This window comes from Mus musculus, chromosome 8 (assembly GCF_000001635.26).
Source record: "Mus musculus strain C57BL/6J chromosome 8, GRCm38.p6 C57BL/6J".
NCBI lineage: Eukaryota > Metazoa > Chordata > Mammalia > Rodentia > Muridae > Mus > Mus musculus.
This window is the reverse complement of record NC_000074.6, coordinates 83870573-84125582: the sequence shown is the minus strand read 5'-3', so window position 1 is coordinate 84125582 and position 255010 is coordinate 83870573. Positions and strand designations below refer to the sequence as shown.

The following is a 255010-nucleotide window of genomic DNA, read 5'->3' as shown; positions in this document are numbered from 1 at the left end:
ATTAATGTAAGGGAGGCAGAGGCTGGTGGGTGTCCGTGAGAGCTGGGTGCTGGCCTGCCTGTCTGACCCTGGGCTATTTGCCTCAGCTTCCTTTTCCGCAACTGGTCATGGTTGTCTCACCTTCCAGGAACCTTGTAGAGTTCAGTAAGCTAATGCAACTGAGAGGACAGCATGTTGTAGGCACAGACCTGCAATCTCAGGGCTTAGGGAGACTGAGGCAGGAAGATACCGACGAAGCCAGTACTAGCTGCGTAAGAGCCTGTCTAAAAAACAAGCGACGTGTCAAATGTACATGAAAGAGGCCTCTTCCTCAAGGTCTGTCAACTCAAACACCTAGGGTGGGAGAGGTGGTTCAGTGGTTCAGAGCACTGGCTGCTCTCCCAAAGGACATGAGTTCAGTTCCCAGCGCTTATGGAATTGGGGATCCTGGGATTCAGGCAGGTAGCCCTGGCCTACAGGAAAGACAGCCAAGCTGGAGCGGAAGCCAGTCAGACAACAGGCACCAGTCAGACAGCAGGCATCAGTCAGACAGCAGGCACCAGTCAGACAGCAGGCACCAGTCAGACAGCAGGCACCAGTCAGACAGCAGGCACCAGTCAGACAGCAGGCACCAGTCAGACAGCAGGCACCAGTCAGACAGCAGGCACCAGTCAGACAGCAGGCACCAGTCAGACAGCAGGCACCAGTCAGACAGCAGGCACCAGTCAGACAGACAGCAGGCACCAGTCAGTCAGACAGCAGGCACCAGTCAGACAGCAGGCACCAGTCAGACAGCAGGCACCAGTCAGACAGCAGGCACCAGCAGACAGCAGGCACCAGTCAGACAGCAGGCACCAGTCAGACAGCAGGCACCAGTCAGACAGCAGGCACCAGTCAGACAGCAGGCACCAGTCAGACAGACAGCAGGCACCAGTCAGTCAGACAGCAGGCACCAGTCAGACAGCAGGCACCAGTCAGACAGCAGGCACCAGTCAGACAGCAGGCACCAGTCAGACAGCAGGCACCAGTCAGACAGCAGGCACCAGTCAGACAGCAGGCACCAGTCAGACAGACAGCAGGCACCAGTCAGTCAGACAGCAGGCACCAGTCAGACAGCAGGCACCAGTCAGACAGCAGGCACCAGTCAGACAGCAGGCACCAGCAGACAGCAGGCACCAGTCAGACAGCAGGCACCAGTCAGACAGCAGGCACCAGTCAGACAGCAGGCACCAGTCAGACAGCAGGCACCAGTCAGACAGCAGGCACCAGCAGACAGCAGGCACCAGTCAGACAGCAGGCACCAGTCAGACAGCAGGCACCAGTCAGACAGCAGGCACCAGTCAGACAGCAGGCACCAGTCAGACAGACAGCAGGCACCAGTCAGTCAGACAGCAGGCACCAGTCAGACAGCAGGCACCAGTCAGACAGCAGGCACCAGTCAGACAGCAGGCACCAGTCAGACAGCAGGCACCAGTCAGACAGCAGGCACCAGTCAGACAGACAGCAGGCACCAGTCAGACAGACAGCAGGCACCAGTCAGTCAGACAGCAGGCACCAGTCAGACAGCAGGCACCAGTCAGACAGCAGGCACCAGTCAGACAGCAGGCACCAGCAGACAGCAGGCACCAGTCAGACAGCAGGCACCAGTCAGACAGCAGGCACCAGTCAGACAGCAGGCACCAGTCAGACAGCAGGCACCAGTCAGACAGCAGGCACCAGTCAGACAGACAGCAGGCACCAGTCAGTCAGACAGCAGGCACCAGTCAGACAGCAGGCACCAGTCAGACAGCAGGCACCAGTCAGACAGCAGGCACCAGTCAGACAGCAGGCACCAGTCAGTCAGACAGCAGGCACCAGTCAGACAGCAGGCACCAGTCAGACAGCAGGTACCAGTCAGACAGCAGGTACCAGTCAGACAGCAGGCACCAGTCAGACAGCAGGTATCAGTCAGACAGCAGGCACCAGTCAGACAGCAGGCACTAGTCAGACAGCAGGCACCAGTCAGACAGCAGGACAGCGGGCAGCCTTCCTCGCCAGCTCCCGAGAAAGCCTCTGCTTGAGCTCCTGCCCCAACTTCCCTCAGCAGCAAATTATGAGCAGCCATGAAATGAACCTTATTCTACCTTCAGTTGCTTTGGTCAGCGTTTTCACCAAGACAGAAAAGAAACTAGAACTCCCAAGAAGTTCTAAAGGAGACTCAGACCTTGGAGGGGCCGGAGAGATGGCTCAGCGGTTAATAACAACCCTGAAGACCTGGGTTCGCTTTTAGCACCCATGTGACAGCTCACACCTGTCTGTAACTCCAATTCCAGTGGATCTGACACCTTCAGACATAACTGCAGTCAAAACACCAAAGAACATAAAATAAAAATAAATTATGAAAAAAAAAACCCTTAGAAGTTGAATCAGGTAGGGTGGGACAGACGCTTAATGTTAGCAGTCAGGAAGCAAAGGTAGTGGCCATCCTGGTCTACAGACAAGGTCCAAGCTAACCATGGATATACAGTGAGACTCTGTGACATCTCCACTCCCACCTCTTCTTGGTTTCTTAAGACAAGGTTTCTCTGTGTATCCTTGGCTGTCCTGGGACTCCCTTCATTGGTCAGGCTGTCACAGAAATCCATCTGCTTTTGCCTCCCAAGTGCTGGGATTAAAGGAGTCCACCATCACCACCTGACTTGAGGCTCTGTCTTAAGAAGAATATAATAAATAGCAGGGCAGTGGTGGCACACACCTTTAATCCCAGCACTTGGGAGGCAGATTTTTGAGTTTGAGGCCAGCCTGGTCTACAAAGTGAGTTCCAAGACAGCCAGGGCTATACAGAGAAACCCTGTCTCCAAAAACCAAAAACCAAAAAAAAAAAGGCACTGGCTGCTCCTCCAGAGGACTGGGGTTCAATTCCCAGCACCCATATGTTAGCTCACAAGTAGCCATAACTCCATTACTCCAGTTCTCGAGGCTCCTACACCCTCGCATAGACATAGGTGCAGGCAAAATACCAATGCACATGAAAACAAACAAAACTCATGGTCCCCTGCCTCCACCATTTTGTGCTGGTCTCAGTGGGGTCCCCCTGTTTCCACTATCTTGTGTTGGGCTAGGCGGGATCCCCCTGCCTCCACCTTCTTGTGCTGGGTTCATAGGTGTCTTTATGATAGAAGGCTCCCCACATTTCTGATCACAAGACACATTCCAGAGGACAGTTGTCAGCATGGCCCAAATACATATGGATCCAGTCAGAGATTACAGTACTGTACAGTGCGGCAGCCACACTTTCTGTCCTCTGAATCACTAACCAGACACGGAAAACAGGCCCAGGGCACAGGCAAAAGGAACATGGAATTAGAAATTATAATTCCTCTCCACACCCAGTTTGCATACCACTGGCTTCTTTATTGTTTGGCTTTTTTTTTTTTTTTTTGAGATAGGGTCTAGGGTAGTCCAATGTCTTAGTTAAGGTTCCTATTGCAGTGACAAAACACCAGGATCAAAAGCAACCCGGGGAGGAAAGGGTTTCCTTAGCTTCACAACTCTCAGATTGGCAAGGGGTATAGTAGGCAAAGACATTTATTGTCAAGCTTGACAATTTGAGTTCAATCCCTGGGCCCCACATGGTAAAGAAGACAGGCAATTCCTGCAAGTTAGCCCTGGGTCTCTACATGAGCACATGGAACATACACACCCATACGTATATACAAACAACAACAGCAAGCCTGTGCTCTATGGGTTTTTGTTTTGATTTTTTGTTGTTTTTGTATTTTTTTGTTTTGGTTTTCTTTTGGTGTTTTTTGTTTGTTTGATTGTTTGTTTGTTTGTTTTTTGGTTTTTGTTTTTTTGGTTTTTCAAGAGACAGGGTTTCTCTGTATAGCCCTGGCTGTCCTGGAACTCACTCTGTAGCCCAGGCTGGCCTCGAACTCAGAAATCCGCCTGCCTCTGCCTCCCGAGTGCTGGGATTAAAGGTGTGCGCCACCACTGCCCAGCTTCTATGGGGTTTTTGAGGTTTACTTTTTATTGCTTTTAATTATATTAATAATGTGCATGTGTTCAAGTGCTCACAGGGGCACTGGCCTGGAATCTGGAGTTACAGGCAGTTCTGAGCCATCTGACATGGTTGCTGGGGATCAAAATGCCGTCTTTTGGAGGAGCAATGCATGATGGTAACCACTGAGCCACCTCTCCAGCTCCCAGTGCTTTGTGGTTTGCAGGAGAAAGCGGGGAGAAGGTTCCGGGGAAGAGTGGTGAACACTGGCGAAGAGAGGGTCATCTGGCTGCAGAAGGCAGATGTGAGGAAGGTGGCTACAGGGGTGGGTGCAACCCCACCTCTGGCGTCTCGGAGGACAGTCAAACTCCTGGGAAATCAGGAGGGAAATGTTCCAGAGCACACAGACGTTAAATAGAACATATTCTGGATTGGCAAGATGACTCAAGACCACGACCCAAAGCCTGAGGACCGGAGTTCAGTCCTTGTGGGTGCACATGATGGAAGGAGAGAAGTGATTTACAAATTTCCCTCTGACCACACACATGCCTGGCACATGTACACTTATACAAACACCAAAAAAAGTGTAATAAGATATTTTTCTTGAATGTGTTCTAGGGGGCAGGAGAGATGGCCCAGCAGTTTAGAGCACTTGCCACTCTTCCAGAGGTCCCATGCAGTAGCTCACAGCTATCTAAAATTCCAGCTCCCCAGGGTCTAACATCTTCTGACCTCCACAGGCATGAGGCACATACATGTGCACACAAAACACTCATACACAAAAATAAATGAATCTTGGTGGTGGTGGTGGTGGTGGTGGCAGTGGTTATTTTTCAAGACAAGATTTCTCTGTATGGCCCTGGCTGTCCTAAAACTTGCTCTGTAGACCAAGCTGGCCTCAAACTCAGAGACGCCTCTGCCTCTGCCTCTGCCTCTGCCTCTGCCTCTGCCTCTGCCTCTGCCTCTGCCTCTGCCTCTGCCTCTGCCTCTGCCTCTGCCTCTGCCTCTGCCTCTGCCTCTGCCTCTGCCTCTGCCTCTGCCTCTGCCTCTGCCTCTGCCTCTGCCTCTGCCTCTGCCTCTGCCTCTGCCTCTGCCTCTGCCTCTGCCTCTGCCTCTGCCTCCTGAGTACTAGAACTTAAGGTGTGTGCCATTACATTTGACTCGAAATAAATAAATCCTAAAAAGTTCATAAAAGTTTGTTCTATCATAGGTCTGGGTAGGGTTCAGCAAAGAACACATTCAGCATGCGTGCTGGTGTGATCCATCCCTTGAACCACAAAATAAAGTATACTTTTTTCAATAATTTATTTATTTTTATTCACTTCACATCCTGATGGCAGCCCTCCTCTCTCCCCTCCTCCTAGCCCCACCCTTATAAAGTATACTCTCTATGATGTGCCATAGCACTGACCACACCTAACACTGGGCTTGGGGTTTGTTGATCAATTAATGGATTGATGCCTGGTTGATTGAGACAGGGTCTCACTATGTAGCTAGCCCATTCTGGCATGGAACTCCTGATTCTCCTGCCCCAGCCTACCGAGAATGGATGAAACAGGAATGAGCCACCATAACAGAGTCTTGCTGATTTTTAGATGCTGATTTTCAGTGAGGACCTGGGAGAACTGGACTCCAGGCAGATTTGGCATAGGGAGGATCCACCTCCAGGCTCACAGATGGTAACATCCTATTGTGCCAGAAAGGTTAAATGAATTCCTCAGGGTCCCATCTATACAGGAACTGTCTTAAATCCATTTCATTGGGTAGCAATGAATTTTAGCTAACCGCTTTGGTTTCACAACAGGTTGCAATCTGGATTTGAGAATGAAAGACACACACACACACACACACACACACCCCAGTTAATTTTAATATGCTTTGGGCTGGAGAGATGGCTCAACAGTTAAGAGCACCATACCGCTCTTCCAGAGGTCCAGAGTTCAATTCCCAGCAACCACATTGTGGCTCACAACCATCTGTAATGAGATCTGATGCCCTCTTCTGATATGTCTGAAGATAGCTACAGTGTACTCATATAAAAAAATAAATGAATCTTTTTTAAAAAATGTAATATGCCTTGACTAGCTCAAGGACTGGGCAGTTCTAATCCTCCACCTGACTAGCACACGTCCCTCCAGTACTCCTGGCTCAACACCTTCTAAATCTGCTTTATCTTTGCTGCCCAGTTACCTTCTGGGCAGCCCCTCTCATAAGGCCACTTTCCATTTCCACCTACATTTTGGATAAATTTTCTTTTGCAGTTCTAAATCTGATCTGTCTCCCTCTAAGACATGGTGATCTCTCTCTCTCTCTCTCTCTCTCTCTCTCTCTCTCTCTCTCTCTCTCTCTCTCTCTCTCTCTCTCTCCTTCCTTTCTCTCCATCCCCAACCCGCAGAAATCTAAAGGATCCCCCCTCAGTCTACCTGCCCGGCCATTGGCCGTTGGCTCTTTATTGATCAATCAAAAACCAATTGGGGACAGGATCTTCGGTATTTAGACACACAGATTTCTGATTTGGGGGCCAGATTAATTCAAAGCATCAGAACCCATCCCCAATACCATTGCTATCACAGAACACCAGAGGCTGGCTAATTTCTAGAGATTAGAGGTTCTGGACACCAAAATTCTAAGATCAGGTAGTTCATCTGGTAAGCTTTGAGTGAGGGCCATGTGCCACACTGAGTTCTAGTGGCTGGCAGAAGAGCAACAAGACAAAGAGAGGCTGGATACCTACTGCGGCTCATCAGTTCTTGTGAGTAAAACACTCATGGCAATCGGGGAAAATAACCCTATAGAAGCTTAAATGTTTCAATGCCTACTTTTTTTTTTAAGATTTATTTTATTTTTACAAGTACACTGTAGCTGTCTTCAGTCACAACAGAGGATCTCATTACAGATGGTTGTGAGCCACCATTTGGTTGCTGGGAATTGAACTCAAGACCTTTGGAAGAGCAGTCAGTGCTCTTAACCGCTGAGCCATCTCTCCAGTCCTCAATGCCTACTTTTAATGAAGATTCTTAAATGCTTTAGCCTCCCTTCTAGCCCACTGCCCACCAGAGGTAGTGGAAAAGAAAGGTTATCATAAGGGGGAAGTGGACCTGTTTAGAAATGGTTCTTAAGAGCAAATCCCATCTGAATTGTCAGGAAATCAGCACTTCAGTTCACAGGTCACTAGCAGCAGCTCGATCCACTTGCAAATTCTTTATGGATACTACAGCAGTCCAGTTCTGTAGTGTCAGGATAGCAGCAGTGGTGGCAGGACCTAGCAGGAACAGCCAGGCCTCAACCAAATTGTCACGAGTTAGCAGAACCAACAGGAATGCCAGAAGTTCTCAGATGTGCCTCTCTCAATGAAGCAAAGATCAGCAAAGACATGAGACCAAGAAGCGTTGCTATAAGCAAGCCCTCTCACAGTCTGTTGAGTCCTATCTGTACTCCCTCCAAACATCACTTGTTCTTCATGGGTCTTGTCTCATCATGTGTCTTGCCTCAGCATGTGACTCCGTCTTAGTAAAATGTCACTTGAGTCTGTATCAGCTAACAACACTCTGCCAATCAGCTGGAGTCCTTGGAAGCAGCGAGAAACTGCAGCACACCACCAGAAGATTTTTGGGTGCATTTCTTTCTATTGAATCATGACAAATGGAGCTCAACTATGCAGTGTAAGGCAGACCAATACCTGTGTGCTGTTAGTGAAGAATTCTTCATCACTGGTCCTTCGTGTGCTTTCTTTAACAAAATATCTCTTGTGTCCACTTCAGGAAAACACTCTTTCATGTGTTAACCCCAGAAAAAACACCATCCAACACAGCTGACTTTCCAAAGAACCCTTAAGTTTCCACTTCAACCCTATCTCCTAAAGGCCTCTTAATGTTCCCGACAACTCTCAATGCTGCTCCTGGAGACCAAATATGCATGTGTGCACACATGTGTGTATACATGAGTGTGGGTATGTTTGTAGTTTGAATGAGAATGGTCCCCACAGGCTCACAGTTTTGAAGTTTGGTCCTCAGTTGGTGGAACTGTTTGAGAAAGATTAGGAGGTGTGGCTTTGTTGGAGGAGGTGTGTCACTGGGGTGGGCTTTGATGTTAAAATACTCAGTGCTCTCTGCCTCCTGTTGGTGTATCAAGATGTAAACTCTCAGCTGCTGCTCCGGTGCCTGCCACCATGTCTTTGCACTGCCATCATAGACTCTAACACACTGACACCATAAGCACAAATAAGCTGTTTTCTGAGTTGCCTTGGTCATAGTGTGTGTCTTTTTTTTTTTTTTTTTTTTTTTTTTTTTTTGGTTTTTCGAGACAGGGTTTCTCTATAGCCCTGGCTGTCCTGGAACTCACTTTGTAGACCAGGCTGGCCTCGAACTGCCTCTGCCTCCCAAGTGCTGGGATTAAAGGCGTGCGCCACCACGCCCGGCTGGTCATAGTGTCTTTATTGTTTTTGTTTTTGTTTTTCGAGATAGGGTTTTTCTCTGTGTAGCCCTGGCTGTCCTGGAACTCACTCTGTAGACCAGGCTGGCCTCGAACTCAGAATTCCACCTGCCTCTGCCTCCCAAGTGCTGGGATTAAAGGTGTGCGCCACCACTGCCTGGCTGGTCATAGTGTCTTATCACAGCAATAGAAAAGAAACTGAGATAATATGCATGTGTGTAGGAATGCACATGTGTGTGTGTGTAGGAGTATGTAAGAATGGGGGGTAGGAATCCAGTGAAGCAGTGAGTGAATATGTATTGTTTGGTAAGGGGTACAGCCATGTCAAACACCCAAGCACCCCATTGACTCAGAGCCATGGGAATGGCAAAGCCTTTCCCAGGCAAAAATGAGAGAGATGGTAAAGCCTTCCTCCAGTCTGAGTGCCAGTGTTGACAGTGTGCACAGAAAATGCCTGCTGTGGTTTTCTGCCCCAGTGTCCCCCTGAAGACTGCTCTCCTCCAGAGCCTGCTCCTACCGAGATTAGCTAAACCAGCCTCCTTGTTCAGCCGTATATAAGAACGCCATCTCTTTGTTTATCTGTATGCAATAAACATGCTGAGCTTCCAAGGTATTACAGCTTCTCCATCTGAGAGCCACACAAGACACGATCTCTCTCTGTCTCTCTCTGTGTGTGTGCGTGTGTGTGTGTGTGTGTGTGTGTGTGTGTGTGTGTGTGTGTGTGTAGGCTAAATGCCAACCTCAGATGTCATTTCCCAGGAGACAGGGTCTTATCATTGGCCTGGAGCTTATTGATTGAGCTAGGCTAGCCAACCAGTGAGCACTAGGGATCCATCTGCCTCTGCTCCCCTTGTGCTAGGCTGGTAGATTTGAACCCGCACACCAGGCTCCTTCCATGCTTTGAAGCCTGAACTCAGGTCTTTATGTTTGTGTTGCATGGGCTTTGACTATTGAGTCACTCCCAGTCACTGGGCCACAAGTTCAAAGACCCACAAAAAACAAAACCGGAGGGTTTGGGGGTCATGTGTGAAGAAGTCAGAACACATTGGCTACACCCCCAATATACCAATACTACACACATTTAATGAGGCACGGAGGGTGCATCTTTTGGGAATTAGGATACGTTTTTAATTAGATATTCTCAGGCAAATGCTACTGTGCTTCTGAGTGGCAAGGAACACACCTGAGGGAAGGCTGATCAAGTGAAGCATCAGTGAGGAGTTGGTACATCGGGAGAATTAAGCAATGCTGTTACAGGCGTGCAGCCCCTGCAGCACACAGCAGGGCTCCATTCCAGGGCACTGTACGGATGGATCACTCATGACCTGATACCCGATGCATGAGATGTGCTCAATACACTGTCAACTCAATTAGCTTCAATTTATGATAGATTTGTCTGGACACAATCCTAAAGTAAGGCAAACCACTGGGGTGACTGTGTTTGCAAGTGCATGCATGTTGCAGGCATCCGAGTGTTCGTGTGTGTGTGTGTGTGTGTGTGTGTGTGTGTGTGTGTGTGTGTGTTGATGGTTCTGCAGAGCCCTCCAGTATGATGCACTCCAGGCAAGTGTTCTACCACTAAGATACATGTAATTTAAATTTTTTTAAAAATCTATTTTTAATGATGGCTTTTAAATGCTTTAAACTTTCTTTCAGTCCACCACCCACCAGAGGTAGTGGAAAAGAAAGGATATGGAAATTGATCTGTTTAGAAATTGTTTTTTGGAGTAAATCCTATTTTCATAATCAGGTAATCAGTACTTTAAACAGGTCAGTAGGTCAACAGTGACAGCTTGACCCATTGGTAAACACTTTACAAATATACTCGCAGTCTAGTTTGGTAGAGTCAGGATAGTAACATGAATTAGAAGTGGTGGAATGACCTCGTAGGAACGGCCAGGCCTCAGCCACATCATCACGGGTCAGCAGGAGTGAGCCAGACCGTCAGGGACGCCAGGAGAAGTCTCCTGTTCTGCCTCTATCAGCCTTGTACAGTTAGCTCTACAAGCAAGCCCTTGTAGTCTGTTGAGTCTTTTGATACTTTTTCTAAACATCACATGTCTTCTATGGGTCTTGTCTTACCACAGGTCTTGCCTCAGTACATGAGTCTGTCTCAGCTGACATCACTCTGCCGATTGGTTGGAGTCTTTGGGTGCAGCAAGAAGCCGCTAGTCCACCACCAGACGTTTTTTGGTGGGCCTTTCTCTATGGAGTCCTGATAGAAGGAGTTCAACTACGCAGTGTAAGGTGGACCAATACATGAGTACCGCCAGCGAAGACTCTTCCATTACGTGTCGTTTCATGTGCTTGCTTTAGTAGAACATCCTTTCAGCTGTGTCTGCTTCAGCTAAACGTTCCTTCACATGTCTGCTTTAGCAAAACATCATCTAGCATAGCTTCATGGCTTACTTTCAAAAGAAAAAAAAAACCCTTAAGTTTCCACCTCAGCCACACCTTAGCCCAGTGTGGCTGTTTTACACCATATTCATATTTAGGTTATTATGTCTCCATGGTCCTGGGGTACATAACAAAGCAGGCTGAGCCAGCCAGGGAACAGCTTCCCTGCCAGATCCTCCCTCCCTGCCTTAAATTCCTGCCTTAACTTCCCTCAGTGTGTGAGTTGAGAGTTGTAAGATGAAATAAACCCCTGGCTCCCCAAGTTGCCTTTGGTCCTGGTGTTTATCACAGCAATAGAAACCCGAAGATGGCGACTGGTCAGGAATACACATAGCAGTGTGTACTTGCAGCATTGAGCACTGTGGCATTGAGCACTGTGGCAGTCTTGTGAGACTAAGCCCTGGCAGGATCTGGTGTAGACTCCAGGCAGGCTGGGTTATAAGTAGGTAGCAGAGATGAACTTGGATCATAAGGGACCTAATAGCTTAATGTGTGCTCTGCATGGGATACAGCTAGAATTGGCACTTTAAGATCTGATGTGCCGGGCTGGAGAGATGGCTCAGCAGTTAAGAACACTGACTGCTCTTTTGACAGGTCCTGAGTTCAAATCCCAGGAACCACATGGTGACTCACAACCATCTGTAATGTGGTCTGAGACCTTCTTCTGTGTGTCTGAAGACAGCTACAGTCTACTTACTACTACTACTACTAATTTTTGGGCCGGAGCAAGTGGGGTTGACTGGAGTGAGCAGGCCAACCAGAGAGAGTAGAGAGGTCGTAAATTCAATTCCCAGCAACTGCATGAAGGCTCACAACCATCTGTACAGCTACAGTGTACTCATATACATAAAATAAAAGATCTCGTGCTAAATTTTCCTTTTTTTAAATGTTAGTCCAAGCCGGGCATGGTGGCTCACGCCTTTAATCCCAGCACTCAGGAGGCAGAGACAGGCGGATTTCTGAGTTTGAGGCCAGCCTGGTCTACAGAGTGAGTTCCAGGACAGCCAGGGCTATAAAGAGAAACCCTGTCTCCAAATAAAGAAAGAAAGAAAGGAAGAAAGGAAGAAAGAAGAAGCAAAGCCAGCTTCTCTGGCACTGCAGCTGCAATGTGTGTTATACTGGTAAGCTGGTATGTGCTGTTTCAGTGTGTGTTATACTGGTAAGCTGGTATGTGCTGTTTCAGTGTGTGTTATACTGGTAAGCTGGTATGTGCTGTTTCAGTGTGTGTTATACTGGTAAGCTGGTGTGTGCTGTTTCAGTGTGTGTTATACTGGTAAGCTGGTGTGTGCTGTTTCAGTGTGTGTTATACTGGTAAGCTGGTATGTGCTGTTTCAGTGTGTGTTATACTGGTAAGCTGGTGTGTGCTGTTTCAGTGTGTGTTATACTGGTAAGCTGGTGTGTGCTGTTTCAGTGTGTGTTATACTGGTAAGCTGGTATGTGCTGTTTCAGTGTGTGTTATACTGGTAAGCTGGTGTGTGCAGTTTCAGTGTGTGTCATATATACTGTTATACTGGTAAGCTGGTGTGCTGTTTGAGCTTGCAGAGACAGTACCTCTGTTCTCCAGGCTGTCACTCCTAACTCAGACCCAAACATTTCTATGTTAAGCACCCTCAAAGGCCTCTTGTCTGGAGATGGGCTGCCCTCTCCTCCAACTCTTCGCCTGCAGGGAGAGAACACCAAGACAGTTCAAGAGTGGAAACACCGTGTCCTTGAGATAGGTGGGAAGGTGAGCCATTTCCAGCAGTGGCACTCTATAAAAGTGTCCCGGGGGAAAAGGTACTGCAAGCTCAGCCGTGGAGAGAAAGCTCGAGGGGAAACCCCATCCACCCCTCTGAATTAGCGTAAGGTCAAATGTGCCATTCAATTTCTGTAGAGCCCTGTTCGAACCCCTCACTCCCTTCCCAGCAGGATGTAACTGCTATCTAAACCAGAATGACCAGAGAGACAGCTGGGATGATGGGCCCCCATCCTTAGCCACCTGCCTCCAAAGTTCACATTTTAAAAGCTTGTATAAAAGCATAAAACAAATGCTCCCAAAACAAAAAGACAAAAAGCTGACTGCCATGTACAAGTCTGTAAAGTCTTGCTTGCTTGCTTGCTTGCTTGCTCCAACTTGTGGTTTTAGAGAATAAATTGAGATTGCCAATTGGACCCAGGATGAGGCCTTTCAGAGATGATCCTGACTTTGGTCCACCAGTGGCATCTTTTCTCTTCCAATCTCACTTGTGTCACATGCTTGTTCCAGAAAGATTCCCACACCACATCCATCCATCCCTCCACCCACCAAACCATCCATGCATCCCTTCATCCATCCATCCATCCATCCATCCATCCATCCCTCCATCCATCCATCCATCCACTTACCTATCATCTGTGTATCTATTATCAGACTAACACCATTTATTTATTATTTCACAATAACTTAGTAAACTTGTTTATACAAAAGCCATAGCCAGAAACCTTTGGATGCCAGAACTGCCAGCTAAGCCAATTTCTGGATTGTTTTTCTTTTATTACATATATATCTGTGTGCAATATAGTGTGTGTGTACATGTGTGTGCCACAGTGGCTTGTGAAGCTTGGAGGGAAACTTGTAGGAGTTAGTTCTTTCTTTCTTTTTCTTTATTTCCTTTCCTTTTTTCTTTTCTTCTTTCTTCCTTCTTCCTTCTTTCTCTCCCCTTCTCTCTCTCTCTCTCTCTCTCTCTCTCTCTCTCTCTCTCTCTCTCTCTCTCTTTCTTTCTTTCCTTCTTTCTTCCTTTCTCTCTTTCTTTCTTTGAGACAGGGTTTCTCTATGTAGTCCTGGCTGTCCTTGAACTCACTATGTACACCAGGCTAGCCTCAAACTCACAGAGCTCTTCCTGTCTCTACCTCCTGAATGCTAGGATTAAAGACAAGCACCACCATGCCCAACAATCCTCAAGTATTTATTTGGAAACCAGTTTACTTTTTTTTTTTTTTTTAAAGATTTATTTATTTATTATATGTAAGTACACTGTAGCTGTCTTCAGACACTCCAGAAGAGGGAGTCAGATCTCGTTACGGATGGTTGTGAGCCACCATGTGGTTGCTGGGACTTGAACTCGGGACCTTCGGAAGAGCAGTTGGGTGCTCTTACCCACTGAGCCATCTCACCAGCCCTTTTTTTTTTTTTAAAGATTTATTTATTTATTATATGTAAGTACACTGTAGCTGTCTTCAGACACTCCAGAAGAGGGAGTCAGATCTCGTTACAGATGGTTGTGAGCCACCATGTGGTTGCTGGGATTTGAACTTCGGACCTTCGGAAGAGCAGTCGGGTGCTCTTACCCACTGAGCCATCTCACCAGCCCACCAGTTTACTTTTATCTAAAATTTGCAAAGATGTAGAGGGGCATTCTTGGGCTGAATGTAGTGGGGGGTATCAGCTGTAGTCCCAGAACTTGGAAGGCTGATCACTGTGAGTTCAAGTCTCAAGAAAGAGAGGTAGATCTCTCTCTCTGTCTGTCTGTCTCTGTGTATCTGTGTATGTGTGTCTGTGTTTGTGTCTGTGCTGTGTGTGTGTTATATGGATGTGTTCACAAGTGGATGATGTAGAGAGAATATCTTGTGTATTGTATGGATTCATGACCTGCCAATTAAAAAGTCTATGGCCTATGGCCTATGACCTAGGCAGGAAATAGAAGGTGAAACATCTAGGAGACAGAGAGAATTCTGGGATAGATCTAAGTGTGGGAAGATCTGCCCAGGGAAGATGTGAAGAGACTGCCACATGGTACCTGAGCACAGGTAACCAGCCATGTGGAAGAATGTAGGTGAAAACAATTGGGTTATCTAAACTATGATCTAGTCAGAGAAGAGCCTAGCTACATGTTCAAGGTATTTGCAAATATATTTTGAGTTTGAGTCTTATTTCTGAGAGCATGGGGCTGAGAGCATGGGAAGAAACAGGCCTAACATATACAGGAGGATGCTGGGTGTCATTCTCCATTGTGCACTTCCTTATTATCTGAGACACAGTCTTTCACTGAACCAAAAACTAGACAGTCCAGTGCACTCCCAGGATCTGCATGTCATTGACCACCAATACTGATGTTACAGGCATGCACAGCCATTCCTAGCTTTTACATGGGTGCTGAGGAATCAAGCCAGGTACCCATGCCTTTGCAACAAGCTCTCTTATCCACTGGGCCACTGGAAAGAGTTGTTATAAACCTGTCACTGTTCCTGGCAGCTCACTGTTAGCGTGCAAAGACCAAGGGCCCAGAGATCAATGTGAGTCAGACTATTGAGCACCTCAGTTTGTGGGGAGCCTTGCCTGACATGTTGGTTCTGGCGGCAGCAAGATCAGTTGGAAGCTGGGTGTGGTTGCAGTCTAGACACTTTGGAATTGGAGACAGGAGGATCAGAAGTTCAAGGCCAGCCTTGGTTTCACAGTGAGTTGGAGGTCAGCTTGAGATATATAAGACTGTCTCAAAACAAAGAAACAAAAACAAAAAAGATATCAAGCAGTTCACAGAGGCCAATGCCTATAATCCCAGCACTTGGAAGTAGAAACAAAGAATCAGAAATTCACTCTCAAAAGCCCCAAACCAAAACAACTAAACCTACAGGGACTAACTGGACCCAGCACCATTTGGTGAAAACTATTCTTGTGGTAATTAACTTAACCACTAATGTACAACAAAGTAAATATCTTTGAGGAACAAAGTAAACTGAATACAGATCAGTCATCACTACATCAAAATTCCTTGTAAAACTTCCATAAGATAGGTTCTATAGGTTGACTGAACAAAATATGTGTTTACAAGAAGGGTCTGGAAGAGGGTCCAGCACTGGAGGGTCTCTGGCCATAGAGAGTGTGCACAGGTCACCAGGCTAGAAAGCACATCTCCAGCCTTCTGGGTAGGAAACAGGTTTTCCATTCCTTTCATTGAAGAAATAGCCCTGTGCACTTAACCTTATAGGTTCTTCTAGTGCATGCCTGTGACACAGAGACATCTTTGTCTCCTGTAGACCCCTACCATTTGGGTTAGAAAGATGGATGTATAAATGGATCAGGGTTAAAGTGACTTCCTCCCAGATGGAATGCAGGTGGTAATTTTAAGCTAAAATAAAAGACCTAGGCTCATCCCTGAAGCTAGGACTCACACATTGCTAATAGCTGTATAATGTGGTTTGCTAGGGAGCTATGTAGAAAAGACCTTCCAGCAGATACGGTGGTTATAACTCAAGCTGGGTGCCATTATGCCATGCCAGGTCTGCACAGTCACCCAGCTTCCACAAGGTGCACCTTGTACAACCATTGAGCTTTACCGCTTCTAGGAAATCATGCGACCCATGGGACTACAATTCACCAAGTCAGAGGCTGTGGATTGTGCTTCATTTTCACCAGTTTTCTCTCTGATGTCCTTTCTCTGGCCTAGGATCCCATCCAGAACAGGGTCCTGTTTGCTTGGTGACAGTCTACATAGGTTTTTTTTTTTTTTTTTCCCGAGACAGGGTTTCTCTGTGTAGCCCTGGCTGTCCTGGATCTCACTTTGTAAACCAGTCTGGCCTCGAACTCAGAAATCTGCCTGCCTCTGCCTCCCCAGTGCTGGGATTAAAGGCATGCGCCACCACTGCCCGGCCATAGTTTTATTCAGTTTCATATCCTTGACACCCTAGAAGTTTGATGTTCATATTTTTAATTAGGTTTAAAATTTTTATTATATATATAATATACATATGTGTAGCGGTAATGGGCTAAAACCGCTTTGTGCTCCCTGTGGGTCATACATCCAGTCACCCACCAGAGCCCTCTGGCCTTTGGGAGCTGAATTGAATTGAGACAGCTTTAGAACCAATCCCTAATACATATGTGTATGGGCACACGTTCCCTAAGATGGAGCATGTACGGAGCTCATACAGAGACCAGAAGACAACTTCTCGGAATCAGTTCATTCATTCTACTGAGTGTGATCTGGAGAGTAAACTCAGGTCGTCATGACTGACAGCAGGCACCTTCACTCATTGAGCCTACCTCTACTTGAGATGGGGTTTGGGTATGTTGAACAGGTTGGCCTTTGCCTATCCAGTGTTGGGAGTGTAAACCACTCCAGCCTTCTCTGAGCATGGGTTCTGAGGATGCAATCTCAGGTTTCATTTTCCCAAAGTAAGCACTCTCCTGATTGAGCTATCACCCCAGACATGGTTTGGGTTTTTTTATTTTGTTTTTTTGAGACAGGGTTTCTCTGTGTAGTCCTGGCTGTCCTGGAACTCACTTTGTAGACCAGGCTGGCCTCGAACTCAGAAATCCGCCTGCCTCTGTCTCCCAAGTGCTGGGATTAAAGGCGTGCACCACCACCCAGCATGGTTTGGGTTTTTAATGTTGTTTGTTTGTTTGTTTGTTTGTTTTTCCTCCTCCTCCTCTTCCTTCTCCTCCTCCTCCTCCTCCTCCTCCTCCTCCTCCTCCTCCTCCTCCTCCTCCTCCTCCTCCTCCTCTTCTTCTTCTTCTTCTTCTTCTTCTTCTTCTTCTTCTTCTTCTTCTTCTTCTTCTTCTTCTTCTTCTTCTTCTTCTTCTTCTTCTTCTTCTTCTTCTTCTTCTTCTTCTTTTGAGACAGAGTCTATCTCTGTAGCCCTGGCTGTTCTGGAACTCCATCTGCAGACCATCTGGCCTCACCTGCCTCTGCCTCCTAAGTGCTAGGATTAAGTTGTACTACCGTTGTCCCACTTGGTTTCTTTTTTAAAATAAAAACACTGAGTTATTTTTAATTACCTCTCTCTCTCTCTCTCTGTGTGTGTGTGTGTATGTGCTTGTGAGTGCAGGTGCCCACACAGGCCAGAAGAGGGCACTAGATTCCCCCCAATCCCTTTGACCTCCAGCTGAAGTTATGGGCAGTGGATACTGGGAATTGAACTTAGGACCTTCACAGAAACAGTAAATACTCTGAAGCACTGAGACCTCTCCTCAGTTCCTCTTAAATGCTGGGATTCCAGGCCTGTGCCACCATATCTAGCCTCTGCTCATTTTTCATCTATTGTCTTATATAGAATGTCCTTGAATAAGGGACAAATATTTGGTGTGTTCTCAGGGTTAGATTATAAAATTTAGGGATGATATCAGAGGGTACATTATTCTTAGAAACCATGTGTAGTAGCTTGTTTCTGTCATTCTAGCATTGGAGTGGCCAAGGCAGGAAGATCCAGAGTTGAAGGCCAGCCTTACACAGCAAGACCCTTTCTAAGGAAAATTAGATTAAGTTAAAGAAGGGGCCTGTATATGATGGTGGTTAGCTTTAATCCTAGCACTTGGGAGACAGGGGCCAGTGGATCTCTGTAAGTTCAAGTCAACCTGGTCTACATAGAAATTTCCAGAGCAGTAAGGCTACATAGTAAGATCTTCAAAATAAATAAATAAATAAATAAATAAATAAACAAACAAACAAATAAATAAAAGCAAGCAAGCTAAGGAGCACTTGTCATACAAGCCTAACAAGAGAACATAATTCTAGGAGTTGGCTGGGCGCGGTTGGCTGGGCGTGGTGGTGAGCATCTTTACTCCTAGCACTCAGGAGGCAGAGGCAGGCAGATCTTTGAGTTCGAGGCCAGCCTGGTCTACATGGTGAATTCCAGGACAGCCGGAGCTATGTAGAGAGAACCTGTTTCGAAAATAAAAGTAAAATAAAATAAATAAACAAAATAAAAGACCTAGGAATCCAAGACAGGAGAGACTCAATCATAAATGCTGCTTTCTGACTTCCAGAAGCATGCCATAATGTCCTTGCACGCACGCACACGCATGCACGCACGCACACGCATGCACACACACACACACACACACACACACACACACACACACACACACACACACACCAACAGTAACAGAAACTAAAAAGAAAGAAAAAAAACCAAAAAGGTGTTTTTCCTCAGACCTATTATGTGTCATGAGAGCAACATGGCCCACAGCTGACAGTCATACTTTGCTTTTTGGTTAAGGAGCTATCTGCCAGATCACTTCTACTGCCCTCCGTTTACTTTCTGTTTTGTTTGCTATTGATCGACTGATTGACACAGTCTCACTACATAACCCTGGTAGGCCTGGGACTCTCTATATAGACCAGGCTGGCCTAGAACTCACAGACCTTCTGCCCCTCCCTAGTACTGGAATTAAAGGTAGGCAGCACCACGCATGCCCAGCTCCCCTCATTCTATAAAGACACTAATTTAAGTGCCCATACCAGGGAGCAAGTAAGCCCCTCCTCCTAGAGGAAGGAGTGTCTGTAGTAGAAGTTCTGAAGATGAGGAGGGGCAGTAAAACAGGTTTCTCCTTAAAGTTTCCTTCCCCACTACAGCAGCCTTGGGTGGATCTTGCTTCTTAACAGAAATCACAAACTCCAGGCTCAGTGAAAGACTCAGGAGGCAGTGGTTTCCTCTGAGTTTGAGGCCAGCCTGGTCTACATAGCAAGCTCCAGGTCAGCCAAGGCTATACAGTGAGGCCCTAAGAAACCAAAACCAAAACCAAAACCAAAACCAAAACCAACCAACCAACCAAACAAACAACTCATCCCTAAATTAAGGTGGAGAGTGAGAAGACCATTTTTGACCTCTTGTCTTTTCATACACTTTCATGGGCAAAATCTCATCTGTACACTGTGCGCGCGCACACACATACACACAAACACACACACACACACACACACACACACACACACACACACACACACACACACTGCCTCCTTGCTCTTCCTTTCCCTCCTGCTCTGGGTCCACTAGTCTATGATTCAGCTGAGGCTGGGTCTGCACATGCATGGTCATATTTTCTCCTCATGCTGGGGGGAGGGGGGCTGCTAGTGAGCCCTCCAGTCTTTGCATAAAGAAGAGATCACCTAGTAAGTCTCTCAGCAGTGTCCCCATCACTAATCCATACATCATGGCAGGTTAGTCTTGAACCTCTCCAGAAACCTTTGTCTTTGCTGGAATATTCCTCCTCCCCCGCTTCACAAAGCTACTTTGCATCCAACTGCCTTTCTACCCATACCTGGAATTCAAGGACAGGTACTCATTTCCTTGTTTATGACCTGTCCTGTTAGCTGGGTTCTCAATAAACCGAATGTGGCTGTAAAAAGAGCAGCCAGCAGTCTGGGTACACAAGTGCCATGTCTTCAGGGGAGTTCACTTTATGCCTGTTCCACGTGTAAAATAAAGGACCATTGCAGAGATTGAGTGAATGTAGGCAAAACTGGTGCATGAAGCTGTCATGTCCCGTAATATTTATTACCATTATTAATTAGTATGATAGGCTTAACAGGCCTTCCACAGGAGGTGCAAACTCAGAACCACGCCTGACCCATGGAAATTAATTTTTTTAAAAACAGCATGATATCTGTCTGATGCTATCATCGTCATCGTCGTCCGGAAGATGCTTTGTTTTGTTTCTTTGTTTGTTTTTCTGAGACAAGAGTCTCTCTGTGTAGCCCTGGCTATCCTAGAACTCACTCAGGCTGGCCTCAAACTCAAAGAGATCCACTTGCCTCTGCCTCGTAAGTGCTGGAAAGGCGTGAACCATCACGCCCGGCCTGGAAGATGTTTTAAAACGAGCCATTTTTTTCCCCACCGCCTTTTCCTGGTCTCCTCCCTAGCTGCCCAGGGATGCTCCTCAGGCCTCGGCCCTCCCAGCCTGAGCCAGAGCCAGGGCTGGAGATTCTGGCCCTTATGGACCACAGGTTCCCATAGCCCCGCCCACAGGCCGCTGGACGGCCAGTGGTTTCCACGGAAACCCACTCAGGGGCGTGACAATGTCAAGCCTGACAGAAATCTTCGCCTATTCAGTTGAAGTTTTTTGGCCGAGGAGCGCCAAAGTGGTTTCTGAGTGGTTTATCTTTAATGAAGGGCGGGAATAAGGCGGGAGCTGTTACCATCTTTACCAACCAAAAACCAAGATAGCTTTGATGGACAAGCGTAGCGGGAAGCGACAAGGAATGCCGGCTGTCACCCAACCGGCCGGCCGCAGTAAGGAGAAAAGGCCAATCAGAAAGTGCCAGGGGCGGGGCTAAGGGACCGGTTGCTCCGGAAGTGGAGGGAGGGGGTGAAAATGGCGCCCAGCTCGAAATCGGAGCGGAACAGCGGGGCCGGGAGCGCCGGCGGAGGCCCTGGGGGGACCGGGGGGAAGCGGGCGGTGGGGCGGCGGCGGGAACACGTTCTCAAGCAGCTGGAGCGAGTCAAGGTGAGGCCTGGCGTCTGAGGCGAGCGCGCCCGGTTGTGAGGAGGAGGGGACGCGGGAGGCGGCGGAGGGAGGGCGGCGCGGCGAGGTGGGGGGCGGGGCCGGGAGGGGGCTGGGCGGGCCGGGCGGTGGGGATGGGGATGGGTTTGGCGGTGTGGAGGCTGGTGCTGAGGCGCGGGCTGGGCTGGCGAAGGTTGGTGACTTGTGTGCAGCCAGTGAGGCGGGTCACCTGCAGGGGGCCTTGAATGAAGGCTGCTAGGCGAGATCAGTGAAGAAGGAAGGGGCTTGGGTGGCGGAGGCCGGGGAGAATCATGGAGGAAAGACCGGGGATGGAGGCTGATGGGCGGGTTACTGTAGAAGCTGTCCGAGGAATCTGGAGGAAGGGGAGACCTTGGTTTAGACCGATTTTTCAAAGCACTGCCCCTTGTTGGAGCTACCCCCCCAAACCCCTGAAGAGCCCCTGCTACCGACAATGGGCAGCCTCTGTTGGATGCTCCCTGTCTGTCCAAGCTCTGACCATCTCTATATCTAGTGCTTGTACCTAGGTCTGCCTCACTCATTGAATGGAGGAATGTTTCCAGAGTAGGGCCAGGTCTTCTCAAAGTGGAAGCCACTTAGGGCTCTGTCTCCCTTGTCAGAGGACACCTGAAAGGACAGGGATGTGAATAATGTTAGGTGGGCAGCTGTGGAGCAAGATTGTCTATGTGCACAGGAAGTTGGGAACTGGGTAAGGGCGAACTGTGCTTTTTCCTGGTGCTCCCTAAGCAAGGCTGTGGCTCTGCCCTTAGCCTAGACACTCCCTGGGCAAGGGTTATATCCTCTCAGGAAGGCTTGTCTGACAAAGCCATTCCCTTCATGGGTCGAGATGAACTAGGGGCAAGGTGCCAGGCCTTCTTTCCCACTAGATGGCTATCTTTTGAAGGCGGGCCAGAATAGCTCCCCAGTGGTCAGCTTTATGCCTGTTTCCTCAGATCCTTCCTTGGTGATGTTTTAGGGTGTGACAGTTGATTGGCAGTTAATTAAGAAAGGGGTTTTCTTAATAATGGATTGGAGCATTGGGAATACTGGGAGCTTTTGGTTCGGAGGCTCTATAGGTATAGGCTCTTGCCACCAAACCTAATAATGTGTGAGATCCCCAGGAGCCACGCAGTGAGAGGACATAGAGACTCCTGCAAGCTGTCCTCGCCTCTACTGTGAGTTGTAGTCTGCACAGTAACTACATTATCAAGAGAGAGATGGGTCCCCTTGTGGGCTAATTGGGAGCAGGCAGATAAATGCATGGCCCCACATCCTAGTCTCATGCGTCAGTTTTCAGGAAGGAGTCAGTTGTCCCAGTGAGGGATCCTTCCACAGGGAGACGTAGGGCTAGGGCTGGGAGGACTCTGGATCCAAACGGGGCTACGGCTGGGATGTAACCTGGGTCCTTGGTGGGGGTGGGGTGCTTTGTAAGGTCACTTGGCTTTGGTGTCTCCATCTGCCCCAGCAGTGGGCCTGGGGAAGCCTCGGCCTCTGGGAAGGAGGCTGGGAGGCTGCTTGGCTAAAGAGCCCTGGCTGTCTCTTCCCCAGATCAGTGGGCAGCTCTCACCTCGTCTTTTCCGGAAGCTGCCCCCCAGGGTCTGCGTGTCCCTCAAGAACATCGTAGATGAGGATTTTCTCTATGCAGGGTGAGGCTGAAGCTAGGCTGGGTGGTGGCAGGTCGGGCTGTGGGCGTGTCCTCATCTGCCCATTCTGCCCACAGCCATATCTTCCTGGGATTTTCCAAGTGTGGCCGCTATGTCCTCTCCTACACCAGCAGCAGTGGGGATGACGACTTCTCCTTCTACATATATCACCTCTACTGGTGGGAGTTCAACGTCCACAGCAAGCTCAAGCTGGTAGGACTAGGCCCTGCACTGGGCTGACCCTTCAGACAGCAGGCCTCAGCTGCTCCTGTATCAGTCAGCCTGTGTCCTGTGTGTAAATGGCAGTGCTGTACCAGTGGGGCGACCCTTGGAGAGTTGCTGAATTTTTAGGTCAAACTGGTGATTTCGTTTGGCTTAGGTATCACATATAGCCCATCTGATAGCCTTGGCCTGGGCCAGGATGCAGGCAGATTTCTTAGATTCACACAGGTTGTCACAGTGGCTTTAGCATTCCTCCTGGAGCCCTGCCTCTTGGTAGGGCGACTTCAGTTTCTGTTCCCATGGGCATAGAGGTAATGTATTCAGTCAGGGTCCCTCCAGCTTGCAGGGCTCTCTCTGGCTCAGGCCAGAGAGTGTCTGGACCACTTGCAATGGGAGCTCTTTTCTAGCTAGTGTGCTTCTGGTGTAGCCCTTCCTTAGGCTCGCACTGATGGAGCATGCCGCTTAGGTCCGGCAGGTGCGGCTCTTCCAGGACGAGGAGATCTACAGTGACCTGTACCTGACTGTGTGTGAGTGGCCTAGCGACGCTTCCAAGGTCATCGTGTTTGGTTTCAAGTGAGACTAGGGGCAGGCAGGGTGGCGTGGGGCCGGCAGGGTGGGCTCGCAGCCCCTTCATGGGCCCGAGGCTGAGGGTGTGCTACCCCTAGCACCCGCTCGGCCAACGGGATGCTCATGAACATGATGATGATGAGCGATGAGAACCATCGTGACATCTACATCAGCACTGTGGCTGTGCCACCTCGGGGCCGTTGTGCTGCCTGCCAGGATGCCAGTCGTGCCCACCCAGGTGAGGCACCAGGGGCCCTAGAGGGAGACGTGGCTGCTGGCCCACTGCCAGGACATGAAGTGAGCTGTAATGTGTCTTGCTGCAGGGGACCCAAGCGCACAGTGCCTGCGGCATGGCTTCATGCTGCACACCAAATACCAGGTGGTGTACCCCTTCCCCACCTTCCAACCCGCCTTCCAACTCAAGAAGGATCAGGTGGTGCTGCTCAACACCAGCTACTCCCTGGTGGCCTGCGCTGTCTCTGTCCACTCAGCAGGTAGGCCCTGGCTCAGAGGTCACATCTCTTGTGGTTATGTAACTGGGAGGTGGAAAGGCTGAGCTCGAATGTTCAGTGAATGCCTTATAGCTACTTGAAGTCAACCCAGAGCTGCTTTAACAATAGTGGGTCTTGGGGTTCTTACCCCGTGCAGGAAGAGCTGCTGGGGCTGCTCCACATAGTGTCCAGTTACTGAGCACGTGGAAGACCGTTTTCCTGCCCAGCATGACAAAAAAGAGGGCGATGTGATGAAGTACAGTTAATATGCTCCGAGGACAGGGACTTGTCTTAAGCAGTGCATCTGTGGTGTGTGAAGATGAAAGACCTTGTCTATATACTGTTGATAGTGTGACAATGGGCAGTGCTGGGATCCCTCCATTGATGGTGTGACAATGGGCAGTGCTGGGATCCCTCCATTGATGGTGTGACAGTGGGCAGTGCCAGGATCCCTCCATTGATGGTGTGACAGAGGGCAGTGCTGGGATCCCTCCATTGATGGTGTGACAGTGGGCAGTGCCAGGATCCCTCCATTGATGGTGTGACAGTGGGCAGTGCCGGGATCCCTCCATTGATGGTGTAACAGAGGGCAGTGCCGGGATCCCTCCATTGATGGTGTAACAGAGGGCAGTGCCGGGATCCCTCCATTGATGGTGTGACAGAGGGCAGTGCCAGGATCCCTCCATTGATGGTGTAACAGAGGGCAGTGCCAGGATCCCTCCATTGATGGTGTGACAATGGGCAGTGCTGGGATCCCTCCATTGATGGTGTGACAATGGGCAGTGCTGGGATCCCTCCATTGATGGTATGACATGGGCAGTGCCAGGATCCCTCTATTGATGGTGTGACATGGGCAGTGCCAGGATCCCTCTATTGATGGTGTGACGTGGGCAGGGCCAGGATCCCTCTATTGATGGTGTGACGTGGGCAGGGCTGAGATCCCTCCATCAGTGTCACCCAGACAACGTTAGAGCATAGTCAGTACATACTGTCTTGTATCCTTGGTGTCAGGGAATACTAGTAACAAATTTCCTGGAATCGCCTTTGTTAGACAATGTCTATGAAGCCCTAGCTAGTCTAGAACTCACAGGCCTCTGCCTCCTGAGTGCTAGAATTAAAGGTGTATATCACCATACCTGGCTTTCATGGTGTATTTTTTGTTTTACTTTTTAATTACATTTTATTTTACTTAAACATTTGTATATTTGTCCATGCATGCATGTATTCATATGCATTTCAGGAATTCATTCTCTTCTATCATGTGGATTTCAGGAATTTTGAAGTCAGGTCCAAATACCCAGTGGCAGGCACATTTACCTGCTGAGCCATTTCTCTTGGTCTTGCTAGAGTGACATGTTAGGAAGTAGATGATGCCAGTGTCTGCAGGACGAGAGTGAGTCTGACCATAGCTCTGCCCCGCTGCTCCCTCCTTGTAGAAGCCTGGAGTGCACAGCTGGGTTCAGGTCCAGAGCACAGTCAGGTGCTTCCTGGTGCTCTTCCTGAGGTAGAGGAGGACTAGGTCAGTGTCCTGTGGAACAGCAGAGAAAGGCTATGACATATATGTTACAGCTGGACACAGACACAGAAAAGAGAGCTATAGCTGTGTACTACTTTTAGGATAACTAATAACACGTTTTGATTTTGGGAGAACTCAAGACTATTCCCGTTAAAGTGGCTGCCCTGAAGCCCGGGAAGGAAGAGGCAGGGTCAAGTGCATGTGAGCAAGCTGACCAGCAAAGGACAGGAACTCAGCTTGAGTTCTCCCCAGCCCTCCCTGGACACCTGTGTCACTATGGAAGAGATATCTAAGCGTTACTAAGGCTGTGCCACCTGCTGACCATGAGCCTCACATACGAGGCCCCATAGAGGACTGAGGGACCTGCATTGGCTTTATCCCTACCCTAGTGTTCAGCTTATCCCAGAAGTTTATGCCAAGCAGTTTAAACTTACTTCTTTCATGAGTGTCCCATCATGGTCCCTTGGACAAAAGCCTGAGAGGCATAATGCTGCTTATAGGGAGGGGTATGGCACTCCTTGGTGGCTTGTTAGGTTCCTCCGCTGATTCCTACTTCCTCCAGTAAATGTGGCCTGACTGCTTGTGCTGGTCTGGTCTGGTTAGGAGCTTACAGTTAGCTCTTACCTGTTCTCACTGCAGACTGCACTCGAAGGGCAAAGCTTTGTGCATCTCATTTGCTGTGTCCTTTCTGAGTAGCATGAAAAATGTTCAAAGATGAGGTTTGAGTACCAGCCTAGCATGAGAAAGGCCCTGGGTTCTACTGCCAGCATACTTTTTAAAAGTCTTGAATGAATGCATGTCTGCATAGGTCTCGTCTTTGTTCAGACTATATGTGCTTTCTGAACTCATGCCCTTCCAAGGGCTCAGCCTGACTTGAACACGAATGGCTCTCGGGGGCTCCTTCAGGTGGGTTTCTAATCCAGGCTTTGAACTGTGGTGACAAAGCCCACTTGTCATGCTTTTTTTTCAGGTGACAGCAGTTTCTGCCAAATCCTGTATGACCACACAGCTTTGCCCCCAGCCCCACCCAGTTCTCCAGGACCTTGGAGCCCTGAGGCAGCCCCAGCCTTCCCCAGTCTTGGTGTTGAGGTGGTCCCAGCCCAGCCCTCTGGAGCCCCTGAGCCCTCACCAGCCATTGCCAAGGCCAAGGAGTTTGTAGCTGACATCTTCCGCAGGGCTAAAGAGGCCAAGGGTAGTCCCTTGGAGGAAACTCGGCTGCCCTCTAGCTTGGGGCCCTCAAGCAGCCGCTGCCGCCCATCTTTAGAGCCGCAAGCCCCAAGTGGGGAAGTGGTACCCAGGGACAGCCCTCCTGCTGCAGAGACCACTGCCCCTGAGCCTGGCTACATCAATTACACCAAGTTGCACTATGTGTTGCAGTCTGGGGAAGGGACAGAGCCTGAGGATGGTGAGCTGCCTTCCTGGGACAGGATCTGGGATGGGGCAGTCCCAAGAGGACTGCTGGCCTGCTCCTACCTTCTGCCTGCCTCCCCAGAGTTTGAGGATGACAAGATCTCCCTGCCTTTTGTGGTGACTGATCTCCGTGGCCGCAACTTACGGCCCATGCGAGAGCGGACAGACATGCAGGTGGGTAGCCATGATGCAAGCCATGGGTGGTGACCCAGGATCTGGGGGTGGTTGGTGCTACCCCTAGCTCTCTGCCATCTATCCCCAGGGCCAGTACCTGACAGTGGAGCAGCTTACCCTGGACTTCGAGTATGTCATCAATGAGGTCATCCGCCATGATGCCACTTGGGGTCACCAGTTCTGCTCTTTCAGTGACTATGACATAGTCATCTTGGAGGTGAGGCTGGGGCACAGCAGGAGGCATGAGTGTTCCCACTCTAGGATCTCTGTCTAACTGTCACTGCCTGCTCCCAGGTCTGCCCAGAAACCAACCAGGTCCTGATCAACATTGGCCTGCTGCTCTTGGCCTTTCCAGCTCCCACTGAAGAGGGCCAGCTTCGGTGAGTGGTAGGGTCCTTTGGCGAACCTTATGTGGGGCCAGACTCTTCTGTGCAGGGTGAACAGATAGAACCTGAAGAGCCCGTGCTGTCACTGGGGCAGTGAGAGCCAGTGCAAGGGACTTACCAGCCCACCACCCTCTTGTCCTCCACCACCACAGACCCAAGACCTATCACACCAGTCTCAAGGTGGCCTGGGACCTCAACACAGGCATCTTTGAGACAGTCAGCGTGGGTGATCTAACTGAGGTCAAAGGACAGACCAGGTGAGGCAAGGCAAGGGTGACTTGCCAGGGAACCCTGGTGGTTGTCAGGACAGTTCCTCGTCACTCATTTACCTGGTCTCCAGTGGCAGTGTCTGGAGCTCCTACCGAAAGAGCTGTGTGGACATGGTCATGAAATGGCTGGTGCCAGAGAGCAGTGGCCGCTATGTGAACAGGATGACAAACGAGGCACTGCACAAAGGTAGGAAGTGCCCTAGCTGGGCAGGACACCTGATCTTACCCTGGATCCCGGGCATGCTGGACGTAAGGAGTGTCCTGGGATCTGAGTGGCATCCAGCTATGGCTGGAGAAGCGGGTGAGGAATCTCTGGGGAGCTGTCTGTCTCTGGGACTTTCTGGGTCTAGTTAGGCCACGAGTTGGCTACAAGACTGGACAAGGTGGCTCATGGTTCTGCGTATCCTTTCTGCAGGGTGCTCACTGAAGGTTCTGGCAGACAGTGAGCGGTACACTTGGATTGTGCTGTGAGGGCTGGACTGCCCTGGACCCTGACTCCAACTACCTCCACGGGCCCGGAGAGGACCGCCTTCCTGGGCTGGCCCTACAAGGGCCACAACCGGCACTAGTGTTAGGTTGCAGGATGGATGGGACTGGCACAGCAGCCTCTGGTGGCCCGAGAGTCTGGATGTGTCTTTATTTATGCCTATTTAAGTTGGGAAAGGCAGAGAGAGGAGCCCTGGCCTGCCCCAGCGAAGCCCAGTCCTGCTTCCTGCGCTCTGGCCCTTGTCCTTGGCTGCAAGTGTAGCCCTCTAGGGCTGCCAGTGGTTCCAGCCTCCCTCACTTGGGGGGTGGGGGGAGCCCCGTGGTGGCCTCGCCTTGTTCCATGTACTAAATGCTTTATTTCTGACCTGCCTGGTGTCCTGTTCTGTCCTCAGTACACCACTACACACACACACCCCACCTAACCCTGCTCTCGTCATCAGTAGACAAAGATCACAGCAGTATTTATTGTTTTAAGAAAGACTACAAAAGGTAGAAAACAGCACACTAAACTACCACGCGCGTGGATACTTTGAGCACTGGGAAGGGAGGCCCATGGGGAGTGTGCAGGACCACCCCAAAAGCTGGAGCACGCGGAGCACACAAAATAGGGATTTCTATACAATAGGCCAGATTTGCTTTTTCTCCATAAACATCTATCACAGATTGAAGACACTGAGAAATCGGGGACGGATAAGGCCATGATGGTTGGAAAAAAACCCAACAAGTTACTGACTCCGCTCAAGCGGCACTCACTAATCACAATAGTTACGGGGGTCAGGGGCACTGCACAGAGGAGAAGCATCTCTGGGAGCAGGTTTCGGTCACAAGCTGATGGGGTGGAAGGCGCAGGGCGAGGCCTCGGGTCTGGAGCACCTGGCCCTGCAGCCAGCCAGATGCTCCTCTTTGGAAGCTGGAGGCCGGGGCCCTTCACAATATGCCCCTCTCTGGGCTGCGGGGCCAAGAGAACCCAGCTCTGGAGAAGGTGCAACACCCACAGCTTTAATTGCACTTAATACCAAGAAAGGGGAGCAGTGGGGTACTGCTGCTGACGGTGGGGGTCCCAAGGTGCTACCCACCTGCGCCTGCCCAAGCAGGCTGTGCAAAGCCAGAGAGCAGAATAAGTTAACAGTTCCGCAGGGGAGGAGCTGGCTTGCTGCCCTCTGGGGTGGTGGTGGTGGGGGGATAGAGCTGTGAGCTGCGGCAGGAAAGAGGGACACCTAGGCAGGTTCCTTAAGGCACGTCTTTTGTGTCAGGGTTTGCAGCTTCGTTTCTGCCCAGCCCCGCCCATGATTGTACCAGCCCCGTATGAAGGGAGACTCTCCTAGCCTTCCCTGTCAAGGGGAGGGACCTTCTCCAGCTCTGGCATGTGCTGGGAGGGTAACAGTGAAGCACAAAAACTGAAGGACCGGCCCCTGGCCTGGAGGGGCAGCAGCAGGCTGGGCAGGTGGAGGGGTGCAGGGAGGTGGCAGGCTTAGCTGGAGGGCAGGGCCTGCACAAAGAGGCCACGAGTGTCAGTCCGCGCCAGTTTCGCTGGTGGCTCCAGAGCTTCAGGGCCTAGTGCGGGAGACTCGCTGCCAGCCGCCAGCGAGATGTCTTGTGGCAGCTCATCCTCACTCTCCTCTTCCTCCTCTTCTTCTTCATCTGGGGCACAGGGACCAGGCCCAGCTCAGCGACAGACTGAAATTTCCAGGGACACTTGGCCTCCCCCCATCATCTGCCCCTACCCCTGGAACCCAGATCCTAGGTGAGGACATGCATGGCTACCTTTGTCAGGGTCCAAGGGATTCAGTGAGGTGGCCAGGTTTGCAAACTGGAAGAAGAAAAAAGAAAAAGTCAGGGTTCTACCACCTGGTGCCTGCCCACGTCCCTAGTCCCTCACCATACACACCTCTCCCATGACTGCGATTGGGGTCTCGCCCTTGGCCTGGGCCACTCTGTGCTCGATCAGGTAGTACATGTACTCGTCATAGAGCAGCCGGATGAGGTGGAAGGAGCCGAAGCTGGCAGCACTGCGCAGGGTCAGGTCCCGGATTACCATGGAGCTGAGGGCAGTGACCAAGAGACTGTCAGGATGTTGGGGCTGTTCACCCTACTCTGCTGCTGACAGGCGTGCTGGGTCCTTGCTGTTTTCCCCAGTGTCTCTTGCAAGCTAACAGGCTTTCCCTAGCCCTACCCACCACTTATAGCAGGCGCACCTTTGAAGGAAGGTCTTCTCTAACACACTGGGTTGCCCCTGGTCTCATCCCTCCCAGCCAGGACCCGGCTGCACAGGCGCGCACCTGTAGAAGGACCACTTGAGGAGGAAGAGCTTGGCCGCCTTGGGGAAGCCGGAACTGCCCTGGTAGGGCTTGAGCACCTGGCTCACAACGCCGTCCAGCCAGGCTGCCCATTGCTCCAGTGAGTTCTGCTGCTGCAGCGTCACCTTGAAGTCCTGCTCCAAACGCTGCACCACACGGTCCTCACAGCGACACACCCACGAGGCCTGCTCCTGGGGCGCAGCAGGCAGCCGCTCAGCCGTCTCTCCCATCGCTCCCTCCTGTCCCAGCCCCAATGGTGCTCACCTGGACGTTTGCGAAGTCCACCCGATTGAGGTCGCTTAGCATCTGGTTGATCTGTGCAGTGTTCTGCAGCACTGCCCGCGCCGCCTGCGCCAAGTGGTTGAGCGATGTGTAGCGCCGCAGTGTCTGTGCGAAGGCGCCAGCTGCTGCCACCTGCATGGGAGACAGCAGGCTAGAGGCTTCCACACAAACCCCACCAGGCCCATCCTCACTTGAAGGGTGTGTGTACCTCCAGTACTGGTGTGGATCAAACATTCAACTTAACTGTTTTGGCATGCTGACCAGCAATCCATCCATCCATCCATCCATCCATCCATCCATCCATCCATCCATCCATCCATCCATCCATCCATCCATCCATCTACCCACCCACCCACCCATTTTGGTTTTTCGAGACAGGGTTTTTCTGTGTAACCCTGGCTGCTGGGCTAACCTCAAACTCTACTTGCCTTTGCCTCCAGAGTGCTAGGATTAAAGGTGTGGGCCACCACTACCAGCTATTTTTCTACTTATTTTGTGTATTTAGGGTTTTTGTTTTTGCTTTTTGAGACAATGTTTCTCTCTGTAATAGCCTTGGTCTACTCATTCTGTAGAGACTGATCTTAAACTAACAAGAATAAGCCTGCCTCTGCCTCCTGAGTGCTGGGATTAAGGCACGCAGCACCACACCCTGCTTATTTTGTGCATTTGTGTGATGGCCCACTCTCAAAATTTGATAGTGAGTTCTCTCCATTCATCATGTGGATCCCAGGACCAAACTCAGCTTACTTTCATGGAAGGCAAGTACTTCCGTGTACTGAGCCATCTCCCTGGCTCTGACTTGCACTTTTCTTTAACTCTGTGTGTGATGGTGATCAAACTCACCTCCACATTTGCACTAAGGCAGTGTGAATCCACTGAGCACAATCCCTGGCCCACCCCCAATCACTGGCGTGGTTTGGTTTCCTCCTTTGAGGTGGGGTCTTGCTATGTAGCCCAGGCTAGGCTCAGCCCTTGGTGGTCCTCGTCCTTTGTGCTAGGTTACAGGAATGCATCTTCATGCTCAACTCACGCCATTTCAATAAAAGACACAACAACAAAGTGCTGAGGCTGCAACCCAAGGCCTGCACAAACTAGATTAAGAATGCACCACTGAGCAAGCTCTAACATACAACTGTAGTTGTAAATCAATTTCGACCAGCAGCCCCAAACACAGGCTTGCCAGGCATGGTGGGCCACATCTTTAATCCCAACACCACTCTGGAGGCAGAGGCAGGTGACTCTGGTGTTCTAGGCCAACCAGGGCTACATAGTAAGGCTGTGTCTTAATAAATAGGCAAATAGATGATAGATTGATGGATGGATAGATAGATAGATAGATAGATAGATAGATAGATAGATAGATAGATAGATAGATAGATAGGATGTCTTAAGTACTAAATCCCTGGGAGGCTTTCAGATATGGGTCCAGGGTATATACAGCATAAGAATGCCTGGAGCCAGCCTTGAGGCCCTTTAAGGGAAGTCTTCACAGGCCCACAGCAGATATGCAGACAAACCTTCCACCCAATGCTGCAGCCTTGTTGCCCTGTCCACTCACCTTCACCCGCAGCATCTCCTCAGGGATGTTCACCATGGCATGGGTGAGCCAGCTCTCCAGGCTCTTGGCAAAGTTCCGGATTGCTTGGGTCAAGGCACCTGTAGAAGATGGGAGTGCTGGTCAGGGTAAGTGGGGGAGGGGTGGCTCCCAGGGAGGGGCTGTCACCGGCACTCACTGGGGATGGGCCGCAGAACATCAGGGATGAGGATCTCCACCAGGCCCTGGTACAGCACATTGTCACAGTGCTTGGTCCACTGAAGCACAGGCTGGAACTTGGAGAGGAGCACCAGACTGGCCCTGGGCAGCCGCTTCTCGGCCTCGTCATGCCTGTAGGAACCCGCCCAATCCCAGTCAAGGGAATGTGTGATCCCACATGCAGAGGTCACCTCTGTCCGAACCCTGGGGACTCACACGGCCAGTGGTGGAGCCTCACTGGGCTGGCTAAGGTTGTATCTCCAGAAGGTCTTCCACAGCGTTTCTACCAGTGTGAACTGCAGGTTTACCATGACGTCCACGATGGCCTGCAGGGTTGGGAATTCGCAATGGGGAATGGCAAAGGGCCATCATGGGACTTCCTGTCCAGGGCAGAAGGCTAGTCTGCATTCAAGGCTAGCCCATGCGGTCTCTCACTCATCTGAAAGCCGTACCTCACAGTGCTCCCGGTACAGGACCTGGAAGGCCTTGATGTCCCCAGGACCGACACCCTCAGGCAGCACTTTGCCCTGGAGGTCCAACTCAGCAAAATCAGGCAAGCTCCTGGAGGCATCTAGGAGTGAAGGCACCATGAGGACCTGTGTCCACCTGCCTACCTCTCTTGCTTCCTTTGGAGTTCTGGTCACCTTTCCAACATGTGTCAATCCCACGTATATGGTGAATAGCTAGGCTCAAGCAGGATCAACTATTGGCCTGGGGTCCCATAGCCCCCTGCACAGAGCACACGTAGTGCTTTTGCCAGCCCTGGATGGCTGATGATTGCTGGTTCTCGCTGATCCTTAGTCGCTTGGTACAGGCAGCCTCCCTGCAGAGAGTGTAGGTTCCTAAAGGCCCTACTTGTAGGCCACCAGGGCCACACAACTCTGTGGCATCATCTCCCCAGCCACAGTGTCGCTGTCCACCCATCAGGCTGTTCTTAGCAGCTGTCAGTGTCACCATCAGGCCTTGGTTTCCCTTTTTTGCATCTTAGTGTATGTAAAAACTGAGCACATACCGTGGGTACACACTTGCCCTCTCAGTTACTAATCCTACTCATAGAGACATGGTTGCATGCCAGCAAGGGTGGCATCACCTTCACGGTAATGAACCACTGTTTGATCATCCAAAGCATCACCAGGCTTCACTGAGGGCACATAAACAAGAAACACCGACTACTGAAAAGAATGGGGTGGTGCATGACCTGAGATCTCAGCACTGTGGAGGCTGAGGCAGAAGGGTCATTAATTCCAAGTCAGCTCTGAATATACTGTGAGACCAGGTCTCCAAAGTACCATAGGCCAGCATGGTAGCACACGCCTTTAATCCCAGCTCTTAGGGCACAGAGGCAGGTGGATCTCTGTGAGTTGGAGGCCAGCCTGGTCTACACAGTGATTTCCAGATTAGCCTGGGCTATATGAGAACCCTGTCTGAAAAAAAAAACAAAAAACAAAAAAAACAACCCCCCAAAATGGGGTTGGGAGATCTTGGGAGAAGGTTTCTACGGCTAGAACAATCCCATAAAGACAGAAACAAGCAAGCCTGAATATCCACCAGACGCCCCCTATGGTCCCTCCTGAGTCCCCTGGGGCAGGCTGCACTGCCCTGCCCTGCCCTGCCCGTCGGCTCTCACCCAGGAACTGCTGGTACTGCTGCACCTGGGCGCTGATGTCTGACAGCCCTGTGCTCTGCTGCCCCACGGCAACACCGTTGGCCACGCCCTCCATCTTCTGGATGGGCTTCAGCCTGGAGGGGAAGGGGTAGTGGGGTGCTGGTGGGGAAATGGGCCAGCTGGGGGAGGGGGAGTCAAGCCACCTGGTTGGGGTGGGGGGGGAATAACCCAGCTGTGTGGGGATGGGCTGGGGTGGGGGGTGGGTAGCAGGTGAGGACTGATGGAGGGGTGGCTGGGGAGGAGGTGATGAACGGATGAGCCATCAGGTCAGGGTTGGGCAGATTGATGAACGTTGTCTAGGGCATGGTCAAGTGGTATGATACAGCCAACTTCGCAGCCCCTGCTCAGTTCCAGAGCAGGAGGCCCCTACCTCTGTTTCTGGGAGAAGGGCTGGCCCCGCATGGCCATGTGCTGCTGGTCCTCCATCAGCCGCAGCAGGGGTGAGCTGGCTTTGATCCGCAGGCCGTAATAGTGGTACTTAGAGTTGCCCCTGGGAAGAAGGTGGGGTGAAGTGCTTTACCGGCTGGGCAGGAAGAACACTGGGGTTCTCATGCATCCCTCTCATTTAGGGGCCTGGACAGAGAAAGCTTGCCAGCTGAGCTGAAGAACATGGCATTGTATGCCAGGAGTGATCACGGACATGGTAGTATGAGTCACTGCCTGCTGCCAACTCTGATACCAGGCACACACTTGGCAGACACGAGGCTGTTGGTCATAGGGCATGTGAGGTGCTTATACTACTAAGCAAGTAGCCCCACTTTGCTTTGTCTCTATCCCATGAAGGGTGCTCCTGACAGCCTAGACAGACAGGAGAAAACTGAGACGCGAGGATGAAGTGCATGGCCGATGGGTAACATGAATGAACAAATGAACACATGCATGAAATGATGCCTGAAAAACTTCTCTAGAAGAGATGAGCAAGAACCAAGAGATCAGTGAGTAAGGAGATGGGGTAAAGTACAGGAAAGGGAAGATGGCCCAAGGGATGTCCCCAGGGTAGGCACAAGCAGAGCTGAGCAAGGGAGTTAACAAGGGGCAAGAGGGTCTTTGCCCTGTGGTTCAAGACCCCTTGGAGTTGAGGTGGGTCACGTGGGCAGAGTGTACACCCCCCTGGCCAAGGGCAGATGAGGGTGGAGGGGGGGCAAACCTGGTGCCCAGACGGCGCGTGCGCAGACCCATGAATACCGAGCGGATGAGCTTGCCGAAAGAGGCGGCATTAACTGGCTCCAGCTTCTGCTCTTGGCAGTGCAGCAGGTAGTGGCAGTAGAGGGTGCTCCGTGGCAGGCTCACGCCCTCAGCGGTCTCGTAATTATCCAGGAGCCACTGGACCTGGAGCACACGAGAAGACTGGGTAGTGCTGACAGTCTGCGTGGCTGAGTTTTCTGCAACTGCTTTCCACAATGGTTCTGAAAGCCACCCTTGCCAGCTGTAAGTCACATATCCTGTTACAGTATTCCTGGGGATTACAGTCTTAGAACTTTCTAGAACAGCACTGACTGATACACTTGCTACTAGCCACCTGCAGCTAAAGACAAAGTTGTTAATATATGTGGGATGAAAATTCAGTCTCCCACAGTCACAGAATAAGAGTTACTGCAGAACATCCTAGGAGTGAGGTAATAAAGATGGAAAGCATTATAGATTGAAAACAAATTCATGTTCCTAAAGGGGTTCAATATGTTGAAAGTGAGGTAGAAGAGGGTGAAAATATACCTAAACTCCCAACACTGGGGAAACTGAGGCAGAAGAACCACGAGTTCAAGAATTGACTACAGAGGGAGATTCTGTCTCAAAACAATCGACAGAAGCCATCCCTGGTCCCAAACTGAGATTTCTGGACTGGATGTTTTCTGTTAGGGAAGTGGGACGGGACGAATGAGTAAGGAGTCCAGTGACGGGTGCATGGGCGTTTGTCAGACCTCGTTATTAACAGTGCTTTTGTTTATTGTTTAAGTGTTCACCGGTACAGGCGTGGGGGCCAAAGGTTAGCAGCTGATGTTTTCCTCGGTTGCTCAGTTCCTGGTGTTGCTTAACTCAGTTGCTTGTTTTTGTTGTTCATTTTCATTTTATGTGTGTGTGTTCTGCCTACATGTATGTATGTACCCCATACATGCCCTATCCCCAAAGGGGCCAGAAGGAGGTGTCAGATCTCCTAGGACTGGAGTTATAGACAATGTGAGGTCCATGTGGGCACTGGAACTTGAACCTGGGTCCTCTGGAAGAACAGCCGCTCCCACTCACGGGCCATCTCTCTTGCCCCACCTTAGATTTTTTTAAGACAACATCTCAAACTGAAGCTGGAGTTTATGTCTGGCTGGCTGTAGGTGAGCCCCAGGTGCCTCTCCATCCCTGCTCCTCCTAGTGTTGGGCTGATAGGCTGTGACTTGCTGGGGACTCCAAACTCAGAACCTCTTGTTCTCACAGCAGGCATGCTTCTCCTGGGCCATTCTTAGCCCCTTTCTGTTCATTGTTCTACGACATTTATTTACTTACTTATGTACAGAGGGTCTGTGTGAAAGTCAGAGGAGCTGGGTCTTGGCCAGCACGAGGCTTTCAGGGATTGAACTCAGGTAATCAAGCTTAGTAGCCAGGGCCTCTACCTACTGAGTCATGAAAGAAGGCTACGCTGGGTACCCCTCACCAGCTCGGAACTCTGGAGCCTCACACCCACTCATGCTTCTGCCTCCCCAGTGCCGGGGTCACACAAGCACGTGCCACCCAACCAGGGTTTGGTACCATATTTATAGCTTCCTGTGAGCCTATAAGTCTTTCAAATAAAACTGAAAAAGGAAAAGCCCACAACACAGATCCTCAGGGACCTTAGCCACCTGGGTGCAACAGTAACCGAGGTGAGAGGCGTCTAGTCCAGGCACAAACAACGTGCACCTTCTCAGCAGACCTGCTCGCTGCACCAGAGGACCCACAGGGTTGAGAAATCAGAAGGTTTGCAGCAGTGGTTTATTAAATAGACTAAACTAGTGAAGACCAGCAGCCAGGGTGTGCTGCCATGTGGAGGGTGCAGTGTTCTGACCTGATCCATGGTCCTGACTGATAATGGGCCCAACTTGGGCTGACTTCAGCTCTGCCACTGTGATTGTAGGAGCTCCCATCTCTCATTTCCTATCAAGCCACCACCAGTTCTGACTAAGGGCATTTCTGCAACTGTCCTCAGAGCTTCACATAGCAGCTGAGGTACAGAGTGGCTGAGCAACACCTAAGGCAACACCACAGATGAGACCAGGCCCTAGGTCATATGAGCACTATCACTGAGCTATGCCTTGGGCCAAACTTCTGCTCTCTGAGTACTGCCAGGTTTTTTTCTCGAGTGTTCCCCCCACCCTCACCTCTGAATAAGGCGAACACTTACTGTGGCTGGTGAGGCACGGGTGGTGTGGGAGTAAGACTGGCTGGCATTGCCTAGCATGTAGCCGCCTTGGATCACGTAGGTGCCTGCTCCGCTGCCGCTGCTGCCGCCACTGCCACCACCACTGCTGCCGCCTCCCCCATTGCCCCCTGCACCCACACTGCTGTTGCTGGCCCCAGCCTCGCTGCTGGATGAGCTGGCGACAATTGGGCTGCCGGACACATACATGGGCACTGAGCCGCTGCTGGCCACCGTCTGGGAAGTAGCCGGCGTGCTGACCTGGGCAGCCGTGCCCGAAGCCTCATAGTAGCTGGTGCCTGCCGTCTGCGTGTAGATAGGCGTCTCCGGGTACTGGTAGGTGCTAGAGCGGCTGCCAAGAAGCAGACAGGAAGCAATGGTCACCACCTTGTACAAGGAGGCAGGGGTTCCAGGAGAGGACCAGAGAAGCCACAGAAACACCAGTGTGGCACCTTCACATATAAGGGACTGGGGACAGCCTGAGCACTGGATGGGCAACCACTTTCTTGTTTTCTAAAACATGTCTTTATATTAACTTATTACTTGGAGAGGGGCACATGTGTTCCGTGGCATACACACAAAGGTCAGAGACAACTTGTGGGAGGCGGGGCTCTCCTTCCACTGTGGGTCCTGGAGACTGAACTCAGACTGTAAAGCCCGGCAGCAAGCACTGCTGAGCCATTGAACCAGCCCTCGCTGGGCACTGAGCCACAGCACTCCAGCACAGGAATCACTCTCCTCACTGGTACTGAGCCACAGCACTCACTGGTACTGAACCACTGCACTCCAGCACAGGAATCAATTTCCTTACTGCAGAAGAGGAGAAAACAAGACAGGGTCCAGAATGCAGAACGTACTTCCTCGGCAACAACGACAAACAGTTCTCAGTCCAGGGAAGGGAGATACAGGAGGGAAGGCAAAGTACAAAGGACTGCAGGGTAGGCAGAGGGGCCGCCTTGGCTACCTCTTCCTGGCAGGGAGCTGCCCCTCCAACTCAGAATATGTCCTGAGTGCCGCATAGGGTAATAAGCCGCAGATCTAAGAGGGGCAACTGTAGCAAGCAAGCCACCCTAACATTTGGGCCCATCTCTGCAGGCTGCAGACTAGAGGGGGTGAGGCAGGAAGAGGAGACGCAACATGATTGCCTTGAGTCCTCCACTGGGTACCGATGGACAGCCAGAAACGAGAGGTTGGGATGAGGAAAAGACCACCCTGTGTGTAGGCAGAAGGCTCTCTGTGGGGAGGGGACAGGCAGGGCCACCTCTCACTTTTGCTCTTTGAGCCCTCCCAATGTGACAGTGATTAAAGCAGGAAAACTTGAGCCTTGCAGGTGGCTCAGTGGGTGGGGATGTTTGCCATCAAGACCGAAGACCTGGGGTTGATCCCCAAAGCCACACAGCAAACAGACTCCAGTGTTAGCATTGGCACTACGCTCAATACATGGTGCATACAACCCCCCCCCATCATCCCATGCACACACTCGAACACATGTGTATACACACACACACACACACACACACACACACACACACACACACACACACACACACACACACACACGAGGGCCAGCAAGGTGGCTCTGGGGTCAGAGACTCACCACATGAACCTCTTACCTAGTACTTGAGTTCTGACCTCAGGTCATGACCTTGCTTCTCAGGTCTGATAAGCAAGAAGCAAGCCATTTACTGATTTATCTCCCTAACCCCCAAGAAAAATTGTAAGACAGAATATGCAAGCCCGAGGAACTGGATTTGCCCCTGCAACCTGTGTAAAGGAGAGAGAAAACGGACTCCTCTAGGTTGTTCTCTGATCTCCACCTGCACCACAGCACATGCACTCTCCCCACACATAAGTCAATATAACAAAAGACAATCCTCCTGCCTCTGCCTCCCCAGTGCTGCTCAAACAGGACAGTTCTATGCTCAGAGCACTTCTGAGTAGAAGCAGAGAAACGGGACACACTAATTACTCTGTGGGACACTGAGGGTCAGATTGAGAACCTGTGGTTCCAGCACGAGAGAGGAAGTGTCAGGCAAATCTCTGAGTTCAAGGCTACCCTGGTCTACAGATCAAGTTCCAGGGCAGTGAGGGCTATACAGAGAGACATTGTCTCAAAAAAAGTTTATGTTGTAAAAATGTATGTATAAATACATATATGTATGCTTTTTCTTTCCCCTTTTCCTGCCTAAAATCCAGATCCATCTAACTGCACAGCTCCTAATTTGTGGAGGTGCCTTCCCAATGGGCCAGTGTCTCTTCTGCTACCAGCTGCCTATATTCCTGGCACCCCACAGGTGTGGGGCTATCACCTGAGCCTTGGGGGCCAGCTGGGAGTTAGAATTGTGGCCCTAACCACATCTGAGCCCTCCTTCCACCCTCTGCCCACTTACATGGCGCTGGCTGTGTAGCTGGCATCGCCACCTTCCACGTACTGCACCTGGCTGGAATACACGTGTGGGACAGGCACCTGAGGGAGTTGCTGTACCTGAAGCAGGAGGAAAAGCAGGGTCATGGGTCAGGGCTGACCACCACCCACGGGTTCACTGATGCCCACATACATCCCCATCTAGAAGGTTGCACATCATGGTTTTCTGAACAACATGGGCCAGAGGTGGGAGGCTTAGGTAGGAGGCTTAGGTGGGGCCAGGTCTCAGTTGTGGCTGGAAAACAGGAGGTGCTGGGATTCTCTGCTTTGGCAAAGAGGTTTCTAAGGCTTATGAGCAAAGGAGGGGATACCAGACAGAATTCTGCAATGGGCTTGAGAGGTGGGTTTGCAATCTAAAAACCGGGCCTGGGGGTTTTCTGGAAACCAAAAAGGTTTCCCAAGCAGATTAGGGGTGGAGCCTGAAGAGGGATCAGTTGATAGAACAACTAGAAACAACTGACAACACCTTAGGGGCAGGTACTGGATAGCCTACCTCCACCCCCAACCCTGGTTTGCAGGAGCCGTGTCTGGGACCCAGTCCCTGAGGCAGAACAAGAATGACTGGCAGCACTTTGGGGGACAGGGTAAAGACATCTCACCCCACCCGCCTTGGGTTGCAGGGGCGAAGCCTGGGAGCCTGGACTTGAAGGCGAGGCAAAGCGGCTTGCTGGGCTGAATGCCCTTCCCCTGCCCGCCCTCCGCCCCCTGCCGTGCCTCCGCTGTCCGCCGCCACCTACTTTGAGGGCGGTGCCGAACACTAGCACCTGGGGCATTCTGTGGATCCTGACCCTCAGGTCGGGGCTGGCTCGGGCCGAGAGCCCCCGCTGTGGCTCGAAGACCACCCTCTGCTGCGGCAGGAGCAGGTGTGGGGGCAGCATGCCCACCAGCTCCACCCACTGCTCCACACCCGGCTCGTAATGGAGCGGCTGCTGCTCGCTGCCTAGCTGCAAGACCTCGCCGCAGCACACTGGCCCAGGCCCGGGAGGCCGGGGCGGCGGCTCCGGCGGCGGCGTGGGCCGGGTTTCTTGCTGCTCTGCCTTCCTAGCGGGAAACTGACTGCCTGAGCTCTGGAGGACAAACAGAGACACTGGGGTATCACCCGGCTGTGAACTCATGGCCACCCGAATGAAGATTCCCCACTTGGGATCTCCTTAGAGAAGAGAGGAACGAACTGGGCACTATCAGAAAGAAGCGGAATTCGAATCCAGCCCTCTTTCAACAAGACCTGTGTCCTGAGTGGTCAGGTGCTGGGATGGGGACGGATTCAGGATGAAGTCTGAAGCCGAGGGCTAGAGTGAAACCTCACTTCTGCAGGGCTTCAAACCTCAATTGCCCCCACTGTCTGCCCTTTAGGGTCCCCAGCTGGCTCCATTCCTCCCTCTGGATTAGGTGCCTGTACCTCCAGCCACAGCCCAGGACTAGTCTGATTGCCCCGACATAGACAGATAGGACACGCACCTCTTGAGCAACGTGAACTGGCTGCAGTCCCTGCACAGTCAGCTGCTGCACCGGGCCAGCTTTGGTCTGTGGAGTGGCCTGGACTACTGACCTCTGGCAAAGAAGGGCAAGGAGAGGCAAGTTCGAGTATGGTAACCATGGCAACTAGGGCAGCCTGTCCCATGCATGCTCAGAACAGCCGTCTTGGGAAAGGCTGTCATTCTTCAGACAGAGAGCAGCCTTTCCGTGTGGGGTCCAGTTAATACAGGCCTTCCAGGTCTCTTACTGCCTGCCTCTGCCATCTGGAGGTTCAGAGTGGTTCTTGCACGGGAAGGGAATACCTGTGGATCCTTTGAATTAGAAGGTTCCCATTTCCTCTAGGGAAGAGCCTACAGCTCGGGCCTATTTGAGGTTTTCAGCCTGGTACTGGGGAACCTGGGGTCTTATGCATGCTAGGCCAGCTCTCTACCACTAATCTACACCCCAGCACTGTTTTTCAATTTTTATTCTGAATCAGGGTTTCACTACATTGTCCAGACTGGCCTTGAAGTGGGGATCTGGCCTGAGTCTCTTGTAGTTGAGGCTATGAGGACACACAAACCATGTCTTGTTTTCTTGAAAAGCCAAGAATCCCAAGAGTTAAGCAGTTAACAAGGAGATACAAGACCATCCTTGCATCTTGGCCTGCTCAGGCCACTGTGATGGTATTAGGAAACTCAGTCTCCTTTGGAAGGTTGAGCACATCGTGAGAATGGCAGGCTTAAGAGATGGATCTGTGGTTAAGGAAACTGGTTGTCCTTCCAGAGGACCCAGGTTCAATTCCTAGCACCGACACAGCTTTAACTCCACGTCTAGGCACAAACATGGTGCATAGACCCACATGCAAGCAGAACACCCATGCTCACTAAAAAAAAATTAAAACAAATGTAAAATCTGAAGAAAAATTAAAACAGATGTAAAATCTGAAGGCCTTGGTGCTTCTTCTCCCCAGAAAGCTGGCTTTTTGGTTTTGCAGAAAAGAGATGACACCCAGGGCCTGTGTATGATGGGCAAATGCTCACCCTGCAGGCTTTGCTTTTCTTTTCTGTCTGTCTGTCTCTGTGTGTGTGTGTGTGTGTGTGTGTGTTTGTGTGTGTAGAAGTCAGAACTCAGTTATCAGGATTGGTGGCAAGTGTGCTTTACCCACTGAGCAATCTCTCTGGCCTACCAGTGTGTGTTTTCAAAGCCATAATGTGCCCTGTGAGGCACCTCTACAACTGTCACAACTAGGGACGCTGAATCTAGATAGAGGCAGAGAGAGGCTCTCGTCAAATGCTCACATGGTAGGCTGGAGCTGGGTCCATCTGCTTAGCTCCCACAGGCCAGGGACCCAGACATAGGTGGCTACTTGGCCTATACCCATGGCCCTAGCTACTGCCCGCCCTGGTCAGGCACCTCTTGGGTGACAGGGACACTCTGCTGGACGCTGTGGACCTGTAGTTGCTGCACAGTGGCCGCAGGAGTCCCAGCTGTCTTGCTGGTGGAGTTGTTGGCCTGCACTGGTGACCTCTGTAAGAGAACAAACAGAGACAATGTCAGGGCCAGCTGTGCTTGTGTCTGGGGCACCCAGGCTCTAACAACCTGCCTCAGAAGGACTCTGGAGAGGGTGGGATAGCCCACAGCAGCCACAAATACTGCTCTGCAGGACTCTACCTAGATGGGGCTCCAGGTGTCTCAGCCTCCATGAGGGCCAGAGGCCACTTGTAGCTTCTATATCAGAAGAGCTGCAGCAAAGGTGAGAAAGAGTAGGCTGGGAGCTAGTCTGGTCCCGTGACCCAGCTCCTCCTGATCCTGCCAGGCTTCCCAATGGGACAGTAGTAACAACACTGAATCTACTTTCACCTCTTGCTGCCCCCACTGCTTGCTGCAATGGATGCTTCAAGACCCCCATTTCCCAGAGAGAGATGCCCAGGGCCACACAGTGAGCCTGTGCTTGCTCTAGGGCATGCTGCACTAGTGTGGACTGCAATTCTGATGTGAGCAAGTGGATGAATCATGGGTTTTACTAGTTCTTCCTGAGACAGGGTCTCTCTATAAAATGCAATTTAGCACCACACTTGAAACCTTCCTGCTTCAGCCTCTGTATGCAGATGTGTGGCAACCCAGTGCCATTAGCTCTGTTATACACAGGAAATACTGGGCTATAATGCTGGAGACCTGCCCAAAGACTCAGCTAAGCCTGGCATCTGGCCCTGTATTATTTTTCCTTCCTTCTTTCCTTCTTATTTATTTATTTATTTATTTATTTATTTATTTATTTATTTATTTATTTATTTATTTATTTAGAGAAAGTGTCTCACTATGTAATAGCCCTGACTGTCCTGGAACTCAATATGGAATCTCATGGAGATTCCAGTCTCTGCTTCCCAAATGCTGGGATTAAAGGGCCCTGTCTGGCCCTGCACTCTTAATCTAAGCTCAAGACCATCTGCAGCCCACTGCCTCCAGGCTCTCCTCATTCGTGTGTGTGTGTGTGTGTGTGTGTGTGTGTGTGTGTGTGTGTGTGTGTGTGTGTGTTCCAAGCTCTCATGATGGGACTCTATTCACTCTGAAGCTGGAAGAGAAAACTCTTTTACTTCCGGACTACAGCTCTCTCAACATCGGCTGGGATGGCAGGGCCAGGCAGACATTAGCTGGGAAACCCACCCAGAGTCACTGGAGCAGGGTGTAGGACTCAGGAGCTGCAAGTGAACTCAGGGCAAAAGAGCTCCAGCTGAAGCCAGGCACAGCGGTACACACCTGCCACCCAGCACTCGGGACTAACACGGGAGGAGCTCACGGTAGAGACCAGCCTGCTCCACATAGGAGGTTGGTGCTAGCCTGCATAGCACTGTAACACCCTGCCTCAAAAAAAGGTCATGGGGGACAAATATGCTGCTGGGGCCCATGGCTAGAACAGAGAAAGATGGGACGACGTCAGTGAGGCACACTTACCTCAGGAGCAGAGTGCACCTGCTGGGCACTGTGCACCGTCAGGGAGACCTGGCCACTCTTAGTGCCCGGTGCTGGGCTCTGCACCACCAGGTGCTGTGTGGGGATAGCCTGGGGTCAAAAGAAAAAGGAGCATGGTCAGTAGCAGCACCAGCCACAGCCAAGTCCCGAGTTTTGTTTTTCCATGCTATGGATGGAACCAGGCCCTAATACATATCATCCCACTAACGAGCCCCTCCAGTCTTCTGCATTTCAGTAAGCACCTATGCACCAGGAACATTCTAGGCTCACCCATGCCTGTCAGCCCAGGAACTGCCCTGCACCCAACACAGCACAGTTATGGCTCTACTCCATAGCAGGCGACACACAAGCTCAAAGCTGATGTGGAGCTTGTTGAGCCCTGAAGCCAAGAAGCAGCAAAGCCAGAGCTGGCTCCTGGCTCAGAAGGCAGGGAATGTATGCTAGAGCCCACTGTCAGTGCATGCTTGCACTCCTCAGATCGGGAGTTCAAGGCCATACTCCATTATATCTGGAGTTTCAGGCCATAGAAAACCCTATCTCAAAACATCCCCTGTTACAGGAGAGGAACGTTCTTATCCTTACAGTCTGTTAGCACTGGGCTGGAATGGAGCTTGGTGACAGAGCACATGTTAATTATGCCCCATTGCTGGGTCCCAGCATTCTAGCACAGTCCAAATATGAGCTGAGAGACTAGAGCAGTCAAGGGCACCAGCACCAGACCTTGGCCTTCTTGGACTCCACTATAAGATGCTGGGTCTGGACCCACAGGCTTCCTGCTGTTGATCCTCCCCAGTCTTCAGTACAGTGACTCCTGAGGCTGCTTGGCCATTGGCCCCTAGGGTATTTAATCTTGCCTCTAGAGGCCACTGCCCAGAGTCAGGAGCTGAGGCAGCCTGAGGATGATACCCTTGCCTGGGACTCTGGCAAGAACAGACACAAGCAAGCAGTGGGGAAGTAGTTCTCTGCCCCACAGGAGGCTGGAGCCAGGAGCCTTACCTGCTGTGGCACCTGAATGTTGGTAAGCTGCAGGGGGGACACATGGCCTGGCTTGGCCTGCACACTTGCCTGGACCAGCAGCCGCTGTGGAGGCAAGAAGAAAGGAGTTGAATGAGGGTTGCTTACCAGGATGGGCGGGTGGAGGTGGCTGATGCCATATCTTGATAAGACAGGTAAACAGATGTTCATGGTAAGGTGGAGGAGAGCCTCTTCCCCCAGTGAAGGCCATGTCCTACCTGCTGGGTGCCCTGCACCTGCTGGACCACTTGGGTGGGAACACCGGTCTGGCTTGCCGTGGAACTGGGGCTGGCTTCTGACACAGTCTCACTAGCCCGCATGGCACCTTCTGTGGGAAGAGGTTGGCAGGTCAGCTCTGCCTACCGTCTCTGTCTCTATTCCAAGAGTTAGCCCGTCAGCAGAGGGCAATGCAGCCTACAGTCCACCCTCGAGACCTGGCTTCTCCAAGTCCTGCCTGGCCTTCTCTAGCATCTGTCGGAGGTACATGGCAAGATGGAGTGAGCATGCAGAGGACCTGGGACCCTTGGCATATGGAATTAGCCCCTGATCTCTCTGTTCTGAAATATGTCTGAGGAGCCTCTTTCCCACGAAAGCAGAACCATGGACATGGACAGACAGTAGACTGGATCCTCACTTTCTTGCTCAAGTCTTGGCAGCTCAAGAAGGACCAAGTGCTGAGCTTCTCCTGGCTCCTTAGGAAACACAGTGGTCAGAAGTGCTCTCGAGCCTTCTTCCCATGCCCGAGTAGAGTGGAGGCAGCAAGGGCTTCAGAGCCCCAAGTGCAGGTACTTATGCTGGCAGGCAGCCAAGAGACAATCTTAGAACATGGTGCCCATGCCTGCTCCTAATCCATCGCAGGAGCCAGCCTAGCACTACAGCAGAGTGTACAGGAGGCTTTACACCCAACACCTTGGACAACTAATCCCTACCATGGCTCAGAACTCCTTCAAGCCCTCTTAGATAAACAATCTGCTTCATTCGGGCTGCTGAGGGGCCTGGGGCCAGGACAAGAGGACGGCTAATACCCAGAGATGCTATCATCAGAGGCAGGTCTCATTTTTATACACATACTGCTACGTGATTCATGGGACAGCAGAGAAGTGTGCAGGGACAGTGCCCCCAAGACAAATGGCCAGGAGATTCTTGCTCAAGCTGGGAAGTTATCTGGCCTACCCCTACATATAGCCTAACTAGTTCCTCAGTAGCTCAGGGGCCAAGGTCAGGAGGGGTAGCCATGAGCCTGTTCTCATTCTCCAGTACTGCCTAAAGGAACCAAGGCCCCAGGCCCATCTTTCTGGGATCTGGCAGGGGGTAAAGGTAGAGGTCCAGAGAGGTCACCTGATCTCCTAAAGGGCTACATGGCAACGAGGGTAATCAAAGGGACGGCAGTGAACACTGATTCTGTTTCTGGTGTGCCATGTGACACTCTAGGGGGACCTGGGCCCCTTGAGCTGGTACTTGCCTTTCTCATTCATTTTCAGGTGACAAAGCCCTCGTATCACCCAGCTGAGGGGGGGGGCTAGCCTGGGTCCAGGGGTTCCCTGTATGCCCACATCACCCAACTCCATACACCATTTCTTCCCCCCCCCCCTTTGGTTTTTCGAGACAGGGTTTCTCTGTGTAGCCCTGGCTGTCCTGGAACTCACTCTGTAGACCAGGCTGGCCTCAAACTCAGAAATCCACCTGCCTCTGCCTCCCAAGTACTGGGATTAAAGGCATATGCCATCATGCCCAGCCATACACCATCTCTAAGTTGCTGATCTTATTAGGCAGAGTCAAACAGACTGGCACAGGGAACTGGGGCGCTCAAAGACACATATCGTTGAGGTTTCCATAATAGGGCTCAGCTTCCAGGAGGGACACAGAAAAAGGGGCTGGCTAGGGCAGGAGGCTGGCTCAGTCGCCTGAGAGGATCTGAATATGCCCCAGAAATGGCCAGGCATGGGAGAGCTGTCAGGGGAGAGAGACTGACTTCCTGTGGCCTTCCCAGGCCTGCTTGGTCCTACACCAATTCTAAGCAGTGATAATCAATTAGGTTTTGCTGGGATCTTCCCTCAAAACTGCTTTAGTCTTCTCAGGTTCCCAGAGAAGGCCCTCTCCCTCAGCCCCTCTGAGGGAAAATCAAGCTGGCCTAGAGTCACAGGTCTCATCCTCTCTCCTTCCCCCCAGTAACTGGGCTACCTGGAATACAGGGAGCCAGGCCCAGCTCGAGGATGGGCACTGGACTGAGGAGACCCACGGGGAACTGCTATGGCTCCGGGTGGGAAGCTACACAGACATTGGCCCTGGCCACCTGCAATGTCCAAGGGGCTGGCCCTTGAGCCAGACCCGGGCAGCTGGACACTTGGGCATCTGCTCTAATCAGGCATCTATCCTAGAAGCAATCCTGCTATCATCTGCCTTGGGGTGGCCCTTAATGCTGGGCTCTTCCCTACCCACCAACCCTAGGTAGGAGAGGGAATGCTAGCTATGTTTTGAAAGGTGACCTGGGAGGAAAGGAGGGGAAAGTAGAGTCTAGGGACAGCTGTATCTGTTGGCCAATTCTCTTCTGGGTGTGTGCATAAGCAGGGGGACCCGAAAGCTGGAGTTAGGAACAGAGCTAATGTCCTGTTTGCATCAGACAGCCTATCTCCATGTGGCCACCCCTTCCTTCAAGTGCCTGGCTTCTCCACCTCCACCTGTTCACCCCTCAGCTTAAAGAGAGCAAGCCAGCTCTCCAGGAGGCATTCTCGCCAGCCAGGACCTCTTTTTGCTCCTGGGTATGGACATCAGGACAAGGATTCTGGGCCCCTACTAAGCCCAGGACTCATGGATTCTTGGACCTTACTTCCCCTTCTTCCCTGGAGACGCTGACCAGCAGCTCCCATTTTCCTCTTGTGAGCACAGTGCTCCTGCAGAGGCACAAGTCCTTTGGGGGACCACAAGCTAAAGCAAAGCAGAGAAGCCTTGGTGGCCCTAGTGTCTCCTGCAGGCTCCTTGGTCCCTCTGGCAGGTCTGGCTTCACCTCCCCAGCCTATGGAGTAGGTTCTAGAGGCCTCAGGGGAGCTCAGGATTATGGCTCTGTGTCATCTGACCAGGGAAACCTGATCTCCCTGCCATCATCTCTAGTCACCTTAGGGCAGAGCGTGGCCGGACCAGGCTAGAGGTCTCAGTTTACTCCTGCTGCCTCCTCTAGGGGTACGGGCAGTCCTTCCCCTGCAGCCTTCTTGGTGAGCTCAGATTGTTCCTGGCTCTGGAGCTGGCCTAGGTACCTCCCTGTTCATCCTCTCCAGTGTCAGCCTCCCCTTTCTCAGAGGACTGGCTCACAAGGGCAGCCTGGGAGAGGGAGTAGGAAGACACCAACACGGAAGCTGGGTGGGTAGCAGCCTCCCTCCTCTTCCTTAGCACTCATGGGGGTAACAGTGACACCTGCAGGGCTGGGCTCACTCCTGCCAGAACTCAGTGGGATGGCATTCCCAGAACCATGGTAAAAAGCAAGCAACAAGCCACTGCCCAACCAGAGGTGTGAGCCTGGCAGAGTGACACTGCAGACAAGAGCTGCAGCCAACCCAGACCTGTGCTTTGTCCCCTGATAGCATGCCATATCTCCACCCCACAGCTAGTGAGACTGACCTAGGCCTGACTGACTGAAATGCCACTCTGGCCCGGGACTTTGAATACCAGGTCTTCACTTGGTGTGTCATGAAGAGCTAGGAGAAGCTGAGGCAGGGCCTAGAACAGTGTGCCTATTCCAGATTCTACTCTGAGGACACCAAATGCTTGCAGGAGGAACTTGTGGTGGGTCACTCAAGTGCAATGGGATGCTAGGCTAGATGGCCTCAGCTAGTTGTGCTGGGCCAGGCCTATATCCACCACTCATTGCACAGAACCTAGAGACAGAACCCTGTCTTTAAAAACATCACTACCATATGCTAAGAAAAGGATGGATGGTGGGATCAGAGGGCAGGGAAGTGGCTTCTGAGGAGAGACTGGAGATGAAGGTAGCAGAAAGATTAGCCTGGGTATGCTTGAGGTGGTAGGTGCCAAGGTAAAAGGAGAAGTAGCTAAGCTGGTGAGCTGGCATGGCAGGAGGCTGGGGAGGCTCAGTCATGTTAGGCACAGGGCTAGGAGCTGCTGGGCAAAACACAGGCACTTGGAGCTTATTCAGAAAATGATGACAGAAAAATTTTTTTTTGAGATGGGATCTTGATTTATAGCTCAGATTAGCCTGGAATTCGACTCCTCCAGCCACAACCCCCTCCCCCAGTGTGATTACAGGTGTTAAGGGGTGCTTTTCTGGGAGGGATAGGGGCCAGCATTCTAATACTGCAAACTCCTATGCCCTAGAGCCCTGCTCTGGAATCGTGGCAGACGGGATGTGAAGAGGCCTAAGTAGCAGCTAGGGACAGGCTCCTTGTGGCTACTGTGAGAATAAGGCATCGGAGCTAACCAGAGATGGCATGGACGTGGTAGAGGTAGAGGGTCTGGGTAGGTTTAGGAAGGAGGGAGTGGGGCGAAATAGCAACATCTGGAGAAGCAGGACAGAAGCAGAGGCTAAGCTGGGCCTGGGTGGAAGGGGACATCTCATAGAGCCTGTAGGGAGAGGGCGTAAGATGACCTTCAGTAGCCACACCTGGGTGGGCTAGTCACAAGATCCTGAGGTCACAAGATCCTGGGGCTCAGGGCAGAGGCTAGGGTGGAGACCCCAACAGGCACATGGCAAGTTTGACAGTTAGGTCTGGTGTCACCAGCTTCTGAAGAGGCTGAAGGAAAAGGCTGACAAGGTGAAGGAGGCAAGGCTGCGCAGAGTGAGCTCGGTGAGAGTGGGCAGCTGATGAGACCCTGTCTCAAATAAGAGTAAAGAGAGAGTTAGGGATGGAGCTCGCTGAAGAGCAGCGGGCTAGAGTGCGTGAGGCTCTGAGTTCAAACCCCAGTACTGGGAGAAAGGAAGGAGTGAGAGCCATGACACTGCAGGAGGCCATCAGGAGGACGGTGACTGGAGCAGGGCAGGGCCTGAGCCCTTTGCTGCTATGGATCAGAGGCAGAAGACAGTGGAGGCAACAAAAAAGGCAGATGTGATGGCAGCTGGGCAGGCGTGTAGGACAGGTCTGAGGTAGGAGGAAGCCGGCCAGGCACCGCCTCGAGGCCAAGAGTAACAAAGGCCCAGGATGACCCATGATTCTGAAAGGATGGGAACCCTGGTGGGAGCTGTCAGGAGCAAGGTCACAGGTGGCTGCCAACTGGGTGGACATGAGAGATCAGTAATCACAGAGCTAGTAGTCTATGGACATATGACAAAGAAAAACAAAAACAAAAACAAAACAAAGAAGAGTATTCCGGGCAGGAGTTGCAGGCCCCTGCAGAAGAGCTGGGGCAGGTGGGATCACTCCACCTCTGAGGAGTCGTAGGCACAGTCTGGCCAGGACCTGATCCCACTAAGGTCAGAGAGGCTCAGGTGGGGCAGAGAGAGAGTGCAGGTGTCACACTGGCTGTTCCGGTGAGTGCAGCTTCTGCCCCCTTCCTCTGCTTCCCAGGAAGGGAAGAGGAAGAGGGGCAGAGGCTGGAGACCTGTGGTGACACCCCAGAGGGACCTTCAGCTGTGGCTGACCTTCCCTTGTCCACATCCTCAGGCTATGACATTAGACTCAGCTCTATTAAATCAGACCTTTTCCATGCTACACTGTTAGCCATGGGCTCAGGAGTGTGCTTGGCCACCAGGTCCTGCTCCTCCAGGGAGTAGAGAGAATACATCTCAGCCATCTAGACAGCATCTCTCAAGGACCTCTTCCGGGTCGACCTGCTCTAAGCACGTCTCACATGTCCTCATTTAGAGAAGCTGCAATGGTAAGACCTAGGCAGAGAGGCGCAGGGTCAGTGGGCAGCCTGACACTTGCAGGTGTGTGCAAACTGAATTTCACCATCCCATCCTCTTTTCTGAGGACATTTTACTTGGGGACAGATAAACACAGAAGCATTCCGGTAGGATGAGAAGCTCCTCTGCTTGGCCCGAGTCCCTTTACCCAGAGATGCCTTGATTCGCTTGCACAGGTAGCCCTGGAGCGGATCCCTGGATGCTGAGCTCCCCACGCTCCTCCCAGAGATGTTCCAAGCACTCTGGCCACAAGTACAGATGTGAACTTACCCGATACGGTGACCACGATATACTGCTGAGCCACAGGGGATGGGGCAGGTGTGGCAGGCTGTGAGGGTGCAGGGGCAGCAGGGAGCTCTGCCACATACTGCTTCTGGCTGCCCGGAGGTTGCGTCTGGGGCTGGGGGCTTTGCAGCTCGGTGACATACTGGGGCTGGGGGGTTGCTGCAGCAGGAGGCTGGGGTGCTGCTGGGGGTGGTGGCTGGGGCAGGGCCTGGGGCGGGGCCTGTGGCGGCTGGGATGCTTGTGGGGCTGCCTGTAGCTCAGTAACATAGGACTGTGTTGCCATGCCAACAGTGAATGATAATAAATAAGGCGGTTTTCCTCTTCCTTGAGTAGAAAAGCGGGGGAGAGAGAAACAGAAAAACAAAGAAGAAGAAAAAAAAGAATTAATCTACCAGCAGAAGAAAACAGCCAGCTCCCAGCTCCCTGGAGATGTCTTTGGGCTCATCACTAACTCGATTAAATCCCTGGCTACATATGCATACAATGGAGCCATCCCTGTGGGGTATCTGGGAATAGATACAGGCAGGATTCCTCACCCTCATCCTGAGCCTGTTGCTCTTGCCCTCCACCCCCTGGCACCTGAACATGCCCACAGTGCCTCAGGCTATGCCTGAGTCAACTCTCCAGACTGTCAGTGGCCTCTAGAGCACCTATGTCATCCCGCTCACCAATGAGCCCAGAGAACACCTCCCCGCTTTGAGACAGAGTCTCACTATATAGTCCTGGCTAGCATGGAACTGCTGTGTAGACCAGGCTAGACTGGAACTCAGAGATCTGCCTGCCTCTACCTCCTGAGTGCTGGGATCTCTTTTCTTTTGGTGTTCTGGGGGTGGGACTCAGGGCCTAGCACACACTGGGCAAGGATCCTGCTAGTAAGCTGCATCCGTAGCACTTGGTCTTTCACAATAGGATCTCCCTAAATAGTCCAAGCTAATTGAAATTGTAATCCTTCTGCCCCAGTCTCTGGAATGGCATGTGCCACTATACTGCCTTCAAGTGGGCATCTCCTAGGCCTCTTGCTGCAGAACAAACCTGTTCCATATCCAGCCAAGCTGAGAGCCAAGACCAACCATGACACACTACTCTATTTGAGAATTTACAACTACCACAGTGGATCTAGACAGTTTTCCAGATGAGGAGGTGAGGCTCAGAGAAGGTGAGGTGCTGGTCCCAGGCCACAAAGCAGGGAAGTGACAGGCCTGTCTAACCCTGGGCATTCTGAGCCCTTTGCAGTCTGAAGGTGGAAAGGCAAGTCACAGAGAAAGGTGTACTCTCAGAATTCCATGCCAAGGGTCATCTGAGTGCCCTCACAGCAGGGTGCCATTCACAGGCCCTGAGGCAGCAATGGGTCTGCAAGCTTGGGGTGTGGAGTGCTCCCGAGGGTGAGAGTGGCCGGTCTTACCGAGGTGCAGAAGCTTGTCTGCCTAGTACGCAGCCTATCGTAGCATGAGACAGCAATGGCTTTGAAGGGTGCCCATTTCTAGCACCTCAAGCTTGTGTCTTTGTCCTGGCTGTCACCCTAGGCCACACGGCACCCAGGCTAAGAGCCTGCCAACTGGAACCACTGCCACCCATGTGAGCAGGTTGACCTCTAGTGTAGGGGAAGGCTGGGAACCTAACAACGGCTACTGCTCCGCAGACACTGTGGCACCCACCTGGCACCCCAGCCTCGGTACCCACCGAGAACTTAGCTCTTCACCCTGGTGTCCTATCCATCACTAACTTTACTCAGCCCCAAGACTCGTGGCTGACCCTGAGTTCTCACCACACCAGTGAGGCCTAGACCTAATTGCTTCTCACAGTAGACAGAACCTTCCCTGCCCTTCCCACCAGAGCCAGGGAGTTGGCACAAGAACCCAAGAGGGACTCGCTGACAGCAAGGCCTCAACACACCCCCTGCCTCCCAGTGCCTGCCTCTCCAGGAACCTAGGCTCCACCCTTAGATGGTAGACTTGGGAGGCAATTGAGAAACAAGCCCTGCACAGGGCCAATGCACAGCCTGAACTTGACCGGCCCAGCTGAGTGGCTTTGGGGGAGCTCCTCCACTCCCTCCCTGTGGGATGGCTGATGGCAGCCTCCCATGCAGATCTGTGGAGCTGCTGGCCCAGCATGCACCAGGCCTGGGATACTCCCTTAACAGCACTCCCACTCCCCCCACCCCCCCAAAAAAGGAAGGGAGAGAAAGAGGAAGGAAAGGCTGGGCACTGAGGAATGTCTGTAACATAGACCCTAGAGACAAAAGTGCTCCCATGGAAGTAAGTGTGTGTGTGTGTGTGTGTGTGTGTGTGTGTGTGTGTGTAAGACAGACAGACAGACAGACAGACACTGAGACTACAGAGCCCAAGTAGCACACAGAGTAGCAGCCAGCCTCAATGCCACCCCATCCAACCCTGCCAAGAACTTGAGCATCAAGGGAAGTTTACCCATCAGAGAAGGAAGAGGCCATAGGCCACCTCACAGAGGGCAGCACATCTTCCACTGACCCCAGCTTCTGGCAATGTTAAGGGGTTGCATCCGAGCCAATGTGGCTCAGGGTTTGTAGCCATCACTATGTGCCCCACGTGAACCTTTGTGTAAACATTATGCATTGACTGACTTCTGTGCCTCAGTTTACCCATCTGTGACCTGGGCTAACAGGGCCACTGTAAAAATCCACTATGATCACCGTAGCAGTCAGTGAGTAGCTTGGACATTGAGAGGTGTTATTACCATCCATTCACAACTACACATGCCCTGCATAGGCAGCCCCTGGGGAGATGTCTTAACAGAGCTCAGCATTTGTAGTGTCCCCAAATATATTTTAGCTAGTCCCTCACAGTACCCTCCCAGAAGTCCAAGACTACCTAACCTAGCCCAGGCTACCTCAGGGCTAGATGGCTCTCAGGCAGGAAAGGGTTCCTGGGTACCTTCTCAGCCATCCCTCCTACACGAGCCAGGTTAAGCTGAGGCTCTCGGGGTGGGGGTGGGGGGATGAATCATACATGTAGATGGGGCATGAATGCTTCCATGCACTTGAGCATAAGACCCTTGGTTCATGGAAGGCAGTACAAGAAAATTGGAACCTGCCTGGGTGCTCTGTCAAGGAGCTGCTGAACCAACCGCTAACACACCAAGGTCTGTGAAGCCAACTGCTAGTTTCCCATGAATGCTTGAACCTATTCCCAGAGCTGAGTGTAACTATGTTTGCTTCTGTGGACAGACTGTATCTGTTGGCTCCCAGCTGACTCTGCCAACGCAGTGACAGAGCAACAGTTGAGCAGGTGTTGCAGACTTGGGGCAAGAAAACCAACTCCATACAGATTTCAATGCTATGACTGTTCACAGGACATGGCATTTATAAAATATTCATGTTATAAAATGTTCTTTTGATCTTTTCCAATCATCCCAACTGTCAAAGTCATGCCTAGCTCCCTTTCATACACAGACAGCATGGCTGGAAGTGCAGGGCAGTACAGACCAGCCCGGCCTAGTCAGGTGAGGTTGTATCCTATCACAAGACATAGGCAGCAGGCTGCAGCTGGCAGACATGCCACAGATGTGAGATTCAGGTGTTACAGGAGAGGGAGAGAAAAGGTACCCAGGGCATCTGTAGGACAGTTTTGGTAATGGGTCTGAAGGGAAGTGGGGAGTCCAGTGGACTAGTGCGCCCTGCCCTTGGCCTCTACTGACTCATTTCTCAGTCGTTCTCATGCCTATTCTGGGCTGGCTACTTCTCCTTTAGGCATCCTTGCTTCTCCATCTTCCCATGGCCTCTGTCCTCAGGGATACGTCCAGAGCCTGCAGGATCTCTTGAGCACCTGGACTGTGTCACGTCTCATCAGAGAACATACAACACTCACAATCCTTCTCATGACTGTGGGGCCTTCAGGACTGTCCCTCCAGACCCCATGGGTCTCTGGCTCTCAATGTTTTAGCCACTCTGGCTCTCAGTCTAATAAGACTCTATTCCCTCCTGTCTTGGGGCCTGTGCACCTTCTTTTCCCTACTGCCTAGCATTTTCTTCTAACCCTGTGCCCAGCCTAGCTCCTTAACATTCAGGCCACTTCCCCTGGTCACCATGTGCCCCTCCCCCATGCATTCTGAAGCCACTCTTTAATGTTCTTGCCACTGTGTAGCCCTGCCTTTATTCCTTAACAGTTTCTCTTCCCTGCTGAACTAGAAAGGCAAGCTCCAGAGAGGCACCCTTTATTCCCAGCTCCTAGGATGACGGCTCCTAGGATGAAGGGCATACACTGAAAGTTCACCACCACCCCTTCCTTTTTGGCAGTGGTAGGAATGGCACGCTGGGTCTTACACACACTAGACAAGTGTTCTCCATTGAACCCAAGCCCCCGGGCACTCAGCTCTCTCTGTGCACTGGGCATAGGTATGCAGCTGAATGAAGACAGTACTAGCGACTATGGAAGGAAGCCCAGTGGGAATGCTCTGACGACTGAGACTCCAGAGGAGGCTGCAGCCAGGTGCTGGCTGACCCTGGGGCACTGTCATCCCTGCACAACAGGACCCACACATAAGAGACCCTCTCTAGTTCAGGGCTGTCAAGGAAGAAGGTGAGTCCTGGTTCCAGAATTCCCCTTCCCACCTTCTCCATAGCTCTGCCTCAGACCTACAGAGCTGGCAGCTGAGTCAAGACCTCTTCCCAGACAGCACTTTTCTTTCTGGCTACTCCCAGGAACAAAGGTCACTCAGGGGCAAGCAGATCGGGCAACACTTCTCCACAGAAAGTACAACTCTATGTCTGGCTTGGTGACACAGACCTGTCATCCTAGCTACTTAGGAATCCAAAGAAGCTCACAAGTTTAAGGCCTCCCTGGACAACTTAGCAGGGCCATGTCTCAAAATAAAAAGTAAAGGGGCCACTAAGGTAACTTAGCATGGAAAAGGTACCTGCTACTAAGTAAACACGTTCAGACCCATGGACTGAATGCTGGAAGGACAGAGCCGACCCCCACTAGCTGTCCCCCGCTCCACAAGAATGCTGTGCGACCCACGTGTGCTCATGTAGACACAGACACATGAAATAAGGAAATAAATGTAGATGCTTTACATGTAAAAGGTATACTGAGGGCTGGGTGAATAGCTCAGAGCAGAGCCTGTGCTTAGTCTGGGGGCGTCTTAGGTTCAATTCCCGGAAAACAAGAGAGCTGAACTCCTTACTAGAGCTTCCTCCTGTCAGCTCACAGCAACAGGCGTCTCTCTCTGACAAAATGATAAAACAACACCAACAGCTAATTCCGACGACTGGACAGGAAGTGACCGTCATCTTAACGGCAGCTGACATCACTTGAACACCACTGTGTATTTGATGTTTAGTATGTGACATATTTTGGGAGATACACACAGTAACGTGAAGTTAAAACGATTTGTGTCTCTAGATGAGAGCATATGGACACCCCCCCTCCCCCAGTGACTGGATTCACTCAAGAACACACAGGTAGAATTATAAAAAGCTCAGGCAGTGCCAATCTTCCCCAGCCAAATGACCCTTCTGAGCCCTTCAACTGTGACAATTACTGGAAAGGACGAGGCCAAAGCAGTCACAGAATCAATGCCATCACTTTCTGCTCCAAGGTCGGCCTTCCCTGATAGGAGGTGAAGGCTTTTTTTAAAAAGCAACCTAGCTAACTCCAGCCAGCATCTTCCTCAAAGTTAATCCTCATAGCCTTGAACTTGAAGACCCTTTGACGGGTGTAGGAAAAGTCCCTACAACTGGGAGTCCTTGTTTCCTTGCTTAATTTCCAATGGAAAAGTCGACCCCCTTAAGAGGGCTGCAGTGTATGCCAGTGCCAAGTGCAACGACCTGGCTGCCCATGCAGCCAATAAGAACTGCCATGGCTGATGGAGTTCTGGGACACCCCCTACACACCCCCTACACACACACACACACACACACACACACACACACACACACACAACACACGAAGGTCCTGCACTAACAAATGTCTCTCCTTGCCTCTGATGCTATACCGGCTCCTGGCGCGTGGGACCTGTACCACCTTATGACATGTGACCCTCTTGATACTGGCCTGACTGACTGACTGGCCAAGAGATGTGGCTTGAGGAATCTAAGACAGCTCCACTGGCTTGCTGTTTCCACAGGTGACCACCTTAATAGCTACGGAGAAACCCCCAATCACCAGAAACAAGTGCCCGATACCGGCACCAACCTAGGGATGAGACAGCACACCAGAGAACAATTTGGGATCCTCTACATCTCTGGCCAAAGATCACATCTCTCCAGGAGGAGATTCAACTTCTGACAACTAAATCCCCCAAATTAAAGCCAATCTTATTGAAACTTGGCCATCTCTTCACATCCTCTGGGGTTTAAGAGTGAGGGTCACTTTGCAATCAACACAAACAAGTTATCAAGTCTCATTGATAAACAGTAGACCGGTGTGGTGTAAGATTCAAGGGTGAACCCTAGGGAAATTCTTTGGAGGAATTTTAGAGTTAACTATACAGAAGGAGATGGCCACAATTCTTCCCATTTTATAGAAAGAAAAACAAAGGTCCGAGATGGAATAGTTGCACATCCGGGTTCTAATTCTCAGGCAGGTATGCACCCCAAGCTGCTGCTCCTCATCCGGAACACCCGGACAGTCCCAGTGTCGGCGGCCGCACCCGACTCTGAGGGCGGAGAAACGCCAGGCCCCGCCCACCTCCCAGTCTCGCCCCGCCTCCGCGCGCTGTCATTGGTCCAGCCTCCGCAGACCCGCCTCCCCGCACCTCCCGACACATAAAAGCGCCCCCCGCCCCAGCCGCCCGACCTCCACTCGCCCGCGGCCTGCGAGCACCCGCCCCTCGCGGGGGCCGGGCTGCGGGTCCGGGGGCGGGTGGTGTCGCCCCGGCCGAACCCCGGCCCCCTCCCCCACAGTCCCGACACTCGCCGCCGCCATTTTGACCGCCCGCCCCTTCCCTCAGGACTGTACTCAAGCGACAGGCGCTGCGCGGGCCCGGCCGCCCGCCCCGGCGCGCCCAGCTTGCCGGGCGCTGCCCCGGTTACCTCGGCTTCTCCGCACTTGTGTCCGCGGAAGGCTTTGAGGAGGTGCGTGGGCGCTGTGCAGAGGGGACCGAGCGCGCCGGGGTCCCCAGGCCGGGCCGGGGGCGTGGGGGTGGGGGGCGGCCGCAGTTGTTGTTGTTGACTGGCGTTGCTGGGTTGCTTGGTCGCCACGACTACCGTGGCTATGGCGCCTCCGTTTCCCTCACCGGGGCAACTGTTGCTACCCACCCTACTACGTCACACGCCAGGGCGGACCTCCAGGGCAGCGATTGGACGGCGCTGGGCGCTTCCAGCATGCTATTGGCTACCATCCACGCTTTTCAGTACCCTCTCGACTTCACCGAGCTCCGATTCCTCAGTTCGGACGTCCGTCAGAGAAAGCTAAACCCTAAAAGGCAAGCGAAGCCCGTCACTCGCGCGAGGAAGCAGCCCTGAGAATTACAAGGGGGTGGGATGCCGCTCCAAAGTCGGCTCTCTGGTTGGACTAACGAGAGATCAATCTCGTCCAAAAGTTTGTCGCGCTCTCTTGCACAGGTCCACGGGGCGTCGGGAGTTGTAGTTCGGTCCTACGTACCGATGAAAACCTCAAGACTTCCTCCTTGCTGGGCCACTCTCTTGCCTCTGGCGCTCATGTCCCCCAAGGAACGCAGCGACTCTGTGCTGCCCTTCTGTGACGTCAGCGGCGGAGGCCGAACTCGGAATTCGTTGACTTCACAGGCGCGTTCTCTTGGTCCAAGAGGGTTGAGAGAAATCGGCTGGTACGATTCTAGTCGGAGCCCCGGAAAGGTCACAGCCTGGCCGCGCCGCTATCTCGGCCACTCAGGCAGTGAAAAGGTCTCTGGCCAGCAGACATTTAATGAGAAGACGATAAGCAAAGGTCAGCGGCGTTTATCCCCAGTGCTCCCCGCCGCTCCGGGCCTCAGTTTCCCCAAGAGATAGGTCAGTTGCAGCCGGAGAAGGTGAAACAGAAATAGCTCCGAAGGGAGTGAGTGCTTCGAGCTCAGAAATTAATCATCAAGATAATATTCTAAAGCAGTTTTTTAAAATATCAATTAATGGGAAAAAGAAGACGCACGGAGAACCAAATGTCAAACAAATGCAGTCATTCTGCTGGCACCTAGGTTAGGGGAAAGTGGCTCTGTGTTCAAATATTTTTGTTTATTGAGTCAGGATTCTTTTCTAAATGAGATTCTAACTGCTTTTTCCACTAGGGAATATAAATAACTGTGAGAGAGATGATGAATATGTTAATTAGTTCCTTTATAGTAACCACTTTCGCTTTACCAATTGATTAATAGCCTATTGTCTACTTAAAAAATGTACAAAAATGTCCAAGATGGGTAGAGTGGCCATGTAGACACAGCTGCTTTGCAGGCTGAGGCAGATAGATTGCTTAGAACTGAGCTATAGAGCAAGTCCCAGCTCAAAACGATGTTTTTTGTTTTTTGGGTTTTTTTTTTTTTTGGTTTTGTTTTTTGGGTTTTTTTGAGACAAAGTTTTAGAGGCAGGGCTGGCTCCAAACCACCTCTGAAGTTGATGGTGACCACCTCCTAGCACTAGAGATTACAGGGGTGTACCACCACACCTTAAGTTTTGCCACCCCAAAACCTATAGAGTTGGGGATGGAGAAAGGCTCAAAGCTTGGAGCCTTCATTCCAGCTCTGCTGTGTTATATGGACAAAGTGACTCCACCTTTCTGAGCCCAATCCCCATACTTCTCATATGCAAAGTCCAGAATTATACATGTAGAAACAGACAAGTGTCTACCTTTGTCTTACCTATAATGTCAGAACCTCAATAAACAGAGTCATGCTTTAGACAGGCCCTGTAGTTGCTCTAACTGGAAAAGAGAGAAGGGAGAAAGAGGCTTCTGTGACCATTATTTTCTGAGGAGAGCCCCTCAAAATGTGGGGCGTGGGGCATGCACCACAAAACCTAGTAGAAGGAAGGCCTGGACCACTCTGCAGTCCAAGGCAGGAAGATGGAACATTTGAGGCCAGCCTATGTGAGAGCTGTTGTTAACATAAAAGTAAGAGGAAGGGGTCGAGAATAATCTCAAATAGTTAAGATCACTAGTTTCCAGAATCTACAAGGCAATTTGGGCTCACAACCACCTGTAACTCCAGTTTCAGGGAATCTGACACCCTCTTCTGGCTTCTGAGGACACCAGACACAGACATGTTGCACAGATATACATGCAGGCAAAATACCAGTACACGTAAAAAAAAATGTAATTGTTCTTAACATGCTTTTAAAAGTTTAAAAAAAAAGTGAGAACATATGTAGCTCACCAACAGAACACCTGCCTGAAGTCTACCATACAGGCTCTATCTGTGGCCCAGCTGTAGGATAGTCTCAGAATACCCCACTGAGGGGTTGGACATGTAGAAGGCATAATTGAGACCAGAAGTTCCATCTCCATACCACAAAACAAGATGAGACAGGGAATTGCAAAAATAAAAGAGGATGCCCACATCTGGTGGATGCACCTGGTTACCGGGCAATTCTACAGAGATGCAACATCCCAAGCAACTAAAGCATTCTCCCTGGTGACAGGTGAACACATACATGGTGGCTCCAAGGAATAGGGTTGCCCCACCTGCACCTGGAGATGCAGCACCCAGCTGTGTCCCTGGTCAGGCTTCCCATGTCACAAGTGTGAGCTTCAGCAGAAGGAAACACAGCTGTTCCCAGTCCCAAGAACCCACAAGCACTGAAAGACATCCAGGCCAGAGGGCACAGAAGCACACCTCAGCTGGCAGGGGAGCTTCACTCGTACCCCACTGCCACTTCTGTGAAGACTTGAGTTTCCAGATTACAGGAAGAATGCTTGTGCGAAGGGACCTAGAAGACTTGGTTGTACTTCCCATCATTCCCCAGCTCCCAGAAGACCCTGAACTCTGAAACAGGCAGAATCGAGGCCAGAAAGAATTTCTTCAACTGAAAAAGGAAGTTCATAGTGGTTTTCTGGTGACACACCCGGCCAGAACATGGGCCTGGTTCGAGCCTCTCGCCCACACAGCTGGTGCACCAGTTCACAGGAAGTGGAGGGGGTGGGGACACAAATTAGAGAGTGACAAGAAGGCATTGGTCTGGAGCTTGACTCGGTGGTAGAGAGCTTGCCTGGCATGCTCAAGGCCTGGATTTATCTCCAACATGAAAAAAAGGGATGTGAGGGAAGTCTCAGTGGATAAATCCCTTGCCTTGTGAATAAGCGGATCTGAATGTGATGTCAGTCCCGGAAAAGTGAAGAGCGGAGGGTTCTTAAGGCTTGATGGCCAGCTCACCGAGTCATTGAGCTCCATGCCACTGAGAAGCATGCGTGGGGACTGACAGCCAGTGGTGCCCTCTGCCCTCCATTTGAACACACACATACTCCTGCGCCTGAACGCTGTTGGGTAGCAGATTACAACCTTGCATCTTGGAAGAAAGTTTTTTTAAAGCACAGGATGGATGTTAAAAGAGAGATTAATCAATAAAGTGTTCTAGCCTGACATGGTGGTACATACCTTTAATCCCAGCACTCAAGAAGCAGAGAGACAGGCAGATCTCTTATATTTTCAATTCAAGGCCAGCCTGATCTACATGAGGAGTTCCAGGATAGTGAGACCCTGTCTATATTTGGGTTATCTAGAGAATATATATATATATAATGGGATTTCTTAGAATGCCTTACAGGCTGTGGTCCAACTAGACCAACAATGTTTGTCAGCCAATGAAAGGTCTAAGAGGCCAGGTATGGTGGCACACACCTTTTTTAATCCCAGCACTCGGGAGGCAGAGGCAGGCAGATTTCTGAGTTCGAGGACAGCCTGGTCTACAAAGTGAGTTCCAGGACAGCCAGGGCTATACAGAGAAACACTCTCAAAAAACAAGACAAAACAAAACAAAACAAAAAAGGTCTAAGAATCCAGTAGTTGTTGGTCTCAGTTGGTCTTCAGTAAACATTAGATTCCTGAAGAAGTAGGCTCTAATGCCAGTGAAGGAATGGATTTGACAGTGAACAAGAGCAAGCAGGTGAAGAATGAGAGCTTCCTTCTTCTACATCCTTTATATAAGCAGCCATCAGAAGCTGTGTGCAGTGGTGAATTAGTTAAACCACTTTGGCTCCTAGTGGGTTGCTCTTCCAGCCACCAGTCAGGGCCCTCTGGATTAGAGAATGAAAGTCATAGACACACAGGCTAATTTTGATATATGCCTTGACTGGCCAATGGCTGGGCATTTCTAATCCTCCCCATAGCTAACAAAACAACCCCCCTCCAGTATTCCTGAGTTAATATCTTTTAAAGTCTATATTTCATCTCTGCTAGTCCAGACCCAACTGGGAAGTGGCCTCTAGGGCCACTTTCCTGGATTCTTACATGCTGTCAACCTTTAAGTTTTATCTTTTCTGCTATTCTCTGCTCTCTCTCCTGGCCCCTCTAAAAGTCATGCCTCCATCTTTCTGCCCAGCCATTGGCTGTATGACAATTCTTTATTATCATTAGAAGCCAGCTGGGGGCAGAGACCCTCAGGCCTGGAAGCTCAGCTTTTTGGGAGCCGAAATAAGAACTAAAGCAAAGCAATAGAACCAAACCCCAACAGCTGTGGCCCAGATGAAAGGTCGATCTTTTGACCTCAAAAAATCTGGATTTATATTTATACCTCAGAGTATTGGATTAAAAGTGATCTTCCCAGCCAGGTGTGATGCTGCACACCTTTAATGAGCACTCGAAGCCAGAGATAGGCCTAGTCTATAAAAAGAGTTCTGGGAAAGCCAGAGCAAATAGAGACACCTTGGGGTTTGTTTGTCTGTTTTGTTTTTGTTTTTTAAAGTGGGAAGTCACTTAAAGTGATTTAATTAGGAAAAAAAAAAGTTCCTCACAGGTGTACTCAGTCACTTGGGTTTTAGTCGATTAAAGATGTAGCCAAGTTGGCAACCAAGAGTAACCATCAGGCTGACTCTAAAAATGTGTAACAATGAAAGGTTTTTTTAAATGAAAGAAAAGAAACTGTTTTAAGAGAAAGTAAAACATTTATTTCATCTTTGTGAAAGTAAGCAACTCAAGGGCTTCAGGAAGTCCCTGAAACTGATCAGATTCTCTAGGTTCTTCCTTCCCCAAACTTATATAAGTAGTAAGGACAGCTAAGAGATAATCTCAGACTAAAGGAGGGGCTAGGAAGATGCTCAGCAGTTAAGAGCATTTTCTGCTCTTACAAAAGACATGGTTTTGGTACCTAGCACCTACATGGCAGCTTACCGAACACCTGTAACTCCAGTTCCAGGGCTTCTCATGGCCTCTTCTGAATTCCAGGAGCTCCTGCAACCCACACAGTGCATATACATGCACCCAGGCACACACAAAACTAGGAAATTAAAGACCATGAGCTAGGCATGGTGACGCATACCTTTAATCCCTGCACTTGGGATTCAGAGGCAAGAGGATCTCTGGGTTCCAGGCCAGCCTAGTCTACATAGTGAGCTCCAGGACAGCCAGGGCTATATAGAGAAGCCCTGTCTTTTTTTTTTTTGGGGGGGGGGGGGGAGGGTTGGGTTTTTGGAGACAGGGTTTCTCTGTGTAGCCCTGGATGTCCTGGAACTCAGTCTGTAGACCAGGCTGGACTTGAACTCAGAATTCTGTCTGCCTCTGCCTCCCAAGTGCTGGGATTAAAGGTGTGCGCCACCACTGCCCTGCAGAGAAGCCCTGTCTTAAGAAAAACAAACAACAACAAAAAAAAAACTAAGCCACCTGAAAGAAGCAGAGAGAAGCCCAGGTGCCTGGAAACGATGCTCTCCCACCTGCTGCACTTCCTACAGACTACAGAATGCTTCAAGTTCCCAGTGTTGTGATCTGTAATTCATGCTGGGGTGGACATTTCTTTTCTTTTCTTTTCTTTTCTTTTCTTTTCTTTTCTTTTCTTTTCTTTTCTTTTCTTTTCTTTTCTTTTCTTTTCTTTTCTTTTTTTTTTTTTTTTTTTTTTGAGACAGGGTTACTCTGTAGCCCTGGCTGTCATGGAACTCACTCTGTAGACTAGGCTGGCCTCAAACTCAGAAATCTGCCTGCCTCTGCCTCCCAAGTACTGAGATTAAAGGCGTGTGCCACCACTGCTCGGCTGGGGTGGGCATTTCATGATGCAACTGTCTCTTGAGTTATTTCTGCTTCTGTGAGTAACCTTACTCCTTTGAGTAACCCCAATAAAACTCGATTTACAAAGTTGGATGTTGGTGGCATCCTTATTTTGGTCTGTCACCTGTTCCTTATCTGGAGGGAGTATATATTTCTTGTTATCCCCAAAGAAATGGTGTCACACAATACACACATGCATGAACTCACACATGGAAACATAAAGAAGAAAAGAGGAGAAACGGCAGCAACAAATAAACCCAGAGTGTTGGGTGATATAGTAGACAAAATTTTAATCTTCACTCAAGTGGGAACTCCTCGAACAGCTAACAGCATTGCTGATGTTTCATGGGAAACCCTTTTTCAAGGCGGGGTGCTATCCTGATACACATATGTGGAGCCCTGCCTACCTCCAGCCCACCTCAGTTGTGACAGGCAAAGATTCCCATAGACATCTTTGCTCAATACCTGAGATGGGAAGATTATAACCAGTGTAAAGCCACTGCCCAAAGAAGATAGAACAACTGGAAGGTTGAGCTTGGGTGCCCTGGCCAAGACAGATAAGCTCCTCTCTCCTCTGGCCTTGGCTTTCTTTGTAGCTTTGCTAAAGTGACACTCTCAGTCCAATAGCCTCAGCCTCTCAAGTGCTGCATTCACATGCTTGCTAGGGATAGAACCAAAGCCTGGTGCAGGGCACCTTCACTCTATGCTTTTACTGTGTAAGCTAGAACTTTCTTCTTGGGAGAATTAGGACAAGGATAGTCCTACTCCAGTGTTTACACACACGAAGTTTTGTGCCAATTAAAGATGCTTTGAATTTTTAAAAAAGATTTGTTTTTATATATATATTTTTAGATTTATTTATTTATTTATTTATTTATTTATTTATTTATTTATTTATTTATTTATTTATTTATTGTATGTAAGTACACTGTAGCTGTCCAGATATTCCAGAAGAGGGCATCAGATCTCATTATGGATGGTTGTGAGCCACCATGTGGTTGCTGGGATTTGAACTCAGGACCTTCAGAAGAGCAGTCGGTGCTCTTAACCACTGAGCCATCTTGCCAGACCAAGATTGAGTTTTTTGTATGTATGTCTACGTATCATGTTTATGCTTCCTGCCTGTAGAGGCCAAGAGAGACTAACAGATCTCCTAGAAATGGAGTTATAGACAACTGTGAGCCACTAAGTGCTCTTAACTGCTAAGCCATCTCTCCAGTCATCAGAAAGGGTGTTTCATAAGGCAGGAGGCTGGGAACAATTTAGGTTCGCCCATTCTAGTCACCCATTCCTGAGAGACTAGAAAGATGAAATAATGGTTGGAAGTACAGCTGAGTGGTATGCACTTACCTAGCGTATATAGCATCCTAGGTTCAGCACAGAAAGAAAATAATCCAAACAGGAATAGAGAGATAGCTCATCGGTAAAGAGCATGTCTTGCTCCTCTGGAAGGCCAGGGTTTAGTTCCCAGGACCTACACACACCACCTGTGAAGCCAGCTCTAGGGATCAGATGCCCTCTCCTGGACTCTGTGGGCACCTGCACTCATGAGCACACAACCATATGCATGATTAACAATAATAGAAGTAAGTCTTTAAAAACAAACAGCAACAAAACCCACAGACAGCTGGCAGTATAATCATTGGGTAGGAGAGAAATGGCTTAGTAGTTAAGAGCACTTACTTGCTCTAGCAAAAAGACCCATGGTGACCTGTGACTCCAGCTCCAGAGGATCCAGCACCCTCTTCAGGCCTTCTATTATATGCACATGGTAGTCACTCGCACCCACACATACATAAACACTACACACAACATTTAAGAGTGAGCTCACTTTTGGGCTGGTGAGATGGCTCAGTGGGTAAGAGCACCCGACTGCTCTTCTGAAGGTCCGAAGTTCAAATCCCAGCAACCACATGGTGGCTCACAACCATCCGTAATGAGATCTGACTCCCTCTTCTGGAGGGTCTGAAGACAGCTACAGTGTACTTACATGTAATAAATAAATAAATAAATCTTTAAAAAAAAAAAAAGAGTGAGCTCACTTTTAGAGTAAGATGTTCTTGGGTCAATAAATAAAAAGACACAGAACAAAAGGCTGGCTGTGGGGCACATGTTAATCTTAACACTCAGGAGGATGAGTCGGGCAGATCTCTCTGAATTTGTAGCCTTGGCTGTCCTGGAAAACTATTTCTGTAGACCAGGCTGGCCTTGAACTCAGAAATCCAGCTGCCTTTGCCTCCTAGGACTAAAGGCATGTACTGGTTCTAAATAGACTCTTTCAGAAAGAAAGAAAGAAAGAAAGAAAGAAAGAAAGAAAGAAAGAAAGAAAGAAAGAAAGAAGAAAGAAAGAAAGAAAGAAAGAAAGAAAGAAAGAAAGAGAGAGAAGAAGAGGAGGAAGAGGAGGAGGAGGGGGAGGAGGAGGAGGAAGAGAGAGAGAAGCCACCAGGATGATACAATGGAAGCCTGTCCACTGCCTTGTGTACCACCTGAAGCGGGAGCCACTGTGATATGCAAATATGTGGTGGAGAGATGGGAAAGAGCAAAATGGTTTAAGCACTGTGAAGAGGGGCAAAACTGGAGAGGAACAGCCTGATGTGAGTAGCCTGCACTGCCACTTGAGGCCATGGTGAAGTCTAGGCTTGGGCTGCCACTGAAGGCCATGTCTGGGTCTATAGCTATGTGGTGGTAGGAGTCTGTGCTGATGTCAATGGCCTATGTCACCACTAATGGCCATGCAGATATCCCTGATCTGGATTTCCAAATGGGACTTTGTTAATATCCAAGGGTTGTGCAGAGCTGGCTCTGCCTCTCACTGGCCGGGGCACTCAGGAGAGCTGGCCCTGCACTGTGCCTGGGCAGCACAGTAAAACTGACCCTCATGGTGAGGTCACAAGAGCCAGAAAGCCAGCCCACACCTTGCTGGCTAAGACAGTGGGTGAGGCACAGTGCTGAGGAGCTCATCCTATTGGTATTGGTGTGGAAGAGCTGGTGGGCTGACCAACTCAGCTACCTCCCAGGCCCAGATCCAGGGTTTTGAGTTGGCCCACCCCAACATCTACCTCATCCATGAACTACTAGAGCATGTGAAAGGGCCAGTCCTGAAGATCCAAAGCTGCAGGATCTCCAAGACACAGGGCAGCAACAACACCCAAGAGAGTCAGGCTAAACATCCAGACCAGTGACTCATCACAATGAACATTTTCAAAATGTGTGGACAGAGGAGGACACTGTGGGACGCACTGGGATACTACAGCTTCCATGACAAGATTTTTGTTTTGTTTTATATCTTAAAATTTATTTTTGTAATTTTTGTTTTCTTCTGGGGAATTGCAAGAGAAGAGGGCAGTTATGAAAGGGTGGGGAGTTGAGTGGGTTTGGGGTATATGATGTGAAATTCACAAATAGTAAAAAGTAAAACAGGAGAAGAAGAGGGAGAAGAAGAGGAGGAGGAGGAGGAGGAGGAGGAGGAGGAGGAGGAGGAGAAAGAGGAGGCGGTGGCAGCAGCAGGAGCGGAAGCAATGGGTTAAAGTTGCTGCCAAGCTTGTCACCCTAAATTCAATCCCTGTGGCAGGTGTGTGCCCATAAATACACATACACAAATAATAAATGTAACAAACATTCCTTTATCTTGGAGAGTGGGTTCAAACATGCTTCAGCACATGTGTGGAGATCAGAGATCAATTTGTAGGAATCAGTTTTCTTCTTCCACCATATGGGTCCAGGGAATTGAATTCAGGGAGTCAGGCTTGGCAGAGAGCCCCCTCACCCACTGAGCCAACTCCTCAGCCCCATGTGAATGTTTTTAAAGAGGAAACATGAAGACCACTAGGCAGAATCCCGAGCTCCTGGTGCAAGCTACAAAGTAGCATGTGACTGAGCCTCCTGGACAGGAAAAGCCTGTAGACCTTAACAAGATGCAACTGTGTTCCCTGCGGTTTATAAAGAGGCAGCTGGACGCCACTGAAATTGAGACAAAGAAACCGATTGACATTGATGTTCCCTGTTATACAGCCCTAGGCCAGGCTGGAACTCACAATTTTGCCTTAGGCTTCTAGACTACTCTGTGACAGACATGTGTGCTTTTACACTTGGTCTAGAAAGGAAATCAAAACCCATCTCCCCATGTGCAGATGAGTCAGGAAGTTGGCTGGCTCTTGGTACACTGGGGTTCACAAAGACTGGGCTAGAGGTGTGGCTAAGGTGTATGGTGCTGGTCTTACACGACGCCAAATGTTCTAGTGCCAGCATCTCAAAAATCAGGTCTAATGAAGAGTCCTGAATTCCAGCACTGTCGAGGTGGAGAAAGGAAGATTCGGAGTTTAAGACCATCTTTGGCTGTATAATGAATCTGAGGCCAGCCTGGGCTACGTGAGGCCGAAGTAGGGGATGTAAACCAGACAGTCTTTCTGGGTGATAATTCATCACAGAAGGCAGAGCATTTTTGTTAATTATATAATGAGGCGCAAGACTGAGATACAGGCTGGTTCCTAAAACGAACATCACAGACTTCAGGATCAAACAATAATTGGGGCTGGGGATGAGTTGGCTCACTGGTAGAGCTCCTGGGATCATGGCTAAGAGGTAGAGCCCTGCATAGCACTCATGAGAGCCTGGGTTGCATCCAGTCACTGTGAATGTGTCTGCATATAGACATAAGATATTCCAGGGATAAGATCTGGCCATAAAAACTTAATGACTAGGTTGGAGAGATGGCTCAGCTGTTAAAAGCACTGACTGCTCTTCCAGAGGTCCTGAGTTCAATTCCCAGCAACGACATAGTGGCTCAGAACCATCTGTAATGGGATCTGATGCCCTCTTCTAAAGACAGTGACAGAGTATTCATATAAATAAATAAATAAATAAAATACTTCTTTAAAAAAAAGCAAAATTTAATGACTGAGATTCGGGCTGGTATGGCTGTCACTGTAGTTGTCACACAACTACATGGAGCTGAGGGAGGAGCTGAGGAGTTTGGAATAGGCATGGACGGTATAGTGAGACTCTGTCTCCAGAGTAGGTAATTTCTGAAAGCACTGCACTGCTATCAGCACCTTAGAGGAGGGTTTACGAAGAAAAGGACTAGTTAGAGTAAAACCCAACAGAAGACTAGGGAGGGGCTTTGATGGGTAAAGGGCTTGCTATGCAAGCATGAGACTTGGTCCCCAGAACCTATGGAAACACCAGTAGGCATGGCAGCCATCTGGAATGCCAGTACTCAGGGACTGGAGACCAGGTCACCAGAGCAAGCTGCCTAACAAGACTAGCAGCAATACTGGTGAGCTCTGGATTCAATGAGAGATCCTAAGTCAATAAGTAAGGTAAAGAACAATTGTGGAAGACCCCTGAGGTCAACCTGGAGACTTAAATGCATGCACACACACATGTTTATCACATGCATGATGCCTCCACGTGTGCATACAAACCGCATACAAACTTCACACATGTAGTAGAAATGCACACATATGTATAGTTCCATAACTCCTGCACTGTTAGGTCTTGTGCGCGTCCGACTCGCCAGCAAGAACGACGCTGCAACAGGATCCTTCTGCACACGTTTATTGGGAGAGCGTGATTTCAGAGGCGAAGAGACCCCAAGCCCAGAATGGGTGCTGCTTATATAGGCCTAGGAGAGGCGTGTCTCACACCCGGATTGGTTGTGCTTGGGTTATGCTTACCACCTCATTTGCATGCCTACATCTGATTGGTTAACTTGTCTCTCATCTGATTGGTTAATTCTCAAAACCTCATCTTGGCAAAAAAAACTTTACTGCCTATGTATGCGTGGTGGCCAGCGCCACCCTGCAACGGCATATGTGGCTTCCCACAGTTAGGGACACTAAAGGATCACTGCCTAGCTCCAGGTTCAGTGAGAGATCCTATCTCAGAGGAGTAAGGAGCACCTGGTATCTTCCTCTCACCTCTTAGAGTGTGCTAGCCCTGAACTTTTAGCAGTTGGAAGGCTGAGGCAGAGGGATCAAAAATTTAAGGCTAATTAAAATTATCATTGTGTATGCATATTAATATAACCTTTTGTACAGTTAACAGGTTATATATTACATATTATATATGACAATTATAGAATATGCTAACAATAAAATTATCATAGTGCATGTATATTGATTATTATAATTGCTATCATAATTACTTCTACTTGTCTATGGTGTTCTATGTGTTGCTCTTTATTTTCACAGAGCTATTAAACTTGAGAGCAGAGAAAAAAAATTAAGGCTAGCCTGAGCTAATACGGGGATACTTTTTGTTGAAAATCTAAAAAATAAATAATAAAGCAACCATTAAAACTCCAAACAAACAAAGGGAAAGCTAGGTGTGGACTCTGGGAGATGCGTAGGTTCTGACATGGCTGCATGTGCCAGCTATGTCTGCTTTGGCTGCAGAAAGGCCGAGCTTGGCTGGCAGGGAGCTAAGGAAGTGAGTTGGTGCTGCTCGCTCTAAAACACAAAATGAGGCAGCATAGCACAAACCTAAAAGGGTACAGACAGGATTTAATCACACAACGCATGACCCAAGTTACAACTGCATCTACAGACTTAGGGACAGACAAAGCCGTGCGTCTGGACTGGTGCTGGGTAGAGTGGAGCATTTGCTACTGAGAACAAAGCTCTAGATTCTAACCCTAGTGCTGGGGAGAAAGGCTGGGACAGCCTGGAGACCAAGCAGGACCTGAAGCATGGGGACAGCATTGATGAGGGGGTCTGTGGGTCAGAAAAGAAGATTCTAGCTGGGAGGAGTAGAGAGCACATGAATCAGTCAAAGGACCAGGAATTTCAGCTCATTCTCAGCTACATAACAGGTTCTGGGCTAGCCTGGGCCACAGAGGACTTTGGGTGCCAGGGAAAGGCATTTCTGAAGCTGTGCTGTGTGGTTTAGTAGGGTTGGCTGTACATGGCTGATAGAAGCAAGAAAGAGCAGCGGGCTGGCTCAGGGCTGGCTCTAAGATTCCACCCCAACACAACAAAGAGAAATAAAGGGAAGTCAAGCCAGTTGGACTCTGTGGCAGCATGCCTCAAGGCTACTATGGGTTGCTGGGTGAGAATCTATCACAAAATGAATAAAGGAGCTGAGAATTCAGTTCTCAGCACCCACATCATGTGAGTCACAACCACCCAGAACTCCAGCTTCAGGGAATCTATCACTCTTTCAGTTTCCAAGGGCATCTGCACTCACTTGTACAAACTCATGCAGACACACACGTACACATAATTGAAAATAAAATCTTTTTAAAAAAAAAAGTCTCGGGGCTGGAGAGATGGATCAGCAGTTAAGAGGTCCTGATGCATGCCTTTAATCCCAGTACCTAGGAGAGGGAGTCAGGCAAAACTCTGTGAGTTCAAGGACCAGCCAGGGTTACCTAGTGAGACTTTATCTCAAAATAAATACTTATGGAGTTGAGGAAATGGCTCAGTGATTAAGAGCACTTGCTGCTTTTTCAGAGGACTTGGGTTTAGCTCTCAGACCCACATGGTAACTAAGGGTTATCTGTAATTTCCAGGGAACCTGATGCCATCTTCCGGCCTTTTCAGGTACTGCACACACATGATGCACATACATACAGGCTAGGGCCAGAAAAATGGCCTCCGCTGTAAAAAGATAACTCACAACCAAAAATACATACAGGCAGATACACCCATGCATAGAAAAATAAATCATGAAAAAGATAGCGTGCACACGGCTTGCACGTATAATCCCAGAACAATGGAGGGTAGGCAGGAGGATCGTGAGTTCTAGGGCACTTTGGAGTACATTGCAATAGCAGAACAAAAAATGATAGGAAGTTTAGAGAAACAACAAACTGAGAAGGAAATATCCATCATTCATTTCCTCAGCAACTGATAAACCACCTTAATATGAATAAGAGATCAATGAAGGGGTGGTGGCTACAGAGGAGGAACCGGTGACCGTGCTGAGCCCTGGAGCTGTGCTGCCTAGCTGTGGCACAGGGAGGACATACAAGCTTTCTCCTCAGGGCCTATGGGAGGTCAGGCTGGCCAACAGCCAACACTTGCTATGCTCTCTGCTGATAAGGCTATAAGCAAACAGTTTTAATTCATTGTGTGAGTGTGTGTTGATTTAGCCCTGAAAGGGGAGATCTGACAGCATCCCAACTATGAATGCCAGGAACCCTGGGGAAACTCACGCTTAGACATGCTTGTGTTTGTGTGAAGTGGTGTTGCTCTGGGTGGTGTAGCATGGTGCTTCCAGTGACATTTTATGAGAGAAATTGCGTGGACTCATCTCTCCCTGGGACTGGCTTAACCAAAGCACCTGGAAACACTCTGCAGCCCTGAACAACAACAAGTAAAGAAAGGGAGTAAGTTCCGAGGCACATACCGCTCCAGGCACACCCCCTGGTTCTGCACAGAGGCCAGAACTGTATTACACCAGGCTGCTGCTCTGCCACCTGATGGTGACCATGGCCATTTGTACTGTAATAATTTTCTTGCAAAAGATTTATTCTTTAATTATGTATATGTGTGTGCATCTGTGTGTGTGCATCTGTGTGTGTGCAAGTTTCTGTGTCTGTGTATGTATCTGCCTGTGAATTTGTGTCTCTGTGTGTGTCTATGTTTTTGTGTCTCTCTGTGTGTGGTTTGTGTGTGTGTGTGTGTGTGTGTCTATGTCAGGGTATGTATGGCTATTTGTTTCTGTGTGTCTGTGTCTGTATCTGTATGTGTCTGTGTCAGGACATCTATGGGTATCTGTGTGTGTGTGTATCTGTGAGCCTGTATGTGTCTCTCTGTGTGTCTGTGTTTGGTGTGTCTGTGTATGTATAACCATATGTCTATGTGGCTACGTGTCTGTCTGTGTGTGTGTGACTGACTGCATGTCTGTGTGTGTGTATCCATATGTCTGTGTGACTGCATGTCTCTGTGCACCTATAGCTGTTGGAAACCAGGCTTGGGTGTGATTCTCCCTCTTCCTGTTCGTTGAGGGATGGTTTCTTACTCCCCATTTGCAGGCTAGCTTCTCAAGATTCCAGGACTCTTCCTGTCTCTACCTTCCATCTCGCTGTGAGATTGCTGGGGTTACAATCACACTCTGCTCCCAGCTTTTACAGAGGTCCTGAAGACCTGAGTTCAGATGTTCATGCTTGTATGACAACCTCTTTATCCACTAGCTCCAGCCCTTGGGGCCAGACACTCTAGCTGGACATGTATGTAGCCCCTGGATTGGCTAGACTGGGTTTCCTGTGAGCCCCCGTGGGTTCTGGAGTCTCTGCTTCCTTAGTGCTGGGATCACAGATGAGCACCACTGTTTTTATCCGACTGTGGGGAGAGACTTGGGGCTTCATGCTTGCAAGGCAAGGGCTTTACCAAACATCTTCACAGCCCTTTTGGGTTTTCTTTTGGAGTTTTGAGACAAAGTCTCATGCAGCCCAGGCCGGCCTTAAATTCGCTGTGTATCTGAGGATGACCTTGGCCCCTGATCTTGCGCCATATCCCAAGAGTCGAGGTTACAGGCATTGTGACCTGACTCCCCTCTCTGTCTTTTATTAAGGCTCTGTCACTGGACTGGGGTTCTAGGAAGACAACATAGCATGATCTCTCTTCAAGATCCTTACCACATCTGCAAAGTGTCTATTTCCAAATAAGATCTCATCCCTAGTCCCAGGGACCGAGCATATCTCTTCCTGGATGCTAGGCACTTCATAGCACAACCCCGTCCCAAGCTCCACTGGCCCCGAAGCAAACACACACATTGCCAACATCTTTGTTTCAGAGAAGCTGCAATCCAGGCATACAACAACTAGGATTATATCTCAGCTGGGTGGGCTCAGATTTCAAATTCTCTGTAAAGCACAAAAGAGACGCCTGGATGGGTCAGCCAGCCAGTCAGACCCCAAGGGACCTGGTCCTGTCTGTCAACAGGCTCCTGATGTCTGATGACCAAACATCAGGATGTGGAGGGGAAAATGGCAAAAGGTTGCACCCCATGAGCTGCACTGGCAAAGGGGCAGCTAGCAGATTAGTCATCAGTCCTTTCCAGACAGTACAGTGTGACTCCTGAGATAGCCACGGGAGAGGGAGCGACATGGGCCGTGAGACCTTGCTGAGGAAAGGACAAAGGGGCACAGCTGACCAAAGGGCAGGTGACAATGATGTGCTCTTCCAAGCCTCCCTGTTATGGAGATGAGAAATTGGGCACAGAGGTCAAGTGACTCCCTTACATTCACACAACATGAAAGCAGGCAGAGCTGAGATGCAAATCCAGGTCCACCCATCAGCAAAGTCTTGGTTGTTTTTTGATGTAGAGTCTCACTATGTAGTCCAGGCTGGCTGGGAACTTACTACAGAGCCTAGGCTGATTGCAACTTGGGGCAATCCTCCTGTCTCAGCTTCCTGAGTACTGGAATTAGGTGGAGAACACTGCTTGCGTGTGTGTGTGTGTGTGTGTGTGTGTGTGTGTGTGTGTGTGTGTGTGTGTGTGTGCGCGCGCCTGTGTTTACTTAGTTTTAATCTTATTGCCATTTCCTTTTGTTCACATGTATGTGCACGAGTGATGTGTATGCATACACGTGTGCATGGCTTCCTCCATCTTACCTTTTGAGAATGGAACCTCTCACTGAACCTGGATGGCATTCATTCAGCTGGCTTGTGAGCTCCAGGATTCTGCTCCTTCCTCCCTCACACACACCCCCACCCCCACCCCACAGCACCAATGCTAGGGGTCAGGCAATCCCACTAAACCTGGCTCTTAAGTGGCTTCCAGGGTGGAACTCGGGTCCTTGTGCCTGCACACAAGCACTTTACCAACTGAATCACCTCCTAGCAACTTTGTTCTTAGTTTTTAGATTAAGAAGAAAATGACATAAAACTTTCTCTGTAGCCCTAGATTCCACCTGACCAGTTGTGATTAGCACTGAGCTACATACACTCTTAGTCCACACTGACCAGTGTAAAGAATTCCATTCAGGGACCAGGGCATGGCTCATCAGTAGAGTGTCACCTGGCAGTAGGAAGCATGAGTTAGATCCTCTCCACTACTTATGTAGGGTAGGGCCAGGGAGCTAGCTTAGTGGGTAAGGGTATTTGCTAGCAAGCCTGAAACCCTGAGTTTGACCCACGTAATAAAAGGAGAGAATTGAATCCTGCAGGTTGTTCTCTGATCCCCATATGTACACAAACATAATAAATGAATGTGGTGATGATGATGGTGATGGTGGTGATGATGGTGGTGGTGGTGGTGATGATGGTGGTGATAATGACGACGATGACCACAAAAGGTTTTGATGGTGCATGCCTAGGTGAAAGAATGATGATCAGGAGTTCAGTCAGTCTCAGCTGCATAGTGAATTTGAGGGACACATGAGACCCTGAGATGAACATATATACACATATGCCTACATATATGCTGGCAGGTAATGGTGTTTGCTGCCAAGCTTGAAGACTCAAGTTTGATCCTAAGACCCCCATGATGGAAGGGGAGAACTGAGTCCTAAGTCTCAGGTGTTCTCTGACCTCACACTCATGCCACAGGACCAACACAAGAACACATTTAAAAAAACAAAAAACAAAAAACAATGTTAAGCCTGGAGTGTAGCTCAGAGGTTAAAGAACCCAGGCTGCTCTTCCCAAGTTCAGCAGCAGCGTGGCAGCTCACAACTGTCTGTAACTCCATTCTGAGGGATCCACACCGTATACAGACATACATACAGGCAAAACACCAATGCACATAAAATAAAAATGGATCATTAAAAAAAAATTTAAACCACTCTATTAAACCACAATCCACTGAACAAGACCAGCCGTTCACAAACCCGTGTCTGCAGACTGTGCTGTGGCTCTGTGCCCTTTCCAACGTGCCTGGGGCCCTGGGTTCATCTCCAGGGCTTCAAAACACTAGAAATCTATTCATGGAAAACAGACATGATGAGAAAGTGAAGAGGTCGGCCATCTCTGGAGGAGGGGAGAATGTTGACCAGAAGGACTTGGCGAGAACCCCGGCACTCATCCTGTGTCCGGCCTGAGGAGCAGTGACTGGGTAACCTATTTACACACAAGCTTTACTCACAGAGGATAAGGTCAGTGGGTAAGAGTGTTTGCTGCAAAAATAGGAGGACCTGAGTTCAAATCCCAGAGCCCACATTAAAAAGCCAGGTGTGACCCCACTGCTGTGGAGTTGAAAACAACCAGACCAATTTGCTTGCCACTTGTGGGCCGTCTGCCTAGCTCCAGGTTTGCTGAGAGACCCCCCCATCTCAAGAGTACAAGGTAGAGCGTTATAGCACAGGATGGCCCATATCCTCTGACCTCTGTGCACACCCGTGCTACCCCGATCCCCACACCACACATGCATCCGTTACGTAGGTGTCACACTCACCCACAGCACACACATGCTTTATGAACACAGACACATTTTTTATATGACCATACTTGTGTCCATGGGCTTTCCTTTTCCACGTTGCCTTGCGGTGCAATGTGAAAACAGTTAATGTTTCAGGAATCTGACAGCTGGAGAGGTGGCTCAGCAGTTAAGAGCACTGCTTGTTCTTCCAGAGGACTTGGGTTTGATTTCCAGCAACCACATGACGGTTAAGAACTGTCTGCAACTCCTGTCTCAGGGGACCTGACACTCTTTCTGCCTCCTCCCCCTACAGCACTGCATGTACAGATATGTGTGCTAACCAGACATTCATGCACATAAATCAAATGAAATACAAAGATGGGGCTGGCTGGAGAGGTGGCTCAGCGGTTGAGAGCAGGTGTTGCTCTTCCAGAGGACTTGGGTTCTCAGTGCCCACATGGGACTCACGATTCCTATAACTCCAGTTCTGACCTCTTCAGATACCAGGCACTTGGTGGAACACAGACAGACTCATGCACATAAACTAAATCTAAAAGAATTTTTTAAGTGAAGGAAATTTTAAAAAAAAGAATTTGAGGATATCAAGTTGACATCTCATTGGAAGGTTGAACTCAGGCGGTGGCGGTGGCGGCGGCAGCGGCAGCAGCAGCAGCAGCAGCAGCACACTCCTTTATTCCTAGCACTGGAGAAGTGGAGGCAGGTAGGACTCTGAGTTCATGACCAGCCTGGTTTACAGAGTGAATTCCAGGGCTATACAGAGAAACTCTGTCTGGAAAAAACAAAACAAACAAGCAAGCAAGAAAGTTTGAAATCAGCTGTTGCAGACAAGCACTTCAGAGCAGCACCTGGAAGCTGTTGGCTGAACTTCCCAGCTGGCTGCTGGAGGAAGCACCGTAGTTTCAACTACCAGGGAGGCTGAAGCAGGAGGAGAGCAAAATTAAGGCCAACTTAGGCTACAGAATAAGCTCAAGGTCAAACGGGCAACTCAGTGAGACACTGTCTTGAGTAAGACAGCGGTGGCAGGGAGGGCTGGCAAGATGTCAGGGTAGATAAAGGTGCCTGCCACCAAGCCTGGGTTCAAGTCCCAGGATTCATGTGGTGGAATAAGAAAGCTGATCTCAAGCCGGGCGTGGTGGCACACGCCTTTAATCCCAGCACTCAGGAGGCAGAGGCAGGCAGATTTCTGAGTTTGAGGCCAGCCTGGTCTACAAAGTGAGTTCCAGGACAGCCAGGGCTACACAGAGAAACCCTATCTCACACACACACACACACACACACACACACACACACACACACACACACACACACACACACACACAAAACAAAAAAAACCAAAAAACAAAAAAACAAAAACCAAAAAAGAACAAAAACCAAAACAAAACAAAAAACCAAAAGAGAGCTGATCTCTACAAGTTGTCCTCCAACCTTTACATGCACACCATGGCACACATCCTCATTAGATGGATGGATGGACAGATGGATAGATAGATAGATAGATAGATTGATTGATTGATAGTAGATAAAATGAAATTATAAGTCTCAATTTTTAAAAGAAATTTAAGTTCTTGGGATGCAGCTGTGTAAGCCCTTTCATAGCAGGTGCAGGGCCTTGAGCCTAATAATCAGTGTATATAAAATACACCCCCCTCCCTTCTCTCTCTCTCTCTCTCTCTCTCTCTCTTTCTCTTTCTCTTTCTCTCTCTCTCTCTCTCTCTCCCCGTCTCTTCTCCCATCTCTGCCCTCTTGCTGCCATAGAAAGAAAGCTAAGAAAAATAAGTGGTAGGGGTGGGAGAATTCACCACAGGTTCAGGGCTTTTACTTTAAAATAATTTTGATATGTGCATAGGTGTTTTGCCTGCATGCTTGTCTGTATAACATTTGCATGTCTGGTACCTGCAGAGGCCAGAAGAGGGCGTCAGATTCCCTGGACGTAGAATTACTACTGATGGTTGTGAGCTGCCATGTGGGTGCTGGGAACTAAACCTAGGTCTTCTGGAAGAGCATCCAGTACACATAAACTCTGAGCCATCTCTGTCTCTCCAGCCCTAAGGTCATTCCAGGCCACCCCAGAACTGCAGAGGGGCTGAGAGGCAGCACAGTGATAAGAGCATTTTCTTCTTGTGTGGGGACCCAAGTTCTGTTCCCAGCAGCCATGTCAGCAGCACAGCCTGTAATTCGAATTCCAAGAGTTTGATGCCCACTTTTGGCCTCTACAAAAACCCACATAAATGTGGTGCACACAGACACACTCACACAGAGACACACATACACATGCACACACAAAGACACATAAATAAATATACTTACATAATTCTAAAACAATAAACAAAATTGGACTTTTTTTTTTTCAAGACAGGGTTTCTCTGTGTAGCCCTGACTGTCCTGGAACTCACTCTGTAGACCAGGCTGGCCTCGAACTCAGAAATCCGCCTGTCTCTGCCTCCCAAGTGCTGGGATTAAAGGCGTGTGCCATCACCGCCCGGCTAAAATTGGACTTTTAAAGACAGGGTCTCTGCAGGGCGGTGGTGGCACACACCTATAAGCCCAGCACTTGGGAGGCAGAGGCAGGAGGACTTCTGAGTTCAAGACCAGCCTGGTCTACAAAGTGAATTCCAGGACAGCCAGGGCTATACAGAGAAACCCTGTCTCGAAAAAACAACAAAACAAAACAAAACAAAACAACAACAAAAAAACCCTGTCTCAAAAATACAACAACAAAAAAATAAATAAAAGAAAGGAAGGAAGAAAGAAAGAAAGAAAGAAAGAAAGGAAGGAAGGGAGAGAGAGAGAGAGAGAGAGAAAGAAAGAAAGAAAGAAAGAAAGAAAGAAAGAAAGAAAGGAAGGAAGGAAGGAAGGAAGGAAGGAAGGAAGGAAGGAAGGAAGGAAGGAAGGAAGGAAGAAAGTAAGTGTAACCCTGGCTGGCCTGGAACTCACTATGTAAACTAGACTGGCCGCAAACTCAGAGATCCACCTGTCTCTGCTCCTGAGTGCTGGGTGTATGCCATCATGCCTAGCAAGAATAAGATTTTTAAAAGCAAAATGTGATGTTTCACACCTGAAACCTCAACACTGGGAGGGGGAACTGTGATTAGGATGTAAAATAAACAAATACATTTATTTATTTATTTAAAAAAATTTTTTAAAATTGTTATTTATGTCTGTATATGTGCACATATGTATATGCATGTGCATGCGGGCTCCTGATGGGGGCATAGAATCCCCTGGAGCTGGAGTTACAGGCAATTGTGAGTTGCCTGCTTTGGGTAGTGGGCACCAAACTCAGGCCATCTGGAAGAGCAGAAATCCTTATCTACTGTGCCATCTCTCCAGATCAGAGGAGAGTTTGAGGATAGCCAGGTTAGGAGATTCTGTCTAAGAAGAAAGGAGAGGTGGTGGCTTTCTCCTATAATCCCAAAACTTAGTAGTAGACTGAAGCAGGAAACTTGCTCGGTGTGGAAGATGACAGAGAGCTGAGCCATGTCACCCTGTCTGCGTGAAAGGTTATCTCTTAGCAAGGAGATGGTAAAGGTCAGGTTGCCAACTGCCTCCCCTCTGCTCAGAAGATAACCCAGGTCAGCGGGCGGCGCTGGGAGCCAGCCTGTATAAATAGGGGATCGGAGGTGGTGCAGATAGAGCACCTGGGTCGCAGGCATCTCAGCTGATCATGGCAATGCTCGGGCTGCTGCTGCTGGCTTCCTGGGCTCTCCTCGGGGCTCTGGGGCTGCAGGCCGAGGCGAGGCCGGCGCCCTACGGGGTGAAGCTCTGCGGTCGGGAGTTCATCCGCGCGGTCATCTTCACTTGCGGAGGCTCACGATGGCGCCGGGCGGACATCTTGGCCCACGAATCTCTGGGTGAGTGCTAGGCAATCAACCTGGAACAGGTGTCCTGGTAAGCGCAAAGCCAAACAGGCTGCATGGGCCAGGCATGGTTAGTTCCAAACTCTTGGGAGGTGGTAACAGAAAAAACTCACATTTAAAGGCAGCCTGGGCTACAGGGTAGAATCCCTGCCTAGCCATGTGCAGTGAAACACCTCTGCCTGCCTTTAAGCTTCCTCGGGACCAGGATGGTACAATTGAGGTAGCTGGAAGCCAGGCATCTTGGGGTTAAAGGCAGGGGTGTGGAAATCAGAAAGCCATTAGGCTACCTTTTCCTGGCTGTGTGTAGCATGACACCACACAGAGGTGCCGCTGCCCCTAAGGTGCCTCCCTTTGGGTGAGGGCACATCAGGTTTTTTTATCCCAGTCTGCCGAGAGGGAGCGGGATGCTAGGCACAGGGCTTGATTTCGCCACCTTCTGGCCTCTCTAGCCCTTGCTACCTCCTGCAGAGACCATTCCTGGTGAAATGGTAGACCCAGTGGGTGAGACCTTGCAGAATTCTTTAACGGGGCAGACTGTTTAGTGTGGCTGGAGCAGCAGGAGGCCAATCAGGAGAGTGCAGCTCCTTAGAGGCGAGACAAAAGAGGCGACACAGTGGGCTTGGGAGACTGTGATTAGAATCCCAACACTCTGGGAAGCTGAGGCAGGATGGTCATGAACTCAAGGACAGCCTAAGACCCTGTCTCAAAAAAAAAAAAATCGCAAAACCAAAAAACGGAGTGGAGGAGGAGGAAGAAGATGATGATGAAAGAGAGATGTGTGGGTGGTGAATGATGGACAGACAGATGGATGCATGCGCAGGTTAGGAGTGTGCCTGCCTCAAAACAGTAGCTCTATGGCTAAATGGCTGTGTCCTCACACAAGCCTGATGAGGAGCCAGGGTCCCAATTAGTGAATAGTAAGTAGGTGGCAACAGCAGCAAACTCAGTAGCTGTCACTGAGAGGCTGGAAGAAGTGAATTCGGTAAAGCAAACAAGACGGTCAATAAATGATCAGTGTTCACTTGAGTGCTCCTCATGTATCCCATAGTATTGTGCTTTTGCGGGCATCCAGTCTGATACTCCTGACAAAGCCAAAAAAAAAAAAAGTAGAAGTTATTATTATCTCCCCTCCCCCTCCCCTGCTTTGTGGAAAAGAAAACTGAGCCTAGGAGGGAGACGGAAGTAATGTCATTTACTATTCTGATTTAGGGAGCCTAGCTCCCAAATGCATATTTTCATCTACGCCGTCCACATTAAATAAAGAATCGCATGAACTCAGTGACAGGAAAGTCCAGCTTAGCACTGAAACTGACAACAGAGCCAGCATTTGAACCCTCGAGGGGATGAAATCAAACTCAGAACCGCAACCTTGATCCTCCAGACTGGAGATGTAAGTGGGCTAAGCCCTGATTCTTCCTCTTTGCTTTTGCAGGGGACTTCTTCGCTGATGGAGAAGCCAATACAGACCACCTGGCCAGCGAGCTGGATGAAGCGGTGGGCTCCAGCGAGTGGCTGGCCCTAACCAAATCCCCCCAGGCTTTCTACGGTGGTCGAGCCAGCTGGCAAGGGTCACCTGGAGTGGTTCGGGGCAGCAGAGATGTGTTGGCTGGCCTTTCCAGCAGTTGCTGCGAGTGGGGCTGTAGCAAGAGCCAAATTAGCAGCTTGTGCTAGGATCAGGGTTGAGCAATGGAGAAGCGGGCCGTGCCTGCAAGCTGCTGTCAGCTGTGCGATGTTCAAGAGCATTCCTACAGGCGAGGCACCAAGGGGTCCACTGTCTCCTTACAGACCCTCTGCCAAGATGCATACACTACTTGCCAACCTTTCCCCACCTTGCTGCCGGCCCCTCCTCTATCCAGCCAAACAGAAACTTGTTTTTCATGGCTGAGTTCTTCCGTGCCACAACCTCACCCCCAGCAGCCCAGCAGCAACCAGATGCCCATCTTCTTAAACTGGCTACACTAGAGTCTGCCCCACCTCCACCCTCAGTCCGGCCCTAATTGTCGCCACTGTCCCTGGCTAACCTCCCCCCCACCCCAAAACAGAGCCCCTGGTCCTCAGTACTCAGACTTCCTCACCACATAAAATAAAGGTTCAGTTCTGAGCATTTGCACGCGTGCGTATCATTGCTGGGGGTGGGCGGATTTGGGGACTTCCCGCCAGGGGCGGGGTGGCTTCCTTCCCGCAGGCTGTAAGCCCCAAGCCTGGTGGTGTCACTTGTCCCTGGGAGCCATGAACCGGCTCCGGGTTGCACGCCTCACGCCGTTGGAGCTTCTGCTGTCGCTGATGTCGCTGCTGCTCGGGACGCGGCCCCACGGTGAGCAGCTTCGTGAGTGGCTGGCTCGGGGTCACAGTTGTAGGGCATCGGGAACTGGGCGACAACAGGATGTAGCAGGTCGGAAAGGGGCCCGGGACTCCCTCTGCGCCATCCCAGCACGTGCCAGGCCCTGCGCTCCGGTACTGCACTACCACTGTACCAGAGGATGGACGCATCCACAGTCCAGCAAGTTCAGGCCCCGGGGAACTTGACCACGGTCCTCTCGGCTCTCTGCGCCCCTGCAGGCAGTCCAGGTCCACTGCAGTGCTACAGCGTCGGTCCCCTGGGAATCCTGAACTGCTCCTGGGAACCTTTGGGCGACCTGGAGACTCCACCTGTGCTGTATCACCAGAGTCAGAAATAGTGAGTACCCTGGAGTGGTCTAGGGGAAACTGAGGACGGAAAGTGGTCACTCAGATTTCAAGCGAATTTTGTTAAGAGGATCACCGCCCGCCCCTCAGTCCGGCTACTGAGAATTCGGTCCACACTCTCACAACCCTCAGGCTAGCCCACTCATTCCCTTATGGCATAACTCAGGTCTGACCACTTTCCCTCTCTCAACCCCCACCCCCACCCCCACAGTAATGACGGCACAGGCCTGCCATGATTGATTCTGCCCATCAGCACGGTAGGCACATGGCAAAGAAAAACTGCTGAGCACTAGAAAGCAGGTTAATATCGTTGTTGTACGACATCGGGCAGGTAACTTGAATTTCTGAGTTCACTCTAAGCAGCATGGTGACACACACCTGCAAACACAGCTCTTGGAAGATGGAGGCAAGAAAATCAGGAGTTCAAGAGCGACCTCAGCTTCACAACAAGTTTGAGATCAGCGTGGGCTGTAAGAAACTGTCTCAAAAAAAAAAAAAAGTCAGTGTAGCGCTTGTAATCACAACAACAATAGCTGGTTCTGGTATGGTTTGGGGTTCAGGGTCCAGGGGAGAGTGTATCTGGAAACTTCATTTCAATTGCGCTAAGTAAAGGACAAAGAAAAAGCACCTTGGGAGGAGCCCCGGGGAACAGCATGTTTTCTGAGACAGGGTCTTACCCTGTGAAGCTGGCCTCTAACAATCCTGCTTTCGTCTCCTGTGTGCTGGGATGACAGCTGTGAACTGTCGGGTGTAAACTGTCAGTCACCCGGCCCACTGTTGAGTTCTTTCAGAAAGTAGGTGTACTGCATACATTTTAAAGAAGAACAGAGAGGTTAAGTCACTCTCCTCAGGTCACGGTGTTGACTTAAGAGCAAGGGATTCAGACCCCAAGCAGAGCAGGGTGAGGCATGAAGTTGGTGCAGGGCTGGAAGCTTAGCCTGGGGCTTAGGCTGTGCCAACGAGCATCTCTTCCCAATCTCTCCTCACAGCCATCCCAATAGAGTCTGGGAGGTGAAGGTGCCTTCCAAACAGAGTTGGGTGACCATTCCCCGGGAACAGTTCACCATGGCTGACAAACTCCTCATCTGGGGGACACAAAAGGGACGGCCTCTGTGGTCCTCTGTCTCTGTGAACCTGGAGACCCAAAGTAATGAAGCGTGGGCGGGGGTGGGGGGGGGCATAGTGCAGGGAGCGTGGGAGGGTGGCTGAAGGCCTGAGCTCAGTGCACTCTGGCCTCCCATTTGCAGTGAAGCCAGACACACCCCAGATCTTCTCTCAAGTGGATATTTCTGAGGAAGCAACCCTGGAGGCCACTGTGCAGTGGGCGCCGCCCGTGTGGCCACCGCAGAAAGTTCTCATCTGTCAGTTCCGGTACAAGGAATGCCAGGCTGAAACATGGACCCGGGTGAGTGTCTGGGCTTCCTTCCTACTCTCTCTGCAGAGGATGGGACAGCATCCCGAATCCTACAGAGCACAGTCTCATTTGGTGCCTATCACGGAGTCACCCCAAGTCCTTCATAGATGGCCTCACAGGCAACTTGGTTCATTTGTTGCTTATTTTTTGAGATAGAGTCTGGCTATGTAGCCAGGCTGGCCCAAAGCCATGGTCCTCCAGCTTTGTCTTCCTGAGCGCCAGGATGACGGGGTTTCGCTGCCATCCCTAAATTCTGCCCAAGTAGCTTTGGGGGATGGGTACTGTATGATCCCGGCTAGCCTGAAACTCACAGAGATCCACCTGACTCTGCCTCCCATGTTGGGATTAAAGGTGTGCAGCACCACACCTGGCCTGCATGGGTTTCCTAATCAGTTAAAATTTTGTCTCAAAAAAAGGAAATAAATAAAAGGACCAACGCGCAGGCGGGGGCTGGGAGATGGCTCGGTAAACAGTACCTGACACACAAGCGTGTGGCCCCGCAGCCAGTGAAAGAGGCGGGCACGGTGGCACCATGTAACCTCAGCAGAGGCAGTCAGGCAGACCTCAGGACTGACCCACCTTCCAGTCTAACAAATGAGTGAACTCCAGAGTCCGGGAGACATTTGGCTGAGAAAATGAAGTGGAGGAAGAGGGAGATGACTCAGTGGGGAAAGGCAGTGGTCATGAATACTTTATGACCTCAATTAGATTTCAGGGACCCACACAAAGGTAGCTGGAGAGAACTTACTCTATACTTGTCCTCTGACCCCCTCCCCACGTATACAATATACACAATAATACACAATAGTAAATAAAGTTTAAAAATAATAAGATGTTGAGCAACAGAAGACACAACATCAACATCTGTACACACATACATCTGTACACACACACACACACACACCCCAAAGGTTTCATGTAACTCAATGATAGAGGTCCTGCCTAGCCTTGTGTCAGAGCCAGGACCATAGCATTGGAAAAAGAAGAAAAAAGTCTTCTCAACAGAGGGTGGCCCCATCTGTTTCCCCAGCTGGAGCCCCAGCTGAAGACAGATGGGCTGACTCCTGTTGAGATGCAGAACCTGGAACCTGGCACCTGCTACCAGGTGTCTGGCCGCTGCCAGGTGGAGAACGGATATCCATGGGGCGAGTGGAGTTCGCCCCTGTCCTTCCAGACGCCATTCTTAGGTGAGGACAGCTCCACTTGTCTTGCACTTTTGGGCCTCAGCCCACCACCACCACAGGCCAGGCAGTCTTGTTCATCTAACTTCACCTGTCTTTTCTCATCCTCATCAGATCCTGAAGATGTGTGGGTATCGGGGACCGTCTGTGAAACTTCTGGCAAACGGGCAGCCCTGCTTGTCTGGAAGGTGAGCCTCATGACCAAAGGGGCTTGGGAACTTATCAGCAGCAATGGCTTCCTCTGCTGCCCCCTGGAGGTTTTTTCTAGGATTGCAGAGCTCTCTTGAAGCGCTAGTTGTGCGAGCAGGAGTTGGTGGGGTCTGCCTGTAGGGGTTCTGAGGTGTGTTGGTTGGGACAGGCAGGAGAAAGAAGATATGAAGGTCTGGATTCAGGACATGATATCAGTGCAGCTTGGCAAGATGTAACACATGTACTAGACTCAGTGTCTATGTCCATAGCACGCTGCCGGGCTGCCCCTGCGCTGCTGTCAACAGGTAGAAGAGCCTATCCTAGTCTCCTGATTCAAGGTGGCCCACACCTATGATCCCACCTGCTCAAGAGATTGAGGCAGGAAGAAAGCATGTTCAAGACCAGCCAGAGTGAGTTCAGGGCAACTTAGTCTGAACAAAAAGTTTTAAAGGGGGACTCAGTGACAGAATACTTAGCAAGAGTGTATGAGATTCCAGGCTCCCCACTCAGCACTGAAAAAATTCTGTTGAACATCTAATATCTGCTGGGCATGGCTGAACTCTACAAGGAATAAAACATACCATGACTCTTGAGCCACACAGCTAAATGTCATCCATTTAGTTCGACATGTGTTTATTGTGCATGTGAACATGCAGATGTGTGTGGGTGCCTGCACGTGAATGTATGTATACACATATGCATGCACACATGTAGGTAAGTGTATTCACACATGCGTGCAAAGGCATATATGTTTGTATATGGTGTAAATGCATGTGTGTATACCATTTATACTTTCTAACTCACAGAGATCCACCTGCCTCTGTCTCTTAAGTGGTAGTATTGAAGGTGTTAAATATTGTGCCCTGCTAGAGTTTTCTGGAATCACTTAAATTATTACACATTCTCATCCTTGTACATTTCCACTGGGGAGGAAGTTACAAAGCCACAGGGGAGGGAGCCGGAGGTGTGCAGCAGGGCAGGAGCCCTTAATCAATGTTCCAAAGCTCTTAGGTCCTGCTGGAGTGCAGCCCAGAAATAGAGCTTCCCTGGAGTGTCCGAGGTCATGGACTCTAGCCACAGCACTGCATGAGCCAGATGTGATGGGGTGCAGCTGGAATCCCAATGGGAACCAAGGGGGCCAGGGACGGTTCAAGGCCATCCTTGCTTAGATATAAAATTTGAGACCAGCCTTCTGTATGTGAGATGTGTGCATGCGTGTGCACTCGTGGAGGTCAGAGGACAAGGGACAAGGGGGTGAAGCAAGCTTGAATGAAAGAATTCAGTCTCAGGAACCACGTAAAAAGCTGGATGTGGATCTGGAGAGATGGCTCAGCACTGGCTGCTCTTGAAGATGACCCAGACTCTGTTTCCAGAACCCACATCTCAGCTCCACAGCTGTCTGTAGCTCCAGTTCCAGGGATCCAATGCCTTCTTTTGGTCTCTGAGGAATTTTTTTTTTTTTTTTGAGACTGGGTTGTTTGTTTTGAGACAGGGTTTCTCTGTATAGCTCTGGCTGTCTTGGAACTCAATCTGTAGACCAAAGTGGCCTTGAACTTGAATTCACCTGCTGGGATTAAAGGTGTGTGTCACCATGCCTGGCTAATGAATCTTGAAGTCGTCGTCATCATCATCATCATCTGGGTGTTGTGGTGTACTCACACACACACACACACACACACACACACACACACACACACACACACACTAAGATAAATGTATGTGGGGCTGGAAAGATGGCTCTGTGATTAGGAGAGAGTACATTAAGAGAATGTGAGTTTAATCCAAGCATCCACATCAGCTTCCTACTGCTTGTAACTCTACTTCCAGGGAATCCTCTGGCTTCTTGGAAAATGAAGTCATGTTCTCAGGCACACACACGTGCACGCACACACACACACACACACACACACACACACACACACGTAAAATCTTGAAAAAGATCAATGTTTGTGTATGTGCATGTGTGTATTCACATATGTTTAGGTGTGTGTACATGAGGAAGCCAGAGGCCCTGACCACATGTTTCTTGAGACATGCTTTCTCACTTTCCCTGGAGCTTTCCTACCAAGGTAGGCTTGCTGGCCAGTGAGTCACAGAGATCCACCTATCTCCACTTCTACTGCACTGAGGTTCCAAGTATGCCATCGTGTCTGGCATTTAACACGTGTGCCGTGGATTGAACGCAGGTCCTTAGGCTTGCTTACACAGCAAACATTTCCAATCGAGCCACCTCCCCAGCTCTAGAATCAAGCCTGCAAACTCAAGTGCCAAGACCAGGTTGTTTGGTTTGGTTTGGTTTGGTTGTTATTTAAATCTGGTCTGACTACCACTCAAGCCAGGAACAGGGCAAAACAAGACACGGCCAATAGGTGCAGGATCAAAGCTGCCTTTTATGTAAAGTTGGTATCTTGCTTGCTATAGATCTACTTTTGTTCCTTAAGACAGGGTTACACGTAGCCCAGGCTAGTTTCAAATTTGTGTCAACTTATCCTGCCTCTGCCTGCTGGATACTGAGATTATAGATATGGGCTAGCACACCAGGCTTCTCCTTAAACTTCACACCCACTGGGCCACCTCCTTTCCCTTCCCAGCCCTACTTTATAAAGCCCGGTAAACTTCTCCAAGACTCAGTGTCTACATCCATAGCATGCTGCCGGGCTGCCTGACTTAACAGGTGTCTTGCCATCATTAATAGTAGGCAATCCACAAAATGGGGGTTCACTAACCACAACTTCTCCTCCCCTTCAGGACCCAAGACCTTGTGTGCAGGTGACTTACACAGTCTGGTTTGGGGCTGGAGATATTACTACAACTCAAGAAGAGGTCCCGTGCTGCAAGTCCCCTGTCCCTGCATGGATGGAGTGGGCTGTGGTCTCTCCTGGCAACAGCACCAGCTGGGTGCCTCCCACCAACCTGTCTCTGGTGTGCTTGGGTAAAGCCACATGGAGTTCTTCTGTCCAATATCTTGGGGGACAGGAGCTTCTCTGAATGAACATACAAGGTATTTCCTCCCACTTCCAGCTCCAGAATCTGCCCCCTGTGACGTGGGAGTGAGCAGTGCTGATGGGAGCCCAGGGATAAAGGTGACCTGGAAACAAGGGACCAGGAAACCGTTGGAGTATGTGGTGGACTGGGCTCAAGATGGTGACAGCCTGGACAAGCTCAACTGGACCCGTCTCCCCCCTGGAAACCTCAGCACATTGTTACCAGGTTAGACCCTGAGACACCTGGGATCCCATGTGCTGTTGCTATAACAAAATACCCGGGCTGGACACCTATAAAGAGATTTGTGTAGCTTATAGTTTTAGAGGACCAAGAACACAAGGTGTTGCATCTGCTGACTTTGGTGGTCACTTTCTGTCTATGGTGTTGAAGTGTGAATCTGTGCCAGAGGAGATCACCTGCTGACACAGGAAGCCAGATAAGGCTCAAATCCCAAATCTTGGGATTCAAGGTGTGTGCCACCATACCTGACTCCTTATTCTCTTTCTTTCTTTCTTTCTTTCTTTCTTTCTTTCTTTCTTTCTTTCTTTCTTTCTTTCTTTCTTTCTTTCTTTCTTTCTTTCTTTCTTTCTTTCTTTCTTCCTTCCTTCCTTCCTTCCTTCCTTCCTTCCTTCCTTCCTCCCTCCCTCCCTCCCTCCCTCCCTCTCTCCCTCCTCTCTCTCTCTCTCTCTCTCTCTCTCTCTCTCTCTCTCTTTTTCAAGACAGGGTTTTTCTGTGTAGCCCTGGCTGTCCCGGAACTCACTCTGTAGACCAGGCTGGCCTCGAACTCAGAAATCCACCTGCCTCTGCCTCCCAAGTGCTGGGATTAAAGGGGTGTGCCACCACTGCCTGGCTCTATGTTATTTTTGAGACAGGGTCTCACTATGTATTTTTGTCTGTCCTAGAACTCACCCTATAAACTAGGCTGGCCTTGAATTAATAGATTCTGCTTCTGCTTCTTGAGGGCTGGTATTAAAGACATACTTTTTTTTTTTTTTTTTTTGGTTTTTCGAGACAGGGTTAAAGACATACTTCTTATTCGTGTGTATGTGTGTGTGTGTGCGCATGCTTGCGAATTTTGCCTGAATGTGTGTACTAACTGTGTACATTACCTTGTTACCAGGGACACCTGGAATCTCATCTACATGGGATAGCATGTAGCATGTAGAACCCAAAGAGGGCTCTAGATCCCCTGGACTGGAACTACACACAGTTTTAAAATGCTGTGTGGGTGCTGGGAACTGAATCTGTGTCCTGGAAGAGCAGCCAATGCTCTTAACCTCAGAGCCATCTCTCCAGCTCCTTAATCCTTTTACATTTTGAAAAAGTACAGCTTACCTGGCTGGATTAAATGTGTGCAGTACTACACCCACAGAGCCCTGGCATTATTTTATTTCCTGTTATTTTATTATTCTATCCTTTTCCCTTCCAGATGGAAGGGATATCATGTATCCCAGGCTGGCCTTGAATTCACTAACCAAGGCTAGCCTTGAAGTTCTGATTCTCCTGCCTCCATCCTTCAAGTGATTGGATTCCAAGATTGTACCACTATGCGCTTTTAATTAACACTCAGGTGGCTGAGGTAGACATATCTCTGTGAGTTCAAGGCCAGCCAGGACCATATAGTATGATCTTGTATCAAAAATAAAATAAAGGTCTAGAAAGATGGCTCAGTGATCAGAGAACATATTGCTTTTCCTGAGGACCCAACTAGGGCTTCCTGCATGCTAGTCTGGAACTCTACCAGCTGAGCCACAACCTCGGGCCTGGTGTTTAGTTCTTGGAGGCAGGGCCTCTGTGTAGCCCAGCCTCAGCCTCGCCTCTATAGGCACAAATCACTGCATACAACGGGAGTTGTCTTTTCCGGTGCTGTTTACAGCTGCTTATCTGTCCATCCATTCTCACTGACTCTTTGTGGAGTAGCCTCCCTCAGGGGCCCAAATGACAAGTAGGCACTGCCCAGGGGTGGGTGGTGGGGAGAACCAGCTGTAAGTGTCCTCTTCGTCCTATTCCTCCCAGGGGAGTTCAAAGGAGGGGTCCCCTATCGAATTACAGTGACTGCAGTATATTCTGGAGGATTAGCTGCTGCACCCTCAGTTTGGGGATTCAGAGAGGAGTTAGGTAAGATGGTGCAGGAGGATGGGGGTGTGTGGGGGGGCTCATGGAGCTGAAATAGATACTGACACTCTGGATTTCTTCACAGTACCCCTTGCTGGGCCAGCAGTTTGGCGACTTCCAGATGACCCCCCAGGGACACCTGTTGTAGCCTGGGGAGAAGTACCAAGACACCAGCTCAGAGGCCAGGCTACTCACTACACCTTCTGCATACAGAGCAGAGGCCTCTCCACTGTCTGCAGGAACGGTGAGCTACACGCCTCCTCCTCCTCCCTCTGTCCCCGAAGAGCCACCTCTCATCCACCCTGCCCCTACATTCCCAGCTTCTGGGAACTCTATGTCACTGAGTTCCCAGAGGACAGTAACAATCTTGACAACCACTGAAATGGGCTTACAGATACAGTAAAGATGAAGGCTCCAGTCTGTACTCATCGACAGTGATGGACACCTGTCATATTTCACACCACTGAAAGACAAAGAGGATTACAGATGCTTAGATGGCTTTGTTTTTTGATAAAAAAGAAAGGAAGGGAGAAAGTGAGGGAGGGAAGGAGGGAGGGAGAGAGAGAGGGAAAGAAGGAGGGAGAGAGGCAGTTCAGTTTCGAGCAAAGCCAAGGCTCAAATATACAAAGAATGTTCCCTGACTGTCAACAGGGGTTATAGGATTGCATGTGATTTTCCTTCTGAACCCCTTGAGACAGATTCCCGGAGCTAGGGAGAGGCTCAGCAGTTAAGAGCACTGACTGCTCTTACTGGGGTTTGGTTTCCAGCATCCACATAGCAGCTCACGGCCATCTGTATCTCCAGTCCCAGTAACTGAGAATGTCTTCTGTCCTCCATAGGCACTGAATGCATGTGGTACACAGGCAGACATTCAGGCAAAACACCCACACACATAAGAAACAATCTAAAAGAATGTGGTTGGTTTGTTTGTTTGTCTTTAAGTACTGTTATTGGATGGTACCTCAGCATTGAGTTCCTGTCTAGAGTCCCCTGGCGTGGGGCTAGGGCATGGCAGGGTTGCCGTGTGGCTCCCCAGTAGAGCAAGTGTTCATTGTGTACAAGGTTTTGGGTTCCATCTCCATCAGTGAAGAAACAAAATCATTATTTCTTGTCCTCCCAACCATAAAAGTTCTCTGACCTTGTTACAAAATTCGACTCACAGCCTGTGAAATGACTCACCAGATTAATACTCCTGATGTTGAGTCAGAGGGCCTGAGTTCAGTCCCTGAACCCCACATGGTGGAGGAGAGAACCAACTACCACAAGCTGTCCTCGGACCTCCACACAATGCCATCATCACACATAGAGTAACAAAGTAAGGAAAACTGGCTCACCCTGGGGACATTCCAGCAACTTCAGCATCTCCCCTTGCAGCTTACCAAATTCTGCTCACACAGCGGGTTTGCTACACTTTACTGTTTTGTTTGTTTGTTGAGACAGGGTCTCAACCTGACCTGGAAATTGCATTCTGAGGAGCCAGAAGGATAGGCACAGGCTTCTATGCCCTTGCCTGCTTTCTTCCCGTGCTTTCTATCCGCCCTCTTCAGGGCTGGGGGTCAAACTCAGGGCCTTGTGCACTGGAGGCAAGCACTCAAGGCAGCTCAGAGGCAGACTTTCCAAGGTTCAGAGACATAGACAAATGAGATAACGTCCAATCAGAATGCTGAGTGGTAATTAGAGCTGTGTACAATATGGGGTTCCATTTAAATTGAGGGTGGGGGTTCAGAAGATTTATTAAGGAAGTGACAACTGAATAACATTTACAGTAGATGGGGTGGGAGGGGTATGGAATGGCTCACCAAGTGAAGCCCCTCCCACAAAGCACAAGACCCCTATGGTGGAATGAGTGGTGAGAACGGGTGCCCTCTGACCTCGGCGTGTGTCATGGCATGCCTATGAGGCAGCCCCCTGAAAAACATTAAATGCCACATAAGTAAATAAAGATGACCAGGACAGAACTGTGTGGAAAGTTGCAGAGAGGAAAGAGCATGTGCAAAGGCCCTGGGGCATGATTTCACTGCTTGCCCCAACTTCTTTGGTTTTATCTTTCAGTGAGCAGTCAAACCCAGACTGCCACTCTGCCCAACCTTCACTTGGGTTCCTTCAAGCTGTGGGTGACGGTGTCCACCGTTGCAGGACAGGGCCCACCTGGTCCCAACCTTTCACTTCACCTACCAGGTATGAGCTGGAGAAGGGGAGATGCCTGCCCATTTCCTGCTAGGGGTGCCTTGAAGTCTTTTATCATGGGCTTCAGTGGTGAATAAGCTCCTGATGGAGAGGATTAGGATGGAACGCAGGACCACACCCCAGGTCTGCTTCTGCTAAATGCCATTGCAGTATCCAACACTGTATGTCTAAAACAGCTGCACTCCCAACCTTGGCTTTGCCTGTCAGCACACTCCTGTGCCCTAAGTCTCACCCCTTCTTCATGATGGTTGGACCCTCTGCCCCACCCACTGAAAAGCCCAGTCTTTCTTGAGGATAGCCATATCTTCAACCCCATCCACTCAAAAGCCTCTCCCATTCACAGACCCCTTGTTCAAGATGGCTGTCTACTTAGTGCCAACTATTCTCCTTACCCACAGATAATAGGATCAGGTGGAAAGCTCTGCCCTGGTTTCTGTCCCTGTGGGGTTTGCTTCTGATGGGCTGTGGCCTGAGCCTGGCCAGTACCAGGTAAGGCTTCCAGACATGGGCTTTGGCAGCTAGGCCTTGGCTGGGTGGCCTCAGGGCTCAGAAAGTTCATGGATTCTAGCAATATGTTTGCCACCAGGTGCCTACAGGCCAGGTGCTTACACTGGCGGCACAAGTTGCTTCCCCAGTGGATCTGGGAGAGGGTTCCTGATCCTGCCAACAGCAATTCTGGGCAACCTTACATCAAGGTGAGAAAACGGCACCCCTGGGAGCACCACTCTCTAACTGGGAGCACCACTCTCCAACTGGAGGATGCTGGGGCAAGTGGGAGGGGAGGAGCACTGAGTTTCAAGCTTCCATCTCCCCAGGAGGTGAGCCTGCCCCAACCGCCCAAGGACGGACCCATCCTGGAGGTGGAGGAAGTGGAGCTACAGCCTGTTGTGGAGTCCCCTAAAGCCTCTGCCCCAATTTACTCTGGGTATGAGAAACACTTCCTGCCCACACCAGAGGAGCTGGGCCTTCTAGTCTGATCTGCTTACGGCTAGGGGCTGTACCCCTATCTTGGGCTAGACGTTTTTGTATTTTTAGATTTTTGAGACAGGATCTCACTATGGCTGGCCTGGAACTTGATATAACAACCAGGCTGGCCTGGAACTCACCAAGACTCACCTGGTTTTGCCTTCCAAGGACTGAGAAGAAATGAGTGTGCCGCCTCCCGCCCAACCAGCTTTTGCTTTCCTTGCCTCTGGGTCTTGGGCATCTGTTTGTTACTGCAGAAGAATCAGTGAGCTCACAGCCTCAACCCCATCGTTGTTATTTCCTCCTTGTGTCACAGGCTTGCTAGGTAGCCAAGGCTGGCCTCGAACTTGTGATCCTCCCTGCTGCAGCATCCCCAGAGCTGGGATTACAGGTGTGCGTCACTTCATCGAGTCATAACTTTTGATTCTAGTAAGAATAACTACCAGGCAGGCTATGAGGTGGTGACTCGAAAGACACATTCAAGGGCCTGAAGTGGTTAAGAGCCTGTGTTTTCTTGCAGTAGACCAAAGTTTGGTTCCCTGCCCTTGCAAAGGACACACGTTCAGTTTCCAGCACCCACAGGGCAGCTCAGAATCACCTGTAACTCCAGGTCCAAGGAATCCAATGCCCTCTTCTGGCTTCTGTGAGCCCTGCACACACATGGTTACTTATGCACCGAAAAACACACGCATAAAATAAAAATAAATAAATAAATAAAAATAAATTAATAAATAAATCTTTTTTTTCTTAAAGCCAGAGTGCCTTAACATTTAATTTTCAAGTATAAAGGCTTCATTGCAGAAGGGAGTCAGGGCCACAGGCAGTGGGCAGGGAATCTAAAAGCACAGGGCCCTCCGGCTCCTGGGTGCCACTACCAGTCCTGTGGTACCCTGTCTATGCCTGGGACCTTCTGCTGGGTGCCAGGCAGCGAGGTAGCTGTGAGAGGAGGAGTGGGGTGCTGGCGGCAGGCGTAGGCTCACATGACCACACAACACTGGCACGTCTTCTGCTTGGGACCACTAGCTTCTTTGGCCTCAGCCAGCTCAAGCTGCTGGGCAGGGGCATACGTAGGTGCAGGGTGGTCACCAGGGTTAGTGCTGGACGCTTCCTGATGGAGCAGTGGCTGGCTTTCCACAGGCTGCTCCGGGGCTGGGGTCTCAGCTAGGAGCAGGGTAGCATCCCCTGGGGGACCCTCTCGCTCAGTACAGGGCTCAGGCTTACTGGCTGCCCCTTCTACCAGGCCTTCTTGCTTCTCTGGTTCTTGCTGTCCTTGCTCCTCTGACCTGGGCTCGTCCTGGACACAAACAGTGGCTCCTGGTGGGCTGGCATCCTCCGCCTGGAACTCTGCTCCTTCGTTGGCTTTGCCTTGCTCTTCTGGACTCACATCATCCTTGGCGCCTGAGGTCTTGTCCACCTCAGAGAATGGCTCGATGCCATCTGCCTCCCTGTCCAATAGTTTCTTACTTCCTTCAGCTTCTTCATCCAATGAGCCCTCACCTCCTGTCTTCTCATCTAATAGTTTCTTGCTTCCTTTAGTTTCATCCAATGAGCTCTTATCTCCTATCTCTCCATCCAATAGTATCTCAGTTGTTTTTGATTCTCTGTCCAATGAGCCCTCACCATCTTTCTCCTGGTCCAATGGCATCTCACTTCCTTTTCTCTCTGTCTCCAGTGAGCCCTCTGGCTTTTTTTCTGTCACCAATGGCTTCTCAGTGGTGACCGGCTCTGCCTCACCTCCCTTTTCTACTTCCAACGACTCTTCACCTTCCGTCGTTTTCACCTCCCACTTTTCCTCATCTGTTGCTATCTCTGCTGGAAAGGGGCCCTCACTGTCTTTTCTCTCTACCTTTTCTGCCTCGTTTTCCTCTCTTCCCTGGGTCTCATCTGGCAGCACAGCTACACCATCCTCCCTCTCTGCCCCGAGCTTTTCTGCCCTTCCCTTCTCTTCTATGCCCTCAACTTTCTCTACTTCTCTCTTCTCTACCTCCCAGGACGCTTCACCTCCTCTGGGCTGTGCTCCAATCAAAGCCTCAGGTTCTCCTGCAGACCCTGCCCCCTGCGGTGCTTCCAAACCCTCCATCAAAATCTCCTCCCAGTCTTCGCTGAGGGCCACTCTCTCCACCCAAATGAAGGATCCCTCCTCTACTCCAGGACCTCCCTGCCCAACACCCTCAAGACTATCTCTGGAAGCACCTTCTTCTTTTCTGCAAGTTTCAGCCTCAAATTGCTCCTGGAGTCTCCTGGAACTGGTGTGTGTGGCCTCTGCATCCCTGCCTGACTCCCCTGTGACATCAAGATCCCTGCCTCCCAGCCCCTCCCAGACCACTTCCACTACACCCCTGCCCTCCTTCACCCAAGTGGGGAGCTCAGGGCTGCTGGTGCCCTGCCTGGCCCCAATGGCCTCCAGAACCACTTCTTCCACCTTAGCCTCCAGCTCCACATCTGTGGGGCCTGTGGCACTGTTCTCAGTGGCTCTAAGCCCAGCCCAAACCACCTCCACTGCACCATCTCCTTTGGCCTTAGTGACACTCGACACCCCTAGACTCAGCTGCTCTGGGAGAGGGCTGTGCCCAGGGCAGGGGCCATTGGCTTCTGAAGATGTCCCTATAGCTTCAGTGGATGGCCTCGAGGCTGGTAGAACCGCAATCGACTCCTCCCTGGGATCAGAAGGAGACTCAGGGGACATGCCCACTGGAGCATCTGGCAGGGAAGTTCGCTTGTCCACATCAGTCGGGGCTGGGGGAATCAAGGGAGGACGGGACAGGGAGGTCAGGATGATGGGGGAATAACAGGACCCTTACCCCAGATTCTTTTGAGTCACATGATCTGGTGGTGACGGTACCCCAGGTCTTGGGGACTCCAATGCTTACCGGTAGGAGCTGCTTCCATGGCAGACTGAGAGAGAGGACGGGGACCCTGCAAGGAGAATAGAGACAAGGTCAAAATTGGTCCCAGGTTGTACTTCCCAGGTATGTTTGTGCCCCACCCGCTTAAACAGTATATCATGTTAGTGCTTGCATGGACAGCTTCTGAGGTGACTATAAAGTATATCATGTTAACAGTATATCATGTTAGTGCTTGCGTGGACAGCTTCTGAGGTGAGTATAAAGTATTTGGGGGAAGGAATACTTGGGATGGAACCCAAGCCCTGGGCCACACTAGGTTATTGCAATATTGCTGTTGAACCACATCCTCAACCTGTAAAGACCTGATGCAATCAGACTTTAAGTTCCAATGGGAGGAGGTAAGTAATAGACATAACAACAAATAAATAAGCCGCGTTTGCAAATAGTTAAGGGGAGAGAACAAAGCGGTGAAAAGGAAGAGAGGTCTAGGGTGAGGAGGTTTCCCCTAGAGACTGAGCTGGGCGTGGCTTCAAGAGGCTTGCCGAGAAGGGTGTGCCCTGTCCAGAGTGCTGAGTTGGAGACCATTGTTCGAGGCTAAGGCTACAGTACTGCCCGGGTGAGCCAGACGTTAAAGGGAATAATAGAAGAGAGACAATGTGGCCAGCGTGGAGTGAAGGAAAGATGTGAAGAAAGACGATGGGGCAGCTGCACACACCTGTATTCACACACCTGCATGCACACTAAGTCCCTTTGTGATCAAGGCTTGGTGGTAGGAACCGGTAATCCTACCACAAGGAAAGCTGAAGCAGGGAGATCACGAGTTCAAGGTCGCGGGCTTCGAGATTGGGCTAATTGCTTTCAATTATAATCTCACTGGCCCTTCCAAAGGCACTTCTGAGTTGGTATTCCTACTTTAGGGATGAGCAAACTAAGATCTAGCCAAGACAACCAACTTGCACAGAACACAGAACAAAGTAACAGTGAGTGGGTTTGCCTACCATTCTCTACCAAGGCAGAGGCTGCGTTTTGAGAGAGCACATTTCCGCTGTGTCCTGTTCTAACCCTGCTGACCACAGCCCCCTCCTCTCCACCTCTTTCAGGCCCTGCTCACCTCTCTGCGCCAGGCGGGCCTACCAGCAGGTCTGTGTTGAGCACCTGTGGACGCACTTTGCAACAGCTGTAGCTGTGACTGGAGTCTGAGGGAGAAAGGAGGCTGCTGGAAGCCGGAATGGACCAAACCTGCTCCATTTCTTAGAGCTGCTAAAGGCTGGGGCATGGCTCAAAATCAGGGATTCTCAACTCACGAAAACAAACTGTCTTCCAGGTTGCGAATTCGAGCCTGGGCCTGTCCCTCAGGCGACTGTGGGTCCTTGGAGGCGGGTTCCTCCGGCCGTTCTGGCCCTTCAGCTGCCCCGTCCATGAGCCAACGTTCTCGGAGAGATTTCCTCTGGGTATGGAACGAGAGTCCGGGACTAGCCACAGGAAGCCTACCTCCCCACCCATTGCTTGCAACCACCCAGAGGGCGCATCCATCAGGATGGGAGACATGTCCATATCTCGTACCCCAACACCATGCCAGCATACAGCCTTCCCAAGCAGAGGCATGCAACCATTATCCTTCCAGCCTGCCCAGTCGACTGGCTCTGCTAGGCTCGGAAAGACCTCTCAATGTGCCCCTCTCCACCCCAACGTTGGCCTCAGGTTCCTCTCATCACCACCAAACTGGGATGAAGCTCACCACCATCCTCCACCCCCGCCCCCCATACTCTTCCAGAGTGGGACAGCTGTCTCCATGGCTACCTTTCGCCTGCCTCCTCTCCATCTCCCCCTTCCCAAATTAGTCAGAGGTTCCTATTGTCTTTCAGCCGGACTCACACAGACACCCCACTTCACTTCCCCGGACTGGATAGGAGCCCCCAACCTTGAGCCGCTCCACGCGGAGTTTCTCCTCCTCCAGCTCGCGACGCGCGGCGCCGATCTCCTCCTGCAGCCGCCGCTTCTCCTGCGCACACACGACCCAGAGCTGCGGGCTAGTCCAGGGCCGCCCTCCGCCCGCCTCCTCGGGGCTCCCGGGACTCCCGGGGCGTCCTCCCGCGGGCGGGGGCTGCAGAGCGCTGACTCAGCAGCGAGAGGGGCGGGGCGGGGCAGGACCAGGCGGCCGCGCCCTCATGCTGCGGAAGCCAGGCCCACGCCCAATGGTGGTCCGCAAATGGGGGCGTGGAGGCGGGGCCTAGAGATGGGGACTAGGGTTTTGCACTTCTAAGATAGGAAGGAGAATGGCCAGGCGAGGCGAACGCGCTTGGTAACCCCAAGACTCAGTAGGACGATCTCCATGAGTTCCAGGCCAGCTTGGACTAGAAAGGGAGTAGCCAATTAGAGGCTACTTTGGGCTACAGAAACCCTGCTGGGAAAAAAAAAATCGTTAAAAAGGGGGGGGGGGGTCAGGGATGTGTTGATCTAGATAAAGAGAAGGTGCTAGCGAGATGGAGTCCAAAATGGGGGTGCAGAGGTAGACATCCAGAGAGATTCAGGCATATATAGAGGTAACGCAGAGATAGGGTACAAAGATATGCAGTAAATCAGGGCGCAGGTTGTGTTGAAAGACATGACCTTCCAAGGTGATTGTGCAGGGTACCCAAGAGCACTGCTTAACGTTGAGGTGCTGAAGAGAGACCAGAAAAAATGGGAATGGGGAGGTGGAGAAGTTAGAAAGGTGGGCTACAAAAGAAAGGGTTAGAAAAAGGAGGTTACAACAGGTGATCCGAGACTTAGGGAACAGGGGCAATTCAGGGTCGAGGTACAGAAGTGGCTACAGAAAGGTGGGTTGCTAAGAGTGCCAAAAGAGGAGGTACAGACCATGGAAGCCAGAGAAACGGAGCACAAAGGCGGGGGAGAATAAGAGGGGCAGGTGCAGAGTGGTGGAGTCAGGGTTCAGAGGTGAGGTCTAGAAATGGGTTCTAGAAAGGGTTCTGGAGTGTGGGGGTGTAGAAATATAGAATGCAAAGCATGTTTGGAGAATAGAGATGCATTAGTGGTAGTCAGAAATATGGAGTTCAAAGATGAAGGTGCCAAGAGCTGAGGTCTTCCGGAAGTAGGCTAGTGAGGAAAGGGGTGCAGAGAGGGCAGTCAGAGAAACGGGAGCAGAGGTAAGAGGCACACAGGTAAACAAGAGTAATGGAGGAGAGAGGGGGCCAGAAGGACAGTCTCACAAGGGTTCCCTCAGGGAGGACTCCAAGGGTGGGGTACAAGAAACAGAGATCTGAGCTGGGCGTGGTGGCGCACGCCTTTAATCCCAGCACTCACTCGGGAGGCAGAGGCAGGCGGATTTCTGAGTTCGAGGCCAGCCTGGTCTACAAAGTGAGCTCCAGGACAGCCAGGGCTATACAGAGAAACCCTGTCTCGAAACAACAACAACAACAACAACAACAACAACAACAACAAAGAAAGAAAGGAAGGAAGAAAGAAAGAAAGAAAGAAAGAAAGAAAGAAAGAAAGAAAGAAAGAAAAAAGAAAGAAAAAAAAAGAAACAGAGATCTGAGAAGTAGGGAGCTTGGGTTGCACTGGTCTCCCACCAGTGTTTCTGGGTGTGCCAAATGACACCTTCTGTTCAGCCAGTGACAGAGACCAACACGGGAGCTGCCTGAGGGGTGCCCTGGACAAGATGGAACTCGGTTCTTCACAGAGCCACACTCACGTCCTATGGGGTAAAAACATTCTCTACCCAGATGGGGCAGGCCACAAAGAAGCCTGAAGAACATCTGAGGATTCTCAGGGCTCTGGGAGTGTAACACTTACAGCGATGACCTCCAGCCGCTGCCGATAGAGGGCGCTCTCCGCCATGACCCTGGAAGGAGAGCACATGGGCTCAGAGTGTTTTCCCGGGACCCCATCCCTCAGCAGGCAGGCTCCTAAGTGTCTCTTTTCTAACTCAGAACACTGGGCTGCCAAGAGAGAACCGAGTGCTTTGCCTGTTTTCCCCTCTCCATCAGGGAAGAACCTAGAGTCTGGAGAGAGAAAAAGGAGAGTCCATGACGCTAAAGCTCCATCTTACGTCTTTCTTAGCCTCGGTCTCATCTGTGAAATGGGCAGGGATAGCTTGACCCCAATTGTGCAAGAGAACAATTTGAGTAATTCCTGCACTTAGTACACCTTATACTTAATTACAAGAACTATCTCTACAGACTCCCACAAACATTCACAAATCCTGCCAGGCTCCAAATATGGTGTATGGGTAGTCCATATTCTCTCTGAACCTTATCTTCTACTCTGTAGCCCTTAGCCCTAGGGTGTGGGGTATGAAGGAATGTGGGGGAGAGAAGTAACCATTAAGCCATCACCATGGTAACTCCAGGGCTGTCTCTTTTTTACTTGTCTACCCCCTTCCTGCTGGGGACAAAGGTCAGTGGGGCATCCTGCCTAGTTGTGGACTTAGAGCTTCAAGAAGGGTGATTTGAGGTTTAAGGTTTAACCTGATATTTCTCCACCATTGTCTTAACTGAATTCTGTCAGCATCCCTGCTTCCCAGCTTCCAGGGAGGGGGAACGGGGGACTCTGGATCTTCAGTTAGGGGACAGGTATTATCAAAATAACATGATGAGCACTGAGCAACAGTTGTGGGGCTGTGCAAACCCCATATCTGCCAATGGTTCTAAAGGGATATCTACCTGCCTGTCATTCTCCACGCCAGACATGGTGGGCACTGAGATCTTTAAGTGTTTATTAATTTAAATCCTAACATGGGGGAAAGAATCCCAGTAACATTGTCCAAGTTCCAGCTGTCTCCTTTCAGATCCTCCCGACACACCCTGAAGGCATAACAGTGCTATTTATAGGGCTTTAAGTGCCCTGCAAGGCTTCCGCTGGGCCACAAGCCACCTCTGCTCAGGCCCCACCCCTCACCATTTGCTGGCTGCAGTCCACTCTTGCATCTGACATTCCTGCTCAGAACAGACCTGGCCAAAGTAGCCACAAGGCACGTGCCGGTCAGGCTTAGACATGCCCTATCTGTAGAAACATTTTATCTTCCTTGTGATCCTAGAAGGCAAACAGTACTAATGTTCCTGTTTTCCTGAGGGGAAACTGAGGTTCTGAGGAATAGCAAATAGACTCGTCTGAGGGACTGGAGAGGTGGCTCCATGAGCAGATGCCCAGAACAAACTGAAAGATGGCTCTATCCTCCCAGCTCTGCAGCAGCAAACAAGAGCCTGTCTCAAACAAGTTGAGAGTCAGAAACCACACAGGGTTGTCCTCTGTCCACACTAACACATACACACACACTTGTACTCTCACACCCTTGCACACACTCTAGCATGCACATACACTCTTAACACTCATACATCCACACACACACAAACATGTGCACACATACTTATACCTTCACACCTTTGCAAACACTCTCAGATGACACACACACTCACAGAGGACACACACAACACATGTACTCACACACTTTCATACACACACACATACACTCATACACATACACATGCATGCACCCACACCTCTCATATGTACACACACACATTCACAGAAGACATACAAACATGCAACCACACACTCTTATATACACACAGTTACATCCACAGAACACACACATCTACCCACACACATTCACACTCACAGTTATCACTCTTCTACACATTCACTCACACACACACAAATGCATTCACACACACACACACACACACACACACACACAGCATGAGATTGTCTGAAGTCAGGAGGGTGAATGAGGACACGAAGGACTTCTCCCTCAGTGTTGGCAACACACAGTGCAGGGTTCAGGGGCTCTAAGGACCTTCATTTGGATACACATAGGAGGCCAGAGACCCTCCTAGAGGAGGGGATTTCGACTAGGGCAAGGGCTGAAGGTTGCCTGACAGATGTCCCTAGGGAAGTCTAGACTCCTGTTCATCACTCTGTCCTTGGGGGAGGGCTGAAGTCCCCCTCAGCTGTCCCACTCCTAAGATGCTATCTCCCTAACTCTTCCTTGGGGGGGGGGAGGATCGGGTTCCCATTGCTAAGCAACCAGGTTTGTACTTGGTGAATAATGCAATGGAGGGCACAGAGAGTAAAGGACAGAATTGGGGTCCATACTGGAGGGAAGCCCTCTTTCTAGAAGTTTCTATAATCTCTTGGAACCCCTCTACCCATCATTCCCTAACTAAGGGTGGATAATCCCATACTAGGCAAAAGCTGGCGACTGAACCAAACCTCTCTCACTTTGAAAGAGCCTCAGCTAAGGTGAACTCCCCACACGTCGCTCATCTCTTAACTCCAAGGTCGTGCCTCAGCCATAATCGAGTTGCTGCTGACAAGGAGCGGAGGGGTGGCCATTGTTGCCTAAGACTTTGCCAATCTTTGGAGGTTGGGGCGCGCCTTTCTCCCTGGAATCTCTAGCATTTCCTCGCTGCATTCTTGAGAGGGTTGGTGACCAGGATTACACTTGGATGCACATTCTTGGATCCTGACACCCTTTGTCCCCTAACTCTGCAGTAGGCCTAGCTCTCTAGAGGCTTGGCTCTGAATGGGTCCCAGGTTTGGCCACCACGTCCCCTCGTGCTCCCCTCGGCTCCTTAGAAAGGCCAACTGGGGCTCTTAGGCCAGGCCGGTGCCCCCTACCCCAGCCTTTCCACCCCGCCCTCCCGCCCCCACCCCAGACACTTACGTGGGTGTGGCCGGAGACAACACCGGGGTCTGCAGAGCCATCACTGCCCAGCAGAGGTGTGAGCCAAAGGCCCCAGACTGGGCCTTGGTTGATGGGAGGGGGCTGTGGGGCGGAGCAGGAGAGCAGGTCCAGCTGGTTTGGGCGGGAGGCGCGGCCCGGTTGGGGCTGGGGCAGTGCTGGGGAGCGCTATCAACTTCTCAGGATGAATTATTTACCAGCCTCCGGCCTCCACGCTGCGCTAGGCTGCCTCCCAGTTCATATACACGCAGCCACGCCGGTGCTCCAGCAGGTGGGGGACAGCAGCCAAGCACTGACCCGCGGCCGCTGGGGAACACGCGCCTGCGTTGGGCACTCACACAGGAAAGTTTTACTAAAAGCCCAGAGTCATTGGCTCTCCCTTCTAGGACCTTGGAGCATGCTGTAGGGAGAGCTCTCTGACCCGGCTTTCGGAGACCATGGCAACCAAGAAGCCCAGGATGTGGGTCACTGTGGACAATTTGCCTCAGGTTTCAAGGCTTCAGTTTGCCCCGCTGGGAAATGGGAGAATAACTTCAATTGGCCTGCAGGTCAGAAGACCCTGTTGTGCTATTTAATGTTTAAGGGTGGGGGTAGAAATAAACGATAGGGAAATGGCCTCCAATTCACTACCGAGGATGTCTTTCCTTTGAACTCTGTCATTACAGACCTCCACAACCAGACCAGGTTTGATCTTTGTCTTGAAAGAGATCAGCCCTTGTCTGTCTCAGCTAGGTGCTTCAGAGGACCTTGCTCTGAGCAAGGACCCCTTCCCCCACCACACCGAGTGGTAAACTTACCCACATCTAGGCCTCTCCTCTCCTGACCGCTTCAGGGCTCCATGGGCCACTTTTGGCACGTAAAGTTGAGTGTCTCTCCTGGAAGCACAGGCTCCACCATACTGGATTGGGGCTGTCCTCAAGGGCTGGAATGGCCTATGTTCCACAGTCTAGTACAGACTCTTAAGAATCTAAAGATTTGCCTGGCGGTGGTGGCGCATGCCTTTGATCCCAGCACTTAGGAGGCAGAGGTAGGTGGATTTCTGAGTTCCAGGCCAGCCTGGAATACAGAGTGAGTTCCAGGACAGTTAAGGCTATACAGAAAAACCCTGTCTCAACAAAAACAGAGCCAAATATATATACATATATATATGAAGGTTTGATTGAACCTGAATCAAGTAGGTCACCTGACTTGGAATCCCACTTCCAGGAAGGTTCAGGTAGGAGAATGGCAAGGTTAAGCCTCCCTTGGGTTACAAAGTGAGTTAAAAACCAGTCTAGGAAACTTAGTAATAAATTGTCTAGAACTAAGTGGGTGGGGAATGGGGTGTTGGACATGTGGTTTTGTGGTAGAGAGCTTGCTTGGCATACATAAGGCCCTAGATTCAATCCCTAGAACGGGGGCGGGGGAAGTTGAATTTAAGCTTCTAGATTATTCTGAAAACATATTTCTACGACAAGAGGACATATATGTGTGCATATATGAATACATATTTGTATGTGTGCTGGAGTTGAACCTGGTAGGCAGGTCCTCAGCACTGAGCCACACCCCTGCCCTGTTTAATGTCTATACCCACGTGTCCTAGTCCTGTGCACACGGACGCAATTGCTGGTGTCAGTCACCACCGTATTTGCTGAGATAGGGCCTCTCATTGAATCAGAGGCTTCCTCACTTGGCTAGCTCACTGGCCACTAAGGCTTGGGAACACACCTGCCTCTGTCTTCACAGTGCTGGGCTGAGGGACAGGAGCTCCCACGGACTTTTTTTCCGTAGGTGCTGAGAGCCAAACCCAGGCCCTCATGCTTATATAGCAGGAACTCTGGACTGAGGTATCGTTCCAGAGGCTTTGCATGCTTTTTTTTTTTAACAGCATTTTCCATTTGTGGCAATTAGCATATGCACAGTGACAGGCAGCCCTTGCTCCTATCTAGATCAAGAGCATATTCAACACTCCAGAAGGAAGCTGGGGTCCCATGGCAGTCACGCCCCTGGCAAACACCCTCCTGTAGCTGTGTGTAGGGTTTGCCCTCTCCTTCTCTCTCTCTCTCTCTCTCTCTCTCTCTCTCTCTCTCTCTCTCTCTCTCTCTCTCTCTCTCACACACACACACACACACACACACACACACACACACACACACACACACAAGAGGCAGGAATGCACATGGGGGGGGACTCCATGCAGGCAGGGGATTGACACAATGTAGTCATTTGCATTAGACCTCTCTCACTCAGCATCATGTTTTCTTTTTTTCCATTTATTTATTTATTGGCTTTGGGGCGGGTGAGGGGGGGGGAAGGTCTCATGTAGCCCAAAATGGTCTCAAAGTCACTATGTAGTGGAGGCTTGAAAGTGTGACCTCCTCCATCTCCTGAGCACTGGACTTGTAAGACTGCCCTGTAGGTGGCTACCATCCTGTCCTCAGCTTGGTCACACTATGGCAACCATCAGTGCTTTTGTTTCTTTTTATGGGTAAATAATATTCTACTGTGTGGGTTGGTCTACTTTTTTTCTTATTTACTTTTTAATTAATTAATTAGTTAATTAATTACTCTGTACACTGGCTGACCTGGATAGAACTCGGTTCGTACAGGCAGTGGTGGCGCATGCCTTTAGTTCCAGCACTCGGGAGGCAGAGGCAGGCAGATTTCTGCATTCGAGGCCAGCCTGGTCTACAGAGTGAGTTCCAGGACAGCCAGGGCTACACAGAGAAAACCTGTCTCAAAAAACCAAAAAGAAAAAAAAGAAAAGAACTCGGTGTATAAATGAGGCTGGTCTTGAACTCACGAGACCCACCAAACTCTGTCCTGAGTGCTAGGATTAAAGATATACACGGCATACATAGAAATAATATTGTTTTCATGGGCCAGGAGCTGGTCTAGGCAGGGTGGGGGTGTGTGTAGAGAAATGGAAAGAGAGGCAGGAACAGAACCATAAACCTTGATTATGACAGGGGGAGACAAGTAACAGCGAGGGGGCCTGGGGTAACTGCACCACTGTTGGCTTGTTCTTGTGGTGCTGGGAAAAGAACTCAGAGCTTTTGGATAGGTACTCTGCCACCGAGGCAGATCCTCAGCACATCACTGGGAGTCTTGGCAGGAGCTCTGCTATTGCCATCTCCCAAAGCCCTGAGGTTGGGTTACTGAACAGGATCAGGAAGAATTTCTATGGCATGTGAAGTGATCTGCAAGGAGTTCTCTGAAAAATGGCATTTCTACTGAGTCCTGAGTAGCAGGAAGCAGACACAGGGGGAGTTGTTTGAAGCAGAGGGAAGCAACGCAGAGGCACCGTGGTGCAAGGTATCTGGTGGTGGTAGTGTTGGGAGAAGCAGGAAGCTGGGATGGATTGTGGTCAAAACATGACACCTGAGAGTGTGCAGAGCTGTGAGGTCAGGGGTCTGGAATTTGGATTTTTATGTCAAGTTTGAGGAACACCTTCAGGATGACAGGTGGATGGGACAGGCGTGGTAAGAAGCATTTACAGTGAGAATTTGCTTCCAGGCAGAACTAGTGGGCTTCAGCGATCATCCAGAAGGAGCTGGGGGTGGGGGGGGGACAGACAGCAAATCCTGGGGTTTTGGTTTGGTTTTAGGCAGTGTAGCCCAGGTTGACCTGGGATTCTCAATCCTCCTGCCTCAGCCTCCTAAGTTGAAGTGACAAGTGTGTGAGAGCACATCTGCCTTGACTCTTAAGTTGCTTTTTAAAAATCCGAGTGTGGCCGGGCAGTGGTGGCACACACCTTTAAAGCATTTGGGAGGCAGAGGCAGGTGGATTTCTGAGTTCAAGGCCAGCCTGGTCTACAAAGTGAGTTCCAGGACAGCCAGGGCTACACAGAGAAACCCTGTCTCAAAAAAAACCAACCAACCAACCACCACCACTACCACCACCACCACCACCAACAAAATCCAAGTGTGTGTGTGTGTGTGTGCGCGCGCGCACGCGCGCACATGTGAGTGCCATGCTGCACCTGTCAAGTTACAAGACCAATCTCCTGTGTGGGTCTTTGGTTGCTCTCTTGTTTGAGACAGGATCGCTTGTGTCTGCTACGCATGCTCCAGACTAGCTGGCCTCAGGCCCCTCCCACCTCGCCACGCTGGTGGTGTGGCTATGCATTGCCATGGGCAGCCTCTGTGTGCGTGTTATTCAGGACTGTCCTCTTAGCCCAAACTTGGACACCTCCAAGTGTCCATCTGGGGCAGATGGCTTTGATGACTGTGAACTCTGCTCAGATTGCATGCGTCCTCTGGGTCTCTGGGAGGGGCTGGGGAAGGATAAAAGAAGAGAACCCCATCTACTCAGTCACTGGGAAGCCTGCATCCAGGATGCAGGCCTAACTCCTCACTCACTGCTCTAAGTATTAGAAATTCATTGGCTCCCCAACATGAATTTTGGTAGGATCCCACTTTGGTTTGTCTTGGGACAAAGAAGGAAGGGTGTAGGTTATGTTTATATCTCCCCCAAGGTAAGTAATTTTAGTAACAGTGAGTGTGACCATTTGAATAAGAATGCACCCCCCATGGGCTTATATATTTGAATATTGGTCCCCAGTTGGCAGAACTGCTTGGGAAGGATTAGACGGTGTGGCATTGTTGGAGGAGGTATGTCACTGTGGCTGGGATGTGTGAGGTTTTAAAAGTCCATAGTATTCCCGGTTAGTTCTCTCCCTCCCTCCCTCCCTCCCTCCCTCCCTCCCTCCCTCCCTCCCTCCCTCCCTCCCTCCCTCCCTCCCTCCCTCCCTCCTTCCCTCCCTCTTTCTCTTTTTTTTTTTTTTTTTTTTTTTTGATTTTTCGAGACAGGGTTTCTCTGTGTAGCTCTGGCTGTCCTGGAACTCACTCTGTAGATCAGGCTGGCCTCGAACTCAGAAATCCACCTGCCTCTGCCTCCCAAGTGCTGGGATTAAAGGCGTGCGCCACCACGCCCGGCCCCTCCCTCTTTCTCACTGTCTGCCTGCCACCATGATCCTTGCCATAATGGTCATGGACTTTAACCCTCTGAAACTGAGCTGTCACCATTGCTGTGTTAGGCTTTTCAGTAATGCAGCTGTCTTCGCGTCATTTCTGCTCCTGTAACTAACTCTTCATCCATATTCTTCTAAGTAACCCAAATAAAACGTATTGTTTTCACCACAATGGACTTTAGTGGTCTCCTTACTTTGGCCTGTCATTGGTTCCATACTTGGGGTGAGTAAATGTTTGTTCATGTCTCCTCAAGAACAGTGTCACACCACAAAACCAAACAACAGCTGGGGATGGTAGCATAGACCTTTACTCCCGGCACTCTGAAGGCTTCTGCTGACCTCTGTGAGTTCAAGGCCAGCCTGGTATGCGTGTTGAGCACCAGGCCTATAAGGGCTACACAGTGAGGCCTGTCTCAAAACAAAAATAACATCTGGTGAGATGGCTTAGTGGTAAGAGTGCTCACTGCTCTCACAAAGAACCAGCGATCGATTCTCTGCACCCTTGTCAGGCAACACACAACCACCTGTAACTCTAGCTCCAGGGGATCTGCTGCCCTCTTCTGGCCTCCAACAGGCACCTACACATAAATGAAAATAAAACACATTTAAAAAAAAGAAACTCCTCTTAAGAAGATCCTGGTTTAAGCTGGGCAGTGGTGGCACATGCCTTTAATCCAGCACTCGGGAGGCAGAGGCAGGCGGATTTCTGAGTTTGAGGCCAGCCTGGTCTACAAAGTGAGTTCCAGGACAGCCAGGGCTACACAGAGAAACCCTGTCTCGAAAAAAAAATTCCTGGTTTGGTGCCAGTACCCATTCAAGGTGGCTCATGACGGTAACTTGGGCTCCAGAAGACCCAAAGGCATCAGCAGTCATCCAAATAAATCCGTGTGCACACGCATATTCATAAAAATCTCCAAAACTAAAACTAAAGTATAGAAAGAGTAACCACAGAGCTAAATGAAGGAACCCCCACCTTTCACATAATACAGTGTCCTAGATTAGCAGTACGCAGTTGTTGTCCCATCCCTAGAGATTGCTTGGTGTGTGGTTGAAGGTGGCCAGTGGGTTTGAGGGAGAATCACAGGAGAAATGCCCTGTTTGCCATCTCTTCCATGATGACCTTGGTAGAAGCCATCAGTGAATGAACCAGAGTGTGAGAAGGGAACAGTGCCCAAGTCAGATGAAGCCAGATGGGAAAGGGCAGGGAGGACCAAGTCTGCCCGAGGGAGGGAGGGAGGGAGGGAGGGAGGGAGGGAGGGAGAGAGGGAGAGTCATAGGTACTGATGGAGCAGGGTCATTTGCTTGGGCATCAAGGGCCTGGACTGAGAGACCACAGCCATGAGGTGAAGTGATAAAGTACACCATGCCTCATAGACACAAAGTATTTGTTAAAGCAGCTTCCCAGGCTGGCCTCAAACTTACTGCATAGTCAAAGATAAGTTTCTGGCTCTCCTGCTTCTACCCCAAGTGTTGGGATCACAGGCATGGATGCACCACCATAGCAGTGCTGGGACAGACCCCTGGGCTTTGCGCATGCTAGAGAAGCCCTCTGCTGAGTCACGTCCTCAGTGCGTGTGCGTGTGCGTGTGTGTGTGTGCTCGCACGTGTGTGTGTTTGCCGCTCCCAAACACCCCTTCCTCAGAACCCCTCTCCAAGGGGGTTCCTCTCCAAGGCTGGTCCTTAGCATGTATGTGTATGTGTGTGTGTGTGTATGTATGTGTATAAGTGTGTATGTATGTGTATGAGTGTGTATGTATGTGTATGAGTGTGTATGAGTGTGTGTATGTATGTGTATGAGTGTGTATGTATGTGTATGTGTGTGTATGTGTGTATGTGTGTATGTATGTGTACATGTGTATGTATGTGTATGAGTGTGTATGTATATGAGTGTGTGTGTGTATGTGTATGTGTGTGTATGTATGTGTATGTGTGTATGTATGTGTATGTGTATGAGTGTGTATGTGTATGTGTGTGTATGTATGTGTACGTGTGTATGTGTGCATGTATGTGTACATGTGTATGTATGTGTATGTGTGTGTATGTATGTGTATGAGTATGTATGTATGTGTATGTGTATATATGTGTATAAGTGTGTTTGTATTTGTGTATGTATGTGTGTGTATTATGTGTATGTGTGTATGTATGTATGTGTGTATGAGTGTATATGTATGTGTATGAGTGTGTATGTATGTGTATGAGTGTGTATGTATGTGTATATATGTGTATAAGTGTTTATGTATGTGTATGTATGTGTACGTGTGCATGTATGTGTATAAGTGTGTATGTATGTATGTGTGTAAAAGTGTGTATGTATATGTATGAGTGTGTATGTATGTGTATGAGTGTTTATGTATGTGTATGTGTGTGTGTCCCTGACTAGGTAAAGACAAAGGTCAATGTCAAGAGTCTTCCTTTATCACTTTCCACCTCAGGTCTTTTGTTTATTTTTTGGTTTTATGGGGTTTCTCTGTGTAGCCCTGGCTGTCCTGGAATCCACTCTGTAGATCAGGCTGGCCTCAAACTCAGAGATCGGGCTGGAGAGATGGCTCAGCCGTTAAGAGCACTGATTGCTTTTCTGAAGGTCCTGAGTTCAAATCCCGACAACCACATGGTGGCTCACAACCATCCATAATGAGATCTGACGCCCTCTTCTGGTCTGTCTGAAGACAGTTACAGTGTACTTACATATAATAAATAAATAAATAAATCTTAAAAAAAAAAAAAACCCAAAACTCAGAGATCCACTGGCTTCTGCCTCCCAAGTGCTGAGATTAAAGGTATATGTCACCACTGCCCGGCTTCCACCTTAGTTTTTGAGACTTGGCTGAGCCTGGAGCTCATCTATGAGGCCAGACCAGGTGCCAGGGGGTTCCATGGATCCTCCTGTCCTCCTGTCTGTCCCCAGTCCTGTACATGGGCACTTTAAAACCAAGCCATCATCCCAGGCCTTAAACTTACTCTTGTTTAAAGATTTATTTGTTTTTATTTTATGTGTATCAGCCATGTGCCTGCACATGTATCTGTGCACCATGTTGGGACAGTGCCTGGGTTTGGGAGGAGGTCAGGTCCCATAAGGTTAGAGTTACAGATAGTGTGAACCATCCTGGTCATCTGGAAGAGCAGCCCGTGCTCTTAACTGATGAGCCATCTTTCCAACCCAAGAGGAGGCACCGTTTGAGGCTGGTTGTAAGAGAGGACAGACTGAAAAGGGTGACCAAGTAGTTGGGATTGTGTAGCCCTCTATTTCCATTTACTTTTTTGGTGAAGCAAGATCTGGAAATGCAGGTGTCCTGGAACTCATTACGGAGAATAGGGGCTGGCCTGAGACACCTCTACCTCTGCCTCCTGAGTGCTGGGATTAAAGGAGTGTGCCACCACTCTCTTAATCCCATTTAATCTTTCCATTTTCTTTAGGCAATTCTTTCTTCTAGGTTACTATAGAACACAGGGTGGGCCGGTTTTTGTGAAAGCCGGGTTCCACAAGGGCGAGTGGAAATGTCTCTACGAGTGGTTAGCCCTCACTCTGGGTCATCGACCCTGTCCCGAAACACAGATCGGGCACCAGACAAAGGTCGCTACTGCCTCCCGCTAACCCGGTGGCTCCTCTGCCCCATCTTGGGCCTCCTGGGCAAACTGGTCCAAGCTGACCGCCTTCCAGCCACAATTGCTCGGCTGAGGCCCGGAAGTCCTGTAATGTCTGTGCCCTCAAACACCGCTCATTCTAGCTGGACACTTGGCTGCCAATGCCTTGCGGGCTTTTCTGGAAGGTGGGGGTGGGGAATCTGCCCCAGGGTTTTGAGTGGCGGCAGCGCCGCTGCAAACCAGACAGAGCTGAGCAGCCCCGGGTAGCAGCAGCACCCAGTGCGGCGGCCCCGGGCGACCCTCGGGCTGGACTCGAGCTGTGTTGCCTCAGCGATCAGTGTGCAGAGAAGGCCCGGAGATCACGGGATAGGGGGCGGGGGGAAGGAGAGTGGTGTCGCTGGCCGCAGGCTGGCACTTGCTGACCTAGACTAGTGAGGTCAGCGAAAGACGACCGGGGAAACACTCTGTAAGGAGGCCGTGGTTCAGCGATCAGCGCGGCGCTCCGCTAGAGGTCAGGTCTCCGGAAAGTGATGAAAAAAAAAAAAAAAAAAAAAAAAGACCCCAGAATGCCAGCGTGGTACCAGAGGGAAAGGGCGACACATACCCCCTGGGTAGTGAGTTCAGGGAAGCCCTTTCCGAAGAAGCCACCCCTTCAGTCAACCCGTGTGTTCAGGTGGCGGGAATCCGGAGAGCAGTGGAGGCGCCCTGGCCCATAGGGCGGGTCCAGGGCCACTCGAATCCAGCTGGCAGGTGACGGGGGCGGTGCCCAGTCCTGCCCCCAGGGGATGTTCCTGGAGGCCAGAGGCGGGTCAAAGAAGAGTGCTGGCGACGCCTATGAACCTCGGGCGGCGGCTGTAACTACAGGTACTGCACAGGGCACCGTGTCCTACCTATTTGGGCATCTCAATTCGGCTCTGAGAACTAAAATTTTCAAAGGGCGCCTAACTCCAAACATCCATGTCCTCGGGTGTCCGAGAGTGGAGTCCTGGGGTCGCCTGAAGGCTACGTGTTCCGGGAGCCGCAGAGCCAGGGCACCGAGGGCTGCTGGGGGAGGCAGTGAGGTCCTGGAAACCTCTGGAGAGGAGCACTTGCAGACTCTGGAGCCAGAGAGCCAGGTCCCGCAGGTGCCAGTTGAGCACCGGACCGAGCGCCCGGGCGGTCCACAGCTGGGCCGCCTGGCACTAGTATAACGGAGGTACTGGGGCAGTTGTGCCCCTGTCTCGGCTCAGAGGCCTCCAGGTGTGTTTTCTACCGAAGCCCGCGGCATCCAAACCGGCGCCGGCGGAATTGCAGATGGAGACGCCCATCCAGCGCGAAATCCGCCGCAGCTGCGAGCGGGAGGAAAGCCTGCGCCGGAGCCGGGGTCTGAGTCCCGGTCGCGCGGGCGAGGAACTCATTGAGTTGCGCGTGCGGCCGGTGCTCAGTCGGCCCGGCTCCGGTACTCCGCTGCCGCGCGCCCTGGAGCGCGCTCGGGCGGGCGCGAAGATGCAACGGGACATCGAACGCGAGGCTCACAGGCAGGCGGCGCTGGCGAGCCCCGCGGTTCCGGAGCCTAGCGCCCGGCGGCGGCCGCAGCCGCTGGACGAACTCAAGCGCTTCTTTGAGGCTGCGGCGGAGGACGGCGCTGGCTTGCAGAGGCAGCCAGAGACCGGAGGCCGGCTGCACCCCGCCGTTCAGGACGGCTGTCCGGTACTGGGGCAGTTGCCACCGCTCGTTGCCCCGTCACTGCTGGAGCAGGAGGTGCGACGAGTGCGCGAGCGCGAGCGGGAGCTGCAGTTGCAGCGGCGCAGCATCTACGGCGACGCCGAGGTCCAGGAGCCAGCGCCGAGCCTCACCCGTAAGCGGTCCCCCTGGGCCCTAGAGCTCCAGCTGTCTCCACCTCCAGTGATCATTCATCTGTAGGCTTGCAGACCCTTAACTATTCTCCTGGGGGTTCACCTTCTTTTCTTCACTCCCACTCCTGGAGTGAGGATCCCCACATCCATCAGACCTTGGAACCTTGACTTCTGGCGTTCTCGGGTCCTCTGTAGTACTCGGGTGCCTCTCTACATTGAGTTTGCCTCATTCCTGTTCCTGGGTCCTCAGAACTGGGTGGAGGCCTTCATGGGGAAGAGGGGTGCACACCTGTATGTATATAAGGGGTGCGGCCATCCTCCAGCTGGCAAGAGGAGGGGCAGTCGCGGCTGAGTGTTCCTTCCCCCACAGCGAGCAGGGGAGATGGAAAATTGTCGGTGATCTGGCCTCCGCGGAGACGGGCCTCTGAGAAGGTGGGAGACTCCCTTTCCGATGCTTGTCGGTCTCCCAGCCCTCCCTGCAGCACCTGGGCACTGGGGTGGAGGGAGAAGGTGCCTCTTGGTCCCCTGGAGCGCCACTCTAACCCAAACTCAAAAGTCCTAGACGCGATCCAGAGAGTGAAGAGGAGGTGGAGGCCTAGAGGCCAAACTTCTCCCTGAGGGTGTTCTTTCTCTTCCCCTTTTCCTTCTAGGAGCGCAGACCCTGAGGTCTATGAAGGTTGGGACCTGCGGACAGAAGTAACATACCCTTTGGAGAACCAGGGTAGGGTTACTCTCCAGATCAGCAGAAGGCCTAGAGAGGGAAGGGCTAGCTTTCTTTAATGGCAACTTGAAATCCAGCCCATCTTTGATACTGACTATGGAATTAACCACCTTTCTCCATAAAATTCTCTAGTCTTCCTTGGAAACCCTGCAAAACCTATGAGTGAAACATAAAATAAACTCCTCCTCCCTTTACCTGGGCTTCAGTGCAAGCTATTTTCTACTGGGTCCTCCTTAGTCTGGGTGGGCGGAGGCTGGCAGGTGAAGAACGTTTGGAAAAGCCACCCAAGGATCCCGCCGGAATGTTGGAATTCAAAACGCGCTCTGGTCTCCTTGTTCTGGACTGACTGCGGACCCGGGCTTGGAGGCCAGGGCCCTACTGCCCCCTGGTGGTGAGAACGCAAAATGTTGCTCACCGGCCCACAGACTCCACTCTGGTATCCAGATGTCAGTTTTTATAGGCACCAAAACCATTCTGTGTTCAGGGAGCTGCTAGACCGAGGTGCTATGAAGTTGTATTTCCTGCTCTAGGGATATAAACAATAGTGTAAACATACTAGGGGTGGCTGGAGGGATGGTTTAGGGTAAGGAGTGCTTGCTATTCTTGCAAATGACCCGAGTTCAGTTCCGGGCATCTACATGGGAGGCTCACAACTGCTTATGTCCAGGAGAGCCATTGTCCACTTCTCTCCTCCAGGAAAATCTCAACATACATGGCACCCATTCGCACAAAATGCACACATATTCACATAAATTGAAATAAGGATAATTTTAAAAAAAGAAATACCAATGGTGGTGTTGAAGGATCAAGGACCTGGCAAGTGTTCTGGTGACCATCTTTGCTTGTTTCTTTTAAAACCGTGGCTTAAAAAAAAAAAAAAAAAGATAGAAAAAAGGCCGGGCGTGGTGGCGCACGCCTTTAATCCCAGCACTCGGGAGGCAGAGGCAGGTGGATTTCTGAGTTCGAGGCCAGCCTGGTCTACAAAGTGAGTTCCAGAACAGCCAGGGCTATAAAGAGAAACCCTGTCTCGAAAAACCAAAAAAAAAAAAAAAAAAAGATAAAACCGTGGCTTCGTATATCCCATATTGGCCTGAAATTCCCTTTGTGGTCGAGGGTGACCTAGAAAGTTTTAAAAGATTTATTTTTTGTATTCATGCTGTATGTATAAGTGTTTTGTTGGCTTGTATGTGTGTGTGTGCCTGTGTGTATGTGTGTGTGCCTGTGTGTATATGTGTGTGCCTATGTGTATGTGTGGGCCTGCAGAGGTGAGAAGAGAGTCAGATCCCTTGGAACTAGAGTTCCATGTGAGTGCTGAGAACTGAACCATGATCCTCCTAAAGTACTCTTAGCTGCCAAGCAACCTCTCTTTATTTTTAATTATAGGTGTGTGTTTGTTGGGGTATGTACATGAGAGTGCAGATATACAGATGCCCTCAGAGTCCAGAGAGACTGTTAGATCCCCCTAGAGCTGGAGCTACAGACAGCTGTGAACTACCAGAGATGGTGTTGGGAACTGGACCCAGGTCCTCTGCAATGGCTCTTAACCACTGAGCCATCTCTCCAGCCCCTGGAGCTGTTACTGAAACAGACAGTTCAGGACTGAAGAACTGACTCGGAAGTTAAGAGTGTCTGCCATGCTATGAAGATAGCACACGCTTTAATCCCAGCACTAAGGAGGCAGAGAAACAGGTGGATTTGAGTTCAAGGCCAGCCTGGTCTACTGAGCCGGTTCCAGTACAGCCAGGAAACTGAGAAACTCTTGGAAAACAGATGCTGCCCACCCAGATCCAGCTTTAGTTCCCAGCACATAACGCTGGGTGGCGCATACCTCCCATAGCGCCAGCTCCTAGAGGTCAGATAGCTGCTGGACGTCTCTGGCACCCTGGAATACACAGGCGAATACCTGAATACCCAGACTGTCCTGGAACCAGCCTGACCTTGAACTCACAGAGATCCTCTTGCCTCTATCTCCTGAGTGCTGGGATTTCTTTGTTTTGTTTTGAAGACAGGGTTTCTTTGTGTAGCCCTGACTGTTCTGGAATTTGCTCTACGTGTAGACCAGGCTGACTTCAAGGCCCACCTGCCTCTGCCTCCCGAGTACTGAGACTAAAGGCATGTACCACCATGGCCTAGCCACATACATAATTTTTTTTAAAGATTTATTTATTTATTATATGTAAGTACACTGTAGCTGTCCTCAGATACTCCAGAAGAGGGCATCAGATTTCATTACAGATGGTTGTGAGCCACCATGTGGTTGCTGGGATTTGAACTCAGGACCTTCGGAAGAGCAGTCAGTGCTCTTAACCACTGAGCCATCTCACCAGCCCCCACATAATTTTTAAAAATAAAAAATCCTTTAATTAAACAAACAAAAATGTGAGCACTTCCCTGGCAAGTGCAAGGCTCTGCGTTTGAGCCAAAACCAAACTACCAACCTTTACTATTTAGCAAGCTCTTTCCCCTTCTAACATCTTTTGAGACAGAGACTCACTGGGTTGCCATGGCTAGCTGTGTGGATCAGGATGGCTTTGAACCTGAAACTTCCTGCTTTTGCTTCCTGTGTGTTGGAACTGCAGGCCAGGTTTAGAAAAAAAAAAAAAAAAACTTTAAAAATGATTCAAGTGGGACTAGGCATGGCCACATATTTACCTGTCAACTCAGCACTTAGGAGGTGGAGACAGGCAGATTTCTTAAGTTCAAGGCCAGACTGTTCTACATAGTAAGATCTGTGGTGTGGTGTGTGTGTGTGGGGGGGGTGGGGGGTGGAGGGGGGTGGCAGTGGCCAGTCACGGACACACTGCAAGCAATGCTTCATTCCTGCTAAAAACACTAAACTGTCTGGAAAACTGTGTTTCTCACAGAATGCCAGGACACTTCTACAGCTTCTTAGAAGTGACAAGAATCAGAAAAAGTGGGACTCCCAAAACATTTTAGATTTATTGTCTAGGGATAGGAATGTAGCTCATTGGTAATGTATTTGCCTGGCGAAAAGGAAAGCCAGGCCGGGGTTTAATCCCTAGCTACACCTAAACAGTGGAGGATACATCTAACTGTAGAGGCAGGGGCAGTAGGATAAGAAATTCAAGGTCAGCCTCAGCTACATAGAGAGCTTGAGGCCAGCCTAGCTATATGACACCCTGTCTCAAAAATAAATAAATAGGGCTGGAGAGATGGCTTAGCAGTTAAGAGCACTGACTGCTCTGCCAGAGATCCTGAGTTCAAGTCCCAGCAACCACATGGTGGCTCACAACCATCTGTAATGGGATCTGATGCTCTCTTCTGGTGTGGCTGAAGACAGCTGCAGTGTACTCATATTAAAGAAAATAGATAAATCTTATAAATAAATAAATAAATAAATAAATAAATAAATAAATAAATAAAGGGTCTGAGGAGATGTCTCAGTGGGTGAAGTGCTTGTCTCGCCAGTCCAACAGCCAGAATTCAGATTCCTAAGAACCATTGGAAAAGCTGTGGTTTATGCATGGCCCTGAAGATTCTCTGATTGGAAACGGGAGGCAGGAGAATCACTGCAAGTTGGTCTGCAGACACAGCACAAGGCACCACTTTATAAAAATGTGGACGACCAGAGCTGACACTCAGAGTTCTCTCCCAACCTTCCCATATATGCCACGGCATGTACACAGCAACATACACACTGACATACAAACAATTAGATGCTAGCATGGTTGGCCTTAGTTAGTACCAAGTGTCTAATGAAATACCAACAGATAACAGAAAGGAAAGAGTCCATGTGGTGTTTCACTCAGGAGAAGCTGCCCACTTTATTTTTAAATTAAAAAAAAACATAATGTTTTGCCTGCATGTCTGTCTGTGTACCGTGTGCGGGTCTGGTGCCTAGGGAGGGTATCGGATGCTATAGAAGTGGAATAATAGATAGTTGTCAACCACAGTGTGGGTGCTGGGAACTAAACCCTGATCTTTTGGGAGAGCAACACTGTTCTTAACTGCTGAGCCATCTGTCCAGTCCTCCTTTCTTCTTTGATTAGAATTAATTTGATCCAAGCTATGGATAAAACATTAATCACTCAACAATGGTTAGAGCAATGCTTAGCAGAAGTCTCTCTAAAGAGCAAGGGTTTGGTTTGTAACCCTGAGTTAGCTCAGTTTTCAGATATTTTTAGTATGTACCAGGCGGTATCAACTGAATTACAGAAGCAGAAGGCATGGTGGCACACTCTGGAGGCTCAGGCTGGAGGTTAAGGCCAGTCTAGGCTAGGTATCCAGGCAGTGGTGTCACACACCTTTAATCCCAGCACTCGGGTGGAAGAGGTGGATCTTTGAATTTGACACCAGCCTGGTCTATGTAGAAAGTTCCAGAATAACAAGAGAGAAACTCCATCTTAAAAAAACAAATACAGGAAAGATAAAAAATGTTGGGAGAGATTGCTAATGAGAGCACTGGTTGCTCTCTGAGAGGACCCTAGTTCAGTTTCCTGCACCCAAATGGATGCTGACAAAATATCTATAATTCTAGACCCAGGGTATCTCTGATGCCCTCTTTGGCCTCCTGAGCAAGCAGAGAAATAAAATAATAAGTAAATATATATATTTAAAAGAGATATGACCTCTATACATAGCCACCCCCAGTTGTCCTGGAACTTACTATGTAGATGAACTGGGCTCCACTCACAGAGGCCCACCTGCCTCAGTTTCTCTGAGTGCTATGATCAAAGGTGTACACTACCATGCCCGGTGTATAAAAATTAGTATCTCGCCGGGCGTGGTGGTGCACGCCTTTAATCCCAGCACTCATGAGGCAGAGGTAGGTGGATTTCTGAGTTCGAGGCCAGCCTGGTCTACAAAGTGAGTTCCAGGACAGCCAGGGCTATACAGAGAAACCCTGTCTCGAAAAAGCAAAACAAAACAAAACAAAACAAAAAAACCAAACAAACAAAAAATTATTATCTCTGAGTCTCTATTTTTAAGTCTCACATTCTGACTCTGAGTGTAAAAATTTTAGGATCCAAATATCGACCTCTCACTGTAGAGATTGTGGAATCTCAGAGTGACACAGGAAAGGAGGAAGGACCCCATTCCTGTCCAGGGCCAGTTTTGCTCAGAAGGCCCATGTTCCAGTCTAGGCTTGGTGTCTCAGGAAGCAGGAGGGCTCATTTCTCTCAGCTAGAGTATCCTTCACCAGCCCAAGATTGATGTGGGGCTGAGAGAGCCCCCTAGGACTCTCCAGACACTCTTCAAGAGACAAGACAATCACCAGCTTGACTCGGACACCCCAAAAGCTGGAAGGGAAAGTCTGATTCCACTCTGCAAACTGATACCCTGCAGTTTCCTAGGGTACATCGGGAAATGTAGTTGTGTTTAAAAAAAAAAGGGTGGGGGAGGGATAGGAATCACTTCCGGGTTAAAAAATTTTAAAAAACCAAAAACCAAAAGACGGGCGTGGGTCTAAGTCTTCCTCTAGTGGGCCTAGAATTTTCCTGCTACCAGAAACTTGTTTTCTGGGTTCCGGTTGCTGACGAGAGCCGCTACTTCCCTCTTCGACTCATGTGCATTTGCGCATGTGCACCACACTCTGCGAGGTCTGCGGACCACACTTCCCACAAGGCCTCGCGGTGGGCGGGGCCCACCCACCCCCAGGGGAGGGATGCGGTGCTCACAAGACACAGAACCTCTGACCTTGCTATTTTATTAACAGAAAAGTCTACCCGCACTTGGTATTCGGTGGCCCATGCCGGGCCGTACTCTATGCAGCCGCACCTCTTCCTGCCTGGAGTTTGGGGTTGTCAGGCTCGAGCTGGCGCCTTCTCCTGGGACTCAGGATGCCGGGGCTGCCCAAGCCGCGGGCCCGGCAGCGCTGGGGGGCCGGGCGGGGCCTGCCTGGCCCAGGAGGATCTGCACCAGCAGGTCGGTGGCCAGCACATGCGACGGCTCCTCGAAGCCGATGGTTAGTAGCTGCTGGTAGTCCCCGGGTGGCTGTGGGCACAAAATCCTGGGGGCATAGAAACAACTCTGGACCTGAGCCCCTCTGCCCCTCAGCTGGGAGGGTCTTTGTTTCAACTAGGGGTGGGGGATACCCTAAGGGAAAGAATTTCCTCTGTTGACAAACTCTGGAGTTGAAGCACTGGACTTGAGGCTACTAAACACTTTTCTGGCTGTTGTCTCCCTGAGAGAATGACTTATCTGCTCTGAAAACATGCTTTCTTTGTGAAAATCCACATCTCTTTGGATTGTTGTTTAGTCTGCATAAAGCACCCTTCAGAGCACAGTAAAATGTGTTCCCTATTAACAGTGGAAACTTTGTCACTTGAGTTCCAACCTTTGGTGAGGGTGTCTTGCCCTCCCTCGAACTTAAGCCCGCATCACCATGACTGGGATCCTACCACGAGTCAAGATCATCCTCTGCTGGTCCTAGGGGCATCCATCGGCCAATGGACCAGAGTTTCTGGATCTGGGGGCAGGAATTGGCTGGTCCCTGGCCTGCATCCTCCCATGTATCTCGATAACACAAGAAGTAGCTGAGAGGAAGAGATCAGAAGGAAAAGCAGTACTTTAGTTTTTTTCTGCTGAAGGCTTTACTTCTGGGGGTGAGGTTCAAGTTCAAATCAGAAGTTGCCTCAAGTTCTCAGGTAGGAATGTGACTCAGTACTCAGGACTTTCCTCCCTAGTGGCCTAATCTGAAGAGGAGGACTTTTTTTTTTTTTGAGACAGGGTTTCTCTGTATAGCCCTGGCTAAGAAGAGGACTTTTATTTTAACGGGAAGGTGGAGTTAAGAAAACCAAGGTTCAAAGTGTTGCTCAGTGCTGATCAATCATACACAAGGCCCTGGGTTTTACCCTAGCACTGCAGAAGGCGTTCAGTTTTGTCTTGCTTTTCACTCTTTGGTGGTGGTGTATAGGCAGGCTCAGGTTGGCAATCGGTATAGGAAGGAGAGGACTTTGATTTTGACAAGGGGACTCACTAATCCACATGGGAGTCTGCTCCTTGGCTGCTGGCCTCTGTGGTGGTTTCCAGGTTCCAGCGCATCTTCTTATAGAGGTATCTTGGGAAGTGACTGGCAGTATAGGCAGCTGGTGTGCAGTATCGGAAGATGGACACGTCGTGGGAGGGGCTGATGGAGAACCTCCCGCAGAAAAAGCAGGAGATGCTAGCGGGAGATAGGAGGATGGACAGCAAGCTGGGCCCTGGACCCCATCCCCCCACAGCCCCGTTTCCTGCCCACTTACCTCAAAGGGTTGGTTTCCTCCAGGTCCACGAACCCAAAGGAGGCATACATGAGAACTAACTGTTCCAAGCGCAGTGTTAGCTGCTGGGAGATCTCCAGCAACTGCATGGAAGGTGGGACTTCATGACCTCAGGCAGTCAGCCAGAAGCAACCCTCTTACCCCTAGGCAGAGTCTAAAGGTGAAAGGGGCCTGGAAAGAGAGCTACTATACACACCCCCTTCCGGACCAACTCCTGCAGGGCTCCATAGATGGGAGGGACACTCCTTGCTGCAGCCTCAAGGTATAAGAAGTATGGTTCACACATTGTTAAGAAGGTGGGCATGGCCTTGGCTAGCTGTTCCTTCTGTACTCGGTCCCTGCTGAAGGGAGAAAGGGGCCTTCATGTGGCATCTCTCCCCTTTCATCTCTAGGTGCCCCTCCTCCACCTGTATCCCGGGCTGAACCCTGATGAAATTTTCTCAGTGCTGTGAGCATGTGCATAGCATGCGCCAGAGTCCTGGGTTCCAATACCCCCAAATTAAACATTTTTTAAAAAGGGGGGCTGGGAGCTGAAGTAGGTGTGAGAGGCTGGAGCTCAGCATAGGAAAAGCTTCCCCAAGAGAAAGACCCCCCCCCCAAATGCCAAGTCTTTCTCCGTTGTCTTTCAGAACCACCTGCATCTGTCCTTTGAAACATTTGTTAAAGTGTGGGCACCTGGGCAGGGAGCACAACTCTGTGGCAGACAGAATGCTTGCCTGAGTTCCACCCCCAGTGTGTTTGGGGGTATATACAACCAAGTTCTCTCAAAACTGTAGAGCGAAGCTCGCTCAGAAAGCCTCCCGAAGACATCCCAGCCCTTTCCACTTGTCAGGACACTGCATTTTTCCTTGGGAGTGGAGGGTGGCCTCTCATACCAGAAGTTCTCTGACTAGAGTTGATGCAGATGGAACCTGGTTACCTGAATTAAACAGGGTTTTAAAAAGCTAAGAGAGCGTTTCAAATTTGGTAGGGAAGATGAGGAAGGAGGCTCACCAACCAGAACGGAATGAGACCTTCTCTCAAGAAGAAAAATATGGGCCCAATCAACCAACCAACCAACCAAAATCAAAGTTCTAGAGAAAAAAAGAAAAAATATTTTGCTACCCTAAAGGCCTATACATTGCCTGCTTCTGCCTCTCAATTCTTCACAGCCCTTGGTGCACTAGTAAAATGTATTCCTAATTAGCTAGACTCGTATACTGTATCTCTGGGCCCTGAGTTCAGTTTTTGGCCTTTGTGGGCTGCACAGCCTGTCCTCCTGTTCCTGGGACCTCGGCCTTTGTGCAGGGTCACCTGTAGAGCAAGTAGCTTTGAAAGTCATCCGCCTTCCTGAGCAGGTAACGGAGCTGGTCAGTGATGGGGCTGAACATAGAGTCCAGCGGGAGGCGAGCAGGGGCCGGCCCGAGCTCCGCTGCCAGTGGCTCCCGGGAGGACGTGGAGGCTGGAGCTTCCATCATGGGCTGTGCCCGCTGGGGCTCCTGCTCCGCTGAAGTCTCGGGTCTCCCGGCGGGCGACCACGAAGGGTCTCCATAGGGCGGCGGCCCGGGTCCCAGTTCCTCCGAAGGCGGTGCTTCTCCGGGGCCTAGGGCCAGCGACCCCGTGAACCAGGGTTCGGCAGCCATCCGCGTCCACAGTAGGCTCCTCCAGCTCCTGCGGCGTCCCGGGAGCGCACACACCTGGGGCCGACCGGCTTGGGCAGTGAGCGCAGCCGCACTCAGCCCGGCCTCGACGTCTCTGCCGGCGCCGCCCCGCGGGGCTTTCGCCTCTTTTGAATTTCAGCACGCGGAGGGCGCGCAGCCTGGGCCTGCACTGCGCACGGAGCTCGGCGGGCACCTGGCGCGCGGGGTGCTGCCAAGGGCGGAGCCCCAGACCTGCCTCGTGTTTGCGGTGCGCAGCTAGGCGCCTTTTCTCTTCCCAGGCAATTGACTGGACTGGATGGGGGTTGTGACGGTTACCCAGAGGCCTAGGCTACACCCCAGCAGGTGACCCCAAGATCTCTTAACTGATGGAGCTGGGATCTGCTTTTGACCTTCCTAAGGCCTAGTGATACAGCGGTTACTTATACAATAAAAATCCTCAGATGGGTGATCTTATCCCATCGTCTTTTTAGTTCCAGTATGCCCGCACTGGTCCCAGAACACTTGTAGGTTGGATTCCTTGCTACGTGCAAAGACTGACTGGTATTTAAGTACAGGCTAGGAAGCCAAATATATTACAAGGCTGGAAGTACGCAGCAACAGGTGTCACACTGTCCTGTGTGACCCTCAATTTGACTTTGTCAAGCCAGCTGCCCTGTCTATAAAATGAGTTTTATGACGTCTGCTTCACCAAACTACAGAGGTGACAACAAAACGCTCAGCAAGTGTGCAGTTAACTGTTAGTCACTCAACAAACACTTGAGCAGGTGGTTCTGGAATGAGATGGCAGAAGACAAAGGAACTATTCCAGTCCTAGACTGATTTTGTCATTGTTGAGACAGGACTGAGTGCCTGTAGCCCAAGCTGCCTTTTAACTATGTAGGTAAGTCTAGTCTCGAACTCCTGATCCGACTTCCCTCTCTGAAGTGTGAAGATAACAGGTGTGCCACCAAGCCCAGCCACAAAAACCGTCTCTTTTTGTGGTGGTGGAGATAGAACCGAGACGTTCTATCTGTATACTTGGTGAGCCCATTGAGTAGTGGGCTGAGGGAAGCCGTAGCTATTCTGCCTCACCACATTACTGTCTTAATGTTAAACTCTTCAAGGAGGCTTTTAGCACCTTCTTCCTCCATACAGAAAATGAACTTTTTTTTTTAAAGTTTTATTTAAAAAACCTTCGGTGCAATATTAAAAAGCAATACAGCCAGGTGGTACAATAGTAGACAGACAGAAAGGGAAGGACAAGAGGACCCAAGGTCCCTTACCTCACCTGTTCCCCAGAGGCTGGGGGTCAAGGGGGAGGACACGGGGGTGGTGGGACGAGGAAAAAACCACCACCAGGATGAATAGGCAGAACAAAACACATATAAGATACATCTGGCTGAACTGAAGAGGGGTTTGGGGCCACAGGAAGCTCCCGTTTTTTTGTTTTTCAAAAATGTCCTGGTCTGGGGAGAAAGGGTGACCCCAGGTAAATGAGCCAACCAAGTCCTCCAACCCCATACTCCACTGCTGTGGAGAGGGGTGAACTAAGGTCAGGGGTGTGAGAAAAGGGGGAGAATGGAGAAGGGCACCCCCTCCCTGGAGTCTGTTAGGAAGGTTGAGTGTACCCATGCCCAGCTCCTGGACTATGGAGCCGCCCTGGGTGCAGTCTGGACTGGTTGGGGTGGGGACATGGCTGGGTGCTCAGCCTAGAAGGCCATCAGGATCATCATCCTCAAAGTGGCCTTGCTGAAGCACCTTGATGTGGTGCTCGTAGATCTTCAGGGCTGGGCCCAGGCGAATGGATAGGCCAGTGAGCACATCTGTCCGTTGCATGAGCAACAAAGACTTGCCATCAATTTCCTGGGCAGGACAGAAACGGGCAGGGTCAGTGAACACCCGTGAGGCCCTCTGTGCGTACACACACCTGTAGGCCCAGGCTGGGAACTCACCTGCTCTTGAAAAGCAGTGGCCTGCTCTGGGAAGCCCGCCTCAGTGAAGTATTCCACCACATCCATGACTGTCCACTCCACTGGGTCTGTCGGCTTCTCCTTGCGCCCGGGACTGCATCAGAATGGAGAGCAACAGTGACCTTGACACAGCTCTGATTGCCTAACACCCAGGTGCTAACCCCCAACGCTCCCAATGCCTCAACTTACGGACAGCCAAAAGGTGTCCCATCAGCCCCAGGTAGAGCTGGTTTTCCTGGAGGCAAAGGCACCGGAGATGGAGAATCTGGAGCTGCTCCAACACAAGCTGGGAAAGGAAAAGCAGAGGGCAGTCAGGCTAGGGATCACAGCTCCCTGCTCAGCACTGCCCCAATCCAGAGGGGGCCTTACCTGATCCCCCTTCTTTATTCACAGCTGTCATCGGGAACACCTGCCGTGTGCAGCTGCCAGGTGCTGGTCCCCGTCCTTCATCCTGGCCCTGGTAGGGTCCACAGGGCGACCACTCCTTGACCCTCTCCTTAGCACTCTGAGGGCCCCGCTCTCCATTAATCTGATGGTGCTGAGCACCTGCGGGGCGGTCACTCTCGGGCACTTCTGAGCCCTCAGATACATTGTCCTCCTCCTCCTCCTCCTCGTCTTCATCCTCATCTTCCTCTTCTTTCTCAAACACCCGTTCTTCTCCACCTCTCTGGGGCCAGAGAAAGAAGCAGGCAGAGTTAGAGCTCTTCTAGTCCCAGATGAAATCCAGTGTCCGACGCCACCTTTGACAACAACACGGAGTAACTTTTACGCTGTGCTGTCGTTTCCGTGCCAGGTTCTGGGTTAATAAAGCCCTCAATAGCCAAGTCTTACTAAACTCGTTCAACTACCCCCAGGGGTCGCTACTGTCAGCAATCCACGTTTACAGCCGAGGAAACTGAGGCTCCCGCAGATCAGATCACTGACCAAGACCACCGCGTTCGGAGTCCACGGGGACCGTGGGCGAATCCCGGCCACCTGACGTCCCGCTCCCTCCCGGGACTCTGGTCCCCGCCAACTTCGCCCGCACCTGCCCGGTGCGCTCACCTTGCTCCGCGCCGCGCGTGCGCTAGCGGCCGGCGGCGCCCGTCCCGGCCTGTCTCCGCGGGGTAGCGCGAGCGCTCCCAGGCGGGTGCGCTCCAGACGGCCTCGCGCCGCTTCCTCTTCCAGCAGCCCCTGCACGCGGCCGCGAGTGAGGCGGCCGCTGGCGCCGCCACTGCCCCCGAGGTAGCGCACGACTTCCCGCAGGCTCACGGGCCGCGCCGGGCCGCCCGCCCGCGCCGCGCCCCCCTCCGGCGGCGGCTGTGGCTGCGGCGGTGGCGGCTGCTGCTGCTGTGGCGGCGCCGGCGGCTCCCGGGCGGCGACGGCGGGCGGCGGTGCACGGCGCGGGCCGGCTGGGGGCGCCGCGGCCGGGGGCGCGGCGGGCGCTGGTGGCGGCGCGGCCAGGGGCGCGGCCCGCTGCGCCCGGGGACCCGGCTGCGCGGGGCCGGGAGAAGGGGGCGCTGTGGCGGCGGCCGCGCGGGGCGCCCGGGTCGGGGCGGCGACGGGCGCGGGCGGCGGGGCGGGCGTGGGCGGCGGCGCGGCGGGGCCCCCGCGGGGGACGCGCGGCGGGGCGGGTGGGGTGGCTCCGCGGCGGGGCGGCTGGACGCGCGCCGCGTTGCGGTACGAGATGCTCCCCTTGTAGCTGACCCGGAGCACGGCGCGCTGCTGGATCAGTTTCTCGAGCTCCGCGCGCGTGCGCTCCGGCTCCGGGCCGTGCCGCCGCCGCACCATCCGGCAGATGCGCTCCAGGTCCGGCCGCGCCTTGCGCGAGCGCAGCGAGTCGATGGTGTCCAGAATCCACTCTTGGTAGTGCGGGGAAGCGGCGGACGACGAGGCGGCGGCCGCCGTGGTGGCGGCCGCCGCCGTCTCCGGCGGGGGTAGGGCCGGGGGCCCCGCCATGCCTCCCGCCCGGCCCGGCTGCACGGTGCGCGCTGCCTCCCTCCCAGCGCGGCGCCCCCTCCCCGCTCCCCTCCCTCCGCCGCTGCCCGCCTCCTCCGCCTCCCCCCGGGGGGCGCAGCGCCTCGGCGGAGCGGCGGCGGCGCTGCTGTTTCTTCGCAAAAAAAAAAAAAAAAAAAAAAAAAAAAAAGCGAGAGAGAGGAGAGCGCGCGAGAGAGACAGAAAAAAAAATAGTGAGAGAGAAAGAAAAGAGGAAAAAAATATGCACACACTCACTCACTCGCACGCACGCACACAACAGCCCCGCTTCTGCTGGGCGCGCGCGGGGCCGGGGATGCGAGGAGGGAGGAGGGGAGCGCGGCGCGGCCGGCCCCTCCCCGCCGCCGCCGCACGCGCGCCCTGCGCCCGGGACACTCCGGCCCCCCTTCCTGCTCGCCCTCCCCCGCTGCCCGCCTTCCTCGCTCCCTCCCACCCCCACGCGCCCGCTTTTAAGGTGGAGCCCGGGCCCCCGCCCGCCCCGTGTACCCGTCGCTCTAGCTCACTCCGGCTCGCTCCGGCCCCCCCTTACAACTCCCGCGCGCTTTTTAAGGAGGCGCCGCGGAGTTGGCGCCGGAGCGGGGGCGGGGAGCGCGGCGGGCGGGGGAGGGGGAGGGGAGCCCAGGGGGGAGGGGACAGGGGCGGGCGGGGCGCGCGGGCGGCGTTCGGCCGCCCTCCAGCCATTGGGCGCGGGACCCAGACGTCCTCGGCGCCCAGCCCCCTCTCCACGCCTCTCCGCGCTCAGCGCTCTCGGGACCGCACTTACCGGGAACTAGCCGCGCCGCGGCCGGACGCGCCTCGCTCCTGGGAAGCCGCGGAGACCTCACCAGCGGCCCTGCCGCGCCTACATGAGGGCTTGGGGGCGCGCGGGGCTCCCCTTTTCTCCTACCCTGCTAATCCTGCTGCTGTTTGGCCGAACCGGTCCGAGTGGCCCTCTCCAGTGCCCTCTCTGTCCCGGACTAGACCGAAGTAGGGGTGGGAGCAGATTTGAGGGCCCCGAACTCAGGGTCAAAGGACAGTTTGCCCACCCCACCCCTCCTTTCTCTGGCCAGGCGGAGGAAGTACAGGAATTCCAGCCAAACCTGGTTTCTCCAAGGTCCCGAGGCCGGGGTCTCCAGAACCTGGACATTGAGGTTCGAAATTCCCTTTCCAACACCCCAAGGGTGTGATCGAAGTCGGGAAAACCAGCGACACTTTTATTTTAAAACAAAACTTTATTGGTAATAGTTTTCAAATATGTTTACAACAGCACACTGTTCAAGAGGAAGTCTCATCCTTCGAAGCACACAGGTTGAACGACCCCCTCGTCCACCCGGGGCCCCCACCCAGGCCTGAGAGCTCCTCCTTTTTGGGAGAAGTTACGAGAGGGATAAACACAGGGATAAATGGGGTAATTTCCCCAGCAGCTCCCCACCTTTCTATTGAGAGAAAAAGCACAATCAGACTTGGGGTTGCAGTGAGTGGGGACGCACGGCAAGAGGTGATGGACAGCTGACAGCTAAGCTAGAAGCGAGGCGCCCAGGATGGGGGAGGCTTCTTAAGGGGGCTGATGCACAGGACAATTGGCATGAGACCACTGGAAAGGGGGGCCGGGAGGCTAGCAGCTCAGGGCGAGATTCCAAGCCCAGTTCCTTCCTTGACAGGGTCAGTTGGCTACCCGGGTCTCATCAGAATGGATTTAGGGAGTGAGGAGGGTGTTTGGGGAGGGTGGGACAGTTTGGAGGGTGGGAGGCACTGGTGGAACTTAATTTAAATGAAAAAAAAAAAAAACCCCACTGGCAAGCAGCCCTCTGTACAGGTCATAAAATCTCCCTTTCCAGGTAGGGCTGCATGGAAGGGAAGGTTGGCGTTACTGTTCGTTCATCCTTAGTATCCAGTGCTAGGGTCGGGAAGGAGGCTGAATTTGGGGCCCTCTTTCCGTACCCTGCCCCTGGATACACCAGCAAGATTGGGTATGGCTGGAGCTAAGAAATTCATTGAAAACAGGCAGGGAAGGGTGGAGAAGAAGGGAGAGGGGGAGCAGCTGATGTTGCCCCTTCCCCAGTATCTGGAGCGCTTTCCTGCTCTCCTTAACCCTGGGGGTGTGGAGTGGATGTTAAATTAGATGCATGGAACTCTAGGGCCCTCTGGCTGTTCGATCCAACCCTCCCACCCCCAACCGGAAAAAAAATAGAAAGAAAAAGAAAAAATGAAAGAGAACCCAAGGGGCACAAGCACACCCCTAAAACTCAGTAAACTCCTTGCCACACTTCTCATTGATGGAGACCCGGATCTCTTCCTCCTCATAGTCGTCAAAGTTACTCGTGTCCCCAGGGCCTTTAAACTTTGGTATGAAGGGAGCTTCCACCTGGATAGGAATCAAAACCACCCAGATCACATTAGCTGACCTTACCATCACAACAATAAAGGTGAATGGCTTAATATTCAAACAACACTTGCTGTGACCCAGGCCTGAGCTCAACATTAAGGTCTTCTCTGCAACCCAACTTATCAAATGGAAGTCACTTCCCAGAGGATATTTCCTGCCTAAGACCACAAAGTGGCCAGAAAAACCCAGTATCCACCATGTATAGTCCCTTACTGGCTTGAGGAAGCCTTCTGTTTAGTCTGGAACTTAATGGGCTGTCTATGCTATCCTAGCCGTAAGTCCAACTTTGGGTATGGGAAAAAGAAGCCCACCTTTCTCTGATAGATGGCAATCCAGTCAGTCGTGGCAAACCACTTGTGGTTCTTGATGTCATTGACCCCGTTCTTGAGGTTCCCAAAGCGCTTGGTGAGATCCACCTGCAGAAGGTTCCGCAGCAGGTCCTTCAAGTCAGAGCTGAAGTGGGATGGGAACCGCACCTGGAAGGGGTGTAGATACGAGTGGGGCGCTGCTCATAGGCTTTGGGGGTCCAGAATGCCACCTTCTCCATTTTTGACACAATTCCCACCCCCTCCTCTGATACCGCAGACAAGGTTTCTCTGTGTAGCCCTGGCTGTCCTGAAACTCTCTGTAGACCAGGCTGCCTTCAAACTCAGAGATCCACCTATCCTTCCAAGTACTGGGATTAAACGTGTACACCACCGTACTGGGTGAGAAAGGATCTTAATGTGTAGCTCAAACTGGCCTTAACCACACAATCCTGTCTCCTAGCCTCCTGAGTGCTAGTGTAGAGTATGTACCACTGTACCTGGCAGACTAGGACCTGTTCTATCCAATAGGCCTACAGGGAGAATCTGTTAAGAAGGCTTGTGGGGCTGGGCAGTGGTGGCCCATGCCTTTAATCCCAGCACTTGGGAGTCCAAGGCATGTGTATCTCTGTGAGTTTGTGGCCAGTCTAGTTTACAGAGGGAGTTCCAGGACAGCCAGGGCCAAACAAACAAACCCTGTCTCCGAAAAGAAAAAAAAAAAAAAAAGAGGAAGAAGTAGAAGAAGAAAAAAAAACCAAGGGGGGGGGGGGAAACACTCAAAAAACAACAAAACAATGGCTTGTTAGAGTGCGGTGGCACTCACAGATAATCTCAACATCAGCATCCAGTCAGGCAAGTGGATCTCTGTGATGTGAGTTTAAGGCCAGCTTGATCTATACGGCAAGACCAGCCAAGGCTACATAAGAATACCTGTCTCAAAAAACCCAAAAACTCATTGCTGCACTAACAGATGGCTTTGTTCTTGCAAAGGTCCTGGTTTGTTCCCAGGACCTCCATTGGCCTATAACCACCTGTAACTCCATTCTTAGGGGATCTAATGCCTTTGGCCTCCAAGGTTACTGTATGCATGTGTACACATGCACATACAGACACACAAATTAAAGTAGATAAAATATAAACAGAGATGGCTTGTTGGAGCTAGCACTACAGCGCTGGGGCAGGTCGGAGCCCAACATACACAGGGCTCTGCCTTTAGGCCCAGTGGCCATGCAAACAAAAAAAAAAAACATGTTGAATGCCCTCCTTAGTTTGCTGGCTCGGGAATTCTGGGTAAGGTCGCAGGGAACAGAACTGTAGGAGGTTCCATTCTTAGGTCTGCAGACTTGTATCCTCGCTGGGATCCTTCAGGCAGCTCCTCTGAGGGCTCCGAGGGCTTCGAAAATAAGGGTAGTTCCTCAGCCTGGATAAAATAGCTTGTATGGTTCACCCAGTCATGTACCTCCAAAAGCTCTTATACAATTCTGCACGCTTCCTCTGGATTTACACCCATAAGAACTAGCTTCTAGCCGTGCGGTGGTGGCGCACGCCTTTAATCCCAGCACTCGGGAGGCAGAGGCAGGCGGATTTCTGAGTTCGAGGCCAGCCTGGTCTACAAAGTAAGTTCCAGGACAGCCAGGGCTACACAGAGAAACCCTGTCTTGAAAAACCAAAAAAAAAAAAAAAAAAAGAACTAGCTTCTAGGAACCAGAGGTGGTGGCAAAAACCTGTCACTCCTGCACTTGAAAGGCTAATGCAGGAAGGTTGAGTGCCAGGGCTACATATTGAGACCCTATTATAAATCAATCAGTCAATCAGTTAATCAATCAATCAATCAATCAATCAAACAAAAAGCACAAAAGGGTTAGTGAAACGGCTTAGCAGGTAAAGGTACTTGTTGCTGAGCCCTATTAATCTAAGTTTGCCACCCATGCCCCACAGGCTGAGGAGAGTCCTGACCCCCGCCCCCCCCCCCCCAGTCCTTGACACACAAATACTGCCTCACTGCCACAAACAAAATGAAGAGATTAAAAAAAAAACAAAAAACAAAAACTGAAGGGAACAACAACTCCCTTGAGAACGAGAAAGGAGGAAATGAAGAAGGGAACACAGGCTAGCAAGAAAAGCAAAGGAAGGAAAGAAACAAAGACCAAAAAACCCAACTGGTCCCTGCTAAGCCTTCCCCGTGCTGTGTGACCTTGGCCAGGGCCCTTAACCTCTCCAGGCCTGTACTGGCCTCAATGACATGGGGCAGATATCCCAGGGTTCTGTGTGACAAGATAACAGTCAGGGCCTGTGGAAACTGTAAATTGATACAAAGAAGGAGATTATACTCAGCCATGTGTGGTGGCGCATGCCTGTCCACCCAGGACTTGGGAGGCAGTGGCAGGACCCAGAGTTCAAGGGTAAATTTGATTATGTATGGAACTGGGAGTCCAACCTGGGACTCTTGTTTTCAGTACAACAAAATGCCCTCCCTTCTTCCTCAGAATCTTTTATGGAGTTTTTCGTACCCTCTTGGCCACCATCTTGGACATTTCAAGTTTTCATTTTTTGTTTTTTTCTGAGTGATATTCTGTAACAGGTCACAAAATCTAACCTAACAACAATCCTCCTGCCTCAGTCTTCTGAATGCTAGGGGAAAAAGCACTTACTAAGGCTCACTGAATTCCAGCAGATCTCTGTGAATTTGCCTGGTATACATGGTAAAATCTAGACTACCCAGGGCTACAAAGTGAGAACCTGACTCAAAAAATGAGACAGAAAAGAGAGAGAGAGAGAAAAAAAAAAGATGAAAGCAGAAAAGCACATGGCTGTCTTTCTTCTGTCTGATGGGAGGTGCTCATACCTACTCCTAGGTGATAGTGAGTGTGTGCCCAGCCCTAAGGACCATAACACAGAGCACTGTCTCCTTCCAGCCTCCCAGACAGGCAGATGGATAAAATGAGGCTCACAGAGTCTACTCAACTTTGTCTCAGTTTCACCCAATAGTTTGTCACAGGATTGGGACTTGGGGAGTGGCAGTGCCCACACTTGCTTGAACCATATATGGAGACTTGGAGTCAGCCGGTGGCTGTTGTCGAAGATGCTGAAGACAGCAGGTGGGGTGGCAGCCGGGCTCCCATGCTAGCTAGGTAAGGCTGCTAAAGGCAGGGCTGTGATCCTCAGTTCCACTCCCCACCCCCACTGAAGCTTCCACTTGCTTTCCATGGTGCAATCTTAGACCAGGTGAGCCAGGGCTGATGGATGGGGAGGGCAAGAACAGTCCTCCTGAAAGGCACTCTTGGGTTTTGTCTTTGTCATGAGACAAGGTTTTACTCTGTAGCCCAAGCTGGTCTGGCACTCATGGCAATCCTCTGCCTTGGACTTCTGAAGAGTGCAGAAATTTTAGGTCTATACTGCCATACCAGGCTAACTGAGGGGACTACATCTGGAAGGAATACACAGCTGCAGGTCCTGCCCACAGCAGGGGGAGGCATGCTGGTATGGCTGGGGTCAACACCTGGGAACCAAATGGCTTTGTTCTTCTGGTCTGGTGTCAGGGTAGCACTTTGTGTAGCCAGAGTTCTGATGTGGCGCAGCTTCCTGACATGCTTGGGAATTTAGTCCTGTCAGTTGTGAAATAGATTCTCCAAAGCATTGGTGTGTGTGTGTGTGTGTGTGTGTGTGGTGCTGGGGTATACATGCTAGACTACTGCTCTATCACTGAGCCACACCCCTATCTCCTTCATGGTAGATTCAGGGCAAGTGCTCTTTAGTTGAGCCATCAACCCCTGTCTTTGATTTTTCTGTTTTACTATTTTCTCAGCCCATGCTATCCTGGAAATCGCTATGTAGCCCATGCTGGCTTCAAACTTAAGATCCTTCTGCCTCAGGCTCCTGTGTTAAGACAACAGGCCTGTGACAGCATACTCAGCCTTGTGAGGACATGTGATAGGCTGTTTTGATTCCTTCCAGAGCTGAAATCCGTATCCTGGCCTCACCTTCCCAGAGACGATTTTCTCATAGATCTGGATAGGCTGGTCAGCGAAGAAGGGTGGGTAACCAGCAGCCATCTCGTAGATGAGGACTCCGAGAGCCCACCAGTCCACAGCCTTGTTGTAGCCCTAGAGCAAGATGGGGGGGCCACTCGATGAGGCAAGGTGAAGAGGGAGGTGATTCCTCAGGGGTGGGGCGGGCTAGTGAGGTAGAGTAGGCCTCAGGGGTGGGGCAGGCTGGTTGAGGTGCCTACTTTGCTCAGGATAATCTCGGGGGCCAAGTACTCAGGGGTCCCACACAAGGTCCAAGTACGGCCTTTCACACGCTTGGCAAAACCGAAGTCTGTCACCTGTAGGCACAAGAATGAGCAGTTGGTAGAGAGAAGGGCTGCAGGCTCCAAATGTGCCCTCGAGTGCCCTCCCCCGGCCTCGGGCACCTGAATATAGCCCTGCTGGTCGATGAGAAGATTCTCGGGCTTCAGGTCCCGGTAGATGAGGTCCAGGGAGTGCAGATACTCAAAGGTCAGGACGATCTGCGCCGCGTAGAAACGGGCATGGGGCTCGCTGGTGGGACAAGCCGGGAGGGGATGTGTGGGTGAATATGACCACATCCCCAAGTGGTCCAGCATGTGGGTCTGTGTACCCACAGAGCAAGACACCCCGTGTCTAGCTTATCAAATGTAGACTAAAGGCTGGGGATGCCATGTACCACTGGTCCCCGCTATGTGGCTGAGGCTGAGGCAGGGGGACTGCATGAGTCCAAGATTCCAAGGGCAGCCTGACAGAGACCCAAACTATTGTAAAAACTTGGGAGCCTGACATAGTAGGACATATCTGTCACTACAGCACTCTGAGAAGCAGAGGCAGAAGCACTAGCATATGTCCGAGGCTAGCCTGGGCTACATCATGAGTTCCAAGCCAGCCCAGACTACAAAGTGAGACCCTGTGTCAAAAATGAAACAAACAAACAAACAACAACAAAAATCAAGCCCCACACTTCCTGCCCCATTCTGAACTGTGTAATTCTATCCCAAATCCAGATATAACAGTCTTGGACTGGAAGGCTTCGAAGGGACAGGTGCCTTGCTGAGGAGTTAACTTATTCAAGAAAGCGGTTTAAGGGAATTCTGTCTGATAATCAGAGTTTTGGAAGATAGTCCCAGGGCATATACAAATGTCAAAACAAAAGCCACCATGCCAGGCATAATGGCGTAGTACGTATGTATACCTAGAGCCCAAGCACCCCAGAGGCCTATGAGTTCTAGGCCAACCTGGTCTACATGGTAAACTACAGGCCAGCCAAAGTTATATAAAACAAACAAACAAACAAACAAACAACACAAATAACCCTGAACACGTCACGGGTTTGGCATCAAGGACTACAGGTCTTGTAGGCTTGTGCTTGTAAGTCAGGTAAAGCTCAAGTTCTTAAGAAGAGAAGCAGAGTTTAAAAGAGAAACCGAGGGGGGGGGACGGAGTGTCGAGCTGTGGCTCTCAGCAGTTGCCCAGAGACAACTGAGGGGAAAGGGGAAGTCAAATGTGGGCTGTTACCAGCTTGGAGGGCAGTCACAAGGCAGCAGGCAGTAACATGGAAGGGCTGGGAGCTTTAGGGAAAAAGGAAGCACAGAGTACCAGGAAAACTGAACCCCAGTCCAGCCAGCACCAGAAAGACAGAGACAGAAGAGAAAAGATCGTCCCTCCCTGACTCTGGAGAGCCTCACTGTGGTGCAGAGACCTCCGTTCTGATTCTGTTTGAAGATGGCTGCTTGGTTTTGATACAGCAGCTTTCAAAGCAGTCTAGGCTAGTCTCAAACTCCTGATTGTCCTTCCTCCAACATCCTAAGAGCTGGGATTAGAGGTGTGCACCACCACACTTGACAAGATATTTGGACTTTCGTATACATAAGATATATTTCTTTAGCTGGGTATTGGTGAATTTCAATTCCAGCAGAAGCAGGCAGATCTGTGAGTTTGAGGCCAGCCTGATCTAAAGACTGAGTTCCAGGACAGCTAAGGTTACACAGCAAAAACATGTCTCAAAAAACAAACCACCTCACCCCCTGAAAAAAAGAACAAACACAATAACAACAACAATCTCATATATAGAGATACATGTTTGTTAAGTAACATACTAGTATCTTGTTAGCTGTAGTGGTGGGCTCCTGTGGCTCTAGGAAGCTGAGGGAGGACTCAGACTAGAAGCTGAAGGCTAACCTGGACTACATAGTGCTACCTCACTTCCTTTTTCCTTTCTGTGCTAGAGTTTGTAAAATGGTGCTGAGCTCCACCTCCAGCCATGCCAATTCAAATTCTGACCCCTAAGTCACCATGACTGGTCTTTCAACTTGGTTGACTGAAACATCACAAATTGCTTAGCATAACAGCAACAAACCCCACAGGAGCTGAATGAGTTGACGGCATTCAGGAGGCAAGACCAGGAGGATTGTGAGCCTAAGACCAGCTTTGGCTACACAGCTACAACAAACGGTACGCAAGCACATGTGCACACATACACAAAATCCCACTGGCACCCAGAGCTCACTTTCCATTTCCAAGCACACTGGACTCCTACATGTCCCTGGACGGTTTGGTGGCCCCTAGGGTGGCAGGGATGGGGCCCGCTTACCTGAACCTTCCAATCCGCCGTAGGTGGGAGAACATCTCGCCACCAGCTACATACTCCATGACCATGTACAGGTTTGAGTTGTCCTGTGGGAGGCAAAGGGAGTCAAGGCCCTGTCTCCAGACGCTGGGCCCCAGCTGAAGACCACAGTGGCTTGGAGGGGCAGGCATTGAAACCTCAGTGACAACTATCTTCCCAGTTGTCCATGTTTCTAGCACTGCATTTTCTAGAGAAAGTGACAGTTCTGCAGGAGCTACTGTCCCAAGCCTCAGTCATCATTTGCTAGACAGGCAAGACAGAGGACAGAGCTTGCAAGACCCAAAACAAAATCGTGTGGGATGTGACAGCACACAACTAGAGTCTCGGCTACTGAGAAAGGCAAAGACTCAGAGACCAGCCTGAGTTATTTAAGAATAAAACAGAAAGCATTACAGGTCGCTGGAGAGAATAGCTCAACTCGTACAGGCTCACAACCAAAAGAACAAAAAGATTTTTACAGGGCTGGGGATGTGGCTCAATTGTAGAGCACTTGTCTACGGCATACAAAGCCCTGGGTTCCATCCATAACACCGTTAAGAAACAAAACAGAACTTGATAGGGCAAGATGGTAATCACCTATGACGTCAGCACTCAGGAAGCTGAGGCAGGAGGATCATGAATTCTAGGCCAGCCTGGGGGTATACAGTGAGACTCTGTCTCAAAAAACAAACAAACAGGGCTGGGGAGATGGCTCAGTGGTTAAGAGTACTGACTACTCTTCCAGAGGTCCTGAGTTCAATTCCCAGCAACCACAAGGTGGCTCACAACCAGCTGTAATGGGATCCGATGCCCTCTTCTGGTGTGTCTGAAGACAGCGACAATGTACTCAAATACATAAAATAAATAAATATTAAAAAAATAAAGTTTTTAAAAAACAAACAAAGAAAGAAACAAAACAAAAAGAAACAGGAACTAAGAATTGCTGTAAAGCTTCTACACAGGGATTTCTGGGGACAGCTCTGACAACTGCTGGTTTTGAACGGTGTTTCCACATGTTCTTATGCACCTGTAAGAACTCCACACACTTATGACCTCACAGCATGAGGGCTGTGCCGAGTCCCATTTTGCAGACAAGAAGAGCAAGGCCCAGTGTGGTTGGTGCCTCTTTTGCAGGCAGTTTATGTTCCTGGGATGAGTCAGGGTGGTGACTCTGAGGGAGGCCATTTAGGATGGGTGAAGTGCCTAAGGTTACCAAACTAACCGCTGGCTGACTGAAGAGCTTAAGCAGAGGGCCCAGGGCCTAGGGCCCGGTCCACCCGTTTCTGCCATTCCTCCTCCAAGGATCTCCTTCCTTGAAAGCAGGTGGCCCCAGCCCCGGAGATGAGGAGGCTGTGCCCAGCAGTGCGCTGGGATCCATCCACCTTCTATCCTCAAGCCCTGGCTGTGGCCCTTACCTTGAAGGAGAATTCAAGTTTGACCAGGAACGGGAAGTTGACGGCCTGCAGGATGCGCTTCTCATTCAGAGTGTGCTCGATCTGCTTTAGCTTCACCACCTGTGGGAGAGGAGAGGAGGGAGGGAGAGAGGTCAGAGCCAGGGATGTGAGACTGGGGATTTCCTCAGTCAGAAGGGTGCAGATAAGCACAGTGTGGCTGAGGGCTGACAGTCGAGGGTCCACACAGATCAGAGCAGACCATGTAGGCACAGAAGCCCCTTAGACCAGAGGGTCAGCACGTAGGGGAGGAGCCTGGGAGCTACAGATGCCCAGATGAGGCACCTGGCAAAATCTGGCAAGTAGAGAAGGCTGCCTGCAAGAGAAGGAGACTCATCTGACACGAGAGAGGCCCCCAAAGGTATGGAGACTTAGAAATCAGCTTCCCTTTTTCTAGGCAAGTCTTTTGTCTTGTGTGGCACTGAGCATGAAACCCAGGACCTTTCATGTGCTAGACCAGCTCTCGATCACAGAGTGGCATTCCCGGTCCTTTCAACCCTTGTATTTATTTCTATTTGTCGGGGGCAGCTTGGGCACGAGGAGGCACACGCGTGCTGAGGAAGTCTGTCTCCCTTTCACCAAGCGAATCCTGGAGGTCAAAGTCAGGTTGTCAGGCTTGGTGGCACCTTTACCTGTGGAGCCATGTTGCCAGCCCCACCCCATCCCAGTAACTCTGAGGCACATTTGGAACAGCCGTGACAGGGAATCTTTTCGGCTTCTATACCGTTTCCTGCCTTTCCATGGATTTGTAAGTATAAGATGATCTGGGTTTGGTGCATACTTGAAAGATTGAGGCAGGGGGATCTGGAGTTTAGGAACAAGTCTGTCTGTACAAAGGTGCTAGCCTAAGCTACGTGAGACCTATTTCAACATGTGTGTGTTTGAAGGAGGAGAAAAGCAACTGCTAAAAGCTGTCCTCTGGTCTCTACACTTTTGGACTCTCAGTAACCTCCCAATTAAAGATGTGACCAAAACAAGCAGCAGCAGCAGCAGCAGCAACCAAGCCTGATGTGGTTGTGCAGCCAAGCTTGACATGGAAATACGTGCCTATAAGTCCTAGCATTTCGGAGGCAGGAGGATCAGGAAGAGTTTAAGGCTATCCTTGGCTACACAGAATCTAAAACTAGGGATTTGATCAATAAGACTTTGTCTCAAAACCACCCAACCTTTACATATACTGGTAGGTAGCATAGAAATGACTGGGATGGGGCTGGTGAGATGGCTCAGTGGGTAAGAGCACCCGACTGCTCTTCCAAAGGTCCAGAGTTCAAATCCCAGCAACCACATGGTGGCTCACAACCATCCGTAACGAGATCTGATTCCCTCTTCTGGAGTGTGTGAAGACAGCTACAGTGTATTTACATAAAATAATAAATAAATCTTTAAAAAAAAAAAAAAAGAAATGACTGGGATTAACTAGAACACATGGCTAAAATATACTCCAGGGCCAGGGATGCAGCCCTACAGTGCAGCATTGCCTAACATGTGTGAGGTCTTGAGTTCTAAACCCAGCAACTGGAGAAAAAAAAAAAAAGAATTTCACCGGTTTCTTTGTATTTTTTTGATGGAATGACTAGAAAATGTGGAAATCCCTCTTGTTATAGGGGTAGCTCAGTAGTAGAGCAGGCACCTAGAGTGTGAAAGGCCCAGATTTAATTGCCAGTGCCACACAAAACCAGTAATAAATTCTGGTGAAAGAAATTCTGTGACTTGTGCTGGGTGTCTGTTGGTGCTGCTGCTCTGTGGCACTGTCAGCATCAAACAGGGGTCAGAAACCTTGATGGGTCTGGACAGATGACAAAAGTGTGTGACCTCATCATGCAGAAGACTGATTCCCAGAACCCATGTCAGGTGCCTCACAATGCCCATGACTCTAGCTGCTGGGGGATCCAATGACTCTGGCCACCACGGATACCTATAAACATACCCACAAGCACAGACAGACAGACATATAGACAGACAGTCACACATAAATAATTTTGAGAAAAATCTTTATGGAGGGGTTGGGGATAGTTCACTTGGCAAAGTAACTACACACAAAAGGGAATGGATCTGAGTTTAGGCCCAGCACCCATGTAAAAGCCAGGTGTGGTGGTGCATCTGCAATGCTGGCACTGGTATAGGGAGGCAGGTGAATTCCCGGGGTTTGCTGGCCAGTCGGCCTCACTCCAAGCTCAGTGAAATAAAGGAGACCCAGGCATAGTAGCACATGCCTTTACAGAAGGCAGAGGAAGGCAGATCTCCTGAGTTTGAGCCTGGTTTAGACTGAGTTCTAGGTCCACACAGAGAAACCCTGTCTCAAAAATCTAACAATAGTAATCATAATAACAATAAATGATAATAATGTGGAGTGACTGAAGAAAAAAACCCAGTAAAGATCTCTGGTATGCACATGTACACACAAAGACTCATGCACAGACAGTCTTTATGAAAAGCTACGCCGGGCAGTGGTGATGCACACCCTTAATCCCAGGTCTTGGGAGGCAGAGGCAGGTGGATTTCTGAGTTCGAGGCCAGTCTGGTCTACAAAGTGAGTTCCAGGACAGCCAGGGCTACACAGAGAAACTCTGTCTCAAAAACCAAAATAGAGAGAAAGAAAGAAAGAAAGAAAGAAAGAAAGAGAGAGAGAGAGAGAGAGAGAGAGAGAGAGAGAGAGAGAGAGAGAGAGAGAGAGAGAGAGAAAGAAAAGAAAGGAAAAGAAAAGAAAAGAAAGGAAAAGGAAAGAAAAGAAAAGGGGGAAAGAAAAGCTACATATGGCACACATCTATCAGCACCAGACTCAGGAAGCAGAGGCAGGAAGATCTCAGATTTGAAGCCCATCTGGGCTACATAATGAGATCCCACTTCCAAACGTTTTTTGTTCTTTTGTGATCAGCCCTCACATAGCCCAGGACGGCAGTGAACTTGCCATGGGCACGATCTTCATGCTTCATCCTGCTCAGCCTCACCTCCTCAGAGCTAGACTGCTGCACCACGCTATTTTGTTTGTTTGTTTGGTTTTGGTTTTTTGGTTGGTTTGGGTTTTTTTTCAAGATAGAGTTTCTCTATGAAGCCCTGGCTGTCTTGGAATTCAGTCTGTAGACCAGATTGGCCTCAAACTCAGATATCAGCCTGCCTCTGCCTCCTGAGCACTGGGATTACAGGCGTGTGTTGCCATGGCCAGCATCCACCACGATTTGTGAGTGTCTGCACCTGCATATTCATTTGTGTGCACGTGCACACGCATGCAGAGGACAGAAGTAGGCACGCATCTGTGTGTGCACACGCATGCAGAGGACAGAAGTAGACATTGAGAATTTTCTTCATTCATTTGCCATCTCCTGTAGTATTTTTTTTTTTTTCTTTTTAAGAAAATCTTCAGGGCTGGAGAGATGGCTCAGTGGTTAAGAGCACTGACTGCTCTGCCAGAGATCCTGAGTTCAATTCCCAGCAACCACAAGGTGGCTCACAACCATCTGTAATGGGATCTGGTGCCCTCTTCTGGTGTGTCTGGAGACAGCGACAGTGTACTCATGTACATAAAATAAATCAATCTCGGAAAAGAAAAAAGAAAATCTTCTGTGTCTGTGAGAGTGTGTTTGTGTGAGTGTGTTTGTGTTTGTGTGTGTGAGTGTGTTTGTGTGTGTGAGTGTGTTTGTGTGTGAGTGTGTTTGTGTGTGTGAGTGTGTTTGTGTGTGTGAGTGTGTGTGTGTGTGTGAGTGTGTGTGTGTGTGAGTGTGTTTGTGTGTGTGTGTTTGTGTGTGTGAGTGTGTTTGTGTGTGTGAGTGTGTTTGTGTGTGTGAGTGTGTTTGTATGAGTGTGTTTGTGCTTGTGTGTGTGAGTGTGTTTGTGTGTGTGAGTGTGTTTGTGTGTGTGAGTGTGTTTGTGTGTGTGAGTGTTTGTGTGTGTGAGTGTGTGTGTGTGAGTGTGTTTGTGTGTGTGAGTGTGTTTGTGTGTGTGAGTGTGTTTGTGTGTGTGAGTGTGTGTGTGTGAGTGTGTTTGTGTGTGTTTGTGTGTGTGAGTGTGTTTGTGTGTGTGAGTGTGTTTGTATGTGTGAGTGTGTTTGTGTGTGTGAGTGTGTTTGTGTGTGTGAGTGTGTTTGTGTGAGTATGGTTGTGTACACCCCGGTGCATGTGAGGGGATCAGAGGACAAGCGCAGGTGTTGTTCTTTGCCTTCCATCTTGTTTAGGGGTAGGATCTTTCCTGCTGCTGCCTATGACAGGCTGGCTGCCCTTGAGCTCACAGGGACTCGCCTATCTCTGCCCTATCTCACAGGAAGAGTGCTGATACACGTGACTGCTACTGTGCTGGGCTATCTGTCTGCTCTGGGGACTGATCTCAGGTCCTCATGTTTGCATAAGAGGTGACTTCTCCACTAATATCTCTTTAGCCCTCCAACTCATTAAAGTTTTTTTCTTTAAATTCACATATTTTGTGTGTGTGTGTGTGTGTGTGTGTGTGTAGAGGTCAGAAGAGTGGATGCTTGTGCCATGACACACTTGTGGGTCAAAGGACACTTGCAGAAACGTTTCCTACAGTGTGGATTCTGGGGATTGAACTTAGGTCATCATGTGTGCTAGCAAGCGCCCTTAACTCACTCAGCCATCTCTCCAGTCCTATCTCTACCTCTACCTCATTTTCTTGAGACAAGGTCTTTCACTGAACCTGGAACTGGTTATGCTTGTTGGCCAACCACACACACACACACACACACACACACACACACACACACACACACACACACACACACACAAAGGTTTTAAAAAATTTTTAAAGAACTTCGGGCAGTGGTAGCATGTGCCTTTAAACCTAGCACGTGGGAGCAGAGTCAGGCAGACCTCTGTGAGTATGAGGCCAGCCTGGACTACAGAGCACTACACAGAAAATTTTTGTCTTGAAAAACAAACAAACTAGTAAACAAACAAACAAAAACAACAAAGAACTTCTGCACTTCTATGTAAACCTTGTTCTCTCTAGCCCACCTTGATCTCTGTCCAGCTCGAATTAAGCATAGTGTTGGATAGGTTGGAGGACACAGGCCCTTCTCCCCTTTGGGTCTGATGGACTGTGGAGCATCAGAGGATATGAACGTGGCTGAGTACCCACAGGGACAGGTTCCAAGGCACTACTGAGCACAGATGGCAAAGTGCAGAGCTCTAGCCTATGTGTGACACTGATTGCCCAGAGCTCTGGCCTGTGTGTGCGGTGACTTGCACAGACCCTCATACCCTATTCCACTCTCTTCATCTCTTGCCAAGATGAGGATGGAGTCCGGGGCCCTGAGAATGCTGGCTAAGTGCTCTGCCTCTGAGCCACAGCCCAGCAGTAGACAGTAAGCCACTGTCGGCAGCGCACTTACAGTGCTTAAGGAAAGGTGCGCACATCCCTCTACTCTCTGGACTCAGCACAGTATTTTGCATGTGGCAAGGCCAAGTTGCCACTGGACCTTTCTAAAACCTGAGGTGCAGGGGAGGTTTGCACTGCTAATTTACAGTTAATTGCATGTATGTTCTTGTGGAGCCCTTGGCACTGACAGACATGAGAGGTACACAAATGGGCAGAAAAGCAGTGGAGGTGGTGATGGGCTTGGCACAGGGGGCCTGACGGCTCGTCATCTTACCTTCTGCTTGTCTAAGATCTTCATGGCGTAGTGGTTCCCACTCTCCTTGTGCTTCACCAGCATCACTCGCCCAAAGGAGCCGGTGCCAAGGGTCTTGATTCTATCAAACTGATCCAACTGGGCTGTATTCTGTAGGTAAGGATGGGCAGGGTCAGGGCACCTCTCTGCAGCCTTCTGAGCTGGGGAGTCCCCTGTGTCACCGGCAGAGGGGGCCCTGGGGAGTGGGTGGAGATGACCCAGGGGACATTCTTCCAGGCACGGTGGCAGGGGCCAGATCCGGCCCTGGCCTGGGGCCCAGGAGCTGCTGGCAGCTGCACGGAGAGCAAGGGTACAGTGGGTGGGGGCCCAGCAATGCGAAGCAGGGGCACCATGGGCATGTCAGACGGGAATGGGGCAGGGCTGGGGAGGGCTCAGTGACCAAGCTGGGGCCCATCACATGGGTACTGCTTACTCTGAGGTGCTCACCTGAGAAGGGGTCTCCCATTTTTTCAGGAAATCTTCCTTGGCTTTGGCTAGGAACTCTTTCACTGAAGGAGAGAGACAAAAGTTAGGTGAAGAGTCCTTGCTTCGAGGCACATCAAGTTTTTCCACTCTAGTGTAAAGTGGGAAATGAGAATCTGATATTTTACCCATGTCTTCGAGGGATCCCAGAGGCAACTTGGGGCATTTTGATTGGGCTGGGGCCCAATATCTCACTAATTACAGAGGTAGGTATCAGATTCTGGTACCATCCGAAGAGGGCACATGGGCACTTGGGAACACACAGGCCCAAGAGGCACACAGGCCAGCCCACCCCACTCTCCTCAGCACTAACAGACATTCCTTGGCCAGGGTTGTGCCAGCTGAGGTATTAATAGCCTCTGATCTGGCTGCTCCTCTGTTGGGGCCAGGCCCTAGTGGAAGCCTGCAGAGCTAGTGTAGCAGGTGCCCTTGGTGGGCTCAGCTGTCACCTTGGCCCCTGCTGGCTCTGTGCCTGCTTTTGCTGAGGGGAGAATCCTAGCCCCTGAGCTGCTTCACTGGGTACCTCCCTTCAGGCACACTCCTCCCCAGGCGCTTGCAGCATTCTGAGGCCAGCATCCCATTTCCTAATGTAGAAGCTGTCCCTGGTGACTGGCTGGGGCACCCATTTCATTCTCTTATTTGATGTTTGATAACCTTCTTTACATGTGTTTTAACCACTTAATAGTTCAGGAAGATGAGGCCTGCAGACAGTTCACGGTTGTGTGTGGCTAGTGAGAATCAGCGGGGAGACAGGACTTCAGGGTGGGAACTCAGACTCTGTCGGATGGGGATGAGCTGTGAGTCTTCTGACAACTCATCTCTCTGGGTCTCAGTTTTCTACGGGAGCAAATGGGGACAAAACCATGATGACTTTGTAGGGTGCTGGTGGAGAGAGAATCCTAACTCCACCCTGGCAGAGGAGCTGGAGCAGTGGTCTGACACCAGGTTTATGGCACAGAAATGCCAGCCATTCTCTCTAATGGTTAATCTTAGTTGGCACCTTAACTATATCTGGGATCAGGTAAAACCCCAGCAGTTGGGCACACTGGTGAGGGGTTTTCTTAATTGGATTATCTGAGTTGGGAAGACCAGCCCTAAACCTGGGCCACACCTCCTGGCAACAGCCTACATCAAAGGACAGGGAAGAAGGCAGCTCACCCTCACTCACACTGGAAGCTCATCTGCCCTGTTGCTGAGGCATTCCTTTGCTGGTGCTAAGACCTACTTCTTCAGTATTGAGTATCCAGTGCGGACTGAAGACCACCAGCTGCCCAGGAATCTTCCAGGACTCCAGCACTCGATTGGGACTGAACACCTACCTAAACCACAGACTCTATGCCACTGTAACGAATCCCACATATACACACTCACCCTATCAGTCCTGTACCTTTAGAGAAGTATGATTAACAGTCTCTTGATTATTATTATTTTTTTCTTTTCTTATCTCTCTAAATAGACCTAGCTGTCCTGGAACTCACTCTGTATTGATTCTAGATCAGCTTCAAACTCACAGAGATCTATCTGCCTCTGCCTTCCCAGTGCTAGAATGAAAGGCTTGCACTACCACAGCCAGCCCGTCTTGATTTTCTGAGATAGGATCTTACACTGTAGCCCGGTATGACATGGAACTCACTATAGAGCCCAGGCCTTCTCTGAACTCTGAGCAGTCCTCCTGACTCAGGCTCACTAGTATGGGGGCGCATATGAGCCACTACTCGTAGACATTTGGGGTCACGGCAGAGGGGGGACAGTGCCAAGAGGAGCAGGGTTAGAATGGCACCACAGACTTAAAGTATCAAGATCCGAGGCAGGATTTTGAGTTCAAGGGCAGCCTAGGATATACAGCAAGAACCTGTACTGAAAGAATAAGGGACTGGAGCAGTGGTAGAGCACTTGCCAATGTGAACAAGGCCTAGGTTCTATCCCTAGCATGACAACACAAAAGAATATACTGGGCTATAATCCCAGAATTAGGAGGCTAAGATAGAAGGATCTCAAGTACAAGGTAGGCCTCTCAAAAAACACAGCATGCAAAGGAGGTGGTAGTAGACAGCAAGTACCTAACCCAGGAACCCCACACTCACCTGCTGCCTGCCTCTCCCAGCACAGTATGGCATGGGGGTTGGGTATCATGGGGCAAACTGGGGCCCATCAGTTCCCAGCCCGGATTCAGGGTGCTGACTGAGGCTTTAGTCCCCAGAAAGTGCAGCGCAGGTAACCCAGGAAACGGACAGCCAGATGGGCCCAGAGGAACAGCTGGAGCCACAGCTGGAAGGTGACATCGTCCTCACACTCACTACTTTCGGACCCCAGATCCATCCCAGGCGGCCCTGGGTTCTATCTGCAATCTCCTCTTTGCTGGAGTAACAAGTGCCTCTTGGTAAGGTCTGGGCGTTGGGGAAGGAGCTGGTTGCCACGGAAGCATTTAAAGGCACCTGCTCCAGGCTGGCCGAGGTCTGCAGAGGCTCTCCTTGACAGTGAGAGGTAGGCAGATTCTCGAGAGGGTGTCTCTCTGGTTGGCCTGCCCTTCCAAGGATGTCCATGGCTCCCAGAATGTCTCCCCAGTGAAACAGTCTGCACAAGGTCCATGCACCCAGAGTCCTGCCCACAGGCAGAGGTGAAGGAGTTAAGGCCCAGGCCCATGCAACAGGCACCAGCTCTCCAGAGGGTTAAGAAAGCCCCGGAGCTTGTTAATTAGCTGAAAGAACAGCCGGGAAGGAGAGCCAGGGTGGAGAACAGTAGCAAAAGGCACTTTATCTTCTCCTCTGAGTTTCCTCTCAACACAGAGACCCCAAATCCTGTTACCCCTGAGAGAAATGGGCACATTTGGTTCTGTCTTGTTCCTCTGCAGGGGCGGAGAGGGGAACGGTATCCTGGGATGTCCTTGGCCTCCGTCAAACCTTGCCCTGTGCTTGGCTCTGTTCTCAGCCATGAATGTTCAAACCGGAAATGAATGGCTAAACTTGAGTGGGGGAGGGGAAGGTAGCTTTAATCATCATCTTCCTTCTTTCCAGGCTCCCTAAAGCTAAAGGCTCTGCAGCAGCCTTCCTGGGACTGCCTGGCACCCATGGACGCCTGCCACCAACAGGAAGTGGACAGAGAGGATAGCCTAAGCTGCTAGCCGGTAGAGCCCATGTCTCTCATTTGAAAGGAAAGGGTGCTATTGGCCTCCACTCTCTGGATTTGATGTGCTACGAAAACTCCAGACACCTCTAGGAAAGCCAGTGCCACGGCAAGACATGGAAATCACCTTGGATTCAGATATGGGGTCACAGCAGCAGGCAAGAGTGTACTGCACTATACCCCCAGTTTGAGGGGGACCCCCCCAACACTAGGTTCCCTCTATCTCCAGGCAGGGTTCAGGGTATCAAGCAAACTCTACTGTACCCAGGTCTAAGGTGGACCTATCTTTCTTCTGGTCTGAATCCCAAAGCTGGGTGGGACTACTCCATCCCCTGTCCCAGCTGGAGCCCTACTCCGGGTAGACCATCTGCTTTGGTCTGAAATGGACCATTCATCCCCCTGTTCTTCTTCCTCAGGTTTTCTAGCCCAGGATTTTAGGAATGGAGGCATTTCCAGGGATACTTAAGGGTCCACAGACTCCTTCTCTCCACCTGCTCCCCTCAGCCCCCATCACAGCCCCTCCCTGACTTAAGGGGCAGACAGTGTCTAGGAAGTTGCTATAACAACAGGGCTCAGCCTCACCATCGTTGGAGCTGGAAGCCATCACTCAGTCTTTCTCAGGGCACTAGCATTACGGTGGCTCGGAAGCCTCATAAGATCTGCTGCAGCAGTTTGGCTGCCAGTCCTGGGGGGGAGCCCTGCCTGTAGAGGGAGCCAGGGAGTGATAGGGTGGGAACAGGAAGAGAAACTCAACCTGCAGACTAATGGGTGCAGGGTAGGGGCAGATAGAACCCTTCAAACTTCTGTTGGCCTGACTGGGCAAAAGGCAAAGCTGCCTGGGAAGACCCTCTTGGGCACCCATACAACTGCCGATGATAGCAAGGGTTTGACCCTTTCCAGCTGCTATAGGATGTTAGAAGGCAACAATTTGTTCCATCTAGAAATGTCCTGAGGATGTCTTCCCTCAGTGACTGGATCAGTTTGTCTTGGGGACTTCTTCAGGGCTCCCTCTTACCACGCCTGCCACTCTCCCTATGGGTCAAGTCCCTGGGGTATGGACTGGCTGAGCTCTGAGCCCCACTTGGCTGTTAGCGCTGGGAGCCTCCTGAGGTCTGACCTTTCCCTCTGTCCTCTAGGCTTCTCACCCTGGCCCCTGTCAACATCTGTGTCATTTAAGGGTGAGTCTCCCCGTACCTTCTCCTACACTGACTGCTTCTAGATTCTTGCCCTCTTTCTTGGTTAAGGGGACAGCAAACCCTGCCCCACTTGGGCATTTCGATGGCAGTGCAGAGGCCTGCAAGATGCCAGTTTGGTGCCTCGGAAGACTTAGGCATCTTCCTGGCCTCAGTGGGGCAGATGTGTGGCAGATGAAGTGCAGGTGCCCTCTGCAGGCTGGTGTGGCTATTGCCCTGTCTTGCTTATAAGAGTACCTGGCTTTACCTCTTCCTCCAAAGAGCAGCTTCCAAGAAAAGAGAGACTCCCTTTCTCACCCTGTTCCTCTCTAGGGGTGGAGGGATGTCTCCAAAGTCTGACTAGGTCTCAGGGGCAGAACACAAAGTTACTCTGAATGTGTCTTAACATCCAGTTATATACATATAGATGCTGTGTGGTACTAGGTAGGAGTAGAACCTAGGGTCTTGCGTAGGCTATGCAAGTACTGTAGCACTGAGCAGGGTCTCCAACTCTTATTTACTTTTTTTTTTTTTGATACCTTCTCTTTAACTTGCCCAGACTATCTCAGAATTTAAGATTCTCTTTGTCAAGCTGTCCAAGTAGCTGGGATGACAAGCCTGTACCAGAGACTACAACAGGTTTAGAAATCTCAGGCAGGAATAGCTTAGGACCTATGGGCAGAAGTGAGCAAAGTGTTTATTACTGCTTTTAAAGGCTGTCTCTTTTGTGGCCCAGGTCTGCCTCAAACTCAGGTCCTTCTGCGTCACAGGCCCTTCCTTCCTTGCTAGGTTTGAGGCACTGTCCCTCTTTTTTTTTTTTTTTCTTTAAATGTTTCTATATATTTACTGTGTGTGTACACACACTCTCGTGGAGGTCAGAGGACAACTCTGAGGAGTCAGCTCTCTCCCTCCATCACGTAGGTCCCAGGAAGACAATTCAGACTAACAAGCTTCATAGCAAACATCTTTACCTAAGGGCCATCCTGTAGACTTTTGTATTTTGATACAAGGTTTTGCTGTTACCCAAGCTAGCCTTTAATTTTTGGGCTTAAGCAATCCTTTTGCCTCAGCCTCTTGGGTTGCTGGTAGTGTCAATATACACTATTATGGGGTTTGTTTTATCATTTTAAGAAAATATGACTGGGGTTTAACTCCTGCTGATGTGTTGAAGGCTGGACATGGTGGTGAAAGCCGTTAATTCTAGCATTTGGGAAGCTGAGGCAGGCAGATCTCTGAGAGTTTGAGGCCAGCCTGGTCTAAATTTCAAGTTTCAGGCCAAGAGGAGCTATATAGTGAGATCCTGTCTTTAAAAATCAAAGCAAACCAAAGAATGTCTGAGTTGAGATATGACGGGGTCTAGGAGATGGGCTGGTCAGCAGATCTGGATGTGAACTCTGCCTGTGTGTTGTCATCTGTGTCAAACTCAGATGGCTCATCTGGACAGACATTATCAAAGTAAGTATGTCTATGGAGACCGTTTAACCAAGCCCTCCTGGATGCACGGAGTTCATCCGTCCAACTGACTCTCAAACTCTGATCTTTTCCTTGGGCTCTCCCCTCCTCTGTGGCTCTGTGCCTGTTGTGTGTGTCTGATATGCTTAAAGCTTTCCTAGCACTGTGCTCAGCTTTCAGAGGGGCCACTGCAGTATTCAGTCCACTGCACGTACCATCTACCTCCTGGTGGGCCTCACCTGCCAAGGGGGCTGGCCCTTCTCCTTCTGCCCGGAGCCCTCCAAGCTCAAGCCCAAGACCTTTTTGGGCACTACCCACCTGCTCCTCTGTCATCAAGCCCTCAACTACAAGCACTTGCCTCTGTCCCCCGCCCATCTGTGAAATGCCAGGCCTCTTAAGGCTGCTAGGCTGGGCTGAGCTCTGCTGGTTGAAGGGGGGGGGGAGGGGCAGAAAGTTCTTGGGCTTCTTGAGTGGCATTCGGGGGACTCAGACACTGAGAAGGGCACAGCTGATCAGAGCCTCCTTTTTGGGTAACTGGAAGCTGTTCTCAGCTGCAGTACAGCTTTAGCTTGGAGTGACACCACTTTGAGACATGAAGCACTGGGGGACAGGGCCCAAGGCCCTTTCTGAAGTAATTTCAAATATAGAATCACTTTTTTTTCCCTGGCTAGAAAAATTCAGCATGGTTTTTTTTTTGGGGGGGGGGTGTGTGTATGTGTGTGTGGATATACCTCCCTCTGGGTGAGCCCTCGGTATGCACAGAATCCATCTGTCTTAAGCAAACCAAATCATTAGCTGTCACCTATTGCTGGATGGCGTTACCCCAATGCGCGCAATTCTTCTGACCATCCCCATTCAGTGGAATGAGCCTTTGCTATTCATTTCATCCGCAGTTTCAAACCAGCCCCAGGGGCTGGGTGAACGACAGAACCGCAGTTGTGAAACGACCATTTATTGAGGGGCCTTCTAAGGAACCCAGACCTCAGGGTAGGCCAGGAGGGTGCTCTGCCGCTTTACCTCACCCGCAACCCAAGAAAAAGGACAGACGTAATGGCTCTGAGCAAGACCAGCTCCAACTTGGATAAGGAAGCGCAGAAGCAGCTCTCTAGGTTCATAAACAGTCTGCCACCCCAGCCAGGGCCAGACGAATGCACGGAGGAGGTGGAGTGACAGGATGAGAGGGGCAGAGGGACCCAGAAAGATCTTGTCCCCCATGCCAAGTGACACAGAAGGGAAAAACAATGCAGGAGGTGGCCCCGGGAAATGCTCATGGGGGTGGGGGTGGCTTGGAGGTGGGAGCTGTGATGAGGTGAATCGGGCAGGGGTAGGAGAAAGATGGCGGGGGCTGGAGGGGGAGGGGTGTGGTCACCAAGTGGCCAAGGTCCCTGCAGCGTGGACCCCACAGCACTCCCGAAACTGGCAGGAGCCTGGATCAGGGTCAGGCATTGGGGCGCTGTGTGGGAAAGGTAAGTGACGAAGTGGGAGGGGGTATAGAATCTGGAGAAAGGGACTAGGAGAAGAGGGGTTGGTGTGGTGACAGGGCCTCATCTGGGGCCCCGGCGGTCATACATGCAATGGTTGGCAGTGACAGCTGGGTGGGGGGGCACGGCCTTTGCAGTGGGGGATGGTAGGCCATGGGCACCAGGCCCTACTGGGGGCAAAGTATCTCTGCGGTGATCCGACCCCAACGTGAACAGGCAGCAGGCAGGGGTGCAGGCAGACAAGATTGGGGGGGCATATGGGGGAGGGGCCATGCAGTGATGGGCATTGCGCGGGCAGGCCGCACGCAGTGAAGATCAGGGTGACGGCCGGGCACTCACCGCTCTCCTGCTCGCTGCCCTTCTTGGCGGCGGCGGCGTTGCCCATCGCGGCGGCGTCGCGGCCGGGGCCAGTCCCGGAGCTGCGACGCGGCGGGTGCTAAGGTGGCCGGCGGCCCCGGAGCGCGCTGGGCAGCGGAGGCGGCGGCCCCTGGGGCTGGCTGCGCTGGCTGCGGCGCCACGACCCCCGCCCAGCCCCTGCTTCCCGCGTCTCTCTGCGCCCGCCCGCGGGGGAGCCTCAGCCCAAGTCCTCTGTCCGTGACGCCCCCGCAGCCCACCGCCCATTGGTTCAGGCCTCCCTGACTGACAGCCCTACGCCGCTGTCCATTGGCCCTCCGGAACCCTCCCGCGCCACCATAGGCTCCTGGATGAGTGACGCGAGTTGCAGACTCTCCGCCACTCACGGGCTCGTGAGGCCGCAGTCGGGCGGGCGAACGCACGTGATTGGCCGAGAAGCCCGAGAGGGCTTGGGGCTGCCCCTGCGAAGCCGTCGATTGGCGGAGACAGGCGGCCCCGGCTAGTGTCAGTCCCGGGGTGAGAGGGCGGGGCAGCGGCTCAGGCTGCGGCCCGGGCAGCGGGCGGGGCGGAGGCTGCGGCGGCTGGAGGGTGGCTGGGTGGCAGGCGCTGCGAGGTGCGGGAGGCGGCCCGGCGGACGCCCGTGCGGCAATGTGCGCGCTGCAGTCTCCCGCCCCTGCCCAGTGCGGCAGCGGCCACGGGCCAGAGGTTGACGCCACGGCGGGCCGGCGCAGCGGCTGTCCACCTGCCAGGGGGGGAGGGGCGGGCTGGCGCCGAGGGTCAAGGGTCGCCGGGCGCCGTTCGGTGTCATTCATAAGGAGGCCCGACACTGGGCAGCCGTGACCCAACTAGCTCGGGGTCCGCTTTGGTTTGCTCGCGACACAACTGGAGCTGCAAGGGGATGTTGGACCCAGAACTGAGGGCGTGCTGGGAGGAGACTCAGAGTATCTACACTCTTTGCTAAGGCTCAACCCTAGGCCCCTGAAAAGTAGTAACTACGGACGCCAGCCAAGTGCATTACTTCTTGTACCTTGCACGTTGGGCCTGCCATACTCCCATTTTATGGAGGCTCGGTCAGGCTAGTTCCTTGCTCTTAACTAATCTCCATTGCCTAGACATGACCAACATAACCTGCCCCTTTTGGGCAGGAAGAGAGCCGTTCTCCTTCCTTCTGGATGCTCATCTTTAAATTTTGTTTTTATGCAATGCTGGGGATTGAACACGATGCATACTCCCTGCGAAGTAAGCATTGTACCACTGAACTAGAACCTCACTCGGTGTTCTTTCAAGTCTGCACTGTCAGAACGTGGTCAGTTTCCCACCTTGCCACTGACACCAGGGGCCTGAGCACTCTGCTGGAGGGTCTCCTGCACACTAGGTTGATATCAGAACCCCACCCTCACACTCTGGATGCTGGTACTCTTCCATCTGTCTGCTGCCTGGGACAACACAAACATCTCCAGATACTGCTAAATGTACTCTTGGAAACAAATTATCCCTACCCTCACCAGAGCTCTGTAATAGAGGGTGGCCAGGGTGGACGGTGCTGGGTGGACGGTGCTGAGTGGACGATGAGCTACCTCTCCTGGACTCCAAAGGGTAGTTGACTCTGAGGTACATATACCTATAGACTCACTGCTCAACAATGCACAACCAGCTTCTAAGCCAATAACTATATGTACTCCTGCTACTAGGTCAGCTGCAGTCCCCGAGGGGGAAAGTACCCTGCCAGAAAGTACGGTTCCTCTGGATTATGCGAGTTGGCTGAACAGACAAATACTCCATCTCTGATTTGGGGAGTTTTGCCACAGCTAAGTGAAATTATCTAAATTGTGGCTCTGTGTGTCCTTGGGTCACAATGTTGCTCTATGCCTGTGGGTCAAGGTCAGAGTGAGAAAAAAATCACTGGCCGCCATCTATTGAACAGCTGGCATACTTAAGCTTGGACAAAACAGAACCAAAATTAAAAAAAAAAAATGGGCAAAGAAAAATAGGCTTTGACCCCCAGGTTGTGGTGCAAACTGTACAACTAGTTGAGACTGGAATTAGGGGAGCAAGCAAAGGGAGAAGGTCCAGCCACTGTAAGGACAAGAAGTTACTCATGATATGAAAGTGACAAAGCTGTTCAGCCACAGAAGGACAAAAAAGAAAACAGCATATTACAAAACTTTTTACAGGCACCAGCTGACTTAAGAGCACTGGCTGCTTTCTGGAGGATTGGTTCAATTCCCAGCTCCCCACATGGAGATTCACAGCCACTTCTAGAAGCTCCAAAGCCCTCTTCTGGTCTCTGCAGACACCAGTCGTGGTACACAGCCGGCCCATACAGGCAAAATACCCAAAACACATAAAATAAAATTAAAAAAAAAGTTTTAATCCAGGCAAGGTAGAGCATGCCCTTAATCCTAGCACATGGGAGGCAGAGGCAGGTAGATTTCTGAGTTTGAAGCCAGCCTTGTCTCAGATCAAGTTCCAGGATAACTAGAGAAACTCTATTTCAAAAAAGACACACAAAAACAAAACAACAACAACAAAAAAACCTAAAAAACAAACTAACAAACCAACCTCTCCCCCCACCCCCGTAAAAAAACAACAAAACAACAAAACCACCACCACCATAAACCCTAAAGAAAAACAACCAAACAAAACAAAATAACCATTAAGCTGGGCAGTGGTGGCGCATGCCTTTAATCCCAGCACTTGGGAGGCAGAGGCAGGCAGATTTCTGAGTTCGAGGCCAGCCTGATCTACAAAGTGAGTTCCAGGACAGCCAGAGCTACACAGAGAAACCCTGTCTCGAAAAACAACAACAACAACAACAACAACAACAACAACAACAACAAAAAAAACCAACATTAAAACAACCCTTTTGCAGGTATGGTATTGTACACTTTTAATCCTATCACTCGAGGCAGAGGAGGCAGAGGCAGAGGCAGGTGGATCTCTGGTCTACAGAATGAATCCCAGGCCTGCTATGTGTGAGTGGGTGGACGGAGGAGAGGGGAGAGAAAAAAGCAAAACAATCTAGATGAAGTGCTTTTATTCTTAAGACAACCAAAACTTTTAATATAAAACCTTTTAATATACACACTGCAATCACAATAGCATACATGTAGCAGCAAGGGAACTAAGGGCTTAGGATAGAGGTGGATGGAATGGGAGTTTTTCAGGTCAGCCTGCCAAACACCTCCTTTATCCCAGAGTATTTGGGTATAGCATGAGAATGAACATGTGGTCAAAGCAAACCCTGATGACTCTATGGGGCCAGAATGCATGAAGCAGGACCTCCAATATACCTACCTAGGGCAATCCTCTCAGAAAGCCAGGCTCAGTCAGGAGATGAAAAGGTGGCTGTGACCAAAGTACCTGACATCCCTCATTGGCCTGGGGAGCTCACTTTTGCGTTTTGTAGTACTAGTTAGACTGAATGTCCTAGACACTCTGAAAGGATAGCCATTGTATTGAGCTGGCCTTCGAACTAGGACTTCTTCCTTGCCTAGTCCCCAAGAACTAGAGTTGGAAGGAGTGATAACCTCTGGCCAATGCTAGCCAGACACTGCCCAAGCAAGCCTCACAGAAGGTGGTGTTCAGAAAGCATCTCATAGAAACTGATAATATATAAAGAAAAATGACGCATAGAATGAGCAATACAAGTACCTGCTTTTTAGAGGTCAGTAGGTCATAAGTGAGATGATTCTTCTGGACCTGGATGGAAGAGATTGGGGCCCATTGTTTTTTCTTGGGGCTGACAGATCTGGAGACAGCTGGTGGTCCCCAAATCCTTGAGATGACCAAGCATGTCTGACTGAGGGCTTGTAGGTCCCCTCCAGGTGTGCAAGGAGACTGCTGTGGTCCTACTGAGCTCTACCTGGCTCCCCTGTCAGATGCAATCCATGGAGTTCTCAGGGAGGAGGCCTGGGATGCAACTAGGGAGGCCCAGGCTTTTAACAGGAGTGCAACTGAGGGAAAGGCTGAAGTCCACATTGGGGTCCTGGTTTTCTATGGCTTCCAGACTGTCTGGATTGTTGTCCCAGTTGATATGGAATCGGGTCACCCGGGGGTTAGAGGCCAAGATGTTCCGCTGTAGCTGTAGTAAGAAGAAGAATGTCAGCCCTTGTCACCTAAGTGTTCATTATTCCCTCAAACCTCCACTTTGAGCCTGAAAGCAGACTCAAGCACCCCTGTTGCTCAGATGTAGAACCCTAGAGATACTTGAACACTCTGGGTAGGAATAGGGCCTTCTCATCCTGGGTTTGCTTAGCTTTGTTCATTTGGTTTTGGGTTGTTTTGAGAGAGGGTCTCAACTATGTAGCCATGGTTGGCCTATAACTATATAGATGAGGAGGGCCTTAAACACATGAGATCTGCCTATATCACCCCAAGTGCTTTAACCCCCGCCCCCAAGTACTGGGGTTAGAGATATGTATTACCATGCCTGGCTTATTTGATTTAAAAAAAAAAAACAAAAAAACTTTGTATATGGGTGTTTGGCTGTAAATATGTCTATGTCACATATGTGTGCCTGGTGCCTTTGGAGGCCAGAAGAGGGCATAGATCCCCTAAAACTGGAGTAAAAGTTGGTTATGTGCCACCATGTGGGTGCTGGGAATTGAACCTGGGTTCTCTGGAAGAGCACTGAGCCATCTCTCCAGCCCATTCGCTCGCTCTTTCTTTCTTTTTTTAATATTTTTATTTTTATTGTATGAATGTTTTCCTATTGAGATGTCTGTTTGTCACGTATATACCAGATCCCTGTGGAAGTCAGAAGAAGGCATAGATTCCCCTGGAATTGAAATTGCAGGTGGCTGTGAGCTACCAATGTGGATGCTAAGAATCAAATCCAGGTTCTCTGCAAGAGTAGCCAGTGCTCCTAACCATTGAGCATTTCTCAGGTGCTCCCCAAGCCTCACACACCTGGAAACAGGGTCTTGCTATGTAACCTAGGTTGGGCTGGAACTCATTATGTAGATGATGCTGGCCTCTAACTTTCAGGGCTGGGGTACTGAGATCAGTATGCTCCATTGGTCCTAGCTGTAGCCCTCATTCTGTTAGGCATGCCTCCAGAAGAAAAGACTTACTATATTCTAGCTCTAGCTTAGCACTGCAGAGACAGCATGACCTGTTAACCTTGACTGACCTTGGCTCCCATCTCCCCTCAACTGTAAGGGAACTGGCCTGTCTAAAGCACAAAGTGCAGAGACAGGCCCCACCTGAGAGAAGTCTGGCTTTGGGGGTGGGTTCTCTCGAAGCTCTGGGTCTGGGTACTCATTGTTGACATAGTAGCCCACACGGATGAACTCTTGTCCATGGTAGGTGCAGGTGATGAGAACCACAGTCACACCCACGGCGTCCGTCTCAGGAATGAGGGATGGGTTTGGGGCATCAGCCTAGGGAGACATAGTCTGCGCTTTAGCACTGCCAATCATGCCCAAATGTCATTAACACAAAGACTACCAACAAAGCGGGGCTAGACAAACTGATTATACAGATGACTATAAAGAGATTGTGAATTTGATTTAGCAGCATGCTTGCCCAGCATGCACAGCCCTGTCTTCCATCCTTAGTTCCTAGTAATAATAACAACAATAAGAAATTCACAACTGTTTGAACTTGATTAGGAGACACAGGTGTTCAGGTGGACTACAGTGTACAAGGTGACTGACGATGAGATGAAGATGGTCAGGTGACCTGCTGGGTCAATTAAGGGCTTGGGAAAGAGTGGTGCTTAGCAGGAGGTAAGGTCTGAAAAGACTGGCAGCATATGGAGGGCTGCAGCAGAAGTAAGGAGACCAGGTAGGAATCAGCCTGGAGGGGCAGTAGCCTAAACCTAGCAGCAGAGAAGAGTCACAGATCAGGGTATTTGGTTTTGGATGGAATAGCTATGTCAGTACAATAAGAAACCAATACAAATGAAAACACAGACCCTTAACCAAAACCACCACACAGCTGAGTATCATCAATGGGGCCCTGTTAAATGACCAAGCTGTATGCTCTGGAAGTAGGCCTTGGCTGTGAACACTGGGCACAGTGGGCTTGACAGGTAGGATTGTGTGAGGGCAGGTAGCTTGGAATAGGGACACAGTGGGAAGGAGGTGATGGATGGTGACTTTGGACATAGCACTACTTGGAAGTCACAGCCTATCTTTATATTCACTGGTTCTGAGTTTACAAATCTGGCAACTTGATACATCTAGAAACTTCAAAATCGGCAACTATAGTACTTTCATAGTTGCTTACAGACATGTACAGAACAAGGAAAAACCCTTTGCTCAGGTTCCAACATGGGGCCAAACTAGGGGCTACTTGGCCTTCTTGCTTTAGCTTTCAGTACAGAGCACAAGGACCCTTTTGGTTTCTTATGGTGAGCTTGGGTTCCTGTTTGTCAGGGTGTGAACAGTTTTGCTATACATTCCAGCTACCACAATATTTGTCTCTCTCCTGACCTAGAAACATAAAGCTAAGAAACCATGAAACCCCCTGGAACGTTCCCTTTCTTTGCTACACTGCCAACAATCCTAGGGCAGAATATAAGCACTTAAGTTTTATATTCACCACCATCTTTACTACACATTCTTATAATCGTTCGTTAAGACAGGATCTCACTGTACAGCCTTGGCTGGCCTCAAACTCAGAGATTTGCCTGCCTCTGCCTCCTGAATGCTCACATTAAAAGTATACCACAACCTGTCTAGTTGTTTGTTTGTTTGTTTCTTTCTTTCTCTCTATCTCTCTCTCTCTTTCTTTCCTTCCTTCTTTCTTTCTTTTCTTTCTTTCTTTTTTTTTTTTTTTTTTTTTCTGTCTGTATAGCCCTGGCTGTCCTGGAACTCACTCTGTAGACCAGGCTGGCCTCGAACTCAGAAATCTGCTTGGCTCTGCCTCCCAAGTGCTGGGATTAAAGGCATGCGCCACCACTGCCCAGTTCTAATTGTTTTTTAACAGCATCTGGTTGTATACTCTAGGCTAGCCTTGAAGTTGAAGCAATCTTTCTACCTTAGCCTTCCATGTACTGAGACTACAAACAAGTACCACTAAACTCAGCTACCACCTTTAATAGAAACTGAGTATTTGATTCATTATGCATACAAATGTTAACTCACTGATGCCAAATGATTTATTGAAATGTCTTAAAAATCAATGAGTAGCTGGGCAGAGGTGGCGTACGCCTATAATCCCAGTACTTGGGAGGCAGAGGCAGGCGGATTTCTGAGTTCAAGGCCAGCCTGGTCTACAGAGTGAGCTCCAGGATAGCCAGGGCTATACAGAGAAACCCTGTCTCGAAAAACCAAAATCAATGAGTAAAGATTTATATCATACAGCAAATAACAAAATAAATAAGATCCCAAAATGAAGTGCTATCTGGGTAAAAGCAACTTATGGAGAAAATCTGTGCTGGGAAAATCTTTGTTCAGATATGGGCTAGTGCTTCTGGCTAAGTTCCTGAGTCAACCCTTATTAGTAAGGTATTTGAGAGAAGGTCTTACTGCATAGCTTAAGTTGGATCCAAACTATGTGTACTGGGTTATAAGTATATACTGCTGTGCCCAGCCCTGGCTGATAAACAAGTAACAAGGACTCTTGATCCTTATTCTTCCTTGAGGGGAATAGTTCAATATTCATGAACTATGTTTATGGGTTTTATACAACTCCTGTGAACAGATCACAAATTAGTGGTCCAGTGGTCACTAAGAACTGTGACCCAGAGGTCCCCACTTCTGGGGAGGGGAAGGACATCTGATGAGACTGGGTGAGTTCAGAGTGGTGGTCCTTTAAAAGATAGCTTCAATCAGACAGCTCCTGGCAGTCAACTGAGACATGTGGCTCAGGCAGGCCTTGAACTTGTGGTCTTCCTGCTTCTACATCCTAAGTAGCTGGGATTACAGTAGTTTTGTCACCAGTCCAAGTTTAAGGATTTGAACTTAAACTTGACTGCCAAAACCAGTGTGCTTTCAGGTAAAAGAGGAAGGTTCTAGGCTTAGGTGTGGCTCAGTAGTGAATGTCTAGTATGTCAGGCCCTGATTCCATCTCCAGCCTGAAACATTTCTGGAAATCAAGAGCTAAAGCAAAACTTACTTACCTGAAAGACGAACATATGCCTTCCTGCAGGGACAGGGCCCACCAGCACTGAATCTAGGATCTGATCAAACTCCTCACTCTCAGCTGAGCCCACATAAATGATCTTCCACTCCAGGTCTGCAAGAACATGGGGGATAAGGGAACTGAGGTCTTAAATAGCTGGAGAGCAAGGCAAGGGTCTTCTTGTCAGCATTAGGCAAATCTGAATATACTAGAAGGTCCTATGAACTGGTGTGTTTGCTGGGCTGTCGGTTCTGGCACCACAGTCCTGATTAAGAGCAAATATGAAGATCTATTTTAATGGAGACATTTCTCCTGTGGGCCTAACTTGGCCAAGTGACCTTGACTCTGGCCCTCCCGGGAAAATTAGGCCTCTCAGTAGCCGAGAGGAACCATATAGTAGAGGCTGACTTGAGTCCTGTGACATCAGCTTGTGAGGGAACAGCAGGGAGTTGGGCTACCTTGGTCTCTGGGTAGGAAGTGCCATCTCATTCTCTTTCACAGAGGATTGGTGCCACCTAGTAGAGCAAATCCCTCGATAACTGGGGCAGGGTGGCAGATTCCAATCCAGCAGGAGAGCCAGGTGGCAGGAGGGGAAAGGCAAAGCTGTGGGGGGGGGGGGGAACCAACTTGTCCCAAAGTTGTCCACATCTGGCACCAACTCATGCCTACTTGTGCACATTGTGGGACAGAGGCTCTGCCAGCAAATGTTGTATGACAAGGCATACCTCCAAAACCTGACAATGTACTCCATCACTAAGGGACTCAGTCCTGGAGTATACCCATAAGAGATCAAAGAAAAAGTACCTGGAGACCCTTCCTATTAATCTCAGAAGAGCCCTGGTACTCATAGCCTCTTGTAGAGGGGCCAAGTGTTACCAGGAGCAAGGTCATGCTAGTACAGAGACGCTTGGCACCAGACCCAGAACTTATTTTAGGCTCTTTGAAATTACACAACCCCTAGCTCCAGCAGCTGGGAAAAGTTGCACAAGCTGAAATTTTCACAGAGAGCTCTTGGAAGCTGCCTGGCTCTTGGTCCAGTGTGGTACGGGCATCCAACACTGGAAGCACACAGATATCAGATCATACTATGGAGTTTGTCACCTGATCCATAAAGCTTTCCTTTATACGTCACGTCCACTCTCTTGTTCCTTCACAATCCCACCTACATCTTTCTAGGTAACCCCATGCCCATGGTTCATCAGGTTCAAACTCCAGCCTTAGTACTTTGGGGAAATTATTTAGTTATTTCATTTTTAAAGTTTATTTTCTTATGTGCCTTTCCTTTTATTTTATGTGTGTGGGTGTTTGCTTGCATGTGGGTCTATGTGCCCTTTGGTGCCTGTACCCACAGAGGCCAGAAGATGGTGTTGGGTCTGCTGGAACTACAGGTACTGTAGGGGGTTGGTCTAGTGCTGCTTGTATTCAAATGCTAAATTCTGTACCCAAGATCTGGTTACTCCATGATGAGCATATCTTCATGTATACCAGCCTTTGTTGTGTAAACCTTGCTCCACATGTTATCCCCGACTGGTTAATAAAGATGCCTACAGTATGTAGCTGTGCAGAAGAGAGGAAGGAGGGCCTCAGGTACTGGGCTTGGGGTCTCAGACAGGGAACATGGTGAGAGAGAAGGAAGAAGTTACCATGAGATAGGTGGATTGTAAGTGCATGACCTATTGGAGTAAGAGTGGCCAGGCAGAACATGGCAAGTTCTCAGTTATTGACAGGGAAGTAGACAAAATAACATAAAAGGTTGATATCTGCCCAGCTCTAAAATTTTTAAGCTTATTATAAAGGTAAAGGTTATTGTTTTTCATTTGAAAACTATATAGTCCAAGTGGGATAGAAATCCCCAGAATAATATTTACCACAACATTTTGGCAAACCAACATGGGGTGAGAACTTACTTATAATCCAAATTGAAATTTCAAATTTCCTGGATGAAAGGTATGTTGTCCCATTAAGATAGAAGTAGTTAATCACTATGTGGGATGGGAGCTAACCCTGGGTTCCCTAGAAGAGCAATCAGTGCTCTAACTGTGGAACAATCTTTCTAGCTGTCCCTAGCTATTTATTTCTTAGGAGTGCTGGTGATGGAACTTAAGGTATGTACATGCCAAAAAAAGTGCTATGCATCTGAGCCATGCTCCCAGACCCATAAATTTAGTTTTATAAAAAGTGACACTCTAGAATCAATGATTCTGGAAGGACAGAAAAGTATGCGACCCTTGCTTGGCCTCACTTTCTAAGATGGCTCTGTCAAGCTCTACTTTCTTCAGGCCCCTTCCCCATACTCCATGGTGCCACATATTCATACACTTAATTAATGTGTTGGAGGGAAGACTAGGCAAAAAAAGAGCTTGACACAGAAGAGTCCCTTGTGTCCCCAAGGCACCTAACATTGCTTAGTTTAGGTCAATACTGTTGGTAAAATCTATTAAAAGGAAGACTGTAGTGTACGCTGGAAGCATCTTCTTGACATGGGCCAGAAACAGACCCAAGAATTCACAAAAGACCACATAAATACTGACTGGCTACAGTCAGAGCTGATCAAATCTTCTACAGGGCCCATAAACTGCAGTCATTTAAAATTTGATGATTTTTTTCATATTTTCTTCCTTCAAAAGATAGATTGCACTGGTATATGCCTTTAATCTCAATATGTGAGACACAGCTTTAAAAAAAAAGACAGAGTTGGGTTTTAGAATTGGCTCTGAGGATTAAGGCACTTGCCACAAAATATAAAGACTCAGCACAATCATTCTCCAGAAAACACATGATGGAAGGAGAGAACTGACTCCAGCAGGTTGTCCTCTAACCTCTGCGAGCACTCGCACATACATACACATATGTAAAAACAAAGGAACAAATGACAGTCTTCCTATGTAGTGTAGGCTAGTCCAGAACTTATAACATATCTGCAAGCCTTCCAAGTATTGGAATTACAAGAGTGCACCCATGTGTGTCTCTCATTCAATCTGGAGCTTACTTTGTCAGCTAGTCTGGTAGACAGTGAACCCTTGGGATCCCCTTCATACTCCCTGGCTTCTACTTGAGTGCTGAACAGTCAAACTCAGGTCCTTCCTGAACCATTTCCTCATACTGGGGTGCAGTGTTTTGAATAGAGAGAAACTAAAAATTTCATTTCAGAATATACTCAGTGTTTAGCATCTGTAGGTTATATAACTATAAACTCAACCAACCAGATAGAAAATATTAGAAAAACAATCTGGGACTGGAGGGATAGCCCAGAGGTGGGATATTCATCTAGCATTCATGATGCCAGGGTTCCATCCCCAGCACCACACATAAAAATAAATTTGTACTGAACATGAATATGTACAACTTTCTTGTTGTTTATTCTCATATCATGTAGACCTGGCTAGCCTATACCTCAGAGATCCACCTCTTGAGTGCTGGAATTAAATGCATTTCATGTATTCTTTAAACAGCATACAACATCTATTTCCATAGTACTGACACTAAGACGAAGTCATGTAGAGCTGGGGAGATGGCTCAGTAATTACAGTGCTTTCTATATAAGCATGTAAAAAGAGCACAGTGGCTCACCTAAAACTCCAGCCTTGGAAGGTGGATGCAGGGGATCACTATAATGAAGTGGCTAGTGAGCCTAGCCATACCACCAAGACCTGGGTTTAAGACACCTGTCTCAATGGATAAAGCAAAAAGAGCATTCTGAAGACGATTCCTGACATCAACCCAAGAACTCCCTCATACACAACTTGTCTGTCCCATCCCTCCACCTAAAAATGGAAAGTCACTTGTAGATGATTAGTTTACGGGAAGGGGCTGGTTGTTGTGGTACACACCTGTAACTCTAGCACTATGGAGATGGAGGTAGGATCTAGAATTCAAGACTAGACTCATGGGCTGGAGAGATGGCTCAGTGGTTAAGAGCACTGACTGCTCTTCCGAAGATCCTGAGTTCAAATCCCAGCAACCACATGGTGGCTTACAACCATCCTTAATGATATCTGATGGCCTCTCCTAGTGTGTCTGAAGACAGCTATAGTGTACTTACATATAAAAATAAATAGGAAATAAATACTTTAAAAAAAAAAGACTAGACTCATATAACATATTAAGTTCAACCAACATAGGGTTCATAAACCCTATCCAAAAAACAAAAGAAAGTCAAACTAATAAAGTCTAGGGGAGACTATGCACAGGATCTATACAACCACTATACTAGTTTGTATATGGACCTTGAATATCTGTGGATACTGGTACCTGAGGGACTTAGAGCTCTGAGACCAATGGTGGAGACTATTTCTTCAAAAGTAGGTCTGGGCCATCAGAACATTCATACAGTATAAAGTCATAATAACCAAACATAGGACTGAATTTCACTTTTTTTAAAGACAGGATCCCACTGTATAAATAGGCTGACCTTGAACTCACAAAGATCCTCTTGCCTCTCCCTCTCAACCACTGTGATTAAAAGTGCTCACAATTTTTGGTTTTTTAATATATGTATGATGTGTTTACATCCATGTAAATATGGGTATGCCTAAGCCATAAAGTGTATGGAGATAAGAGGACAACCCTAAGTACAAACATTGTCAACAAATACAGAGAGCTTTTGAAGATTCTCTTTCTCTATTAACACTTATCCACTGGGCAGTGGTGGCACACACCTTTAATCCCAGCACTTGGGAGGCAGAGGCAGAGGCAGGCAGATTTCTGAGTCCAGCCTGGTTTACAGAGTGAGCTCCAAGACAGCCAGAGCTATATAAAGAAACCCTGTCACGAAAAACAAACAAACAAAAAAAACCCTTATCCACCAAGTTATCGCTGTAGCTTAATTCTGTTTTGTTTTGATGCTCTAAATTGACATTGACCCCTATTAGGATATATCTTTTACAATTTGGGAAAATAAAACCAAAGCTGAAAAATATTACTAAAGACATGTAAAATTTTTTGTAGTTTACCTGAGCTTGTTTTAGACAGCACTGGGACAGAATCCAGAACTTGACACATGCTAAACAAGTGCTTAATTAATGATCTACACCTCAGCCCATTCCTTTCTTTTTCCCCTCCTTTATTTCTTGAAGCAGGTCTGTGTAGCCTTAGCAATCCACCTGCCTCTGCTTCCTGAGTGCTGGGATTAAAGGTGTGTACCATCATGCTCTGGACTTCTTTGCTTGCTTTCTTTTTCCATTGTTGCTTTTTTTTTTCTTTCTTTCTTTTCTGAGACAGTGTCAGGTAGCCCGGGTTGACTTGGAACTTGCTATGAAGCTAAGCTTGATTTTGACCTTCCAGTCCTCCTGTCATCATTCTCCCCAAGCCCTGAGTGCTGGGGTCACAGGTATGTGCCATACTTCCTGCTCTTTGAGACGAGGCTTCCCTATGTATCTGCTTGCACGACAGGAGTGTAGCTGGGCACTGTTTTTTTTTTTTTTTTAAACTTCTGTGCATTATTGCCTGGTCTTTTGTTCATCATACAGATCAACCAACACTGGTACACAACATCTGGCTTCTTTAACTTCTTCAACTAGTACTGAAATTCTCCACTGAAGAGGAGGGGAGCTGGGCCAAATCCACTAAATGTAGACCCGTACCTTGGAACTGTCTATTTCTACATGTTGAAGAGAGGTGACCACAGGGCTTCAGAGCTTTTCAGAAAACTGGGTCAGATGACCATGGCTGAGGAGGTTTCTCAGGGTTTCAGGAGATAGTGCCAAAATGCAAGGAAACAACTTCTCTACGATTCATGGAAAGGAAGTCAGGAAGATGAAGGCCATCTTTCAGGCCCATCAGAATGTAAGGAATAAAACCAACCATCATAACTTAGAGGAAAAACACCCTCTTCTATCTTTTCAAAGGGTCCTGATGTGACAAGAAATTCTACGGTCATTCTTAATATGGTCTCCTAAAATAGCCTGTTGAGCTGATGATACAGCTCAATGGCAGGACAACTGTTTAGCATGTGTGTAGTTCTGATTTCTAACACAGAAATAAAAGACACCACCACACATAGGACTCCTACCACCCCCACAAAAAATAAAGAGGTTAAAATTAAATAAAACTTGCAAGTAGGGTCTGGGGAGATGGCTCAGCATTTTTTTTTTTTTTTTTTTTTTTTTGGTTTTTCCAGACAGGGTTTCTCTGTGTAGCCCCAGATGTCCTGGAACTCACTCTGTAGACCAGGCTGTCCTCGAACTCAGAAATCTGCCTGCCTCTGCCTCCCGAGTGCTGGGATTAAAGGTGTGCGCCACAATGCCTGGCGCATTTCAGAACACTTGCAGAGGACCCAGGTTTGATCCAGAGCACCCACACAGTGGCTCACAACTGTCTCTAATTCCAGTTCAGGTAATCTGACGTCTTCTGGCTTCAGAAAAGGAATCTGGCTAGATGTCTCAGCAGATAAGTGTTTTAAGAACCTGAATTCAGGGGCTGGTGAGATGGGTCAGTGGGTAAGAGCACCCGACTGCTCTTCCGAAGGTCCGGAGTTCAAATCCCAGCAACCACATGGTGGCTCACAACCACCTGTAACAAGATCTGACACCCTCTTCTGGAGTGTCTGAAGACAGCTACAATGTACTTACATATAATAAATAAATAAACCTTTAAAAAAAAAAAAAAAAAAAAAAAAAAAAAAAGAACCTGAATTCAGGGTACTGGAGAGATAGTTCAAGGCTAGAATCCAGTATTGACCTTTAAGATCCAGGTTTGACTCCCAACACCCATGTCGGGAATCTCAAATCAGCTATAGAGGATCAGTTGTCTCTGCCTTCCAGGGGCTCCCATGCATATGCCACCGCCAACATAGACACAAAAATAAAAAAGAAAGGAATGAGGTCACATGTGGAGGTGTACACTTTGAATCCCAGCACTGGGGAGGCAGAGACAAGCAGATCTTTGACTTCAAGGCCCTCCTAGTCTACAGAGTAAGTTCTAGATCAGCCAGAACTATATAGTGAGACCCTGTTTCAAAGAACAAAAAGAAAAGGAAAGAAAACCCCATTACTGAAGAGAATAAGATGGTGGATCCCTGGCTTACTAGACAGCCAGACTACCAGTATTGTAGCTCCAGGCTTTACAGAGACACTGTCTTTTAAGTAGGACAAGGCTAGAGAGACAGCCCATGGTTAAGAGCATTGGCTGCTCTTCTAGAGGCCAGGTAAGATTCCTAACACCTCCATGGAGACTCACAAGCCTGTAACTCAAGTTCTAGAATACCCAACTCCTTCTGAACTATGTGGCTATCAGGCACTCAAGTGGTGGCATAAATACATGTAGACAAAACATACACACAAAAAATAAAATAAAATAAAAATAAAAAGGTGGCCAGGCAGTGGTGGCGCACACCTTTAATCCCAGCACTTGGGAGGCAGAGACAGGCGGATTTCTGAGTTCGAGGCCAGCCTGGTCTACAAAGTGAGTCCCAGGACAGCCAAGACTATACAGAGAAACCCTGTCTGGAAAAAACAAAAAACAAAAAACAAAACAAAACAAAACAAAAAAAGGTGGACAGCAATTGAGAAAGACCACTTGCAGTTTCTCTGGCCCACACCCACAAATTAAACTAAAAAAAAAAATAAATAAATAAAAACAATCTGGACTCAGAACTCAGAGACAAACTTCAATGATAATGCTTCTACTACTATCTGGCTGACTTGGAAAAATCACCCTGCTCCTATTAAAACATGACCAACAGGCTGACTCTAGCCTCGCTGTTCTGGTTCTATAAATAAGGAATAAAAGTAATACTAGGCAATGACCATGCAACCATTTTTAAATGCAAGGAGCACAAACAGACTGATTGAAACCTGATCTCTCAGCATCTGGGAACTGTGAATCCCTTAATCTATCAGCTCCTTATATCTCCTCTTGGCTTCCAAATAAATCGTATTCCACACTGTTACTCTACCTTTTATTTATTTATTTACACCCTGCCTTGTTCCAGTAAGGATTTAACCCAGCTTATTCTATAGTTAGTCATAAGTAGATTCATTTAAACTTAAGGGGTAAGAAACTAGGGAGAGGCTGAGCCACTGACCCACCCCAAGCACACACATAGCAGCTCCAAGTGAACAGGAGTGGCTGGCCTTAACTGAATACCACCAACAGCCACCAAGAGGCACTAGTTGCCACAGCCTAGGCTCTCAGAGCTCCACCTCCTCAGCTGCTACATCCTTTCAACACTCAGTAGAGAAATGGTCTCGTGGAGTGTTGAAAGCAGGTCCTCTGAAAACAGGACTTGCCTTTTGCTGGGGAGCTGAGAATCCAAAGTGACTTCACAGTTTACATGTTCATGGATTTATTTGAAAGTCTTTTGCTCTTTATGGCTCTTGTTCTCTCATCTGTGTGATGAGAGCCATGTCCACCTTTATGTCCCACAGATGAATTAAGTCATTCTGTGAAAGATCCACAAAAGCCCGTGGCCTCCCAGTTGATGGAAGTTGGATCCCATCCCTGTTTGGTCAGTCCACCCACTCCCCAGACAAGGTCAGCCCATCAAAAGGGATGAGGGGTTCCTTGCACTGAGTTAGCTGGCAGCTAGTAGAAATCTCAGAAACTGGAAGAGGCCTGCCTGGCTGTGGCACCCCTCACCTCAGGACATTCACCCAGACCAGGAGCTGGGGAGACCAAGTTACCTACAAAGCCTGGAGTCAGAAGCCCCCATCTCTCCTCAGAGGGAGCTCAGACATAGGATCTGGGACTAACCTAAAGGAAGAAGGCTTATAGGCAACACCATGTTGTTACGGTTGGCAAGCAGGAGTTGTGGGGGACAAATCTGGAGTTGTCTGGGGAGGGGGTTTTTGGGAGCCATGGGGTGAAGAAGGTCTTGACATGGGCGGACAGGGCAACAGAAGAGTCTGGCTGCTTTGTAGGAAAAGATACCCACAAGGAAAAGGGGGGGGGACGGGACTGGAGGTTGGGATTCCATAGGACACGTGGATGGTTTCTTAGGAGGAAGGGCATCAACGCGGGGTCTAGCCATAGGGAAAAGGCGTGGCTGCGGGTCTCCAGGGAAAGCGTACAAGGACAAGCGGTGCAAGACGAAGGGTGACGAGGCCTCCACCAGACAATGTACACTGGACAGAGCCGGCTCCACCGAGAGACCGGAGCTGGGCCATGGAGGCGTATCTAATGGGAGATCTAGTTGGCCCCGGGAGATTGGGGGTGGCGAAACCCCGAGGGCAGGAGGGTCTGGGGTCCCCGGCTCAGGCCCGGCCTCACCGTCAGACAGGGCCTCACTGCATTCGAAGCTGATCTCGAACCGGAAGGGGCTGTGGAAAGGGCTCGGGTTCTCCAGCACAGCCACATTCAGCACCGACACCTTGGCCATCACCGCGCCCGGGAGCCGCAGCTGCTGTGGAGACTTCTTCACAGTGACTTGCGACAGAGAAGAAGGGGGGGACGACAGGACGGAAACCTCCCTGCGTCTCCCAACTCTTCCCTCTGAAGCGCTCCTCCGCTCAGCGCGCTCCCTTCAAATAGCCGGCTCCGCCTTCCAGCCAATCGCCGCTAAGGACCGATGACGGCGCGAGCCATCAGCCAATCTCGAGGCGTCTTCAGGCGCGCGCCTGGACCCTCAGACCAATCAGAGAAGCTCCCTCTTCACGGGCCCCAGGAGGCGGAACGTTAATCTCTTAGCTTCGTAAAGGTCTATCGGGAACCAATCCCTGGAGTCTCCGACTGGAATAGCTCGCTCCGGGGTGGGCGGAGTTAGAGCGCGGAACTTCTCTTGTCCAATCCCAAGGGTTACCGCACCGGCATCCCCCGCCCCTCGTTCCGCTTTTCCGGTAGACGCACCTCACAGAGAGCAGCGCCACCAACGGCCGAACGGTGGCGCGCGACTCTCACTAAAACGCGCTGAGAAGACGGCACTCGCACTCGCAGTGATTGAGTATCGATCGTGGGCGTGGCCGTAAGCGGGTTTCTGAGACGTGATTGGCTATTATGGTGGGCGTGAGGAACGCCGGGCTGGAGAGCTGTGGAAATCGCACACCCTCACAGTGAAAAGCTTTAAGGAGGAGAGAGTGGCCTGGGCGGTTTAGGCGGCTGTCAGCAGGTGAGCGTTTCTGGGGACTACCCTGAGGGGTTCCTACCTTTGAAAATCATGGTCGAGGAGACTGTCGAGAAGGTTTAGATCACCCCTGAGACAAGATGGCGTAGCGATGAGAGGGGATACAGGATCGAGTCTCAGTCCGAAGGGAGTTCTGGTTCGTGGACAGACCAGGGTTTGAATCCTGCCTCTGCACTCTGTCTTTCAGCCCGGGCTCGGTGACGCACGCTTTTTATCCCAGCACACGGGAGGCAGAGGCAGGTGGACCTGTGAGTTCGAGGCCAGCCTGGTCTGCAGAGCAAGTTCTAGGACAGCCAGGGCTACACAGAGAAACCCTGATCCAAAACCAAACCAGTTAACTGCCGCTGTCTGTGAAACTTACCTTTTCTCCTTACTTTCTGGTTCTTTATACCCTGTCATAGCTTCTTACACAACCTTTACCAATCACATCTTTTAAAGGTTAAAACAAAATGGAAAGGTAGATGCGTGCCATTAATCTCAGGACTCAGAGGTAGGCAGACTTCTGTGGGCCAGCCTGATCTACACAGTGAGTTTGGGGAAGTAAGTAAATTAGTTTTCATACTTGGCCAATGCAAAAAGGCCAAGAAGCAATGAATATGATTTTTAATAGACACTTAACTAAATAGGACAAAAATAATCATTTCAAATATGACCATTCTAAAAACACCAATGAGCTATCCTGCACCTTTTTACTCATTGAGAAGTCTTTGGGATCCTGTATGTGTTTCACATTTCAAACAGGTCTGTAACCTAGCATGGGACTGTCCACTTTTATTTGAAAGAGGTATCTGACCTTTTATATTTCACAAAATTTATAGTTGAAAATGTAAGGGGCTGGTGAGATGGCTCAGCAGGTAAGAGCACCCGACTGCTCTTCTGAAGGTCCTGAGTTCAAATCCCAGCAACCACATGGTGGCTTACAACCATCTGTAACAAGATCTGACTCCCTCTTCTGGTGTGTCTGAAGACAGCTACAGTGTACTTACATATAATAAATAAATAAATATTAAAAAAAAAAAGAAAATGTAAGCCAGTAATTTCAGCACTTAGGAGGCAGGTTAGGAGTTCAAGGCCATTCTTGTGAGATGAGGAATTTGAGGGCTAGAGAAGTGGTTCAGTGCTTTAAGAGTATACTGCTCTTGCAGAGGACCTGACTTCCAACCCGCTCTAGCTTCAAAGGATCTGATACCGTCCTCTGGTCTCTGTAAGCATCTGCACTCATATTGTTTAAGTATATAATATTTAAGAATATATATTCTTAGCTGGGCGTGGTGGTGCACGCCTTTAATCCCAGCACTCGGGAGGCAGAGGCAGGCAGATTTCTGAGTTCGAGGCCAGCCTGGTCTACAAAGTGAGTTCCAGGACAGCCAAGGCTATACAGAGAAACCCTGTCTCGAAAAACCAAAAAAAAAAAAAAAAAAAAAAGAATATATATCCTTATTATTTAAGGATTTTTATTTTAATGCTGGAACAATTATTCAGCAATTAAGAGGCAGGCAGATCTCTGTGAGTTTGAGACCAGCCTTGTCTACAGATTGAGTTCCAGGACAGCCAGACAACATAGAGAGACACTGTCTTGAAACAACAACAACAACAAAAACAATAAAACAAAACCCAAACAAGAAACCCCAGAGGACCCAAGTTTGGTTTCCAGCCTACAGGTGGCATGGCAACTCACAATCGTCTATAGATAGCTTCAGCTCCAGGGGATCCAAAACTCTCTTCTTACCATTGATTACACTAGGCAGTCATGTGCTGTGCATACATATAGCCAAGCAAAACAATAGTACATAAAAATAAATGAATCTTTAGAAAAACAGCTGGGTGTAGTGGCACACTCCTTTAATCTCAGCATTCAAGAGGCAGAAGCAGAAAGATCTCTGTGAGTTTGAGAACTCCTGACATTCCAGGACAACCAGCTATACACAGTGCCCCCACCCCAAAAGAACAAAAAAGGAAAAAGAAACTATGGGTTCATGTACTTCAATCCCAACTGTTCCCAAGTATGGTGGTTCAAATGAGAATGGCTCCCATATGCTTGTATATTTGAGTGCCTGGCTCCTAGATGGTGGAACTGTTTAAGAAGGCTCAGGATGTGTGGTCTTTTTGGAGGTGGTGTATCACTAGGAACAGGTTTTCTCTCTGTATGTTCTCTGCCTCCTGCTTGTGACTCAGGATGTGAGCTCCCAGCTCTTCCTACCACCATGCTTCTACTCCCACCATCATGGACTCTAAGCCAAATTAAATTTTTGTTTATAAATTGCCTTTGTTGTGTTTCTCAGCAACAGAAAAGTTAACTAAAACAACTACATCTTTAAAAGCTCGCCTGCCAGTCAGTTGGTCTGTCCGTTGATGGTGCACACCTTTATTCCCAGCACTTAGGAGGCATATGCATGTGAATCTCTGAGTTTGAAGCCAGCCTGGTCTACAGAGCAAGTTCCAGGGCAGCCTGGGCTACACAGAGAAATCCTGACTCTGGAAAAGGGGGGCAATTTAGCCCCAGAACTGAAATGAAGTAGTTAGGTCTTAGCACTTGAGAAGATAAAGATAGGATTGTACACAATTTTGAGGCCAGCCTGAACTATATAGTAATGCATTGTCTCAGAAAGTAAGATGAATTAATGATGGAGTTGCCATATATTTCCTAGACATAAGCCAAGTTTGTTCCTCTCTGTTTGCATTGTGGGCTACTTTATCCCTCCACCCATCCTCTTCATACCCCAGCAAAGCTTATTAGCCACAATACTCTGGTACTTATAAAGCAAGTCCTGTCCATTTCATTCTTGGTACAGCTAGCTGAATGACCTTCAGCCATAAACCAGATCATGTTATTATTCTGCTTAAAACCTTCAAAGGCTTATCCTGCTTAGAATGAAACCTAAGATCTTTACTATGGTTCAAGAGGCCCTTCATGGTGGCCCTGGCTAACCTCACCACCCTCATTGTCCAGTTTCCTGTCACTACTCAAAACCTTGCTGGCTTTATTTCTTCTCTTTCAACACCAGTCTGATGTCCTGCTTTGGGGCTTCGCACTTACTGTTCCCTTTGCGTAGATTATGTTTTCCCTGGGTAATCACTTGCTGTCTCATCTCCACTATCAGGAATGTCCTCAGAAGGTTCCTCAGACCACCTTATCTCATATGGTCCTTCTTATTTTTATACTCTGGATCTACTACTCGTTAGTCTCATAGGCTACTCACATCCTCTTTGTGCCTTAGTTTTCTCATGTATATTGCATTTATTAGATACTTTTAAAAATATATGTATGAGTGTTTTTTCTACATGTATGTCTCTGTAGCAGGCTTGGTACACAAAGAAGCCAGAAGAGCATGTCAGATCTCTTGGAAGTGGGAGTTTCAGATGACTGTGAACTGTATTGTGAGCGCTGAGAATTGAGCCAGGGTCCTATACATCAAGCCATCTTTCCAGCCCCTGTTTATTTTTATTTGTGTGCTCGAATGCAGAAGTCAGAGGACAAATTGTAGAAACTGGCTCCCAGGGATCCAACTCAGGCCATCAGGAAAGTGCCATTATTCACCAAACCATTGCAACAATTCTGTGTGTGTGTGTGTGTTATGAGTATTTTACCTGTATATATGCCTACATATCACTTTGTGTGCCTGGTGCCTACAGAGGACAGATGAGGGCACTAGATCCTCTGGAAATGGAGCTGAAAACAGCTGTGAGCTACCATATGAGTGCTAAAAACAATCTCTGCAAGAGCACCAAGTGCTCACACCCAGTACCCACTGAGCCAGCTCTCCAGCCCTGCCAGCCTGTTTTTTTTTTTTTTTTGACACAAGGTTTTACTTTGTAGAGGCTATCACATCTGAGGACCCTCACCATCTCCTAGTTATGGGGAATGGAATCCTAGTCCTTTGGTTTGCTAGGCAAGCACTCTACAATGAGCTACAGCTGCAGAACTTTGTTAGTTTTGAACTGGGCTTTGTCTTATTATTATTATTATTATTTTCTGATTGAAAACAGAAATCTGGGCTGGTGAGATGGCTCAGCAGGTTAAGAGCACTGACTGCTCTTCCGAAGGTCCTGAGTTCAAATACCAGCAACCACATGGTGACTCACAACCACCTGTAATGAAATCTGACACCCTCTACTGGTGTGTCTGAAGACAGCTACAGTGTACTTATGTAAAATAATAAAATAAATCTTTGGGCCAGAGCAAGCAGCGACTAAGTGAGCAGAGTTGACAGGAGCAAGCAGGGCTGACTGGAGCAAGTGGGGTTGACTGGAGCAAGCAGAGGTCCTAAATTCAATTCCCAACAACCACATGAAGGCTCATAACCATCTGTACAGCTATAGTGCACTCATATACATAAAATAATAAATAAATCTTTTTTCTTTTTTTGGTTTTTCGAGACAGGGTTTCTCTGTATAGTCTTGGCTGTCCTGGAACTCACTTTGTAGACCAGGCTGTCCTCGAACTCAGAAATCCGCCTGTCTCTGCCTCCCAAGTGCTGGGATTAAAGGCGTGCGCCACCACTGCCCGGCTAAATAAATCTTAAAAAGAATAAGAAAACAGAAATCTCATCTGACTCCCATCTTAGTGTTGTGGCTCAAGAGCTTAACCTGGGACCTGACACACAGGTAAAACTGCCAATATTTTTTTTGTTTGGTTTGGTTTGGTTTGGTTTTTTTGAGACAGGGTTTCTCTGTATAGCCCTGGCTGTCCTGGAACTCACTCTGTAAACTAGGCTGGCCTCGAACTCAGAAATCTGCCTGCCTCTGCCTCTGCCTTTCTGCCTCTCTGCCTCTCTGCCTCTCTGCCTCTCTGCCTCTCTGCCTCTCTCTCTGCCTCTCTGCCTCTCTGCCTCTCTGCCTCTCTGCCTCTCTGCCTCTCTGCCTCTCTCTCTCTGCCTCTCTGCCTCTCTGCCTCTCTGCCTCTCTGCCTCTCTGCCTCTCTGCCTCTCTGCCTCTCTGCCTCTCTGCCTCTCTGCCTCTCTGCCTCTCTGCCTCTCTGCCTCTCTGCCTCTGCCTCTGCCTCCCAAGTGCTGGGATTAAAGGTGTGCTTCACCACTGCCTGGCTAGGTTTTTATTTTATTTACTTATTTATTTTTTAAAGATTTATTTTATGTATATGAGTACACTGTAGCTGTCTTCAGACACCAGAAAAGGACATTGGATCCCATTACAGATGGTTGTGAACCACCATGCAGTTGCTGGGAATTGAACTCAGGACCTCTGGAAGAGCAGTCTGTGATCTTATCCACTGAGCCATATCTCTAGCCCCATTTTTGGTTTTTAAGACAAGGCCTCTCTACATAGCCCTGGCTTTCCTGGAAAGCTCACCATGTATAGCAGACTAGCCTGGAGCTCCCCGAGGTTCTCCTGCTTCTGCCTCTGAAGGTCTCGGATGAAAAGCATTAGCTAACAACCCTGGCAAATTGTCTTATATGTTTGAATGCTTTGCCTATGTGTATATGTGTATATGTGCACTTGCCTGGTACCCACAGAGGTCAGCAGAGGACATCAGATCCCCTGGAACTAGAGTTATAGATGGTTGTGAGCTTTCATGTGGGCACTGGGAACTGAACCCACATCCTCTGCAAAAACAGCAAGTACTCTTAAGTGCTGAGCCATCTCTCCAGGCTTTCACCACTTTTTAAAAACAAATTCCAAGCCAGACATGGTGGTGCAAAGCACTCGGGAAGCAGAGGCTGATTGATCTCTGTGAGTTCCAGGCCAGCCTGGTCTATGTAATCACTGCTAAGCCCACCAGGACCACATAGTGAGACCCATTCTAAAAAGGGGGTTGGGGGAAGGGTTGTACTAGTTAATATGGTTTTAAATTCCCCAGTTTTAATTTCTAATATAGTAAATGTTAATATGGTCCTCATGAACAGTAGCACTTGATGGCTAGATAGGGCTTCTTTGGCAGGAGCTCATCTGCCTCTCAAATGCTAGGATTAAAGGCGTGTATGTGCCACTACATCTGGATTAAAGACATGTATGTGCCACTACATCTGGCTGTTCAAACAATTTGAGATTTGTAGACGAGCTGTTCTTCCCCTGGAAATTTCTAACATTGCTGTTGTACAACAGATCACCTTCTGTCAAGTTCTCTTAAATCTCTGCCTGTACACATTGTCTTAAATATCACCACACTATAAACTAGCCCTATTCAGGTCACTTCTTACCTTGTTCTGTCTTTCAATTGTGCAGGTCTTATGCCTTTTTTCTTCCATAACAAGTGGAGCACACAAATATCCTTTTTCTGTTACAAAAGTAAAATATGTTTAATGCAAAAACAAACATGTTTAAAGAAAGTAAAAATTAGCCACTACACGTAGACTGTTAATATTTTGGTATATGGCTTTATATTCCTACTTCTACTATATGTACAAAGAGAAGAGCACAATTCATTCAGAACTGGCCAGTTAGAACATCTCAAGAGGTTAGATTTCAAATGGATTTGTTAGCATGGTCTGACTAGTCTAAAAATGGCTGTCTTCCGATGGAAAGTCCCATAATCCAATAATTGTTCAGTCCATGAGACTGGCTGTCTTAAATGGTCTTCAGAATACACTGGAATTCTGAAGAAGTCGGTTCTAATACCAGAGAAAGAATGAATTTACCAGTGATAGGATTGGTAGGCAAAGAACAAGAGCTCCCTTTTCCTATATCCTTTATCTAGGTTTCCATCTGAGGGTGTGGCCCAGATTTGAGATGGGTCTTCCCACTTCAGATAATCTCATCAAGAAAAATCCCTCCCAAGTGTACCCAGCAGCATGGATTTTATTTCATTCCAGATGTAGTCAGTTTGACAACCTAGATTAGCTATCACAAGTCCACTCCTTGTTAACTGGACACAATTGTACCTCCTTATGTCAAGCATAATTTCAAATGAAAACAATAACTGGGTCATAATTATACCTAACATGATAGAATTATCCTGTGTACAACCACAAATGCATTATATATTTTAGAATTGGGAGCATGTCCTTTGAGAGGCTGTCTTTTAGTATTTTAAAATTTAAATATGATAACTGATATTTTCTCAATTGATGTTACATTACATGATAAGGAAACCAAGGAAAGAAGACACAAACATCTATATGAACATATTCTTAACAGAATATGACCGAAACACTCAATGTATAATTCTTGTTTGAAAATGCTCGCATGACCTTAGATGGTATATATAACTACCTTCTTCTACTATCCATTCTGCGTTTCCTCAGCCCTTGAAAGCACTTCATCAGGTCTTGGCTCTTTTCCTGGATGAGTAACTCCTACCTTCATTCATGAAGAGTCTGTGATCTTTGACATCCTGCATTGGTTCCTGCTGTTGGCAGACCTGGCACTCAACAGCAGCTGTTGCCAGGTCAGCCTTAGTGAGTAGTAGTCCATGTGTCAAAGTAAGGTATAACCTCCATCGGTGCCACCATGGCTACTTCATTCATGGATCCATTGGGCACTGACAGGGATGGCTGAGGAAAGAGAATGACTGTCCACAGAATGGGACAGTCTACTTGATTATTGAATTCTTCCTTTGAAGTCACCTTTTGATGAGCATTTACATGGGACACAAGTATCTTTACATCCTTAGCCCATTTGGAGACATCTACCAACATACTTCCCCAGAAGTCTTTCTCAGCAATTTTCCAATTATGTTCTTTCCAAGTTCCTGACCATCCAACCAGTCCATTGGCTATAGGCCCCTAATAAGTGAACAGTTACACATCTGGCTATATATTTCTCTTTTCAAACAAAATTTATGAGCATGTGTTTTGCCCAAAGTTCTGTTTATTGTGAAGATTTCCTTTCACCAGTATCTTTCAGGGTTATCCCAGAAAGGTGTTGTGATGCTAATGCTGTCCACTCCTTAATATCCAAAACTATCAGTAAACTAGGCCCTAGTCTTCTCTACCTCAGTCAACTGAGCAGATCATAGAGTACACCTCATGAGACTGTAGGAGAATGCTTAGGCCCAGACAGCATTGTAAAGGGCAACAGATTCATATAACTTGCTCGTGTCTTCAGGACCTGCTCAGTTCCAAGCAAGTTTATACCACTTCCATTTGACAACAGATTACTGCTGTGCACATCCTACTTCATGGTGTGGTCGGTCAGATAATACCCAGCTCATAATGGGCAGCTCAGGTCTCATGGTAACCTGGTGGCCCATTGTCAAATGTTCAGTTTTCATTATGGACCAATAGCAGACCAAGAGCAAAATAGTCTGCAGATGACGGTAGATCCATGTTCCAAAATCCCAAAGTCTCTATGATTTACCTATGAAGGTCTGCTAAAGACTCCAAACAGCATCCCTGTGTGCCACCAACACCTCAACTACCATTGGGTCTGTTGAATCATATGGTCTAAGTGGTAGAGCAGTCTGCATAGCAGCCTGGACCTGTTGAAGAGCCTTCTATTCCAGGCACTACTCAAAGCTAGCAGCTTTTAGAGTCACTTTGTATATGGACTGGAGTAACACAAGTGAGGAATGTTCTGTCTTCAGAATCCAAATATGCCCAATAAATGGGGGTTAGGTGTAATAACTTATCTTTCACTTTAGAAGTAATATCTCATCATTCCTCATACCACTGGACTCCTAAGAATTTCACTGAGATAAAAGTGCCTTGAATTTTGTTTAGTTTAATTTCCCATCCTCTGATGTGCATATGTTTTATCGACATGTCCAAAGTGGTGCTGCCTCTTGTTCACTTGGTCCAAACAGCATAATGTCAGTATCATGCAGGGATGTGATATTTCATGGAAGAGACTGATGATCAAGATCCCTTCTAAGTTATGACACAGGGCTGGAGAGTAAATATGTCCTTGAGGTAAAACTGTAAAGATATAGTCTGGTCTTGCCAGCTGAAAGAACATTGTTTCTCTTGGTTCTTATGGACAGGTTCTGAGAAAGTGACGTTTGCTAAATCAAAAGCTGTATACCATGTACCAGGAAATGTGTTAATCAGCTCAAGTAAGGACACCACATTTGGTACAGCAGCTACAATAAGAATCACTGCTTGATTAAATTTTCTATAGACAACTGTCATTCTCTGCAATTCATCTGTCTTCGTTTAGGTTTTATTGCTATGAAGAGCCACCATGACCAGGGCAACTCATACAAACATTTAAATGGGGCTGGCTTACAGGTTCAGAGGTTCAGTCCATTATCATCAAGGCAGGAAGCATGACATCGTGCAGATAGACTTGGTGGTGAAGGAACCTAGAGTTCTACATCTTGGTCTGAAGGAAACCAGGAGGAGACTACCATCTTTTTACAGGCAGCCAGGAGGAGGCTCTCTTCTGCACTAGGTGGAGTTTGAGCACTCAGAGGCCTCAAAGCCCGCCTACACAGTGACACACTTTCTTCAACAAGACCACACCTCCTAGTAGTGCCACTTCGCCTGGGCCAAGCATATCCAAACCACCACAGCATCTGTCTTCTGCACTGACCAGATAGGAGAGTTAAAGAAAGATGTGATGGAAACCACCACCCCTGCATCTTTCAAGTCCTTGATGGTAGCACTAATTTCTGCAGTTCCTCCTGGGATTTGGTACTGTTTTTACTTCACTATTTTCTAGTAGAGGCAACTCCAATGGCTTCCATTTGGCCACTTTAACCATAATAGCCTTCACTGCACTGGTCAGAGAATCAATGTGTAAATTCTGCCAACTTCTAAGTATATCCAAGTTAAACATTCTGGAACTGAGGAAATGAATACAGGATGATTTCAAGGACCCACTAGGCCTACTGTGAGTCAGAACAGCCAGAACTTCATCAATCTCTTGACCTCCATAAGCCCCTGATTTAACTCAAGGGCTACAGTTCTTTTTGAGGTCTCACTGAAACAGCATATAAGATGCCCCAGAAAGTCTGATTGCTTCCTTTCCCCCAGTATACAGTTACCTTTTTAAAAAGCTGTAGGTCCTTCTGAGGATAGACCGGAAAAAGGCTAATAATAAAGCTTATAGGTAGCTGGGCGTGGTGGCGCACGCCTTTAATCCCAGCACTCGGGAGGCAGAGGCAGGCGGAGTTTGAGGCCAGCCTGGTCTACAAAGTGAGTTCCAGGACAGCCAGGGCTATACAGAGAAACCCTGTCTCGACCTCCCCCCCCCCAAAAAAAAGCTTATAAATACTTTAAAAAGGAGAACCTGGATTTTCATTCCAGGGGTTCTGAGTCTACAGACTGGCTCAAGACTGGAAGTTGGTTCACAGGGCAAGATTCCTTCTTGCCACTACCTGATGGAGCCTTTCTATGTTTTGCTTGAGAAGGTCTAGAACAGAAAGAGAAGGCAACAACAAATCTTTTACAGTGTGCTGGTTCCCCTCACCATTTTGAGTCTTATAGGATTAGTGAAGGTCATGTTTCCCGGACCTTCTTATTGTAGAGGATTAGGTCTTATACTGTGTACCCACTTTTGTTTGGTTTTCAAGACAAAGTTTCTCTATGTAGCCCTGGCTGCCCTGGAACTTTCTCCCTAGATAACCTGCTCTGCCTCCTGAGTCCTGAGCGCTGGGATTAAAGGTGTGCACCTCCACTGCCTTGCTACACTATTTATTTATTTATTTATACATGTGGCAAGCTTCCATATTAAACCAAGACTCTCCACTTAGTGGGCCCATGTCAGTAAACTCAACGTGATCCAGTTCCATGTTCCTTTCACTGTCATCCCTTACTCCCCCTGCCCCCCATTGTTTTTTCAAGACAAGGCTTCTCTGTTGTAGCTTTGGCTGTCTTGGAACTCGATGTATAGACCAGGCTAGACTTGAACTCACAGAGATCCAGCTGCCGTTGCCTCCTAAGGGCTGGGTGAAAGGCCTTTGCCACCATCTCCCAACCACACCCCATACCCTTAATATCCATTCCCACAGATATTCCCCAGACTTCTGTTTGAATAAATTAGAGAACTCACTAAGCTCTTTAATGGTGTGGTGTGCCTCCTTGTGGCCTACACTTTCTATCTCCCTTCTAGGAGCCCTAAGTCTAGAGGTAACTGCTGCTGGGCCCTGAAGGCTATCCATATTGTCTTGGCATCTCCTTCAGGAAAAGCCACTGCTAGTTTAGTAGATAAGAATCAATTTCCTTAGGTGAAGCTGGCAAGCCAGTACTTCCAGCAGTTGGGATATATCTTCTAACAACAGTGGAGAGACCTCTTCCTCAGGAAAGGTATTCTTGAGAATATGAAGGTTCAAAATTCTCAGACTCAATAGGGTCCTCCCATATATCTCCATCCCTCGATGCAGGATTCCATTCTTTATCAATTAATATTCTTTAACTATTGACAGTTGTGAACGGCCATGCTGGGAATTGAGCCTGGGTCCTCTGGAAGAACAGCAAATGCTCTTAACTGCTGACCCATCATCTCTCCACCCCAGGAAATGATGCAGCTAATTGTTTTTTTTTTCAAGACAGGGTTTCTCTGAGTAGCCCATGCTGTCCTGGAACTCGCTCTGTAGACCAGGCTGACCTCGAACACAGAAATCTGCCTGCCTCTGCCTCCCAAGTGCTGGCATTAAAGGCGTATGCCACCACTGCCTGGTGAATTTTAGCTAATCTTATAATAAGGGCTTGATTTACCCTAACTTGAGCTTTGTGGCTTTGACACTTAGGGATTTTTATGCTGTTTCTGCCCACTGGCTTTATAAGTTAGTTCATTGTTCTTGTTCATCACCATCTTCTCTGATGCTAGAAGCTGGGTCATTTTATCACAGAGCTCACTATTCTCCTTCGTCAATTTATCCAGAGATGCTAGGAAAGGACCAACTAGCATCATTATTTTCCCTCAAATTGTCAAAAATGTTACATAGTCACTAAATTCATTGCTTCTTACAATAGTAAATCAGTATAATCAAATCTATTTCTCTTTACAAGTTTGTGAAATGGTCCACACCATGGATTTTTACTGTTCTTTAAGTTTCCAGAAGAGGCTTCAGTAACTAGGTGTCAGGAAATTGGAAACTGTATTCCAGATACTTAAAAAATTCATCCTTATACTTCTGTTGCTCTAGAACCACTCCTGGTACCAAAATATGCATTAGGGTTCTCTAGAGAAGCAGAAATAATAGAATGAATATGAAATATACTTACATATATGGGGATGAATATATGCATATTATATATACATATAATACCTGTGTGTGTGTAATTTATTGGCTTACAGGCTGTGGTCTGGCTAGTCCAACAATGGCTGTTTCCTAATGGACAAGAATCCAGTAGTTGTTCAGTCTACAAGGCTGTCTGTCTCAGCTGGTCTTCAGAATACACTGGAATCCTGAAGAAGTTGGCTCTAATACCAGTGAGAGGATGAACTTAGCAGTGGTAGTGAGGACAGTCAGACAAAGAGCAAGAGCTTTTTCCATATTCTTTATAGGCTGCCACCAGAGGGTGTGGCTAGGATTTAAAATAGGTCTTCCCACTTTAGATGATCCCATCAGCCTACCCAGTAGCTTGGATTTTAGTTTATTCAGATGTAGTCAAGTTGACAGCCAAGAATATCCATGACAGACCTCATTCTGCATTAGAATCTAGAAAAGCGACTGGAATCTGTGTCACATTTCCATACTTGGCTGTAGCTATGTGTTTAGGCTAAGAAGGGCATGTGACCCAGTGGGCAGGCCAGAGACAGGTTTGTGTGTGTGTGTCTATGTATGTATGTATCTAGGTATGCATCTCCATCTGTAAAACGAATTATTATGGGTGCAGATCAGAGGAAACAGCCAGACCAGGAGTGTAAAAGCATTCCACACAAGTTCCTCGTGTCTGCTGAGGGTTGTTTCAGCTTTTATCTGAGTGTTGCTTGTAAGGTAAGTTACATGGGCTACAAGTATGCCTGTGGAGGTTGGAGAGTTCAGATCCCTTAGAACTGGAGTCACAGGTGGTTGTGTGCCACTATAGGGGAACAGAAAGAAGCTGGAACTTGTGCAAGAGCCAAGTGTTCCTTACCACAGAACCATCTCCCCATCCCCTTAATTTTGTTGAGACAGGGTTTCACTGTGTAGCCCAGGCTGACCAAGACTGATAATCTTCTTGCCTCAGCTTCCCACAGGTTGAAATTATAGGCCTGTAATACCATGCTCATCCAACTTCAGAATGTTGTATCTCAGGGACCAAGGGAATTATACTATGCATCTTTTTGTCCACCAATTGATCACACCACTCTATCATTTCAAGAAATCTTAATTTCTTTATTGTTTGACTTTTTTGACTCAACATTTTTTTAAAACTTTTTGTTTTTTTCTGAAACGTTCTTATGAGCCTTTTGTTTTATTCTCGTTAAATGCACTCGACCCAAAATTGGTTTGGCATATCGAAAAGGAGACCAAGGAGGGGAGGGAGTAGGGTGTGGGAGCAGGGAGGAGGCCCAAATGGACTAAGAAATTGAGAATGAGAGGAACACAGAGACAGCAAAAAAGGACACAACGGAAAGTTGAATAGCTAGGAAAACTCAAAAGAAAAAGACCTAGAGAAAAAGAATGAGCAAGATTCAGGAGCAAATGAATTCAGGAGCCCAAGGAAGGGAGGAGGAGACCAAGACCCTTCTCTGTACCGTCCCCGCTGGGGTGGGGGCGTCAAGGCACCAGGTCTGGTTAGGGTAGGGGACACCTGGGCTCTCTGGGTGGCTTACGCTGGATTGTAGTGGATCCAGCCCCACTTGGGGACCTGCCATGTAGCTCTGAGGCCTAGAAGCAAGTTGCTCCCTGTGCTAGTGATTCCAGCTAGGCAGAAACCATGGGCCCTACTACACTACAGCCTGCCCTCCATAGCCCACATTTGGAGAAGGGCTGTATAGGAAGAAAGGACGCAGGACTCCTGTGCCTGCCAGTCCCCGAGGAGCTCCTCACCCCACAGCTTCTTCCAGCTTTATTGGTGTCTGATGGCCTTGGGCCTGGGCTGAGTCAAGTCCTCTGGCTCCTAGGCCAGCCACTCCATACAGCCACAGCAAAGTCCAGATCCAGTTAAGTCAGGCAAGGGCTATGAGCCATTTCATGCTCTCTTCACACCTGCCTGGCAACTGTCCCCATCCTGTCTCTTCTCCCCTATCTAGACTTCACTCTTGCTCTTCTGGCAAGACAAGCTAAAACATTACCAGAAGAAAACCAGAGATGGAATAAACCCTGCCTTTTCACATCTGTTCCCCTCCATGGGGCAAACCATTATCTTTGGTCTGGCCCCTTTCCCCCTCATTGATTGGGGACAAGCCAGTCCCAGCTCCTTAGAAAGGAGAGGGATTTCTAGCAGCAAAAAGGGTCCTTCCAGCCACCCATCCACCTCCTCCTCAGCTCCTACCTAGAGTCCCTCCCCCACAATGCAAAGAAGCTCATGGCAGCAGCAAGCTGAGACCCAAGGATGCTTGAAAACTCATGGCACTTGTGAGGAAGGAGGCAGGGAAGAGACAGGATGAAGTCAGCAGAGGTGTGTTGCCACCTCTGGATGATGGCAGCAGGATTATGAAACCCCCCCCAAAAAACTGGGGGGAGGGCAGGCTGGGCTGGAGGTGTTTAGAGGACACCCTAAGCCTGACAGAGGGCTTGGGGTAGGGATAGGGTAAGGAAATGCAACCTCTCACCTTTGTCCCCCACCCCTGAAATGACATCACTACTGCCATCCCACCCTCAGCCCCAGGAACCACATCTGACCTTCCTTCCCTTGCCCTTCTCAGGATGGGACACCAGCCTCCTCCTGCCTGCTGTGAGTCCTGAAGTGATATACAAGAAGCAGGAACTCAAAGGGATAGTGCAGCCATCTTGGCAAAAGCATCTTTGGGTGTGAAGATATCTTGTCTCCTGGCCAGTGGGGCAGGGGAGACAGGCCTCTGGCCCTGGGGCAGGCAGTGAGGTACACGCCCCAGGAGGGCTGACTGATGCAGGGTGGACAGAGCAGAGGTGAAAGGACCGGTGCTGGGAAGGACAGGTTCTTTGTTTTGCTGTTGCTTCTAGATTTGTTCTGTCTCTGGAGTGTAAAAAGCTGCTCTGGCGGCTCCCACCCCGGCTGGGATGTACACATACAGGAAGTCCTGGCTGCCAGGGCTGGCCGCTGCACTGTTCCGGAGAAAGTCCGGGCTGGCCTGGGCTGCAGGTGCCCGGTGGCTTCAAGTGATGAGATTTTCTTACTTTTTTTTTGTCTTTTTTTTTTTCCTTTTCCATTTTGTTGAAATATTTACAGCAATAGGGGAGGAAGAGAGAGGGGTAAGAGGACCCCCTAGAGAAAGATCCAAACCCAGGACCCACTCCTCAGGGAGCCCCAGACCCCAAATCTGTTCCCCAGATAGCCCAGCCCACAGGACTGGGAACTGCCCAAATATGGTCACTCCAGTGGGTTAGGGGCCCTGTGGGGAGTTGTGCTTCATCAGGAGTCACCCCAAGGGAGGGGGGTCATTGGGTGCACTCTGGGGGCTGAGGGGCAGGCTTGCTTGGGAGTCAGGGACCAATAGCAAAGGAGAAAGGAGCTTCAGAGAAAGTTCCACCATTAACCACCAGCCCCCCTCCCGCCCCACCCAGCCCCAGCCCCTGGGCCTGGGCTTTCTCGTGGTATAAGGCCCAGTCTCCAGGAAGCAAGGAACTGTAGCATGGAGGGATCCCGTCCATCTGTCCCACTAACCCCACTGTTCCTCTGGTGGATGGAGAAGAGTGAGCAGCAGATAGAGTGGATCCTGCAAGGCTTTGGCCAGCTCAGAAGCGGCAACCCCTACACACCTAGGGAAGCCGTGTCCCTTGCTGTCTCCTTCCACAGGCAGGGAGCTTCAGAAGTTGGTCACACCTACCAGCTTCTCTCTCACTCCCAGGGCCCTGGGGGCTTCTCCTCAATGCACTCCCCTAGAGAGGCTGGGGCTTGTGGCTGGTGGAAACCCTGTCTACTAACCCTGGCACCTGGGGCCCAGGTCATAGTCCCCAAGGGGGCTGTGGGGCCCACAGGCAGAGGGGCACCTGGAGAGAGTGGCCCACCAGCCACTGCCTCCGTCAGTCTCTGCTCCCACCAGAGCCCCTCCTGGATTCCCTCCCTGGCCAGGCCTCGGGTCCATGAGGCCCCTCAGAGACTAGTGACCAACTGCATTTGCCCGTCCCCATCGGGCCCTGGCCCCTCGAGGCTGGGGGCTGCCAGGTAGCCTTCATGGCTGGGCCGCCGCACCTGGTAGTAGCCCTGTAGGGGATTCCGAGCCACCAGGGCCGGCGGGCGAGAGGTGTAGTAGATTTCTGGGGGCCCAGGGGGAGCAGGTGGGGGCGGGGGCAGGGCCTCATTAGGCCCTTCCGGGCTGCTGTCCGGGTAGGAGGGCGAGTCCCGCAGGTTGGCCCCGCTGGCATAGAGGGAGTCCCGGCCGGGAGGGGAGGAGAGGGGCCGGCTGGTGGCCCCATCCTCTGCCGTACAGCTCTCCGACTCATCCAGATCACTCTGGTACAGCACCGACTGGGCCCGGGGCAGCAGCAGCGGCTCCTCCAGGGCCTTGTAGAGAAGTTCAATCTCTGCCCGGTCAGCACTCCCTGGTCCACCGGCCTCGTCCTCACTGACCCCTGGCACAGGTGGCACAGGTGGCTCTGGTGGAGGCCCTTTGGCACCCCCACTGGCCCCTCGCAGGTTGTTGTGCACCAGCTCTGAGATGATCATCTTCTCAAAGGCGGCAGCATCTGCCAGGTTCCGGCCTCGGGGTGGCTCGGGACCCCCATCCCCTGGAGGGAAATCACCGCTTCGCAAGGAGTAGCTGTTGTTGAAGTTGCCGTTAAGTGGCAGGGTGTCCATGCCACAGGCTTCCCGGCCTCCCAAGGGGTGCTCTGCAGGGCAGAGGGAGCAATAAGGATGGGCCTGGTTGGATAGGTAGGCAAAGGAGCTGAGGGGTCTGTCCCAGGGTCTCTGTTCTGTTCCCACTTTCTTCTTCCTCTGCTGCAGTGGCGTCTGCCAAAAGCAATAGGCTGACAGGGGTGTGTATTGGGACCAGCTCCCCAGGGTCTTTACTTGAGTTCTTACTTAAGTTTCAGAACTTCAGCAAGTGGAGCCCTGTGTAAGCAGGTACACTCCCTAGGCTTGAACTCCCCAGTTTCATTCTCTGAGGGTCTCACCTGGCTACCATGTCAGAGCCTGTGGCTAGGGGCATCCCAAATGTACATCAGTCCATATGAGAGGCTACAGAGGGTTACTGCCTTGTTCCCATCCCCCTTTGGAAGTGCTTCCAAGAGTCAGGGGTACTTACTGGGTTCCCTGTAGCTTCCTGTAGACGCCAGCCCACAGAAGAAGAGAAGACAAGACAAGAATGAGCCACGCAGAGGCCCCTTAGGACCTGCCCTTGGGGCCTCCCAACCCGGGACTCTGCTCTTCCCTGGCATCCAGGTAGTCTAAGTGTCCTCACCTGGGGAGTTGAAGACTGGGGGCGAGGAGGGATTGAAGCCCACGGACTCTGCAATGAGTGTATTGTATGGGCTAGTGCCCCCACGAGGCTGTAGCACGGGGTTGGTCAGTAGGTGGTTCCCCATGGTACCTGCCCAAGGGAGGAGTAAAAGGTTACAAGGTGGCCCAGAGACCCGGGGCAGGGAGCTTCTGAAGAGGACGCAGCGCCGGGGGGACCTCACCTCGGTTCAGGGTGGGGGTGCTGTTGATGTCACCTGCCATAAAGGAGGACTCTGTCTGCTTCCTCACGGTGTCATTCCACATCCTCCGGATTCGGCTCTGGGGACACAGCCCAAACATGAGGGGATCTCTAGGGCCACTCTGCCCTCCAGGATCTTTCTGAGATTCTGGCAGAGTACTCCTGCCTCTTGGCCCCAGAGAGACCTGGTGGATATGCCTTCCCTGCCCGGGTACCTGGGTCCCTGTGTAGTATCGGGTGTTACTTCGCATGGCTGAGGTCTTAAGGGAGCCGTGAGTGCCCCCAGGTGGGGAGCGGATGCAGCAGTAGGAGTGACGCAGGCACTTGCTGTACTCCTTGTGCACCTGTGTTAGAGGGGACAGTGTCACTCTCAGAACCTGCTACCTAGACTCATCCCTTATCTACTCCACCAACTTTCTTATTCATCCCTTCATCCTCCAACCTGACACATCTTTAAGGAACATATACTCTATGCCAGACACAGGGAACATGCTTTCCTGCCCCTCCTTTCCCAGTGCTGGGATTCTAGGCACGCACCGCTATGCTCAATTCCTGTGATGCTAAGGATGGAACCCAGACTTCATGTAAGCCAGGCAGGCATTTTACCAACTCAGGCACACCCTCAACATGTGGATGTTTTTGTCACTGTCTTCAGACACACGAAGAGGACATCAGATCCCATTCCAGATGGTTGTGAGCCACCATGTGGGAACTGAACTCAGGACCTCTGGAAGGGCAGTCTGTGTTCTTCACCACTTAGCCATCTCTCCAGCCCTTCACTTTCTTTTAATTCTCCTTCACATGTGGTCTTGTTTTTAGAGACAGGTTTCTTTCTCTCTGTAGACCTGGCTGTTCTAGAACTTGCTCTGTGGGCCAGGCTGGCCTCAAATTCATAGAGATCTGCCTGCCTCTGCCTCTCAAGTACTGGGATTAAAGTGATGAGCCACCAGCACACGGCTCCTTTTGTGTCTTTTGAGAAAAGAATGTTCTGAGTATGCATGTTCTGCCAGCATGTATGCGTGTTCATCATCTGTGCAGTGTCCTCCAAGCCAGATGAGGGAGAAATACTCCCACTGCTAAGGTAGGAATCATATGCTGTGGCTCCCAGTTGTCTGTCACCTAAGGCTGGGCCTCATGACTAACAGGGCCACAAGAACACCCATTGTGAGATCTGCTCTGTGCCACCACTCTTCAAGAGTCATCTCTACTTCTGACTGAATACCTGCACCCTGTCTATATTAGGGAGGTGATCAAGGGATACACTAAGGGTCCCAGGGAGCACCTGAGCCTCATCCTGGCCTCCCTCCCCTAATAATCCAGAATGTCCCTGAGGAGAACTTTTCCACCCTCACCTTTTTCTGTAAGGCGCAGTGAAAGACAAAGATGAAGACCCCCTGGAAGGCGTTGAAGGTAGTGAAGAGATAGGCCATGACTACTGACTCTTTGTTGATGAAGAGGAGGCCGAAAGCCCAGGTGAGGCCCAGCAGGAAGAGCAGTGCAATGGCACCCAGCGCCCAGGACCTGGTAGTCAGGGGGACAGGCAGTCACAGTACTCATCAAGGAAGACAGCCCAGCCGCAAGGCCTCCAGTGCCGTCTGAAAGACCTAGCCTAAGGCTGAGGAGGTCTTGGGAAGGCCTGTTGTTCTCTGCCAACTTAATCATTTTGGCTATATTTCCAGCCACTAAAACTCCCCTTGTGGCCTGTTTTCCAGGTGTCCTCAAACAGACTCATGCTAACTCCGCAGGCCTGCAAGCACAGACTGGGTGGACTGTGGCCCTTTCCGGCTCTGTTGAATACGGCCATCCCAGGTACAAATGCCCTTGCACTGAAAACCCCAGCGGGTGGTACCAGTGGAAAAGCATCTCAGGGAAGTCTGTGAGGCTGGCTCCCCGGGTTAGTGACTCACTTGATGTTGTCAAGGCGACTAGAGTCAGGCTTGAGCACTGATGAGCTTCGGATCATCTTGTGCAGGGTCACCATGAGGAACACCAGGTTCACCTGGGCAGGAGCACAGGAAGTGGGCTCAAGTTGGGGTCCAACCCCTTCTCAGTGCTTTCTTAGCAAATAACTAACATCATGACTTAGCATGAAACGGGCTTGGACCATAACTGCAGGTTCACTGCCTCAGTGCCAGGGACCACTGGCTCAAGTCAGGCACTGTGTGTGTGTGTGTGTGTGTGTGTGTGTGTGTGTGTGTGTGTGTGTGTGTGTGTGTGTGTGTGTATTAGAGATAGAACTGAGGGCCCTTTGCATTGTGGGCAAGTGTTCATCACTGAGTCATGCTCTGGCCCCTCTGCTTAGTTCTGACAGTTTTTACATGAGTGCCTTGTAAAGCTGGCAAGGGCCCTGGGGCTTAGGGTCAAGGCCAGCATGAATGAAAGGAGCCCCAGCACTTGGAGTGCCACTCACCACAATGACAAACGAGACGGGCCCAATGAAGCTCCAGATGAAGTAGTTATCCACCCTCAGCCAGCAGCTACAAAGAAACACAACCAGAGTGGGAAGATGCCTGAAAGCCCAGCCACCCTGCCCTGGCCCAAAGAAAGCCAGCCACTCAAGAACGAAGAAGATGGAGAACACAGGGACAACAGGACGACTCACGCCTTTTCAGTGCCGTAGCTTCGGTAGTCAATGGCTGCTGCGATGCCGACCACCAGGGCTGGGAAGCAGTAGCCACCTAGGTAATAGTACTTGGTGCGTGAATACTCGCTCTCGAACACCTCCACCAGCAACAGGTAGAGGTGCACGCCCTCCAGGCACAGCCAGGAGAAGGCGGCCAGGAAGAAGTAGTGCAGCAGTCCCGCAAAGATAGGGCAGGCGACCTGCAAGGGCAGCTCAGTCAGTGGCTGCCCTCGAGCTGCAGCCCTCCCCGCTGCGGAGCCTTGGCCCCAAGTATGCCTCACCTCATACTGAGTTTTATCTATTCCAACCAGGAAGAGCAGCTCCGCAAGGAAGAGGTTGATGCACAGATTCTTGTGGATGGTGTTGCGGTCAGTCTGCAAGCCCCGCAGGAAGCAGAAGGTGGAGATGCAGATAGCCAGACAGACCAGGGAGATGACAATACCAACCCAGGTGATGACTGACAGCAGCAGCTCATTAATACGGCCTTGGTACTGGGGACAGAAAGAGGTGCATTCAGGGCGTGGCCAGGTGCCAGCCAAAGGCCAGGACCCAGGCAAGGCTGTGGGCCACAAGGCCCTCTAGTGCTGCCCAACTGGCCACCAAGCTGGCCCCTACCCATGTGGCAGTGCAGGCTCACTTCCTTATGCTCTGGAAGGCTTGTGATACCAACTTGCTTCTCCAGAGTGCCTTGGGGCCGGAGGGAGCCAGATGCAAGGCCTCATGCCCCAGGTAAGACTGGTGATCCCCCACCCCAAGCCTATGAGCTGGCCTCATAGGCATCGCCCATGCTGTGTGTTCTCTAGAATGCCATGCAAAGCCAGGCCAGCACCAAGCAAGCCCACCCGGACAGCAGAGCACCAGCCAGCTTACGATCTCTCGGTGAGCCATGAGCACTGCGAAGTTGGTGAGGTGGCTGCAGGCACATGTGGTATGGGTCTTATTGGACTCCACCAATCGGCAGCCCTGGGTTGACCAGTAGCCCAGCATGGAGCGCTCTGAGTAGTTCCAGAAGGAGCAGTTTGCATTGAAGTGGTTCTTGGCCTGTTATATAGTGATGGACAGAGTGTCGAAATTGCAAGTTCTGTTCTTCCCCTCATACCAGCTACAGGGAACAGTGACAAGCTTGAAGGAAATGTTTGGGGACCCTGAGGTGACCACCAGCTTTATGGTCCAAGCTGAAGCTCGCTCTCAGGTGGGTGACACATGGTGGGGATATGTAGTCTAGGGACAGAGGATTCTGGGACTTCAGGTAGGTTGAGGGGTGCACCTGGACTCACCTCCAAGTGGGCTACAGTAAAGATGACAGGGTCCATGAGGAAGACGCGGCTAGACTCCTTATTGATAGATGCTGCGATGACCTGTGAGTTGACCACCAGGGAGGCACCTCCAGGGCCACCTGTCCCTGCCTCACCTGCCAGCTTCACTGTGGCATTCTCCGTGGACAAGAAGAGGCCCAGGTTGTTGTAGAGAATGAAGACAACTTTCACCACACCTAAGGAAGATGGGCCCAGGGAGATACAGTGGCCATCCTTAGCCACAGCCCTCTATCCTGGCTCCATGGCTCTCAGATACACTGAAACTGGGCTGTCACATGCCAAGCAGCTCAGGAGCCACTTCCACAAGGCCATTATCTCTCGGTGGGCAGTTTAAATGACAGCACAGTGGCTGGTTCTCTGACCCACTTTTACGGTCTTTTTTTTTAATTTGTAAAGATTTATTTATTTACCGTCTCACCAGCCCCACTTTTACTTTTTGTACGCCCTTGGGCAGATCCCTAGCCTCTCTATGCCTCCATCTCAAAGGGAGCCAGAACCCAGACTTCTGCAGAGCGTTGGAACATCCACACTAGTGGCAGATACACCCCCATTAAACACATGACTACTGTGTGTCCCATACCGAGATCAAGATGCAAAGTGGCCCACATGCACGCAGAGGAAAGCCCGTGGGACACTGACCGTTGCGGCTGTTCTGCTTGATGGTGTTGGCGGAGAGCTGAATGGAGTTCTCACTGGGATACTCTTGGGGGAACACCAACTCCTGCACTTGGCCCTCCGTGTTCAGCACAGTTACCTCCAGGACTGTGTGGGCAGGGAAGACATGCTGTCAGTGTCTACCCTCAGGCAGGACTCATGCTAAACCCTGAGGCCCGTGGCAAAACCACAGGCCCAGGAATCAACACCCTCTGCCAGAGTTTGAGACTGAGCCTGGGATAGTTGCAGTACGCACCCACGTTCTGCTTGGCAGCCAAGAAGCGAGCAGGTTCTCTGACATTGTCAGCCAGCAGGAAGGCACCCTCCTCCAGGACATCTAGAAGCATGGTGGCTGTATGAACCTGTTCGGTGGCATTCATGTCTTTCCATGACTCAAGCGCCTCCGGCCGAAGCAGGTTATCCACTGTCTCCACCACAGCCTGTGGGTAGCAAGGACAATAGAATAAGTCTCCCACATCCTCTAGTGACTTGATGTCCCTTCCTCTCCCTTCCAGGGCCCCTCATTCCTGGGCTCACCTTGATGTAGTCCTTGCAGGTTCTCTCTCGCTTGTGCATCTAGAGAAAGAAATGGAAGGAGTAATAAATGGAGTCTGCAGGCAATGTTCTCCTCTAGCCTTAACAGACTACTCTTCCAGAGACCTTCCTCAGGAACCCTACCTCGTAAGGACTACTCGGGACAGTGCAGCAGCCCCTGAGGGCCCACATCCCTCACTGGTCATTGTAGGGTGGCAGCAGGTGCCGAAAAACAAGCCAGACCCTTCCCACAGGCCCACCTTATTGTAGTTCTTGCCGGCTGACTCTCGTTCAATGGGCCGTAGGGCCTGGAGCTGGGCATCCAGGATATCTAGCAGTTGTTCCATCAGCTTCACTGAGGAGGACACGTCCCCAGCATAGATAGAGCCCCGTGTGTGGCGGGCCAGCTCACTGGCAATGTTGGCCGCATTCTCTCCACTCTTGATCTGCATGAGATGGGGAGGAGGGGCCTTCAGGTCTGGTGGGTAGGGGCCTTCACTGCTGCACATTCCCTCTTCATATGCCCCGCCCTCCTGCACAGGCCATCCTCTCCTGCTGGCCTTCCCCACACAAGGTCTAGATAGAAAGAGAACCCTTGCCCTGGCTTTCAGCCCCGTGTTTCTCCAACTTTTCCCACTACTCCTGCTAACCCTGGGTTCTGGTTGGCCTGCCTGCAAGGGGCAGCAGTTACTGGTACCTTCTGGGCTACTTGGTTGACCCAGGGAGAAGTGCAGTTGCTGAGGTCAGGGCCCCGAGGATTCCAGAGCCCCAGAGCTGGGAGGCACTGGAATGAGGCAATTCCTGCAGATAGACAAAAAGGCCAAAGAGGAGATGAAGAGGAGCCAAGGAAGGAAAAGACAGAGCAGACACTTGGAAAAAGGCATGATGCCCACCCTTGGTCGGTCTCCCAGAGTCAGCACCCCTAAAGCAAGATCTGCTATGGAAGGTTTTCTTCACTAAGCCAACCTTGTCGGGAACCCCTAGAACACCTGAGTTGTTTATCTGTCCTATGTCTGTCCTGAAACTGGCTCTGCTTAGTGTGCGCTGGGAGCGAACCAAGTGCTGGGCTGCAGGCGGCACCAATGGCGCTAAGCTGTCTCCTAGCCCTTCCAGTTCAGCTGTTGCTCCGGTACTCACCTCGAGTTCCCTTGGGGCAAGGTCTCTCCACCAGCATACCCTGTTGGGTAGCTGGCCACTGGACCCGCCGGACCTCTCTGGGTTCACAGAAGAGCTCAGGGGACACATGCAGATTGGGGGCTGGAGGCCTTCGGGTACTGGGTGCTGGAGCTGTGGCTGGAGGCAGGTCAGGTCCCAGCTGGTTGATGGCACCCACTGGGTGTGTGGTGAGGGGTGCCCGGCGGAGTGGAGTGGTGGCTGCAGGCGAGGCTGTGCTGGTGAGGGGTGTGGGCCGGGCTGTGGTGGTGGTACTGAGAGGCGGGGAAGTGGCTGGGCCTGGAAGGTAGAGGAGACACAGGGCATGGTCACACCCATGCCTAAGGCACACCAATGTGCCCAAACACAGGGTCCCGTGGCACCTTGATATTTACCTTACCCACTTAAGTAGAAAATTGTTCTGCCTCCCCCACACCCCCATCGACCTTTTTGTGCTCAGAAGTCCCCTACATTCATAGACACACTCAGAAGATAGTGAGTATGTACTAGTGTGCACTGAGATGTCTCTCCCAGAGCTGGTACTGGAGATGTGTGCCAAAGCTGCTGGGTGAAATCACCTCTCATCTGTGACACAGCTGACCGGTCTGGTCCTGCCTACACCTTCTCTCAGGGGTATCACGAGGCTCTTGGCAGCTCTGGGAAGGGGATGGCAAGCTGGAGGCAAACGGGGAAGTCTCCATCCCCAGCACTCTTACACTTATGTCCCAGGCGGCACAGACCCTGCTTAAAGCCTGGAATCCTGAGGTTCAATTCTGAAGTAAAACCATGCCTCAGTCACTTAGTCAACAGTACCGTGACCCCACCAAGCCTTGAAGACAGTAGACACATGCAGTATGAACTCGAAGAAGGGAGGATGTTTGCCACAACCTGTGATTTTCTTTACCTCCTAATCCCCCAGAGGTTACAGCAGGCCCCACATCCTGGTACTGGAGTAATGCATGCAAACAGGCCTACATCCCTTAAAGCCGATCCTCACCAGCACTGGGATCTGGGGGTCCAAACTCCAGGCTATAGCGCACAACAAAGTAGTTGTTCCATACATAGAGCTGGTTGTCCCGGGGGTTGTAGTCAACAGAAGATACGAACTGGTAGGGGTTGGGGAAGGCCAGACTGACGGGCTCCTCACGGTTCGCATTGGTGTTGAAGGCATAGTCCACGCGGTTGCCTGCGGCCTCGCTATCATCGTCCACATAGACAGAACGCAGCACATAGAGGACGCCGCACACCATGAAGGCATTGGAGGCCGAGCGCTTGTCATAGCCTGTTTCCCAAGTGCCCTCAAAACGCAACGTGTAGGGGTTGAGCTGGCTTACCACCAAGCGCCCATTGTTGCCCTCAGTTGCATAGATGACCCACAGTCCGTTCTCATCTACTGCCAGGTCAATGTCGGTTTTACCTCCCCAGCGGTAAGGTGAGGTATCGTGGTAGTTGGCTGTGTTTATGACAGTTTCCCCGCTCTTGATGCGGGTCCGCAGGTCATATTTGACAATGTTGCGAGTGCGCTCCTTGTTGTAGAAGACTGCGCCATCGTAGACCACAAAGCCAGTGCCATCTACACGGTTGGGCAGTCTGTACGTGGTGGTGTGGCGTGCGGCTACATAGTCCTCCCATGAGGCATATTCAGTCAATGTGTCCGTGCGGTAGGGGATCCAGGGCATAACGTAGATACGGTCACCTGCCTGCAGCGGGTCCTTGCACCATGCACCAGACTGATGCTCTGACTCATGTGTAGAGGTGGGCTCCAGCACCTTCTGCAGGGTCCCTGGGCACACGAAGACTGGGCCGGGTGGGTGGGTGGGTAGGCAGGGAGGAGGTGGGGAGGAGCAGAGGCAAGGAGAGAGGGGAGAGAGAGGCAAGTTGGTCACATGGTGGGGGAGGAAACCACGCTGTCCCCTCCTGCTGCTGCAGTCATGGTTGCTTGGTCGGGCTGGTGATGGGAAGGGGGTTTGTGGGCTGGAACTCCCGCCCTGCCCAGCTGCCCCTCTCCCTGGAGCTGTGAACCCTGGAGACCATCAAGAGCAGGGTTAGTGTGGGAAGGTGGCGCCTCTTCCCTTCCTTGGCTGCTAGAGACCCTACAGGCTGGGGATAAAGGATTTGGCCGGAGCTCTCCCAGATTGGGTATGAGGGGGTGGGGAGTGGGGTCCTCTGCTGCGATGCCACCTAGCCTCAAGGTTTAGGTATCAGCACCCTGGCCTCTCTTCTCTGCCTCTATGGAAAAACTAGGGGCCGGGATCCCATCCTTCACCAACCATGCAGGGGTAGACTTTCTTTTCTCTTAAAACAAAACCAAAAACTTCACTTTCTTCCTCCTCCAAAAGCTGCAAGGTAGAGTGATGTTTCCACACCCACTCTGGCAGGGAGGCTTAGGGCTGTCTATCCTTCTCCTCGGGTCCCTGATGCTGTCTGGGCTCCTCTCAGCTGGCAGCCTCAGTAGGTAGCTGAGGAAAGGACGGAGGGAAGCAGCTCCTAGGGAGGAGTCCAGTGCTGCCCCAGCCGGCAGGGTCTCTGGTGGCTCAGGGTGGAGTGGGGGCATGGAGAACAACAGGACTCCCGGGACATTGGGGGTGAGGGAGCTGTGCAGAGGGAAGAGAGACAAGGAGGGGTGTGTGTATATCCACAAAGTCCTGGCTCCAAGGGAGACGCTCTGGAGACCACCTGGGAAGAAAAGGTTAGTGCTGGCGAGGAGAGAGGGGGTGAGCAGAGAATTCACTCCAAGGCCCAGGCCCGACTGAGAGTCCCTTCCAGGGGCAGTCCCAGGTCCAGCTCGGAGGGGGCAAGGGAGGGAACCAGGTGCTAGGATAAAGCCCCAGACCACCCCAGCCAACCCCCCACCTCCCCTGCCCCGGACCCCGATTTACCTGTGACCATCCCCGGCTCGGGAGGAGGGACCGAGGCAGCGCTGATGTCAGAAAGGTGGGGGGCCCCGCCCCACCCCCCCATTCCCTGAAAAGAGGAAAACCTCGACTGCATCTCGTTGGCACCACTGGCCTGCCCACCCTTGCCCTCGGCCCAGCACCACCTGTCCCTAGCCTACCCTACTGATCCAGCAGGTCAGTGTGGCCAACCCCTTCCCTCAGGAGGGCTGGAACCTCCCACAGGCAGGCCAGGGCTGTAGGGTGTGTGTGTGTGTGGGGGGGTCTATGGTGAATTCTCTGCTCCTGCTTGGTTCATCACCAAAGCAGTTAGCCCCAGGGGCACAGGGAGGGCTGAGATGACTTGGTACCAGCATGGTGGGCAGCCTCAGTTTGTGAGGGACCCCTGGGTAGGAGCCAGGTTTAGTGCCTAGTTACTCAGCAGGCTAGCATGGTTGGGGAATGTGTAAGCTGGGTCTCTCCCTTCACAGCACTGGGGCAGCTTGGCACCAGGTCACTAGGCGCAAGGCAGCCAGTAACACAGCCCTGGCGTTCCTGTCAGCTTTATCTGTACCCTCTGACCAGACTACCTGGCCCCCACCCTTTTTTTTTCCTGTTCCCCAGGTCTTTCCTCTGTCCCACAGAAACCCTTGCCAGGGTGTGTGTTCATGAAGAGGGCCTGAGCTAGTCAGAGGGTACCAGTGGAGAAAAACACAGTTAGAGGTCATTCCAAGGAAGGGGGGAAGATGAGGAAGGGTCTGCCAGGGGCCTTGGGCAGCAAGGACCCCTCCTCAGCACCCAGCTCCCACACACCTCTTCCCTCCCTCAGCCCAACCGGAGAGGAGATCCAGTGGCGTAGTTCCAAGCCTGCAAGAAGAGTGGCTAGTGCAGGGCCGACTCGACTCAGGAGAGCAAGGGAGGGACGGTGCCCAGGCCTCTGAGATGGGCAAGGTGGGAAGGAAAGGGAGGGGAGCAGCTCAGAGGGACCCCGCCCACCTCCCCGGTAGGGGAGCCTCCACAGACCACCTTAATTTCAAGGCTAGAGGGACCCTGAAGGGCCATCTCACTGTTGATGGCTTCCTGCCCTACTACTAGCAGGCCACCCTCCACTCCCTGGCGTAATGGATAGCCTCATCCACCGCCGCCATGGGGCTCTCTGCAAGAAATTATGGGGCCTGTGGAAGTCCCCAGAGCAAGTCTGTGACCCCCCACCGCCCCTCCCTGGTCCTCTCAGCCCGGAAGAAACCCTGACTGCAGCTTTGCAAGTGTGCAGAGACAGAACCCACTCCCGCCCTCTCCAGGAAGCCCGCCCCAACCCCCATCCCAGGGTTTTGGTAGGCTGCCCCCTCCCAGGGGACTGGGATAGCTGACAACCCTCCCCAGTACTAGACCCGACTGGTCAGGAGGGTAGTTGGAGGAGACTGGCTCTCTGTGCTCCACAACAGCTCTGGGCCTTGGAAACGCCAAACCAGAAGAACTTAAGCCACCAGGAGCCAGAGAGAGAGGAGAAATCTGGTCCCTCAAAGGAAAAAGGTCCCCTCCATCCCACCACCCTCTACCAGAAACAGTTTGCAAGAGGTATAAGGGGAGAGGAGAGAGAAGAGAGAGAGAGGTGGGGAGAGGAAGAGGAAGGAAAAGAAGAGACAGAGTGAAGAAGAGAGACCTCTACCGGTGCCTGTGGAGGCTGGGGAGTCCCTCCCTCCCCACCCGCCTGGAAGCTTACACATTTCTCCTAAGGGAGGCAAAAGAAATGAGAGATGAGGTCAGGTACCCTGCAGGGACCAGGGACCAGAGAGGTACAGAGGGGGTGAGAGGAGAGAGAGAGAGAGAAAGAGAGACGGGTGTAGGAGTGGGGTGAGAATCTTGCCCAGGCTCAGAGAGGAGCTTCCGTGAGTATCTGGAGGGTGGAGAAGCCCGTGGCCATGACCTTGGCCTTGGTGGTGCTGCAGCACCAGGGCCAGCCCAGCTGTGCCGGGAGGACACCCGGGGCAGGGAAATCACTGGACCAAGTAGGGTGGGGGAGAAGAAGGGGGGGAGGGGTGGGCCACATGAGTATGGTACGGGTGGAACAAAGTGTGAGTTAGGGGTTAGCATTGGTAACAGTGCGTTTACCTTTCTGCTCCACTTCTACTTTAAGCATCGGAAGAGAGAGAGAAAACAAATTGAAAAAAAATGTGCAAGAAAAAAAAAAGAGAAAAAAAGATTAAATTGCTTTCGTTTCTTTTCTGGCCACACGCCCCCTCTTCCTGTCTTTCCTCCTGCTTTCCCAACCCCTTCCGTAGCATCATTTCAGCCCCCACCCCCAAGTCCCTTCTTTTGGGGTAGGATGGGGTGAGAGGGTGCTGAGGAGAAAGTGAGAAGGGTCAGGGGGACACACAGGAGGGAAGAGACAAAGAGACTGGGTATGGTACAGACAGGCAGGTAGACAGAGCCCTCAGGCAGGAAGGGCCCCAGGTATAAAGAGGAGCCCCAAACAGGAGCTGAACTCTGGCTAGGGGGGCACACACCAGGCAGTAGAGAACCACAGGGCTCCTCTTCACCCTGTGTGCTAAATTACCCTGTTAGAACTAGGGGAGGAGAGAAGGGTGTCTCCGGGGCCTAGGTGCCCCACTCAGCCAAGAGCATAGGCTGAGCCCCTTCCCCTTCGAGTAGGCCCCACCTGAATCCAGCTATGTTCCCCTAAACCCTCCAGACCCCTGAAACGCACAAAGAAAGGCTAGTAGAGCCAGACACAGAACAACAGAGGCAGGCAGGCAGGTGCCCCGGCCTCAGACAGAGCCAGGGTAGGGGAGACAAGAGGCACAGAATTGGAGGGGACATAGACTGGGCTGGACAGCACGTGGCAGACAGGCTCCTACACTCTCGGGGGTGGGGGTTGGGGGCTGGAGGGGTGTCTCAAGGTTCAGCTGTTCTGCCCAGTCCACCAAAGGCCCAGAAGCCCTAGCTGCACCCTACCCTGCCCACCGCCCTTGATGACGCACAGGTGGCACCTGGGGAGGAAGGGAGAGTTAGGCTGTGCTCAGCTGCAAAGCAAATCCAGTGTTAGTTCAATGTCTGGGGTTCCCACACTCCAGTGATCCACCTCCCCCAGCTGTGGGACCCCTGCCCCCCACCCCTGCCCCACCTTCACCAGCACTGGGGTCACCCCAGCCTCTGAAGCCCAAGGTCCTGGGGCTGAGCAGTTGGATTCCCCTCTGGGCACCGGCTTGGGTTCTGCAGGGACTGTCTGGCTCCCCAGCGCCTCGCCCAGGGCCTAGCACTCAGGATATGCTCAGGGAAAGTCATGGAGGTGTGTGCCTGTCAGCTCCCTGGCTTTGGCTATTCCTGGACCCCAACCCCAATGACCTGGGGCGGGGGTACAGGAGCTAACTCAACTGCCTGCCCAGGAGCACTTGTGGTCAGCCCTATCCACGACACCCGCTCTGTCTGTGCACTGTCTTCGAAGGCTCATTTGTATTTTCCTCAGTCTAAACCTGCCACCTCTGCCCTGTGTCACCTTTAACCCCACAGCCCGTCTTCCTGGGTTGTGCTCCTTAGACAAATGGTGTGGTGGTGGTGGTGTTGGCTTTAAGTCTCTAAACTCCACTCAGTACCCATGGCCTCTTCTTTTATTCTTGTACCTTGGTTTGGACTCTGGACTGGACCAGGGACCTTTCCAGTCTTGGGACTGCCTGTCTGGAGAGCTGGGTTCACTAAATGTTGCTATTCTTATTTTGATTACCATGGCAATAACAGTAACTAGTTAGAAGTGAAGTGTAGTCACAGTGACGGCCAGTGCTCATGAGGATGCAGGGACAGTGCAGGCCCTCGAAGTCAGGCCTACTGGCACCCTGATTACAGCTAGGGAAACTGAGGTTCAAAGGAGTGAGGCCACGCAGCTGCCATTCCCTCAAAACCTATGGTGGCCTGGGTGGACCACAAAGCAGCCTGGGCCCCATGCTGTCTATTACCTCAAGTACTCTGGGCACACTTTGACCCCCTCCCCCATCATAGAAGAGTAAGAGGCTCAGGTGGTGGGAAAGAGTGTCCGTACCATCACTGAGCACATCTTGAACCAGGTTCGGGACTGGGCGCTGGGGGGGAAAGTCGCAGCCTCTGCCTTCGGGGCTTTGCTCCTGGGAGCAGACTCTGGCCGCAGGGCCAAGCGCTTGTCACTCCCGATCTCCAGGACTCACGCCTCCGTCTGCAGCACCCGAAGAAATTTTAAGTCATTTGCTGCAGGTCTCAGAGCCAGACAAGTCAGGAGCCGCAGTCAAACCTCGCACCACCTACCCGACCCCCTGTCCTAGACTCCCTGCTTTGTCCCACCTCCCTCCCTGCTGCCCCAGCTGCAGGTGGGCAGTGTCCCCAGTGCTGTGGGGAGGCTTCGGGGAGCGGATGGGCATCCCCCTCAGGCGGTGGAGGAAGGCCTCAGGCACTGAAAGGAAAGGGCGAAGACTAAAAGAAGAAAGTTACACGAGCAGTAAGTGAGCCTGGTCACCCATCATCCTGGCTTCACCTGCAAGGAGAAATCAAAGGTTGGAGGGGTTGGGGTGGGAGAGCTGGGTGGGAGGGGAGAGGAGGGAGAGAGATGAGGTCTCCTGCTCCCCTGCCCTCACTGGGACACCCTGATGGTCTTGTCCCCCCTCTTTTGCCTAGAGGGCCTCCCTACCTCCAGGCTGGCTGTGTGAAGCCAGGTGAGAGGACAGAAGGGGTGGTGGGTGGAGGCGGGAGGACAGTGGGCAGGGCTACTGGGGCGCTGAGGACGCATGAGCTCTGTCTGCTTCCCTTGGTCAGATGCAGGATAGTTAGGCGCTGGCTCCCAAAGATCATCTTAGGGGGCAGCACTTCCTTTGTGGACAGGAAGTGTTCTCAGGGTAATACGTAAGGAGCGACGAGTGGAGGAGACGGTGAAGGTGAGGGCCATTCGGGTGTGAACACTATCAGGAGGGAGGCAGAGCCGGTGGAAGGCTGGGCGATGCTAGCGGGTTGTAGGAGTGTGGCTCTGAAGGACTTTAGCAAGTAAAGGGCACGTGAGGAAGCAGGGGTAGTGGGCAGGTGACTAGCACTGAAGATGCCCCTACAGGAAGGGGGACAGGGTCTGTACAGTGGGATAGCAGCCACCAAATATGGACAAGTGGTTTGTGAAAAGAATGTGTCCGAGTGGGAGCAAGCCTGCTGCCCTGTGCCCAGCCCTATGGATGTGTGCGCATGTGCGCACAGGTGTACTGGATCAAGGTTCTCCGTCCCTGCTCCACTGGGGGAAGGGCCCAAAACAGCATGAGGAACAAGATGACTCACTGTAAGGGACACAGTCGTACTGCACCTCCAGGTATTTGTAGGTTCCAGGACAGGGGTCAGGAAAGGCGTCAGAGCCGGCCACCACCACACACTGGGTTCGGTTATTACACCTACAGACGGAGAAGGAAAAAGGAGCTGAGAATGGTGGACTCAGGAGGCTCAAGGGTCAGAGAGCAAACGCAGTCCAAAGGGAAGGTGCTATGGAGTGCAGAGACTGGAGTGCTCTTTTGCTTCCTGCCTGCCTTCTGTCCCACAAGTCTCTGCAGCCACGAGGCAGGTTCTCCCTAGACCAGTACACCTCTGGCAGGCTTCTTTAACTTGAGTGTGAAGCCCCCGTGCCAGTTAGTAAAAGTACACATACTACCACATGTGATGGGTATTTTTGCAAACTACAGCATCCACAGAAGACTTAGTGCCTGTTGTGACACCTTGGCCCTTCTCATGGTCACTGTCACACTCTTGGACAGTGTCTGAGAGGGTCTGCAGCCAGCACAGCCAGAAAAGTCATGAATCTCTACAGGGATTCACCAACCGCAGTCCCTGCTGGCTCCTCCATGGATAAGGATGCCTTATTTTACAACTCGAAGATACCATCACAGACGCTTGTCCACATTTGGTGGCTGCTCACCACACAGACCCTATCCCCTCCTGCAGGGGCGCCTCAAGTCCAGTCACTGCCAACTCCCTGCATCTTCACGTTAGTCGTTACCACCATCAGTGCCCAGCTAAGGTTCACCCTCGTTTTTAGCTAGACTGGGTTTAGAACTGCCTATGACATTAGTCAGGCGTGCTTCTAGGCATGTCTGCGAGGGTCTTGCCAGAGAGAAGACTCACCCCAAATGTGGACAACTTGAGGGCCTGGACTGATGCAACAAAAGGGGGAAAGGAGAAAGGCAGAATGGTCACACATCCCCATGCATCCTGGAAGCCATGATAATCCAGCACTTGGGAGGCAAAGGCAGGTGGAGTTTGAGGCCAGCCAGGTCTACAGAGAGTTGCAAGGATACACAGAGAAACCCTGTCTTGAAATCCAAAAAAATGAAAAACCAAAACAAAAAAGTAACCTGAATCTGCCTCTAGTTCTTCCCGGCACCAGGAAGGACAGAAGAGGAAATCGGGGGGAGGCTAGGGAGGAAATGGAGAACTAGGCATGGCGAAGTCTGGTGTTATCCACCCACCCAAATCCTTTCTTTAAAGCTCAGCCATGGCCTCATAGAACACAGCAATCCCAGTCTTCAGCAGTGCGCTCTACAGAATTTATAACAAGTGTATGAACAAATCCTCAACACACATGTTCACAGCTGTACTGCCTACTTCCACCAACAGGGGGAGACAACACAAAAGTCTGTCCATGGAGGAATGCTGAGCAAAATGTAGCCTGTTAGAGATCTTGGTGGCATCAGTGGTGTAGTGCCTTGTAAAATGTAGCCTGCCCACATGACAGAATGGGCTAGGAAATGGGCTATGGTGCTGACGCATACCAAGGATAAATTTCAACAGTGATTGTGAGGAAAACCTGCATGGGGCAGGATGGGGTGTGTGTGTATGTATGTATGTATTTATGTATGTATGTATGATGTATATAGAGCCAACGCAAATACCCGGACAGAGAACACAGAGCTGAGGCAGCAGGAGACTGGGAAGCAGCTGATAAAAGCTATGTGGTTTCTTTTTGAAGCCATGGAATGCTCTGGAGCTAAGCTGAGCTGGTCAATGCACAAAATGTCGCCAAAAGCATTCAAATTTAGAGTTTTTAATTTCAACGGTAAGTGTAGCCCAATGGCAGATGCTCATCAGATGTGTACAAGGCCGGGCCCCGAGTCACCCCCCAGCTCTGTACCTGAGACTCCCCTGAAGCTGGAGTGAACTACCATGGAGAGTGGGTGTGCATCTGTCATTAAGTGGTGGGACTCAGTCCGGCGGCATCTGTCCAGGCAGCGTAGCCATGACCCTGACAGACACAAAGCTGGGGCACGCAGAGGAGAAGCAAGCTCCCGAGGCCCCATCATGCTCCCTGGTCCCTGTAACTCACCGCTCAGCCTCCAGTGTGGAGGAGGACACAGACATGACTCTGCTCTAGCTGTGCAGATATTGTGGAAATATCTTCCAGGTGCTCAAGGGAGGGGGGAGGGCCTAAGTCCTGGTTGGAGGCTGGATGAGGTACCAGGAGAACGGGGCAAAGGTGGTGAGGCAGCCCCAGCCTTGCACACTTTGAACCAGCCGGTCTTCCCAATGTCCTGTGACGATCTTGGTGTCTTCCTCTCCTCTGCCAACTATGCTGCTTCCAGCCTTCCTCCTGTTCCTACCGTGCAGGCCTTGAACTCTCACCTCTGAAGCATCAAGTGAGCAACTGCTGTGTACCTGGCCATAGCCACAGCAGTAAAGGACAAAAGTCTGTTGTCCCCATATGGCCAGTAACTTAAGAGTTAGGGAGGACATAAGATGAAATAGCAAGCAAAGGCTAACTATCTGATGGCAATATGGATGGAAGGCAGGCAGGGCCCTGAAGGGGTCAGGAATAGGGTAGGTCCTGAAGCCTCGGCGTGTACAGAAGTGTCCAGTTAGGCAGACAGCCACAAGGAAGCAGAGAATAGCCACTTGGAACATACTCATGTTTCTAAAAAATAAAAAATTAAAGGGGGGCCATCGAGATGGCTCAATGGGTAAGAGCACTGACTGACTGCTCTTCCAAAGATCCTGAGTTCAAATCCCAGCAACCACATGGTGGCTCACAACCACCCATAATGAGATCTGACACCCTCTTCTGGTGCATCTGAAGACAGCTACAGTGTACTTATTCATTTATAATAATAAATAATTGGGCTAGAGCAAGGAGGGACTGAGCGAGCAGGGTTGACCAGAGCGAGCAGAGGTCCTACATTCAATTTTCAACAACCACATGAAGGCTCACAACCATATCTGTAAGCTACGGTATACTCATATACATAAGATAAATAAAAATCTTTTTAAAAAATCTTTAAAAAGAAAGAGAGAACAAAACCCCAAACACAGCAGTTGGCTCTGTCACTTCCCAGCTAACAGGCCAGGTTCCTGTGGCCCACAGATCCCCTTGAAGGATGTGACAGACCAGAAAAGGAGGCTGGGGGCCTTCGGGCTACAGGGCTGCAAATTCTGACGCATGTTCAAGTACTGAGAACTGACCCAGCAAGCACTGCACAATCTTGCGTAGGGGGCACTGAGTGAGCTCACAGGGAAGGAGGGTCATCGGTCAGGGCAGGTCACAGATGCACTCAGCCTCAAGAAGGCTTGGGCTTTTGTAGAGGAAGGGTGGGGACAGAGAGTTCCAAGCAGAGGTATAGGGTTGGACTCAAGTGTCCACTGTGCTCACTGGCGGCCCAGGGAGAATGGCCTATCATAGATAAGATGGTGGCAAAGAGAGCAGGTGGAGGCCCTGTCCCGGGCATAGGTGCTTGTGGATAAACTAGGTGGGCCCAACTATTCCAGTAGGTTGTGCATCTTCACATGTGGTCCGCCCCAGCCTGAGACACTTCCTCAGCCACACTAACACAAGCTGCACATCTGCACACAGGTGCTCAGACATGACACCACAACCACACTGTATAGTCACTGCCCCTCACCAAGCTCAGGACAATTCTGCACAGCAAAGCGCCCCGCCCCGCCCCGCCCCGCCCCGCCCTGCCCCGCCCCGGTACTGTAAGCTTTGTAGGTCTTTCTTTGGAGAGCCTTCTCCCTTTGCATCCATGATACCTTTGCTTTGGTTCTGTGAGCTCCTACCTGAACCCAACATGGGCAAGCATCTATGGCACTGGTTACAACCTGTGGGTCACAACCCCTTTGGAGGGGTTGATATCCTGCACCTGAGATAGTTACATAACAATTCGAAACAATAGCATAGTTATAATTATGAAGAAGAAAAAAAATAAATTTATGGTTGGCGGCCACCCCAAAATGAGGAACTATATTAAAACTATATTAAAGGGCTGGAGAGCTGGGGGTGAGTGACTTAGGGGACAATGTCAGTGTGACGTGCTCCAGCTTCTGCACCTGTGCTCAGGGAACTCCTGTGGGACATGAGGTCAGGGAGCAGGCTCACCTCTGTGACATGATTTTGAAGGCGTCAGGCAAGTAGCACTGCACATTCTCCATCTGGAAAGGGTCGGCATCGCAGATCTTGTCATCTGTGCGCCCGTAGTTTGCATTCTCCACCATGATGACATCACTCCCCGGGCACCGCAGCTCGATGGGGTAGCCCTCACATGCTAGCTCCCGGCGCATCAACCCAAATGGGAGCCCAGCCCGGCTCAGGCCTGCAGAACAGTTGTAGACAGTGTCATAGTCACCAGGAAATAACCCACTGACTGGCTCAGTCGTGTTGGGATACTAGTTATATGAATCTTGGGCCTCTAAGGCTGTAAAATGGCATTGTTTTAACCCCTGTGGAAGAAGGGGGTAATTTGGCCCAGAGAGAGCTGAGTAAACATCATCTTGGAGGTTATGGGTCAGTCACAACTGTGTGTCCTCAAATTCTTTCAAAACAAGAATTGTTTTCATTTATTTTGTATGTATGTATAAGGGTACACACGTGGTGGTCAGAGGGCAACTTGTACCTTTTATCAATGGTTCTGGGGGTTGAATTCAGGTCAGGCTACTCTCGGTAAACACCTCAATCCACCTGAGCCATCTCACTACCTGTCCCCCCAAAATCTTATGCTGAACTGTAGAACTAAGCCCCTGTACCTCAGAAAATGACTATACTTGGAGACAGTGTCTTTTGGGTTTTTTCCCCTCTCAACTACTAAACTGAGTGAGGCAGGGTCTCATGTGGCCTAGGCTAGGACTCAAACTTGCAATATAGCCTTAAACCGACTTTACTGCCTCCACTTCCCAAGCTAGGACTATAGGCATATGTTATCACATGCAACGCCTGTGCACACCCACAATTTCTCTCTCAGAGATAGGGTCTATGCTGACCTTGAACTCACTAAGAAGCTTCAGCTGGCCACAAGCCTACAGTAATCTTCCTTCCTGCCTCAGCCTCACACCATGGGACAAGTTTGCACCACTACGTCTGGCTTGGAGATATTTAACAACAGAAACTAATTTAAGATGAGGCTCTCAGAGAGGGCCCCAGTCCAGTCTGACAAGGGTCCTTACAGAAAGGGAACATGTGGGGCATATCTCACTGTAACTGTTGCAATACCAAGGCTTCACATATCTCAGTCTCACTGACATGCTTAGATTGGCCTTGGAACTGTGATCCTCCTACTTCAGCCTCCTGACTGGCAAGGACATCAGGTCTGCGAGGCCACTCTCGACTCAATGAAGGACTCTCATGCACCCCGGGAAGACTGTGTGCAGACATGGAGGGAGGAGTGCCTCCTGCATGCAGCGACCTCAGCAGGAGCGGCTGGGAGGATGCCAGGATGGTAGTTCTCCTGAGCAGTGGGGTGGGCTGGTGGGTCGCAGGCTGTGGCAGTTTAGCAGACAAGTCTCTTCAGGGCATGAGAGGACTTAGGGTGGAGTCCTCTGGAGGAGTGGCTGCATGCAGGTTATCACATAAGTCTAAGGATGTGGCATCAGTTAAACCGGGCCCGCAGGACACGCTGTCCCAGCAGAACTGTGCAGGACTTTACTATTCTGTTTCACTAGACTCCGGAGTCTGTCTTCCCACTGCAAAAAACTGTCCCTGAGTACAGTGGCTTCTGTGGCTGCTGCTGGCCCTCTGAGCAAATTACAGCTTGTCACCTGTCACAGTGAGTGGTCCTAGGGACCTCCCTGCACCACCATACACCATACAAGGAACAGAAGGCACCCAGGCAAGCCTTCTGCCATTGTCTGCCTGCCTGCCTGCTTTGCTTATTATTTATTGTTCTGGGGCTAGGGTCTTGCTGTGTGGCCCACCTGGCTTGAAACTCTCCCAATTCTCAGATAGCAAGCATGTGCCACCACACCCAACCTTTTGTATGCTTAAGTTCAGAAAGCCACTACTAGTAGCTTTCCCAGGCCTTGTTTTCCCAAACTGTAAAATGGGTACCCACAGGTCAAGATCATACAGTTAAATGTCTAGACCAAAGGGAATTTTTCTGTTTTGGTTGTTTGAAACAGGCTCACATATAGCCAGATAGCCTCAAAGTCTATGTAGTCAAGGCTAGCCCTGAATTCCTGATCTTTCCCCTCACACACAAATGCTAGCATTACAGGAGGGTGACATGCTGCTTCTCATCAGAGAGCTTCACATGAGGGGGTCCCTCTGTGACAATCAGAGCTACACAGCACAGCTCTAAGTCCCAACTCTGCTGCTCCCTGGTCTTGCTGGTGGCTCCAAGTAAACTAATAGGTCCTGGGTCCTGGGTCCTGGGTCCTGGGTCCCTGATCCCAGGTTCTCCTCCTCCTCCTCCTCCTCCTCCTCCTCCTCCTCCTCCTCCCAGAGGTTAATCTACTGTTAAAGGGCAGACAAGATGCTCATTGTTTTGGTTTGGTTTGTTATGGGTATTTCTCAAGATCCATAGTTGCCCTGGCAAGCACCTTGGTCACTTTACACCCAGCCACAAGGGGTACAGGAGGGTGGAAGCTACAGATGTGTGTGTGTGTGTGTGTGTGTGTGTATGTGTGTGTGTATGTGTAACAGCTGGGGCAAGCCAAGTGCTATGAAAGGTGTCTGTACTGGGGCAGCCGGGCCAAGCCGCCCTCTTTAGACACAGGGTCCACTAAATGTTGACAGTCCCCAGGGTTAGAGCAGAGGACCCTTGGGTTTTGGGGATGAGCAGAGCCCCAGTTGAGAGAAAGTTTCCCATGCGTGCTTGCCGTGCCATCTGCTTCCTCTAATTTTAGCTTCCCTAGTCAGGGAGGGAGGCCGGGGGTGGAAGGCTGGCTCACATGGGGCTGGGGGTGGAGACAGCCCCTTCTGGCCTGGCAGGGGCTGCTCCCGGAACCTGGGTACTGGGGAGACTGGGTCAGTGACCAGCAGGATCCTGCCAAGGCTTCAGAACAAGGCTGACAGTGTCCCTTCATCCCTGTGACTTTCCAGAGGACAGGACTGGACGTATGGGGAGGGGGACCTTCTCTGGAGAGGGCAAGGATAACAGACCCCCATCTTAGCTTCTGTTGCTCTGCACCCAGCTGGTACCCGACTTGCGATGGTAACTAAGTAATCGACAGTGGGCAGCGTGCTCAGGGCACTAATTGTGGCGTGTGCAGGATCCCAGGCCAGAGCTGGGTAATTACTTGTTTTTAAATAAACGTCAGCAGGCATGCTTTAATTAAGCCTTGGTCCCAGTGAGACTCAGAGATGTGATGAATGAGGGGAGGGAAAGACAGAGAAATGGGTGGCCCCCCAGAAGGCATGTCTTGGTCCTCAGGGTCCCCAAGCAAGACAGCACATGGTACCCTGGCCTGCTGGGTGGTCAACATCCCCCAGTGGTGCCTGCTAAGAGTGGCATCACCAGGTTCCCTCTGGCCTGGTCCAACTTCATCTGGGGTGGAGGCTGCAACCCATAAAGAATTCATATTACCCACCCTCCCATCTGGGTTTGGAGACCCAGCCCTTCCCAACACCTACCTTGGGTGGCAGAGGTGACAAGGACAGTCGTCACACAGAGACTCCAGAGTGCTGCAGCCAAGCGGGCCATGGCGAAGGCCAGGGTTGGGCACAGGGATCTCAGCGGACTGTGGGGGGGGCCTCGCCCCGCATCACCAGGGTACCACGGCCTGGCCCACCAGCCTGAAGGAGGACAGGGGAATGATACTGGGCAGGAGCTGACCTCAGCAAGCACAGAGGGCATCCATCTTCTGTTAGTGGTGAGGCCCCTCCTGGGCCCTCTGCACCCTGGGGGTGCACACTGCCCTGTCCCAGGTCACTGTCACCAGCTCGGGGGGGGGGGCAGCTTGATAGGTCAGCATGGCTGCCAAGCACCCACCCACAGCAGAGCTGCTCCAACCTCATCCCTAACTCAGTCCTCTGCACCACCACACATCTTCATCCCTCCAGGAGGGCAAGGGGTGTCTAACCTGATTTCAGCTTCAGCTTTGGGCAGGAATCCAGCCCCGCCCCTAGACTCTGCTTCCTGTCTCTCTGCTCTGGCAGCTAATTAGAATCCAGCTGGCTGGCGCCACAGATAGGGGACCAGGGACACCCAAGTCCCCTCTTTCCTATCTAAGGGACTCTCGGGGTGAGTTGGAGACAGGCAGTCGGGGTGGGAGGAGAAGGAATAGGGACCAAGGGTGTACTGATGGCCTCCTTGGTCACAAGCTCCTCCCAGGCCATCACTTGTGACTTGCAGTTTCTCCCCCCCTCCCCTCTGCTCCTGTGACATCCAAACCCCAGTCTTCAGGGCTACCTCAGCCTAGGGCCATCAACCTCACCTGCCAACCGCCTAGAAGAACTCACTCTAGGAAGGGTCTCCAGAGGAAGCACCACGGGGTCTCCACCTGTCCCCCAGCCTGCCCCTTCCACTCCATGCCTATAAGTTCCAAGTCTCTTCTTTCCAGTGTGGGATCCCTCAGCTCAGCTCTGCTGTTCCTCTTCCCAAAGTTTTTGAGAAACCACCTACCACAATTCACTTAGGTCCCTTCCCCATTCTGCTCTGCCTCGGCCTGCCTTGGGGCCTTCGCATGTGTCTTTTCCTCTGTGCAGTTACAACTCACAGTTATCCACAGGGCTGGCCATCATTCTGCTCATAAGAAACTGTTTATCTGGGTAGGAAACTGCCATCCAGGGACCTAGATATCTAGTTCATGACCACCACACCCAACTTCTAGAGCAATCCCTACATACTGAGAAATCGTATTTGTTGACTGAATCTCAGACCTCCTGCCATCTCCCTCATAAGTTCCATGCCAAGTCTACCTCTGTGTATAGCCCCCACTCTGCCCCTCACCTTCCAGAGCTAAGGGACATGGTACATCTCAAAGCTCAACTTCCCTCTACTCCTAAGACAGCAAGTGCCCTGTTGTGTCAACCCTACCTCTCCTTTCCTCCCTTCTTGCTCACAAAAATTTCTAGCCCCCCTCCCCTGCCCCTTACTGGGATAGTCCCCTGTGACGCCCAGAGCCTATGCTCAGAAATCGGCAGTTCACCAACACCATCAGCTCAGCTTAAATTTAACTCCTGCTCCAGCCACCCCTGACCTTCCTTCCCACGGAGGCAGGTCCATCAGTAGAACCCATCCAGGGTTGACTGTCCTCTGTCCTTTCAGCACCAGAACCAGCTCTCGTCTTATCCGCCAGCCCCCCTGACCATCTAGCCACCTCCCTCCCATTTACTCTGGGATAGACCCCTCGGACGCTCTCCACCCCTCTCCTTCCCAGCCCATCCGGGTAGGCTTCACCTGTCCTTCCTAGAGCTTTCTTTCCAACTGTGAGAGCCTCAGAGGCAGAAGGAAATGGCTCACAACAGTTACAGGAGGCTCTGTGAGCCCCTGCCCCATGTGAGTCCAGGTCCCCAAAGTCAAGTCACCTTGAAACAATCTAGGGCCAAGTCTATCCTCTGCCACCCCTCCCCCCTCAGGGAGGTAAAATTATTATTATACTCTTACGAGAACAACAATCTTCAAATGCGCGCAGTGGGCTTATCAGACCCTCATCAGGCAGGGACACCACAGCGACAGTGATGGGTAGACGGACAACAGCACGGGACAAAGTCTTCCCCCAAGTCTACATTCTCGATGCAGAGTCCCATCCAGTTCATGACCTAAGGCCCCAGGGACAGCAGAGGTTGCGAAGGTGCAAGTATACTCTCTAGCAGGACCAGACCCCAAGAACCCCTCCTATCCACCAGTGGCAGCCACCTTCCAGGTCCAGATCTCAGAAGCCCTGACCCTTTTCTGTTCTGAGTGAGTCAGGGGTCTGTCCTCATTGTGTTAACACTCTAGGCTTCCTGCAGGCCGAGGGATGTTGTGTTTTTAACACTACAACATAAGATTTAGAGAGATGACTTTATGGTCAAAACCGCTTGTCCTTGCTGAGGACCCTGGTGCAGTTCCCAGAACCCACATGGTAGCTCATAACTACTTGTAACTCCAATTCCAATGCTCTTTTCTAGACTCCCGAGGTCACCAAGCACAGAGGTGGAGTACATACATAATAACATACTCATATACGTTATATATAAATCATGACATAATTTAGATCATCTAAACTATGTGTTTTCTTCTAGAGTGCAGATGAAACCTAGGGCCTCCCGTGTTTCTAAGAATTTATTCTACTTGTGAGCTGCACCCCCAGTCTCCGAACCACTTAAGCATACAGTAAGTGGTATTAACTACAGGGTCATTTTGACTGCTTGGTTTTTGAGTAACCCAAACTGGCCTTTAAATTCTCAGCAGCTCTCCTGTCTTGGTCTCCTGCAAGTTGGGATTACAAGTGCATGCTACGCCTAGCTTCATTTAATTACCTGTTACCTTGCAACAGGGCTTTACCATGCTGCCCAGGCTTTTGTGACCTCCTGGGCTGCAGTGACACTCCTACCTCCTCAGCCTCTCCTCTGGCTGGGACCCCAGATACCAGCGCGCCAAGACTCCCCAGGGGCTGTTGGTTCTGCAGTCCCAGGGACTCTGTGAAGCCCACTCAAGGCAAGCGTCCTCCCAAGGCACTTCACCCAGCCCTTCAGTTTAGCTTTCTTAGGGTTGGAATTGTGTACATTGGCACCAGGCCTGCCTGGTTCTTTCTCCCTTGACTTGCTGAGGACAGGACCCCAGGCTCTGGGGGCTAGAAGCCAGCTTCTTGAGCCATGGGTTGTAGCCTCACCACCAACTTCTCATAACTGACCAAAAAGTAATTCAAATCAAACACATGGAGAACAGAGGCATTTCTGCCAGGGCTTGCCTGAACTGCACTGTAGGGAGAACTGTGGCTTCTTTTCCTTTCTTCCTCTTCTAGCAGGGGCGTGATTTGATTGGCCAGCTGCAGATAGGTTCTGTGAGCACGTGACATTTGGAATTCTGGGGGATGGGGGGGAGGTATATAAATTCTCCAGAGGGTATATAAATGCCAGGATCCCAAGATTCATTTGGTGTGTTGTTGGTTGGTTGCCATTTGTTAAGTAGCAAAGAAGAAACAAGGAGGAATTAGATATCCAGACAGCAAAGATCAAACTTGCCCCAAGGAACTTGATGGCCCTAATCAGCAGGAAGTAGTCTTAATGATGAGGTCACCCCTTTCTGCCCCACCCCCACCCCTTTTTCAGTCCTATCTAGGGTTAGGAGGTTGAAAGGGTGGAAGAAGAAGGTGAAGGAAGAAGAAAAGAGCCCCCACTAAGTAGCCAACACTGGCTACAGTATACTCTCTGACTCCACTGGAGTCTTGATTTTAAGTCCAAGACATTCGCAGCATGTGCCCTGGTCTCCACCGGCTTAGCCTATGGAGTGCAACCGTGTTTCGCAGACTATGCCACCATAGGTGTGCTCTGCACTCTTGGCTTTTTCCAAAGTTTTCTGCGTTTATAAAAACATGGTGGTTTAATTATGGGAAAACAAGAGCTTGTAATATTTTCCTACCATCATTCCTGAGCATGCAAGTTTATCAAATTAGTATGTCTTTGGATTGTATTATGATTTTTAAATTTGTTTAGAGGGAGCTGGGAAGATGGCTTTGTATACTACTGCTGGGTGTGGTGGCAAACACCTTTTGCTCCCAGTACTTATGAGGCAGAGGCAGGTGGATCTCTGGGAGTTCAAAGCCAGAACATAGTGTACAGAGTGTACATACTACTGGTGGACATAGTAAAGACTAGGACAGTCAGAGTTGCATACTGAGACCTTGTCTCTAAAAAGCAAACAAATAAACAAACAAACAAAAAAACCCTGAAAGATATCAATCCATCCATGTGCATATGTGTGTGTGTGGGGGGGGGGTGTGAGCGTGCACGCGAATGTTTAGACCTTTTGTGTACAGATGCCCACAGAGGATGTTGGATCCCCTCAACAATTACTCTTCTATACACTGATGCTGTGTCAGGAATCCGTGCAGTCCCAGGAAGGGTTAAAGCTTCCAGGATGGGGTATGCAGAGTCCTGCAAACGCTACACTACTTCACAGACAGGCTCAAGCACAGACTCTGCTATCTGGGACCCTGGGCAGCAGAAACGTATTTTCTCCTTGCTCTAAGAGATAGGTCTGAGCTGAAGAGGCCTGCAAGCTGGCCTTCTGTCAAGGGCTCCCTGGCCAGCATGCAGACCGTCTTCTCACCTGTCCTCACTCAGCCTCCCTGGTGTGTAGGAGATATATCCCTGCGCCTCTTATGTTCTTATAAGGACACCAGCAGTGCCCCTAGCTGGGACCCATGATAGGGTCTCACTTAACCTTAGTTGCCCCACCCACTAAAAGCTCTCCAAACCTCTCCAGTGAGGTGTATGTGGGGGACTGCAGAACTGACTGTCAGTCCAACTAGTTAGGAGGAAGAGACAAGGGAGTCTTGAATTGAAGGCCACTCAGCTACAGAGTGAGTTCAAGGCCAGCCTGGATAACTTAAGACATTATTTTAAAATAAAATTTAAGCTAAGTGCATACACCTTTAAACGCAGGATGACAAAGCAGGGCAGGCAGAGCTCTGTGAGCTTGAGGCTAGTCAGTCAGCACGGCAAGTCCCAGGCCAGGGTTACATATTTAATATACATTTCAATTTTAACTATGTATATGTGGGGTATATACACCTGAGTGAGTGCTGATACCTACAGAGGCTGAAAGCCCTGGATCCCCAACATGAAGGTCGGAAGTGCTGAGAGCAGAGCCTGGGAAAGGTAGGCCACGTGCCTCTAAAAGGTGAACCATCCATCTCACCAGCCCTTGCCAGCCCTCGAGTGAGTGTTTATAAAGGGGGCAGGGCGTGGCAGACTACACTGTGTCTTCTTCACTCACTCTCCATCTTCTGTTTCTGAGGCAGTCTCTTTACCAGCATGTAGAGTACCTGGCTAGCAAGCTCATGACTCTGCGGCCGTGATCCCCTGGTCTTTACTGGGGTCACAGATGTACATTGCCACACCTGGGGACTCATCCTCAGGCTGTCCTGAGCTTGTGGCAATCCTCCTGCCTCTGCTTCCCAAGTGCTGGATGACAGGTGGGTGCTATCACACCTGGCCACCATACACCTGACTTAACCCCAACAACAGAGGAAGGGGCTGCAGTGGCCCCTTTATGGAATTTGGTACCTTCTGAGACTCTTCAGGGTGCCATCTCTGCCCAGCACAGTCCCCCCCGCCCCCATCCTCACTCTCTATAGCAGTTTTTCCACTGAGGTGAGGGACACTTCCTAGCACCTGAATCATTTCTGTCCCTCTTTTGCACAGGGCAGTCCACGGCTCCCACCTCCCTCAGCTTAAAGCCCTCACTGAGCTCACCCACCAACACGGCGACAGTGACCTGAGAGACGACGAAGTCCCTCCCAGGCCCCAGCAGTGCTCACACCTGTGACCCTGGGGAAACGAGGCTGGCGACTCCACTCTGGTATGTCCTCCAGGGGCCACACACCTGCCTCTGTGTTTGTGTCTGAGACCTACACTTGCCTTTAGCCTGGAGAGGGCGTGTGCAGCAGGGTCTGTCCTCGAGTGCCCTAGGGTGGGGACAGGAGTGTGACAGGAGGAGAAGCGGCTGCTGGAGGAGAGGGGGCGCCTGGAGCCTGCCCTAGCCTGCAGTTGCTACGGCAACCCTGTATGCTGAGTGGGTGGGAGTCTGGGAGTCTGAGAGTCTGAGGAGGGGTGACAGGCAACAAGATGGGGGCGCTGGGCCCCTCCTGGCCTCACTCACCCGTCCCTGAAACAGCCATCCTGAGGCAGTTTGTCTCCTGTTCTTGGCTGTGGACTCACCTGCACCTCCACTTCTAGGAAGTGGACACTGTGCAGGGACCACAGCCAGTCTGGAGTAGAGGCCTGGGTCTGGATCAACTGATTAGGCTCTTGGTCTTCCTGGAGCCTACATGGGAACTGACAAGGGAGTCTGGCAGAGATAGAGCAGGTGCCTGAGTCCTTTCCCAAGAAGGCTAGGACGAGGACAGGTCCCCAGTGCATACTCAATGCTGCAGACACTTCCCCACAGACAGCTGCAGTGAATCCCTGTGACATCTTTGTCATAAAGTCACTTCTTCCCTTCTCTGAAGTGAGGTCGGGGTAGCCAGCTAACCCCTGAATCATTCCCTCGGGTTCTCTGAGAACACCCCATGGCTCCCACCTTCCTTAGACCAAAAGGCAAAGCCTTCACTGAGGTCCCACACAGCCCTTCCCCAGGATCTTTGCATATCCTGCCCACCCCCTTGTCTACTGGACTTCGCTCTCATGCTTCCTCAGAGCCCAGGAAGGCCTGCCAACTCCAGTATGCTACGCTCTGCCCTGCCCCTACTTCTTCATCTCCCACGGCTCTGATGCCGAGGGAGGAACCCGGCATTTTCATCATATGCTTTCCTCTCCCATTGGGTGCTGGCTCTGCAGGGCTGTGTATGAGTGTGTCCCAGAGCCCAGCAGAGCAGGAACTGGAGATGGAAGCATTCGATAGAGAAATGTTGAAGGCTGCCCTGGCTGGAGGCAGAAATGGGACTGTCATAGGGTCAAGGCCAGCCTGGTCTACAAACTGAATTCCAAACCAGTCAGGATTTTAAACAGATTGTGAGATTCTGTCTCAAAATAAATAAATGAATGAATTTTTAAAAATGTAAAGGCTGGAGGTATGGTTCAGTGACAGCCCCACTCCCCGCCCCTGGAGAGACACTCCCTGATGAGTGTACACACACACACACACACACACACACACACACACACACACACACACACACACACACACACAAGCCCTGGGTTCATCCCCAGCTGGCCACAAGCTATCCCTGGATTACAGAGAGGCAAGAGCCACCCACAACCCCCTGTATCCCTGGATGCCTTTTCTCTAGACTCCCATCAGTCTATACACCCTCATTCCCCATGTCCTCTCCCACTCTGTCCTTCCCTATAGTTAACTCTCTGGGTTGGTTTTCCCACCAGCTAGAGACCACAGAGAAAAAGGCCCTGTCTCCATCTACCATATAGTCAGCTCAGAGCACAGAGTAGGTGCTTGTCTGTTGATTAATAAAGACAAAATAGGTGCAAGGGGCCAGACATGCAGGAGGGGCCTCAAAATGTGCAGTCAGGGAATGTTTCTCTGTGAGAAGGTCCCGAGATAGCAATGTGCTACAAGCTGGTAGCCAGCAAACGCAGAGGAGAGTGGAAGGAAGTGAGGGTGCACCTACAGGCCTCAGCGATGACCCTGGCTTTTCCTGTGAAGGAGGTAGAAGCATTTCTAAGCATGGGACTACTCTACCCTGGACAGTGAATCTTTGTGGATGGTGGTCCCAGGACCAGAGGGGGGGGCACATCACCCTATTCACCCCCTTTCTCCTGCCTCCAAAGCCAGAAACCCGTCCTTCCCAGCTGCTACCTCCCATCCTATCAATGCTGTACTCAACGCTGCCTCAGGAGTACTGTGCCACCTCATCTCTATGTCTCAGGGCCAGGAAGAGCTCCTGGACCTTCTGATGCCTTTGGCTATGAGAGTCTTCTCCCACAGGACTGCCTGACTGGGCCACCCCTGCCCCACATCTGCTTAGTCCAGAGACCCTACCGATCCCTGGCAGCTTAGCACTTCAGTTCTGCCAGCAGCAGATGTCATGCTGGGCCTCACTACCCTCCACAGGTGAACACAGACCCTTCAAACCCAATGACAGCCCTGAGGTCCAGTCCAGCTTCCTACCCACACTCAGCCACAAACACCTTCTATTTCCGTACCTGAGCCCTGCCTCTTCCTCACCTTAGGGAGTACTTCCTTCTCAGGCTTTCTAGCCAGTTTCCCTTCTTCTAAGAAGCTCTGACCGACCTGCCTGCTTGCTCTGCTCTCTACTGTGGTACTTCAGTACCAGGGCAGCCATGGTGTGTGTCCACCTCACAGTGCCCCTGTTCACCTCAGCTTCACCTCCCATGCCAGGCAGAGGGCATACAGGACACTCTTGTCCCCCCGATGACTGCATGCTGGCAGGGGAGGTGCGAAGTCCCCCAGAAAGGGGGAAAAAAAAGAAGCAGAATTCTCAGGAAGGCAAAGGGACAAAGCCACAGAAGAGCATCCTCAGGTCCAAGGTTCAAATCCTGATGAGGTTCACTTCTGGCTAAATGACGAGATATGTATGCAGGTCACAGTTTTGGAACCATGTCTCTGCAGGGGCACATTGAGTGGCAAAGTGTGGTTGAGAGGCTCAGAATAACGTTGGGTTTGTGGTTGCAGCACCTCATAGTGCAGCACTTGCCCGGCTGTGGAAATCCCAGGCCCCATATCTCCACTGCCTCAGGTAGGCAGGTAGGCAGGTAGACAGACAGACAGAAAAACAGACAAAGTAGTCTTTCCACCTGCTCTCCTAAGCAGCTACCATGTGTCAGCCAGCACTCAGGAGCAGGAGCTGGTGCTAAGGAAGTAGTCTGGTTATGTTCTAGTTCAGTGGAAGATAAAGCTAGAAGGGGGGGGGCTTTCATTTTTTATATATATGGGTGTTTTGCCTACATGTATGTTTGTGTACCACATATGTGCTGTACCCCACAGAAACCAGGTTAGGAACCTGTCCCTAGAGTTGTAGGCTGCTGTCAGACTGCTGGAAACTGGACCCAGGTCCCCTGGAAGAGCAGCCAGTGTTCTTAACCACTGAGCGGCCTCTCGCAGTGACTACAGAAACAGGCAGGCTCATCTGGAGACAGCAAAGACTCTGGGGCTTAGACCACGTTTACAGAACAGCCCAGGGAGAATGAGGGGCCATGAGCCGTGGGGAGGCAGCCAGACTATGTCTGAACCTATAGTGAGAATGTTGGTTTCTTTAAAAAACACAGAAATATTATAAGAATGTATTTTCATTTTAACCCCAGGTGTGGGGTCTGGTGCTGCTTCAGACCGTTCACAGCAGCTGACTGTGATTTGCCTCCTGCTCTAGCAGGGGTGGGATTCCACCAGTGGCAGATAGTTATTGCAATCGTGTGACATGTGGAATTCTGGGGACTTTTCAGATAGTATATAAATGCCAGGTCCCTGAGAGCCAGGGTGGGTTGTTGGTTGGCTGTGGTTTGTCAAGCAGTCATATGCAAGGAAATGAGAATTAGGACCCTGATGGTGAAGATCAAACTTACCCCAAGGAACTCAATGCCCTAATCTGCAGGAAGTAGTCTAACAAGAATGTCACTCCCTTCCCCCTCCATCATTTTTTTCTCTCTCCTATCTAGAGTTAGGGGTTTGAAAGGGTGGAAGAAAGAATAACCCACAAAGCCCCAAATGGAGCCGCCCCTAGTTGAGGTGCTCTGTGGCAGGGTCTGGCGACCATGGTTTGGTCACCGCCTATTCTGTCTGTCATGAGCTCAGAAGGGCATCTTACGTTTCTAGGGTGAAGAGAAGAATGAACTTGAACATAGCCAGTCCAGAGCCCGTGGGAACCCCCATGTTGCTTTATTTTGAGTGGGTGTGCCAAACTTGCACTCACGGCCTTAGAGTATGCTTGTCAGCTGGACAGTTCTGCCTTGGAATTGATTGGCCTGGAGAGACTACTGGGTGCTGCCGTGGTACCTGTGGAGGACACTGTTGACACTGAGGCAGTGTATCTCTAGGGTGGTGTTGGGCATCCTACAGATTCCAGGGGGTCCCATAAAGAACACCATGAAGAACCTTGTCCATCATCCCAGCACTCAGGAGGCTGAGGCAAGAGGGTGGAAGCCTGGGACAACAGAGAGGAGACGGGGGAGAGAGAAAGGGCTAGCTAGCATGCACATCAGGCTCCAACATCAGGGATACCATTGGGCCACTAGTAGCTCACAGTCCATGTGTGACTTTTTAAGTCTCTGGGTAAGTGTGGGGACGTTGTTATTTTTAGCTCTGGGGCGTTTCCAGTTTGTTGACTGAACTGTTATGTTCTCCCCACTTTGGAAGGGGAGGCGAACAAGACAAGGTTACTCGCTCCCCAGGGCCCAGAGAAGCCTAAACCACGGAGGATCCCATCCCAGAAAGAGGGTCAGTGTCCGTGGGATCTTGGGAGCAACTGCTCACATTCTAAGGGCTCCCAGCCTCCTGGTGAGGGTAAGGGTCCCTCGAATTCCCTCTCTAGAGCCTAAACCCTGTAGCACAGTCATGTGGCACCATGTCCCCACACGTCCTCACACGCAAGGGTACCTTTGATGTCCCCAGATGTGCACAGAATTACATAAGAATGTAAGCATAATTAAACCAGCCCTTGCCTTGCTACTAAAGGGGGGAGGGGGCAGGTCAAAGGGTTATCGTACAGGGCCAATTGTGCCAGCCCACCTCCCTCCCTCCTCCCTTTGCCCTACATTGCTTTTATTATCTGTAATCATGTTTATGTGTTGGAGGGGGGTGTGCACCAGTGTAGGTGCCAGAGATGTCCGATCCCCAGGAGCTGGGAACTGAATTCTGGTCCTGTACGAGCGCAGCACACTTGTGACTCTTAAGCCATCTCTCTCCCTCCTTTCTTCCTTCCCTCCCTCCCTCCCTTTCTCCTTCCTTTCTTCCTTCCTTCCTTCCTTCCTTCCTTCCTTCCTTCCTTCCTTCCTTCCTTCCTTCCTTCCCCTCTTTGTAAGATCTCCCTCTGTAGCCTGTGCTGGCTTCCCACTCATGCTCAGCCAACCCTGAGAGTTGGGAATGGCAGGCCAGGACCACAGGCAGTTCAACAATGAGCTCTTCTAGGGCACCTGTGCTCCTAAACTAACAAGACCCCGAACCTCTGGATCGTACTCAAGACAGACAGACAGACAGACAGTAAACAGGCACAATCAATCAGGGAACTACAGAGGTGTCACGGGCTCTACAGAAAGACAGGAGGGCTGCGGAAGCTGAAGTCTGAAGCAGAGTTCACAAGCCATGTCCTGGGTGGAACTGCCTTTGTAAAAGCAGGAGAGTGGGTGGGATGAGACAGCACGTGACGGCACACTCTATCCCCTAAAACTGGAACTCAAGGGGCTGAGGGGCTATTCAGTCTAGGGCTGCGCTCCCTAGAAGAAACACACACACACACACACTCTCTCCCTCCCTCGTCAGGATATGAGCCTAGGGACTAGAAGTAGTCACTGTCCCAGTGGCACCTCAAGCCTGGAACCTGACAGAAAAAGCACTTGGAAGTGTTTGCAGTTTGCTCACAGAGGGGCACCAGCCCTTCAGGGACACACAGCAAGCTCACACTAGTAGGTTTGGGCAAGGTAAAGTCCTCCGGTCAGTGTGCATACAGACAGCTACCGAAGAGTCACCCCCTTGGCATGGAGGGAGGGATGCAGTCTGGACCCTCTCTGAGCGCAGGGACAAGTAGCACATGGGAACCATGGTAGTCACTACCCTAGGCCAGAACCAGAGAGTGTGCTAAAGAGGCACACAGACTTAAGAAGTGGAAACCGGCTCGGTTTGGAGACACCAGGTCTTCCCTGACAGTGGAGAGAGAGCCCCACCCCCACCCCAGGACCCCACTTTCTGTCCTTAGTAGCAGACATCTGGTTCTATCACAGGCAGAGAGGCTCGCAAGTCTTGCTGGGCATCTCCAGCTCACAGGGGAACCCCTACCTCGAGCAGCTCCTCCTCCAGTGTCCTCACAGAGGGGCTGGAGGAGGGGAAGTGTCTGGCGACTAGAAATCTGATCCCTGGGAGAAGCCCACACAGAAACTAGAGCTTTCAGTGTCCTTGGCCAGGTCTGGCTGAGGAACCAGCAGAGGGCGGGGACACAGACCAGAAGCTCCTGTCTGTGGTGGGAGTGGGAGGTGGCTCCCGTTCCCACTACTCTTCTTTCAGGGGTGTATGCTTTAGAGGTTTTGGGGCCCACCTGACCCTCTTCCTTCCCCTCTGCTAGATGCCCATGTTGAGGCCGAAGCACCAGAGGGTCTCTTGTCAGCCTGGTGGAATAGTCAACACAGACAAGAAAGACAGCAGGCAGCAGAGTCCCATGTGCAGATGGAGATCAGAGAGGGCTTGATGCAAACAGACTCCTCTAGCAGGGCCAGGCGCTCACAGGCTCCTCCCCCCTCGTGGGGCTTCCAGAGCGCCCCCTAGGAGAAGGGGGTTCCCCAGGGCAGGCTGGGAATAGAAGCCTGGCTCCGCATCTCTGGCCTTCCACCTCCTCCCCCCTGGCTCGGTGGCCCAGGTGCACTAGTCCCCAGCTCCTTACACTCCCACAACTCCGGGGACTGTCTCCACGTCCAAGGATGTCCAACAGCACAGGAGATAGTGGGGTACACCCGTCCCCATGACTGGGAGTAAGCAAGCACATCAGACGGAAAAAAGCAACAGGGCGGCCCAAGCCAGCGGGGGGGGGGGGGGGGGAGATGCTGGGAAGCCAGCGGGAGGGCTGGTACCCACATATCCACATGCACGGCTGTGGCTCAGTGCAAAGGTGCCATGCCGCCAGCCACGGAATTAGTTCTTTTCCGCCTTCCAGATGATTTTTCATCTCTGTAATTAATGGGCAAGTCATATCTGAACGGCATGGCAGGCAAATTGCTAGTTAGGAAAATCACAGATAATTTTCTCGATATGATAATGAAGGTTGTATTCCGTCTCTTATTCTCCCTGTTTTCATCCTACTTTTAAGTAATAAATTTGGCATTAGTGGGCAGGGTGTGGGGAGGAAGGAAGTCACCTGTCCCCAAAGCTAGGACCTGTCTTAGCAGGCGTCCCCCAACACACACACCAAGGTCCCCAGTTCCTAACTGGGCAGATGAAGAAGAGGATGCCAGAGATGCTTGTGGGGACCCTCAAAGGAACACTCTGACATTCCATGATTGATGGGGTATTGCCAGGGTCTAGGGAGGGGGGAGAGCAGGGGTAGCCATCAGGCTGTGGGCCAGATAGAGTTGGGTCTGGGGTCGGATTAAAGACTCACGCCTGCCCTTGGGGTGCAGGAAAGAGAAGCAGGTACCAATGGCCTCTCTCTCAGCAGCACTGGAGGTCAACAGGCCCAGAACAGACATCCACCCTCAGGTGTCCTCCACACCTGTCCCTACACTGTCCAACTCTCTCCCCACGTTGACCCTCCCTACTCCACTGGAGGCATGAGGGTAAGCAGAGAGAGGGGGAGACAGACAGAGATAAAGAGGCTGCCAGCCATCTTGGCGGCCATCTTGAACCCCTCCCCCAACTCCCCCAAACGCACCACATGTTTGGATATGGGAAGACAGATCCGGCTCTGGGTCCCAGAGAGGCTGGGAAAGAAGGGGGCTCTCTGGTTCACATTGGGACAGGAGGGACATCCACAAAGATGCCAAAGCTGAGGAGAAGGCGGGGTGGGGAGATGAGGAAGGTACAGTAATAAGATGCTGGGCGAGGATAGGGCTGGAAGCTAACCTAGCCGAGAAGTGTACAGATTGGGATGGGTGAGCTTAGGGGCTGTTTGCCGGCGGGGTGCCATCTTCACATAGGTGCCTGGGGTGCACTGAAGTGATGCCATTTGAGGACATTTTCTGGCCACTGCATAAGTACACACTACCCTCCCACCACACACACACACACACACACACACACACACACACACACACACACACACACACACACGAACTGGACTTTCATCCCAGGACCCTCAAACGGGACGATGACAACTGAGCCACACAGCTCTATTTCAGGAACACCTGGAAGAGGAGAGAAAGCTCGTTCCGGTAGATCCAACCTGACAGCCTCCATCCGTGCTTAACAGGGTACCACTAACAGAAGATGTCTCACAACTGCACCAGGGTTGCCCAAAGCACCCCTCCGGGCTGAAACTCACTCGACACCCAGACATACCTCTCCCCATACCACCCCCAACCACCATTAGCGCCACTGCCTCCCAGAGAAAAACAAGCCATGTCGGGGGGGGGGGGGGGCTGGCCCAGCATCCTGCGGTGCCAGCCCCCCGACATGGCTTCTCTGGGGAGCCCGGGCCCGCGCGCTGCGCGCACACGCACCCTCTCCACTCACACCCAGACACCTACACAAACAGGGCGCCAAGCACCCGCGCGCACACGCACCGGGGACACGCAGGCACCGCCGCGCCGCTTCCCCACAAAGGCCGGCGCGCGCGCGGGCACACGCAGCCACGCGCGGGCACACTAGCGGTCCCCTCCCCCTGCAGGGCACCCTGCGGCCGCCCATCCGCACCCTCACCAAGCCCCCGGCGGGCGGGGGTAGGGTGCTCCCCGCCCCTCCCGCCGCGCACACCTGGCCCAGGTGCGGCGTGGCCTGAGGCTCCCGCACACTCACCTGTCCAGCGGCGCTTCGGGGTCGGCCGTGCGCGCTCCTCCGGCGGCTCCGCGAAGCCGGGCCCCCCGCCCGGCACATCTCCCGGAGCCCGGCCCAGGGGGAAGCGGGGAGGGGGTGGCTGAGCGAGGGAGGACTCCGTGTCCCTTCTTTCCTCCGGCCCAGCACCGCCGCCACCGACCAAAATTTAAAAGGGAAGGGGTGGGGGGGGGGAGTATAAAAAAAAAAAAAAAAAGGAAAGAAAAGGCGGATCGCGGCGCTCCGGAGGCGGCCCCGGCCCCGGGCGCGCGGGTCTGCGCCCCTCCCGGGGAGCGAGGCGTGGAGGCGGAGGGGCGGGGGCGGCGTCAGAGCTCGGGGGGCTGGGGCGAGGCGGAGCCCCCCGAGGCGGCGCCGGCTGCCCGCATCTCCCCCGCAGCTCCGCGGCCCCGACGGAGGCGGCACGTGTGTGCCCAGGCGACTTCCCAGCGCCCCCGGACGGCAGCGGGCGAAGGGTTAACGCGGCTGCCCGGGCGGCCGCGCAGGCCCCCGCCGCCCGGCGGCGCCGCTCCTGGGCCCGCGCGGCCCCATCCGCCGGGGCGTCTCCGGCAGACGGCGGGGCGGGGGCGTCGCAGCGCCGACTGCTCCCGCGCCGACCGCTCGCGCTGCCCGCAGGGGGCCGGAGCTACACAGCTGGAAGCAGGCGCGGCGGCGTTGCGCCCCCGGGGTGGCCGGAGCAGGGGGCGCGGGGCTGGGCCCGTGGGCACCGCAGGACTCGCGGAGCGAGCGGGCGCGGGGCACCAGCAATGACAAGCCGCCTGCTCTCGGCGCTGCCGGGCCCGCCGGCTCCGGGAGGGGGGCGGCGGACAAGCGCAAAACCTGGCCTGGACTACCCGCCGGGGACTAGTCTCCGCAGCCCTCCCGTGCGCCCCGAGGAAGGGCCCGGAAACCTGGCCTGGAGTTCCACTCGCCTCCCCCAAGGAAAAGTGGGCAGAGGGAGGCGACGCGCTAGATCCCCCTAGTTGGGCTGGGGGGGGGTGGGGTGCGACGGGCGGCAAGAAAAAACGGAACGGACTCTGCAGCCGTGCTGTGCAGAAAGGCGCCTAGCCGGTGAGGGGTAAATGGAGAGCTGTGCAAGGACTGCGCAAAACCTGGTCCGGATTTGGCAGAGAGGGTAGGGACGGGAGGGGCGCGGTGTGGGGGGGTAGGAGTGGGAGGGGAGGTAGCTGCGACAGGGCCAGATGCACTCGAGGCACGCAAATTTCGGTCCGGATTCTTCCAAGGGAGATGGAGTAATGCGTCAGGCCTGTGCGGTGGCAACAAAAAAGACCTGGACCAGAGCGTCTCCCACCCGGGATTGCAGGAGGGCCGGAGGGAGTGCTGCTTAGTGACTGACAAGAGCGTAGGCTGTCCCCCATCTTCCTAACAGCGACGTGGGGTGGGGAGGGACAAAATGAGGGCTGGACTGAGGTATGGAAGGATCCCGCGCGCTGGCTGCAACAGAGCCGGCAGGTAAAAGCAGTATCTGGATCCTGGGTGATGCGACAGGAAGGGGATGTGGTGTGGATCCCGCTACCCTGGGAGACCAGACCTACAATAAAAAAATAAATAAATAAATTAATTAAAAAAAAAAACGAGGGAGGGACGCAAAGCCAGGACTGGAGCGTAGGTAGGATGGGATGAGAACAGCCCCCCTCCCCCAAACAGAAGAGAGAGCCTTGGCAACCGGACAGGGTCCTGGAGCTGACCAGGCTGCAGGAGCGGAGGAGAGGTTAGTATCTATAAACGCCTCAAGCGTCTGGTTTTGGAGGGGGTGGGTAGGGAAGAAAAAAAAAATTGAATTTTAGGTTGATGGCGAGAGCAAAAGCCCGGTGCAGATTTCCACAACGTAAGAACTACACTGCAGGTGATGGACTCGGAGAAGTAGGGCAGCGGATCGGACTTAGATTCCTAGGCTTTGGACTTAGTGAGTGAAGCCAGAGGCTGGGTTCAGCCCCCCAGCTACAGATGAAGCCTAGGATTGCTTCTCTAGATGGGAAAGGGGGTCGACCTGGCCCAAATATCTGGAGCCAAAGCTACCACTGCCTAGACTTATAGTTTATTTGTTTTTTTGGTTTTTTTTTTTTTTTTTGGTGGGGGGAGGCTATAAAGCTGAACCCGGGGCCAAAACCAGGCACTTAAGCAATATAGACAACTCAGTGCGGGGGTTGGGGTGTGGGTTCAGGGGAGCGGAATCCAGAGAGGTAAGAACAGAGCTTGGAAGCTGCCGCGCTGAGAATCCGTTTTACGAAGGATGGGTGCAACTCTTAAGATTGATGGCTGAGGAGAAGCAAAAACTGGGCTTGGATCCTTGGGGAAGGGAATCCACCCAAAAGCAGCCTAAATACCGAATCCGGCAGCTTATTCAAGTTCAACGTCCAGCTGAATGTTAGCACTGCCTTAGGAGTGCAGATAAACCCTGATGTGGATTTTTCAGAGAATGTGATGTGCTGAGGTTAGAGCAGGAGGTGTGGGGTGGGGTGGGGGATGGGGTGGGTTAAAAGTCCATCTCAGTGTGCATGGAAGGTGCTGTTCTGCCTGCTGAGTGGGTTAAAGTCAGGAAAAGGTTTGAGAGTGGAAGAACTTGGGTGGGTCTTGAATAGGAACAAAGATTATCCACAAAAGCCTTAATGTATAGGCCATTAACCTGTTCCCAAAAAACCCTTCTATGTAGCTCCTCCTGGTGGGAGATTGGGCGGGGAGGCACCGTTGCGTGGACAGGGAAAAGGGGCCACTACCAAAAATTTCATTCCTACTTCTTTAAAAGACACACTTCTCTTCCAGGATTAAGGGTCCTTGGTTCTTCAAAACCAAACTTCAGGGAGGAGTACTTATGTGAGGTGCTACCCCCACCCAGGGAAGACTCCATGTTTGAAGAGTGTCAGCTATGAACCTAAGTGACCAGGGGACTGAATCCAGGGAACCAAAGATACACTACACCTCGAGTGCAGGAAAGATCCTATCCTTTTTGTGACTGACTGATAGAGAGGAGGGTCCCGTCTCTCTGTGCGTTTCCTACTTTGACATATCAACGGATCTCTAGAAAGCTCTACTCCCCTAGCAAGTGGTGTGTGTGTGTGTGTGTGTGTGTGTGTGTGTGTGTGTGTGTGTGTTTTACTGAGGCTGAGGTGTTCAGTGGCCTAGCTGTGGTTGCCCAGCATGTGTAAGGGCCTGGATTCTATCTCCAGCCCAAATGGAGAGGGAGGAGTCCTTTAGCTACTAGCTTCCTTTCTCCAGCAGCCCACCCATCTCTTCTGCAAAAGCAATCCAGGAGATAGTTTGAACTAGCACGCTCCATTATGAAGAAAAGTCGTGATATATATATTTTTTAAGGACCAAGGCTCAGTTTGGAAAAATCCTAGCAGGATGTCCCCTCCCCCTCCCGCTTTCCAAAACCCTTCTCTCCCCCAATTCTGGTGGCCGGTGGTGCGCCCCTGGTGGCGGCCGAATTGGCTTGCCAGCCTCCATCCTAACCGTGGCTCTTGGGTTCTTGGGCAGAGGGCTCAGAAGGCAAAGGATGCAGGGAGGTTGTGAACACGAAGAGTCACCCGCACACCCCGGACTCTGCCTGCGCAGTCGCAGTGGAGGCTGCGCCGGCAGCCGGGCTCCGGGAACCAAAGCGTGCACGCGCGCGCGCAGACTCGCCCGCTGCGGGTACCTCTAACCCTCTACTCCTTAGAGGTACCCGAGGCCTGGATAGGGTGCAGTTCACTCTAGCATCCTGCCTTTCACGTTGGGACCTTATGCAGAGTGACCACGTCGTTCCTTGGCATTACATTCTGTACACCTGGTCCCATTAGATCCTTATGCACAGGCTGTCCTGCGTCTTGGGTTACCCTAAGTCTATAGGCACGACACCCCATCTTTTGAGCACCGTGTACTTGAGGACACCGATGTGCAGAGTGTCTGGGCATGAAGATACCCAATGTTCTGCATCATTGTGATCCCATAGCCTGAGCATCTAGCATGTTGGACACCTCATTCCAAGACATAATGGTACCCTTCTGGGCTCTCAGTGTGTGGGGCCTACGGTCTCTGGCTCAGTAAACCCTTGTTTCTAGGGTTCCAAATTTGTCTCAGCCCAACTCCTTCCAGGAGATGCCTGCTGCACCTGCAAGATCGATGTGACCTGTCGAGGGAGCTGGATGATTGGGGTTTGTGCACTCTTGCGGTCCCTGGGGGCTTCCTGTACTGGATCCCTTGAGCAATTTCTGAGCTCCTTCCAGTACCACACTCAGAACCCACTCAAGTGAACAGTGAGATAAAGGCCTCACTGAGCGCTGGACATCGTGAGCATACCTTTAACTCCAAAACTCAGTTCGATGGCAGTGAACAAATTATCTCCTCTGGGACTGACATTCTAATTGGTGAAACAAACAAATACTACAAGGTCCTGCAAATGCATAAACGATGCCACCAAGACACAAGTGTCACCAAGGAAAGGAAATAAAATGAACCCAGAAATGGTGGCAGGCTTTGCAATGTAGGAGTGGGACAGAAGACTGCATTCACGGTAGACTCTCATAGCTTCAGCGCTACGCTCTTTAGTTGGGGGAGGTCCCTGGAGGTCTCTCCAGGAAGATGGGGTTTGAATAAAGAGCTGAGAAAAGGGAGGAGCCTCAGGGTTGGGGAGGGAATATGAGGAAGGTCCTGCCAGGCAGATTGAACAGCCTTTTCCAGGGTCCAGAGGCAGGAGCATTGAGCAGATCAGTGAAGGCCCCTTCAGATGAGAGGGAGGAGGTACTGAGTACGTTGGCTTAGTGGGCCATGAGACAGAAACTATGGGAAGGAAGGGCGAGAAGGAACTCAAGTGTGCACAGGTCCTAATGGCCACTAGGGGGAGAGTGTGGGGTAGAGAGCAAATGCCAGAGACTGCTGATAACGGATAGTGTGCTGGTGGAGGATAGCAATGGAGATGGGGAGGAAGATGTGAGGGGCTAAGATGTGCTTCTGCAGTAGGGCACCTGCCTAAGATCCCTCCGTGAGGATTGAGGAATGTCAGTCAATCTTAGAGCGCTGGCTCAGAATCTGCTCTTGGGAGGAGCTGGTAGGGCTCTTGCCAGGGTCTATCGAAGGCCATGTTCCAATCCCCAGCACAGCAAGGAAGTGGAGTGAGGACAGATGCAGGGTAGCTGAGCATCAGAAGGAGTGGGGATATTTGGAGGTTAGCTGTAATATTTACATTTGACCCACCAACTAGCAAGCACTAAAGCAAGTCAGCCCTGGGGGCATGGCCCAGGTGTGAGAAGACCCCCTTCTCCATCTCACAGAAGGACAGTCGAGGTTCCAGATCTCACAGAGCAATTACAGAACTGGAGTCAAAACTGGACAAGGAGGCACATTCTGTAATCTCAGCGTTCTGGAGGCTGAGGTAGAAGTGCCCTGAGTTTGAAGTCATGTAGTATGATAGTATATGACTCCGTTGGTGTGAAATATCAAAAGAATAGAGACAGGAAATGGTGGTCCGAGACTGGGAGAGAGAGGGCAGTGGTGGATAATAGGGTTTCCTATGGCGGGGGTGTGAGACTGGTAGACATGTCGTGGACCTAGACACGTGCCCTGGGCTGTCCGTCCTGGAGTGTTGAGCACTTACTTTTACATAATAATATTTTAGCCTCGGTTTTTAAAAATAATGTGCGTGGAACAGCAAAATGGCTCAGCAAGTAAAGGCATTTGCTACCAAACATGATGATCTGAGTTCGATTCCTGGAACTCACATAGCAGAAAGAGAGAACTGACTCTCACACGTTGTCCTCTGAGCTATACCCACACTCATGCACACATGCAGTGTGCACACACACACTAAATATATATTTAAAAAGTTATAGGGGTGACTTGAGAGAGCTGGGGAGTCGGAAGCTGACCATCAGACGAGAGGTTGGTGAGTGAAGGCATAGGACACAAGGGAAGGAAGAGTGGCTGGGTTTAGAGTATGCTGTAGAGACACTCCTTAACCCTTGCACCTCCACGTGCCTAGCACCCCGACCTTCGCATTCCTCTCCACAGTACTGCCCACCTTAGAGTGTTCTTGTCTGTCGTGCATGTCCTCTGCTGCCGGCACTCGTGTTGAAAGCTTGGTCCCAGCTTGGCACTGTTGGGAGTCAGTACATACACCTTTGGGAGTTGGAGCTTTATAGAGGTCTTTGAATCACAAAGTGCCTTAGTTATTTTCTGTTGCTGTAATACAACATCATGGCTAAGGCACTTAGAAAAGAAGGAGTTTATTTGGGGTTTACAGTTTCAGAGGGTCAGAACCCATGACCACCATGGTGGGGAACATGGCAGCCATTGGGCAAGCAAGGTGCTGGAGCAGTAGCTGAGAACTCACATCTATGACACAGGCTCAAGGCAGAGCCAGCTAACTGGGAATGGTGTAGATTTTAAACCCCAAAGCCCACCCTCATGACACACCCCCTCCAACAAGACCACGCCTTCTAACCCTTCCCAAACAGTTCCACTAAGTGTTCAAGACCAAGTGTTCAAACATATGAGCTTCTGGGGGCTATTCTCATTCAAACCACCACACTGAGGGTGACTGAAGAAAACTGTGAGGGTCTCCTCCCTTCCCATCTCCCCCTTTTACTTCCTGTTTAGGAACTGAATGGTGTGTTCTTCACATCTACTACCAAGAAAGATATGTTGCCTTTCTGCAGGCTATATGATTATGGAGGGAACCTCCAAAACTTTGGGCCAAAGATATGTCTTTGGGGCTGATGTGCTACCAGGAACCCAGTCGGTCCCGTTAAAATAAACCGTGGTTCTTTCCCCAGCCACTAGGGGCCGCTGTCCTACTGTTCTGTGACTGCAGGTGAGCCAGCTCGTCCCTTCTCCCCAGGTGTGCAGGAGGCACAGCTACCTCCCCAGCCTGGAGAAGGGGAAAGCTGAGGTCTGATGGGCTGGAGGGAAGGAGAATGCAGAGAGTGCCTGAGATGGGGACTGGGGGAAGAAAAAAGTGTGTGGGGACAGGGGTGGGGAGGAGGTGAGACAGGACTGGCAGTGTTGTAGAGACTGGCAGGAGGGAGCAGTGGTATAGGAGTAGAAAGGAGTTTGGAAGATGCCACCCCAGACATACTTATGAGTGAGATCAAGAGATAGATGAGTAGATAAAAAGGAAGAAGGGTCCTTAAGAGATCCTGAATGCTTACTGGTGATGGTTTGGCTGATGCCTGGAGCAAGCTGAGTTGACTGGGGTGTAGGACTGGTCTGTAAGATGGTGAGCATCACCAGGGAAGCTGATAGGAAGGAAGTGGGGGAGGGAGGGAGAAGGGCGAGAGAAAGCTCGAGCTGGAGCTAGTGAGCATTCATTGGATGGTAGGAAACGTTAGAGAACCCCAGGGAGCCAAGGCAAAGGTGGAAGGTGAAGGTCAGGGAGAGCCTTGGAGAGGACACTGGGGCCTCCTCAAGCAGAGGCTGCCTCAGCAGTGTGAATGATGGGGAGGCTGGCAGACTGAAGATGGAAGTAGGCAGCAGGGAGTGGTGGGGTCTGAGGCCCTGTGGAAGGGCCAGATGGGACTGAAGGGGTCCTGTGTGTGAGAAAGAGAGATCTGAGGATAGAGAGAGATTGGGAAAGGACAGAAAAGACAAGAGTGGTTTCCAGGGAGGTGGGGCAGTAGCTGGGGGTGGGGGGAGGTATGGGCAGTTCCTAATCTCAAGTAGGCCTGCTGAAGTGACAAAGCCAGTACCGACCCAGGGCTGAAGACAGGCAGTGGGGTAGGAGGGAGCCAGTGGGGACAGAGGGCAACAGCTCAGAGAACTGCAGTCACGCCTCTCTCCCTCTCACTGAAGCTCAGTTTCTACAACCCCAACGGGAGCTGCTCTGTTGAAACAGTAGATCCTGCAGAAGCCAGAACCCAGCGTGGCTGTGTGGGTTCTCCTTTCCTTACCAAAGCCCATGTCTGATTTATAGAGAGACCTTGGGTTCTGTTTTTTTGGGCTTGTGGAGAGGCAGGGAGACGTGTGCCTGTGTAAAGCCAACCGTGCCAGGGCTGAGAAGTGAGAACACACTGAACGGGCTTCCCCCACCCCATAGCCCTCCGTTTTCAAGGGTTCTGCCATCTTGTAGCTCTATGAGACTCTGACTGTGCACACACCTCCGGTGCTCATGCCTTGTCCACCTGGTGGCACTATGTTGGAAGGTTCTGGCAACTTTGGGAGGTGAGGCTTAGCTTGAAAAGTGAGATCACCAACTACTTGTCTTTCCCCAGACCTAGTTTTTCCCTGCTTCCTGTTTGCTCTGCTGCGAGCACTTCTGTCTCAGTCTTCCGCCTCAGTCTCTCATGCTGAGGCATCCTGCTTGGGAGCACACAGCTTAGTAAACACGGAGGGAGTCTCACGAAACCATGAGCCAAATAGATCTTCCGACCCTAACGTTGTTCTCTCAGGACTTTGGTCATAGTAATGACAGACTAAGGAAAGCGCCAAGGTGAGAACCAAGCTTTTAACACACGGGTCCTTGGTGGGAGCACTCCAGATCTGATCTGTAGTTTGTAAAATAAAAATCCCCCAGCCTCAGATCTACTGAGCAAAATTGCTGTCATGAAACAAACAGCTCCACCACTGGACTAATTAACAGTGGGGACACATTGTGTGCCTCCTTCCCTGGGACATTTCGAAGTCCTCCACCAGGCTGTGCATGTTGCCAAGGTCCGCCCCCAGCTTTCTCCTGGCCCAGGGCTTCCAGCTGCCGGTGGAGGTTGTTGCTACAGCTCTCAAACATGTTGTCCATGTTGCTCCTCAATGTCTGCTGCTGCTGCAACTGGCTCCATTTGGTCTCCAGCATCTTGTTCGGCTGCTCCAGGAAGTGTAAGTTGTCAGTGAAGGAGGTGAACTTGTTCAGGGATTTAATCTGCTCCTTCTCCTGAGTGCACACAGCCTGGGTGTTGGGGTCCACCTCCAGCTTCAAGGGGCTCAGCAGGCTCTGGTTCACCATGACCACTGTGATGTGTCGACGGCAGCCCCGCCAAAGCCACCCAGATCAGCGCTGGTAGCCAGGCTTCCCCGGAAGCTGCTGCTGCTGCCCACCTGGGAAAAGCTGGAAGAGCTGATGTGGGCACCGGGTCCACTCATGAATGAGCGGCTGCTGAAGGCCCGGGGACTGGAGGTGAACATCTTGTAGAATTTCTGAGTCACCCTGATGGCCATGGTGAAGTCTGGAGTGAAGGCAGTGAGCTGAAGACAGAGGTTTGAGAGCATTAAGGACAGAAGCAACCCAGACATGGTGCTGTCCTCAGGGTTCCATAAACACAGCATTGTGGGTGTTTGTAGCTGATAAGTCTAGAGAGAGACTTGCCCAGTGCATTGTGGGGCAGGAGCAGCACCCTTCCTTGCCACCTGCTAAATGCCAGGAGCATAATCCTAGTTATGACAAAGATCTTTTAGGGGTGGAGGCAAAAATACTCTCAGAGGAGAGATTTGGGCAAGTGAGACTCTTTATAGACTATTCACTACAACACAGACTTCTGGGATTTTGAACAGTCCCTATCTTGTGGTGATTTGTGTAGAATACGGGTTAAAAAAATTAGAGGGACTGAAGTCATAGTTTAGTTGTTAAAGTATTTGCCCCATGGTTGTAAGGGCCTGAGTTCAATACCTCACACCTGTGAGAAGCTAGCCAGCAGTGTCTGCCTGTAATCGCTGCCCTGGAGAGCTACAGCAGTCTCCCTGGGATTGACTGGCTAGCCAGCCTCGCCTAGTTGTTGCGCTGACTCAGATGTACATTTGCAGAGTCTCTGTCTCAAAACTTAAGGTGGAGGGTTGGCAAGATAGCTCAGCAGTAAAAGCTCTTGCTGCTAAGCCTGAAGAGAGACCTGGGTTCCATACCCAGACCCCACATAGCAGAAGGAGAGAGTCTACTCCGGAAAGTTGTCCTCTGTCTTTCACAGGTCGTATATATATGTGCACGTGTGTGCGTGCATGCATGTATGCGTGCAGAGACACATACCTGAAAAATGTAATGACATTCTAAATTAAATGATAAGTGGACAGTAATTGGGGACAATATATAATATATACTTCTGGTCCCCCAACATAAATAAACTCACACAGGAAACTTACAGACTTCTTCTTGCTCATAACCAGAATCTACCACTGAGGGACTGGGGGCATGGCTCAGGCCTTGTCCAGAGACCTCCTGAGGGCTGCTTCAGGTGCCATCCAGCGGGAGGGTACTTGCCTAAGGTCCTTCGCTCTAGAGTCCACAGCTAGGAAAGGGGGCCCAGAGCCAGGGTTCCTCTGTTCTGGGCAATCAGTGCACTTGCCTGACGTCATGTGGCCTTGGGTTCCATCCCCAGCATCAGAAATACAAAAGCAAGATGCATGTGACTCGGATCACAAGAGTCAACCTGCCACAGAGTCACTCCTCAAAATGCTAGAAGTGAGAGAAGCCAGACCCCACGCCGCTGGGTGTTTGGGTCTCTGTGTGAAGTGTTTAGAGCAGATGGACCTCAGAGGGACAAGAGAGTAGACCAGAGGCTGCAAGGGACTGGAGCAAAAGAAGGGAAGAAATGACTGATTTGAGGTAAAGAGAGTGTTCTAGAATGGAGACAATAGTCACACAACTCTTGAATGTACTGAGCTGCACTTCTGTTTTCTCTTTGGTACTAGGGCTGCAACCAAGGCTTTGCATAGGTAAGTCCCCAAATACTGACCCCAGGCTAGCCCAGCCTAGTCCTTGACTTGCCTTGCTATTATTTTGCTTATTTATTTTGTCTTTCATGTGTGTGAATATTACATCCCCGCTCCCCTCTCTCCGTACACATCTCTTTGAGAGATTCATGACTTTTGTTTTGTGAGCCACTGAATTTCAGCAGGCCATCTGTGTGACCCTGGGTTTGGTGCTACCTGTGGGGCCTGGAGTGCTCAACAGTGAGTATAGTTTTGTTTTCTTTGTTTCTTTAGATGCTACTGTCTCATTCTGCAGCAGTCTGGCCTGGAACTACAGAACCCAGGCTGGACTCAAATTAATGGCAATTCTCCTGCCTCAGCCTCCTGAATTCTAGGACATCAGGTAACACAAACCTTTACTGCTTGACTAAACAGTACATTTCTACAGTACATAAATTACCAAGCTTGGGCATTTTCTTATAGCAACAGGAGCATACAACAGCAGTGACAGCCCGCCATAGGTGTCAAGATGTGGTGTTTTTCCTTTTGTGGGAGAAGTGGCTGCCATCGGCCTGCCCTAGGAGTCCAGGCTCCCTGAAGTTTTACCTGCCTTCTCTCTGCTTCAGCACTGAGTTGTGCAGGTGGCCACAGCTGGTCTGACTGTCAGGTCTTCCCTTCCAGTCAGCAGTTTGAGCTAGCCTCTGGTCCCCAGCCACTGTCTTTCCAGGGCTAACAGATCTGGGTAAGAGGGAGTGCTCCCTGGAGCCAAGGGAAACTTTTTTGTTTCTTTTTTTGTCTCCAGTTTGCCTCAGTCTCTCTTTTCAGGAACACCAAACTTCAGAGGCATGTGAGGCAGCTCTTCTTTTGATTCTCCTGGTTTGTTTGTTTGTTTGTTTGTTTGTTTGTTTGTTTTTCTAGGCCGGGTTTCTCTGTGTAGCCCTGGCTGTCCTGGAACTTGCTCTACAGATGAGGCTGGTCTTGAACTCGGGGATTTGCCTGCCTCTACCTCCCAAGTGCTGGTATTATAAGAGTATGCTACCCCTGACCAGATCCTTTTATTATCTTATATTCATAAAGTCATGGGTCTTATTGTGACATTTTCATAACCACATACTTTGATCACATTTGCCTCTCATGTCTGGCCATGCTTTTAGGGTGTCAGGAGGCCAGAGGCTGAAGGGCATCCACAGGGATAGAGTGAGTTCGAAGCCAGCCTGGAATATATGACACTCTGTGTTCTCAAAAACAATGTCCTCATCACTCCCTCCCTCCCACTGTCCATACACACACACACACATACAAACACACACACAAACACACAGACACACACAAACACACAGACACACACATAAACACACACACACATATACACAAACACACACATACACACACACACACACACACACACACACACCAGTGTAAATAAAATAAAAAAGGAAAGGAAATATTAAAACAAGACTGGAAAGCCATCAAATCAGGCAGTCCTAGAGGCCTGGGCATGCAGCTCATGGGCAGTGGCAGGGTCACTGGGTCTCCAAGTCCCACCAGGCCACCTCTTCAGATACACTACCCTTGTGTGGCTAGGAGTGAATCTGTGGCTGACATCCGTTCTTCACTCTGAGCCTGAGAAGCAGGAGGGAGGGGAGGAGACATTTTTCCATCTGTTCCTCCTGTGATGAAATGTGGTTTACACTGCGCAGGCCCACTCTCCTCCCATCTCTTCTAGGCTCCAAGGGGACAAATAATATAGATGCCAGCAAATGGCTTTGCTGTGTGCTCACTGGGGTATGTTAATCATGGCTCATTTTATGCCCTGGGGAGGGAAAGTATTCCATGGAGGTATTGGGGATATGGGCCTTTCTCTCTCTCTCTCTCTCTCTCTCTCTCTCTCTCTCTCTCTCTCAGTGTATGTCTATGACTGAGAGATTGTGAGATTGTGTATGCACAATGATGTGTCACCCCTCCCCCCAAGAACATTCTAGAACATCCTACTGGGATCCCATCTGACCTTTCTTGCATTTATTTATGCATTTATTTATTTTAAGTTAAACTTACATTTCTTTCATTCTGGGGGAGAGGAGTGTGCACAGCACCCACGTGGAAGTCAGAGAAGAGTGCTTGGCAGTGGCGCAGTGGCTCTCTCCTTGGGTCTTCACCTTCTGAAGGGCGTGCTCCAGGAACTTGAACTCAGAACTCAGGATTGGCAGCAAGTGTTCAGCCATTTTGATGACCCCATTGGTTTTTGGTTTTTTTTTTGTTTTGTTTTTGTTTTTTCTAAGATAGGGTTTCTCTGTGTAGCCCTGGCTGTCCTGGAACTCGGTCTGTAGACCAGGCTGGCCTCGAACTCAGAAATCTGCCTGCCTCTGCCTCCCAAGTGCTGGGATTAAAGGCCTGTGCCACCATGCCCAGCTTGACCCCATTGTTTTTATGTGTTTAATTTTCTTTTTAAACATGGCCTTACTATGTAACCCTGACTAGCTTGAAACTTGCTATGTAGAACAGGCTGGTCTTGAACTCACAGAGATCCACCTGCCTCTGGATGAAGTGGAAATTTCTGGTTTCTTTAGCAACTCCCTTGTATCGTGTGATGTTTTCCTGGACGTTGTCTTCTGAGAGGGCGTGTGATGTTTTGCTGCAGACACTTGAGAGGGCTTGTGATGTTTAGAAAGAATATAAATGGAACCCCACAAACTGTGGGGAGACGCTCTTGCATTGATACACTGTACAATGCTTCGCTGGTCTTCACTTCATAGAGAGAAACGCATCAAAGAACTTCTCCTGGTATTCTGGCTGATGCCGGTCGCTTCTGCTGACTCAGGGATGTAGCAGACCCTTGCGGCTTCTGCTGGATTGAGCTGCCACTACTGATTCATGTTTGGTGTTTGCTGTTGGACCGGACTGCTGGTATCCTGACAACAAAGAGAAGAATCACCCCAAGAAGCTACTTCTAGTCCGGTCCACCCGTTTCCAATTAACCTTCTTTTTCCACTTTGTCTGGTTGGTAAGTTAGAAGAGCGGTTGAAGAGTTTAAGAACCTTAAATAAGGGGGCTCAAGAGATGGCTCATCAGTTAGGATTACTGACTGCTCTTCCAGAAATCCCAGGTTCAATTCCCAGCAACCACATGGTAGTTCACAACCATCTGTACTGGGATCGGATGCCCTCTTTTGGTGTTTCTGAAGACACCAACAATGTACTCACATAAAATAGAATAAATAAATCTTAAAACAAACAAACCATAAGAAAAGTATGTTTTAAAAAATCTAAGCCTACATCTGGAGTGATTGCAGATATTCCCACCACATACCCGCCCCTCCTTATTTATTTGTTTGTTTGTTTATTTATTTTGTGCGTGGGTTTTATACACACGCACACGCACGCACACACACACACACACACACACACACACACACACACATATATATATATATATATATGATGGGGCTTCTCTGTGTAGCCCTGGCTATCCTGAAACTCACTTTCTAGACCAGGCTGGCCTCGAACTCAGAGAGCTCTGCTTGCTTCTACGCCCCTGTTAAAGGTGTGCCCCACCACTGCCCTGCCCCTCCTTATTTTGGTAGGAAGGAACCTATTTATTTTTGATACAGGGTCTTGCATGCGCCAGACTGGCTTCCAACTCACTATGTAGTTGAAGATGACCTTGAACTTCTGATCCTCCTGCCTCTGTTTCTGATGCTGGGATCTCTGGCAGGCACCATCATGTCTCCAACCCTTAGCCTTGTGCATGCGAGGCAAGCATTCTACCAACTGACTCTCATCTCTGGCCCTACTAGGTGACCTTTCTATTTAAGTAGTGCTGCGTGGGATGCATTCCCACCTAGAGTGAAGGGGTTTGTCAGAGAACATCTGCGTCCAGTCAGTGAGCGCCAACTATAGCACCAGAGCTCAGGCACAAGTGCTACAGTACCCCAAAGCTTTGCCCTTGCTGGCTGACTTCAAAGTCTTTTTTTTTTTTAAAGAATTATTTATTTATTTATTTATTTATTTATTTTATATACACTGTCACACCAGAAGAAGGCATCAGATTCCATTATAGATGGTTGTGAGTCACGATGTGGTTGCTGGGAATTGAACTCAGGACCTCTGGAAGAGCAGCCAGTGCTCTCAACCACTGAGCCATCTCTCCATCAGCCCCCTGGCTACATATTCCAGATATTCACAAAGAATTCATGCTGGAGGTTGTAAGCACCCCTGTATACTAGTACTAGGGTGCGTCATGTGGGCAATAAGACCACATCTTGTCTCTAAGTGAATGAGTGAATGCTTTGTCTGAGGAGAGAGCTCAGTATAAAGTATTCACTGCATAAGCATGAGGAGCCTTGGTTTGGATCCTGAGCACTGCCATGAAAATCCGGCATGGTAGCCCATGTCTCTAACCCCAGTGCCGGCGCGGTGGAGACAGGATGTGCCATGGGGCTAGCTGGCCAGGCCAGTCGGGGAGCTTCAGGGTCAGTGATAAACCCTGTCCCAAAAACCAAGGTGTGGGTTTCATGGTATGGTTCACAGGGTAAAGTCGCCCGCTGTCAAGCCTGATAACTCGGTTCAATCCCTGGGGCCCATGAAGTGGAGACACTTGGACCTCCATTCTCACATTATGGCACATATGCACACACAAAATAAATACTATATGTACAAAATGAACAAATATGGCAAAATTTTGGGGTAGACCTCTGCACATATGCTCATGCACACATGAGCACATGAATGAACACAAGAACACATATATGAACACACACAAACCAAAAAAAAAATAAAAATAAAAATAAAGACCAGGGGCTGGAGAGATGGCTCAGTGGTTAAGACCCCTGACTGCTCTTCTAGGGGTCCTGAGTTCAATTCCCAGCAACCACGTGGTGGCTGACAACCATCTGCAATGGGATGTAGTGCCCTCTTCTGGTGTGTCTGAACAGTGCACTCACACACATAAATAAATTGTAAAAAAAACACAAAAAAACAAAAACAAAAACAGACCAGTGTTTTAGTTCATTAATGAGCATTGGCCCAGCATAAACAAAGTCTTGGCTTGTATCCCCAGCTCTGTCGAGGATGATGGTGATAATGATGATGATGGTGATGATGATACCTTAAACAAAAGTCCCCTAAACTGGGACTTTTGTAAGATGGCTCAGCAGCTAAAAGGTACCTGCTGCACAGCCTTGAATTCAGTCTCTGGAACTCACAGTAGAAGGAGAAGTGACTCCTAAAAGTTGTCTTCTGATCTCCAGACAACTATGGCATGCCCGCACTGCACCCCCACCCCATATATAATTATAGTAGATAAATAAGATTTGAAGTCTAAGTATGTCTTTCTAATGTCAAGTCCATGATGAAGATGTGGGATGCAGTGGGGATGGGGAGTGGAATGTGCCTATAATCCCAGCATGCAAAAGGATTAGGAGTTCAAGGTCATCCAGAGCTACACAGTGAGTTCCCAGCCAGCCTGAGCTCCATGAGACTCTGTATCCAAAACAAACAAAACAAAACAAACAAAACAAAACAAACAAAACAAAACAAAACAAACAAAACAAAACAAAACAAACAAAACAAAACAAAACAAAACAAAACAAAACAAAACAAAACAAAACAAAACAAAACAAAACACCCAGACTGTCAAACCAGGCAGTTTCCACAAAGCAGTCCAAGTTCATAGTGCCGACCTGTTCTTACAGACAGACAGGACAGACAGACAAAGATGAGCAGTCTTGGCTCGACTGCCACATGTCCTAGTACTCATTACCTTCTATATAAGGTCACAGTCCCGCTCAGCAGGTCTCTAAATGTCCTCACCTTCCCCCTTGGAGGCTTAGGGGTTTCAAATCAGAAACGTAGAGGAATACAGACAGATTCTCAAAAAGGTACTTCCTCCACCGTACCCCATGCAGTGGGTTAAAGGTCAGCCTCCCTTCAGCATATCCTCAGATCCCAGAACCAGTGAGTGTGAGCTTTTCTGGGAAAGCGGGGTCTTTGAAGCCAAAATTAAGAATCTCCACATAAAATCATGGTGGGTTGCAGTGTGCTCTCAGTCCATTGACAAGTGTCTCTGTGAGAGGAGGGGGAGACAGACAGACATAGAGACACAGGGACAAACACTGAGCCTAGGGCTTACAGTTCCAGCTAGACTGGCGAGCCAGCTAGGACCCTGCAAACCTCCTGTTTTCCACTCCAAACAGTGCTGGGTTCCAGGCCCAAGCTGCCATGGCCAGTATGGGACCCCAACCTTGGGGCTTCATGGGCGCTCTATTCAAGCCACTCCATTTCAGATTTGTTGTAACTGCTGTGGTAAGTAATATGTTCTTCTCACTGCCTGGCTCCAAAATGTCTTCCCAGACTGATGTCCCAACACTTGTTTCCCATCTGGTGACAATATTTTGGGAGGCTATGGAATCTTTAGCAGGCAGGGCATTGAAATGGAAACTTCTAGGTTCTTTGGACAGTTAGTTTTGTCAAATGCTGTTTTGCTGGGGCACACAGGTGAAAGTATGTCTTGCTAAAGCAGACATGTGAAAGACAGTTTTCCTGAGGCAGACACAGGTGAAAGGATGTTTGGATATAGCAGACACGTGAAAGGACGCTTGATGAAGGAATATAAATATGATCCCACAGACACGGGGAGATGAGCACTGAGCATTGGTTTGGTTTGCTCTGCCTCACTACTCTTCGCTAGCTGGTTCTTGCCTGGTGTCTGCCTGCCTAGAGGGCTGGTCTGCAGCTGCAGTGTTGTGTTTGGTGTTTGCTTTGGGACTGAACTGCTGAAGAGGACATTGAGCTCACCTCCAAAGAACGATTGTTGCACAGGTCCTTCCCCACATCCTAATGACTTTACCACTGCTTCTGCTGGGTGGTGGGCTGGAGGAGACGTTGGACCTTTATTAAAAGTAGGTTGCAAAAAAATGTATGCCTTGAGAACATAGCTGGCAGAAGCCATCAGATTACTTAGGGGTTAGCCTTTGTGTGCCAAACTTTGTTCCTGTTTTTATCTGGTATATACTCCCACCGTCTCAGAAGATGGCTTCCTGCCAGCCATCCCTATTGGGATGGTTTGAGACTTTATTTTTTAATTCTTTTATTTATATGAGTACACTATAGCTGTCTTCTGACACACCAGAAGACAGCATTATTACAAATGGTTGTGAGCCACCGTGTTGTTGCTGGGAATTGAACTCAGGTCCTCTGGAAGAGCAGTCACTGCTCTTCACTACTGAGCCATCTCTCCAGCCCTGGTTTGAGATGTTTAAACTGTGAGCCAGTAGAACAGTTTAAGGCATGGTCTTACCATAGTACAGGCTGGCCTCAAGCTCATATTATTACCATGGAGCAGATGATCTTGAGTTTCTGATCTCCTGCTATGAGCCCTAAATGCTGGGTTACAGGTAAGCACCACTGTGCCAGGTTTGTGCAGAGCTGGGGATGGAAGCTGAGGCCTTGAGAATTCTAGGCAAGCATTCTGGCCAATGAAGTCACGGCTCCAGCCCTCAGGAGTGATCTCCTCCTGTAAGCTATCTCTCTCTGAAATTCTGTCAGAGCCAATGCAGAGGTGACCAGTAGGGGCTGGTGAGGGGCACCTCAACTTTACCTCTGCTGCCAAGCCCGAGGACCTGTGTTGATGCTGGGATCCCATGTGGTGGAAGGAGAGACCTGTAAGTTGTCCTTTGAACACACATGCACACATATGTGCGCACGCACACTCATACACACACCGTTGCCTGAGACTTTGATTGGAGTAAACAGGTTGGTTTACCTGTGAGCTGAGCTCTTGAAATGCTGGTGGGGAACAGAAAAGGGTGCAAGAGTCCCTGTCTTGGGGTTTCTATCGCTGTGACCAAACACCATGACCAAAGCAGTTTGAGAGGAGAGTTTCATCTTACCTTTCTCAGGTAACCGTCCATCACTGAGGGAAGTCAGGGCAGGAACTCAAGCAGGACAGGAACCTGGGAGCAGGACTAGCTTAGCCTGCTTTCTTTCAGCACCCAGAACCACCAGTACAGCAGTGGCACTGCCTACAGTAAGCTAGGTCCACCCACATTAATCATCAACCAAGAAAAGGCAGCACAGGCTTTCCCACAGGGGAAGCTGGTGGGGACATTTTCTCAATGGAGGTTCCCTCTCCCAAAATGACTCTGGCTTGTGTCAGGTCGTCAGCACAGTCTCCCAGAGGCCCATGTATGGGAAGGCCAGGCTCTCAGTGCAGAATAGTTCAGATGGGTCCTCTGCAAGGGACGAGCCAATTATTCCGGGAGAGCCAGGTCTTAAAGCCCATTGGAACTTCCAGGATAAAGTTAACATTCCTTCATGCACATCGTGAGAGTGGGGTCCTTGTCATCTGACTCCTAGCCTGTTCAGGTTGATGCTGCCAGGGAGAAGAAGTTCTCTAGAAGGGTGGGCAGTCTCTATGCAAGCACCTGCCCATGAGTAGATAGAACCCTGTTGGATCGTCACTGCTGAAGTTAGGTTATAAGAAGAGACTCTTTCTCTCATTTTTCTCCACTCTCAGTCTCTCTTGTTTCTCAGCATCTCACTATACAGTCCAAGCTGGCCTCAAACCCATGGCAAATCTCCTGCCTCCACCTCCTCAATTTTATTATATGTATGCTGTGTGTCTTTGGATGTATATGTATTATGTGCATGCCTAGTGCTCGAAGAGGTCAGCAGAGGGTGTCAGAGTCCTTGGAACGAGAGTTACAGATGATTGTGAGCTGCCATGTGGGTGAAGGGAATTGAACCTGAGTCCTCTACAAGAACAAGTGCTCTTAACCGCTGAACCACCTCCCAGCCCTGATTTTTTTTTTTAATTGTACACTGTAGTTGTCTTCAGACACCCCAGAAGAGGGCGTCAGATCTCATTATGAATGGTTGTGAGCCACCATGTGGTTGCTGGGATTTGAACTCAGGACCCCTGAAAGAGCAATTAGTGCTCTTAACCACTGAGCCATCTCTCCAGCCGCCCCCATGGTAGCTTACAAGGGGCGATACCCCACTAACCTACTGTAACTTACAATGGGCGATAACCCCTAACATATTTTAGCTTACAATGGACGATACCCCCTAGCCTATTGTAGGTTTAACATTATACAAGCAACTTCATTCTCATGTATTTTGTGTGTGTATGTGCATGTGAGTGCATGTTCACCTAGGTGCACATGTATATATGCACAAGTGGGGGGAGGTCCTTCCTCAGCTTCCCACCTTGCTTTTTTGGAGACAGGATCTCTCACTAACTCTTGAGCTCACAGTTCTGGAGACTGGCTGGCGAGTCAGCTGCAGAGACGGCCCTGCCCCATCTTCCCCAGTGCTGGGATCACAAGCAGGCTATCACTCCTGACTCTTTTTATGTGGCTTCTAATGATCAAACTCCGGTCCTCACACATGCAAGACAAGCGTGCTATGAACCTCTCTCCAGCCCTTAGTTTAATAATAGTTAGACATGTTTAGTCTCCCTAACCCACCCAACCCAGAGCTTTGCTGTGCTCTCGTTACCTCCTGCTGCTGTATGGGAAGTCTGGCACCCTACATTGTTCGTCACTGAGAAAGACCATTAGGCCACAGGATCCTAGCCTGAGAAAGATAAAAACCCAAACTCCACACTGCACTTCCTGAGGAACTCACGTTGCCTTTGCTTCCAGGCAAAGTTGAAAGATCATGGTAGTTAGCTCCTTTCCCTGTTGTTCTGGTTTTTGTTTTTTGTTCGTTTTTTTTTTTTGTTTTTTTTGTTTTTGTTTTAATATGTGTGAGTGTGAGCTGGGGTTACAGACAGCTATGATCTTGGGTACTGGGAACTGAACTGAAGAGCTGAGCCAGCTGCCAGACTCCCAGCTGCTATTTTTGAATCATAAAACCAACCGTGGTGAGCCGGGCATGGTGGTGCACGCCTTTAATCCTAGCACTCAGGCAGAGGCAGGCGGATTTCTGAGTTCGAGGACAGCCTGGTCTACAAAGTGAGTTCCAGGACAGCCAGGGCTACACAGAGAAACCCTGTCTCAGAGAGAGAGAGAGAGAGAGAGAGAGAGAGAGAGAGAGAGAGAGAGAGAGAGAGAGAGAGAGAGAGAGCAACACAAAAGAAAAGAGGAAAAGAAAGCAGCTTTACTGGGACAATACAGAGAGGGAACAAGCTAGACACAGGTAAAGACAGAATAAGCCAGAGAGCGAGAAGAAGCCAGAAGATCAGAACCGGGCTGGAGAGCTGGCTCAGCGGTTAAGAGCACTGACTGCTCTTCCATAGGCCCTTGCCGCAGACCCTCTGGGTCCTTTTGTCTGCGTGGAACAGGTCTCTGGTCACAGGTGGGCAAGGAGTTGGCGAGTGACAGACAGACCAACATGTGAGAGTGTGTAGAATCTGAATGTAATTTGTCAAATTGAGCATCAAACTTTTTATACAGAAGAAAATAGGGAAGTTAGGTGACACATCTGCAAGGTACAAATGAGGTTACCGGATGCTTAATGACTCTTACACAAAACAGAGGAATGCAAACACAAAGACTGGCAGGAACTGGGCAATAAAACAACTGAGACAAAGTCAGCTCTATCTAAGGTCAGCTATAGTCTTAGAAGCCAGGTGTGAGGTCTTTACACTCCTAGGGCAAGGGCTTTCACACCCAAGTCATGGTTCTAACTAGGGAGTTCCACTCTAGCTAATCATCTCATGAATAATGCAATACTCTAAAACCACAGCCCAATCTACTTCCTAAACCATTGTAAATTCCTGTATATGGGAGCGACTTGGCTTTTATTCTAAGTGATAGTGTGGGGGGACTTTCTACTAATAAGTAATGTAGTCTGCCATACATAACTATAATAAGAATTCTAAACTTACTTTGCTAAGCTTACCCTGAGATCTCTAACTCTATGTAGTAGATAGTAAAGCCTGATTTCTTTCACTATTTCTCTTACAATACTAGAGGCAATTCTAAATGTCACTGGATAAGCAACATTCTTACTGAATTCCAAGCCCATGGTCGGCTCAAGGACTACTTAGGGCATTGGTGAAGGCCAGGAAGCAAAGTTCAATTTTGCTTAGGTATTTGGCAAGTCATTGCTTGGAGGCACCTATAACAAAACAATACTGAAAGGGAGCACACAGATTCATTCACAAGGACAAAATTGGAGCATACGTGCTATGGAATGCCACAGTTCCAGGAGACTAAGTTTCCGTGAAACTCTTTGCCTCAGGACTGCATCCAGGCTTTTGGCCTGTCATGCATGTCACTACTGGAGTGTGTGTGGCAGGTCCTGAGTTCAAATCCCAGCAACCACATGGTGGCTCACAACCATCTGTAATGAGATCTAGACAGCTACAATGTACTCATATGCATAAATAAATCTTAAAAAAAAAGAGAGAGAGAGAAGAAGATCAGAACCTAGAACCAGGTTAGCTCATCACCTGCTGCCCTTACCTGCCACCAGGAGTGGACAGCACATTAAAGAACTGACCCGCCACCCCAGCTCTCTCAGTTCCCATGTGTTCCCAGCCAGTTTCTCCCCCTTTCTGTCCTTCTCTGTCCCCCCTCTTTTCTGCCCTCATGGCTCTGCACACTCTGTCTGCCTCTGTCCCTTCTCCAGGCCTTCACTTCCTTCCCCTTTTCAAACATTCCCCTTTATACGGGATCTCAGGGGACACCTTGGCATGGGCCTGCCAGGTAACCCCACCGCCACTGCCACATTTTATTTCACAACACAGATTGCTAGAGTTAGTTTGCAGCCAAGCAGAGCAATTCAGGAGAAGCCCAGAGAAGCCAGGTTGAATCAGTCAGCTTGCAGAGGCGTTTGAGCCAGAACAGCCAAAGTGAACCAGCCAGCCAGAGTTCAGAAGGAATAACAAAGGGTGAGCTTATTCCGCAGGAAGTCTCAGAGGCTGAAAACATTCTAGGTCTAGATTAGAGTGTACGGAGGCTAGAAGCTTCCAGGACTGAGCCTAGGTTAGCAGACTGAGGCAGTAAGCCTCGGAGACAATGACATCAAGTGACTAAAGTCTACTTTATCTGGGGGGGGGGGTGTCTTGTATGTTGCCCATACAAGTCTGGAACTCTTTTTGTTTTGTTTTGTTTTGATTTTTGTTTTTCTGAGACAGGATCTCTATTAAGTCCTGGATATCCTGGAACTCCCTTTGTAGACCAGGGAGGGCTTGAACTCAGAGATCTGCCTGCCTCTTCCTCTTCCATGCTGGGATTAAAGGTGTGCACCATCAATTTCTAAAGCTAAGCATGAGAGCATCTATTTTGGGCAGTCATGTTTGAGCCCCAGACTGGCCAGGTCTGTTGGCATTTAGTCTAGGCTCCACCCCACAGTTACCTGGCAACAGCCAGGTGTGCCTGACTCACTATAAAAGGGGCTGCTTGCCCCTCCTCATTCTCTTGCTTTTTTTCCCTCTTGCTCCTGCTCCCCCCTCCCCATGCCCTGTTCCCCCTTTCTCTCCACGTGCTCATGGCTGGCCTCTACTCCTCTTCTCTCTCTCTCTCTCTCTCTCTGTTTCTACTCTTTCAACTCCCCTCCCCATGCCCTGAATAAACTCTATTCTATACTATACTGTCATGTGGCTGGTCCCTCAGGGGAAAGAGAAGTCTCAGCATGGGTCTGTAGAGGCATCCCCTTCCCCCACACCATACCTCAACTACACCAAACATATCCCTTCTTCCTATCTTTAGATAAAATACAACAAGGTCATCTTACAGATGAAAAGCTGTCTGCAATAACTTGAAGGTCCCTACTTTATTCAGTCTCCAACTGGTATTTACTGAGCACTTACTATGTAATGCATCTTTTGGACACTAAGGATACTGTGGTAAACCAATGAGAAATACTCTGAGGATGGAAGTAGGTGAAGCCATTACCCCCAGGAGCAGGGTCTGTTAGTACCGTAGGGCACTGGCTATCTGGGCCTTCTCCTTAGTCGTGTGTGTGTGTGTGTGTGTGTGTGTGTGTGTGTGTGTGTGTGTGTGTTAGCTCTCATAACTACCTGCCCTGCCCTTTTCTAAAAGAGAACCACGGTTCAGAGTGAACAACATCCTTAAGCTCACTCAACTAACAAGATAAAGCAAGAATCTAGACTAGACCCAAGCTCTTGAGTTCCAGAGTTCACAGGTGAGTCACAGGGTCAGAGGACAGACAATAAGACAGGGACAGCCGTTGAGGTACTGCTAACTAGGCAGCCAGGAGGTCTTTTCTGAAGGAGACATTGAACACAAACCTAACTATAAGGAAGGCCAGCCAGCAGGGGACACCAGCAAGCAGAGAGCCCGTGCTGAATGACGCATCTGGGGTGCGTGAGGGGAGGGGATCCTGCGGTGGGGGTAATAAGCCTAAGTAAATACCCGCTGTGCGTCTGTGACCGTCTCTCCGCAGCTCAAGAGCCACCTGACATTTTGTAAGGACCCTTTTTGTTTGCTTTTTTTCCAGACATGTTTTCACTCTGGAGCCCAAGCCGGCCTAGAGCTCACAATCCTCTTGCTTTAGCCTTCTGGTGTTGGGATCACAGGCATATCCCATCATCTTGATGAATCGCTTGACAGGGAAACTGAGGCTCTGAGCTGCCTGAGGTTCCCCCTGCCCCGCCCCCCAAATCAGTGAAGCTTGGAAGTGAACCCAAGCTACCAGAACTAGCAGCTGCAGGCTGGGAGGAGCCCGGAGTTGGGTTCCAGAGGCCAGCAGAGCTAAAAGGACGGTACTGCTTTGTCCAGGCCAAGCCAACAAGGTCCTGGGACACTTCAAGGCAGATTTCCAGACGCTACCCTCAACCCCCAGTCTCACATTGCCCAGAATTCCGGCCTTTTCCTTAAGCCAAACAGCTTCAGGCGCTTCATTAGCGCCTCTGAGGCCCCCGCCGCCCTGGGGGATGAAAGCAGCGGAGAGGGGCGCTGTCCTAATTCCGGCACACCTAGCGGGGGGTCGGGCGCTGAAAGGGACGCGGCTGGCCGGCCCCGCGGCCCCGCCAGCGGCCGACCGGCCCCGCCGTCTGCGCTTCAAATGCAAAATCCGAGCGGGGGGGTGGGGACGCCGGTGGCCTCTGCTCCTCCTTTAATAGACCAAAGGACTCTGGCGGCTTAGCTCTTTTTCCTAATTTAAAGATATTTTCAGGCTTTTGGGAGCTCCCCGTGGCGAAGCAGGAAGGCTGGGCTTTGGGGGGGGGCCTTGAAACAGCCACCACGGTTGCCCACGGAGGAACAGGAGAGCTCGGAGCAGGAGAGACAGGCTGGTTAGTGTCCAAAGATAACGCGGGATTCGTAGAGATCCGTGTTGGGTCTTTGCTCTCTGCCTCAGTTTCTCTCTCTGGAACCTCTGCTGGTCCCAAGAAGCTAGGACAGAGGTGCTTACTAAATTTAAACATCGGTCTCTCCTAAGAGAGGGTTCTCAGGGTCAACCCTGGAGGCCTTGGGAAGCGGATGACTTGGGAGACAGATGGAAGAGGCGTGTTACCTCCCAGTCTGGCACCCTGGATGCCAGGGCGGGAAGGAGAGTGGAGAGCCAGGCCAATGTGTGCAGCCGCCTCCATACGGGAGGATGGGAACCAGGATAGAGAATGGAAATGCAGCCTGGAGTTAAAGATAGTTTAGGGAAGATGCGAGAGGTGCCTTTCTCTTGATACTGCCCAGGTTGCACTCACTGCCTCGCCCTCCCAGTTCCCCCTCCTCTCTTCCTCGCCCGCGGCACCCCAGCGGGCCTACCAGCCCTCCCCCCCTTCCCCCCCGCCCGCTCTCCTGCTCCGCTTCTCGGTTCCTGGCCAGCCCAGTTCCCTCCCTCCTGCCCACCTCCCCTCCTCCTAGGACTGCCTCCCGCTCCCGGGAGTGCGCTGCCCCTTCTCCCTTCATCCCGCCACACTTCCCTCCAGGAGCACTTCCTTCTGGTCCCCCCTCTCCCTAGGCGGGGCCGCAGCCGTCTCGCAGGCGGAGGAGGGGAGGAGTGGTGTTTGGAGAAGCGCCCGCTCCCAGCCCGGGGACCTGGTACCCGCGTCGCCCACCTCTCCCGCGCAGCCCCGGACCCACTACGCCGGGGCGCGAAAGCTTTCGGGGGTCACTGGGGCGAGTCGGCGGCGCCCAGATCCCTCCAACCCCGCAAGTGGACCACGGGGTCCGCGGACCGGGACGTGGCTCTGGCTTTGGCCCGAAAGGGCGCGGCGGCTCTAGAACCCGCTAGCTCCCACGAATCCATCCCGTCCCGCACTGGTGCCTACTGCAGCCCGTCCCCTCCCCGCGTGCTGAGCCGGGAGCGGCCCCAGAGTGCGGGAGGGATCGCACATAAATCTGCCGTAATGATGGTGGTGCTAATGAGACCCCGCAGCTCGCCAGCCGAGCTCCCGCGCACTGCGCATGAGCAGTAGCAGCGGGCGCTCCCCAGAGCCCGGGACTCCTCCACACTTCTGACAGGCCTAAGCGGGAATCCGGGAGTCCCAGTGTTTGGGTTGACATCTCACCCTGTGCCTGCGCTGTGGCTCAAGGGCAAGAGTTACCGCCATGAGGATGACTGTCTTCCCTGGCTTCACTTATTGCCAAGCCACCACGGTAGACCCTGGTATCCCAAGGTGATCCGAAACCGTACCAGGCACACAACGAGACTGCTTTCTAGTCAAGAAGGAAGGTCAGAGTTGGGTTTTCTTGTTCTCGGTCCATTTCTTAGCTGTGTGACCTTAGGCAAGTCGCCTGACTTCTTTTGACATTGAGTGTGCTGTGTGCTGTATTGTAATGCACCTACATGCAACACGCCCCTAAGACAACCTGCACTGTCACAGACACATAAAAACCCAGCAGTTCTAGGGGTTGGGGAGACAAGATAATGTCTGCTTCTAAAGATAACCTTGAGCTTATACACCTCTGAGCTCAGCCTGCGGTGGCCTCTCTATTGTGGCTGGCTGGGATTTAATACCTTTGCTTTGTCTAGAGTCTGCCTCTGCCCTAGTGGCTCATGCTGTCCACGTCCACGTGGAGAGATAGTAGACTCCGTAAAAATGTGAGGTCAGGGATATGATTCAGTGCGCCCTACCATGCACACAGCAGTGAATTCCATCCTCAGCACACTGCATGTAACTGGGCATGGTGGCTCACACCTGTAATCCTAGACCTTGAGATGTAGCAAATGGGGGACCAGGAGTTCATGGCTGGCCTAGTCTATAGAGAGTTTATATGGTCTATATAGTGAGTTTCCATCAAGGTAGGGCTACACAGTAGATCCAGTCTGAAAAATGGGGGGTGGGCTCTTCCCTCAGCCGTGTGTGGTTCCTAAGCTGTGTGGATCCCAGTGCCTTCTTCCTGCGAATCTCTCCTAGCCATCTGGAGCAGCAAAGGTGGAGAAAGGGAAGAGGAAGCCTGATTTCAAATAGATAGTCCTAGCATGATAGCCTAGTAGGGTTAAGTGGTTGCTGCTAACCTGATGGGTTCAATGACCTTGGATTCAATGCCCTGGACTCACCTGCTGGAAGGCGAGCACCAACTGTTCCAAGTTATGCTTTGACGGCTCTATCCCCAAACACCAATAAATAAATGTTTAAACAAATTAAAAGTCCAGGAGCTTTGAGAACTTAGCTTTGCTTTTCTGGCAGCGCAAAGGTGTCTGACTTGGCCCTAAAGACAGAGAGAGGCAGTCTTCCTCTGTCGTCCAGCACCAACTTGGACCTAGACCTTGTTTTCTGGGTAGTCAAGGTGGTGTAAAGCAGCCATTTATTAAGAACGGACGCTATCGGAGCTCCTGCAAGCCTCCAAGAAAACACAGCCTTATTCTAGTTGTGTGTGCATGTGTGCAAAGAGGATAGTTGACATCTGGTGTCTTCCTGTGGTGTTCTCCACAGCAGCAGCAGCAGCAGCACCATCATCACCAGTAGCAGCAGCAGCAGCAGCAGTAGTTTTTCCAGACAGGGTCTCTCTGTAGTCTTGGCTGTCCTGGAACTTGCTGTGTAGACTAAGCTGGTCTTGAGCTCACAAAGATCTGCCTGCCTCTGCCTTTTGAGTGCTGCAACTAAAGGCCTTTGTCACCATACCCGGCCTCTGCTTTATGTTTTGAGACTGAGCTTGGAGTGCACAGCCCTTGGCTACTGACTGGTCACAGAGTGAGTCTCAGGGATTCGACTGCTTTTGCCTCCTAGCACTGGTATTACGAGACACACTGCCATGGCTTTAAATGCAGGAATCAGGATTCAAACTCAGACCCACATGCTGTGTGGCAAGCACTGGACTCATTTCTAGCCCCAACTTTTTTCTTTTAAGAATATTTTATGGGTGTGAGGGTTGCCTGCATGTGTGTCTGTGTGCATCACATGCATGCTTGGTGCCCGAGGAAGGCAGAAAAGGGACTGGAGTTATAGACAGTTGTAAGTTGCCATATGGGTACTCGGAACCAAACCACGGTCCTCTGGGAGATCAGCAAGTGCTCTTAACTGCTGAGCTACCTCTCCAAATTTTATTTTTCTTAAAAAAAATTCTAAAAATACTTTAAAATTTATATTGCTATTTTTTTTAAATTATAATATCTGTGTGTGGATGTGTCTGTGAGTGCTGGTGTCCTCTGGAAGAGCAGCACACACTGAGCTATCTCTCCAACCCCTCATTATTTTTATTTTATTTTATTTTTGGTTTTTCTTCTTTTTAAAGATTTATTTATTTATTTTATGTATATGAGTACACTGTAGCTATACAGATGGTTGTGAGACATCATGTGATTGCTGGGAATTGAGCTCAGGACCTCTGCTCACTCTGGATCTGATCACTCCAGCCCAAATATTTATTTATTGTTATATGTAAGTACACTGTAGCTGTCTTCAGACGCCCCAGAAGAGGGCATTAGATCTCATTATAGATGGTTGTGAGCCACCATGTGGTTGCTGGGATTTGAACTCAGGACCTCTGGAAGAGCAGTCAGTGCTCTTAAATGCTGAGCCATCTCTCCAGGCCTCATTTTTGTTTTTTGTTTTGTTTTTTTTTTTTTTTTTTTTTTGAGACAGTGTTTCTCTGTGTAGACCTGGGTATCCTAGAACTCAGGTCAGCCTGTGTAGACCAGGTTAGCCTCGAACTCAGAGATCCTCCTGACTCTGCCTCCTGAGTGCTGGGATTTGAAGCATGCAGGCATGTGCCACCACCACCTTGGTCCATTATTATTATTTTAAATTATTTGTATGTGTGTGCAGGCATATGCACATGAATGTACTGTCTGCAGAGGATAGAGGCATTGGGTTCCCCAGAGCTATAGGAGTTACAGGCCCATGTGAGCTGCCGTGGAGATGCTGGGAACAAAATTGAAGTCCTGTTGCAAGGGTGTGCTCTTAATTACGAAGCCATCTTTGTCCAGCTTGTCTCAAGTTTTCTCATATGTTCATCCATCCCCTGCTCTTCTCCTGGAGGCACAGTGTCTTAGTGACATTCCTATTGCTGTGCTAAGACTCCATGACCAAGGAATCTTCTAGAAGAAAGTGTTTAGTTTGCCACTTATGGCTTCAGAGGGTTAGAGTCCATGGCCATCATGTCAGGGAACATGGCGACAGGCAGGCTGGCATGGTGCTGGGAAAATAGCTGAACGCTCACATCTGAGTCACAGGCTCAAAGCAGAGAAAGCTAAATGGGAATCATGAGAATTTTTGATACATTAAATCCAGTGCCAAGTGACATGCAGCCCCTAAGACCTCATTTCTGAATCCTTCCCAAACAGTTCCACCAGAAGTGAGTGTCAGATCCTCTGGAACTGGAGTTACAAAGGGTTGTGAGTTGTCATGTGAGTCTCTAAATTGCTGAACCACATTTCAGGCTGGGAATGGGAATGGGCCGATAGCTCTTGCCTAGCATGGCGAAGCCCTGGGTTCTGCCCTCAATCCCACAGGATGGCAGATGTGGTTGTGCACACTTACCATCCGGGCACCCGGGAAGGGAAGGCAGGAGAGCTCAGCAGTTCAAAGTCATCTTCAGCTATGTGGCAAGTGTGAGGCTGCCCTGGGCTACATGAGAGCCTGTCTTGAGCCAGGTGTGGTGGTGCACACCTTTAATCCCAGCACTTGGGAGGCAGAGGCAGGCGAATGTCTGAGTTCGAGGCCAGCCTGGTCTACAGAGTGAGTTCCAGGACAGCCAGGGCTACACAGAGAAACCCTGCCTCAAAAAACAAAACAAAACAAAACAAAAACCAAAAAAACCAACAAAGAGCCTGTCTCGGATAGATAGGCAGACAGACAGACAGGCGGGCAGACAGGCAGGCAGGCAGGAGAAAGAATGAGAAAGGGATGTGGTGGCACAGGCATGGAATCCAGCATTATGTGATCCATGTAGGATCTACAGTTTAAAGCCAGCCTCAAAATAAAATAGGAGAGGAAGAAGAGGGGTCTGGCGCATGCATGTGTGTGCACAGGTCAGGCTAGCCTAAGTTCCCGGAACCCACGTAAGAAAGCCAGCAAGGCGGTTCACACTTAGAGTCTCAGTGTGGAAAGCTGACACAGGTGGCCTTGGGCTTGCCAGCCAGCCAGCGTCACCTAACTGGTAAGTCTCAGGATGATAAGAGAGACTGGGTCTCAAAGCATGAGGCGGACAGGCCCTGAAGCTTCCTGACACTGGAAGTTGTCCTCTGGCTTATACACATCTGCACACAAGTGCAGAGAGAGGGGAAGAGAGGGCAAAGAAGGGAGGAGGAAAGAGAAAGGAGAGACGAGGACAAAGTAACAGTAGCCATGGCCGCCATACAAATGATAGATTTATTGAGTGGCAATGTGTCCTACTTGCTTTAGGCCCTTTGCACAAGTTAAGTCACTTTCACCCCCGTGGGCATCA

At 50.6% G+C, this 255010-nt stretch overlaps 11 protein-coding genes, 3 long non-coding RNA genes, 3 other non-coding genes and 1 pseudogene across 55 annotated transcripts; 7 read left to right on the top strand and 11 right to left on the bottom strand.

Annotated features, from left to right (window-relative positions):
• Nucleotides 1–20785: 20785 nt before the first annotated feature.
• On the top strand, nt 20786–28514 carry Dcaf15 (DDB1 and CUL4 associated factor 15). 4 transcript variants are annotated; one of them, XM_011248336.1, is made up of 14 exons: nt 20820–20966; nt 22103–22156; nt 22530–22627; nt 22702–22837; nt 23313–23419; nt 23512–23651; nt 23737–23907; nt 26391–26825; nt 26913–27004; nt 27093–27221; nt 27299–27384; nt 27543–27647; nt 27731–27960; nt 28075–28509. In XM_011248336.1, exons 6-14 carry the CDS (start codon nt 23531–23533, stop codon nt 28128–28130), a joined length of 1425 nt encoding a protein of 474 aa, XP_011246638.1. In that variant the 5' UTR covers nt 20820–20966; nt 22103–22156; nt 22530–22627; nt 22702–22837; nt 23313–23419; nt 23512–23530; the 3' UTR covers nt 28131–28509. The 4 variants fall into 4 exon arrangements, with proteins under 4 accessions (NP_001344251.1, NP_766090.2, XP_030099260.1 ...); NM_001357322.1 differs by lacking the exon at nt 22103–22156 and having other exon boundaries at nt 20786–20966; nt 27731–27846; nt 28075–28514; NM_172502.4 differs by lacking the exon at nt 22103–22156 and having other exon boundaries at nt 20786–20966; nt 28075–28514.
• Gm39210 lies at nt 25058–26394 on the bottom strand. Its single transcript, XR_879009.3, has 2 exons — nt 26045–26394; nt 25058–25432 (listed from the first exon to the last, which is right to left on the bottom strand). It is a non-coding gene; the product is annotated as a predicted gene, 39210 (long non-coding RNA).
• A 67-nt stretch (nt 28515–28581) lies between the features above and the next one.
• Rfx1 (regulatory factor X, 1 (influences HLA class II expression)) lies at nt 28582–62019 on the bottom strand. 9 transcript variants are annotated; one of them, XM_006530779.4, is made up of 23 exons: nt 59106–62019; nt 58535–58919; nt 51514–51852; nt 45611–45720; nt 45375–45458; nt 44361–44468; nt 42822–42935; nt 41409–41501; nt 40688–41017; nt 39916–40010; nt 37511–37877; nt 35291–35472; nt 34514–34633; nt 34105–34217; nt 32930–33048; nt 32694–32803; nt 32458–32609; nt 32283–32380; nt 30707–30856; nt 30425–30633; nt 30034–30187; nt 29910–29955; nt 28582–29822 (listed from the first exon to the last, which is right to left on the bottom strand). In XM_006530779.4, the coding sequence occupies exons 3-23, from the start codon at nt 51809–51811 to the stop codon at nt 29812–29814; spliced, it is 3063 nt and encodes a 1020-aa protein (XP_006530842.1). In that variant the 5' UTR covers nt 51812–51852; nt 58535–58919; nt 59106–62019; the 3' UTR covers nt 28582–29811. The 9 variants fall into 9 exon arrangements, 8 of the variants coding, with proteins under 8 accessions (XP_006530842.1, XP_011246631.1, XP_006530841.1 ...); XM_011248329.3 differs by having other exon boundaries at nt 28582–29786; XM_006530778.4 differs by having other exon boundaries at nt 28582–29786; nt 40715–41017.
• On the bottom strand, nt 39397–39484 carry Mir709 (microRNA 709). The gene has a single exon (NR_030490.1). It is a non-coding gene; the product is annotated as a microRNA 709 (primary transcript).
• Nucleotides 62020–80603: 18584 nt separating the features above from the next.
• On the top strand, nt 80604–82516 carry Rln3 (relaxin 3). The gene is made up of 2 exons (NM_173184.1): nt 80604–80813; nt 82252–82516. The coding sequence occupies exons 1-2, from the start codon at nt 80627–80629 to the stop codon at nt 82488–82490; spliced, it is 426 nt and encodes a 141-aa protein (NP_775276.1). The 5' UTR covers nt 80604–80626; the 3' UTR covers nt 82491–82516.
• A 466-nt stretch (nt 82517–82982) lies between these two features.
• On the top strand, nt 82983–95297 carry Il27ra (interleukin 27 receptor, alpha). 5 transcript variants are annotated; one of them, NM_016671.3, is made up of 14 exons: nt 83008–83133; nt 83379–83496; nt 84494–84651; nt 84752–84909; nt 85949–86105; nt 86214–86287; nt 89037–89220; nt 89310–89498; nt 91290–91391; nt 91474–91632; nt 93441–93566; nt 93974–94064; nt 94162–94270; nt 94391–95297. In NM_016671.3, exons 1-14 carry the CDS (start codon nt 83049–83051, stop codon nt 94550–94552), a joined length of 1872 nt encoding a protein of 623 aa, NP_057880.2. In that variant the 5' UTR covers nt 83008–83048; the 3' UTR covers nt 94553–95297. The 5 variants fall into 5 exon arrangements, 3 of the variants coding, with proteins under 3 accessions (XP_011246739.1, XP_030099528.1, NP_057880.2); XM_030243668.1 differs by lacking the exon at nt 93441–93566 and having other exon boundaries at nt 82984–83133; XM_011248437.2 differs by lacking the exons at nt 93974–94064; nt 94162–94270; nt 94391–95297 and adding an exon at nt 92551–92703 and having other exon boundaries at nt 82983–83133; nt 93441–93523.
• Palm3 (paralemmin 3) lies at nt 94912–104426 on the bottom strand. Of its 3 annotated transcripts, NM_028877.1 has the most exons (7): nt 104055–104109; nt 101183–101231; nt 99309–99389; nt 98692–98834; nt 98499–98583; nt 97412–97457; nt 95288–97277 (listed from the first exon to the last, which is right to left on the bottom strand). In NM_028877.1, the coding sequence occupies exons 1-7, from the start codon at nt 104093–104095 to the stop codon at nt 95518–95520; spliced, it is 2205 nt and encodes a 734-aa protein (NP_083153.1). In that variant the 5' UTR covers nt 104096–104109; the 3' UTR covers nt 95288–95517. The 3 variants fall into 3 exon arrangements, with proteins under 3 accessions (XP_030099676.1, XP_017168479.1, NP_083153.1); XM_017312990.2 differs by lacking the exon at nt 98499–98583 and having other exon boundaries at nt 95280–97277; nt 104055–104426; XM_030243816.1 differs by lacking the exons at nt 98499–98583; nt 101183–101231; nt 104055–104109 and having other exon boundaries at nt 94912–97277; nt 99309–100724.
• A 9436-nt stretch (nt 104427–113862) lies between these two features.
• Misp3 (MISP family member 3) lies at nt 113863–115355 on the top strand. The gene is made up of 3 exons (NM_001291292.1): nt 113863–114442; nt 114811–114872; nt 115091–115355. Exons 1-3 carry the CDS (start codon nt 113899–113901, stop codon nt 115103–115105), a joined length of 621 nt encoding a protein of 206 aa, NP_001278221.1. The 5' UTR covers nt 113863–113898; the 3' UTR covers nt 115106–115355.
• On the top strand, nt 113950–114068 carry Mir1199 (microRNA 1199). The gene has a single exon (NR_035431.1). It is a non-coding gene; the product is annotated as a microRNA 1199 (primary transcript).
• Nucleotides 115356–119818: 4463 nt separating the features above from the next.
• Nucleotides 119819–119955, bottom strand: Mir8111 (microRNA 8111). The gene has a single exon (NR_106191.1). It is a non-coding gene; the product is annotated as a microRNA 8111 (primary transcript).
• An 857-nt stretch (nt 119956–120812) lies between these two features.
• On the bottom strand, nt 120813–125067 carry 1700067K01Rik (RIKEN cDNA 1700067K01 gene). Of its 2 annotated transcripts, none has more exons than XM_006531403.3 (6): nt 123678–125067; nt 122581–122725; nt 122367–122467; nt 122102–122287; nt 121524–121658; nt 120813–121132 (listed from the first exon to the last, which is right to left on the bottom strand). In XM_006531403.3, the coding sequence occupies exons 1-6, from the start codon at nt 124004–124006 to the stop codon at nt 120958–120960; spliced, it is 1071 nt and encodes a 356-aa protein (XP_006531466.1). In that variant the 5' UTR covers nt 124007–125067; the 3' UTR covers nt 120813–120957. The 2 variants fall into 2 exon arrangements, with proteins under 2 accessions (XP_006531466.1, NP_898920.3); NM_183097.3 differs by having other exon boundaries at nt 120814–121132; nt 122581–122722; nt 123678–124120.
• Nucleotides 125068–125167: 100 nt separating this feature from the next.
• Nucleotides 125168–128067, bottom strand: Samd1 (sterile alpha motif domain containing 1). The gene is made up of 5 exons (NM_001081415.2): nt 127018–128067; nt 126343–126640; nt 126163–126259; nt 125956–126067; nt 125168–125866 (listed from the first exon to the last, which is right to left on the bottom strand). The coding sequence occupies exons 1-5, from the start codon at nt 127909–127911 to the stop codon at nt 125708–125710; spliced, it is 1560 nt and encodes a 519-aa protein (NP_001074884.1). The 5' UTR covers nt 127912–128067; the 3' UTR covers nt 125168–125707.
• Nucleotides 128068–129138: 1071 nt separating this feature from the next.
• On the bottom strand, nt 129139–152605 carry Prkaca (protein kinase, cAMP dependent, catalytic, alpha). 2 transcript variants are annotated; one of them, NM_008854.5, is made up of 10 exons: nt 152351–152605; nt 144748–144809; nt 144283–144411; nt 138648–138746; nt 137218–137300; nt 135029–135155; nt 134846–134941; nt 134598–134720; nt 130624–130788; nt 129139–130291 (listed from the first exon to the last, which is right to left on the bottom strand). In NM_008854.5, exons 1-10 carry the CDS (start codon nt 152394–152396, stop codon nt 130166–130168), a joined length of 1056 nt encoding a protein of 351 aa, NP_032880.1. In that variant the 5' UTR covers nt 152397–152605; the 3' UTR covers nt 129139–130165. The 2 variants fall into 2 exon arrangements, with proteins under 2 accessions (NP_032880.1, NP_001264827.1); NM_001277898.1 differs by lacking the exon at nt 152351–152605 and adding an exon at nt 148489–148700.
• A 2782-nt stretch (nt 152606–155387) lies between these two features.
• On the bottom strand, nt 155388–169889 carry Asf1b (anti-silencing function 1B histone chaperone). The gene is made up of 4 exons (NM_024184.2): nt 169646–169889; nt 160437–160552; nt 157573–157749; nt 155388–156449 (listed from the first exon to the last, which is right to left on the bottom strand). Exons 1-4 carry the CDS (start codon nt 169752–169754, stop codon nt 156243–156245), a joined length of 609 nt encoding a protein of 202 aa, NP_077146.1. The 5' UTR covers nt 169755–169889; the 3' UTR covers nt 155388–156242.
• Nucleotides 169890–170249: 360 nt separating this feature from the next.
• On the top strand, nt 170250–193256 carry Gm10644 (predicted gene 10644). The gene is made up of 5 exons (NR_169070.1): nt 170250–170480; nt 189408–189515; nt 189755–189851; nt 190513–190724; nt 190977–193256. It is a non-coding gene; the product is annotated as a predicted gene 10644 (long non-coding RNA).
• Adgrl1 (adhesion G protein-coupled receptor L1) lies at nt 183629–225485 on the bottom strand. 20 transcript variants are annotated; one of them, XM_030243629.1, is made up of 25 exons: nt 224659–224747; nt 210015–210176; nt 206550–206763; nt 202475–202584; nt 197201–197285; nt 196692–196997; nt 195319–196119; nt 194307–194621; nt 193867–193970; nt 193430–193615; nt 193173–193211; nt 192892–193075; nt 192621–192743; nt 191943–192157; nt 191536–191706; nt 190947–191156; nt 190645–190865; nt 190453–190519; nt 189950–190041; nt 189395–189563; nt 188258–188386; nt 188026–188122; nt 187806–187934; nt 187650–187667; nt 183634–187354 (listed from the first exon to the last, which is right to left on the bottom strand). In XM_030243629.1, the coding sequence occupies exons 3-25, from the start codon at nt 206671–206673 to the stop codon at nt 187182–187184; spliced, it is 4068 nt and encodes a 1355-aa protein (XP_030099489.1). In that variant the 5' UTR covers nt 206674–206763; nt 210015–210176; nt 224659–224747; the 3' UTR covers nt 183634–187181. The 20 variants fall into 20 exon arrangements, with proteins under 20 accessions (NP_851382.2, XP_030099489.1, XP_030099484.1 ...); XM_030243624.1 differs by having other exon boundaries at nt 183634–187233; XM_030243628.1 differs by having other exon boundaries at nt 183634–187233; nt 196692–196915.
• A 370-nt stretch (nt 225486–225855) lies between these two features.
• On the top strand, nt 225856–238507 carry Gm26721 (predicted gene, 26721). The gene is made up of 4 exons (NR_166528.1): nt 225856–226402; nt 235273–235296; nt 235567–235675; nt 237351–238507. It is a non-coding gene; the product is annotated as a predicted gene, 26721 (long non-coding RNA).
• Nucleotides 233278–233811, bottom strand: Gm5355 (predicted gene 5355; annotated as a pseudogene).
• Nucleotides 238508–255010: the final 16503 nt, after the last annotated feature.

Bases quoted from the DNA above. Each gene is read 5' to 3' on its own strand.
- Adgrl1 (XM_030243624.1), bottom strand. From the start codon at position 206,673: ATGTCATCATGGTGGAGAATGCAAACTACGGGCGCACAGATGACAAGA. The intron at 192,158-192,620 runs GTCAGTGTCCCA...CATCTTCCTTAG, and splicing joins CAAGCAGAACAGCCGCAACG to GTGTGGTGAAAGTTGTCTTC. The intron at 189,564-189,949 runs GTGAGTCACTAA...CCTGACTACCAG, and splicing joins AGTCGCCTTGACAACATCAA to GTCCTGGGCGCTGGGTGCCA.
- Il27ra (NM_016671.3), top strand. From the start codon at position 83,049: ATGAACCGGCTCCGGGTTGCACGCCTCACGCCGTTGGAGCTTCTGCTG. The intron at 89,221-89,309 runs GTAAAGCCACAT...TCCCACTTCCAG, and splicing joins CCTGTCTCTGGTGTGCTTGG to CTCCAGAATCTGCCCCCTGT. The intron at 93,567-93,973 runs GTATGAGCTGGA...CCTTACCCACAG, and splicing joins CCTTTCACTTCACCTACCAG to ATAATAGGATCAGGTGGAAA.
- 1700067K01Rik (XM_006531403.3), bottom strand. From the start codon at position 124,006: ATGGCTGCCGAACCCTGGTTCACGGGGTCGCTGGCCCTAGGCCCCGGA. The intron at 122,288-122,366 runs GTAAGTGGGCAG...ATCTCCCGCTAG, and splicing joins GAGGAAACCAACCCTTTGAG to CATCTCCTGCTTTTTCTGCG. The intron at 121,133-121,523 runs GTAGGATCCCAG...CTATGCCCCCAG, and splicing joins GAGGATGATCTTGACTCGTG to GATTTTGTGCCCACAGCCAC.
- Rfx1 (XM_011248329.3), bottom strand. From the start codon at position 51,811: ATGGCAACACAGTCCTATGTTACTGAGCTACAGGCAGCCCCACAAGCA. The intron at 42,936-44,360 runs GTAAGTGTGCCT...GTTCTCTTACAG, and splicing joins AGGTGCACTCTGCTCCTGAG to AGGTCACCAGTGCAGGCCAA. The intron at 29,956-30,033 runs GTGTGTATGGTG...TTCTTCTTCCAG, and splicing joins CAATCGCAGTCATGGGAGAG to TTTGCAAACCTGGCCACCTC.
- Palm3 (NM_028877.1), bottom strand. From the start codon at position 104,095: ATGGCTCTGCAGACCCCGGTGTTGTCTCCGGCCACACCCAC. The intron at 99,390-101,182 runs GTAAGTGTTACA...GTGTGTGCGCAG, and splicing joins AGCGGCTGGAGGTCATCGCT to GAGAAGCGGCGGCTGCAGGA. The intron at 97,458-98,498 runs GTGAGCAGGGCC...TTCTCCTTGCAG, and splicing joins GGCCCGCCTGGCGCAGAGAG to GGTCCCCGTCCTCTCTCTCA.
- Samd1 (NM_001081415.2), bottom strand. From the start codon at position 127,911: ATGGCGGGGCCCCCGGCCCTACCCCCGCCGGAGACGGCGGCGGCCGCC. The intron at 126,641-127,017 runs GTGAGCGCACCG...CTCTGGCCCCAG, and splicing joins CACGCGCGGCGCGGAGCAAG to AGAGGTGGAGAAGAACGGGT. The intron at 126,068-126,162 runs GTAAGTTGAGGC...ATTCTGATGCAG, and splicing joins GGGACACCTTTTGGCTGTCC to TCCCGGGCGCAAGGAGAAGC.
- Prkaca (NM_008854.5), bottom strand. From the start codon at position 152,396: ATGGGCAACGCCGCCGCCGCCAAGAAGGGCAGCGAGCAGGAGAGCG. The intron at 144,810-152,350 runs GTGAGTGCCCGG...TCTCTCCTTCAG, and splicing joins GGGCAGCGAGCAGGAGAGCG to TGAAAGAGTTCCTAGCCAAA. The intron at 135,156-137,217 runs GTAAGCGGGCCC...TTGTCCCACCAG, and splicing joins CGGCGGATTGGAAGGTTCAG to CGAGCCCCATGCCCGTTTCT.
- Rln3 (NM_173184.1), top strand. From the start codon at position 80,627: ATGGCAATGCTCGGGCTGCTGCTGCTGGCTTCCTGGGCTCTCCTCGGG. The intron at 80,814-82,251 runs GTGAGTGCTAGG...TTGCTTTTGCAG, and splicing joins CTTGGCCCACGAATCTCTGG to GGGACTTCTTCGCTGATGGA.
- Asf1b (NM_024184.2), bottom strand. From the start codon at position 169,754: ATGGCCAAGGTGTCGGTGCTGAATGTGGCTGTGCTGGAGAACCCGAGC. The intron at 157,750-160,436 runs GTAAGTAAGTTT...ATGTCTCCCTAG, and splicing joins GGCATATGTTCGTCTTTCAG to GCTGATGCCCCAAACCCATC. The intron at 156,450-157,572 runs GTGGGGCCTGTC...TTCTTACTACAG, and splicing joins CAAAGCCAGACTTCTCTCAG to CTACAGCGGAACATCTTGGC.
- Misp3 (NM_001291292.1), top strand. From the start codon at position 113,899: ATGGAGACGCCCATCCAGCGCGAAATCCGCCGCAGCTGCGAGCGGGAG. The intron at 114,443-114,810 runs GTAAGCGGTCCC...CTTCCCCCACAG, and splicing joins GCCAGCGCCGAGCCTCACCC to CGAGCAGGGGAGATGGAAAA.
- Dcaf15 (NM_172502.4), top strand. From the start codon at position 20,835: ATGGCGCCCAGCTCGAAATCGGAGCGGAACAGCGGGGCCGGGAGCGCC. The intron at 23,420-23,511 runs GTGAGACTAGGG...TGCTACCCCTAG, and splicing joins GTCATCGTGTTTGGTTTCAA to CACCCGCTCGGCCAACGGGA. The intron at 27,648-27,730 runs GTGAGGCAAGGC...CCTGGTCTCCAG, and splicing joins GAGGTCAAAGGACAGACCAG to TGGCAGTGTCTGGAGCTCCT.